Source organism: Adiantum capillus-veneris, chromosome 14, assembly GCF_014529385.1.
Source record: "Adiantum capillus-veneris isolate H3 chromosome 14, ASM1452938v2, whole genome shotgun sequence".
NCBI classification, from domain to species: domain Eukaryota; kingdom Viridiplantae; phylum Streptophyta; class Polypodiopsida; order Polypodiales; family Pteridaceae; genus Adiantum; species Adiantum capillus-veneris.
In genome coordinates this window covers 24,564,658-24,853,015 of record NC_140944.1, presented here as the reverse complement: position 1 = coordinate 24,853,015, position 288,358 = coordinate 24,564,658, and the positions used below count along the sequence as shown (strand labels likewise).

Genomic DNA, 288,358 nt, shown 5'->3' with positions numbered 1-288,358 from the left:
ACTTGCTCCTCCATGGGGGCACCAGATCGATGTTAGTGTGGAGAAGGAAAATGAATGCCTCTATAGCCTTGCACGAGCCACACCATCGGAAGAAAGAACTATTGCACGGCCCAAAACACATGTGGTAAACACCTGTAGAGATTTATGAAAAACCCTTCAAGCATGAAACACACTTAAAATTAGGAGAAACAAGGGACATCATGACAAAGCTCATCTCGTGGAGATGTACGTAGAGTATCCATAGAAAAAAACAAAAATGAAGGATGAAAGAGTTATGGCCGCTCGAAGTCGGGGGTGCACTCTTTCTTGCTCAAAAATGAGCTCTCTGGAAGTTGTGCAGGTGTTGTAGCTATTAAAATGGGGGCCCTCTTATCTTTTATTCCCCACTAGTGTTCTCTCTCTTCTAATTCGACAAGGCTTCATTTGTAGGCTCCTTTCAATTGGTTCAATTTTGGCCTTTTTGGGGTGAAAAATGAGGTGTCGACGGTGACCCTTTGACCAAGGAATGGGGTGGGGGCAAGTGGCTGGGGAAAAGTGGCCAAGCGCTTGTCCAGCCAATGTGAATGGGAAAAATGCACCATCTCCCTTCCCATGATCCCACGAGCCCCCATAGCCAAGCCTTGAGAGAGCTCCTCTCACCTTTGATACAGCTATAGTGGGCACCCCATGTGCCCTATATACCTCCCATTTCCCTTTTCCTCTTCTCATGTTGGATAATCTGCCCGCCACATGGCAACCTCCTCCTCATTCCTCCCAAGCCCAAAGCTGCTCCGATCACCAAATGACGCATCGTAACCCATGGCTCGAAGCCCATCACCTCGGCTATCTCCAAAAATGTAAAATTTCAGCATTTCTAATCTTAGAAGTTGAGACCGCCCGCTTTGAATTCTCATAACTCATGATGTACAAGTCCGATTCACGAGCTATAAAGCACGACTGAAAATACTTATTTAAAACCAGATAGCCCATCACCTCGGCTATCTCCAAAAATGTAAAATTTCAGCATTTCTAATCTTAGAAGTTGAGACCGCCCGCTTTGAATTCTCATAATTCATGATGTACAAGTCCGATTCACGAGCTATAAAGCACGACTGAAAATACTTATTTAAAACCATGTTTTGGGGACTTGAACAACCCAAAACATCAGCACCCAAGCTTAGCAAAATCACACCTTTGTACGTGAAGTTTTACAAGGCCACTTCCAAAACTTGCAGGGCTATGTACACATATTTACATGAGGCTAGTGAGCAAGCTTTTTGGCATGACTTAGTGACTTTATGCTCATCCAAAAAATGCATGACAGCGTCCATGGAAATATGACCTCCATAAGATACTTTGGCTTTTTCGTGTCATAATATTTTTCATATGACCGAATGCAGCAACCCAAGTCATAATCATTCTTCAAGGACTTGTATCTCATGTCATCTACAAGGAGGATGTTTGCTTCATTGAATTGTGGAAAAGTCTTATTTTTAAAAGTTATGAAATGATGTGGAATATGGTTAAAAACATCATTTGTAGTGAGTAGCTACCCTAGTTGCAAAAGCCAGGGTGTGATGGCATTTTGTAAAAGAACTTTATCTTTATCAAAATTTTGAGTTGTCATCAATTGTGTGAGAGAGAGAAAGAGAGAGAGCGTGAGCTTCATCCTGGCCCTACTTCATGCTCTCTCATTGCATTGGAGATTGGACTTCACCATTGTGATATGCTCAGAGAGAGCTACACAACAATGCCAAACATTCCACGGGAATCCAAGCACATGCGCTAACACATCTACAAGCTATTTGTGGTCTTAAGTGTATCAAACAATGTCTATTTTTTTCATGCAAGTAGTCATTAGAATCGTGGCAACGTACGCTACGCATAGGTTTTCATAGATTTCAATTTCGAGCACTTTAAAAATTTTGTTTAGGTCTTCATACGCGTTTTTTGTTGATGGGCTTTGAATGAGGATTTTGAGTGTAGAGGCTTTGGGACATGTGTATCCTAGTGAGGGGATGGTGTTCCTTAAGTTTCATACAGTTCCATTATGATTTGGTGAGTTTCCTTCCGTATGTGTGTATGTGGGTTGAGTGGTGTAGTTGAGAGTAGTGAGATTCTTGATTTACATTTAGTTGGCCTACCAGAGTGTTGTATGTTAGGGATGATCTCAACCTAACAAGCTATATAGATTACCTCTATGCACCTATCATGTCATATGTGTCCTCGATTGACATTATGTTGATCTAGGTAGTGTTGCATGCACTTTATAGGTGGTGTGATTCGCTCTTGCAACATTGGTGTTGTTGCCAGGGACACAAGGACTTGAGTAAGTAATCCTACCAACGCCCGTGTAATGGTTTCTTTCTTAGTTTTGACTAAAGATAGCATTGTTCTTAAGAGGATCCGGAAGAGGATATTCCAAGATCAAGTGGACAACCAGGAAGTGTGTGTCTTCATGGGGGTCTGCGACTAGAGATAGGATTTGTAGTATTAGTTGTAGATTAGAGTAGTTGTTGGTGGGCGAGTGATTTGGAGTAGGGGATTGGAGAAAGATTTATGAGAGATATTTTGAGGAATCTTTTCTCAAAAAAGAGAATAATTGATTATTTTTTTGAAAAAACTTTCTATGAGCTCGTTTTAGTGCATTGAGTCAAATAGATGAAAAAGCTCTCTTTCTGCTCTACACGGCACCTGCTGAGGACAACCATAGTGATTAACTGAGCTTACAAAGTAGCCAAAAATACACATAGCACTCAAGAAACAAAAAAACAAATACGTTAGTACAAAAGGTAAATGATATGGTTTACGACAACAAACAAAAGTCATCTTTACAAGTATTTGGAGCAAACGAAACACAAATATTATTCACAGAATGTTCAAAGCATACGTATACAGTGGAAGACCACAAATAGCATCTTCTACATAATTTGAGGTATCTTGTTACTAGTCTACTATATGGGATGGGCTGGTGGATCTAGTTCCACAATGTCTAGATGCGGCTCCACAAGAGACGCTGCCTTTAGAGAACGTTCGACCTCATCTGCTAGTCTCTTATCTCGCTCCTGAATCTCTCGCAATCGATGGGCTTGCATCTCTAAAACATTGTTTAGTCTACTGGAGACATCCTCATTGATCTCAAATACTGTCATCATACGACCCATCTGGCTACCCATTAAGTCCAATGTGCTGCAAGTATTGAACAACAACGTCGTTCTCATTAGTGTATTGGGCAAGAAATTGCCAATGTCCACGTTCCATGCCCCCTACACAACAAATATTTGTCAAAGGATTTACTAGTAGGACAAAGGAAAACTACACTTGGAGCCAATGATAGATGGACATACCTCGCATTGGTGCTCCATCCTCTGCTTGTGTCCAATCATCCTCTTACAGGCTTCAGCGAATTGTACCAAGCATCATCTGATGGAATTTCAATGGGCTCTGAAGTCCAAGTCTCCTCTTTTCTCATAGTTGACACCAACAACCTGCGCATGGTTCTACTCTTTGTCTTGCACACAAGTGTCTTACACACAACCACATTCAAGTGGTCTTCTCATCAACCAACAACTAATGCCCTATCATGCACCATTCCATAACTATCTGACGGACAAATAACCATGAACACACCTCTGTCATCTACAAATGTGCCAATGCAATTTGTGCTAGTTGTCCAAAATGGTATGCTTCCATCTTGTTCCAATCAGGAACCTCTATTTCAGACAGGCCATACATAGGCACGTTTGATGGCAGGAAAAGAATAGATGCATTCACAAATGAAAGTTGCAAGCCAGTTGCAAAGGGTTGAACACTTGCTTTGATTTACTGATCTCAAGCATTATCTGCAAGCTTGTGAGCTTACACTTTTGCAACCATCTAATACAGTTACAAAATCACATGCTCTCAAAAATATGTTTTATTTTTATCTAGCAGTAATAAGTAGTAATCTAACCTGCAAAGGCATCTTTTTCCTGCATCTACCTCCGACCGACTGAGTCCCCTTTTTCATTATAGCCAGCTCATATACGAAGCTCTTTCCTCTATGAGCAATTTTGGCATCATCAATGAATGAATCAAGGTCCAAACTAAGCATGGATGTCAAATGTATACTATGGATGCTGCTATGTATGTTCCCTGCTTCTCTTGCAATTGATGACCAAAAAACCTCAACCCGCAGTCACTCCCTGAATACAACTGACTCTCCTAGTTTGTGAAAACATATGTCATGACAAACGGATTCCATGCCAAGCTAGAGAGGTTGATTTTCAAGGAAATGGCCAAATGTGCTCACATGTCTGTAGTATGTCCACACTCTTAACATCTACCTGGTCATTCAAAGCCATTGCACAAAGACTGAATGTTTTCTTCACAGGTAGAAGATCCACACATGTCAACCTGTACAGTCTTTCCTCCGTCAGCCACTTTGGTCGGCTGTTCCACTCAATTGTACACAATTTTCTCCATAGAATCCAACGAGGATCACTTCCACATTTTTCAACATAAGAGAGGGCAGAACAATATACCTCCACCAATCATCTCTTAAAGCTAGATCAACAATGGCCAAGGCATGTTTTGTAATTTTTTGGGATGGTGCATCTGTTTGAAAGAAAGCCTTTTTATGATTGCTTTGAAACTCCAAAAGAAGCATTCTATCCTTCTCAATGATGATGTTTTTCAATGCAAGAGTGTAATTTTCTTGCATCTATTGAATTCTAATTAATTACATATTGTGAGATGCAATATCTGACACAATCAACTGCAACAAAACCACAGTGGCACTCACAGGATGCAATAGTTGATACATTAGAGCCACAGGCACATTATGCCATGTTTTTCTCCCTACCCTCTTCTCAATGTCTGCTTGCATCCAACTATAGACCATGCATGGTAGTTTCTCCATTATTGCCTCCTTCGAAGCAAGCCCCATTTCCCACACCATCCATAACATATCAGTGTAGGATGTTGCAACGTATCCTGTCTCGTTCAATCTACATTGGATTGAGAACGATAAAATGACAATAATATTTGTTTTTGAAGACAGCACTTGAATCAATACTTCCTGAAGGTTCTTACTTGCTTATACACATCACTATGCTCAGCATGTCAACCTCATTTGAAGTGTCTACTGCCACAAGCTCAACACAAACCCTTGGTTGCAAATTAATATCTTTCTTGTAGGCCACATCTGCAATCATAAGAAATATCATGCAGCAATTCACCTTAAAACATGCATTCAAATTAGCTAGTGCTAGATAACAAAACTCACTCTGTTTGAGAACTTCCATCCAAGGGGCCAACCTATGGTTCCCATCCCACGTATATAACATTTTTCCACAAAGGTCAGCCCAACGTGTATCTTTGATTTTGGCCTCAAACTCTTTATTCACCATTCGCCACAATGGATCCCATGTGTTAAGTATGGAGCCTGATTTACCCTTGTAATTTTCTGGGGTAAAAGCGCACATTTGTAAGGCCCCCATTATGAGGAGAAGCCATCGTGCGTGAAGGAAAATCACTAAAAAAAAATTCACGGACAAGAATCAGGGGCTTTTTTTCCCGGATTATTCCTTTCGCCGGAATATTATGGCCGGACGGACGGTCGGAAAACAACCGGTCATTTGGCCGGTGGCCGGTAGTCAATGGCCGATGGCCGGTGGTCGGAAGTCAATGGCCGGTGGCCAGTGGCCGAATTCAAAAGCGGACTTGTCTTCCCAAGGGCGGCCACACATGGACGGATTGGAGGGTCCGATTTGGACTTATTCGCACAAGGGCGGCTACACATGGCTCTCTCTCATAAGAGAGGGCAACCCTTTTGGCCTATAAAAGGAGGCCATTTCTACACACATTTCATAGTGTGAAGTTGATGCAACAAGGTGAGTGTGAGGTGGTGAGAGTGAAGCAAGGCGGGAGCTCCATTGAGGGTATAATCCCTTTGTAAACTACTTCTTGTTTTGAAGTACTAAAGCCATTGAGTGGCTGCTTTCCCGTGGACGTAGCCCACATTGGGTGAACCACGTATATCGTGTGTACTCTCTCTCTCTCTCTCTCTCTCTCTCTCTCTCTCTCTCTCTCTCTCTCTCTCTCTCTCTCTCTCTCTCTCTCTCTCTACTCTATAATCTCGTGTATGTAAATCTGTCTCTCCTCATTAAGTAATCTACTTAATTATCTATTTAGCTACGTCTTATTTCCTAACAACTGGTATCAGAGCAAGGTTTGCTCGTAGCTAAATTATCTCAAGGAAAGGATTCCTTGAATTGAGTGGGAGTTATGGCGGAGGAAGGGAAGCTCAAGATTGAGAAGTTCAACGGAAAAAACTACCAACATTGGAAGATGCAGATTGAAGACTATCTCTACCAGAAGGACCTCTATTTGCCACTAGGCGGTCTTGCAAAGAAGCCCGCAACCATGGCAGATGAAGCATGGATTGTCCTTGATCGAAAGGCACTGGGAACAATCCGGTTAAGCTTGGCGTCAACGGTGGCCTTCAATGTTTTGGAGATGAAGACCACGGAGGACTTGATGAAGTCACTTGACGACTTCTACGAGAAACCATCGGCATCCAATAAGGTATTTCTTATGAAGCGCTTCTTCAATCTAAAGATGGCAAAGAATGGTTCAGTTGCAGAACACCTAAATGACTTTAACACAAACATAAGTCAACTTCCATCCGTGAAAATCAATTTCGATGACGAAGTGCGAGCTCTCCTTATACTATCATCTCTACCGGATAGTTGGGACAGCCTTGTGATGGCTGTAAGTAATTCTATCTCTGGCACAAATACTCTTAAGTTTGATGATGTTGTGGGTGTTCTCCTAAGCGAGGAAATGCGAAGGAGAAGCACAGGAGAATCATCAAGTGCTGCACTATCAATGGAAACAAGAGGAAGGCCTAAGGAGAGGTTCAAAAACCAAAAGGGTCGTGATCGCTCAAGGCGGAGCAAGTCACGCACAAAGTCAGTTCTTGAATATTGGAACTGCGGCAAGAAGGGCCACGTCAAGAAGGATTGCAAGTCCAAGCAGAAGAAGGAGACAGAGTCTCAAGACAACAAGCCAGCATCGGAGGCCAATGTGGCAGGTAAAGTAGAGCAAGATGCTCTAATTCTCTCATTAGACAATGTGTCTAATTCCTGGATAGTAGATTTCGGGGCTTCATTCCATGCGACACCACACAAGCAACATTTCCAAGACTACACCAAAGGTAATTTTGGGTATGTATACTTGGGAGATGATGAAGCTTGTGAGATTGTCGGAAAAGGTACAGTTTCTGTCAAAACTGCTAACGGAAATGAATGGAAGCTTAAAGATGTTAGGCATGTTCCTTCTCTTCGAAAAAATTTGATCTCTACAGGACAATTCGACGATGAAGGTCACAACATTGCATTCGGAAACAAACGGTGGAAGATCTCAAAGGGATCTTTGGTGGTTTCCAAGGGTGAAAAAGTCGGTACACTTTACTTGTGTACTGTTAGCACGCAACCTTCAGCTTGTGCAGCAACTACAGAAGTTGACAGTGCGGTGTGGCACTACCGACTTGGGCATATGAGTGCCAAACGAATGCAAATCCTTCAAACAAAGAAGCTTCTACCAGGTTTGAAAGAAGTGGACTTAGAGTTCTGTGAAGATTGTGTTTATGGTAAACAAAAGAGGGTAAAATTTCAAAAATCAGGAAATGAAAGAAAAAATAAAAAACTTGAGTTGGTTCATTCTGATGTTTGGGGTCTTGCAAGTACACCATCACTTGGTGGCTCATTGTACTATGTAACATTCATCGACGATGCGACTAGAAAAACATGGGTTTATGTCATGAAGAATAAATCCGATGTATTTTCCATATTTCAAAGGTGGAAAGCCTTTGTGGAGAATGAAACAGGTACCAAGGTTAAATGCCTCAGATCCGACAATAGAGGCGAATATTGCAGCCAAGCTTTTGAAAGCTTTTGTGCTAGCAATGGCATTCGGAGGCAAAGGACAACCCCAAGGACACCTCAACAAAATGGGATTTCGGAAAGGATGAGCAGGACAATCATGGAACGAGCACGAAGCATGCGGCTACATGCAGGCCTACCGCTTGAGCTTTGGGCGAAAGCTGTAAGTACGTCTGTGTACTTAATCAATCGGTCACCCTCAACGGCATTGGATGGGGGAGTTCCAGAAGAGGCATGGACAAGTAAACCGGTGAATTATGCATTTCTCAAAGTGTTTGGTTGTGAGGCTTTCATGCACATAGATAGAAGCCTAAGCTCAAAGCTAGATGCAAAGTCCAAAAAGTGTTTCTTCATTGGCTATGGAGAAGGAGACTTTGGGTATCGCCTATGGAATCCTGAAGATGGTAAAATCTTAAGGAGTAGGGATGTAATTTTTAACAAACAAAATATATACAAAGATTACTTGGAAAGAAAACAAACAAAAGAAACAGGTGATGAGTACATGGAGCTTGAGGACGGTGAAGACTCAAGGACTGCAAACGGTGACAATGTGCAACAACGTCAACCAAATGAGGAGCCTCAACCTATTCCCCGAAGATCTACAAAAGAAAGTAGACCTCCAGAAAGGTTTGTTCCTTCCTTCAACCATCTCTTGATCTTAGATTCTGGAGAGCCGGAATCATACGAGAAGCTATGCAACATGAATCCAAAGAAGAATGGACGAAGAGCATGCAAGTGGAGATGGACTCACTACATTGAGTTGCCTAAAGGTAAGCGGGCACTTCAAAACAAATGGGTGTACAAGCTAAAGGAAGAAGAAGGTGGGAAGAAAAGGTACAAGTCTAGGCTTGTGGTAAAAGGTTTTTCTCAAAAGAAAGGTATTGACTTCAATGAAATATTTTCTCCTGTTGTAAAAATGAACTCAATTAGGCTTGTCTTAAGCCTTGTGGCTGCTCATGATCTAAATCTTGAGCAAATGGATGTAAATACGGCATTCCCTCACGGTGACTTAGAGGAGGAAATCTACATGCTTCAACCAAAGGGGTATGAAGTAAAAGGTAAGGAGAAAATGGTTTGCAGATTAAAGAAGAGCTTGTATGGTTTAAAGCAAGCATCAAGACAATGGTACTTGAAGTTTGATCGATGGATGTTGGATCATGGATTCACAAGATGCAACTCGGATCACTGCGTCTACACGAAGAATTTGGGAGATGGGAAATTCATCATCCTAGTGTTGTATGTTGATGACATGTTGATTGCAAGTGCTAACATGCAGGACATCAAAGACCTAAAAGAGGAGCTGTCCAAATCTTTTTCAATGCAAGATTTAGGTGCTGCAAAGAGGATACTTGGTATGAAAATATCAAGGGATAGGACGAAGAAGACAATAAAGCTATCTCAAGAAGATTACATCAAGAAGGTACTAGAAAGGTTTGCAATGCAAAATGCAAAACCAGTTTCTACACCTTTGGCTAGTCATTTTAAACTAACGAAGGATATGTGTCCAAAGACACAAGAGGAGATAGCCTATATGTCTAAAGTTCCATATGCTGCAGCGGTAGGTTCTCTAATGTATGCTATGGTCTGGACAAGGCCAGACATTGCACATGCAGTAGGAGTTGTGAGTAGGTTCATGGACAACCCAGGTAAAGAGCATTGTCAAGCTGTGAAGTGGATACTTAGGTATCTAAAAGGGACAACAACAAATACTTTGTATTTTGGAGGAACTGATATTTTTCTAGAAGGGTATGCTGATGCAGATATGGCAGGTGACAAAGATACTCGAAGGAGCACTACTGGCTATGTGTTCATGGTTGGAGGCACAGCAGTAAGCTGGGCTTCAAAGCTGCAAAAAGTGGTTTCACTTTCTACCACAGAAGCAGAGTATGTAGCAATGACGGAGGCAAGCAAAGAAATTCTGTGGCTTCACAGATTCTTAGAAGAGCTTGGATTCAAACAAGACAATTGTGTCTTGTACAGTGATAGCCAAAGCGCTATCCATCTTGCGAAGAACTCAGCCTTTCATTCAAGGACAAAGCACATTGAGGTGAGATATCACTTCATACGCACTCTTTTGGAAGAGGGACAGCTAAAGCTAGGAAAGGTGCATACAAGTGAAAATCCTGCAGACATGTTTACAAAGGTGGTCAACAAGGAGAAGTTGAGCTTTTGCTCATCTTCAATCGGCATTCAAGGATAAGAATCCATAATGGAAAGCAGTCACAGGTTTGGTTTGGAGATCAGTCTCCAAGTGGGAGATTGTTAAGTATGGAGCCTGATTTACCCTTGTAATTTTCTGTGGTAAAAGCGCACATTTGTAAGGCCCCCATTATGAGGAGAAGCCATCGTGCGTGAAGGAAAATCACTCACCGGAAACCAAAATTTTCACGGACAAGAATCAGGGGCAACTTTAGAGGCCTCGGGGACGGAGGCCCCCGAGACTTTTTTTTCCGAAATATTCCTTTTCGCCGGAATAGTATAGCCGGACGGCGGCCGGAAAGTGGTCGGAAAACAACCGGTCAGTTGGCCGGTGGTCGGAAGTCAATGGCCGGTGGCCGGTGGCCGAATTCAAAAGCGGACTTGTCTTCTCAAGGGCGGCCACACATGGACGGATTGGAGGGTCCGATTTGGACTTATTCGCACAAGGGCGACTACACATGGCTGTCTCTCATAAGAGAGGGCAGCCCTTTTGGCCACACACATTTCATAGTGTGAAGTTGATGCAACAAGGTGAGTGTGAGGTGATGAGAGTGAAGCAAGGCGGGAGCTCCATTAAGGGTATAATCCCTTTGTAAACTACTTCTTGTTTTGAAGTACTAAAGCCATTGAGTGGCTGCTTTCCCGTGGACATAGCCCACATTGGGTGAACCACGTATATCGTGTGTACTCTCTCTCTCTCTCTCTCTCTCTCTCTCTCTCTCTCTCTCTCTCTCTCTCTCTCTCTCTACTCTATAATCTCATGTATGTAAATCTGTCTCTCTCCATTAAGTAATCTACTTAATTATCTATTTAGCTACGTCTTATTTCCTAACACCATGCTTGCATGATAGCGTCATCAACATAGACGCTAGGATAGAGTATATGAAGCATCCCTTGGGCTCATAATATCCCTCCAACAAAAAGGTATCTACTAGTGGCTGGAGACACTTGGAATCCTAGCTTATCTGTCTTGCTTTCTCTAGTTTAAGCAACCGGCATAGAGGAACCCATGGCAACAGAGTCTCATGCTCTATCTGCAATAACGAAATTCCAAAAACTCAATTAGCATAAGTCACTGCTTAAGTTCAATACAAAATATTATAATCACCTTCAAATTTTTAAGATGCTTGGACAACATATCTTGTCGTACAGTGACATCCTCGCTAATGAGAAACTCCCCCCTGCATTTGCCCCTGATGTCATGTAAGCCTCCATCTCTTTGTCATGATCGATATCCTCATCCGAGATGACAACGTCTCTCACAAACCATGAAGATGTCCCTTCCTGCACTTTTGTCTTACCCTTTGTAGCCTTTTTTATTTTTCCAACAATGAAACAGGTAGTGATGGGAAAACACTAACTGGTTGGCTACTAGTGTAATGGCCAATAGCAACAGATGGAAACAATTGTGTTGGTTTTGTCCATGCAGTCTTGGTGACCCGCTATGTAACAAAATGCAAAGTAAAGATCACTCAACAAGTCAACCCATTGCATTTTACTATACACACAACATGAGTCCACTCAAAGAATATCAAAGGCATTCCATTAGTTTAATTGAATCAGAAATTACCAATTCACTTCTAGGCCATGCAACAAAATTGTTCTCTACCTTCTTCGTATCTCTTTATTTCCAAAAGGGACATGAGGCAGAGGAGCGTCTTTCCCTTCATATACCTCCAACATAGCAACCAAAAAGCATCCAGTTGGCAATCTGCTTCCATAAATCTTGGCCAAATTTGAAGTCTTATCTATTTTTCCAACGGCAATAGCTTCTTCATTGTGAATAAATTCGACGTATGCACGAGCATCACTTTTCTTAGCCATCTCTTGCCTTAGATGTCAATGCAAAGACAAAAAACTCTACAAAATAAACCAAAAGAAAAAACCATAATCCTCTCTCTCTCTCTCTCTCTCTCTCTCTCTCTCTCTCTCTCTCTTCCTTCTTTAAGTTGTTGCAGGCTTAATGTAGAGCTTAAGGAAGGAAGAGAGTGGGAGAGCGAGAAATGGATAGAGAGAGATACATAAGAACATCCATACAAGAGCTTGATAAAGGGTGAGAGAGTCTTTGAATATAAGCACATGTTCTAGCAAAAAAGTTGATTGTTACCTTACAATGCGTCATTTGTAACCTATTGTCGTGACTTAAGAAACTTTCATGCTATATCAAAGCCTTTTTATAGGCATTTTCCCTCACTCTATCTCAATCATCTCCTTCATATCACTCCCTACCAAATCTCTCTTATTCTTAGCTAATACACTAGTTTCTAGCTCTCTCTCTCTCTCTCGAACTATGTTTCCATACGAGTGTTTAACTCTCTCTTCCTACTCTATCTTTCTATCTCTCACTTTCTCTCTATATCATGCAAGCAACGGATGGTTTCCACTCCCACACTCAAACACATCTAGTGTGCCATTTCAAATTCACAATCTATCCCTACCTCTTTCACCCTAAACTATTTTCTCTCTCTCTCTCTCTCTCTCTCTCTCTCTCTCTCTCTCTCTCTCTCTCTCTCTCTCTCTCTCTCTCTCTCTTTGGGTCTCACTATTAGGCACATACCTGAGACCTATGATTTTAAAGAACCCAATTTCACTCATTCACCATCCCTCTTTAACCATGATTTGTTCCATTTGTCTCTCTCGCTCACCATACTAGATGGGCCCAAGGAGATAGAGGGAAAGTGGGAGAGAGAGAGAGAGAGAGAGAGAGAGAGAGAGAGAGAGAGAGAGAGATGGAACATATTGAGGTTGAAAAGGGAGGGATGAAAACTGTCAAAACAACCATTACCTTATACTTAGAAAGTCATATCTTACCAGTTCTTGTAACTCTCAAAATACCCATGATGATCGTCTATTTATAGGCAATTCCCCAGCATTCAAGCCAACTCTCGGAAGCATGTTTGCATCCACCTTGAAATTAGCATGGTTAAGAGTTAAGGAAAATCATGGCACTTTGGGAATTGATGATAAGAAAGTGGTGATATTCTAAGAAATATTTAAATACCGTTGTATCTATACTTTTTGGAATGCTTAAGGGTATCTATTCTTTTTTCTTATTTAATAATCGATATCCATTTGTGAGTGCTTAGCACGTAACTTGTCCTTGATTTCCTAGTGGAATAGGCACTATTGCCAAGAAGTAATGAAGCAATGAATCCTCTTGTAGAAAGCTACAATTATTTTTATTTTTAGGAATATATAATTTCACAACCGGGGGTGTTTTGGGAATTATAGAAAATTCGAGGGGCATTTTGGGTAATTATAGGACTACCCATTTCTTTCTACAGTAGTGTACTAATAAAGATACTGTCAAACGATAGAGTATATTGTGAAGAGATATAGCAAAATTTAAAGATAGGGCCACGTGACATAGTCTATTGTGTGAAGAGAAATAGACTGAGATTGACAAGTAGGAGTTTTAGATATATAGAGTGAGCGGTAGAAGAAAATGGTAGACATAGGGAGGGAGATAGATATATAGAGACAAAAAATAGGATGGTTGAATTGGGAGCATAGTCAACAAGTGTCAAAGGAGATTTGAGTGCACCATTGGGATATGCTTAGAGAGAGCTACGCAACAACGCCAAGCATTCCATGCAAATCGGAGCACATGTGTTAACGCATCTACGAGCTATTTGTGGCCAAAAGTGTATCAAACAATGTCTGTTTTCTACACGCAAGTAGTCATTAGAATTGTGGAGACATAAGCTACACATATGTACTCATAGATTTCATTTTTGAGCACTTTCAAAATTCTGCTCTATTTCATATGCGTTTTTTGGAGATGGGTTTGGAGTGAGGATTTTGAGTGTAGAGAATTTGAGATAGGTGTATCCTAGTGAGGGGATGGTGTTCCTTAAGTTTCGTACGATTCTGGCATGATTTGGTGAGTTTCCTTCCGTTTGTGTGTATGTGGGTTGGATGGTGTAGTTGAGAGCAGTGACATTGGTTTAGTTGGCCTTCCATAGTCTTGTATCTGTGGGATGATCTCAGCATGACAAGCTAATAAAGATTGCGTCCGTACGCCTATCGTGTCATTTGTAACATTATGTTGATCTAGGTAGTGTTGCATGCACTTTATAGGTGGTGTGATTTGCTCTCGCAACACTGGTCAAAAATATATGTGACAGAGAAACTAGCAGTTAGAATAGCTATACAAATAAGAGTACCAAAGCAAGAAACACACAGTACCAAAGTAGCAAAGAACCAAAGTACAAAGCATTAGAAAATTGTGTACACATTACCAAAGTACCATAGAACCAGGAAATTAAAGACACAAACAGTACCAAATTATGTACACAACAGTAAACAGTACCAAAGTATCATATAGTACCAGAATGCGTACAAATCAGTAGAAAAGTGCAAAATAGTACCAAAATCAATAAAGCCAGTTTGAAAGTTAAGGGATATATACCTAACAAGAGGTCTTTCATCTTTATCAATTTAGGGAAGCAAGCATTCATTATTGGCCATCAAATTCTTCCTTTGGCTACATCACCAGAGCATCATGTAGCATCCCTTCCTCAATTTGATGATGAAGTCCTCCGCATCAAGTTTGAACACACAATATTTGTATTTAGAGACTTGCACACCTTGGGGCCTACATCCTGTTGGGAATGGGATATTCCACAAACCTTTGGGTTCTTCAAAACAATCCTTCAGTAGCACTCCATTGAAATTCAAAATAACAAGTCGCATATGCTTGCCAGTACATCTGTCGGCATTGATGTATCCGCTGATAATTCTTCATTTAGCCACCAATTGTCCCTGGCTTTAGTACCACTAAACTATATGAGTAGAAGAACAAAGGATTTTTGCAATATCAAAGTTGTACATTAGGCACCATAAAAGTTTACCAATTTCTGACAGTAGGACATGACAGTTTACAAATACATTGATATCTTTCAAGAGTAGAGTGACATGACACCAAACGCATTGACATAAGCAAAATGGGCTGATATTTCATATTAAGCCAAAAGCAAGTACAAAATGATGTCACATCAGCTAATTCTTGCAAGTTCGCACCTTGAGGCAACGACCAATGGGACGCTTTTTAGATTTCACATTGAAGAGTTGGGAGAGAGTGGTTCAGTCAATGCTATCACTTGTTTCTGAGGGTGTTGCATCAGGTGTCTCCTCCACACCTTTTCCCTCCCCCAAACTTTTGGCCTCCTCCGTGCCTTTAGCAGGCTCTGCAGCTTTAGCCCCTTTGGCCTCCTCAGTGCCAAAAGCCTCCTCCGAGCCTTTTGGCTTCTTCACACCTACAGCCTCCTCTGCACTTTTTGCAGCCCCTTTCCCTTCCACTATGTTAGCAGCAAGGTCTTGCAGTATTTCATGCACATCAGCTTTCAGTTGATCTTCTCCCAAGCTTGAAACTATAGTAGGCTCAGCACCTTTTCCAATGTGCTGGCATCAAGGTCTTGCAGTATTTTTGTAACTGACTTGTGAGGATCTTCTTGGAACATGTGAGTCGCATCTAACTTGCTATGACCACAGAGATCCTTCCGATCCACTAGGGTGTTATCATGTGTGTCTACACCAAAAGATCCTCTACCTACATATACACGAATATGAAAGAAAATATTAGATCATCAATTCAAATGAATATAAGCATAGTGTCCAACACAACACCCCACTTACTCTTCAGTAATGACCTCCCTGACACCCAGGCCTTTACCTCCGAAGGGATTGCCTTGTTGCAACGTGTCTTTGTGCAAATATCTTGTGTTCTCAATATAGATGCAATACACAATGGATGGTATTGATGCCGGCAGGAAAGCATGAAGGTACCGACGTAAGAAGCCTCCCACATGCAGCACAAGTACCAAACACATGAATTGTGTTTTCAATGTCCACAACATGAGGCTTTGGAAACAATGTACATGACATTCCCCTCTTCACATCAGCACATAGCTTGCTTATAAAATTTCAACAGTCTTGGTTTTCCACGCACTCATTGTAGAGCTTGGCATAATCCATCTGCAAAACAGACATTCTCTATTAACTTATCTACCAAAAAAAAAAATCTAGCAAGGAAGAACAAAAGCAGTACCAAAACAATATAAAAAATCAGTACCAAAACGGTACCAAAATAGTACCAAATAACTTGTAACAAAATATTCCAAACCAGTACCAACTCACCAAAATAGTTCAAAATAGTACCAAATGAAGCATAGTAAACATCAAAAAAACCAAAGATAGAACCAATATAGCACCCAAGATATATTTAGCAGTGCTTAAATAATACCAATGCAGTACCAAAATATTTCCAAATAGCACCAAAAGAAACAAGAAAGCACCAAAATTTTCAAAGACGACATTAACAACATAGTATCCAAGTCAAACTCAACAGTACCCTATAAGACCAAAATATGTAATTAGAAAGTAGCAAAGCAATACCAAAAGAGATGAAAACAACACCAAATGAACAAAAAAGCACCCAGAGTACTGAGGATTGTGTCAACATAGCACCCAGTACAAAAAAAAAACGTACATTATATGATTACCCAAAAGTACCAAACCAGTACCAAAATAGTCCAATGGAGTATTAAATGTAATAAAGAAACTCTAAAATTTGTCAAGGAAGGTACCAACATAGCACCTAGTGTTTAAAAAAGTACCCAAACAGTTATATAAAGTAGCAATACAATTCAAAAATTTACCAAAGCACTATAAAAATACTTTTAAAAAGTACCAAAATAGTTCTAGAAAGTACCAAAACAGTTTTAGAATATTCCTTAAGATTACCAAATGAACAAAAATGCGGCAAAAGTACCATGGATTATGCACCCAAGACAAAACCACCAGTACCTTATAAGACTCAAAATTTAGTAACAAGAAAGTACTAAATGAAATAAAGAAGCACCATAAAGTACCAAGGAAAGTACTTGGATAGCATCAGCTAGTGTTAACTAGAGTACAAAAACACTAAAAGAAAGAAACAAAACACTTAAAGAAAGAAACAAAACTCTTCAAGAAAGTACCAAAAACACCTAAAAATGTCAGTAAATAAACCATCCAAGAAGTCAAACATGCCAAATCACCAAACCATGTGCAAAAGAAACACTTGCAATAGTCATGCACAATGCAATAAGCCAAAAACGCAAATACCTTTTGCTATTGAACCTCTACTTGGAGGTTCTGGTTATGCTTGAAAACCTCATGTCATCATAACAATCACCCAACTCAATGTCAACCTCTCTGCTCTCTTCATCAAGGACAAGGATTTGTTGTTGTGGAAGAACAATGCGCGCTTCCAAGATATTAATGTCCTCCATCAAAAAATTTGCCACGCCCTCTTTACCCATCATATACCAATAGTTGGTCCTCATTTGCTTGAATAGAGGCCTTCAGGTCTGTTAGGTTTTTCGACCTTGGATGTGACACCAATTTTAGCAGTCTTCGCCGTAATGCCTCTAAATCGTGTAGGTAGTCATCCACTGCCCCTCTGCTAACTTGCTTTGGTTATGTGCAGATGTTGCTACCACTTTGAGTCATTCGTGCCTTCTTATCTGAATGTAGGACACTTCTAGGGGAGGAATCGTTTTACCTACTCCATGCCTCAATTTTACGATCAAGCCCGTCATTCCTAGATGTTATCATCTTCGACACTCCTTGCCCACACCGGGCCCATGCTACTCTATGCCCTGCTGGGTATTTTTTCAATGCATGGCATTTCTCGAAAGCATAGCACCTAGAAAATTTGATGGTCAATTAACCAAATGAAGGGGGGCCCTAATAAACTTTGAAGGATAGAAATCTGTAGTCGACCACATATGTGGCTGCAAATGGTTTAAATAGATCTTGATGTTCTTTTGGTACTTGTACTTGAAAACAATTAACCACTGCTCGGGTGGCAAGTCTTCATGAGTCAGGTCCTTAGAAAGTTTTCCTTCTAGACTGAGGCTGTAATCCTCATGTAGGTCTTGTGTGTAACAAAACTTGGTTTATTGAGGGTACTCCTCCATTTTATTCTTACCTCAAATGTGAGAAAAATCAGAGAAAATTGTTGAGATATAGATTAAATGTGTTGTGACAATGTGATGCCCTACGATACAAAATGGGGTACTCCATAGTACCAAATTTGGTACTATACACCTAACTTCAAATGTCAAATCGAGCACAGGGATGAGCATGCAACATTTAATTAACACAAGCCTGATGCCAATGAATAGCGTACCAAGTCTTGACTTGTTGGAAGATTTTGATTCATCTTCATCAAAGAGGAGCGAGGTCCATTCAAAGTCGATATCCACAACCTTCCATTGTTTGGCACTAGCCCTTGTGTTGGGACTAGTTTTGTGCTCCAGCTCTGTTTCTTGAGGAAACACCTTTGTTGTTGCTTCTGCCAGGGGAGGACCTTCGATTTCAATTTGCATGTTGAAGGTGACGCTCCGCTGGCAACAGCTCCCTTGGCCTTTGGGGTTCTCATCATTGGAAAGTTAACGTGAGCATGCAACATTTAATTAACACAAGCCTGATGCCAATGAATAGTGTACCAAGTCTTGACTTGTTGGAAGATTTTGATTCATCTTCATCAAAGAGGAGCGAGGTCCATTCAAAGTCGATATCCACAACCTTCCATTGTTTTGCACTAGCCCTTGTGTTGGGACTAGTTTTGTGCTCCAGCTCTGTTTCTTGGGGAAACACCTTTGTTGTTGCTTCTGCCAGGGGAGGACATTCTCTCCTTAACCTTCGATTTCAATTTGCATGTTGAAGGTGACGCTCCGCTGGCAACAGCTCCCTTGGCCTTTGGGGTTCTCATCATTGGAAAGTTAACGTGAGCAAGTAGAGCTTGCAAGTGCATGCGATGTTAAGGAAAGAGAGATCTCAGGATTTCACAAGGTGAGAAGTGAGAGATCATGCTATACGACTCGAGTTCAAACGCAGGGCAAAAACTTTGGAGCCACCAGATCCACTCATGACACCAGTACTCTCACACTTTCATTATAATACTTAAGCTAGAGGTCAAGAGGGACTAAGCTCACTAGAAAGCACTGACACAATTTACGCAATTCTTCATAATATTGAATTAAGAGCCTAAGTTAACCACTAAGAATTAGGAAGGTGCATCTCCTACGGTATTAAGAGAAGATATCTATCGCTCTATCTTGGTTAATCTAGCACAATCAAAACTCTTGATTAGCAAACCTAGGCAAGGACTATCATGTAAAATTATATTGAATTTAAGATAGAATACTTAATTAAGTGTGTTAGAGACTTTGTTATCGATTGCTCTCAAAATAGACAAACATGAATGCTAGAAAAACAGGAAAGTAACAAATAATGGATAAGAACACCTATTTTTTGTTGGCTGTAATTCTTTGATGTGTTTTGGTGTGGACACGCCAAGGACCGCTTGATGCAAAAAAGCTGAGCTATTGCAACATCTTCCCATACACATTAGCAAACAACACTACATACCTCCATGAGGCTTATCAGTGGAAGGAGGCATTAACCATTTATTGAACAACATTAAAACAAAATATAGAACCCTAGCCTATCTATTTGCACCACACTATAGGATCAAGGGAATAGGATATTGTGTAGATTGATTGGTAGTCCTAAGGCTAGGCCTCTAGCCTCATTATCAACATAAATATAGTCACCCTTAGTGAGATCATAGACTTCCTCAATGTCACCTATTGGTTCTTTTTCATATTCTTGTGCATATATGCTAATTAAGAATGCTACCATCTGTGGGTAGTCATTTTTTGCAAAGGGTTAAGCATGTGCCAATGGGACAGTATCCATTATCGCATAGGGATCACTTGTGGTCAATACACACATCAGCCATTAAAACTTCTCCAAAATTTTCTCACATGCTAGACTAGCTATCAGGTCCCATTATGAGGTAAGTACAAGGCAGATCATGTGAAACACTTAATAATGGTAAAGAGGATACCTCTCACCAAAAGTAGGAGTGGATGACTCTGGTGAACTAGCCATATTTATACACATAGATAGATTTTGGTTAGTTTGCAAATAATGTAAGGGGTTGTGTCATTGTGCATGATGTTTCATTGTGAGTTTTGGTTTATGGACCAGATCTTGTAGGTTTCATTCTCATTGTTTGATGGCTCTTGCTCTTTTACTCTCTTTTTTTGGGTTTAGTATAAGATTATATACATACACATTCCTTAAGATTTGGAAGTTAAGAGGTAAAGGAGGAAGGTTAAGAGGGAAGCAAGTGAATTATGGATGTCAGTAAGTACTCCCCCTTTCCCTGGGTAGATCATACCTTTTGAAAAGATGTTGTCACTTTTTGAATTGTTCCAAGTTGTGATGGGTGAGGACATTGGCCAATATTTTCCACCACCCTAGGTGCTTCATCAAGTTGCAAAGGTGGTAAGGTACTCTCCCATAAAATTACTCGAAACATTTCTTTAGATGATGAATTCACAATGGGAGGTGCTAATTCCTTTTTGTTTTTGTGGAGGTTTTGTAGAAGCTTATATCTCTATGGATGAACTACATGAGGAGCTAGAAGCTTCATTTGACTCCCCTCTTCTTGGAGCTAGGTGGAAAAAATCGCTCTCACTTTGGTACCCAAACTAACTCCGGAACATGTGTGGCATCTCCATGATTTTTTCCTTTTCATGATCTTCAATTGTCTTTGTAGTTATAAGAGATGTCTTACATGGCTCTATAGGTGACAGGGAGGAAAACAACTTACGTTCAAGTACCCAAATCTTATCCTTACTGTCATAGTAACCTTGGGCTTCTAATAGTCATTTAGGAACCCAACGCAATGTATCCTTGAATTTCTTGGGGCAAGTGGAGAATTTCTTGCGAGGCTTCTGTCTAGAATAAAATTGAAGATAGGAAGAGAGTATTAAGAAAGCTTTAGGGACCCATTTGTATGTGCCCCTTGTCAAATCACGTTGAGTCTTGGGTGCCACATTCTTTGTTTTAACCATGGAATTTAAAGCTTTAGAGGGTTGTGCTATAAGCACGAATGTTTTAACCTCTCAAATCGGCAATGTTTTGTCTTGTATTCTCCCATAAGGCAATAATTCGGGGATTGTTTCTTGATTGGTAGGGCTAAGGATTGGTCTATGTCTTGTGATACTCCCAGTTCCCCAATCAATTATACACTTAGTTGCAAACATCCACTTACATCCCAAGTTTATGTTACCCTCCATAGCAGCCACAAGCATGACCAAAAAGCTTTGAGCCTCGACCCCATTGTCATAATTGACAAAAGTGTGCAGGATTTTGAAGACAATAGGTTTCTTCTTATTGATACCCTTGACTTGGATGGTACTCTTGGATAAAGGTGGATTTCCTAACTTACATCACACTCCATAAAATAGCAGATTATGTTGAGCTCCTATTCCCAATAATGCGTGATGTAGCACTTTCCCATAAGAGCTATTTAACTCGATGGGGTATCGTAGAGGTGGGATAGAGTCTACCAAATTGTCCTCTCTTTCAACTTGAACTTCATGTGTAACTCCAAGTTTAGCCTCTTGTTGGCGCCTAATACACTGTTGTGGATCCTGAGCCTCAACTTGAGCTTGTATCTTTTTCAATTCTTCTTGTGCCTTGGCTGCCTTAATTTGATGGGTGGCACGTAGCTCCTCTTGGCTTAAAGAATCATAATATATTTTAAATTTACTCCCATTGAGGAATCCAATGGTTTCAAATCCATATGGAGTTTCCACACAATGGTACCTTGTGGGGTAAATTCACATAATTTATATGGTCCTTTTCTTGAATATTTTAACTTTTTCTTCTCGTTGCACACTCTATATATAAGGACTTTGTCCCCAACCTTGATATCCTTGTTTTTTAAATGAAGGTCAAACCATTTTTTTCTCCTATCCTTCTCCAAAACTGCATTTTCCATAGTTAATTGCCTCTCTTCATCCAACCTCTCTAGGATATATAAACACTTAACTAAAGGGGTTACCATTCCATCCTTCTTGCCACAATATTGGAAGACCAAGAATGACAAACTCCCATGGTATAATTGCTTCTTGGCCATACACCATCTTGAATGGTGTACAATTAATAGCCACTTTATAAGTGTACGATAAGCTCGTAGAGTTGACGTCGTCTTCAAATCCCAAACTATGTGATGAGCCTCTACCATCTTTGTTAAAATAGAGATTAGAGACTTGTTGGTTCTCTTGGTTTGGTCATTTGCTTGTGGATAATAAGGTGTAGACATATAGTGGGATATCATGAAGCTTGTCATGAGTTCCCTTATTACTTCATTGATAAAATGGGTATCATTATCATTCTCAATTTCAAAGGGACCAGCAAATCGTGTAATAATGTTCTCAAAGAGGAACTTAGTTGTTGTCCCTGCATCAGCCTTGCGTGTAGCCTTAGCTTCCACCCACTTTCTCACATAGTCAATGGCAACAACAATGTATCGTGATTGAGTGTTATGGGTTGTTGGACTAATTGCACCTACAAAGACTAAGCACCATTTTTCAAATGGTTCACTTTAATCAAATGTAAGGGCATCTTATCTTTTTTCTATGTGGCTTTGTAACGTTGGCATTCATCACACCCTTTTGCAAAAAGTGATGCATCTTTAAATAAGGTGGCCACCAATAGCCTGGTTGTAACACCTTTCTAGCAATTAGCTCTCCTGAAAAATGCCCTCCAGCGACACCCATATGTGCTTCTTGGAATATGTAAAAATACCCATTTTCACAAGCACGGCATCTAAGAATATCGCCTTTCCCTAGCTTATAGAGAGTTCCACCAATTAGGGAGTAAGGTTCATAGTCCTTGAGTAGCTTTTAAGCTATATCCTTACAAAGATCCTTGGGTGGAAGACCATTAAACTAAAAGTTTACAATCTTTTTACTGACTGGCAAAGCTAATGGGGTAGTCTATTGGAGACACCCCTTTCAAGTGTTCAATGGGGTATATGAATCCACATTTGATAAGATTTTTGAGTTCTTTCTTACCAATATTTGCATACTTAGGATTTATTGGGTAGGGTCTTTGTTAGATTGGCTTAGCAGTGCTAATCATTGGAATTGTATGTTTTAGTATGGAAGGTGGAACACCCTTCATATCGTGATATGTCCAAGCAAATATGTCCTTGACTGCCTTGAGAATCTTCCTAAGTACAAATTCCTTGGTCTCTATTAGGTCTTGGGCAATGAAAACAATTTTGGACTCCTCAATTGGGTTTGCTTACTCTATTTCTTAACTATTGCGGGACCATCATAGACTCCATTGCTTCCCTTGGTAGATGTCCTTTGGGCCTTTCTGTACACAACCTTATGCTCCCCCGTGGTGTAAGATTTGAAAATCTCAGGTGCAGGGTACAAGTTTGTGGGATTTTGTTGGGTTATGGACTGTGATTTTACTTCCGCTTCTTTTTTTTGTTGAGCTAACTCTCAGTTTTGGCATCTCCTTATACTGCGGCTTAACTTTGGCTTCTTTGTGATCTCTAATTGTGCAATGTTAAGGGGTTATGGACTGCACCACATGACACTCTGAAGATATTCGCCCCAATTATCCACCAACTTCCGATGAGCATCACATGTCCCCACATAACTGAGCCAATCCGCAGTGGATTTCTTTTCATTCATTTGAGCATGCACATTCTCTCGATATCTTCCCCTCTTAAATCTTTTACTCCTCTTGCCTAATTTTTTATTACGAGCTGTCTCTAGTGCAAAATTATTGGATGAATCGCTCTTCTTCTCTCCAAGATAGATTGTCACATAGAGTACGTACTACTGGACTCTAAATGACTCGTTTCAATATTTGTGTCAATATTCAATTCAGATTCTTCACCAAGCTCAGAGTCAATTTCAATTGATGATTCAGACTCTAAATCATCGGAGCTACAGTCTTCTGAGACACTACTAGTTTCAACGTTAGCGAAGCCTACATTTTGTATGTCATCAAAATCTATAGGAATTTCTCGTATCATATTCAAGGGTACAAGTTGCGGCACTTCGTTCCCCTCACGTGTTACCCAAGTCATCCCTCTATTTTCTTAGGTGTCTATGGTTGTTGCTCGGTGGACCCAGACCACGTTGTCAGACTCGGCCATTCCAGGTAGAACATCCATATAAGGAAAATCTCCCCCAACATCAATGTCCTCTTTACATGCATAATAATACTACAATGGGGCTGAGTGAATTGTGGTGTCAGATCGATGGTCAATTATAAATATATGTCCTAGAGGACCTGCTCGATCGGTTACAAGATCAACTCGAATGATAGAGTCTTGGAACTGTATGTAGACATGTTTTTTAGACCATTCATGCACCATTTTTACTTCCCTCATGAAAGGAAATCCTAATATCATCTTAGATGACATAGGATACTTGGAAAAAACCATAACAATGAAGGTATACCTTACCTTGTGTCCAAGGACCTTGATCTTGAGATCTTCTAAAATTCCAATAGGTTTAACAATAATCCCATTGGCCATCTTTACCACTATGTTTGTGATCCCAAGGTGAGTTCTTCCCATAGATTCCCAACAATTTTAAGTTATAATGTTGACCCAGCATCACCATCAAGAGTTCCCTTCATTGTTAGTTTTTTAATTGTGATTGGTAGGGTTGCATTGGATTCATCGCCTTCAAAGTATTGTCCCAACTTGCTAACATGTATTTCAACAATCGAGTTCTCATCTAGGTTGGGTTGTGGTTCTAAGTGCTCCTCCTCAACTGGTACTTCGTTAGCCCTATCCATATGTGCATATTGTGATAACTTGACTTTTAGTTCTCCATTGACAAAAGCTCAAAGCGCTAGGAATAGCTCGGGATCTCCATACAGTTTTAGACATGATGGAGATTCTAACTTTCGAAGCCATGAAATCCATTAATCTGACAATATTTAACGACACTTTTTGGGTTTCGGTTCCTTGACATGGAGAAGATGGAATCTCCATTTCTTCATTAGGATCAGGCAATCCCTCCTTGAACATTCTCTCCAACAAAAAAGGAGTACGCGCACTTTCTCATGTCGTAAAGTCACTTTCTTCCTGAATGACACTAGGTATGGCTAGCGGTCGGTGGTCCTTGTGAGATCGAGTTTGCATACGAAACATTGTGTCCATAGTTTGGATAAACAAAAGAGGTTTTGACTTTAAAAATGTGGTGCACAAAAATTCTCTATGTTTAATGTGATTTGTATTTTTTGTTCAGGAGAACTTATCAAGCAGTTATCTGTAGTATATTATTTACACATTAACTACATAAATGTGATTTTTTTTTTGTTTACGAGAACTTATCAAACATTTATTTACACATTAACTACTATGGCAAGGTCTACGCGACCAGCCTCTTCCATAAAGCGAATCTGCATGGTGCGCGTGTGTGTGTGTGTGTGTGTGAGAGAGAGAGAGAGAGAGAGAGAGAGAGAGAGAGAGAGCACTTTTTATTGTAGAGGCCTCACAATAGTAAGAAGTTTGCACACCAGCACACATCCTTCATATAAGAAGCAACACAAAGGTAAACATTGATGTACAGCCTTCCTTGGGCTCTCAATCCCTCATGTCAGAAGGAGAATCAAAGATCCACAAAAGGAGCTTGAGCAAGAGGAACCACACGGAAGCATTGGCGATGATAGACATGATAGAAAATTTGAACGCGATGGTCAACACAAGGGTACAAGTCACAAAAGAGACGAGGAGGGAGATCGTAGTAGACACCATAGACACAGCAATAAAGTCGGGGTGAACATGATGACATGAGCCTTAAGGTATGAAAAACAAAGAGACCGTGACATAGAGTTATCACAAGGATGTGGATGTGATCGAAGGACTCAAAAAAAGCATGATGATTGCAAGGATAGATACAATGGATATAATGATGACGACGACGATGACAAACATAGAGACCGGAGTATGAGGGATTGAGAAACCCTAGGAGGTGGCCATGCATTTGGCATTTGTATCCTTTCTTCTACCAGTTCCTTCTTTAGCTTGGCTATTTCTTCATTTTGTTGTGAGCTTGCGGTGATTGAATAGAAGGCTCCGTTATTGGATTCTAAGCAAACCCTTTACTATGTCATACAAAGCTACAAGCTTCTCATAGGCTCTGTCTCGTTCTGCATTGGGCTCCTCTAGTCTTTGAGCTTCGATCTAGTTTTCATTGACTTTCTCATTGAAATTCTCAATGCCTACATATGCCTCTTGGAGGTCCTTTGCCAGTTTGTCTTTCTCCTCTTGCAAGGCATTCCAAAAGAGCATGAACGACATGAACTTGAGCTATTCAGCGTTTATAGAGGTAGGGTCTCACATGCCATGGATCTTGCCTGCTTTGTATAGCTTGCGGGCTTTTGTGATCAGAAGGAAAGAATTGTGCATGTGGACCACAAATTGCCACACTTATGATTGCTTATACAAAAGATGTTGTAGAGATAAAGAGGTATGGATTAAAGTAGCCTTTCCATGAGGGATGTGGAACATTAAAGGAGAGGGCAAGGTCTTCTACCAAAAAAACTGTTATTTGGATGAAGAATATAAATCCTCAAGTGAACCAGCCTCACTAAATTGCAGAGGGCCTTCTGAGGCTACATCATAGAGGAGGATGGAAATTGCTCTTCTCGGCAACCACCACCAAAGAGACTAAGTTTGCATGATAGATGGAAAGCTTAGCAGCTAATAGCATTAGGAATCTTGGATGTGAGGGATTACCCCGATTATGATGTTGATAGACACAAACTCTTGCATCAAGACAAAGGCGTTGAAGAGACGCCTGAAATTGCGCGCAATAAGGATGAACCATCCTTCTTGAGAGGGCAGACAGGGTACTACATTGATGTGTTACTTGCGAAAATTGTAAGAAAATCAGATGGTTCTTAACAAGCTTTCTATCCAAAATGTATTCACTAGAAACATGTTGATTGCACGACATGCCCAACATGCTATCGCAAGGAATTAGATACAAATTTATAAGAGACCAAGTCACATGGTTGTGGCAAGGACACGAATACCATATTATCATATAGAAATCTACGTTCGTTATCTTGTTCTTGAACTCCATGACTATGCACTACGAAATGGACTATAGAGCATAGCACAACTTCCGTTTCTTATGAATTCTGGAGACACTGTGCCGACTCTCCACCATACTTCCATATGGAAGTATGGTAGCACTCGCATAGACTGGGCATTATCTTTTAAAAAATAACAATAATAAATTAGTGCAGAAGTTGAACTAATGTTAAAACTTTTTTTTTCGCAGCTCCACCAAGGCAAGGTTTTTGCAAAACAAACTTGTTCAAGTAGTGATTGTATTGATGGAGAATGTGCATGCAAGCTTTACAATAAAAATGAGGTTTTGATTTCACAAATGTGTCGCACAAAATCTTCCGTGTTTATTTGTGTGCACCCTTTACAAAAAAAATGAGGTTTTGATACCACATATGGGTTTCACAATATCTTCAATGTCTATTTTGATTTATCTTGTTTACTTAGAAAAAACTTATCACAAAATTTACCCATAGTATCCTATTTACATACTATGACTATTACTTACTATGACGAAGCCAAGCAAGTAACACTAGTTTAGTCAATCAAATGATGGGGGTGTAATTTTGGTTTGATGGAAGTGCAAGAAAGAATAAAGCATGCTTAGTTTACCATGTCAAGGAGCCCCCTGTTCCTAAGATCACCCCTAACTACAAGTTGCAACCATCCTGGGCACTTATTGGCCTCTAGTCCTAGGGCTGGCCAAGCAGCACTTTTAGTTGCTATGCATTCTAAGGTGTTGTCTACCACTGACACTGATTCGCTAGGCCCCTCCTTTGCCTCATCGACTGTGTCACCATGTCATCCAAGAAGCAATGGACTCCCTACCACTATCAAAATTTGTGTAGTAAGATACATAACTTGTAATCGTTGAGTGGTAAGTTGTATGGCAAAGATATGGTGTGCTAGAATGTTAAGTAAAAGCACCAATGTTGTGAGGTGCACAATTGCCTCTCACATACATATCAGCCAATAACTGACATAACCTTCCCTTCCCTTCAAGTGACATGGGACAGTCTATTTACTTGCAAGTAATCTGAGCCCAAAGGCAAACACATTAATTATGATTAAGACCGTTTTCACCAGTTCCAATCGCAAAATTTCGCGGAAATTTCCCATTAAGAAAAGCCATTAAAAGCTGATATTTTGCAAGTACACCTCTTCATGTCGAAACAAATCAAATACAGTGAAAAGAATAAATTGTTACATTGTGGAAGTAGCAGAAAGCCCACATTCATGAATTCAACCCAAGAGTTTTCCTTGTTTTACCAACGAATAGGTCCTTACTCTTCAACATGCCAGGAATCCAACCAAGGATGGTACCAAACGGTAACTGTGCCACTGCAATGCGCCGGCCCAAGGAGACAATACCCATCGGGGTGGCCAAGGGTTTGTAAACATTGAGCTTGCTATCAGGGTCTTGCGAAAGTCGTTTCACATTGTCAGCAACCACCTCTGCATGCTTTCCAGCCAAAAAGCCTTGTTTGATTTCCTGGTAGAGGAGATAATCATAAATAGTGAGTATGTACATGACCACGGCTTGATTACAGAGGCAAATCTTCATGCAAAGCATGCAAGCTTCATTGAAATAGGGCGGCACGTAACTGCACTGCTTACGACGAACAAGTGGATGAATCCAGGATAAGCCCAGACTCACCTTCAAAGGAAAGTGCAAGGTATAGACCCATGGTAGTCACAATAGAACCATCAGCTCCATCATGCATAGTATTGTCCGAACACTTTGACATGCCCACTAACGGTGCCCAATACTAGGTGGAAAACTAGGTACAATGGTACATATGGTCCCACACCCCACACATACACACACATGAGCATACACTCTATAAAGATCTACTTACTGAGTTTCTGTCATAACACTAAAGATGCAGGGCAAACTCGGCCATAATGAAGCCTAGCATTAAAAAAAGCATTAAATAAAAAAACTTAGCACGAAGGTAAGTAGTTGATAGGGCATACGCACCTCAAAAGATAAGAACAACCAAGCCAGGTGCAAAAGCTACCCATTCCCAGCCAAAGCTATTAACACAAAGCTCATACAGCAAATGTGTGTTCCCTTTTTTGGTGGAGGCACAAAAAAAAGGAAAAACTACTAACACAAAGCTCATGGGTTCCCTTTTTTGGTGGAGGCACAAAACACCAAATACCTTGATTGCAGTGATGTCTCCCACAGCAAATATGTTGGAGTGACCCTCAACTCGCAAATAGTCATCCACCTTCAATCGCCCGTTCTCATCTAAATTCTCTCCAAGAACAGTCGATTGCATCCAAGAGGAGCTAATCTTCTTTCCCACACAAAGAAAGTGACAGTCTGCTTCAATGGAGTCTCCGCTCGAAGTTGTGTACACATGTGAAGAAGCCGAAACACTATCTAGATTAACCTTTTCATGCAGTCGAATATCCACATGCTTTTTCTTGAGCCAACTGAAGGTCTTGCTCGACGCTTTGGGACCCAAGAACTCAATCAGTCTATCGCCACCATGCGCAAGCACAACTTTCTTTTCAGGGAAATCTACAACTATCTCACCAGCAAGCTCAACACCTACTGGACCACCTCCAATAATGAGGGTTTTCTTTGCTTCTTTCAATTTCTTGTTTTCTGCAGCCCACTCAGACATATCAAAAGGGCACAATTTTTTCAACAGCAATTATGCAATGATTGATTGAAACAGAAAACTTCTTGCATACCCAGAATGACCTCAAACAATTAAAGGTGGGACAGAAAACAAGAGAAGGCAACATTCACAAAACCTTTATTTTCAAATAAAGGAATGAACAAACGGACCTAGAAAGAAGCACAAATACATAAGTGGCATCTGCTTCATCAAAATGTATGTTGTAAATAACATGAAGCATAAAAAAAAACCTGATCCAACATGTTAGGAAGTCCAAAAAACTATTTCTCGTGATTTTCATGCAAAAGGTAAAAAGGGGCCCAGCTGGATGGTAGTGTCACGTCACCTAATGCGCAGAGTGCGTGGAGCACACCATGAGCTTGGGGGTGGAGTCCAATGCAAGGCCAGATGGTCACACAGGATGTCAAGAGGCCTAGGATGGCGTGTAGGCCGGCACACCGTAGGTCTGGTCATCTTCACGTATGAGACTCCTACGATTGGGTGGACAGTTCTTTGGCAGGGCTCCTATGCTAGGAAGCTCCCTGAACAACTCTTCCAATTGGTTTAAGGCAGAAGTGCACGACATCTTCATTTCATAGTGATTAATACCCTTCCTCTGGAGACTGTGAATGGTGGGGGTCATAGGCTATAGCGCTCTGTTTGCTGTTCCTCGGACTCTCAATATAGTTACCACTGTTTGATTAGGCTCATCTCTCCTTTTAAACCTCTTAGTAGAACTATTTCATCTGAAGCTCAGAGATCCATGGAATAAAAGATAGAAACAACCATAAACTGGAAGGTATAAAGAGAACGCTCAGCAAAAACATCCACCAGGAAAGCAATTCACCCAAAATTTGAAGTGTCTGTTGTTTGATCCTCTGTTTTCACATCTATATACACCTTCATCTGGTCGGAAGATATAAACAGTCAAGCAGACAAAGACATCTAGAAACATGTTCCACTTCACCTTCAAAAGAAAGCATGCACAATAAACTCAGAATTGAAGGTAATTACTACGATGTAAGCTCCCATAATACACAGTATCGACTGATATTATATCATCGCCACTCTTTTCTCATACTCTCCATCATCAGTGCGTAGCAATGGATCCAGAGCTAGGTAGCTGCAAGCACAGTCCCCCTTCCCCAACACACACACACACGCACGCGCGCACACACACGCACATTGCACACATCTTCAAACAAAAGGCTGTGTGCTAAGAATGCAAAACAGACTCAACCATGATGATCAATAGTACTGAACATATCAATGGCTTCATAAAAGCTGTAAAAGCTCAGGAGACTTTAACTATCCATAAGCAGAATAAAAGATCGTGTCCAATACCTATATTCGCTTGAGAAACTACACTAACAGAGGACAAACGTTCTCTTCATGTGCTAGAAGCTTACCGGATTGAAACTCTTTTATGCGTTCTGCTTTTGTGGAAGGTCCTTTATGAGTAGAGCCCGTTGCAATGACCAAAAAATCATAAGGCAGAATATCACCAGTACTTGTTACAACCTCCGTAACTGATGCACACTCAGCAAATCCTAAAATATGCCTCGCTTTCTTTAGATATTCAGAATGAAGAACTAGGGACCGTTCTGCAAAGTCCGGTTGTACAGTGCATCTCAATTGGCCATAAGGAATCTCGAGGTGATCCTTTCTGTTTCATACAAAAAAAAGACAGATCTCAAATTCATGGCAAACAAACATCATTTGAAGGGGGAAGCTTATGCAGCAACCATGTGAGCACAGGTTGAGGAGTACACATGAGACACAAACGTATCACACAGGGTTTGTAGTGCTATTTTATTGTTATTCATGCCTCAGCAGGGTAAAATGGGTTTTTGGCATGGAAGAGACCGTCCTCAGCTTAGATTCTAATGAATATCATAATACACAACACCACGTCTATCAAATTTACCTAAAATCTAGGAACAAAAACAGCCCTAGACATTAATGTTTGCTTTTTTGTGCTCTCACGCGGTTTCTATCCTTGCTTTTGGTCATTGGCAGCCTTCCTACTGTGATGTCATGTTTGGAAAATTTGAAGCCACGATTCTAGCTTGTCTCCTTGCTTTCAGTCTGATAGTGGATTGGAAACAAGTCGCGAAGCAGTTGGCATGGCATGGTAGGGAGGCTACGAGTGGCAATTCGCTTAGACTTGAGAGCTTGAATTGGAGTTTGGCTTACGATCAAACCCTTGTCCAACAAGCTCCAAGACAGGCATATTTTCTCTCCCGAAAAGGCATTGATACGATATCCGATGTTGTCGATGCTAATGGGCATGTACTCTCATTTTGACAAGCTGCTCTTACTTTCGGTCTTGGAATCCATTCCAAACACACTTGGAAGATCATCAAGGAGATTGTTGATTATAGATCTCCCATTCCGTTGCTTGTCGTTGAAGATCGGCTGTGTGATTGGCATTATGCAGGATCATCGATCCTCTCTTTATCTGCAAAAAAGGTATATTGCCATGAAAGTGTGGCATGCTAAACTTCCCTTAAAAGAGCGTTTGTTCATGTGGAGATGCATCACTAGGACTCTCCCAGCTAGTAAATTTCTTCAATGGCCTCCTTCGAGATGTGTTTGTTGTGGTGCCCTTACTGAGAATATTCCACATTTATTGTGGTTTCGTTCTTGCACGCAACGGTTTGTGGATTGCTTCTCTACATGTCTTCGCAATCGTTTTCCCAGGATACATTTTGGCTGATATTTATGGATCTTTAGAGTGCTTCGGCCATATGCATACTTTTTTGATCGGATTAGATTCTAGGTGCTTTGGACATTTTGGAAAGCACATAATTATCTCAGTGGATTATGTTTTCCTCTTTAAATCCTCCCTTCTGGAGTCTCTTAAATTTGCTTGGGATTTGGATGAGCTCTCCCCTCTTCACTATGAGCTCTACTTTGACTATTTTTTAGTTATCGCATGTAATGTTTTCCATGGGTTATCCTCGTTTTGAGGTTTCCCACTAGTAAATCAAACGATTTCCCGTGCGCGCACATACAACGCAGATATGGTTTCCATGCTTAAATAAGTCACACACTCTCTCTCTCTCTCTCTCTCTCTCTCTCTCTCTCTCTCTCTCTCTCTCTCTCGTCAAGCAGTAAAAACACCATCTTGCCTCAGCTCGTCAAGCAGCGCAAAACACAGAAAAAGCATGGAGAGAGAATGCGAGAAAGGAAAGTAAGGTGAAAGGCTTACGGATCAATGAGGGTGACATCGGAGGAATCCTCGAGGAGTTTGGCGGAAAAAGCACCTCCGATGCCTCCACCCACAACGACCACGCGTTTGCGCTCTGCAAGAGCACTCATTTGCAGCTATGGAGGGAACGCAGAAGAAGGTAAAGATGGAACGGAGGCGAGAACACAAAAAGTTGCCCAAATCGTGAACAAAAAAAATTGCACTCCAGATCTCAGTGCCGAATGCAATTTTCAAGGCCTCAATTATTTATCATTCTCTAACAATGATACTTTCAAGGGAAAATTACCAAAATACCCCTCTAATTTGTGGAAATTCCCAAAATACCCCTCAAATTTCAAAAATTCTCAAAGTACCCCCATAATTTGTCATAAATTTCCAAAATGCCCTTCAAATTTTCCAAAATTCCCAAAATACCCCTGGTTGTCAGAGTAAATTTTTCCAAAAACAATTTTTTTTGTAGCTTTTCATAAGAAGAGCGATTGTCTACCATACAAGAAGCTAAAACTAAAATTTGAGTTGGTTATGTAGGCTTTGGAGATGAATTCCTTCATTATTTTTAGACATAAGTGCATTTTTTTTGCGAGGTACTTTGCAAAAAATTACAGGCTAAGCACTCAAAAACGATCTCAATTGTCAAACAAGAATAAAGATTAGAAAATCTTGAAGATCCAGCGAAAATAGATACAAGGGTATTTTGGGAATTTTTGAAATTTGAGGGGTATATTGGGAATTTCCACAAATTAGAGGGGTATTTTGGTAATTTTCCCTACTTTCAAACCTAAGTGACAACCAGCGGTCCGCCCGTTTCTAAAGCAGTTTAGTGCTTTCAGGGGCCGTCACCTCACATGCAGGCCAAGAGCCTTACTTATCTCACAACTCACATCACTCACATGCAAGTGAATATGGTTTGTATTATGTAAGTTTCTTTGCATCACTCATACACAAACGAAGAGGCTTCGTCGGCATCCATAAGAAATTTCGACAACATGGCAAACACAAAGGTGCATGCATTTCCTACAACAAGTATCAAGATCTTGAGCCTTAACCACTCCACCCATGCACACCTTTGTGATAAAAACACTCCCACATTTACTTTTGATGTGCTCGCTCTACAAGAACAAAGTAATCTCCCCGACTATATAGAGATTACTTGTGTACATAAGTAATCTAAAGTACTTGAGATTACATTTACCAACAATATCGACAATGCACAATTTATGTTAGCACCCAATATTAAAAGGGGCCCTTGACCCCCCCCCCCCAAAAAAAAAAAAAAAAAATGCATGTGGTAGTTAGAGCTGAGAATATCCTCGCTTAACATCTTTGATGCACAGTAACTACTTATGGGAGCAAGAGACATGTAAGCAAAATAGGAAGGCACAGAGTCACAAATGTTTCTAGCATAGACCACTCATCACAAAAATTTACCACAATCTAGTGAACACCTCAAACTCTTTTAGAGAAGGAGGATAGCGAAGAAAGGGAGCTTCTAGTAAAGAATTAGGATCATGGATAAGAAGCAACAACACAAACAACTCGTTAGGGCCATTGAATCTTAAAGGTGGAGAGAGAGAGAGAGAGATCTTACTATGGTCCACAAAGGTCAATTATGGCCTATGGGACCAAAGATACATGTGGTGTACTATGTAGGGGGCTAATAAATTATTCTCATTGCTCCAGGATTGTGGTAATAAGAATCATAGGTTGGCTAGTGAAGACCTGGCCCACCTATTCATGGACTGCCCAACTATCAAAGGATTCCCAGGGAAAATATGTAAGTGGGTCCAAAGAACATGGAAAATTAGTTCTTTCAAGACTGACCTATTCCTTGGATGTAAGAATTCAGGTAGTCTTGCACTCCTCATCAGCACTCAGATCGTCAGATACTTCTTCTTACATAATGTATGGCAGACAAGGAACCGTCGTGTGTTTGAAGGAGGTTTTGAGGTGGCAAGCTTCGCATAAATTATACAAGAAAGCAAAGTGCTAATATGGACACTCGGGCGCAAGCAACACTCGGAGGATTGGTCTAGGACTACTTGTGCCTTGTTGTCAGCAGATCGAATGCCTAGGATGGGGGCAAATCTTGGCCATCGGTAAATAAAAGATCTCAGAATGACAAGATTATGGACCTTGTGTATCAAGGATGAGGGGGCGGCTGGTAAGGGTGGCTGCCCTGATAGCCGATGTGATTATGGTCCCTGGATGTTGTCATGGCTTAACATGAGCATGACAAGACCTTGTAATTTTTTGGGTTGTTCAATAAAATTCACTCACAATTGTGAGTTTTGCTTTTTTTAAGAATCGCAATCAAGAACCCACACTGTGGCTAGAAGAGGAAAGTATGTAGATCTAGGTCATGGTTGAAAATGTGAGGGAAGCAAATTTAGATGTGAGCAAAATGTGAGCACTCTAGTATACTAAGGTACTTAAACTCTTGAACTTGCAATGAGCATAATGTCCATAGTTGATGGGACTCTTCTTCATTGCCTCAACACCCAATCTCTCATCAAAGTGAGTGGGAGCTAAGTCCAATGCCTACGATAGTGTGTATCGTTCGAGGGGATAGTCTCAAGCATATAAGGGTGGGTATGGTTTCTCTATTGGCGAAGAACATGGTTGTAGTTGGGGGCAATGTGGGTGGTGTAATGTATGAAGTATGACCCATTGAATTCCTTCCTAGTAGTAATACAGTGGCATTGTAGAGAAGTTTCATTCACTTGCGAGTATATTAACTTTATGCACCAAGTATAATGCATCCCATCTCCCAAACCAGTTTTTTATGACTTGCAACTATCCCATGCTCAAGATCTTACTTTAATGCATCTCTTGAACTTTTTTGCTCATTTCCCATGCAATTGTAGGAAGCCAATGTGAGGGTTGTGATGCATCGTTATCATGTACTCCACAACCCTCTCCATGCATGTAACCTGAACTGGAAGAGATACCGAGGTAAGAAGTAGGAGCATATATGGTGTTTATGCTTAAGTGTAACGAATGTGTCAAAAAGGTACATCTCGAGAACTCAACATTTGACATCCCCTACATTACACATGTTGTCAAATGCATAATGATTTTCTAAAGAAATTAACTAGTTGGACCAAACCTTTATTTATCTAAGTCATATTTTAGGTTCATCTTTTCGTTTACTTTGCAAAATGTATTTATTTTATTATATATTTTTTGGTCTTAAAATCTATTTATGAGGACTAAATTATTATATATAATTTTTTATCTTTTAGCTAACATTTACATCTCTAATGGAGAAGAAAGTGTATGCTTGAATGAAGCAAAGCATACACGCATAGCATTTATAGTAATCTAGCTTTTTGATCTAAAAATCTTTCGATCTAAAGCTTTTTTTTAATCGTAAAAATAAATATGGGCTACTCGCGTATAATTCCGTATAATACATATAAAAATTATTATATGGACGTATAAATGCAACCCAGCACCGCATCATTGCCTTTGCACTCTAGTGACAAGTCCTTGCCTTGAGCCTCTTCTCTTCTAAGGAAACTATCGTCATACACAAGCACCTGTCAACAATCAGATTGATCTCAATATTGCATCATTGGGACATGGGCAAAACCATCTGCATGCCTAAAAGAAATTACCATCTGATTCTCGTCCATTTCCAGCATGGACCTTCCCCACAAGTAAATTGAGTGGCTATTCGCCAGCTGGGCCAGGGGTGCCACAGGGATACCCATGTTTTCCAAGCCAAGTTGTGTTGTGGTCGATTGGAAGTGCTCCTTTGTTGGCAATTTGGCTTCTCCTAACTTTGCTTCATTGAATATATCATTGATCAATTGACCCCCTGAAATTAATTGTGTGTCGTGGATAGATGTGTCAGCAAGGAGATGTTTGTCCACTCCATCCTCCACAAATCTTATGTCTATCTCACAAAAATTCACAATTGCAGCTAGGCAGTAGTTCTCCATATATTTAGCTCATGCATAATATCCAAGAGAAGAATGTAGTGAATGTTGTCGGCCATAGCAAAACTGGGAGCTGGGAGCGCAGTTCAGAGGCAAAGATCCTTCCTCATTCAGGCATTCTTGCTTGCTTCCAAGTGCTACATTCGCAAGAGAAGCAAGAGTTAAGCATGTATCAAATGTCTCCTTCAATACCTCTACCCGCTATTCTTTTGGGTCAAAGTGTAACTCCACATCCTCTACCTCTTCCTCCGGCGCAAATGGTAAACTACCAAACTTTGACGACTGGGAAGTCTCTGAGTCACCATCCATCAATAGGTACAAGTAACATACAAAACCGTGGTTGAATTCCACTAAGCGACGGTTTTTAGAGTGCCTAAGACATCTAGATATCTTTGACAAGTAGTGCAATGGAGGGACACTTTTCTAGACAGCGATTCAACCTTCTTGCAGCACGCTTCTTAAGGTCAAGATCGGTTGGGTGCACAAATCGCATGCCATCAATTTTCAGGGAACTATCAGAAATGACTGCTTCATATTGTTGCAAATGCGTTTGTAGGTACTCAATTGAGCAACCAACGATCCGCTGGATACAAAGCTCTGCATTAAACATTTCCGATAGATCTGGTGCATGGTGATGAGAATGGGCGTTGTACAGGAACGTGTAAAGTTTTTCTTCACATGTATCCTCCCCTACATCGTCCATCTCTAGGACTATGTTCTGCATGTCTAAAAGACACAGCAAGACAAAGCTACTATTACATATTGAACTATATCTGGGGCCAGAACCAAGCGAATAAGGAACCTGGGGATTCCGTAAAGGTCTTTATTTGCTTGGTTTTGACCATCTTGTTTAGGACAATCAATGACATGATAAGAGTCAAAACCAAGCGAGTAAGGGCCTAAAGAATCCCCCAGGGCCCATATTCGCTTGGTTCTCGCCAATGTGATTATCTCGATACAATCCACGTTGTACCCACGCCCATTTGGGTTCAGAACCAACCGAACATAGGCCTTGAAGGATTCGTTAGGCCCTTCTTCGCTCGGTTCTGAACAAAGTATTGATGTAAGAATAGATAATGTGATGAGGGTCAGAACCTGGCAAATAATGGGTCTAAAGAATCCTCCAGGCCTTTGTTCGCTTGGTTCCAACCCAAGAGATTATGTCAGTACAATTCATGGTATACCCACGTCCATTTGGCACAAAGGGTCAGAACTAAGCGAAGGGGGCCCTTGGAAAATTATTCAGGCCCCTTGGTTCTGAACCGTGTGTTGAGAGGCCTCGCTTGACCATGCAAGAGGCTTAGTTATTCATTTAATACTCTGTATGGACATAGTTGGCTTAGTTATCACTAATTGATAACGAAGCCTCGTGTGACCATAGCCTATCTAAGCCCACTCACTCATGATGCCCAAACAGAGCATTAAATGAACAACCATAGCCTTGCACGATCAGACAAGGGGTCATTATTCCACTATGCTTTGCACCTCACAACTATGCATACAGAATCTCAACCCATTGTTACGATTTGTAACTACACAGATTTTGGCGTCACGTGAATATAAACAACACTACCGTGCTCCGACCCTCACGACTACTCTTCCCGTGTGCCCTAACCTCGTGACGCAGGTGCACACAAACGTGAAACACACAGGCAGAGAAGAGCTAGTCGGGGGGTGGGAGAGAGAGAGAGAGAGAGAGAGAGAGAGAGAGAGAGAGAGAGAGCCTGTCTCTGCAATATCCAATGGCATCAAGGTGGATGGGGATGCGGCAAGTAATAGACACAAATCTTTGGAGGTCTCTGAGAGCATGATCACGAGAGGTGGCTGAGAGCAAGATTGCGAGAGGTGTTTCAGAGCAAGATCGCACAAAAGGCAAAGGCAAGATCTATATATTTCTCCTTTCTAGAGATGGAGATGCTGATTGCAACGGTGATCGATGTCAAACGCCACATGGTAACTCCAAAAGGACACGTGGGTTGTCTCACACAAGGACAACCAATGTAAAACGCAATAAACGGACTCAAATTCTCATGCAGTACCGTCGACCAACATAATTTTCATGGTATGTTTACTTTTCATGGTAGGCCAACAAAAATACATTTTTACTCCTCAAAGAGAAGATTATGGAATCCTTATTTGCCCGCATAATGAGAAGTATGGGATTCATACATGACTTTCTTATTGTATGGGTGAGTAACACATAGCCTATTGCCGTTTGGAAGATAACCATTCTCCAAGGTGAATGGTTCTTTTCTCTTCCCTAATGCAAAGGCTGTATTTATGTACTTAAACTCTCGGTCAATAGCATACTCATCTATCATAAAAGATAGATCATTGTGAGTTTCTATAGACACCACATCTACCCTTGGCCGTTGTGAAATCACATCAACCACTTGATTGTGCTTGCCAACAATGTGAGCAATATGAAATTTAAATTACGAAAGAAAATTTTCCTACCTCATTTGTTTGTAGGAGAGCTTGATTTGCATCATGAAGTTCTTGAGGCTTGTGATCCATTAGTAGGATGAATGGAGTCCCCAAGAGATAGTGTTTCCACGTGTCTAGGGCATATAGAATAGCTAGTAGCTCTTTCTCGTATTTTCCAAACACTCGCTTATCGAAGTTGAGTCTTTCACTCTCATATTCTATAGCATGCCCTTCTTGAAGCAAAATAGCTCCAAGGCAATCACCACAAGAATCACATTGGACCTCAAATGGCTTTGAGAGATCTAGTAGTGTGAGCACAAGTTGAGAGATAAGCTTCTCTTTAAGCTTCCCAAAAGCTTCTTGCACTTTTGCAGTCCATGAATACTTAAAGTTCTTTTTCGTTAAGTCATGTAATGGGCCTGCCTATTAGCGAGAATTTTTCTATGAAGCATCGATAGTATGCACACATAGCTATAAAGCTTCGTACGTCCCGTAGATTTCTTGGATTAGGGCATCCTTTTATTACCTCTAACTTTGTAGGATCCATACGGGTGCCATCTTTGGAGATAATGTGACCTAAATATTGAATCTCTTGTAGGAAAATTTCACTTTTCTTTTAGAACAAGGCCATTGGGAGTTGACATACTCAGTCATTATTTCAGGTAATCCCACACAGAATTGTTGCTTTTGCTCGGCGAAGTATCTTTCATGAGCTTCTTCATTTTGAGACCTCTCAATATGCTGCAAACTCCATGCTTCAAACTTTTTGAGTAATAATTTCACCTTAAATCATAAATTTTTCAGTTTAGGATTCTTATTCTTCCATACTCCCAATTCTTGCTTCACAGCCAGCAAGGCATCTCCTTTGATCTGTAAGCGTCTAATTCCCAATTGCAAAGAGATGTGCAAACCACCTTGAAGAGCCATGTACTCTGCTTCATTGTTACTTTTTGCATCAAGTTTCAGACCTTGTTTCCTGTGCATCATAAATGATGATGCCTCTCGAAGCCGCATCATGACTTCTTTGATAAGAACCATCAAAATATAACAGTGAGGCATCAGATATGGCAAGAGTCTTGACTTCCTTCTTTCGCACCACCCATTCCTTAACCAAAACAGGAGTTTCTTTATAAGTGAGTAAATCTACCACGGTAGCCCCAGTAGTCTCTTCTACTAAAAAGGTGAACTGAAACTCTTGAAGTTCAATAATCCATTTCATCACTATTTTTTATATATTCAAATTATTGAACAACTGAGGAAGCAATGAACAACTAGTAAGAAAAGTGAACAACTTTTGCAACAGAATGCCTGAACTCCTACAAGAATAAACCATACTGGTCATCACCAATTCAATTTCAGAGTAATCTCTTTCATGAGGAGTCTTCACTCTGCTAGCATAATGAACATGCTTCATATACTAAGATTCCTTTCCCCTTTGCAATAACATGGGCCCAGTGGCATCATCTCCCACTGATGGGTTAACAAAAAACTCCTTTTCCCAGTCAGGAGCTTGCATAATGGCTAGTATACTCAAAACTTCTTTGACTCTGTCAAAAACATCTTCACAATCATGTGTCCACTCCAAAGGATCATTCTTAACTTCTTGCTGCAATAAATACAATAATTGTGATGCCAAAGGTATGAAACGAGACATATATTTACCCTTTTGTATGAAAGTGGCCAACTGCTTGGTATCCTTTGGAGATGATAGCAATAACAAAGCTTCCACTTTCTCTGGATCTGCTTCTATCCCATTTTTTGAAATCACATGTCCAAGAAGCTTCACTCTTGGCTGCACCAAATGACACTTCTTACGGTTCAACTGACGCCCGCATTCATCATACCTTGCAAAAGTCATTTAAGCTTTTAAACATGCTCCTTCCTTAAATTGTATACACAGGAATCATCTATAAATCCTTTGACAAACTTTACAAGGAACGGGGTAAGGACCCAAACCACTTTTCTTTCAAAATCTCTAGGCCCAGGTGTTAACACAAAAGGAAGGCAGTAGCAAAAGTAGAAACAACCCCATGGCGTGATAAAAGTAGTCTTTTTTTTATCTTCAAGAGCAAGGATAAGCTGAAAATATCATGAATAACCATCAGAGGCACTATATCTTTCAAAGCCAGCCACTGCATCTACAAGTTGATCAATGAAAGGTAAAGGGTAAGGATCTTTCTTGGTCACTGCATTTAATGGCTTATAATCAACACAAACTCTCCAATGCCCATCTTTCTTTGGAGTGACCACTATAGGGCTCACCCATTATTTAGCATTATCAACTGACACAATGAACCCTGCATCCAAAAGCTTATCCACTTCTTCCTTTAAAGCATTCATTTGCTCTTTACCCATCCATCTTAATTTTTGCCTTATTGGCTTTGCCCCTATTGGGGGCTTCTATCGTTGCATAGCTCCAATGACCAACAAAATTATCAATCCGGAGGGATGAGCTACCCGACTAGGGCATGGAAACACTCACACGAGTAGTGAGCTAATCATGGCAACACAAATGGTGACTCTATGAGGTGAGGTTCTTGGCCTATGGAGGAGCTAAGCCACAATGGTTGGCCATCTCCACATCCACTTCCCTTCACCTCCAATCAATCCACTCACACACACTAAAGATTGCATGACACACACAAAACTAATCCTATCATGCAACACACTAATCGCAAGCACACACACATAGATCTATCAAGCACCACACTCCAATCAAACCTACATGCACACACAATCAAAAGAGGGCAATCACACAAGATTAGAGAGGGATTAACCATAAATTAGTTAAGATCTAGCAAATCAAAGCATCATTAGCAATCATAAGAAGCATGAGAGAGGCATAGTGAAAGAGAATTAAGCAAGAGAATTAAGCATTGATTAGTGTTAACCAAGTCACATGAGCAAGGAGAAGCTCAAGGACTCCATAGCTACACACCTCAAGAGCTCTCACCAAAGAGTGCTCTCAACAAATGAGCTTAAGAAACCTAATACACTGCCTTATATACCTAGGGTAAAAATATGCAATGTCCGGGCACCCAAGTCTGCTATCTCGGCACACTAACTGACCTGTTCTTTATAGCTTGGAACTCCCATTGAGCCCGTAACACATTAAAAATATTACAATGGCTTAAATAAATCGAGAATTTATAATACATGACCATTTTGGAAAAATGTGAAAAATGTGTAACTCCAATCTTTACTGCTTCTTTGTATTCATCCTCGATGTGCATTTGTACGTCTTCGGTCTTTAGCAGCTTCTGTTAACTGACGTTGACTTAGTTAACATTCCTCCCTTCCGATTTTAGTGCCCGTCCTCGGGCACTTTTGAAAAGTGTCTGTGGAGGTTGTGGAAGGTTTTTGATTGGTTGTTGATGGGCTGATCGTCTTTATTTGTCATTGAATTTGTTGATGTGGTTCAATTTGCTGCAGCATCTTGATTGGTCCAAATATGTCTGATGTGACAGACGATGTTGCATTTGTCCGTTGTTATAGCATAATGATGAGGATGCTGTTTTTTTATGAAAAGTATGTACAAGGGAAGTAGAATGATGAGGTTCTAAATTAGGGTCTAATACTTGGATGACCAAAGGGAAAAAACCCAGTGGAAAAAAAGTACCTTTGGGTTACGCGCATTATTGGAGTACTCATTATCATGGGAAATATTAATAAAGTACTCAAGAGATTATTTGTTGATAGATATGGAATTAAAAAGGCAGCAAATAAAAAAGGGTAGCATGATGGAACATTGATTTACCTGTTTTTAGTCCACTCAAGGTGCATAGGTGGTAGCAAAAAGAGTGTGTCATGCATATGTCCAATAATGGGACATCTTATTTATGCATACACAGAAATGCATGGGAAACAATATGTTGTGCAAGAAGGATTTTGAGGGGTTCTTCAAAAAGATGATGTAGCTAGAAAAAGCATATGTCATGGCTTTGCAAGTTGGCACCCCTTTAAGAATGATTTTCGTTGACGAGGATATGATGCACTGTGCGTGAGTGTTGGACTCTACAACACTCCACGATTTGTAAGTTAATAGACTTTGACTCTTATGCTCATCTCATCTAGCATGAAAGACACGACTTAAATATGCTCAACTCTTCCAGCTTGAGCATAAGCTTAATAACTACGACTCTTAGCACAGAGTTTAATATGACTTGAAGCTTTGGATATAATACTTTGCTCATTTTATGGCTCAACAGCCCAACTCTGACTATGCCAACAAGTGTTTTTTGCACCGTGGCGGCTTGATTTTTTACATTCTTGTGTTTACTACAAACACTTCTTCAACTAAAAGTAAGCTTGGACCAAGTTGGCATTGAAGGTTTCTTTTGCCATACCTGTTTTATCTTCTTTGAATCTGCATTCATGTTGGTTGGATGGTCCTTCTTTGACTATGAAGACTCCATTATTTGTTTGATTCTCCAATTAGACATGTTGATAGGAGTCTTTGATGTTGGTGTATGCCTTTGTTCACTGTCGACATTTGGCTTTCACCAGGAGCATTGGAAGACTTAGGAATCCAAATCTCTTGATGACCTTTGTATCTCCATTTTTGACTTTGCTTTGCTCTAGGTCTTGTTGAGCTCTTGAGATCTTCATGTAGGTTTGGTGTAGATGTAGTTGGCTTGTGGTTGATTGGTAGCCAAATCTTTGTATAACCTGTGTAGAATCCTTGTCCAAGAGGAAGATTCTTTGAGATCCTTCTTTGTTCTGTATCCTCTTGAGAGTTGTGGTAGACTTCAACACCTTTTGATGTTGTCCTGTTGTATACCTACTTCTTAGGTATCCTAGGATATTGTCGAGGTTGATACCTTGTGGGCCTTCTTTCTGGGGAGGGTCTTGATGTTACTTCATATGCTCTAACATGTGGTTTTGGTACCCATATTTGTTTGTTACCTCTATAGTACTCCTGTTCTTTTAAGCTCCATTGTGATGCTATCCATCCCATGTGTTTGTCTTTTTTGTGTTGATTTCATGTCTTTAATCCAAAATGGATCATTGACTTTGACTAAACTGCTCGGAACAAACATTTGCTTGACTATCTTTTGCGTACTTTGGCTAAAATATCTTTGTTTTTCTGGGTGTCTCCTTAGAGGTTTCAGTTGGGTCAGCACTTGACTTGAAGTTTTGAAAGCCTGACTTACTTGTAGAAGGTGATCCATGAGGGTTCTTTGATGTAGAAGCATATGATGCTACACCTTCTTTGATAATCGGTGGAAGGTCCACTTTTGTTTTACCTTTGTCTACAATTGTGACTTCTGTAAATCTGAATCTAGCCTTAACGGTACCTGTAAATATTGTTTTCTTCCTCTTGGAGAAGAGAGTATTAGCATTGTATCTTCTTTGTAGGCCTTGTGTTGTTCTAACCACTGATGTCCAAGGATGACATCTACAAACATTTCTTTTGAAGGCTTTACTTGAAACTTCACCTGCTCTTTATGATCTTGGATGCTAAGGGTAGCAACCATTTCTTCTTGATTTGTAGCCTTACCCATGTCTTTTCTCTTACCTGGATTGCCGTCAGTAATCTGCTCTGGATGTTGTCTGCAACCATATTGCAATTTTCTTCGTTATCCAGTAGAGCATTGCATTTGACACTTGCTCCTTTTGTGTTGCTGAGAACTATAGCTATTCTTTTTGTTGTTTCTATTGAAGATCTTTGTCCTGCTTTTGCCATGGTCTCATCTTGATCTAACTATGTCTCTATGGAGGGTGGCTTGAGATTTTGTTTTCCAATCTGACTTACATCAGCTGATTCACCTGGCAATGTCTGGATCTTTGGACTTCCTATTGCTTCTTGGTTGTCTGCAACCTCACTCTTCTTAACTTCTGGCTTTGGTGGCATTCTCTGCTCAATAGCTTTTGTGGTTGCTCTTTGCTCTGTTTGATCTGCAATTGCTATTGCATGATTGTCTTTAAGCTATTCTGAAGTTCTGATTGATGGAGATGAACCATCTTCAATAAGATCTTCCATTTTAATTGTGTTTGAGGACTTTGTGCTGTCGTTCGCGGGTGGCCATTGTTGGTCTCCGTTCTTTGTTGTCTCTAAAGACTGCATCTTGTTTACATTCTGTATCTCTAACAACTTTTGGGCCATTGGCATTCCCATTATGATGTCGTCTGGCATATCTTTTGTTGTGATCACATGAAATTGAGCTATGATGATCTGTGAACTTACTTCCATGGTAGTGGAGATGATTCCCCAACAATTTTCTCGTTTGTCTCCTGATATGCTCACAAATGCAGGAGCATCTTCCAGCTGTGGTTGGCCACATCTTTTCCAAGTGCAAAAGGACATGAGGTTCTCTAGTTGAAAATCTAGCATTACTTCACTTGAGAGTTTTTCTTCATTCTGACCAACAATGTTGCACTTGATCATCTTAGGATTTCTTTCTGTATTGATTGATTCTGTTGTGGCAGTGTCCTTTGGTTGAGCTTTATCCGCATTTTCTTTGCTTTGACCACCTGCTTCAATCGATGTTGACTCGTATGACTGTGATACTGCACTTTTTGTTTGCAATTGATGAGCATTATCCCCCTGCATTTGGGTAACTTTTGATCTTAATAGATCCACTCTACTTTCTGGCAGAATCTGTCTCTTCGGAGGAGATCTTGGTGGTGACCTTTGCATAGCTTTTTGGACTTTAGCTTTCATTGATTTTGAATTTTCTATCACCTATTCTGGCAGCTTGAGGCTACGCATCATCTTCAGATAGTCTTTGACTTCAGTCGGGCCATCTGTATGGGTTTGTACAAGGTCATGAACCTGTTGGTATACATTGCCATTTGCATCTTGATATGCATATCCAAGCTTGGTCACATGTAACTATTTGAACACTATTGGATTTGTCAGCTTTTGACTTTGACTTGTGGAGATCAACTGAACTTCTGTCCTTGATGATCTTCATAGAGGCATTTGTTTGCAGATTCTAAGGGAACTTGGGTCAATTGGAAACTTCCAACGATCATATGATCTTTCAATGGTTTCTGCCTTGAAGGGGTATGTTGGTTAAAGGCTCTAGGGCTTCTAACTAGTGTAGCTTCATTGTAAGAGTTCAAAAATATTTGAATCTGGTTTAGTCTCACCTTTTGGGACTGTGAAGGCACACTTTGGGTAGCACTATTGATGTTTGGCATCTGTAAACCTTCTGCATAGTTTTCTATGTATCTTCGTGAAACATGACAAATTATTCCCCAAGTCAAGCTATAGATAGCATTATCTTTGCCCTGATATTGTCTATCCCATGGGTCTCCTATGATATGAGATTCTGTGGTTTCAGGACCCAATGCATCATAGATGCTAGACTCTCGTCTATATCTACGACTGTTTTGATCAAAGCATATGCTCGTTTGGTCACAACATCGAAGCTTGATTTTAGATGGAGGAGAGTTTGGCTCTAAACAGATTTCTAGGTTCACCCGATTAATATCCTTCAGCTCTACAGAGGATGGGCTATAATAGATTCTTTCCTCTAAAATGAACATTCCTTTCTGATCTATCACTGGATGCACTTCTATGAGCTGGTATATGGGCCGTTCAAACACTGGTTGATCCTTTTTGTACAGTTTCCCTTTTTGGTCTACATAGTGTGCATATGAATTATGTGTATCATACAAAGCTAACATCATTCTATTTGATGTGTCCCTTAGACTCGTGAATGATTGCACACTTGTGGCAGTGGATGCAAAATCATTTGCAAACCTAACAGTCTTTTTAATTTTCGGTGATATCTCGACACCTTGACCAAATTTATGCAAGAATTTGTTGTTCAAAGAATCAACTTTAAGCTTTTCAGGTGCCTGTGCATCTTTATGCTGATTTTGAACTTGCAATGCTTTTACTGGTGCTTCTAACGGTAATGCAGAATCATCCAATTGCAATAAAAGTGACAAGTTAAATGCACTTACATCAAGATTCGCATTTTCAATTTTCTATGTACCTTGCTTGGCAATTGATATGTCCCTGTTGTCTGGATTTCTTGGACAATCTTCATAATAATGTCCACCTTTTCATCCCAATCTGAGCAATATGCCATGACTAGTGGTATTCCAATTGTCTTTGTCATGTCAAGATCTTGCTGAGAAGCTTCTATTTCTGTGCTTGCCAAGTTGTCGGCATCTTCTTTTAAAACACTAAGCATCAAGCTGTAGATTGCTCCGTCTTTACCTTGGTACTATCTTTGATTTGGTTCTCCAATTAGATTGGCTCCAATTGACTGATCTGTTGGATCTTGCAATTCTGGCTCTCGACTATAGATCTGACCACTGTAATCCATGTACAATGACCTTGATTGCATATGCACCAACTGTATGTTTTGCTGGCTTGTGCAGATTTCTGGATAAACACTTGGGTTAATTTTTTGAACTTCTATCTGCACTTCATCTTTGAGCTTGCAATACCTGGCTCCACTGAAGTTTGTGAACATATGGGAGTTCTCTAAATCTGGATTTACTTTGATCAATAGGATCTTGGCTCATGTGCTGCCTTTGCTGCTCATCAAGTATCTATGGCTATAAAATTTGCTCTGTTGCAATTGTATCTGTGTTGCCACTGCTACGAGCTTGCTCGGTTGTACTTGAATTCTCGGCTCGACTTGAGTCCATGCTGGCTTAATCTTCAAAAACTGTCTCCTAGCAGATTCTGGTGCTGATTAGCATAATTTATGTTTCTTTGGCTTGATAAAACTGCTTGTGGCAAAGCACTTTTGCAGTTGATTGCTCTTCAGACTCACAAGAGTTGATTATCCACCGTGATTTCTGTCCCTGTTCGTCCAACTGGAAGCTAATTTGCAATGCTTGATTTTGATAATTTAAAAAATTGTCTATCGCTCACAGCTTCGACTTGGTCTTTTTGCTCGCTTTTCTTGACCGTTTTTTTGCTGATTAGGATCGCATTGTGGTTTGTGATTTTCCCAGTGGTTTCGACGACTTTCTTTTTCTTTTTATTGTTTTTTGTGAAATTTTAAATTTTCTAATTTTTTTTCATATTTTTATGATTTTTAAATAATTTTTTTGAAAAAGTTTTTATTTTTAAAGAATTTTTTTGGGAGTTTCGTAATTTTTATGGAATTTTTTCAAGGTCTTATGAAATTTTTATTATTTATTAGAATTTTTCCTAGCAGTTTATGATTTTTTACTGATTTCTTTTTTACTTTTTATGAATTGTTTTACAGTTTTTGTGATTTATCTGTTTTTTTTTAAAATGAATTTTCTAAGAGTTTTTTTATTTTTTGTGAATTATTTATGAGTTTCTCTATTTTTGTAAATTTTTATTGGATTTTTGGAATTTTTATTGTTTTTTGTGATATTTAAAGGTTTGGTGTTTTTTTGTATTTTCTTTTTGTTTTTATTTTTGACTAATATACAAATAAATGAAATGAAAGTGAGAGAAAAGAAAATGAAATTGAATTGAAATGAAATGAAATTTAAAGGGAATGAAATGAAATTGAAAAGAAACAAAATGAAATAAATAAAAAAGTCAATGACACAAAAAAAAGCAAAAAGACAAGGCTCAGCAACAGCCGTTGAGGAAAGAGAGAAAGAGAGGTCCTTTTTTTTTTGTCTTCTTGTAGCTTAATGAATTGTGTGTGTAGGGGTGCGTTCACGCATGTGTGTGTGTGTGTGTGTGTGTGTGTGTGATGGTTGACGACGTTCAACCGTACTGACGAGGGGGACGAGAGAGAGAGAATGACAGTGACTTGGCGTGCAATACGAGATAGAAAGAGAGAGAGATATTTGTCGTTGCTGACGTGGCGTGCTACAATTGGTGCGTAGGAGGAAGTGACAAGGGAGCAAGAGAGAGAGAGTCAACACTTTTCGGGGTGGCAACGCGAGCCTGCAAAAAATCAAAAATCACCATCGAGTTTGCCACAAATATCGACACCATACCAGACCGCACGCCAAGGTTCGAAAAATCCCATTGGTCCGCATCGAAGCTCAAAATTCGTTTTATTTTTATTTTCGAACGTCTTAAAGTGCCAAAAGTAGGCCGAAAATCACCCGAGAACACAAAAAATCATCCGAAAATCCCAAAAATTGCCAAAAAATTCCCAAAATTTTTTAAAAATCTTAAAAAATCATCGACAATCACAATTCAACATTTTGACCGCATAAGCACACCAATAGCAATTTTTATCGCAAATGTCAAATTCAACAAAATCATCAACCCGGCCCTCGAAAATAGCAAATCGCTCAACATTTGGCAAACAAAAGTCCAAATGCGTTCGAAATCAATCCGTAATCACACATTCAAAACAGCTCCCAAAGATTGCAAGATATCAAATTTTTATGGAATTATACAAAAATTAGCGTAAAATTTATCGAAAAGTTTTAAAAATTATCCAAAAAATACACATGTTTTTTTTGAAAATTTTCCACACATAGGGGATTAGTGCAGTCAAATAAAATCACAAAAAGCACATCAATACAATTGCCAAATAATATGATCAATAAAATCTAAACTAAGCAATTAAATCGGCAAAATTAGCGACAAAATTAGGTCAAAATTGACACATTTGGAGTGTGTAAATACCTGTTTTAAGCTCAAAAATGCAACAATTAACCATTACACACATCAAATATGCAATCAAAAATTGAATTAATCATGCACATTAAGCACTTTTTAGGCGCACACACACTAATAATTGGTAATTTTTACCAATCTTTAGGTGCGCACACAAAAGGGTTAATCTTGTCAAAATTGCAATGTGATTTCACAACTCTCTTGTTGGGTATGACCACAACACAAATCAATCATCACAATTGAAAAATCATTAAGCACACATTGATTTTTAGGTGCATAAACAAGGGCAAAATAGTGCACACACTTAAAATTAGGCATACACACACTCAATTAGAATGCACACACTTGATTTTAGTGCACACACACTTGCAATTGACCATTCAAGCATGCAATTAGATCAACTAGGCACACAATTAGCAATGCACGTTCATCAATTAGCAATTGAACTTATCAATTTCATATGCCACCAAATCTGAAAAATTTCGGCATTACGACGGCATGAAAACGAACAATCGAAAAATTTCTTAGCATCAACATTGCATTGCAACGACATAGCATTGACATTACATTGCATTATGGTGGAGTCTCTACACAATTCTACACATCTTTAGATTCTAGGGAGGTTGAAAATACCACCTTGATTACCTTTCCATTGAAGATCGATTGAACGGTTGAAAGCTCCAATCCTTCATAGAAAATTAGTGTGTAAGTTAGCAAAAATTAGTGAAATTAGCAAGGGGTTAGTGTGAAATTAGAGTGTGTAAACACACAATCAACAAGATACGGTGACAAATCAGGAAATAATGCACACATTGCTTCATGCACACACATCCAACATCCACAAAACCATAAACACACAAGTGAAATTAGTAGGAAACACATTCGATTATGCCACAATTACCCTAGCGTAGGCCATTGTCCCCGGCAGTAATGCCAAATGTTGGGGGGTTTTATCGTTGCATAGCTCCAATGACCAACAAAATTATTAATCTGGAGGGATGAGCTACCCGACTATGGCATGGAAACACTCACATGATTAGTGAGCTAATCATGGCAACACGAATGGTGACTCTATGAGATGAGCTTCTCGGCCTATGGAGGAGCTAAGCCACAATGGTTGGCCATCTCCACATCCACTTCCCTTCACCTTCAATCAACCCAATCACACACACTAACGATTGCAAGACGCACACAACACTAATCCTATCATGCAACACACTAATCGCAAGCACACACACATAGATCTATCGAGCACCACACTCCAATAAAACCTACATGCACACACAAGCAAAAGAGGGCAATCACACAAGATTAGAGAGGGATTAACCACTAATTAGTTAGGATCTAGCTAATCAAAGCATCATTGGCAATCATAAGACACATGAGAAAGGCATAGTGAAAGATAATTAAGCATTGATTAGTGTTAACCAAGTCACATGAGCAAGGAGAATCTCAAGGACTCCATAGCCACACACCTCAAGAGCTCTCACCAAAGAGTGCTCTCAACAAATGAGCTTGAGAACCCTAATTTCTTTTACACACTGCCTTATATACCTATGATAAAAATATGCAATGTCCAGGGGCCCAAGGCCTTTAGGACTCCACCACTTACTGAATCTGCTACCTGGGCACACTAATTGAGTCGTTCTTTGCATCTTGGAACTCCCATTGAGCCCATAACACATTAAAAATATTACAATGGCTTGATATAAATCAAGAATTTACAAAACATGACCATTTTGGAAAAATGTGGAAAATGTGTAGCTCCAATGTTTACTGCTTCTTTGTATTCATCATTGATGTACATTCGTACGTCTTCGGTCTTTAGAAGCTTCTGTCAACTGATGTTGACTCAGTTAACAACCCCTTCAATTAGTTCAATCTTCACATGATCTCCAACAAAACCCCTTATTTCTTGATATGAAGTGATGAAAAGATTTGGAACCCTGTTCAACATTGTTAAATATTCCCTTCTGTTTCTTTGTGTCAAATTAGTACTCAACATATTTTGAATCAACTCCTTCTTCACTGGCAATTTCTATTTAGGCTGCATTGACTCCTCAAGCTGGTCTAAACGGCTTGAAGCATTTATGTTCCGTGACACTTGCAACATTTCACCCACATGGACGTCTATCTGGCACTACTTATAGAAGAGCTCCAAATGTTATGGACAGGAGTCGATGTGGTTGATATGTCCCAATCAATCAGACAACAGAATGTACATGTGCAAGGCGTTCTCACGTGGACCATGCACGATTGGCCAGCCTTCGGTGAGTGCTCAGGTAAGTGCCTTTGAAACCATTACACACATGTTATTCCTGGTTATGCCAATGCTGTTATATTTTAATTTTGTGATGTTTCAAGCTTGAGTTACTCGAGCAATCATGTATATCCAAAATGTGGTCCTCGACTTGGCTTCCGCCACTCTGAGCATTTGAGCAAGATAGTTTATGAGAAGCATGGTAGATTTTTGCCCAAAGGACATGAGCTACATGGACCAAACATATGCAAACATGACATCCATCCACTGAAAGCGAGCGATTGGAAAAACATGTGGCTGGAGAGGAGATATTGGATGCCACCTGGAATGAAAAGACTTTCTATTTTCCATGAACTCCCGTACTGGAGTGACCTGCTGATTAATCATTTGCTCGACCCAATGCACATCTTCAAGAATGTGGGGGAGATCATATGGAAAACCAACACTGGAAAAAGGGAGAGCAAGGCCCAAAGAGATGACATGCAGGCTGTGGGTCGAATGCCAGAGATGTAGCCTTGACTTAAACCCAATGGGAAGTTTGCTATACCAAAAGGACCATGCGTTGTGAGTGATGCAGAAGAGCAACAAGTGAAGAAGACTATATCTTCACTTAAGACTCCTACTCGGTGCATGCAATGTTTGAAAACGGCTTTTACAAGAGATGACAATCTCAATGGTCTTAAGTCCCACAATTGACACAAATTTTTACAGTTTATCTTACCAATTGCCATAAATGATTGTTTGATAGATGACATTAGAAGAACAATCTACAAAATCAGTGACTTTGTACGTTGGATCGATTCAAAAGAGATAAGAGAAGATAGCATCGATGCAGCACGCTTAAATGCTATTGAAGCAGTGTGCATGGTGGAGATGTACTTTCCAACAAACATTTTTACCATCCAAATGCATGTACTTGTGCATGTGATCGATGAATTTGCAGTTGCTAGGGTAGTCCATAGCAGGTGGATGTTCTTTTTGAAGAGATTTATGAAGACTTTAAAGGGGTTCGTTTGTCAAAGGGCTTGCCCCGAGGGTAGCATGGTCGAAGGATGGCTTATACAAGATTCTCTTGTCCTCATCAATGAATTATTGGTCTCAATTGATTCAAAAATGCCCTAAATGTGGACTACTGAGGTCAACATAAAGGTGACAGGGGACGAGTCGTAGAGACAAGGCATCCTTAGGAAGATGGACATCACAATGCGAGAAAAGGTTATGATATTTTGCCTTCTCAACTCAAACATCATGCAAAAGTGGCTAGAGAGGTACGAAGGGAAAAAGCAACAACGCTTGATAGATCACCTACAATTCAAGAGCAACCGTGCCACTAGAAACCTTCCTTTTCCAAATCATCTTCAAAAATTGCCCGACTTTCCAACTGGGTGGTGGTTAGATGTGACAATCTCAGAGGCAAAGAGAAATGGAGTGTTGATTACTGAAGAGGAAGAGGAGATGTCAAGGGGTTGCAATTGGCATGTATATTTTCATAACTTCCTTTTTGAGCTCCACATGATAACATTACTTTGATAACTGTTAGCAGCGGCTAACACAGGCTACACCATTTATGCACCAAGTTGTGGATGTGCCATAGTGCACAGTATTTACTTCTCATTGTATAGGGCTTGGGCTCATTTAGGAGTTCCAAAGTTGTATGAGTCTAGGCAAGAGAGCTCACTTTATCCCATAGTTGAAGGGTTTGAGGCCCAAAACTATAAAAGAGCCCTATGCTTAATGAGAGGTCATTCTTGAGTGGTCCTTTTGAGAACTCTCTCCCTAGAGGAGGTTTTGATGGCCTAGCCTTTGAGCTTAATGCCCATGCTTAGAAGGCTAGTGCTAATCACATGTAATTAGTGTAATCCTCTCTTAATTAATCTAGTCTTCATTATGTTGTCAATCATGTTTATCTACTTTCCTTCATTGTTTTGAAGTGTTGATCTTCTCTAATCTAACTCTTACTTATGCTAAGCTATCCGATTAGTGGAGTCCTTATCTAACTCTCTCAATTAAGCGGAGTGGGCGTACTCATGATTGAGGGATTAGAGTTGTCCTCTAATGGTGTGCTTGTGTGTGTGTAGGTTTAAGAAGCCTTGAGCTTAATTTGATTATGTGTGACTTGATTTGGACACCATGATGGGCATGGTTGGGGTGGCCGACTTGAATGCGATCTTGTGTGCTTAATCGTCAATGCATGTAATTAGAGTTGTGCTTGAGAGATTCCAAGATTAGTGTGTTTCACTTCGTTGCTTGATGTGTGTAGATGATTGCTTGAAATTGATGTTTGATGTGCGATTAGCATTAGTTGATTTGGGATGATTTCTAATTGCATTGGAGGATGCACACTCTTGAATCCTCTCAATCTTTGCATCCGATGACGCTCTCGCACATTCTTTGTGTGATGCCTCCAAGCCCTAGCCGGGTCATGCTCTCTCTCTCCGGATTGATAGATTTGTGGGAGATTGCCTATGCTATGGCGAGCCTCCAACATTGGCGCCGCTGCTGGGGACGGGTTGCCTACGCTAGTGGAGTTGAGGTTGCAAAAGATAAGAGTAATTTGATTACCGATTTCTTTTAATTAGGTAGGATTTGATTTTTGTGTAGTGTAATTAGGTTTAATTAGATGTGTATAGAGTCATTTCACCCCAAAAACCCCTAAATTCTCTTTTGATTTTGCTAATTTTTCACTAACCTTCACTAATTTTGCACCCATTCATGCTAATTTCGTGCTAATTGTACTAATTCCATGCTAATTGTGCTAACCTAACCACTAATTTTGATTTGGAATGTATGCTAAATCCCCTTAATTGAGGAGGATCATCACTCTTAATTGCTAATCTATGCCTTCATGTGATTGAGTGTTATTTTGGTCAAATTTTTGATCAATTTTGGACCAAATCGGAGTTGCACACATGTGTGTGGATGATGGAATCGTCGCGTGGAGCAAGGATTAGCCAGGATGCAATCAATTGTAAGTGGATTGACCTACTCCGTTTAATTTTTGATTGATTAAGTTGATCCCATTGAGTTGCTAAATCATTGCTAAAATTAGGTGTGTGTGCCTAATTGATGGAATTTATGCCTAATTTGATGAAATTGGATGCCTAGATGCTTGAGGAATGGTAGTTTTGCATAAATTGTGTGTGGAAATCACTAAATTGATGTGTATGTGAGGCTATTCCGGTCATGGAGTAGGCCTAATTACCAAAATTAGGGCAAGATTTGAATGTGTGTGCCCATTTTAAAAAACTTTGATGAGAAGATTTATGGTCAAATTGAACACCTAAATGCTTGTAGATTGATGATTTTGCAAGAAATGTGTGTGCAAGCATTAGGAATTGGCCTAATTTCGTTGCTAATTGAGCAAAAAAATTGGATTTGTGCACCTAATTTTTGTGTGTGTGCAATGCTAAATTGAGTTAAAATTGGATCAATTTTTTATTAAAATTGAGTTAATTTAGCATGTATATACTCATGTATGTGTGATCAAGTGTGCAATTGATGAAATGCATGAGTGTTTAATGAAATTTTTGCACAAATCGATGGCCTAAATTTAGGTGTGTGTGCCTAATTAATGGCCAATTATGCCTAAATTGGGGATGAATAATTGGTAGCAAGTACCAATTATGATGATTATTAGATCTAAAGATTGGTGTGTACATAATTGATCAATTTGGGATTTTGATATGAATGACTCAATTTGTTCGTAATTGGGGATGATTGAGGTGCAATACCACTACCACATGTGCTAAATTGATTAAATATGGTGTACTTTTAGTTTTCCACAGTCACGTATGAATGACAAATATAAATCGGATTGAGCGATTAAGGCTATTGGATATGAGCAATTAAATTTGCAATGATTAAAAACCGGCTTAAATTGACTAATGTTTTGTGCCAATTGGGTTTGTCTAAATGTCGATATCTGCGGATAAGAGCAACTTAAGTTGCAATGGTTGGTCTGGTAGTGCAAATGAGATGACAACCTTAATTGATTTGCTTATGAGCATTGCCCAATTTAGTAAAAAGTGCATTGAAAATGGATTTTTTGCTCTTGAATTTGAAGCAATACCGATTGAAAATGGATTAATATGCATGCCTAAATTGCCAATGAGAAGGTTTGGATGCCAAAAGAGTGTTCTCGTGGATTTTTAATTACAATCGGTGTCCATTTGAACGTGAAGCAAACCAATTATTAAGCGGATGTGGTAATTCACTTTAAAAATAAAAACAAAAAATTGTGTGGCTTAAATTGCATGTCCAAATATCATTTTTGTGAAAAAGATTTTAAGTCGTACAAGCAGTGACACCATTTTCTCAGGCTCGACCTCACTTCTCTGTCGAAAGGCTTTACATGTTGTTGACCATGGGATCGAGCCCCAACCAAAATTTGAAAAGGAAAATTTAAGGCCCACCAAGCTAGCCTTTTTTGGCTTCCTCGCTGGCAGCCCACTCCCGCCTACTGGCTCGCCAAATGCTTGTCCCAAATTGGCCTGAGCCGGTTTGGCATTATCGCCACACACACGCGCTGTTGATTAAGGCTCACACAAACACACACACACACACACACACTTTTTGAGGTGCTGCTGACTCGGAGCGACCCCACCCGGCTGCCAGTCTTGGCTTATTCAAAAAAACACACCAAACGGGCTGTTTTCGCTGCTATTAGGGCTGCCGTCTTGTGCTCGATTCTACTGGCCCACCCAAGCTCTCTCTCTCTTCTCCACTTGCACCACTTCCCCTGGTCTTTGGACCCCACACGCATGCACTGCTTTGCCGCTTTCAAAGCACTGGTCAGAGTACAACTCACGCACACACACACCACTTTTTTCGGGTCCAGCCTTGGCTCACAGCACGTACTCATACACCTGTTTTCAACCGGCCCTGACCTATGAGCATGACCCCGTCTCTCATCAGACCCTACCACGCTCGACTGGGCCGCCATTTTTGGCAAATACACACGCACGTCGCAAGATGCTGCTAAACCAGGGCCGACCCCACACAATCTGCTCAAAGCCGTTTTGGCGCATCATCATCCCTTCCACTGCCTCCACCGCGACCGCTTACCTCTGCAGTGCAGGCCATCACAAACACTCACACACAACTACCGGCAGGCCTGCATGGCGAGCCTAAATTCATGCATTCACTTTGTTGCTTTGGCTCACCGGCTCCACCTGAGCTCACGTGGCGGCACGCCCATTGGCCTCATTTTATGCACCCTGTAACACTCTCACCTACTGGCTGGCGGCTCCACGCAGATTATCACAGCTTAGGATATCTTAGCGAGCACGTCAACTTATGATACACAGCTCCCACAGACCTGGCTACCGCCTTACCTAGTGGCATCGTGGCACCAGACCTCGTAAAGCTGCAGCCAAATTCTTTATAATAAAAAAAAGTGAAAAAATGAATCAAATGACTGGTAGGGGATGGTACACACCCTCATCGAAGTGAGGACGAGCTTTTATTGATTGAGCGAGGGGAAGCCGCAATGTTTGGCTATGTACATTGTAAAGTCCACCATTATCACGCACTGGTCGGAGTTGATCATACTAGAGAGTATGTATGCTAGCCTTGAATGACCACGCATGATAAATTTGAGGATTCATTTGTGTGTACTACAGTTGGTGTGAGAGTGAGATGCTCATCTGCATTATTCATTGACTCTATCTCTCTCTTCTTGCTTCGTATGTAAAAAGTTGCTATTGAGCACATATTGGTGCATCTATTACGTCATGGATTGTGGTTCTTTTCATAGATTGCACTAAATTGTCTATTCTTATGACTCCTTTAGTGCATATTGTGAACGCCAAATGCTTTTATGCACTAAATGATGGAGCTCTTGGGCAACAGTTACTCGATGATAAAAAATCTGGCAGATTGCCTTTGCAAAGATGAAAATTATGTCCTCATATGCTTTTTGTCTCTCTTTTCTATGTATGTCGTATTTGTATGTAAGAGCAACGTGTGGGCATTGAGTAAAGCCATGATTTTGTGATTGCCTTACTTACACTAAAAATTTAGCTCGTGTGTGGATTAGTGCTTGGCTTGATTGAAATTATCATTGCACTAAAATGGAAAGCTCTATTTGAAATGCATGTGAGCTCTTACTCGCACATGTGAGCTTCATGTGCGAGTAACACTGTGGATGATGAGTGGTGCTTAAACTTAACATTGCTTGTGCATTTTTAATGCTTGAATTGAATGAGAAATTATATAAAAGCATTAAAATTGCGCTTGTTTTGATGGACAAGAGTGTGCTTGGATTGGATGTACAAAAGCTAAAGAGCACTAATGATTTGAATTTTCTGTGAAGGAGTGTGGCAAGTGTGTGATTCCAAATGATCCAAGAAGGGGTCATCATTGCAATGTATTGCAAAATTTGGCTAATTAGATCCATTCCAGATGTGTGGATTAAAGTTGTAATGCTAGCTCATTGCTTGGTCTAAAAATGAAAATTTTTCATTTTGAGCTAGTGTTTAGCCAACATTTGAGCTTTCAAGTACAAATTTGGCTAGTAAGAGCCATTCATTTCATTAAGTTGCAGTCATCTCTAGCTCATAGATTGCACTCAAAAATGTAAAATTTCAATTGAGCTAGTTGTTAGCCAACTTTTTGAAAAGCTTTAAAATGTAAAATTTGGCTTTCAAGAGCCACTTCACTTTATAAAGTTGCATTATGTTTTAGCTCTTGACTGGTTTTAAGTTCCATATTTCAAGTGAGCTAACACTTAGTCAACTTTTGAACAATGCATGAGAGATGGAAAAAATTGGAAAATTTGCTTATGTAGAAGGTCATTTTATCTCTCATGGTTGATACGTATGCATAAATGTGCTACTTTAGAGCATCATGTGCATAACCAAAGGCACTTTTTCCCCTTGGGTTTTATCCCTTTGGCAAATTCGGGTATACAAGACCCTAGCTTTAGGTTTTCATTAATGTTTTTTGTGTGCTTTTGGATTTCAATAATTGGCTTTTGTAGCTTGTGTTTACACTTAGCTTCAAAAGGCTTCTTTTTGAAAATAAAAAGGATCAAGAGACTTCTCTACACAAAGAATGCTTGCTCACAGATGCTCAAAGAGCATGAATAGGTGTAATCCTTCCATGATTTGGCTCTTTGTTCATCTCTCCATTCTATTGCTTGGTTTAAGTGAAATTTTGCTTCTAAAGCTATGGTTTTTTTTCATTTTCGAAAGCTAGGCATCGTAAAGTTTCAACACCCTACTTTGTGAAAATTAACTCACAAAAAAATTAGGTTTTATGAATGCAAATCATAGGTAATTGGCCTTGACCTTAAGTTAATGTAGGTTCATTTCTTGCTAGTCCTAGATTCTTAGTGATAGTCGTAATATTCCATTCATTTTTGTCACGACCTAGGGCTATGATTAGGCTTTAATCTTTTTTAGTCCAATTGCCATAAATATCTCATAAAGGAAGCAATAAAAATGTGCTAAAAAATGAACCATGAAGCAAAGAAGTGTCCAAAAAAGTAGCAAAAATGCTACTAAGGCACATGAAAATAAAAATTCTATGTTATGTTGTGTCTGAGAGAGGCCTAGCGCCTTATTGGCACTTGGTAGGCGAGGGGAATCACCTTGGCTTGCTTGGTCAAGTCCCTAAACCGATGCCCTGGGTTGATAGGGGTTAGCCATCGCCTTGGTAAGCTAGTAGGCTTTTGGAACACCTTCTTGAGGGTTCAAGGAGCTGAGAGTCGCACCTAGACTTGCCTTGGGGTGGTAGCCTTGCGATTGTGCTTTAATTTTTCAATGAATGACTAAATCAAAACTTCCATGAGCTTCAAAAAGCTTTGACAATGTACTATTAGATTAGGAGCTTTTTTATAGCCCATAGACATGATAGACTTGAATGATTTATTAAGATTGTTCACATAGTTTTTAGGCTAGTAGGTTTATGAACTTGCATTAGCCTAGGGTCATAATTGATTGCTTGTGTTTCATGCATAAAACTGAAATTTCAAGTGGTTTAATCTTCACAATAGTTTGAGTATTTTTTTGCTTTATGTTGTCTAGTTTTTTACTATGATTGACCCATCTTTTAGAAGCAAAAAATCACTTTGCATGATTGTTCATTTATGCTTCATGTTATATTCAATCTTGGTGGCCTTCGATGCTCATTACTTGTTCTTATGTTTTGCAGCTTAACATTTCTTCCAAGGACTTGCTTTATACCATGTCACCGTGTTTTGCTTCACCGGCACACGAGGACGTGCGCCAAATTAGGAAGGGGGGAATGTTAGCAGCGGCTAACACAGGCTACACCATTTATGCACCAAGTTGTGGATGTGCCATAGTGCACAGTATTTACTTCTCATTGTATAGGGCTTGGGCTCATTTAGGAGTTCCAAAGTTGTATGAGTCTAGGCAAGAGAGCTCACTTTATCCCATAGTTGAAGGGTTTGAGGCCCAAAACTATAAAAGAGCCCTATGCTTAATGAGAGGTCATTCTTGAGTGGTCCTTTTGAGAACTCTCTCCCTAGAGGAGGTCTTGATGGCCTAGCCTTTGAGCTTAATGCCCATGCTTAGAAGGCTAGTGCTAATCACATGTAATTAGTGTAATCCTCTCTTAATTAATCTAGTCTTCATTATGTTGTCAATCATGTTTATCTACTTTCCTTCATTGTTTTGAAGTGTTGATCTTCTCTAATCTAACTCTTACTTATGCTAAGCTATCCGATTAGTGGAGTCCTTATCTAACTCTCTCGATTAAGCGGAGTGGGCGTACTCGTGATTGAGGGATTAGAGTTGTCCTCTAATGGTGTGCTTGTGTGTGTGTAGGTTTAAGAAGCCTTGAGCTTAATTTGATTATGTGTGACTTGATTTGGACACCATGCTGGGCATGGTTGGGGTGGCCGACTTGAATGCGATCTTGTGTGCTTAATCGTCAATGCATGATTGTGCTTGAGAGATTCCAAGATTAGTGTGTTTCACTTTGTTGCTTGATGTGTGTAGATGATTGCTTGAAATTGATGCTTGATGTGCGATTAGCATTAGTTGATTTGGGATGATTTCTAATTGAACTGGAGGATGCACACTCTTGAATCCTCTCAATCTTTGCATCCGATGACGCTCTCGCACATTCTTTGTGTGATGCCTCCAAGCCCTAGCCGGGTCATGCTCTCTCTCTCCGGATTGATAGATTTGTGGGAGATTGCCTATGCTATGGCGAGCCTCCAACAATAACTTTAAGTCTGTTTCAATTTTGTGGCTGCAGTATCACAATCATGGAGCTTTGTGGTCACATGGAAACACTTCAGAGTGCAACAGATCGATGAACAAAGGGTCACTTTTGACAGTGGTGTTAGGGCAAGCTTCGTCCAAGAAAGTAGGAGTAGTGCCAGGGATGAGAACATAGAGACTATCCAGCTTGAATACTTTGGCTACATCCAAGACATCTTGAAGATCAGCTTGAGAAAGTTTGATATTTTTATCTTTGATGTCAAGTGGTTCAAAGTTATTACCAGCGGCCCTAATGCAACTGTGCACAAAGACAAGAGTGGATTGATTCAAGTGAAAACCTAAGCATAGACGGGGTATTAGGACATCATTGCTAAGCATTTAGATGCCTTCTGGCTCGAAAACGACTAGGTTAAAAATTCACTGCTGCTGTTAATAATCACGATTTTGGAACTTGATCTAAAGTGGGGTTTGAGACCATAAGCATGTGTGCTTAGGTCTTATAAACTTGTCCTAGAAGTTTGGTTACGTTTGGATGTCATTTGATGCTATAACGAATGTGATTTGTTTGCCGATGAGCGATTGGCTTTTGTTGATTTCAGTCACTTGAGTGTAGCCTGAGTTAGATGCGAGTTGCTAGTTGTTTTTCGAGAGATTGACACCCTCTTGTAGCCTCTATGCACTAGTCGAGTCAACTTCATCCCATGGATTGACAAATTAATCGTGGTTCTCACTAATACTGCAATAAGATAGGATGGTGAGGTTAGACATGCGTCCCACATTTGGCACCACTGTCGGGGATCGAAGAGACTTAAACTAGGGAAAAACATGAGCATCTTGTGAAGTTATCCTTTAACTTCCTCTAGGTTTGCCTAGAGTTGCATTTTCTTTTAGAAACCGCATAGCTTAAAATTGTCGTCTTTTGCTGTGTTGAGGTAGCTTGGAAGTAATCGTACTTGCTGAGTGCCTTTAGGATTGTAGGATTGTAGTGAGACGGTCTGGGGCAAGCAAGAAGGAAGTGGCCTCTAAGCACCACCTAGGCTCCCATGTCGCTCAAAAAAAAAAAGGATGGCCAAAAGACCAAACCAAACCCACACAAAACCAAGACAAAGGGCACCACCTAACTAGAATGAGTTAGGACATATCAGAACATGAACATCACACTTGAGCTTACACACATCTTTGTACGATCATCCCCATCATACATCCTAACATACCAAATGAAGAGGCTTACCTGCGACAATGCATGAAACAAACTCACAAAGGCACTAACACTTGAGCATAAATAGACGCACGCACATACACAATCACAAGCCAATTGATGATTTTGTTACTCTAGTGAGGGATCTCCAATCCAACTTCAACCTAGACCAACAAAGTACCACCAATGCTCAACACCATCATCAACAAAAACTCTCAAAGGAAAATACACAAGTGTTACCACAAGTAGACATTTCCAATTGTTGCGGCAAGCTTTAGAAGATTCCAAAATGAGCACCAATTTGTGAATTGTCAAGAGATTTAGGAGATAATGAGAATATGTGTGCCCAAATCCAATTGTTATAGATAGATAAGTAGACCATACAAATGGAGAGCCTAGCTCTGGCGATTATCTCAACATAAGGACTTGACACAAGGGCTTCCTTACACACTTAAGTACTATCAAAGCCCATCAAATGGCAACCCTCTTCATTTCACAAATTTTCAAGTACCATGGCTTGCCAATGTCCATAGTGTCAGATAGAGATCCTAGAATGACCAGTAATTTCTGGAAGGGTCTCTTTGAGAATTTAGGGACAAGGCTAAACTTCTCTTCGGCCTATCATCCACAAACGGATGGCCACAGTGAAATAGCTAACCTAACCATTCTCGATCTACTAAAATCCTATGTAATGGAAGTAGATCAAAGATCCCACTGGGAGAAGTACTTACCCCTAGTGGAGTATGCTTACAATAACACTGTACATACTTCCACGGGAAAAGCACCTTTCGAGGTAATTGAGGGGAGATTAAAAAGTCCCTTGCTACTTAAGGTACAAGGGAAGATCTGCAGATGAGTATAGCCGAGACCTACAAGAATCTTTTCAAAAGATTAAGGATGCTATCTCTATCTCACAACAAAGGAAAAAGGCTGTTGTGCTGACAAGCACAGAAGAGCCCAAACCGTTAAAGAAAATGATTGGGTCTTATTAAAGTTTCCCAAGGCTTGATTTAGGCACATGACGGGCAAGAATCCTACGGGACACCAAAAGTACCATGCTAAACTAGCAAAAAAGTACTATGGTCCCTTCCAGATTCTTAGGCCAATCAATGAGATGGCCTATCAACTCAAGTTGCCCGATCATTGGCTCATACACAATGCTTTCCATGTGAGCCTATTAAAGCCTTACAAAGGAGAGCCACCTCAAGAACCAACTATTGAAGACCCACCGGAGATCAAGGACCAAGAGGAGGTGTTGCAGCCCGAGTCCATTCTTCGACATGAAGACAAGGTATTAAGAGGCGGTAAGACTATCCGACGATATCTTATTAAGTTTAAGAATTATCCTTTTGAAGATGCTAGATGGATGCAAGGCATACAATTAAAGGATAACCTAAGCCTTGTCAATGCTTACAATGCTTCCCAAGAGTAAGCAAATGTACAAAATGTTAAAAATAAACAAAGTTTTTTTTGTCTTATAAGACTCTCTTTTCTTTATTGTGCACAAAAATGAAGTAGTATGCATGCTTAGATCAAGTTTGCGGAGACGACGTCTCCCAAACACCAAGTAGAGCTTGTCACTCTATTATGGAAGAGTGATAGAACTAATGTGCAGACATGCTTGCGGCAACCTCAGGCTCTCAAGCGCCAAATGGACTAGTCATCCATTGTGGAATGATGTCGTAGGGTAACATAGGGCTCCTCTACCCGCTAAGAAAAGGACTCATGAATATGCTTTATCTTCTCTACACCATAGTCGAGGACGACTATGATCTCAAGAGAGAGGTAATGTCATAATAATCAATATCTAATTCTCCTAAATGATTTTCTCATATTAAACTGATCATTAATGTGGGGAAGTGCCAGGGGAGAAAAAGCTAGAATATTGGTTAAGCTAGCAGACCGGCCACTGTAGGGATCCAAAGGAGGGAAACTAGGGATCCAAAAGGGGGGCCATCTGCAAAAGAGCCATGTGCAACAATGGGCTAAAAAGACCCTAAGGTTCAGCCCATTAAGACTTCCAAAATGCTAAGGTTCCAAAATTCAAAGGTTGTGTCCAAAGGTCAACCATAGGGGAATTGGATGCTTTGTGTGTGTCCAAAAAAGTCTTTGCACATCTCTACATAGGAGGGAGCGAGCCTTTCTTGTAGGGGATGAGAGAGAAATCCACACACACACACACACACAAGCTCCCTTTACACAAAGGGAATGAGGGACACATGTCAGCTCCCTAGCCCAGATGCCCACAAGGTGTACCCAATTCCTATTGGATGGCCTTGGAGGTGGACCAATGAGAATTAGGCTAGAGTAAATCTAGTTTAATTAATTTAAAAACACTTAATAAAATAACCAATGAGAATTCAGTCCTCTAGAAGACTATTGGACAGTCTCCCAAGGGGTCCAATGAGCATTCAGGAGCCCAATGGCTTGCCTGATTCCTATTGGCCAGGAGGAAAAGGGGTCCAATGAGAGTTTAGTTGAATTATTAAATTACCTAAAGCTCTCACAAAAGGGGAAAGGGGGACACATGTCAGAAGGCTATCACTTATGCTGCTTAATAGTCATTGGCTAGCCCTGGGGAGGTCCAATGGGGAGATAGCAAGAGCAAATAGCAAGAGGGCTCGCCCAAGAGAGAGAGAGGGGGTTGATTTTTGCAAGGCATTATCACACACACACTCACACAATCTCATGTGTGAAGAAAGAGAAGACTATCTCTTCCCAAGCTTTAATGGAGAGCTCATCACCTACTCCAAGCTTGTGAGATAGAAGCCTACATCGACACACTCTTGGCATGTGGATGCAAATCCAACCAAGAGCCAAGCTTCAATGCATGTTCATCTCCTCTACCAAGCTAATTACTAAGCTAATCTATGCTAATATGAGTGATTATGTGAGGAGATGTACATCTTTCTCGTAAGATACTCCTTCTTCCTCTCAATCTACTCTCATACCCTGCTAGCTCTCACCATCTGCGAAGGTGTGTGAGGTCTTGGGTCTAAGACCGGGGATAATTGATGTTGTGTTTGCTAAGTGTTTTTCTTAGTGCATGAAGCTTTCATCTTCATTGCACTAACTAGTCTTGAAGGAACGCAAAGAATTGTTTTGTACAATGTCTCTCTTGATGGGAGAAACCATAATACAAAGCCTTTTGGAGGGAGGACCGGCTCCATGCAAATTCAGTCCTCAACTGTTGTCAATAGCTTAATTTCTCTCTCTTTTGAAAGTATTGTTTATGCTATCTACCTAGGTGCTATGCTTTTTGTTGCTCTCTCCACCCAAGCACTCTTGTAATTCTCATTAGGAATCTATTCTAATGAAATGCCCACTATGTTCATGCTAATTTCCGCTATACACAAGTTTTTAGGCCATTAAATGTTACACTCTGTGCTTCTTTCATGGTGCAATTTCAATTGTAGGAAAGGTAAGGAAGGAGGCTGTGTGTGTTGAGAAGAAGGATTTTGTGTTGTTACTGTGTATTTTTTTTGTTAATGGAGTTTTCAAAGGTACTGTCTTTTTTCTCTGTGTAAGGTGTTAGTATTAAGGTCGTTAGTTCTGTGTAATATAAAGTACAGTAAGTAGGAAGTAGATATGTGAGAGCTAATAGAGTGTGTTAGTGTGTAACAGTAGGTGTATTAGTTGAAAGTAGGTAGGTAGAGTGTGTGTGTGTGCTCACGCGCAGGCCGCGGCAACCTTATCCAAAAAAAAAAAAAGTAGGACCGAGATCGGAAATATCTCCCAGACCCAAGCCCAAGCTCACACTCAGGCTTAGGCATCTATCGCCTTTTAAAATTACGAATTTTAGCTTCACACGTAGCGAAAAATGGACTTTTTTTAGGACCAACGGAGCTTCAGGTGACGGAACGTTGTGCTGTAAAGCACACCGCGACCCTCTGAGTGATACGCTCGGTTTGAGCTATCACACACTTTAATCAAAAAAATCGATCATTAAAAAACATTAAAAACGTAAAAAACACGAGTGAAAACGGACGCTTAAAAAAGTAAGCGGTTAACCTTCGAGGTTATTCGCCGATGCTTGTAGGGTGCCAAAGGCACATGTATCTGCGCTCTGGTCGTGTGCTAGAGACGGAGCAACTAGAGAGAATTTTGACTTACACGAGTTCTCAATATCCACCTACTTTAGGTTCCGGGCCCTCGACGGGGACCCAAGGTAGTACAAACCAAGACCCGAACATAGCAGCTAGTGACTCTTCCTCTGACTATGACATCATGGAGGGTTTCCCAATGCCTAATCCTGATAGGTCAAGCCAAGACATGCATGCCATGGGCCCGCGGTCCGGGCCGAGCGTGCTTAGCCGCTTGAAGGAAACCTTTAGTAGAGCCACTCGCTCCGAACATGGAGCTAATGATGTAAATGAGGGGGGTGGGGAAGTAAATTCTCCATTGATGACCAACATAGACCCTATGCCCTTAGAGAATGTGCACGTGAATACTTCATTCACTACACCTCCTGACTCTTCAGGGTTTTTTCTCTCTGAGGTCATATTACCCGATGGTAGAAGCCTTGCCGAAGTGTAAGAGGTTGAGCGGTATATCCTTGCAGCGAGGGAAAAGGAAATTGAGAGCTTACGCAAGGCGGAGCAATGAAGAGAGTTAAAATCAAAAGCCCCCATGTCACTATCCTTGCTAAAAGAGCAATCGAGTGCTCCTGACTTAGCAACCGCTAAGGGCCAACCCCTAGAAAGCAACATTGCATCTAGCTCAAAGAACACCCCTAGCACCTCAATCCTAGATGGAGCATTCTTAAATGAGAACTGGGAGTACGAACTGCAAACGGAAACTTTGACCGACCTATACACAGGTCACACTTATCACGTGGGTTGGTTAGATGTCCTACAATCCACAATGGGCGCTACTAGTGTGGGGGATCAACAACAAAGAGTTTGTGAGGTCATCCATAGGGTCATTGAGTTAGAGAGACAGAACAAGGGAATCAACATGCCTTCAACGGGTCTCATGATATTCTTGGATATAGGAAAGGCTAAACAACCGACCTTATCGCATATGGATACTCCCTCGATAAGTTCGATGGATCCTCCATATGTTGTTTCTCCAGGGGTCTCAGTGCAATCTAAGCCCACAAGTGATAGCTTCACCTTTCCAAGTCTAGCTCATCTTTCCCTTGATGACACCACGGCTACCATGCCTACCCCAATGATGGGCATGCCAAGAAACACGCCATGGACCTCATTTGTTAGTAAAGTACCGCTACATGGTAGCTCAATGCCTGCAATAGTACCTACAAGTGTGTACCAATTGTATGCACCTATGGGTCATCGCACTCATGTAGTCCCTACCCCTCCCATTGTTTCAACAACCTATGCTCCACAACCAAAACACCTAAGTTCTTATTTCCATGGGACTATACCGGCTAGCATTAGCATGTCACATCCGACGTCTGCTATGCCTAGAGCCACACATATGAACTTTGGGCTGCTACATGGCACAACATCGTACCCAACTGGAACCCAAGGGCTTCCTATGCGCCAAGCCCAATGCCAATACCTACTCCACATGTAGTCTCTGGAGCGCCTTCACCCACGATGCCTGTTCACTTGGGTGACTTGGCAACATTTGCTCAAGCTATTGGTCGATCTATTGCTGAGAATATGTGTAACGCACCTGATAGAGAGCCTAGAAGTAAGGCAGTACAAATAGCCAAGCTCACACAAAAATTTAGTGGAGACGGGGATGTGAGAAAGCATATCGAAGTGTTCGAACAAATATGCGATGCTCTAGGAGAACACAATGACCTGTATAAGAGTAATGCTTTAAGCCTAACCTTAAGTGGAAAGGTAGGGGATTGGTATAGAACCCTAAGGGTGGAAGAAAAAAAGATTTACCTTACTCTTAGGAGACTGTTCTTGAAAGAATACATACGAGAGGGAGTGCTTTGAGGTGTAGCCTCTCAGCTCCAGAAAGCCCAACGAGAGGAAGGAGAGTCGGTGAGAGACTTTATAAGTCGCTTGAAGCATTTGAATTCTCGTTGTAATCCAAATGAGCGCTTCAACAATAACCAATTGCTTGATAGATTCATTAGGGGGTTACGACATGAGGATATCTACAATGGCCTAGTCATTAGAGGTATCACCACTTGGGAAGCAGTCACCACCAATGTGATCCAATTGGAGGATAATTTAATGATTCAAGGAGAAAGAGTGTCTGTTGAGCCTAAATCTATTAGCTCGCAAGCATCAGGGCATCAGCCAATGACCCTAAAGCCTATTGCTAAGGAGCCAAAGATATCTAAGATGACTTTAGTAGATCTCACCAAGGCTATTCAAGAGAGTCTTAGAGACGATCGTGCTCCGCAAAACAATCATATGTATCCAAGAAGGGAGCAACAATGGTGCTCAGTATGCTATGGACCGCATAGTTCCAGTGAATGCCCTACTTTTAGAGTAAAATTCAATGGGAATTTCAATGCATGTGGAAGGTACGGTCATCAAGCTAAGGATTGCATAGTATTTAAGCGCGCGATGGCCAATAGACCAACCTTAGCATGGACAGACACACCTCGAGTGCCTGCATTAATGCCGGCTCCACCTCTTGAACAAACAGCACAACACATGGTCCCTAGGGCCTAAAATGTTGTTCAAACAACACCCTTACCACCTCCAGTGCTAGGATCGCAACCACCACATCCGAGAATCACTTCTGTGAATCAAGTGGGTTGTGAGTCATCTATTGCTTGTTTGGAAGGCTGTGAGGAAAATATAGATCCTAATATTGCCTATGGGCTGGATGTGCTTGAAGAAAGTCCAAATACTACATGGAAGACTATTGGGGACGAGTCAAACATGTATATCAAGTAGCGGCTCTTGCGGCAAGAGGCCAAAATATCAATTACATTGCTAAGAGACCACCTCTTCAATGCTATGAGTGTGGAGGTCCACATCGTGTAGCCGAGTGTCCTATAAGGCTACAAAAGAACGCCACACTAATTCAAACCAATCAAGCGAGCACGTCTACAATGCCGATACTCATGTGTAATTGATGTGCATAGATCATTTGATTGCCCAATGTCCAAATAATCCAAATGCACCGGAGATCACGCTGTTAAACTTGATTGAAGTTACCGAGGAGCCATCACAAAGTACACTTGTGGTTCAAGTAAATGTACTCACACGATCGATGCTCCAAAAACAAAATTATATTCTTGAGGAAAGAGACACGGCATCAATTGCCCAATCTCAGAAAAGGAAGAAAACACGAAGGAAGAGATCGCAAAAAGCAGCGAAGTCAGACCCCAGTTCAAAGACCAACATAGGGACTGGTGACGACCCCGTATATATGAATGACGCTGAAGAGGATTCTGATTTAGATGAAACCATGGAGACCAAAACGACCACTAAGATAGAAACCAACAAGGAAGATCTTCATGAGCCACAATGGCCAGGATCCAAGAAGAAGATAGGAACTTATCCAAACCCTACAGAGGAGATTGAGCGAGTCGAGCAATTAAGGAGTTTGGTAGAAGATACCCAAAGGGATCTAGAACCAACCCCTAGGTAGATCCAGATTACAGACACCGTGTTCCCTACACAACAACAACCTCACCAAGTCCATAGACCCTTAGCCATACCTAGTGTCATCCAAGAAGAAAGTGACTTAAAGTCATGGGAAAGTGGGCGTACTTACTTCTTGATGGAAAGAATGTTTACAGAGGGACTACTTGATTTTATCAAAGAAATGGAGATCCCATCTTCCCCACGTCAAGGGACTGAAGTCCAAAAGGTGCCATTAAACATTGCCAAATTGATGGATTTCATGTCTTCAGAAGTTAGAACCACCATCATCACCAAACTATATAAAGACCCTGAGCTAGTCTCAGCTCTTCGAGCCTTCCTCAATGGAGAACTGAAGTTTGGGCTACCACAATTTGCACAGATGGATGGAGCTGGGGAGATGCCAATAGAGGAGGAACACTTAGATCCACAACCCAACCTAGATGAGAACCTTGTTATAGAAATACATGTTAACAAGTTGGGACTATACTTTGAGGGTGATGAATCCAATGCAACCATACCAATCACTACTAAGGGATTAACTCTAAAGGGAATCCTTGATGGTGGCGCTGGGGTTAGCATTGTGACTAAAAATTGATGGAAAACTATAGGAAGACCTCACCTTGTGACCACAACCATAGTAGTGAAGATGGCCAATGGGTCTATTGTTAAACCTATTCGGATGCTAGAAGATCTCAAGATCAAGGTCTTTGGACATAAAATAAGGATTACCTTCATTGTTATGGATTTCTCCAAACACACTATGGCATCGGAGATGATCTTAGGATGTCCTTTCATGAGGGAAGCAAAAATGGTGCATGACTGGTCTAAAAACCATATCTACTTGCAGTTCCAAGATTCTGTCATTCGAGTGGATCTTGTTATTACTGGTCAAGCACATCCTCTAGGAAACAGGTTTATAATTGATCATAGATCTGACATAACAGTTCCACTCGGCCCCATTGCAGTATTGTTACACGTGTAAAGCGGACACTGATGTTGGGGAAGATTCTCCTTATATGGATGTACTACCTGAGATGACTGAGTCGGACATTGTGGATTGGGTCCACCTAGTAGCAACCATAGACACTTGGGGAAACAGGGGGACGATTTGGGTAACACCTGAGGGGGATGAAATGCCACCACTCGTACCCTTAAATATGCTAGAAGCAATGCATATAGCTTCTGATGACCTACAAGATGAAAGTTTGACTGGCATTGGAACCAGTAGCGCCTCACAAGACTATAGCCCACACGATTTGGGGTCAAAATCATCAATTGAAATTGACTCTAAGGACGAAGAATCTGATTTAAATCTTAGTGCAAATGTGGGGACAAACCATTGAAGACCCAATGATAACCTAGATGACAATCTATCCAAGGGAGCAGAAGACACAAGTAATGATTCATCTAGTGACTCTTCACTAGAGATCGGCCGTAATGAAGAATTAAACAAGAAGAGAAAGAGATATAAGAGGCGAAGATATCGAGCAAATGTGCGTGCTAGAATAAATAAAAAGAAATCTACCGCAGAATGGCTTATTTATATAGGGGCATGTGATGCTCATCGAAAGTTCGTAGATAACTGGGGTGAATACCTTCAAAGCGTTATGTGGTGTAGTCCACAACCCATTGACGTCGCACAACTAGAGGCTACAGAGAAGCCAAAGTTGAGCCATATTGTAAGGAGACGACAAAATCGAGAGTTAGCTCAACAATAAAAGGAATTGGAAGTGAAATCACAGTCCACAGAACAACAGGACCCCATAGACTTATACCCTGCACCTGAACATTTCAAATGCTATACCACAAAGGAACGTAAGGTTGTGTATACAAAGGCTAAAAGAAAACATATCGATGGGAGCAATGGAGTCTATGACGGTCCAGCGATAGTTAAGGAAATAGAGTTAGCAGACCCAGGAGGAGAGTCCAAACCTGTTTTCATTGCCCAAGATCTGACAAAGACTGAGGAGTGTGTACTTAAAGAAATTCTCAAGGAATTCAGGGATATATTTGCCTGGACATATCATGATATGAAAGGTGTTCCACCTTCCGTGGTGCAACACACAATCCCCATGAATAGCATGGCTAAACCAGTTCAGCAACGACCCCCAATGAATCCTAAATATGCAAAAATCGTTCAAGAAGAGATTGAAAAGCTTGTGGAATGCGGATTCATATACCCTATTGAGCACTCAGAATAGGTGTCTCCAATAGTGATTGTGCCAAAAAAGAATGGGAAACTCAAAGTGTGCGTGGATCTCAAGAAGGTCAATGCCGCCACTAGGAGGGACCATTACCCCTTGCCATATTCAGAACATGTGCTTGAAAGAGTTGCAGGGAAGGAAGCTTATAGCTTTCTAGATAGGTACTCTGGCTACAATCAAATCACAATTGCACTGGAGGACCAAGCTAAAACAGCCTTTATAACCGAATTTGGAGTGTTCGCATTTCGTGTTATGGCTTTTGGCTTAACCAATGCCCCGGCTACCTTTCAAAGATTAATAAACACTACTTTTAGAGAATATTTAAGGGAGTTTTGTGAAGCTTTCCTAGATTCCCTTTGTGTTTATTCCTCTTGGAAAGAACATCTATCATGCTTACAAAAAGTGTTTGAGAAGTGTAGATTGTATCGGATCTCCTTAAACCCTTTCAAATGCCAATTTTGGGTTAAACATGGAGTCATTTTAGGGCATATAGTGTCCAAAAATGGGATTTCCACAGATGAGAGCAAAATTAAAGCCATTGCTGAATTGCCACCACCTACAAACTAGAAAGGAGTTCAAAGGTTCATGGGTCATGTTGGTTATTACCGACAGTTTATTTTAAACTTTGCCGAGATAGCTCGTCCTTTGTACAAGCTTCTTATTGAGTTCCAATGGACTGCAGAGTGTGACCATGCTTATGAGTCATTGAAAAAGACCTTGACTAGCGCTCCTATTCTACAAGTGCCCGATTGGAATGTAATTTTTCATGTGCATATTGATGCATTGAACTTTGCTATTGGTGTGTTCTAGCTCAACCAAGAGAACATAAACTAGACTACCCCATTAGCTTTGCAAGTCGTCAATTGAATGATGTCGAGAGAAACTACACCACTACAGAGCGAGAAGGTTTAGGTATGATTTACGCAGTGAAGAAATTTCGCTACTACCTTCTAGCCAACCAGTTTGTGTTCTATGTTGATCATCAAGCCTTGTTGTATCTAGTAAATAAACCTTGTTCCACAGGAAGAATTACACGATGGTTGTTCATTCTCCTTGAGTTTGATTTTACCGTTGTGGTGAGACCTGGTAAAAGACATGTCATGGCGGATCATTTGTCTCGCATACCCAATGGTGAAGCCCCTACTCGAGTCGATGATGAGTTGCCCAATACTTCTCTATTCCTAGTCGAAACCATACCTAAATGGAGTGAGAAGATTTTGAACTTTCTAGCTAATGGTTTTCCACCCAAAGAGCTTTGTAAAGACATAGCTCGAAAACTGTTAAAAGAATGTGAACCTTACTCTCTCATTGCAGGAACTCTCTACAGGCTAGGGAAGGATGATATTCTTAGACGTTGTGCCCGTGAGGATGAGTATTTATACATACTACAAGAAGCCCACATGGGTATAGCCGGAGGATATTTCTTAGGGGAACTAACAGCTAGAAAGGTGTTGCAAGCAGGTTACTAGTGGCCAACCTTATTTAAGGATGCATCACTTTTTGCAAAAGGATGTGATGAATGCCAATGTTACAAGATCACACAACGAAAGGATAGGATGTCCTTACACCCTGTTAAAGTGACTCAACCATTTGAAAAATGGGGTTTGGACTTTGTAGGCCCAATTAGTCCGGCAGCTCATAGCACTCAATCTCGATATATTATCGTTGCCACTGACTATGTGACAAAGTGGGCGGAAGTCAGGGCGACATGTAAGGCCGATGCGAGGTCAACTGCCAAGTTTCTCTTTGAGAATATTATTACAAGATTTGGTTGTCCCTTTGCAATTGTGAGTGACAATGGTCCTCATTTTATAAATGGAGTAATAAAAGAACTCACTACCAACTTTATGATAGCTCACCATAAGTCCACACCTTATTATCCACAAGCAAATGGCCAAGCTGAGAGCACCAATAAGACCTTAATCTCTATCTTAACCAAAACGGTGGAAGCTCATCGCACAGATTGGGATTTAAAGCTTACATCAACTCTATGGGCTTATCGTACTGCATACAAAGTTGCCATTAACTGTACACCATTCAAGATGGTGTATGGCCAAGAAGCGGTTATGCCATGGGAGTTTGTCATTCCTAGTCTTCGAGTAGCTTCTCAAGAAGGTTGGGATGGTAACCCCTTAGTTGAGCGATTATATATCCTTGAAAGGCTAGATGAAGAGAGGCAATTAGCTGTGCAAAATGCACTTGTGGAGAAAGATAGGAGGAAGAAATGGTTTGACCGTCATCTAAAGAACAAAGATATCAATGTTGGTGATAAGGTCCTTATGTATGGAGTGTGTAACGAAAAGAAAAAGTTGAAATATGCGGGAAAAGGACCATATAGAGTATGTGAGATCACCCCACAAGGAACCATTCGTGTGGAGACTCTTGATGGAGTCAAAACCATTGGATTCCTCAATGGGAGCAAATTTAAAAGATACTATGATCCTTTAAGCCAAGAGGAGGTACGTGACATCCATACAAAAAAGCTAGCTAAGGAACAAACAGAATTGAAGAAGATACAAGCTCAAGCTGAGGCTAAGGAGCTACAACAACGCATAAGACGAAACGAGAGGCTAACCTTAGAGTCACACATGCATTCCACGTTGAAACCGACCAGGATTGGTTGGACTCTGACACACCTCTACGATACCCTATTGAGCTAAACAGCACGTATGGAAAAGTGCTATATAACGCCTTATTGGACACGGGTGCTAAATTTAATGTGCTATCATATGGGGTGTGGTCTCAGTTAGGGAAGCCACCTTATCTGAGAGTATTATCCAAGTCAAGGGTGTCAACAAGAAAAAAACTTCGGTTTTTAGAATCTGGCACACTTCTGTCAGTTATGACAATGGGGTTGTAGCTCAAGACTTTTTGGTCATGCCTATTGGAACTATGGAGGGTAATATAAACCTAAGACGCACGTGGATGATAGCCACCACATGCACTATTGATTGGGGGACAAGGGGTTTCACAACACAGAAACCAACTCTTAGCCCTGCCACTCAAGCCATAGTCCCTGAGATATTGCCTCTTAAGGAAATAAAACCCAAAACATTGCATGTCCAGAAGGTTGAACCATATGTCCCCATAGCCCAACTCTCTAAAGCTTCAACTGATGTAGTTGAAATAAAGCTTGAGACACACAAGACCCATCCCAATATAACAAAGAAAACATACAAGTGGGTCCCTAAAGCTTCTTTAGCGACCATAGCCAGTGCTAAAAGGCAGGAACCGGATAAGAGACGTCCCATTCGTCCCAAGAAATGTAAAGAAACGTGGCGTTGGATTCCTAAACGACTATTGGAAGCCCAAGGCTACTATCAAGGAAATGATCAAATCTGGGTGCCAAAACGTAAATTGTGCTCCTACTTGTCATCGGCCCATGTGAGCTCAATCCTGTGGCTCCACAACAAATTGAAGATCGCGGAAAGGAAAAAATCATGGAATGCTACACACTTGCTCCAGAGCTAGTTGGGTATCAAAGAAAGAATGATTTGTTCCACCTAGCTCAGGAACAATGAAATCAAATGAAGCTTCTTACTCTTCGTGTAGTTCCTATATGAAAATAGAAGCTTCAACACAACCTCCACCTACCATTGTACATATCCATACAAGCAAGAAAGAGTTTGCACCTCCCGTTGTAAGTTCACCACCTACAACAATGTTGCAAATAAAATCATGGGAGAGTACCTTACCACCCTTGCAACTAGATGAAACGTATAGGGCAGTCGAAAACTATTGGTTAAAGCCTTCACCCATAACAACTTGGAACAATTGGTTTCAAAAAGTGACGACATCATTCCAAAAGGTATGCTCTACCCAAGGAAGGGGGGAGTGTTTGCTGACATCCATCATTCACTTGCTTCTCTCTCAACCTTCCTCCCTGACCTCTTAATCTCCAATCTTAGGGAATGTATATATAAAGCCTTATACTCACAAAAACAAGATACTAAAGTAAAAGAGCAAGAGCCATAACACAAAATCATAAAAACACATTATGCACAAGAACATGACCCTTGTAATATTTGCACTCTAACCATCATCTATTTGCATGTACAGATATGGCTAGTACGCTAGAGTCATCCACTCCTGCCTTGGATGAGAGGTACCCTTGTTACTTTTCACAAATGTTTCACATGGTCTTTCCGGTGCTTGATTGTGAATGGGATTTGGTAGGTATGTTAGGATGTGAGAGGAATTTCGAGGAGTTAGAGTGGTTGATATGTCTCTTGACCACAACTGATCCATACTTAGTAGAGAGTGTTTCTCCCATTGCACAAACCTACCCTTTTGACCAAGATGAATATATACGTCTAGTGACCTTCTTAGTAAACATGGGTACCTATGATGAAGAAGAAGATTTACATGACTATACGGATGGCACAAATGGTCTCATGGATGATGACTTTGTTTATCTCGACGACGAGGATAGGGGTTTAGCCTTAGGGTTTCTCCCCAATCTCTACAATATCGTATTCCCTTGACTCTCCAGGGGAAGTGCAAATAATTAGGTTAGGATTCCTTATGTTTTTTTGTTGTGTTCAATAAGTGTTGGTACCTTTTTCCACTGATATGCCTCCTAGAGGCATTCTTTGTGTTTCTTAGTGTGTACAGGAACGTGTTGCTGTTGTTAGGATTTGGAACTTCATGGGATCTTTCTCTCATCCACTTTTCAAATCAAGTCCGACCATCAACACAAACAGGTGTTTCTTGTCCATTAGCATTGCCCCTTATCTTTTTTGCATCCATGTTTGTCTGCTTTAATTGTAATTGGTAGCATAATATTCAGTGCATTTTCTTAGTATCAAACATTAAATTCAATGTAAATTTTTGTCATAATCACTTGTCTAGGTTTAAAAATCAAGCAGTCCGAATAAGCTAGTTTGACCAAGCTAGGCGTTAGAGATCTTTTCTTAATACCATGGGGAATGCCTTCCTAATAATCAATGGTTACTTAGGTTCTTAATCCAATTTAGGCAGCATTGTGTAAAATGTACTAGGGCTTTCTAGTGGGCTTAGTCCCTATTGACCTTTAGCTTAAGTATTATAAAGGGAGTTTACTAGTGTGATGAACCTGGGGAGAATAACAATGTTATATGACTCCCCAAAGTTACAAAATTAAAATGCTGAAAATGAACAAACAAAAACAAATCAAAGTGCCACAATGTAAAATCTTAAGCTGGAAGAGAAATCTCAGCTTGATTTGGTACTTCACTCACATGTATCGCCTATGGTACTAGAGCCCTAGAGGTTCCCAGTGTGGGCGCTTTTCCTTAAAAAGCAAAAAACCCAAGGCATACAAAGTAAGCACACACATCAAAATTGAGTCACTGTGAAAAGACTTTGGGGGGTCAAAGAAAAAAAAAGGTAAATCAGTCCGGCGATGATTTCATGAGAAATTCCTTTTATCATAGCTTAACTACAAGGTCTTCTAGGTATAGCCTCTGGTCAGCCCTCGAACATGAAATACTTGGCTCCCGCGATTAAACAACTTAATTCACCAGAGAAAATTGAGAAGCTTACCCATGGTATTAATAGTCAATCTTTAGTGCCTTTCGACCATTAAATTAACGACCCCATACTTGTTTAATTTTTTACCTTTATAGCTGTTTATGCATTTGATTATATTGCAATTTAATGTTTATTGCTGACAAATAGTTTAAAATTCTGTTACCAATCAAATTGTCTGTCTACAACTGCATATGCTTTTTAATTGATTATGAGAATGCAATTATTGAGCCAATGCTATTTGATTTTGTAGTGACTGAAGGAAGCTAAGGACATTCATCTCAAAAGCTCTTCCACCTCGATGAATAAGCTTCAACTCAATAGCTTCCGAGGACGGAATCTACATCAGGAAGGGGGGCATATTAACCCTCACACACATTCCTATCACCTACGACAGACATTGTATTATTTATTTGGTAGAGTCAGGTACCAGGATTGTCGATCCAATAGGAAAAGGGTAAGAGTGATATCGATGAGAGACACACTCTAATTGGAACATTCAAGGGATTAGTTGGCTAAGCATGGGTGCCCAAGTGTGAATGGGGCGAGCTCATATAAAAGTCAACTAAACCTAAAATTCACTCATTCTCTCATTTATGCAATTGAAGAGTGCTCTTGCTCCATCTCCATCTTCTTCTTCTTCATCTCCTTGTGTGTGTGTGTGTGTATGCTCACTGAGAGAGAGAGAGAGTGTGTGTGTGATCGAGCATTGCGACGGCACGATGGCGGCGAGACAGTTGAGCGCGGTGTAGCGGCATCTCCCTCTTCTTCGCGGCGAGGAATCCTCCACGACAGGAAGCGTAGAGCAGTGAGTGACACACCAACGCCATCTTTGAGCTTACTAGTTTAGGCTTGTTGTGTGCTTGGAGCCATTTGTGGTTCGCACAGAGTGTATCGGCAAGTTCCTTGCATTGACACGTGCGACATATGCGCACATGCTTCTTTGCAATACTCTGAACAAAGAATAAATGATCATGCAATCTTCTTACGGCAAATCAGAGAAAATCCAGTCGTGGCCTCGATCAAAGGAATAGATGAAGTATACAAGGCACTAGAAAAGAAGAACAAGGACCTCGAGTTAGAATTAAAGCTGGAGCGATCACACCGCAGGGACATGGCATTGATGCGAGTCCAGAGAGAAGATGAGCTCCTAAAATAAATAGCAGAGCTCAAGAGAGTTAACCAGCTCCTAAGGGAAGGAAAGTCGGATACGCAGGAAGAGGCAGGCACTTCAGAGCCGCCGCAGATAGATATATCCTCGGTCTCATTTGCTGAGTTTGAGACACAGTCCACGAATGAGCCGAGTGGTGAAGAGGATTTTCATATTACCATTACAGATGCAGACACAGTACCTATGATCCAGCTATCAAAAGCTGAAGAGGACGCACTGAAAGAGAAGATCACCCAAGAGATGGATGAGCAGTGGAAAGCCATGATGATTAAGAGTTGAGAGTTCTACACTCTGTCAACGTCACTCAACTCACTCCTAATCAGATCAATGCGCTACAGTGCATTCGTCTACGGACAAAGCACCTTTTGAGATTGTTGAAGGCGGCAAAAAGGTTCCTCCCCTCTCATAAAAGTGGAACTACTACAAGTATAAGAGAGGCTCTACAAAGACGTGCAAGAAGATGGCGTAGACAAAGACCACCCAGAGTAGAGGTTGAGTTGGTTGAACAAGAATCCAAGGTATCTGATTCTGTTCACAAGAGCACCTGCAGCCCTACAAAGAGATTCTACTTTTTGTCCAGTACCGAGAGTAAGGACATGGCAAGAGCATGAGGCACTGACAAAGAAGAGGCCAGCCTGGTTGAACTACCCCAGACTGCAAGCTCCAAAGAAAGGACAAGTCGGAGAGGAATATATGGTGAAAACCCTAACGGGCGCCATGTCTTTCTTCAAGAGTCTACCAGATCTTTCATGCGCAATGTTATACAAGATATGCCAGATGCTCACTTGTATTGAAGTTTTTCATGAGCCAGAGCAAGCAGACACCCCGTGGATGTCATTCCTCGAGGGAAATAAAGGGTTATGTTATAATCTAAGTGGTCATCCTTCCGAAGAAGTACTCTATGGCTTCTACGCCCGGTGTATGTTCTTGCCATCACATGATATGTTGGCGTTCGAGGAAGCTTTCTACACTGGATTCTTCACTTGGCGAACAAAGATCATTGTGCCAATGATCAACAACCTTCCCTCAAGATTTGTCGGCTACTCAGTGGTAGAGCTGAAGAACAGAGTGACCATGCAATTTCTGCAAGTGCTAGATAAAGAAAGTAAAGTCAAATACCAGAAAGCACTGAATGCGCTTAAAGACATGGTTTCATATGCAATCTTCGTCAGTGTTTCTCCCCCTCCAATGTACTTTGGCTTGTCCATGCCCAAGCTGACCACTTGCTCATACAGATATTGGGTGTAATTTACTTTTTTGAGCATAATGCTTTTCGATGCCAAGGCTATGATAGTAGCCATTGCATGGTGAGAGTTGTGTATTTTTGGGGCCTCTTGCTACAAACATGGAAGTATTGGTCGTAAAGCTTGCAGCTCTTGGGCCCACCAGGTCTTCAAACGTCTGATTGGGCTTCTTTTGGGAGTAGGACTTTACTTCATCTCTTCTTTCTCTAACGAAGCTTTCCTTATTGTGGAGCCCCAATGCATCCTACTACGGTTTGAGGGGTAATCACAGTCTCTGTCTTCTATCCATCCAAAGCAGTAATCACTGTCTTGTTGTCTTTTTGGATTGAGCTGACTAGCTCGTAGACTCTTTGCATATCCACACCCGCTAGTGGTGCTGTGAAGAAGTTGTATAAATATGCTCTTTCCAACTGGGTGAGGATTTCTTTTTTGTTTGAATATTCTAACATTTCTCATGGATTCATTGGGATATCCACTATGTTTCCTTGCGAGTCTCTGAAGGTACCTTGATACACTACCAATCCTTCCCTTTCTAGTGAGGCCTCATCTACCAAAGCCTTGGCTGGCTTTAGTGTCTCTTCTAGCAGTATGTAAGGCTCACTGGCTACAATAATGTCCTTCAAGGACATCCTCTTCTTCTTTGCTGGTGATTTACTAGCTTCGATTGATCCTGTGGGCACTCCAAGTGCAAAAGTTAGAGTTGTCTTAGAAAATCTTGCATTTTCTCAGTTTCTAGATATCCAAATGACTTCAAAATTGAAACATGAGCTAATTAGGGCCTAAGGGTACAATGCATGTGGTCATAACTACATTTTGGGTGCAGATTTATGCTGTGAGACATCATATGCGTATAATGTGAAGGTGCTCAAAACTGAATGATATTTCATATGTGCATAGCTCTTATCATGTACATCATAAATATATGCCTGAATGCCAGCCATCAACCCGAAGATTATTTCAGCCCATAAAGCTGTGTCAAGGGACGACACAAGCAAGGAGGGGAGAATCTTAGCAGCAAGCTAACACAGATACCATTTTTCAGAGTTCTCTTTGTAAAACATTTATTTTTTGATGAATCGGGAATATTGTAACTCCTATTTTCTCGGATAAACTCTGTAATGAATGAGCCGGGGCTATAAGTTTTCAAATTGTATCAACCTGTCATTTCCCAGATTTGGTAGAACTCCAGATTATTAGTTTTGACCACCCAAAAACCTTGGCTAAGGTATAAAAGCCAATTTCTGTAAGTTTTTTATAAGTTTTTGAATAAGAAATACACAGCGTGAGCTAACGACTCACTCCTCTCCTTCTCGCGCTTCCTACTCCCTCCCCGGTTGTCACATTGCAATAGTGTTTGTTGCATTGCAACCCAGGTAAGAGCTCTACGCATTGACGTAAGCAGTTCATAGTATTTTGTAGCTTTTGACATCGCCGACCCATGGCCTAATTTCATCATAACTAGGAATTTACACTTTCAAATAAAAAACTAAGCATAGGCGGGGTATTGGGGCATCATTGCTAAGCATTTAGATGCATTCTGGGTCAAAAACGACTAGGTCAAACATCCACTATTATTAATAATTACGATTTTGGAACTTGACCTAAAGTGCAGTTTGAAATCATAAGCATGTGTACTTAGGTCTTATAAACTTGTCCTAGAAGTTTCGTTACGCTTGGATGTCATTTGATGCTATAACGGATGTGATTTGTTTGCAGATGAGCGATTGGCTTTTGGTGATTTCAGTCACTTGAGTGTAGCCTGAGATAGATGCAAGTTGTTAGTTGTTTTTCGAGAGATTGAAACCCTCTTGTAGCCTCTATGCACTGGTCGAGTCAGCTTTATCCCATGGATTGACAAATTAATTGTGGTTCTCACTAATACTGCAATAAGATAGGATGGTGAGGTTAGACATGCGTCCCATAGAGGGGGGTGCCTTTTTCCAACTTTTCACACTGCCTGCCACCCAGACGCATTATCACATTTTTGGTCCTTTGGACAAATACCCTCCCTTCCCATGTGCACAAAGTCACCGACTTGGGCTCCAAACTTTACCAAAATAGGCCTAAAATGAGCCAATTAAAAAAAGCCCCCAAGAGGCCCTGTTGTTTTGGCTAAGGAGAGAGACGAGAAAATTTTTATTCAAGTGGATAGGGAAAGCCCTTTTCTAATAGCTACAACACATGCACACATTCTAGAGACCTCATTTTTTAGCAAGAGGGAGTACACCTCTAGTTTTGAGTGGCCATAACTCTCTCATTTCTCATCTGTTTTTTGCCTATGGATACTCTACGAACATCTCCAAAAGATGAGCTACATCATGATGCCCTTAGTTTCTCCTAATTCCAAGTATGTTTCATGTGTGAAGGGGTTGTTTATAAATTTCTACAGGTGCTTGTCACAGATGATTTCGACATTGCAATAGTTCTTCCTTCTAGCGATGTGACTCATCCAAGGCTATAGAGGAACTCGTTTTCCTTTTTGTTTGCATGCTAATTTTGTTTTGGTGCCCCCATTGAGGAGAAAGTGATCCTATGCTCCGATTTTTGTGAAATATGTCTATTCTACATGCGGAGAATGTAAAGGGGATGTGGGTCCTTATGGACAACCGCCTATGTATGTGCAAATTGTGACAGCACTTGAGGCAGTTGTGTAATTGGATTGTAGCCTTTGGAGGGTCGTGAGATTTTGTGAAGCTAAGCACTGGGGGTCAGATTACCCAGTGTGAGGTGGATTAGATACTGGAGTGATCCATCAACATCCCTTGAGCTTTCAACGTCACATGTAAGTGTTTTTGTGGCAATCAAACATGGGGACGAGTTCCCACAGTTTCATGGATTGCCTAATGAGAATGCACGGACTTTTATTGAGAAACTGAAAGTCAATTTCTTACAGCGAAATATACCAGATCAAGCTATATTGTTGCAATTGCTACAATACAGTTTACAGGATGAGGCAAAAGTTTGGTTACAAAATTATGAAGAGCTGGTGCAAGCACAAACTCCAAGGGTGGTTTTGGACAACAATCGTGTGATGCAAGATTTTTTGGCACAGTACAGATCCATTGAAGTACTCGATGAAGTTTGGCATGAAATCTTTCTTTGCTTTGTACTTTCCTGGATGATCAGTGACAACAACATATGGCCCTTCTTGATAGTTAGCCATGGTTGAAGATTATAATTAACCAAATAAAAAGGGGACGTGCTCCATGACAAACTCCATAAATCGAATGGGTTTACTCCGTCCATTGCCAGACCAAAGTGGATACATCAAGGCTCGTTCTTAAATGTAGGCCAATTTTCCTCTATGTGCTTCAGTACACGAGAGTCAGCACGTACCCACATCACATCATATGTCCATCTAGTATTTGAGTGCCATGTCATCAAAGCGGCTTTGGACTTGCACCTAAGTATGCTCTTTATTCTTGGAATGATAGAAAAGTGTCGAAGAACCTTTGCAGGGATAAATTTTCCTTGTGTGTCCTCTGTATACATGTTTGATCCACAAGTGGGACATTGTTCCAAAGTTGCATACTCATTGCAAAAAAGTATACAATCATTAGGACATGGATGTATTTTGTGATAATCCAGGCCCAAATTAGTATGAAGCTTTTTAGCGGTTGGACGGGTAGGGGACATGTGATTCCCTTCTGACAAGATTTGCTCCTTGAGAAACCTATCGTTACATAAACAAGTCAGCCCCTTGATCACATTATTGAAGTGTAATTTGCACTTTATCGTGCTTAGGATGCAATATATTTACTTGAAAAGCTATGTGCGACTGAGGCGTCAGACCACTCGTAGACAGACTGCAAATTAAGCATTGCCAACGCGGTATGGAGAACTGAGATTTTTGCACCATTGTAAAGCAGCATGCGTGCAAGAGTTTGCATCATCTCGCCCTCTTTATCGTTACTATCATGTCGTCGATATGAACGGGATGGCTGAGGTTGGTCCACAGTATTGCATTGAATGTTGTCGTCTTCTATGTTTTCAATGATGAAATCCATGTCAAAGAACGCATCTAACATCTGCTCCATCTCTACTTCTTGAAATGCCACATCAGGTATTGGTTGGGAGGATTCAGTCGATGGCTGTTTGTTTGAAAATCTTCTCTGGGATGAAGTTGGAGCAATATCTACTTGTGGAGTTTGATCTATTGTCTCTGGACCATGAGATCGATAATGCAGGTCTTGTAGTTGCTCTATCGGAAAGAGACCGTTATTGCGTATGTGTTGGTCACAGATTTTTCGTTTTTGAAAGATCTGATGCTTGCAATACGCACAAGGACACGCCATCCTATCGTCCATACTTTATCTACCAATGATGCAACAAATAATTAAAGACTCTAGTTGTTATAACTACACACTACTAACTATATGACAATATATATGACAACCTCCCATTCTCTAGCCAGACTCGATCCTCGCACACCTTGGTCTAGAGGTGCATGGAGATTAGGACCACAGGGTAATAATCTCATCTTTATTGGTCAATGACTATATATTAAGGTTGTTGAAGTCTGTCTGCGCTTTTGAAGTCCGATTGCGTTATTTTACTTCATTCATCGATTTTTGTTTGCATTTTGAAGTACACAAGGCGCTTTTGAAGTACGTTTGCATTTTTTCAACTATTTGTCACTAGCTCTAACAACCTCACATTCTCTAGCCAGGTCCGATCCCCACACACCTCGGTCTAGAGGTGCACGGAGATTAGGACCACAGGGTCAATGACTATATATTAGCGTTTTTGAAGTCTATACGTGATTTTGAAGTCCAATTGCACTAGCGCTTTTCAAACCTATAACCTAAACCTAACCTATAACCTATAACCCATAACCTAACCTAACCTATAACCTCACCTATAACATAACCAAATCGAAGTCCGTCTGCATTTTTTGAAGTCATTCTTGAAATTCGTTTGCGTCTTTTTTTACTTTTTGCCTCTAGCTCTAACCTAACCTATAATCTAAACCTAACCTAACATGACATAACTTAACCTCACCAAGTCCATTTGCGTTTTTAGAAGTACACGAGTCATCTTCGAAGTCCGTTTGTGTTTTTCTACTATTAATTTGCCGCTAGCTCTAACCCAACTTATAATCTAACCTAATCTATAACCTAAACCTAACATAACCCTAAACCTAAACCTAACCTATAGGCTAACTTAACCGAAGGCCGTTTGCGTTTTTTGAAGTACTCCAGTCATCTTTGAAGTCTGTTTGCGTTTTTTCTACTATTAATTTGCTGCTGCTAGCTCTAACCTAACATATAACATAAACCTAACATAATCTATAACCTAACCTAACCGAAGTCCCTTTGCGGTTTTTGAAGTACACTAGTCATCTTCGAAGTCCGTTTGCATTTTTTCTACTATTAATTTATCGCTAGCTCTAACCTGACCTATATTCTAGCATAACTTGTAACCTAAACATAAACCTAACCTATAATCTAACTTATAACCTAACATAATCGAAGTCCGTTTGCGTTTTTTGAAGTACACGAGTCATCTTCGAAGTGCGTTTGCATGCATTTTTTCTACTATTAAATTGCCGCTAGCTCTAACCTAACATAACCTATAACCTAAACCTAACCTATAACGTAATCTAGCATAACCTCTAACCTAATCTAACCTATAACCTATAGCCTAACATAATTGAAATCCGTTTGCATTTTTTTTTACTATTTGTCGCTAGCTCTAACCTAACCTATAGCCAACACAATTTTGCATTGAATAGTGTGTATTCTAATCCAACGTGAGGAGTGATACCCTTATCCAGAGTGAGAGAGAGTCTTAGGGCAATTGACTTGACAATAATTTTGTAAGCTATATACTGACATCATGGTTATGAGCCGCCAATGTTTCAGTTGGGAGCATCATATTTTTTTCGAACCAAACCTATAACCTAAACATTAGTTAACTTAACTTATAACCTAACTTAACATTTTACGTATATACAACCTATAACCTAACCTATATACAACCTATAACCTAACTTATAACCTAACTTAACATTTTACGTATATACAACCTATAACCTAACCTGTTGCCTAAACCTAACCTATAATCTAGCTAACCTAGCCTATAACCTATAACTTAACCTAACCTATAACTTAAACTAACTTAGAACCTAACCTATAAGTTAATCTAACCTAATTAACGTCCTATAACCGAACCCAACCTAACCTATAACTTAACATAGCCTATAAGCTAACCTAACCTAACCTATAACCTAAACCTAATCTAACTTAACCTATGACCTAACTTAGCCTAACGTATAATTAACCTAACTTATAACCTATAACTTATTAACATATAACCTATACCTTAACCTAACCTATAATTTAAACTAAACCTAATCGAAATCTATAATCTAAACCTCATCAATTGTATAATTTTGAAAACGACATAATTCAAAACGAAATTTCTTCAAAACATAATTTCAAAACAAGATTTTTTCATAGCATAATTTCGAAACAACATAATTCCAAAACAACATGACGAGATGGTAGCGTAATTTTATAACATAATTCCAAAGCATAATTTTGAAATAAAATTACCCCAAACCATAATTTCACAACACAAATCATAATTTCAAAACAAATTTTTTCCAAAGCATTATTTCTAAACAAAATGGCATAAAAACCTAAAGCATTGAAAGTCTAAAGCATGAAATTTTATTTTGTCAATCTACAAATTAATTTAAATTAATTTAATATGCATCAAAATTTTGAGCTCTCAAATACGGCCTATTTGAGCAATAAAAGGTCTTGTATACGTCCTTGAACCTGCAAAACCGCATGCACACACACACACACACACACACACTATGTTAAACCTAAACCCTTAACCTATAAGCAAACTTGAAAGGAATCTCACCTTGGGGCTAGAGAGTAGTCCACAAGCAAGATTTTCACTTCCGGAAAGTTGTTAGGCGCCAGATCTGCACGATAGGTGAGGAGGAGGAGGGCAAGAGAAGAGGCACAGAAACTAAAGAAATGCACAGAGAAAGTCCTACACGTTCGTTTTTTGCAGGGTCCGTCAATACAGGTATCGGTTCAGACGTCAAAAAACTCATCTATACAGGCGTCGAAAGAGATCGATATATGCGTCGAAAGAGATACCGATATCTGCATCGAAAATTCAAAAATGAATTTTTTTTTTTAATTCATTTCCCTCTATACTTACCTACACATAAACCGACCCTCGCCATTGACGCCGAAATTTAAGCGACCTCTTGTAGTGATAGAATGGTTTTCTTGATCCAAATGTTTGTTTGTTAGCATATCACCACAAGGTCTAGCTATGTTACATTTTAAAAGTGTATTTATTAAGCAACACATGCCGTTTACACACGACACCTTCATGCATGCATCAGTACATCCGTACTCATCTTTTAGGGGACATGGAAGCATAAAGCTGTATTTTTTCCTTTTACTTATTCTTCTTTTTTTATGGGGACTTCTATATATATATCTTTTGAAAAAACTGACCCATGTTATATGTGATTGCTTTCAGAACAAATCCGCCAAGTCCTTAGTTTTTTTTTTAATGGCAGAATTTTCCCTTTTTTTTGTTTATTTTATCCAAAAAAAATGACCGTTCACCCATGGCGACCTCAAAACGAGGATTTTTATGAATCCTTTAACTAACATATATAGTGTAGTATGAGCTTAATATATTGCTAAACCTCAGCACGTATTAGTGCTTTCCAACATACGTTGTTTATTATCAGCATACCAATGTTTAGCAATCTAAACATTTTTGTAGTATATTTTTATAGTCAACATGCCTTGAAATATCTATACCCAACAATGTATTTTGTGCTCCATTCATCAATACAAAAATGCCTTTCGTAGCTATTTATGAATATGAACATATTAAGCAATTTACAGAGACTACAATCTTTTCTCAATACACCTCAAACGGAGAAGCTACCTAGTTTTGTGAAGCTCCATCCATGGCTCCGATCGTGAAGTTGTTTTTGGATGTGTTTTCACCTTGGTTGAGCGCCTCCACGAGATCACTTGATCCGAGCCGTATCGCCCAAACTATATATGTAGTGGTCGATTGGGTGTATGGTCTACCCAAGTAGTTGTGTGTGTTGGTGTATCGCTCTTATGGGGTGTGTGTGTGTGTGTGTGTGTGTGTGTGTGTGTGTGTGTGAGAGAGAGAGAGAGAGAGAGAGAGAGAGAGGGAGCATCATGTATAGGTAGCAAAGCAGGTAGGCTCTCAGCTATAGGGTGCACTTCAGAGCGTGTGAGTAAGAAAGGCCAATTGCAGAAGCTTACCACAATTTTGGGGTGAGGTTTTCAAAGCGCAAGCTGTGCGTTTTTATATCCGCCCGGTGGTTTGAGATAAGCTTGTGGCGATTTAAAGCACGCCAAGTGTGTTAGATATCGAGCTATGCTATATAAAAGTTTTTTCCATCCTGAAGTCATAAAGTCTCTTAGAAAAAATTCCCCAAAGATTGTCAAAATTATAATTCCATGACGGAGCGCTCTGTGGTTGACCAAGCATTCGTAGATAGGAGTCATTTCCTAGTAGAGAGACATGAGGCGTCAATTCTATGTCATAGGTCAAGCACTCTAACTTAATGTAAAATACTAAGGATTCATGCCAGGAGCTATTTTTGTTGAATTAGTTTCATATAAAATTCACAAAGGAGAAATTTGAAAATAATAAACATGAGTCATCTTCTTGTCAACCCAAGACTCTATAGCTGGTCGCGACATCAACCAACTTGCTAATCCATGTAATTGACTCGGTCTGTTATGGAGTAACTAAAGTTTAGCATCAAAAATTTTAATTAAGAATGCCAAAATATTTTCGCATTTAATTTAAAATCAACCAGCATCCACTCTATGTCAGTGATTATAGAGTTATCCACTAAAATTGTACAGTCATTTGAAGAGAGAGAGAGAGAGAGAGAGAGAGAGAGAGAGAGAAATAGAGAAAGAATTTCTTTATATAAAAAGCCCCCCCGTTTAATGATCCTAGGGAAAAGCGACGAAGAGAGAGAGAGAGAGAGAGAGAGGGGGGGGGTGGAAGAGAGAATTAGAGAGAGAGAGAGAGAGAGAGAGAGAGAGAGAGAGAGAGAGAGAAATAGAGAAATAATTTTTTAATATAAAAAAGCCCCCCCCCCCCCCCCCCCCCCCCCGTTTAATGATCCTAGGGAAAAGCGAAGAAGGAAGAGAGAGAGAGAGAGAGAGAGAGAGAGAAAGAGAGAAGATGTTTATAGATAAGGCCGTGTATATTGATCTTTGGGGAAGAGAGAGAGAGAGGGGGGGGGGGGTGGAAGAGAGAATTAGAGAAAGAGAAAGAGAGAGAGGGAAGAGGGAGTGTTTGGAGAGAGAGAGAGAGAGAGAGAGAGAGAGAGAGAGAGAGAGAGAGTTGGAAAAGGAGATAGAGAGAGAAATTAAGGGGAAGAGAGAGGTAGAGTCCTTTGAGAGAGGCAGATAGGAAGAGAGAGTGTGGAAGGGAATGACGGATAGAGTGAGTTAGGATAGGAGGAAGGAGGGGAGGATAGATAACATAGGATAACATAGGGAGAAGAGAGAGAGAGAGAGAGAGAGAGAGAGAGAGAGAGAGAGAGAGAGAGAGAGAATGAGAGGACGAGATAAAGATATATAGAGAGAGAAAGAGTAGAGAAGAGAAAGAAAGTAATAGGAAGAGCGGTAGAGAGAGAGAGAGAGAGAGAGAGAGAGAGAGAGAGAGAGAGATAGTGACCTCAACCTGCATGGTTCTCTATTGGATATACTTGATGATAGAGAGGTTTAATGTTTGAATTTGAGTGTGATGAATGTCTATAAATATAGGCTTGGGTGTTAGCTAAATTATATCTAGCCACTAAGGTTGAGAAGTTCCTCCCAGCGATGGCTTCCTCTTCATCCTTGCAAGGTGAGTTTGTTCTTGAATACTATTTGTGGTGAGCCTTTGTTGCTTGATTTGAAACTGAAATGCTCGTCTCATTCACTCTTGCCTCTGCTTTGCCGAACTGAGAAGGTAAACCCTACTGCTGATTTGAACTGCTTAGGTTTCCATGTCTACGTGTGCCATTTTTCCCGTTGCTTTTGACGTGAAGCTTTGCATGCATCATGAATACTATAGCACTTGGACCTGTATGCATGCATTATTCTTTCTCCTTGTGCTGATAAGACATGCATCCTTTTTGCAAACAAAGGTCACTAGCCGTGCTTGTAAACAGTTTTGAACTACTGAGTGTTGGAATTAGGGTTGCAGAGAAACACACACAGCTTGGAGAAGACAAAGGAAGCTCAAGGCACACAATAGAGAGTGTGTTACTTAGTGTGCAATGGAAAGATAGATAGCCCTTGAGTGATGGGCGTATATACAATGCACGGGGGAAAAAACCTCCTAAAGAGGGAAAAAGTGCCCCGGCGGTCCTAGTGTGTTCACACACATCACTACCACATGTATATGGTAACAAATCCCCCCTGGAGTGATGCGGTGAACGAGAGCTGGCACATGAGTAAAGGGAAGTGCCATGCCCTGAGGACAGGATCAGTCCACAAAGGGGAGTAAGCCCAAAGCTTTGCGGAAAGCTTCAAGCTTCTCATGAGACAATGCCTTTGTGAAAAGATCTGCAAGGTTGTCCTGTGTTGGCACATAAGCCAAGCTGATCTCTCCTGCTGAGAGCCTCTCCCTGACATAGTGGTAATGCACCTCAATGTGCTTTGTGCGAGCATGAAAAACTGGGTTCCTCGCAACTACCCATGCGCTGTGACTGTCAATGTAGATAGTGTTGGCAGTGTCCTGTCCAACACCCAAATCAGCCATAAGGCGTCTGAGCCATACACACTCAACCGTAGCTGTGAAAACTGCCCTGTACTCAGCCTCACAACTCGAAGTGGCCACAGTAGGTTGCTTCTTGCTCAACCATGATATACATGAACTGCCAAGCATGAAACAAAAACCACTTGTGGACACTCTCGTGTCAAAACAACCAGCCCAATCTGAGTCCGAAAAAGCATGTAAGTCAGGCGGCAATGATCCCCCCTTGGGATAAAACAAGCCAAGATGTAAAGTGCCACTAAGGTAGCGGAAAATCCTCTTGACAGCCTGCCAATGCTTAGACCCTGGGCTATGCATAAATCTGCTGACCTGTGAGACTGCAAACTGAATATCCGGCCTCGTGTTGTATACATAAATGAGGCAGCCAACAGCAGTTTGGTAAAGAGTGACATCAGCAGGATCACCAGCATCATGTAGACTCAACTTCAAACCTGTTTCCATGGGAGTGGCAATAGGTTTGCAATCCTCAAGTCCAAACTTACATAGCACTGTCTCTATGTAACTTTTCTGACACAAGGCAATACCACCATCACACTGCTTAAACTGTATACCCAAATAATGATACAACAACCCCAAATCTTTCATCTTGAAAGTAGCATTCAAATCAGCCTTAAATTCAGCAATATGTCTCTCATTTGGTCCAGTGATCAGCAAATCATCAACATAAAGAACCACGATGAGAAATACATCACCCTCACGATTTACATACAATGTGCTTTCTGTTGGACTGTTACGAAAGCCTTGTTTGACCAAATGAGTGTCAGCTTTCTCATACCAAGCACGAGGAGATTGCTTCAACCCATACAAAGCCTTGTTACATTTGCACACTTTGTCCTCTTGTCCTTTTATGACAAAACCGCGAGGCTGCGTTACATTAACTTCCTCAAATATGTCACCATTCAAGAAAGCAGTACCAATGTCTGATTGATGTACATCCCAACCAAAATGAGCTGCCAATGCACATACAAAACGCACAGTAGTCATACGACAAGTGGGAGAAAAAGTCTCTTCATAATCTATGCCTTTTTGCTGTGCATAACCCTTTGCAACAAGTCGAGCCTTATGGCGATCGATCTCACCATCCGACTTGCGTTTCAACTTGTAAACCCACTTCGTACCAATGGCCTTTTTGCCAAGAGGCAAATCACATAAAGTCCATGTGTCATTTTCTATAAGTGCATCATATTCTGATTGCATGGCAGCCATCCAATTTTCTAAATTTTGTGCTTCATCAAAAGTCAGAGGCTCCTCAACATCATGTAAGCTAGACACAGCCAAAGCATAACAATCTGATGCATAAGATGCATGGCGAGAGCCTGAACGAGTACGACTAGACAAAGGTGCATCCAATTTACTGTCACGCAAAGTGTGCACCAGCCATTTTGGCATACCTCTAGCCTGCTCATTTTCAGCCCTTTCCTCATCAAGTACATCATGTACATCTGCATCAGTAATAGGCTGATCTACGACATTTTCATAAAGCCCCATAGGCTGTACATTTGCCTCATTGGAACTTACATTCGTATTTCCACCACTGAAAAGAGGCAACAAAGTGTCATAAATGTCTTGTGAGCTTACATTACTGTCTCTAGTACATGACAGCAAGGGCTGAACAGAATCTTCCACAAACACTACATCCCGTGAAACCAGAATACGTTTTGTTTGCGGATGATACAACCTGTAACCTTTGCTTTCAGCACTGTAACCAATCAAAATACATTTGACAGCCTTATCATCCAATTTTCTGTGCTGCACTTGTGGCACCAAAGCATATGCCAAACAGCCAAAAACACGCATGTGCTCAATAGAAGGCTTTCTATCATGCCATGCTTCATATGGAGTAATAGACTGCAAAGCTTTCGTAGGACACCTATTAAGTACATAAGTGGCACACATGATGGCCTCAAGCCAAAAAGAATGTGGTAAAGCTTGACTTTTGACCATACATCGTGCCATTTCCGTCAGTGACCTGTTTTTCCTCTCAGCAACACCATTTTGCTGAGGCGTATAAGGCACTGTAAATTGGTGTTTTATCCCACGACTAGCCAGAAATGCATTAAATTCATGAGACATATACTCCCCCCCTCGATCGGAACGGAGGGTGCCCATAGTACATTTCGAGACATTTTCAGCCATAGCCAGAAATTGTTTGAAGCACATAAAAACTTTGGACTTCGCTTTAAGCGGAAATACCCATGCATGCCTAGAGTAATCATCAATGAAAGTCACGAAGTACAGGTAATTGCCCAAGGACGGAGTTTGCATGGGCCCACAAACATCACTATGCACAAGCTGCAACCTGCATGTGGCCCGAACTGAACCATCCTTTGGAAATTTAGAACGCTGCATCTTACCCAAAATACAGCCTTCACAAACATGTTTGACAGGTGCTTCAAGAGGTGGCAAAGAAGCAACCATATCAGATTTCTGCAAACGCAGCAAACGCAGATTTCTGCAAACGCAGCAAACTTGCAAAATTCAGATGACCAAAACGTGCATGCCAAAGTTTTGCATCTGAAATAGCCCTTGAATCTGCAACAGCATTTGCAAAATTTTGTCCACACTTGTCATACAAAGTGAGCTTATACAGCCCACAGCACAAAAGCCCAGATGCAACAATTTCATCACCAAAACTGAGATCATGAACTGTACATCTGTCATCCACAAATTTGACTACAAGTCCAAGTCTAGCAAGTGCGGATACAGACAAGAGATTCTTCTTGATCCAAGGTACATAAAGTGCATCAACAAGTGTGAAGGAACTGCCATTAGCAGCAGTGAGCACAATCTTTCCAACTCCCTGAACTGGATAAGAGGCGTTGTTGGCACAAGTGACTGAATTCCCATGAGGGACAGACTCGAGAGAGGTAAACAATTCACGATGTGAGGTAATGTGCTTTGTAGCACCACTGTCGAAATACCACACATGTGAATCTGCAGCAACTGACAAGCATGCATCATGGACAGCAGGATTGTAAGTGCACTCTACGCTAAATGCCCATTCTGTATCAACATCAGCAACACAGTCTCCTTTCACAGAAGACTCAACAATGGCTGCATTTGTAGTGGAACCAGCATTTGCAGTGGAACCACCCTCTTTCTTCTTAGCCTCTTTGGCCTTCAACTTAGGACACGACTTGATCAAGTGATCATTGGCTTTACAATAATGGCAACGCATCTTCTTTTTGCCCTTATCACCAGAATTTCCAGACGAATTGCTGCCAGCAGAAGCATTAGGAACATAATTTTTGCCACTCGCAACAGAACCATAAGAAGTGGCTGCATTGCTGTTACCACCCTTTCTTTGAGAAGCAATAAAAGCCTGTTCAACTGCACGCTGTCTAGTCCTGTTTTTTTTGGACAGTGACTCTTGCAACAGCAATGTGCATAATGCATCAAACTTGACAACTTCTGGATTTCCTTGGGTCATCAGTCTCCAAGTACTAGCAAAAGTCTGGTAGGAATCTGGTAAGGCATCAAGAACAGTCTGCATAAGGGCACTGTCTGAAATGACTTCACCTGCAGAAATAAGCTACTCATTGATATCCTTGACACTAGCAAGGAAAGTGTCTATATCATCCTCCTCATGCATAATCTTCGACTCCAGCTCTTTACGCAGCAAAGCAATTTTAGCCTCATTGCGGCTTGCATAAAGACCTGCTAGAATATCCCAAGCCTGTTTTGTAGATTTTGCTGAACGGATGTGAGGAACAATGGTGCGCTTCACAGAAAACGCAATCAACGCATGAGCCTGCGCATCCTTAACATCCCAACGAGCTTGTTCTGCCGTAGGCAAAACAACTCTAACAGTTGCAATCCTTGCAGCAAGACCTGCAACATCCTCAATATCGCCTACATCCTCAAAACCAGGACGTACATCAATGCCCTGCACAATGTTCCAGACACCCTTTGACACAAGAACATGTTGCATCATATAAGCCCACATATGGTAGTTGTCCCCATCCAACCTGTCCTCAGCAGCAAACATCTTGAACACATCTGTGTTGTTGTTGTCAGCCATGGTAAATGCTGCACCTGATGTGAAAACTGCCCGAAAATAGGAGAAACGGAGCGAGAACAACCTGTGCTATATAGCACAAACTGTAGAAGACTATAAGGCACCTGTTATGCTGAAAATAGCACTGACAGAAATTTTGCACAAAATGACGAAATAGCCTGTGCAATACTGCCTGTAGTGGAAGCGGAGGCCGAAATGAGCCCAAATCAAAATTCTAAGCAAACCAAGCTCTTCGAGCTTACCCAGAATTTTTGTCGACCTGCGAACGCTCGCCAAAGCTCACTGAAATCGGAGAAAGTAAGCAGGCGTGTGCTGGAGCAGCTGGCGACTAACCCTGGGAGGATGTGACCTGCTCTGATACCAATTGTTGGAATTAGGGTTGCAGAGAAACACACACAGCTTGGAGAAGACAAAGGAAGCTCAAGGCACACAATAGAGAGTGTGTTACTTAGTGTGCAATGGAAAGATAGATAGCCCTAGAGTGATGGGCGTATATACAATGCACGGGGGAAAAAACCTCCTAAAGAGGGAAAAAATGCCCCGGCGGTCCTAGTGTGTTCACACACATCACTACCACATGTATATGGTAACACTGAGGCCTACATGTTTGCATGTCCCGTTTTGCATCATATTGTAGCACTTGGACTTGTAGGCATTAGTCTTTCTCTGTGTGCTCATAAGCTCATCCTCTTTACTGTACAGTCAAGTTGTAGGCTGCAAGATGAAGACACTTGCACGCAATTTACCAAGGCACAAGACCGGGAAGGGCACAATGTCTGAACTTGAACTTCAAGATCAAACACCTCCACCCAATGAGCTATCAACAAAGTCATCAAAAGGTATGCATGTGTATGTTTTGCATTGTTATTTCCATTGCTTCATTGTTTGCAAAGCTGGGCTTTCAACAAGCTGTGTTTTCTAGTGCTTGCAGCATTGGAGTACCAGCGGCTATCAAGATTTTTCTTCTCGGCCGAGGAATTGCATGAGGAGTATGGGCTCAGCCTAGAGGGGAAGCTGCCTAAAGAGCTCACAAATAAAGATATCCCCTGATGAGGAGTGGCTAAGTGTCTTCGATTGCCTGCACAAGAAAAGCACAAAGCTACATCTCAACCATGTGAGGAAGAGTTTGTTGATGAGTGTAGGCTTTTGTACCAGAAGGTATATCAAGCAACCCCATCCAATGGTGAGTTGCTAGCAAAATTTGCACAGGGTTTTGTGTATGAGAGGTGTCCATCAGCAGCAAGCGATCCGACTAGACATCGGATTGCATGGGAAAGGTTTGGTGGCAATGTCCTTGAAAATTGCAAGATGCAAAAATGGGGTTTGGAGCGGAAGATCAACAAGTTCCGCATCGATTATGGCTTGACAGGTGTCATTCAAATAGAAGCATCTATTTGTGACGGTGCCTTGTCATCAACACTAACAATGTCGGCAAGCAAGATGTAGCCATTTGAAGTAGTACAAATGCCAATGTAGATTCAACGGGTGCTTAGCATGGCGGAGGGACTTAGTGGCCATGAGAATGAGCAAAAAAGGTTGCTGGGCGAGGTGAAAGTGCAGCTGCATGGAAAGAGGGACCTGTGGCTTAGAAATGAAGGGCATTTTTCTTCTTATTGTAACTTGTACAAGGAATTGGACCAACTTAACAAGGAGTTGGAGGTGCTCAAGACCTCACCCGATTCAGATCCACAAGAGGTAGACCAGAAAGAGGTAGAGGTCACATCTATCACCAAGATGGTGTCCAAAGCAAGTGCCACTACTGATTCGGGGCGGCTTAAAGAAAATTTGGACTCCTTGTAGGTAAGCTTGTTGCTAAAAGTGCCTAGAAGTGCTTTGTGATAAATTCAAATTGCTCAATAGATAAGTAGAATGTGCTGACCAAGTGGTCAGACTTCAGACTAGAAGTGCTTCATGTTATGAGTGCTTTGAGATAGGTCTAAATTGCTTACTTGGAGTAGGAAGTGTTGACCAAGTGGTTAGAAAAAGCTTCATAGTGCTCACTAGTGCCTAGAAAGTGCTTACAAATGCCTTAAAAGCACCTAAAAGTGCTTTGAAGTACTCCATGGTGCCTACAATATGCTTGAAAATGCTTGATAGGTGATAAGAAAGTGTTTCAAAGTGCTGAAAGGATCCTTCAAAGTACTTTGAAGTGCTTTGATATAGCTCTATACTACTTACTAGGTGGTTATGAAGTTTTGACCAAGTGGTAAGGATTGAGTAAAGAGACTGCTTTCAAGTGCTCCACAATGGCGAATGGTGCTTAGAAAGTACTTCAAAGTTCTTTCAAGGAAGCAATCATCACTTTGAAGCACTTAAACTTCTCACAAGTAGCACATAGTGGTGACTAGGTGGTAAGAAAGTGCTTTGAAGTGCTCAATGTTGCTTAATAGGTGGTCAGAAAGTGATTTGAAATGCTTTATGGTGCAAAGAAAGTGGTAATTAGGTGGTTAGAAAGTGCTCTGAAATACTGAATGATACCTACAATATGCTTAAAAGTGCTTAACATGTGGTCAGAAAGCGGAGTGAAGAGACTGCTTTGAAGTGCTCCACAAACTGAATGGTGCTTAGAAAGTACTTCAAAGTGCTTTCAAGGAACCAATCTATAATCTAAAGCACTTTCACTACTACAAGGAGTAAAAGTGGTGACTAGGTGGTACGAAAGTGCTTTGAAGTGTTGACTGTTGCTCAATAGCTCGTCAGAAAGTGATTTGAAATGCTTTATGGTGCCAAGAAAGTGGTAACCAGGTGCTTAGAAAGTGCTCTGAAGTGCTCAATGGTTCCTACAATATGCTTGAAAGGGCTTAATAGGTGGTGAGAAAGTGCTAAAAGGGTCCTTCAAAGTACTTTGAAGTACGTTGACATAGCTCTTAACTACTTACGAGGTGGTTATGAAGTTTAGACCAAGTGGTAAGGATTGAGTGAAGAGACTGCTTTGAAGTTCTCCACAATCCTGAATGGTGCTTAGAAAGTACTTCAAAGTGCTCTCAAGGAAGCAATCAGCACTTTGAAACACTTAAACTCCTCACAAGGAGCACATAGTGGTGACTAGGTGGTAAGAAAGTGCTTTGAAGTGCTCAATGTTGCTAAATAGGTTGTTAGAAAGTGATTTGAAATGCTTTATGTTGCCAAGAAAGTGGTAATTAGGTGCTTAGAAAGTGATGACCATGTGGTTAGAAAGTGTTCAATGGTGCTCAATAGGTGGTTTAAAAGTGCTAAACAAGTGGTTAGAAAGCGCTCAGAAATGCCTAGAAAGCGTTTTGATAAGATTTGTCAAGAATTTTTCAATTTGCCTTGAATTCTTTAGAAGAAGTTGAATAGAAGAATTCAAGCTTGTGCACTTAAGTTCATCCAAGCATGAAATGATCTTACTCTCCGTTGTTGTTATGCTATGGTTGACAACAAGGGAATATGGCTTTGGAATTTGAATTAGAAGCCTTGACATTGTCATGCATTTTTTGGATGAGCATAAAGTCACTAAGTCGTGCCAAAAAGCTTGCCCAACAACCTCATGCATATATGTGTACATAACCGTGCAAGTCTTGGAAGTGACCATGTAAAAATTCATGTACAAAGGTGTGATTTTTCCAAGCTTGAATGTTGATGTTTTGGGTTAATCAAGACTCCAACATACGGTTTTTAATAAGTATTTTCAGCCGTGCTTTATAGCTCGTGAATCGGACTGTACATCATGAGTTATGAGCATCCGAAGCGGGCGGTCTCAACTTAGAAGGTGATTGCGGGTGCATGTGACAAGGGCAACTGGGCCAACTTGGGGGCCTAAGATTAGAAAATGCTGAAGTTTTACAGTTTTGGAGATAGCCGAGGTGATGGGCTTCGAGCAGTGTGTTACAGTGCATCATTCGATGATCGGAGCAGCAAGTTATGCCTCGGGGAAAATTGTCCGAGAAGTCCTCTTATGCTTTGGGAGAAAGCTGAAATGTTTTGGGCTTGGGAGGAATGAGGAGGAGGTTGCCATGTGGTGGGGAGATTATCCCACATGAGAAGAGGAAAAGGGAAAGTGGGGGGTATATAGGGCACATTGGGGCCCACTATAGGTGTATCAAAGAGAGAGGAGCTCTCTCAAGGCTTGGCTATGGGGGCTCGTGGGCTCATGGGGAGGGAGATGGCGCATTTGGGGAGTTCAGGATGCCTGGACAGGCAGTTGGCCACTTATTTTGGTCCCAACCACTTGCGCCCACCCCATTCCTTGGTCAAAGGGTCACCGACATCTCATTTTTTGCCCAAAAAAGGCATAAAAGGAGCCAATTAGAAGATGCCTGAAAGAGAATCTTGTCGGCTAAGAAGAGAGAGAAAAATCTTGAGGATAAAAGATAGGAAAGTCCCCATTCTAATAGCTGCAAACCCTACACAACTTCCTGAGAGCTCATTTTTTAGCAAGAGAAAGGACACCTCCATGTTCGAGTGGGCATAACTTCTTCATTTCTTCTTTGTTTTTTGTATATGGATACTCTACAGACATCTCCAAGAGACGAGCTTTATCATGATGTCCTTTGTTTCTCCTAAATTTGAGTGTGTTCCATGCTTGGAGGGTTTTTCATAAATCTCTACATGCGTTTACCACAGGTGTTTTCGGTCGTGCAATAGTTCTTCCTTCCGAATGGTGTGTCTCGTGCAAGGCTATAGAGGCACTCATTTTCCTTCCCGTTTGCATGCTAACATCATTTTGGTGGCCCCACTCAGGAGCAAGTGCTCCTATGGTCCAATTCGTGTGAAATATGTCTATTTTGTACGCAGAGAATTAAAAGGGATGTGGGTCCTTGTAAACAACCGCCTATGTAGGTGCAAATTGTGGATAGCACTTCAGGCAGTCGTATAATTGGGATTGCAGCCTTTGGAGGGTTGTGAGATTTTTTGAAGCAAAGCACTGGGGGCCAGGTTACCCAGGTGAAGTGGATTAGGTACTGGAGCGATCCATCGACATCCCTTGAGCTTTCGACGTCACATGTAAGTATTTTCGTGGCAATCAAACATGGCAAATGAGTTTCCACAATTTCATGAGATTGCCTAATGAGAATGCACAGACTTTTATTGAAAAATTGGAAGTCAATTGCTTACTGTGAAATATACTAGACCAAGCTATATTATTGCGGCTGCTGCAATACAGTTTACAGGATGAGGCAAAAGTTTGGTTACACAATCATGAAGAGTTGGTGCAGGCACAAACTCCAGGGGTAGTTTTGGACTACAATCGTGTGAAGCAAGCTTTCCTGGCATAGTACAGATCCATTGAAGTACTTGATGAAGTTTGGCATGAAATTTTGGGGTACACTCAAAAGAGTAATCAGAGTGTTAATGATTTTTTCATGCAGTTCACCCGTTTAAAGGATAAATGGGTTCGAGCTTTTGAAAATGAGATCCCTCCATCCATGTTAAAGAAGGACCGTTCTGTTGTAAACTCAAAAGAGAGTCTAAAGTTCAAAGTTGAGCTGAAAAGGCCCACCACCTTCGAGGAGGCAGTCGCTATCGCCAAAGAGAAAGAATGGAAGGCTCAAAGACTTAATGAGTATGGGAAAGCGGTCCCTGTGCAAAGTAATGGTGGCCAAAAGGAGGAAAATCAGGCAAAAGCTGGAGGCCAACCTGTTCAAAGGGTTGCTAATAGTGAACAGTTACATCAAAATATGCAAGACATGATGACCATGATGCAGGAATTGCGACTTGGAGGTGGAGGTGGAGGTGGAAATGGTCATGGTCGCGGTCGTGGTAAAGGGATGGCTCAGGCATGTGAAGCTCAGCCTAATGCTAATGCGGGGCATGGACAAGGTGTCTTTGAGTTGCAAAGGAGGTTCATCCCTACCTGTTATAATTGTGGTGAACTTGGTCACATCAGCACTTATTGTTCAAAGCCAACGAGGATGGGAGGTGATATGTTCCCACTTCCCCAGCAGATTCCTAACAGGGCTAATGATTATTCATTGGATGTATGGGGAGATCAAGGTACTGAGCAGGAAAATCAGGCTTCAACCTTTGGTGGTCATGTGGGTATTGTGCTGGCTAAAAAGAAAGAAGTAGATGTGTTGTTCGTGGGCAAAAGAGAGAGGGAAGGCTATGTTGTGCATGGTCGTACAGCTTACAATTTAAAGGAAGACCTGATTGGGAGGAAAGTAGAGTGTACTTTTGGACAGTTGATGAATATGGTGCCCAAACTCAAGAGACAGTGGAAGTCATTAGTGAATCCAGAGAAAGAGCCGAAGCATGGACAAGTCAGAGTGTTGGCTGTGGGAGAGTTACCCAACATTTTTCATGTGGTGAACGCTTGGCACAAAGGTGTGGGCATGGGAGAGGCCTACATTGATGGAGGTGCTCAAGTTTGTGTGATCACACAGTCATGTGTCGAGAGACTGGGTCCCATTACATGCGGAAGCTCTGGGTTTCGGGTTTGACTAGCAAACCATACCAAAATGAAGTGTTTGGGGATGCTTAAGAATTTAGAATTTAAAGTCTTCAACGTGAAGGTCATAGTAAACTTTCATGTTATGCCAGCTAGCTTGGGAGCTTTTCCTCTCATTTTGGGATGAAGGGTGTTTGATATGACTACCAAGCAACCTATGGCACTAGAAGATGTGAGTGAGAATGATGACTCTGAAGTTACCAGTGAAGACAGTTCTGAAGATTCAAAAAGTAGCTCTGCTTCCAGGTGAAGTGTCATTCTTGTTGTTGGACAAGGAGAAGGGAGAAGTGGGTGAAATGTTGCAACTATCAGGGAATATAAATGCTTCAAGCCGTTTAGCAACTTGAAGAGTTGATGCAACCTAAATAGGAATTGCCTATGAAGAAAGAGTTAATTCAAAATATGTTGAGTACTGATTTGACACAAGGAGAAAGAAGGGAGTACTTAGCAATGTTGGACAGGTTTCCAGATCTTTTCATCACTTCATACCAGGAAATAAGGGGTTTTGTTGGGGATCCTGTGAAGATCGAGCTAGTTAAAGGGGCAAAGCCAATATGGCAGAAACTGAGAAGGATGGATAAGGAGCAGATGACTACTTTAAAGGAAGAAGTGGATAAAATTTTGGATGCAGGGTTCATTGTACCAGTTGATAATGATGAATAAGTGAGCCTTGTGCTGGTCACTCCAAGAAAAGATGGGTGTTGGAGAGTTTGTGTTGATTATAAGCCATTAAATGCAATGACCAAGAAAGATCCTTACCCTTTGCCTTTGATTGATCAACTTTTAGATGCAGTGGCTGGTTTTGAACGATATAGTGTTTGTGATGGTTATTTAGGATATTTTCATCTTATCCTTGCTTCTGAAGAGCGGAAAAAGACTACTTTTATCACACCATGGGATTGTTTCTGCTTTTGTTGCCTTCCTTTTGGGTTGACAAATGGGCCTAGAGAGTTTGAGAGGAAACTGGATTGGGTCCTTACCCTGTTCCTTGGGAAGTTTGTCAAAGGGTTCATAGATGATTGCTGCATATACAGTTCAAGGAAAGAGCATGTTCAAAAGCTTGAAATGACTTTTGCAAGATATGATGAATGCGGGGGTCGATTGAGCCCTAAGAAGTTTCATTTGACACAGCCACCACAGGTTAAGCTTCTAGAAAATGTGATTTCAGAAAATGGAATTGAAGCAGATCCAGAGAAAGTGGAGGGTTTGTTGTTGTCGTCATCTCCAAATGATACTAGACAGTTGGCCACTTTCATATAAAATGTTAAATATCTGTCTCGTTTCATACCTTTGGCATCGCAGCTATTGTATCCATTGTAGCAAACAGTTAAGAATGATCCCTTGAAGTGGTCTCGTGACTGTGATGATGGTTTTGACAAAGTCAAAGAGGTTTTGAGTACACTACCCATTATGCAAGCTCGACTGGGAAAATGAGTTTTATGTTAATCCATCAGTGGGAGATGATGCCATTGGGGCCATGTTATTGAAAAAGGGGAAGGAATCTCAATATATGAAGCGTGTTCATTATGCTAGCAGAGTGAAGACTCCTCATAAAAGAGATTCCTCTGAAATTGAATTGGTGATGACCCAAATGGTGTATGCTTGCAGACAATTCAAACACTACTTGTTGCAAAAGTCATTAACCTTTCTCACCAGTTATTCATTGCTTCCCCAACTGTTCAATAGTTCCGATATATCAAAAACAGTGATGACATGGGTTATTGAACTTCAGGAGTTTCAGTTCACCTTTTTGGTGGAAGAGAGTACTCGAGCTACCCTGGAAAATTTACTCACTTATAAAGACACTCCTGTTTTGGTTAAATAAGAAGTCGTGAGAAAGAAGAAGTCATGAGAAAGAAGAAAGTCAGGACTCTTACCATCTCTGATGCTTCACTGTTATACTTTGGTAGCTCTAATCAAAGAAGTCATGATGCTGCTTAAGGACGCATTGTCATATATGATGCACAAGGAAAGCTTGTAAGGAAACAAGGGTTGAAACTTGATGCAAAGAGTAACAATGAAGCAGAATATGTGGCTCTTGAAGGTGGTTTGCACATTGGCTTACAGTTGGGAATTAGATGCTTACATATCAAAGGAGATGCCTTGTTGGTCGTGAAGGAAGTATTGGGAGTATGGAAGAATGAGAATCCTAAACTGAAGAATTTATGCTTCAAGGTGAAATCATTGCTCAAAAAGTTTGAATCATGGAGTTTGTACCATATTGAGAGGTCTCAAAATGAAGAAGTTCATGGTGCTGCCCAAGAAATGATCACTTTTGTGTCTATGCTGAGGGCAAATGCCCCTTTATATCATGGGAGAGAAGTGTTATCAAAGGAGATGGATTTTTTGTTGACAAGTGTCCTACTTGAGGGTTTACCATCCTCCAAAAGGTATGTGTTTATAAGAAAAGCCAAGAAATACAAAATGCTTGATGATATGTTGTATATGAAAGGAAGTGATTTGATTTTGCGTCGTGTGCCCTGGAAAGAGGATATCTACAAGATCTTGGAAGAAAATCATGAGGAATCTTGTGGAGGCCATTTTGCCATAAAGATGATATTGCATAAAATTTTGCAAGAAGGCTATGTATGGCCAAGCATTCAGCGGGATGTTAAGCCCAAATTGTAACAAACAATTCTAGCTTTTGATGTGTTTGAAAAATGGGGTGATGCTATTGGACCCTTACATATGACTAGCAAAAGAAATGCTTACATTTTGACAGCATTAGATTATTTGTTATGATGGGCCGAAGCAAAGGCTTTCAAACAGATTACCAGTATGGATATGGGGAAATTTGTTTATGAGTATATATGCTGCAATTTTGGTGTGCCCCTAGAGCTACTTTTTGATAGAGGACCAGGATTTAGAGGAGAGCTATTTGATTTCTTATGCGAAGATCTCAATATACAACATAGGTATAGTTCTCCTTATTATCCACAATGCAATGGTCTCAATGAGAGGTTCAATGGAGAGTTGGTAAAGATCTTGACAAAGATGACCCAGACACATTGGAACACTTGGGATTTAGAGTTGCCTTGTGCCCTATGGGCCTACAGAGCTGCTCTCAAAACGAGCACAGGATTTTCTCCTTACCACTTGGTTTATGGCAAAGAAGCTTTATTGCCAATTGAAGTGGAGATTCTTGCACTCAAGTTGTTGTCATTGGTAGATGAAGAGAAAACAAATGCTTGGCAGAAAAGATTATTGGATTTACAATGTTTGCAATTGGACAGAGTTTTAGCTTTGAGCTTCTATGAAGAAGTGTCAAAGAAGGCTCAGCTAAAAGCCAATGAATGCATGCAGGATAAGAAAATTGAAAAGGATGATTTGGCGTTGCGATACAATAGTAAGTTGGATAATACCTTTTAGAAGAAGTTTCAAATCAAATGGGAAGGTCCTTTTACTGTTGTAAACAAGTTTGATAATGGCACATATCAACTGGCTGATTTGAGTAGTTCACAACATAAATATCATGTTAATGGTTATAGATTGAATAAATACTTGGCACATTTGATGACAATCGTGACAAATAAGATGCTATCAATAGAGGAAGACAGTATGATAACATCCGAGGATGTTGATGAGGTTTCTAGGGATGAGATGCAGCAGTTGTTCACCCTGGGAACCTCTGCTTGTCATGAATGATCAAGCAGGCAAGGGGGGGTTGTCAAGCTATGTCATGCATTTTTTGGATGAGCATAAAGTCACTAAGTCATGCCAAAAAGCTTGCCCAACAACCTCCTATATATGTGTACACAGCCATGCAAGTCTTGGAAGTGACCATGTAAAAATTCATGTACAAAGGTGTGATTTTGCCAAGCCTGAATGCTGATGTTTTGGGTTATTCAAGACTCAAAAATATGGTTTTTAATAAGTATTTTCAGCGGTGCTTTATAGCTTGTGAATCAGACTTGTACATCATCAGTTATGAGCATCCGAAGCGGGCAATCTCAACTTAGAAGGTGATTGCGGGTGCATGCGACAAGGGAAACTGTGCCAACTTGGGGGCCTAAGATTATAAATGCTGAAGTTTTACATTTTTGGAGATATCTGAGTTGATGGGTTTCGAGCCGTGTGTTACAGTGCATCATTCGATGATCGGAGCAGCAAGTTATGCCTCGGGGAAAATTGTCCGATAAGTCCTCTTATGCTTTGGGAGAAAGCTGGAATGTTTTGGGCTTGGGAGGAATGAGGAGGAAGTTGCCATGTGGTGGGGAGATTATCACACATGAGAAGAGGAAAAGGAAAGTGGTGGGGTATATAGGACACTTTGGGTGCCCACTATAGGTGTATCAAAGAGAGAGGAGCTCTCTCAAGGCTTGGCTATGGGGGCTCGTGGGCTCATGGGGAGGGAGATGGCGCATTTGGGCAGTTCACACTGCCTAGACAGGCACCTGCTCACTTATTTTGGTCCTCGGCCACTTGCCCCCACCCCGTTCCTTGGTGAAAGGGTCACGGACAGCTCATTTTTTGCCCAAAAAAGGCCTAAAAGGAACTAATTAGATGATGCCTGAAAGAGAATCTTTTCGGCTAATAAGAGAGAGAAAAATCTTGAGGATAAAAGATAAGAAAGGCCCCATTTTAATAGCTGCAACACCTGCACAACTTCTAGGGAGCTCATTTTTTAGCAAGAGAAAGGACACCTCCATGTTCGAGTGTCCATAACTATTTCATTTCTTCTCTGTTTTTTGTATGGATACTTTATAGAAATCTCCACGAGACGAGCTTCGTCCATGATGTCCTTTGTTTCTCCTGATTTTGAGTGTGTTCCATGCTTGGAGAATTTTTCATAAATCTCTACAAGTGTTTTTGGCCGTGCAATAGTTCTTCCTTCCGACGGTGTGGCTCGTGCAAGGCTATAGAGGCACTCATTTTCCTTGTGGTTTGCACGCTAACAACGTTTCAAATATCATTTATGGATACAACCATCCAACATGTCCAGGAAAAGGATAGAGGCATCATTGTCCCTTCGCCGTCGACTAAAGCCTCTATTTTGAAACCATTTGTGTGTATTGGGGGTGATTGTGTTGCATGTGGGAAACCCCTCTCAGCTAACCACATGGCAGGGGTCTTCTCGCTGGAATGTCAACACAAATATCACCCATTTTTCTTTGCAGTTCTATGCGGCACTATGGCAGAGTGCACTCACCCGTTGTGCATAGTAAAGATTCCAGAAATCGCCAAGTGCTGGGCACTCGGAATTGCATGCACAGAGCTGGAGGGTGGGTTCACTATACTCAGCTTAAATCCACTTGTCATGGGATAAGTCCCTTAACATGATTTTTTTCTTCACAAAAACCAATGCTAACAAAAGTTCTCGTGTGACGAGAACATTACAAAACTGTTTGAACTTGACGAGAACAATACAAAACTGTTTGAACTTGACAAGAACAACATAGAGCTATCTGAGGGTTTTCAGCATGGCAAGGCTGTTGTAAAAAGTGGGGATAGAGTGGAGGACCCCGAGGTTGAACCCTTCGTGGTTGAGAACCATGGCAAGGAAACCATTGGACATGACTCCAACAAGCTCTCAACCGACAACCAGGAAGGTAATGAAGTGCATATATGTAGTGTTCATTATTGTTCGAGCAGATTTTGGGTTTTTTTCCTAAACCTTATTGTGATCCTAGAATTGGAAAACGTGGATAAAGTGGAGGACACAGAGGATGTGGAGACATTACAAGTAATTGCAAATACCCTGAGGAAGAAACGCAAGCGATAGCAGGAGGAAGGAGTGCATCATCCAGATCCAAAGAAAAGTACTAATCAAGACCCCCCCAAAACCTGCGCACATTGAAAACTTTAAGTTCCATGTGCTTTTTGTGCTATTTACTTATCTTGAATATAAGATATATTTTTTGTCTCATGCTATCAATCTTCACTACAATTTAATGGGTGTGGTTTTTTGGGCGTTGTAATAAAAAAATACAAGTGATTGGTAATGTTGGCCACCGGCATTGTGCTCAAGAAGACCTGGGGCACGTTGATCGAGAGACGCCCCTAGTAACTCAGTTCCGTGTCCCTAACTTTTTGAAGGATAATAGGCCTACCTAGATCATTAATATTAATGATCTACTTATTGTCACTCACGACAAGAGAGAGGGACCAAGACCGCCTAACGTGGACATGCTGCATTTTCAGAAGGTGAAGCAGGGCAATAATCTGAACCACTATGTGCACCATTTTGCAGAGTGGTTTGTTCTTGGGCTAGCCAGATTGTTGAACTGTACATCTGGAACACAAGCCGTTATTGAGACCTGGAAAAGAGGTTAGAATTGTGCTTGCCTCAGGCCCGCAGGTGCTTGAATGGGTGGATTTCAAAGGAGGCATGCAGTAGAAGCTCATGGCATGACAAGCAAGGGGAACAAATGCTCTTTCTAGTCTTGGGTACTTTTTGGAAAGAGTTTCCACAATTCAACAAAGATAACACCCTCCTGCTAGATGGCAAATATCCCAGGTGCTGCGTGAACAACGAAGACTCCTATGTTATCTTGCCTTCTCTAGAGAACCAAACGAAAGACCAATGGGAGAAGTTTAACACCAGATTAGAGAACTTGTGACTTTAGAGCCAATTTGGGAATCACCAACGTCTTGAAGATTTAGTCATATGGACAAAATCTCCAATTGTTTTTTTAATCTAAAGCCTTCCACAAGGTAGTACTTGAAAATCTCTTCCATGCCATGCTCTCAAAACTTTGGCTAAGATTTGGCCATGTGGTCAAATCTTAAGTTTGTTTTGAAAGTGGGAAATTCCCAAATTCACTAAAATGGTGTTGTTTATGCATCATGAAGTTTTGCCATTTGTCTATGAGTGAAAGAAAACAAAAAATCGATCGGAGCTGATCACTGCTTGTAAATTGGATGCTAGAAGAAGAATGTGGTAGCAACTTCGGGATGCTAAATCTATGAGGGAAAAATTATCAAGCGGCCAAGGCAAAGTGCTGCCTCCACTACCACATTATAAAAGGCCGCCTTCTGGTCTTTGGTCTCTGGTCTCTAGTCTCTGGTCTCTAGTCTCTGGTCTCTGGTCTCAACAGAAATCTTAAGAGTTGTGTACCTGTGACCATGTATGTAGATACCCATGATGAGTTTGATAGTGTAACTCATGATGAGGACTTCTTTTGTTTTGTAAAATGAAAAAAAAATGTCATTGTATTGAGAAATTTTATACCGATTTCTAAGGTAGAAACATGATTTGCTATTCGATCGACCATTTTGTTGTGTGCTTCTTGCAAGGTCTTATTATAAGTTGATTTTAAATAGTTTTAGCAATTTTTCTTAGGGATTTTGTAGAAGATAAAAATCAACGGTTAGTGGGCACAAGTGCAAGCTATACCACTTTTGAACTGTGGACCACATGCAAGTGGTTGAAAACCATTTTCATTATGTTAACTGGTAGCCACTAGCAAGTGGTTAAGAACCACTTGAAAGAGGTTCTGAACCACTTGCAAAGGCCTTCTGGACCACTTGCTAGATCTTTTATTCCACTTCCAAGCACTTTGACAGTGATTCTAAACCAGTTGCTAGTGGTTAAGATAGCACTTGCCAGTGGTTCAGAACCACTTGCAGGGGTTAAGATAACCTTTTGCCAGTGGTTAAGATAGCACTTGCTAGTGGTTCAGAACCACTTGTTAGTGGTTTAGATAGCACTTGCAAGTGGTTCTAAACCACTTGCCAGAGGTTAAGATAGCACTTGCTAGTGGTTCAAAACCAGTTTCTAGTGGTTAAGATCAGCAAGCATGACAAGCACCTCAAACACCTTAGTCAGAAAGCACGATAAGCACCTTAGTCAGCAAACACGACAAGCACCTCAAGCTTGGGCCGGGTTCCCACCTCAAGCACAACCCTAGCTTGCCTAAGGTCAAAGAACTTTTAACACTAACCATTGGAGGTCTTTAATGAATCTAACCCTAGTATTTAAGCTCCATTGGCTAGCCTTGCTCTTTAAAAGATCATCTCTCATTTGGATCCCTTTATCATTGGCCTTGTGTTGAGATAGATCTGCAAGCACATGTCTATATTCTAACCCTTGTTCCCGTTTATTCTCCCACATTAAATGATTAGTTTAAAATGAGAAAATCGTTTGGGTTGGTTAGATATTAGATTTTATGACATTACCTCTCTCTTGAAATCATAGTCATCCTTGACTATGAGGTAGAAGAGATAAAGCTTTAATCATTAGTCAATGTTTCTTAGTGGGTAGAGGATCCCTTTTTACCCTATGACATCATTCCAAGATGGACGACTAATCCATTTGGTGCTTGGGAGACGTAGTTGCCGCAAGCATGTCTGCTCTTTAGTCCATTTCATTGTCCCAAGTAGAGTGACAAATTCTACTTGGTGTTTGAGAGACGTCGTCATCACAAACATGATTCTAAGCATGCATACTACTTAAATTTGTGCACAATAAAAAAGAGAAATCATCTTATAAGACAAAAACATTGGTCATTTAAAAGAAACATGTACATTTTCTTACTCTACTGTAGTATTGTAAGCACTGACAAGGTTCATACTATCCTTAAGTTGTATTCCTTGCATCCATCTAGCATCTTCAAAAGGATAATTTTTGAACTTCATAAGATACTGTCGGATAATCTTACCATGTCGTAGTACCTTGTCTTCATAATGAAGGATAGATTTGGGTTGTAGCACCTCTTTTTGGTCTTTGATTTCGGGTCTTCAATAATTGGTTCACTTGGTGGCTCTCCTTTGTAGGGCTTAAGTAGGCTCACATGAAAAGCATTGTGTATGAGCCAATGGTTGGGCAACTTGAGTTGATAATCCATCTCATTGATTGGATTCAAAATTTGAAAAGGACCATAGTATCTTTTTACTAGTTTAGCATAATACTTTTGATGGCCTATAGGATTTTTGCCTGTCGTTTCTCTCAATCGAGCCTTGGGAAACTTAAGTAAGACCCAATCATTTTCTTTAATTGTTAAGGCCCTTCTGTGCTTGACAGCGACAGTTTTTTGCCTTTATTAAGAGATGGATATATCCTCCTTAATCTTTTGGAAAGATTCTTGTAGGTCACGGCTATACTCATCGGCAACGAAGATCTTCCCATGTACTTTTAGTAGCAACAGACTTTTTGGTATTCCCCCAATGATTTCAAAAGGTGCTTTTCCCATAGAAGTATGGACAATATTATGTACGCATATTCTACAGTACTTTTTCCATTGTGAGCATTGATCTAATTCTGTAACATAAGTCTTTAGTAGATTGAGTACCATAAGATTGGCTATCTCACTTTGGCCATCCGTTTGTGGGCGATAGGCCGAAGAGAAATTCAATCTTGTACCTAGATTTTCAAAGAGACCTTTCCAAAAATTACTGGTCATTCCAAGATCTCTATTTGACACAATGGATGTTGGTAATCCATGGTGTTTCAAAATATGAGATATGAAGAGAGTTTCCATTTGGTGTGCCTTAATAGTCTTTTTGACAGGAATAAAGTGTGCTTGCTTGCTAAACCAGTTGACTATTGTCCATATTCCCATGGATAGACTCGGGTAATCCAAAGATAAAATCCATGGATATACTCTCCCATGGTGAATTTGGGATAGGCAATGCCAGGAGTAAATCCAGAGGTTGCTTCCCTCTATCATACTTGATCTTTTGGCATACCACACATTTTGAAACATACTCTTGTATGTCCACTTTCATGGTAGGCCAATAGAAATATGTCTCTACTCCTCAGAGAGTAGGTTGAATGCCTCTATGCCCCTCATAGGGAGGAGCATGGGATTCATACATGACTTTCTCACGAAGGGAGTGGGTAACACATAGCCTATTTCCATGGAGAAGATAACCATCTTGCAAGGTGAATGGTTCATCTTTCTTCCCCAAAACAAGGGTTGACATTATGTCTCTAAAGTCAGGGTCTGTAGCATACTCATCTATGATAGAGGATAGATCATTGTGAGTTGCTCTAGACACCGCATTAACTTTTGGTTGTCATGAAAGTGCATCAACCACTTGATTGTGCTTACCAGCAACGTGAGCAATATGAAAATAAAATTGCAAAAGAAAATTTGCCCATCTCATTTGTTTGTCGGAAAGCTTGGCTTGCATCATGAAGTACTAGAGGCTTTGGTTGTCTGTTCGCAAAATAAATGGAGTCCCCAATAGATCGTACTTCCATGTGTCTAGGGCATGGCAGAACAACTAAAAGCTCTTTCTCATAAATTACCAAGACCCGTTCATCCGTATTGAGCCTTTGGCTCTCATATGTTATGACATGCCCTTCTTGAAGCAAGACTGCTCCAAGGCAATCACCACAAGCATCACATTGGACCTCAAATGGCTTTGAGAGATCTGAAAGCATAAGGACTGGTTGGGAGGTTAGCTTCTCTTTGAGCTTGTCAAAAGCATTTTTCTCCTTAGCAGTCCATGAGTACTTAACGTTCTTCTTTGTTAAGTCATGTAATGGTCCTATTTGAGAGAATTTTGCTATGAAGTGTCTATAATATGCACACATACCAATAAAGCTTCTTAGCTCATGTAGATTCCTTGGATTAGGCCATGCTTTTATTACCTCCAACTTTGATAGATCCATACGAATACCATCTTGAGAGATAATATGACTTGGGTATTGAAGGAAAAATTCGCTTTTCTTTTGATTGATAAAAAGCTTGTTCTCCCTTAATGCTTGAAAAATCACCTGGAGATGTTGCTTGTGTTCCTCGAAGGACTTGGAGTAGATGATGATATCATCAAAGAACACTCCAGTGAATTTGCGATAGAGTCTAAAGATTTTCTCCATTAGACGATTGAGCGTGGCTGGTGCATTAGTCAAGCCAAAAGGCATGACTAGGTATTCATAAAGACCAAACATTGTACGAAACGCGGTCTTTAGGATATCTTCATCCACTATCCTTATTTGATGATATACACTTTAAGGGTCAATCCTATTGAAGTAGGTAGAGCCTTGTAGCTTATCAAACAGATCTTCTACCCGAGGCACGGGAGCTTTGTTTTTGATACTGATATGGTTTAGTGCTCGATAGTCCACACACATGCAGTAATTACCATCTTTCTTTTGCACTAAAAGGACTGGAGAACAAATGGGAGAGGAGCTAGACCTCACCATCCCTTTGTCTACCAATTCTTGTACTTGCCTCGTGATCTCCTCTTGTTGAGCTTGGGAAACTCGATAAGGAGGCTTATTAGGCGGTGAGCTTCTTGGTAGAAGCTCAATTCAATGGTCGTCATCCCCTCGTTTTGGAGATAAGTCCATATGGATATCATCAATGCTGGAATCCTTTTAGAAAATTAGACAAATCTAACTCTTCTTGATTCCTACAATTTACATTTGATGGAACATTAGGACCTTTTAGGGAATCTTCAACAAATATCGTGTATGCAAAAACTGAGCTCTTTATTGATTTATCAAAAGCAGAACGATTTACAAGTGGTATAGTAGGACCAGACTCACTAGCATCTATATACATGCTCTTTCCCTTGTAGGTGAAGTAGTTTCACCTTTCAGGGAACTTCATGGTGGCAGCCATGCGGTTGAACCATGGTGCCCCTAGGATAGCATCCTCATGTTGGAGAGGAGAGATGAAAAAGTCTTTTTTGTCGACATAGCTTTGGACATGAAGCCTCAACTTCCCATTCAAGGGAGTAACAAAGGCTCGTTGTCCCTTGAAAGCGGTGTCGGCCATTATAGTATCTCCCATCTCGAAAGCTTGAATGCCCAACTTGGTGGCCAACTCCGTTGATATGAAGTTGTGAGTAGAACGAACAAGATGAAGGCATCATGTTCCCTTACCTTTCCCCAAGCATAGGAGAGAGGTGATCCTTTGCAATGAGCATCCTCTTTTAGAGCTTTCATAGTGGAAGCTCTAGGAGTCTCATTGCGGGCATTTCTCTTGGGGCAAGAACAATAGCCATGTCCTTGCTCCCCACACTTAAAACATTTATGGTCCTTGCGAAAAGCTTCGAGCTCTTCAAGAGAGTTTGTTTTTAACTTTGTAAACTCCCTTCTCCTTGGACCGATTGTTGTTGTTGTTGGAATTGCCTTGGGAATAACTTTGGGCATTGGTTTTCCCAATTGCATCACTTTTGTCTTTGTTTTCCATGGGCTTAACATTCCATCTAGCCCCTTGTTGGAAATTGATGCACAAAGCAACCATGGTGTGGTGGATTACTTTGGTGATAGAACCAAGCCATTGAGAGTTGATATACTCAGCCATCTCTTCAAGTAATCTCGCACATAATTGCTGCTTTTTCTCGGTGAAGTCTATCTTTTGAAAGACAGTAGCCTTGAGATGTAGATCTCAAAACTTGTCCATATATTTGTGGATAGACTCATGGGAGAGGAGCTTCAAACTTCGCCATTCAGTAAGCACTTTGTCCTTTGCATGGCTTGCAAGGAATTGCTTCATGCTGGAAACTCCTAGATTTTTCCACGTCTTTGGGGCTTCGTCATTGCCACGAAGGCTAGCCCACCATTGATGAACCAATTTTTGGAAGTGCACAGCAAATGGCATAGCTTGGAGGACTCCGTGAAGCTCTTGTCTCTAAAGGCCGCATCAAATTACTGGATGAAGGCCAATATTTTGTTGGTAGCACCGAAGGTACCATCATAGGTGAGAAAAGAGATACTCTTTCCTCCTTCTTGGAACTTCTTGAGCTTTTGTGACCTTCGCCATGCAGAGTAAGATTTGCGAGGTCCTCCCCTCTTGTATTCTCTAGGAGAATATCCATAGATTTCTTCGGAAGAGGAGGAAGGTGAAGAAGAAGGAGAAGAGGGTGACCTCTTTTTTCCTCTCTTCCCTTTTGGAGTGACGAGGAGAAGGACTATGGTTTGACCGTTTCCTCTTCTTGGGAGGAGTTGGCAATCGTCCAGACCGCTGTCTTTGTGGAGCCACATCTTCAGAGGAACTTAGGGATTCATTACTTTCTTGTTCTTTGGATTTCTTCTCTCGTATGGGAGAGAGTCTTCTTTTGGTGGTCTCATCAAGAGGCCTCCTAAGCTCTCTCTCCTCTTGGAGAGGAAGGGGAATCCCATAAGCACGAAGTTGTTGAGTAACTTTGGCTTGCAAAGCACGGTTGCCCATAGCTTGTTGCAACCTAGTAACAAGGTAATTAACAAACATGGGGCCATCATCATTAGCACCTTCATGTGCAAAATCAAAGTTATCAATGTTCGTTCTACTCTCTTGGTTATTGTCAGCCATGCTAATTAAACTTATGTATAGATTTACTTTCTGCTTTGGTACCCTCAAAAACCTTAGTCGCTACTCTTCTTTACCTTTGAAAATCAGTCCTCAAGCAGCCACACCCGTGGTTTAGACACTGTTGATTGCAAAGAGTAGTGGAGAGGATCTAACATTGCTCGGTTGATTATGGTTCCTGTTGAGCTTGCTCGTAGCTCAATAATGGTAAAGCCAAAGGCAAGCCTTGAGAGGCTCCATTATTAAGACTATAGTTCCCAATGGTGTACCTCGAACTAAATCCTTCTCAATTAAGATAATAGATCATGTCCCACTTACCCTATTGCAATAAACAGGCCCAACCTTTCATGAACAACTTAAGGACCTCTCTTCTTAAACAAGAAAAGAGAAACCAATAGCTCTAATACCAATTTAATGGAAATGGCCTATGAACTTTGAGAATCGCGGAATTAGGAGAATTAAAGAGAGCATTTTTGTGAGACTACTTTGAGAACATAGAGGGTGAACTTAATTGATGGTAGCAACATAATCATAGTACTTAGTTAACTTGACATGAACAATAATTTTGCAAGAGAGAGAGTTTAGAAAACTTGACAATAGTTGAGGACCAGATTTATGTGGAGTCGGTCCCCCCTCCATTAGGATTTTGTATTATAGGTTCTCCCATCAAGAGAGACTTGGTACAATACAATCTTTGTGTTCCTTGTGACCTAGGTGATGCAATGAAGATGGAAAGCTTCATGCATCACAAGCATAGAGTTTGTAAAAAGCATTAACTATCTCCAACCTCAGTCCCAAGGCCTCAAACACCTTCAAAGGTGGAGAGAGCTAGCAAGGAATGAGGGTAGGGAAGAGGAAGAAGAAACATTCATAGGAGATAGAAGTAGTTCATTACTTATCATCCCTCTTCTTGCTAGCATACATAATAGCATAGTAATGAAGATAGAGAAGATGGCAAGCTTAAGCATTGAAGCATGGCTCTTGGTTGGATTTGCATTCCATAGCCAAGAGTGGTCATGTAGGCTCTCAACTTCTCTACTAGCTTGGAGAAGGAGATGGAGCTCTTGCACTTTGCACTTCACACAATGAGGGTGTGTGTGGGGGGGGAGAGTATACCCCCCCAAGCTAGCCCCGTTCTTGCTTTGGTCAACCCCCTCTTCTAGCTCAACATGGAATCTCATTGGACCCTGCAAACCTAGCCAATCACATGCAGAGTGCATATCAAGCAAGCATGCTAGCCTTGGGACAAGTGTCTCCCTTTCCCCTTTGAGAGAGAGGAATTGATAAATGAAAAATTAATTAATTAAATTAACTAAACTATCATTGGACCCCTTGGGAGGCTAACTAATAGGCTTTAGGCACATTATGAGGGCAACATGAAGAGGAGGTTGACAAGTGTCCCTGCTACTTTCTTTGTACCAAGGATGCCTTGTGTGAGGGTGTATGTGTTCTCTCTCTAGCCCCTACAAAGAGGGCTCGCCCCCTCATGAGTAGGGATCATGCATTGACTTTTTGAACCTTTACCCCTTCAAGCACGCTAATCATGGATCACCTCAAGCACCTTAGTCAGCAAGCACGACAAGCACCTCAAGCCACCTCAAGCACAACCCTAGCTTGCTCAATGTCAAAGGACTTTTAACACTAACCATTGGAGGTCTTTAATGATTATAACCGTGAGGTCTTTAAGTTCCATTGGCTAGCCTTGCTCTTTGATAGACCATCTCTCATTTGGACCTCTTTACCATTGGCCCCGTGTGTTGAGATAGATCTGCAAGCACATGTTTATATTCTAACCCTTGTTCCCATTTATTCTCCCACATTAAATAATCAGCTTAATATGAGAAAATGATTTGGGTTGGTTAGATATTAGATTTTATGACACTTATACACATGCAAAGCTGAAGGTCGACTTGTGCCAAATTGTACAAAACATGCATCACAACGGTTGCCTTGGATAGTGGAGAGCTTTTTCCTTCATTCTCACTGGTCGAGGAAGTCTCCACAGGTCGCCATCTTCTCCTCTCTCTACCCCTCTCTCGTCGTTTTTAGCTATTGCTGCTCGCTGCCAGTCCTTTTTCACCCACTCTTTCACATGTAATTTAACTTAAAGTGTTAATTTAAGCACTGGTCGACCACCCAACTCAGCAATCTTAAAGGTTAAGGGGCCATTCCCCCCCCCCCCCCCCCCTCCCCCCCTCCGTCCTCTTTTAACTTTTGTTGCCAGTCGTCGTGAACACACGGAGTAAAAACATAGCCGCTCAATATCAACACCCCTTGCATGCACTTTACAAAATCCTTTGACTGTCTAGTCTTCGATTTCCCTTCGGCCACAATTACAATTTAAAAGAAAATCCATTAACCAAAGATATATATACATATATATCCCTTCAACTGGAGTTCATTCAACCTCAAATTGCTCAAGGTCCCTCAAGCTACAACATTTTCTGCCCTGGCATTGTCAAGACGAAGGGGCTGAAGTGATGTCCCCTCATTGTTCTCCAGCCAGGTGAAAGTTCAATTGATTTGTAGACTAACCGCTCAACTGCTCATCGTTCTCAACCGAACTTGGTGTACCATATTTCTGGATTGGACGCCACCACCGACCGTCAAGCAAGTACCCATTTATTTTTGCTTATCCCTTTATTAGAATTATCTTGCATATCATCAAATACATATATACTTACAGTCATTTATTTATTTATTTTAAAAGAGAGAGAGAGAGAGAGAGAGAGAGAGAGAGAAAGAGAAAGAAAAGAAAGAAAAACACGCAATCATGGCACATCTTCCACAGTCACCCACGATTGATGAGAGCAGCTCGCTAATCTACAACAATCTCTCACTTATGAATGCATACAAAGGCAAGAGCTTGAAGATAAATTACTGCATTTTGCATGCATAGAATCTCATCGGCACCAAAGCAAAACAAAATTAGCAGAAAAGCCTCCACTTTCAAGGATTTTGATGGCACTAAGGATGATAGCACGGTTCTAGCATAGGTTAGTCAGTTAGATGACTATTTTCATGATGAAGATTTTCGTGAATGTGAAATGCTAAAGTGTGCATCAAATCATCTCACCAGTAGTGTTTCATTGTGGTGGAACACCACAAAACAACATGGTAAAAAACCTACCTGGCATGCATTCAAAAAGTTGTTTTTACGTCAATTTTTGTCCACATAGTATAAAGCTAAAGCACGACGCCAGTGGGATTTAATTAGACAGGGTCAAAATGAAGATGTACATAGCTACATTGATCGTCTTTGGAACTGTTTAATTCGATTGCAAGCTATTGACCATGTCAGTCTCGCAGGAAATTGAAGCATACTTATATCTAGTTTAGCACTACAAATTGGTGTTGATGCAGATATGGTTGAACTGGATTCACTATCAAAGGCTATTAATTTGGCTCTTAATGCGCACAAGAAGAAAGGTGGACAACCCTCTCACACTGAACATATTGCTAAAAATAACCGCAACAAGAGAGCTTCTTTCTCTCTAACTTTGAAAGGAACAAGCATAAAAGCCGTACCTTTTTCAAGAGATGCAAATTTGATAACTCTATTACAACTTCTTAACCCTATGGCAACAACAACAACAACACACAGTAGCGAGGCAACCAAAATCCTTCCAACCAACCTCCTGCTCAAAACTCTAATGGTAACAAAAAGGTGAAGTATTTCAATATGGTCACTATACAGATAAGTGCCCAAAAGTTCCTGCTAAGAGCAATGTCCAACCCAATGGCCAATCCAATGGAGTCACTTGAAATCCGAACCAAAGACCTTTCAACAACAACCGCCCCAATGGTGCTACTGTTAGCCTTATAGAAGATGCTAATCCCAATGACAACAAAGTGGAAGCTAATTACGGTGAGGGATATGATCCTAAGTATGATCACGATGACAACCCATCTTCAGGTACTCTTACATCTCCTCACACTTTGTTTAAAGTGTAAGGCACAATCAAGGGTGAAAGTGTCACCATTCTTTTAGACGATGGCAATAGCCACTATTTTATTTCTGCACGATTGGCACAACAAATCTCTCTCTTTGAAATTTCTTCACTTCACAAAGTTAAAATTGTTTTTAATAATCATCATTTTAATTGCAAAACCCAAGTCATGGTAGAAGTTTGCATTGGTGAATTTACACAAGCACGTACATTTCTAGTAGCACCATTGCATGGTCTTAACATGATTTTGAGAATGCCATTCCGTCATGAATTTGATCCGTTGATTAATTATAAAACACGTACCATGTCTCTCATTCATAATAATAAAAATTTCTCCATCCAAGCAACACTAGCACATCAAAAAATTCCACTTCTCTCGCACACTCAAGTCAAAAGAGCAATTCGAAAACAAGGGAAAACGTATTTGGTGCTGGTAAATCAAATCTCCATTGAAACTGAAACTTCACATAACTCCTCAATGATGATTTTATCTCACAATTTAAGAATTGTTTCATGCATGACTTGCCACCTGGAATTCCACCTTCACGCCCAGAAGACCACAAAATAGATGTGATACCAGGTAGTGAACCTCCTTGTAGAGCACTTTACCGTGTAAATCCAATTGCACACAGGGAGATACAAACTCAAATCACTGACTTGCTTGATTGATGACTTATAAGACCTAGTAGCTCACCATATGGAGCTCTAGTACTTCTTGTTAAGAAGAAAAATGGAGCTTTTTGTATGTATATTGACTACATGGCTTTAAACAAGATCACCATCAATAATAGGTTCCCTATATCCTAGAGTGGATGATCTATTAGACAAGCTAAAAGTATCAAACATCTTTAGCAAAATTGACCTCAAATCAAGGTATCACCCAGTCAAAATGTTTGACCAAGATGTCTACAAAACTGTTTTCAGAACACAAAAGGGACATTATGAATTTCTTGTCATGCCATTTGGTCTAGCAAATGGACCAGCCACATTCACATGCATGATGAACATAATTTTCATTGATCATGAAGATTTTCTGATTGTATTCTTTGACGATATTCTTGTATTCACTAAATTGGAATAAGAGCATAAAGAGCACTTAACACGTGTATTTGATCTGCTTGCACACAACCACTTGTATCTGAATCCTGAAAAGAGTTCATTTTTTTGATTTGAGATTGAATACTTGGGACACATTGTATCGGGAAAGGGAATACATGTAGACCCCAAGAAAATTGAAGCCATTCAGTCATGGCCTATACCCAAAAGTTTGCATGAACTATGTTCTTTTCTTGGTCTATGCAGTTATTACATGAAGTTTGTACGTAACTTTGCTTACAAATCTCATTACCTCACTCTCTTGTTAAAGAAAAATTCTCCTTATGCATGGTCTGACTTGCAAGAAATTTCCTTTAATGACCTCAATAATGCTTTGATTAATGCACCTGTACTACAACTACCTGATTTTGATAGACCATTCTTTGTTGTAGTCACTGATGCTAGTGGAAAAGGTATCGGTGCAGTTCTTATGCAAGAGAACCATCCACTCGCATTTGAAAGTCATAAATTTAAACCGTTTGAAGCGAAATTTAGTGCATATGACAAAGAGTTGACTGCTGTTGTACATGCCTTGAAAATTTGGAAACATTATGTAATGGGTGCTGATTTAATCATCAAACCTGATCAACAAAGTATCAAGTACTTACTGTCTCAAAACGATAGACATATTAAGTGGGTTGCTTTCGTTTAAAGTTTTCAACCCAACATTCAATACCAACCTGGTAAGAAAAATGTTGTAGCTAATGCGTTGAGTTGAAGACCCTCTCTTAATAATCTATCAACCATTACGGGTACTTCATTTGATTCGATGCTTGACACTTATGCACAAAAGGATGATTTCAAAATCACATGGTTGCATATGATTGACAATTTTGTGCACACATTTTTGGAATACACTATTCAAGAAAACTTTCTTTATTTCAAACAAAAATTGTGTGTAACTAGACATTTTTGTACATTAATCATTGAAGAGTTGCACAAACTACCCTATGCTGGACATAGAGGATTTGTTGCTACTTTTCAAAACTTATGTCGTGATTTCTATCAGCCTGTTATGCAAAGTGATGTTAAATAGTATGTTTTAACTTGTTTGATTTGTCAAAAGAGCAAAGCAAAAACATGTGAGAAATTGAGACTTTTACACCCTCTCCTTATTCTTGAAAAACCTTGGGAACATAATTCAATCGATCTTGTTTCTAGTTTTTTACTCATTGTTCACAAGCATGATATGATTTGGATTGTTATTGACTGTTTTTCTAAACAAGCATTACTTCATTCCTTGTAAGAAGACACTCACAACGCATCAAGCTGCCCTTCTATTTCTTAAAGCTGTCTTTCCACATCATGGTTTGCCTAAAGTCATACTTGTCTTTTTGGACTGCTGTTTTGAAAATCTTGGAACTACACTTGATTTTTTGCATTCCATTCTGAGTCCAACGGTCAAAGCGAAGTCACTAATCGCACTATCATTGACTTGCTAAAAGCTTATGTTTCTTCTCAATCCAATAAATGGGATCATTACCTGCACATTCTACAATTTGCATATAACAACACCACTCACATTGCCACATGTAAATCTTCATTTGAAATTGTGTATGGTCATTCTCTGCCTACTCCTGCTTCACACATCTTTCTGATGTTGTGCCTGCCGTTGATGATTATATTGCTTTTTTTCATGATATTTATACAAGTGTGCATTTTGCGATTAAACATTCACAGGGACTTTACACTAAGCATGCTAACAAGCACCGTAAGTCATAACAGTTTCAGGAAGGTGATTATGTTATGCTTTGCATTGAAATGAAAGATCAAAAGTGTTGATACTAATGTTTTTGTTAAACTTGCTCCTTGTTTTTACAATCTATTCAATTTTTTTTGTTGTGATCAATGATGTTTCATTTTGTTTAGACTTACCTTCATATTGGCACATTCACAATCCATTCCACATTAGTCTTTTAAGACCTTTCAGAGGACCCCTACCTACACATCACATTTATGAGGATCCACGTTCACTTGTGGACCAAGAAGAACAACTCATCCCTGCAGAAATAGTTGATCATGAGACCACCACCACACGCACTAACATGGTTTATAACTGCTATCTTTTGACCTTCAAAGGCCACCATAGAGAGGATGCCAAATGGACGCCTGAAAAGTTTATTCGCAACTTCCGAGACCTTCTCTACACTTTCCATCACTCATGGTCTAGTTGATTCTCTATTGAGCAACTAAGGATAATTACTATCCTTGGTGGGAGGGATGTTATGAGACTGGGCACCCTCCTGTTGTATGTGGTTAACTGCAATTGGAATAGTTGGCTTAATGGTTAATTATGTGCTGTCTATTTGATTTTACTAATAGTGAGTGGATGATGATTTGTAGATTGGAATTCTGAGAGTTGGAAAGGAGGTGCCGACAAATAATAATCCTCTCGACCAATTTACCTTTGCACAGTATTTTAGACTTTTATTGAATAAGCCACTATAGCCAATTGTAAATAACTCTAGTGAGAACTCACCCTTAGGGGACATGCAATAAGTGATGTGCTCCACTCAAGTACTAAAGTGGACTAGTTGTAAAAGAGGGGCCTCTAATTTTGGCACCCAAAACTCAAATAATAAATTAAATACCAAACTCCACAAGAAGGGGTGCCATGGAGTTTGGGGTTATGATTTTAGGCCTTTCTTGTGTAGATGCTCTCAATTTTCCCTTCCCTCTCTCTTTAATCTATGTTGTGTACTCCCTAATTATGTCTACATCTCTTAGACTCTGTCTTTGTCGATCTATTCTCTCTTGTGTGTGTGTGTGTGTGCGCGTGTGTAGGTGTGCTGTCATAGTCGAGGTGTGTGTGTGTGTGTGTGTGTGTGTGTGTGTGTGTGTGTGTGTGTGTGTGTGTGTGTGTGTGTGTGTATACTTGGATTTGGGAGAGAAGGTGACATGTTGATGGTGAAGTCTGTGATGAATTGTTGAATTGTCCAAGCAACCGGTCTCCCCTTTCTCCCAACATACCTGAAGCAATGGGAGTTGTTGTGTTAAGAAAACCTTGTACAACTGACAACAATCTTGGTCTATGATGAATCCATCAACACCTCCACTTATTCAAATGACTTCCAATTTCATGCCAAGAGTAGGACGGGGCAGGGCCAAGGACCAAGCAAACAGCTGGATCCATGAAGAATGCCACTGTGGAAAACATTAGTGTATCACCACTCTTGTTTTTCGAGGACGAAACCGCTTCTCCAAGGGGGGAGTAATATCATGCCAAGGGTAGGACCGGGCAAGGCCAAGGGCTAGGACGGACATGCAATCAAGGGGGTCCCTATGTTTAGCAGGCCAAGGGTCTATATAGGGCATGGCTGGGTGGTGATGAGCATGCTCCAATCCCCTCTGTCTTACATCCAATTTCACTCGTTCCACTATAAAGTTAGAGGATGAAAAACAAATGAATCATTTTCTAAACTATATGCCATTTTATGCTGAGCATTGCAAGTTCAATGATCTTATTCTCAAACGACAAAAAAGATTTTGTCCTTTGATAGGACCAACAATGTGGTAATCTGCATGCCATGTTAGAGTAGCAAGATAGAATGGCCATCAAGATTAGAGCTTGAATGCTTGAGAATGCTACAGGAAGCTCACCGCTCAAATTTTAGAATTCAATAATAAACAAAGAGGAGAGAAAATCTTATGAACTTCTCACGAAATTGTTTGCTTAATGTTTTTAGACAAAAGCTTGAATAACCTTTAAAAAGAAGTTTTTTTCCTACATTAATTGTATGTGTTAATTTTAAATTAGTAACAAGCTTAGAGAGGAAGTTATTGAGCCGTTGATTCTAATGGCTCAGTAACAAGCTCAAAGAGGGCGACATGGGATCATATAGAAGATTTGTCAAACCTATATTTGTACCAAATAATTATTTCAAGGTGTGTGCAAGCTCTTTTTGTATGGCCTATCAAACCAAGAGACACAAGTAAAAGAGGCTATAACTCTTCACTTCAACTTTTACGCAGGATTGTAAAGATATTCAAGTGAGATGAAAAGTGTGTGAGAACAAATCACTCATGGCATGGTCACGTGAGGATTAAATTCCAATTATTGGGAACTGCATCAACATCGCCCCTGCACAATCAGGCTCCGTAGACGTGGTCACAACAACAACAAGGGCAAATGCAAATGGCATGTGCATGGAGAACCGGTTAGCGAGAGAAGAGAGAGAGTAGTTCCTACAATTGCGACATGCTTGCAACCTCTGCTTTGCGCCCACGTCTATGCTTTCAAGAAAAGGCTGCTATAACCTGCCAACGACCAAATTGCAATTTAAAAAATCTTTGGCACAATTTTGCTACTATGCCTAAATCGGCATAGTTGCAAAAGTATGGACTTGGTTCTACTAAGCTTCATCTCGCTTGTGTGTGACCACGATACCGGCTTAGTTATCTGTCAGTATAAGTGATAACTAAGTGTCGCGGGACCATACTCTTAATGTCCGAGTAAGCATTCTTATTAAATTCGTTCCATTCTAGATTTTTAAAAAATTGAATCAGACATATTTGAGTATTTGCGAGAGCGTTTCCGCGAGGTATCAGAGCACATAGAGGTGAACAAAATGGATAGTGGCACGACGGAGGGCTCAACCCCAAGGACAAGGAGAGGATCCAATCGCAAGAGCATGCCCACGGCTCGTTGATGCCGTCCTCCTAGCAGGTATTTTCCTTTTCGTGCTAAAGGCATGCACCAACGTAGGTCATACATAAGAGGTAGGAGATGACATAGCATCACCAAGTAGGGGATGAGGTCCTCCATGGGCTCATGAACCTCTATGCCTCGCAGTTTCAGAAGCCCTTGTGGCGCAATTGCGTTTTAAGCAAGCTCATTTATCTATTCAGGCCCGCCCCAGGCCTTTACAACCACTGCATTTTCTCATGTGAGACCCCTTTAGTATATCACTTGAATCCTCTTCTTCTCCACCCTATGTATGCCCTGCGGTGATGCGGGCCCTTCAGGTGCATTTGCATTTATCTCTACAATCCCTCGCAGGCCTATTTCAACCAATCTATGTTCATGTGTGAATGGTGAGACCGGTAAGAAAAGCGGTTGAAGCCTCATCTCTTGGACGGCAATAATTTGGGCATTGTGTTAGGGCAGTTTCGTACCGGTGGGGGTAGAACCCCCACCTTTGTCACATATCTTGGCTCGACATAATAAAAGCAGGCAGCATTAGTCGTTTGTGAAGTTGTCTGTGTTACAGAAAGCGGGGTAGAAGACGGGGATTTCCAACTTTGCCAAAATCGGTAGAGCTGGAAAACGAATACTTGCTGCCTACAGATAGTAGCCACTCCCACCCTTAGTCCATTGTGCATTGAATGCGCTCCCCTCTTCATCGGTATGTCGTGGATACCCTCAAGGCATAACCTCATCATCATGGACAAGGATCGGCATTAGATTGAGATCTTGAGTAGTACTCAAGATCTGCTTGCCTCGCATGCGGATATGGAAGGAGTTGGAGGCAGGATCCCTAATCTCCTTCGACATTCACATTCGCATGGGGCATGCGTCCACTTCCGTCGACATGGAACCATTGAGAATACCTTCAATGTTTTCACGATAGGACTATTCGGGTGGTAGTACTTGCGCTCAAGGTAGAGTCAACATTAAGGCTGCTATTTTGCGATAGTAGTAAGGTTGCCTAGTAACTTGTACAGTTGATGTTTGCATCGCAGCGGTACCTACTTCCACTGTCCTGGAAGTTTGGAGGAGTTTTCATCGGTTTATGCAAAGCATCAAAAGCATTCAATATTTGAAGTACAGAAAGCATCGATAGGAAGGAGGAGCTACTGGTATATCTGGTGGTGAGAACCACTGTCATCTGCATCATCTCAAATGGGCGCATTCTCCTCCGAAGCATGAGGGACATGGGTTGGAGAAGAGGGTTCATCAAGAGACAACACATAATCATCAAGAGACAACACATAATCTGGGTCTCCGAGTATTGGAAAGTCAAGGGTTGTCGTGGAAGACTTGGGAGCGGAAGCCCCCTCTGAAGGTAAAAACTCGTTGAAGACAATATTAGAGTTGAGTACAACATCCTTCTTCTCTGGATCATAAAGTTGATATCCCTCTGAAAGAGAATTGTAGCCGATAAAAACCATTTTCCTGAACTTGGGGTCAAACTTCCCCCTGTGTTTTTCCAGTACATGGATATATCATATGCATAACTCGCAATGGGAGATGTCGGGCGTCCTACCAAAATAAGCTTCGAACGGGGTCTTGCTTAGAACTGAAGCGGTTGAAGGTCAGTTTATGGTATGAATTGCCGTCGCAACTGCCTTTGCTCATAAATCGATGCCATTTCTACCACTGCCCTATTCTTCTCCTCCACACCTCTATTCTTTGAAGGGGATCCGGTATTTGCAAGCTTTTGCTTATGCCATTGTCCGCACACAACTCAATGAATGCTTTGGAGGTAAACTCCCCACCTTTGTCCGATCGAATAGTCTTGAAAACTATATTGTTTTCCTTCTCCAGAAGAGAACGCCAATTCTTGAAGAGGCTATGGTATAGAAAAGATACCCAAGTAAAGCGGCTGAAATTGGCCACGAGCAACATGAAATAGAGAGCCTTGCCGAGGGAAGGAGTGTGCATAGGTCCACAAAGTTCGGTGTGACCAACTCCAAACTGGCAATGGCTCTGTGTGTAGCAAGCCTCTGAATAGATTCTCGATGTTGCTCCCACGAATGCAAGTAATGCATTTGCCATGCTTACTCCGAACATCTGGTAAGCTTGTAAGCATCTGCTCATGAAAAGCAAGCATGCTCTGCATCATTGTTCAGATGGCCAAATTTGTAATGCCAAAGATCACCTATAGGTATCCGTGTTGCTAAAGAAGGAGCATGGAGCCTGTTGAGTGTGTCCTCCACTTAGCCCCGTCTGACCTCCTCACCGGATTTACGATCCCGAATAGATACCGCATCCTCTGTAAAAATCACCTCCATCCCAAGCTTGCCCACCTCGTGCACAAAAATTAAGATGAAATCCCAGCTTTAGAGCATAAAGTACCTTGGAGGTATGCATACCCCTCTCTGCCGTCGGGAATCAGCTCTATAGATCCCTCGCTGTGAATAGGAATTTCAGATTTGTCGCCAATAAAGATGGTACCACAGTGTCACCACATGTTGGACAAAAGATCCTTTGAAGGTGTCATGTGCCGTGAGTGTAGGGTGCAGCGGAATGAATGATGAACTTTGCTCAAGATGAGTGCTCCGAACTGAGCTCAAGGTTCCTTGTTCTTAGAGAAGGGAGAGCCTTCCGTGCCTTAATGAGAGAGTGCAAGTTATCACAAACAAAGTGAATAGACACTGTGCGTGAAGGTGTTGAGACTGAGAGATAGAGAGAGAAGAGACACCGGGAAGTTGTAAAACCCTCCTCTGAAGGCCCCACTCTCGATGGCGAGAGTGGTCTACTATTGATTGCACAACCGGTACAAGACTCTGATGCACTTGAGGACTATGATGCAAAGTGCAACTAGGATGAGGTCGACGGCGACGACTTGACTCTATATTCTGTTGAAAATGGTGTTGAAGGAAACGCTGATCTGACTGAATTTTGTTGCTTCAAAAACGCTATTTGCTGATCTCTTAAATGTTGCTGAAAAAATCGCTGTTGTACTGCTGTCCAAAAACGCTAAGTGTGGCTGAATTTTGCTGCTTCAAAAACGCTGAATAGGCTGCTGTAAAAACGCTGGCTGAGATTGTATTTGCTGATTCAAACAATGCCGCGGGAATCACCAAGTGCAGGGCTGAATACTCCTGTGGAAACGTTGCTGGAATCGCCCAAGGCAGGGCTGAAATCGCTGATGCTTGTTGGAGAGAAAACGCTTGCTTTGGTGGGGAGGTCTTGCTTGAGAGAGAGAGGGGGAACTTGTTGCACGTGCTCGTGTTCTCCTTGCTCTTCTGCCAATTAGCCTAATCCTAGGTTTGCTTATATATAACTTTAGAAAATTGTCCTATCCAGTTCCCAACAAAAGTCACTTAAAATAAAAAATGTCAAAAATAGGTTTAATAGGTTTTATGCACTAGAAACTGCTCCTGATGGATTTTGATGGTAATGCTAATGATCATGCTGTGTGAAACCAGAGGATATGCATCTAATCTAAGTGCTTGGGCATACACGGTCTGCGAACAGACTCACAAAAGTGCTAGAACACTTCCTAAGCTAGATTGACTGGACTGACTGAACCCTTGTCATGCTGTAGCTTGTTCACGCGCACATAGGGTTGGATGTGTCATGTGACATCCCCTCCTTTTTAAAGTAGGTACTGGTACCGAGCTGCATGGCTTCCTTGTAGTCTGCCAACAACTCTGGGTAATCCTTGAAAAACTCTTCGTCGACCCACACTGCTTCGTGGGTTCCTCGATCCTTGAACTTCAAAAAGTATTGTCTCACTTGCTTCTTCGAACCATGTCGAAACCGATGCAACAACACTTGCTCCAGCTCCATGACTTCAGCTTTATCAATGATCTCCGGTTCTTCTTCCGAAATGTCGTTTGGAGGCGTTCCCTGAAACACTTTCAACCAAGAAACATGGAAAATGTTGTGCATCGACCATGAGTCAGGCAACTGCAATCTCATTGAAACCTCATTTATCTTTTTAATGACTGGAAATGGACCATACATTTGAAAAGACAACTTTGGACACTTCTCTCCAACTTGCTTAAGAAGTTGTTTCATGATTCTTAAATACACCCAATCCCCTTCCTTGATCGAACCATCCTGACGATGCTTATTAGCATGTCGTGAAAAAGATTCCCGAGCCTTGCTTAGCCAAAGCTTCACACTCTCAGAAATCTCATCCAACGATCGACTTTCAGCATTGGCATCAGGCATTTGACTAACCGAGCGAGTCAAAAGTGACTAGAACGGACGGCCAAAAGCTGCCTCATACGGAGTTCGACCAATGGCAGAGGAAAATGAGTCATTCAAAATAGCCTGAACCAGTGGGAGATAGAGCTCCCACTGAGACTGCTGATCATGCACATAGGACTTTAAAACATCAAAAGCCAATTGATTGTAATTCTCTGTCTGACCATCTGACTGTGGATGAAAAGCTGATGAAAAATTCAACTTAGTGTCAAAATTTTCAAAGAGTGCGCGCCAAAAATTGGATGTGAACTTAACATCCCTATCTGAAACAATTGATTTTGGCAAACCACAGAGGGGGTACGAATGCTTAATGAACAACCGTGCTACATCTTGTGCAGTGGCTGTGGCTTTACAAGGAATCAACATGCAAAACTTGCTGAAACGATCAACAATTCAAACATTGAGTGTTCCTTGAATGCAAACTGGGTGGCAGGTTAGTCACAAAATCCATGGAAATATCTTGAAAAGGTCCATCGGGAATAGGTAGCGGAAGCAAGAGGCCTTGCTGCTTACCGCGAGGAGCTTTTACCTTTTGACATATAGTGCACTGAGTGACATAACGAAACACATCCTTGCGCATTTTAGGCAAATAAAAGAATCTTTCTATTTTTTTCAAAGCGGTGTTCATTCCGTTGTGCCCACCCGTGAGAGAATCATGTGCGTCATGCAATATGGTTGGCCTGAGAGAGGGGCAATACACATAAACGTTGACGAAAATACAACAAACCCTCACGAATGAGATAGTTGCTTGGTCCTTGGGAAGCAAGAGCCTGCAACCAATGCTTACCAAACTTGGAATCCGCATACTGATTCTTCATGCTGTCGAAAGACACACCCTGAATAGAAAATGTGGACCTTGACTCAAGAGCCAAAGTCTATCCTTTGCGGCTCAACGCATCTGTAAACAGGGTTAGCTTTCCCAGGCACATACTCAATCAAACCTCCAAATTGCTCAAAAAATTGTGACCACTGCGCTTGGCGATCACTCCAATGTGCACTAGGCATAAACTGGAGCCACTTGAGGGCTTGATGATCTGTGCGAACTGTAAACTCTCTACCATACAGAAAATGCTTCCAATGCTTAAGAGAGTGAGTGATAAACAAAAGTTCTTTATCATAAACTGAATAATTCTTTTCTGCACTATTGAGCTTCCGGCTAAGGAAAGCTACAAGACGACCATGCTGCTGAAGCACAACGCCTATGGCGACATTGCTCGCATCCGTCCATACCTCAAAGGGATCAACCCAAGAGGCAAGGATAAGACACGGTGCTTCTGTCACCGCAACCTTGAGAGCTGCGAAAGCCTCAATGGCTGCTTCGGGCAAGTCTACGCGCTAACGGCGAGTCTTGACCTCTTTCAAAACATCAGTCATAGGTACGGCAATGCGTGCAAAATTCTCTATGTATGAACTATATGCTTGACATAAACCAAGAAAAGAACGCATATCATATGCAGTTTTGGGCAAATCTCAATTATGTACCTGTTCCACCTTCATGGGATCTAGCTTGACGCCTTCTGCAGAAATGATATAACCCAGATAAGTGACTTGAGTAAGAAAAAATTCAGACTTCTTAGCTGCAATGTACAATTGACACTCATCCAAACGGGTTAGTACCCTTTCGACATCCTTTTCATGTTGTTCCCACGATGCAGAAAAAATGAGAATATCATCAAGAAAGATGAACACACATACACCGACCATATCGCCGAAACGATCTACCATGAGATGATTAAATGTACCCATGACACCTTTTCATGTTGTTCCCACGATGCAGAAAAAATGACCATATTACCGAAACGACCTACCATGAGACGATTAAATGTACCCACGGCACCTGTCAATCCAAAAGGCATAACAACATACTCCCATTACCCTCGCTCGGTGCGAAAAGCGGTTTTGCAGATGTTGCCTTTGAATACCCGTACCTGATGGTATCCACTCTTGAGATCGACCTTGCTGAAAACCTTTGCCCCATTGAGCCTATCAAGGATATACTCAATGCGAGGGATCGGAAACTTGTTCTTGACGGTCATTTTGTTCAAAGCCCTGTGATCAACACACAAACGAGACGAACCATCCTTCTTGCGAACAAAGAGAATAGGAGCAGCAAAAGGACTTACACTAGGACGTATGAATCCTCTGGCCACCAACTCCTTGAGTTGTCGCTCTAACTCTTCCTCTTTTGTCTTGTTCAAACGGTAGGGAGCTTTACTGACAGGCTGTGCCCTCGATGCGATGGTCCTCTGGTTGCTCGGGTGGGAGACGGGTGGAAGATCATCCTGCAAAAACAGATGCTTAAACTTGGTAAACAAATCTGAATACTTGTCTGGAGCCCGAATGCTCTGGGAAACTGGAGCAGCATAGATGAATGCCGCTTGTGCTTCTCATCGTAATTCACGCTTTACCTGCATATGAGAAATGAGAGCCAAAGAATGCAGACCCTCCTCAACACGAATGATGATGGGGGAGTCAGTCTTGGCATTTAACGTGAGTGTTGGCCTCCCAATCAATGTGAGGGTTATGCTCACGAAACCATCTAATGCCCAAAAGCATATCACATCCTCAAAGAGTAGACACGAGAAATTTTCTACGGAAAGCAACTTGTTGAATTGTAAACAACACATCAAGGCACTCTTTCGTGATGAGAGAGTCCATACCCTCGAGAGGAGATTTTTGACTAACCTCTAGGCGGGCTCTCTTAACCAGAGAGGCACTAATCACATCATGCATACTGCCTGGATCAAACAATATGATAAAACGCTGACCCTTTACGTGACCATTACACTTCATGAGAGACTCATCAATGTGTGTGTCAGAGACATGAGAAGATTCAGCTTGGTTCATTAAAGTGCTTGTGGTTGCTGTGGGTGCCTTTGGTTCTTTAGGTGGGGCTGTCTTAGGACAAGCCTTCTTAATGTGACCCTTGATGTGACATTGATAACATCTACCTTCCTTGGCATAAATCACTTGTTCTTCAGCCGTGATGTATCCTCCTATAATTCCTTGTGCAACTTTTTCATCCGGGGTTAGCTTAGGTTTTGCAGGTGCTTTAGCTTTACCCTTAGATTCATTGTTAGAGTTCTTTCCGAAGAATTAGAGGAAGATGGGCTAGAAGAGTTACCATTCTTACCATTCTTACCGTTCTATCATTCTGCGTGTTCTGAGAATTTTGAGAGGTTCCTTGAGAAGTCTTATTCTCCTTAGGCTTTCCCTTATTGTGCTTCATCTCCTGAGCGAGAGCAATCGCTACCGCCTTGTTGAGATCGATTGGATCGAGTACCTCCACATCAAACTTGATATACTCGTCCAATCCATAAAGAATGCCTCCTTGCGCTTTGCATCCGATTTGTGTAATTGAGTGCCGAGCTGCAAATCATGTTTAGAGAAAGACATAACGGGCATACCATTTTGCTTGAGAGCGCGCCAATCGTCCTTCAATCGTGCGAGGTACTGAGGTAGCATAAACCGCGCCTTGAGCTTGTCTTGGAAATCAGCCCAACTGAAGGAGAGGGGCGTGAATTCATCGGCTTCCTCTAGGTGCGCGGGCAACTGTGCCTCTTGCCATGCGTGGTACCAATTTATGGCATCACCGACAACGTACATGGCTGCCGTCAAAACTTTGCTATTTCCTGTCTTCTTAGTTGTCGCAAAATAAGCATTAAATTGATGCAACAAAGAATGAATAACCGTGGCATCCATCTTACCATCATACTTACTGAAGGTCAACTTCTCTGTGATTGGGGGGTTGGAGTCCGAATCTTGGCTTGCGCCACTTGATGAACTACTAACATCTTTGACTGGCTCGGACTTCGAGGCGAGAACATGTCGGACCAACTCTTGCATGCGTTGTTCACTCTGTGCCGCACGCTCCGCCTGTCTTTCTTCAGCTGCTAAGCGCGCTTGCTCACGCTCACGCTCCAAGGTTTCTTGTCTGAGTTGGCGTTCACGCTCCAAGGCTTCCTGTCGTTCTGCTTTTCTTTCTAGTTGTGCCTCGCAACGCGATTCGTTTCTTGTTGTTGTGCCATCATCTCCATCATCGACTTGACCATCACCTCCATAGGATTTGGTACAATCCGTGGCGTAGATGGGGAAGGGGGAGGGTCGGGAAAACCTCCTGGTGGGGAAAACTCTTCTTCTCCACTCCCATGCTCACCACGTCCATGCGAAGTATCCATTCCGCTTCGGGTGATGACCATACACTGTGATCTTGGTTCTTAAGTTCTCGAGGAACTTGGGTTCTTGTGGTTCTTGGGTTCTTGGGGGTCTTGAGTTCTTGAGTTCTTGAGGTTCTTGAGGTTCTTTTTTTCGCTTGCAATCTGTGTTAGAGAAGGATCTTCTCTTCACCCGAGTTCTGCTCTTTTCGGCGGGCGCACCCCTTGGCGGCCTTGCGCTCACACCAAGGTTTCTTTTTCCCACCTCACGTCGATTGGCCGGCTGCTAAGTGCACGGTCCGCTCTCAATGAGTGAAAAGAGGCACAAGGGGAGACTGGACAAGCCCTTCTTTCTTGGGATTCCTGTCACTCTTTAAAACACGATTAAGAATCAACACGCCAAGGAAGTCTTATGTTACGTGCGACCGCAACAAGCAAAAAAAATTATGTGGTTCTTTCCTTGAGTGATACAGAACACTGCCAAAGCTCTGATACCAATGTAGGGTGCAGCCGAATGAATGATGAACTTTGCTCAAGGTGAGTGCTCCAAACTGTGCTCAAGGTTCCTTGTTCTTAGGGAAGGGAGAGCCTTCCGTGCCTTAATGAGAGAGTGCAAGTTATCACAAACAAAGTGAATAGACACTGTGCGTGAAGGTGCTGAGACTGAGAGATAGAGAGAGAAGAGAATAGGACACCGGGAAGTTGTAAAACCCTCCTCTGAAGGCCCCACTCTCGATGGCGAGAGTGGTCTACTATTGATTGCACAACCGGTACAAGACTCTGATGCACTTGAGGACTATGATGCAATGTGTAACTAGGATGAGGTCCACGGCGATGACTTGACTCTATATTTTGCTGAAAATGGTGCTGAAGGAAACGCTGATCTGGCTGAATTCTGTTGCTTCAAAAACGCTATCTGCTGATCTCTTAAATGCTGCTGAAAAAATCACTGTTGTACTGTTGTCCAAAAACGCTAAGTGTGGCTGAATTTTGCTGCTTCAAAAACGCTGAATAGGTTGCTGTAAAAACGCTGGCTGAGATTGTATTTGCTGATGCAAACAATGCTGCGGGAATCACCAAGTGCAGGCTGAATACTCCTGTGGAAAACGCTGCTGGAATCACCCAAGGCAGGGCTGAAATCGCTGATGCTTGTTGGAGAGAAAACGCCTGCTTTGGTGGGGAGGTCTTGCTTGAGAGAGAGAGAGGGGGTTGCCGAGTGCGTCTATTTTTAAAGGTCCGCCAACTTATGGGATCCTGTCCGATGGGGCCCAAGTGACCTAAAGAGAATACGTAAAGCAAGTCCCCTACACACTCAATTGCGTGGGGAACTGATGACGTGGCAAAGTTGTATGGAATCTCGGATTTCACGTTGGCAACTTGGCATGCTGACATGGCAGTTATACAGATTTTCGCAGTTTCCGTTGACAGTGCTGACGTGGCAACTGTACGGATTTCCACAAAACGCGCTGGTAGCTTTTGGCACTTTTGAACCAGATGCTTTTGAGTTTACTGCTTTTCATGTAACTGCTTTTGAGACTAAGGGCCTTTAAATATGTGTAGAGGGCTCAGTCTCTCGCATGCTTCAGTGAGAAGGTGCAGAGCGCGAGTAACGGCATTGTATTGAGTTCAAGTAATATAAAGAAATACCGAAAGGGATGCCAAGGTTTGGGGCCAATACTCTCTGGGGTGGAATTCCACCACTCCATGTCGCGTGTGCTCTCTCTCTCTTTCAGTTTCAGTTGTTATTGAAGTGCTAAAATTCTGTTCAGTCTATTGGCACGTGGTGCCCGTCTTGTGACAGACTGCACCATTGCCGCCGAAGAAGTCGAAGCATCTCCAACTCGCTTTGGCCACTTCTGCCAATAATGGCCCTTCGCCTTCAAGGCTTCCCTTTTAGCATCACTCTTCTTGTCTTTAGTGGTGTTGCTTTTCTTCTTAACCTTCTACTTCTTGTTGTTGAAAGAACCGGTCAAGCCTTTGAAGCCCGACTTCTTCCTTGTAATGAATCGCCCCTCCTGGTTCAACACCATTGCAACAATCTCATCCCAAGGAATAGTTTAGTCGGCCAATCGTAATCAGCGAACAATAAAAGCTGGTATATCGAGGAGGTAATTGGGCCAAAAGGTGGATGGCTATCACAATCGGGAGTGCACACGAATAATCAACAAGATGAAAAATAAATAGATGCGGGACAAGATTGAGGGAACTAGATCGACACAGTATTTGGGACCAGAAGATGTGCTGGTCCCCCCCCCTTAAAGAGAATCTTTATTAGGGAGAATCTTTTTTACAAGCACAAGAACCGGAGAAAACCCCTTCGTTCTATTCTCAGACTCGATGGTCGTTCCTTCCTGTGAGGGAAAATCCGAGAGACGAGCTCTCAATCCTTTTTCCGTTTGTACTCGGAGTAGAGGCTCCGCAGACAATTTTCGAATTCCGTTCCCGGACTTCCCAAGCATAGGCCGAGGCCTTCCCGCTTCTCCTTCGCAATGAAGTACTTGCGGAAAAACACACACACACGAAGTAGTAACTCGAAGAACATGTACTCAAGCGTCACCTGTCGCTCCTTGCACGGAACAATGACCTCCGTGTCCCGTAGACTCGTGATCACTTGTGTCTCCTTGCCGGCAGAGTCTTCCAAGCTAGCGCTGGCAAGATCTGTATCCAAAGAGTGGGGCGAGTGTTGCTTTTATAGGCTCTGAGGACTGGTGGGATAGCCGGTCCTAACCTGGCCAAGGATAGTAGAGAGAGAGAGAGAGAGAGAGAGAGAGAGAGAGAGAGAGAGAGAGAGAGAGAGAGAGAGAGAGAGAGAGAGAGGGTTGGCGGCTAGCAGTTAGAGAGGAGAGAGAGATGGACTAGCGTTGGCAGCTAGAGAGAGGAGAGAGAAAGTTTGCGTTGGCTGTTTTTGCAGCTGTACAGAGATCGCTGGTCTTTTTTTTTAATTATAAGCTCTTGCTTTGATTTAAGTTGGCTGGCTGCCACTTATTAAGTGGGCGGTCGGTCACTTGAAAAAAAATGTGAACCTGGACAAAACTTCATAAAACTCAGGGAGCTGAAAATTGATGCTGTCGAGTCACATTCCAAGCGTCCTAGGGTGTAGTTCGCAGGGCCTAGGCACAGATGCAATGCAAACACAGATTCCTCTGGGGAAAGCATTTGCGCTTCCCGGAAAATACTTAAAAATATTCTGCTTTTCAAAAAAAGCTTCTCAGAACCCATCTATATTCTTGTGCTTGCGTCTTTATGCATAATCCTTTTTCGGGTTCGGGTTTCCTTCCAGACCAACGGAATATTCCCTTTCCAATGCTCCCGTCACCCCTCATGTGACGCATTAGAAATATCTGTTTTACCGGTCTCTCCTACCGAACTAACGGTACAACCCCTTCCCGATGCTTAATGTCACCCATCATATGACACACCAGCTTGTCTGTTCCTAATGGCTTTTAACATTTCCCGTAGATCTACAGTTCCTAACCTTACGCTTCAAGTGGACTAATCTAAATATCCTAATTTCAATAAAAAGAATTTGCTCAGAAAAATAAGAAAATAGTCCATTTAGCAACATCCCTGTGGTTTCTAAACAGTTGTCCTCAACTGTAGTGCTTGTACATATCCTTCTAGAATCTTGGGATAGGATGCTAATTCCTGCTCAGTCATCCATTGAGCGTCTAGAGTAGAATACTTCTTAAACTTTACCAAATACTTCTGTGTAGTCTTCCCAAACTTGAGTGGCTGCTCCTGATGATGAATGATCTGCTCCGGTTGGAGTATTTCTTCCGTTTTTTGAACCTCAGGAGGTTCCTCGGCGATAGGCTGACTGAACCTCCTTGGCGATAGGCTGACTTGGAGGCGGTCCCACATATGGCCGAAGTAAATTAACATGGAAAGCATTGTGGATCTTCCAATTAGATGGTAGATCTAATCGGAACGTCACATCGTGCACTTGGTCAATTATCTTAAACAACCCATAATAACAATTGGAAAGTTTTACCACTTTCCCTTTATGAGTCGCTTGTTTCTTTAGTCTTGCCTTCTCAAACTTGAGTAAGACTAATTGACCGATTGTTAAGTCCAGATTTCTTCTGTGCTTATCTGTAGCTTTCTTCTGTTTTTCCTGAGAGCGCAAAATTGCTCTCTCGACTTGCCCGTAGGCCGTGTCCAAATCACTGACAAACTCATCTGCTGCAAAAATCTTATCCTTAGTGACAAGGATCGGTGGAAGCAAAGGCTTACCATAAAGAATCTCAAAAGGTGCTTTCCCCGTAGACAAATGTACAGTATTGTTATACGCATACTTGATAAGGGGCAAATACTTCTCCCAGTCAAACTATCTTTCTGACACATAAGATTTCAGCATATCCAATACTGTGGAATTAAGCGATCTCACTTTGCCCATCCGTTTGAGGATGCTATGCAGAAGAAAAATTTAACTTCGTGCCAAGGTTATCAAACTAGGCACGCCAAAAGTTTCCTATCATGCGAGGATCTCGATCACTCACAATAGACTTGGGCATCCCATGATGCTTAAAGATCTGTGCTAGAAAAATCCTAGCCATATGATTCGCTTTGATCGTTTTCTTGACTGGAATAAAGTGAGGTTGCTTGCTAAATCTGTCCACAATGGTCCATATCGCATCATTTCCAGTCTGAGTCTTTGGGAGATCCATAATAAAATCCATGGCAATACTCTCCCAGCGTTGATTAGGCACAGGTAGAGGTTGAAGGCTCTTTGGCAAACCAAGCATTCCTCGACATATTGATCAATGTCTGCCTTAAGGCTTGGCCAAAAGAAATAGCTTCTTCCATAATTTTCTTTCTCAATGGTTCTGCCACGCAAATTGCTTGGTGGTGATAGAGGTAACAATCCCGAATAGAATAGGGATATTCATTTTCTCTGTTTTGTAGCTTACATTACATGGAGGAGAAGTCGGGGTCATTTTCGGAAGTGATTCTAATTCTTGGTGATAGATAGAAGTAACTGCATTCACCCTAGGCCGTCTAGACAATGCATCTGTAGCCACATTCTTACTCCCAGCCGTATGAAGGATCTAGAAGTGAAACATGGACAAAAAGTTGGCCCATCTCATTTGCTTCTCAGATAATTTCCGTTGCCTAAGGAAATACCGCAAGCTCTGGTGATTGGTTTTGATCACAAAATCCGCTCCTAGAAGGTAATGCTTCCAAGTAGACAAGGCGTGAATCATAGCCATAAGTTCCTTCTCGTAGATCAAGGCATGCAATTCTGCGTCCTTAAGCCGTCTACTTTCATAAGCCACTGCATGGGCTTCTTGGTTAAGCACTGCACCGATGCAATCACTTGAAGCATCACAGTGAACCTCGAATGGTTCCTTTAAGTCTGACACTATTAAAATAGGTGCATGGCTTAGTAGATACTTGAGCCTATCAAAGACACCTTGTTGTCTCGATCCCCATTTGAAAGGGATCTTCTTCCTTGTTAGGTCGTGGAGTGGTCTTGCTACTTGAGCAAAGCCTCGGATAAACCTCCAATAGTAGGAACACAATCCCCAAAAGCTACGTACGTCGTACATCATGTATCGTAGTAGTTGGCCGATCTTTTACGACCTGGTTCTTTGCGGGATCCATACTCACTTGGTTGTGTGAGACTATATGGCAGAGATAGTGTATCTCAGTGAGACACTCACTCTTCTTTGCATTCACATGCAACTTATGCTTTCGCAATTCCTGAAACACTTTGTCCAATTGCTTCCAATGTTCCTTGTTAGTCTTCGAAAAGACGAGTACATCATCAAAGAACGCTCCTGTAAAAGCTCGATGTGGATTGAAAATTTGATCCATCATTCGATTGATTGTGGTAGGAGCATTGGTCAAGCTGAATGACATTACCAAAAATTCATAAAGTCCAAAGGTTGTGCGAAAGGCTATCTTATGGACATTCTTAGGGGCTATGCGTATTTGATGATACCCACTCTTTAAGTCAATGCTACTAAAGATGCTTGCACCTGCAACTTATCGAGAATATCATCAATCCGAGGAATCGGAAAGCGATTCTTGATAGTGATCTTGTTTAGAGATCGGTAATTTATGCACATTCTAAACGTGCTATCTTTCTTCTGCACCAGTAGAACTGAAGAGCAGTAAGGCGAAGTACTCGGTCGTACTAGACCTTTTTCTAGAAGCTCGTTGACTTGCTTCAAAATTCTCTTGCTGAGCAAGACTTACCCGGTAAGGGGGTTGGTTTGGGGGAGAGCTACCCGGTACGAGATCAATGCGATGATCTTCCGGATGTTCCGGAGGTAGCTTGTCCGATAGAGTATCCGTGAAACAATCTTTATATTTTTCAAGAAATTGAAAATGTTTAATTTCCAAACTAGAGAGCGAATCCTCATTAGTTTTATCTTTTTCACGTGCGAAAATCAAGTAAGCAGAAACACACTTCTTTATTCCCTTCTTAATGGAGATATGGCTTACAATAGGGAATAGCCAATCCCATGCATCAACAAAAAATTTTAATGTTCTTGCCCTCATGCTCAAAAGCGAGGGTCTTTTCTACATAATTTGGGACCTGTTGCCATGGCATACCCAAGATGATATCACATCCCTCGATGGGTGCCATCAAGAAGCATTTGCGGTCCTTGTACTCGCCAATCCGAAGATTAAGCTTTCCTTGCACGAAAACTGCATTGGTGGTCAACCCCTCAAATGCCGATCCGGAAGTGACTGAAGTTCCAAGATGAGCCGGTGTGAGGCCCAAGCGTTACGCAGTTTCCAGTGAGATGAAGTTGTCCATCAATCCAGGGTCATAGAGGAACAACACTTGTTGGTTTTTCACGGATCCCCAGCCTTTAAGGAGTCGACGCTTCCCTTTCTCGGTTTCTGTATTCCCTTGCACATCAGGAATGGAATTCAAGCTCGGTGGAGCGGGTTCTTTCTTCGATTGTTCCTTCTTCAAAGATGCTTGTTTCTGCCATTGCTGCCGAACAGGGCAATCGGTCTTCATGTGTCCTTTCTCACCACAATAGAAGTTGTTCTTTGAAGGTTTGTACTTGATTTGGCGTGAGATACTTGAGCCGTTTTCCTGTACCCTCTGGCTTCTTAGGCTGATCTGGGTCCTCAAGGGGACGCTTTTTACCTTGGTTTTTATGGTCATCATAAACCGCTCTTTACCTAGCACGGTATGTGCTATGTTCCATCCGTGTGGGGGTACCAATGGAATGTAGATCCTCGGCAATGATTGCCGACTCCATCGTCCCTTGAAGGGTGTCGTGTGGATACACCTTCATGCTCTTCCAAAGCGGTGGTTGAAGGCCTGCTTCGAACTTCCGCATCTTTTCCTCGTCGAAGATCTTCATGAAAGGCGTAACTTTTAGAAAAACCGACCAAAATTTGTCGACATAAGCAGTGACTTTCTCTTGTTCCTTTTGGGCGATCCACTCCCATTCCTTCCTAATGTCCTCAAAATCAGGCGGAAGAAATTGTTCATAAAATTCAGCTATCCCACGTTCTGGCTTGTGTACCTTCCAAAATTTTGGCTAACCACGAGTTGCTCGCTATCTCCTTGAGATGCATCCCAACATGATGCAACTTGGATTCAGTGAAATTCCCGTTGGCAAAAGCAACTTCAAACTGCTTGATGAAAGACAGTGCCTTGGAGATATCTGTGTGTCCTGTGTAGTTGTCAAACTTCACATCCTTGTCACCGGATTTGAAAATCTGCATCTTGCGGTGATGTCTACGGTTATCCTTCTTAAAGTGGGGCTTCTCTTTAGTATTATGTAGGGAAATAGTAGGAGTTTTCTTCTTGGGAGAAAATTTAGATACTGTATGAGAAGTAGATGTAGTAGTATAGTCAAGAGAGTATGATGGAGAAGAGATAGAGACATCCTTGCTTTCGTTAAGCAAAGAAAGTTCTTTTTCTTGGCCCTTGCTTTTGGAAGGCCGTTTGTTTTGATCAGGAGATCTCTTGTGCGTTTCGGCACCTCTTTCCGCACCATCCTCTTGCGGGTTGCTTCCATTGGCAGGATTTCCTGACGCCCATCGGCATCCGTTCAGTGTGTCGTCCCTGTCATGCTACATCCTTTGTCCAGGAGTCCTTATGTGCATATACATAGCAGGGTGTACTTTGCGTGCTAGCAAAAAAATGTACCACAATGTGTCTACAACCTGTTATATCCGGTGGTGTCATAGAGAACTTGGCCAACAGCCACAGAGTCTGTATCAAATGTGTCACCCCCAAGTCTCCCGTGTGATGAGAGAATTCGAGAGCTTGAGCCCGAAACAGTCCATCACTGAGTCTAGAGTCCACCCAGTCTGGTCCTTGCCACGGAGTGGGAAGGAGAAATCAACCACTGTGTCGAGAGCTTCTGCCCCTCTAGCTGCTAGAAACAGTACGTGGACTCTGAAGCAAGTCGCCTCAAAGGGAAAGGAATCGCCGAGGAAGTCATAAGCGAAAAAGTCCTACCGGCGACGACGGATGTCGAAACTAGTCAGTCCTCGAGAGACTGTTGCAAAGCGTGACGTTTGCACCAACAGGGGCATCTGCAAGAATGGTTGCTCCTCTCACATTAGGTGGCTCGTGGCAAAAGTGCTGCCAAGAGACCTCCTAGCTGTCGATGAAGGTCCTGTCCCCTGGGCTGGCTGTGAGGCAGGATAGGGAATGGATGATGGAGCAGGGGGGCTAGTGGGTGGGATGGTAACGGGGGGAGGTGGAGGTGATGGAGTCGGGGGGTAGGTGCGGTAGGCAGATGAGGCATGTGACCAAACACCTCGAGGGGATTGCAAGTACTTGGTGGTATACCAAAGCTCTGCAAGGAACTTACAACAAGACTCGGATTTAATTCAAGGCTGAATTTTCGGACAAAATTTTTTTTCCTCTACGCTTTGAGGAAGGCATCCAAGAAGATTGGGATCGGTTTGCCCAATAGAAATACGAGCGAGTCCAAGCAAGTAGTGGTTCACTCTTGCCAAGGTAGCTCCACTCTTGACCCCCTCTGAGGAAGGAAAGATGAAGAAATTCAACGAAGGACTTTTGCCCGAATTTTGTAGACGCATCTGCAAGATACTTTGCAGCAAATGGTGGAGTCAGCAATACAAGCTGAAAGTGTACATCTCAGTGTACATAGAATCTAATCCCCGCAGTGGAACGGGAACCATTGAACACAAAAACAACGAACTTCTGTTACCTCTCCCCGAAGGATACGTTGCTATCCGGAGAAAGTTTGGAGTAAGGGAATTCAATCTATAACTCCTGAGATTTTGAACAAAAGACCCTCGAACTTCAAGTGAGAGGGCAGGTCTTTGATCAAAGTTAAATCTTTGAGGAACTCATCAACTGCGTATTGCTTTTATGCACGAGATATGTACGTGTCTAACTAGGACAATCACTCTCGAGTGTTTATGAGAGTAGGATCAATTTGAAACATTGTTTTCTGAGATGAATTGGTTTGCTCAACTAGCCGAGAGGTCAACTATTGAATTGGTATCCGGTAGTTCTCCAACAAATTACCTGCTATTGCAGGTAGGACGGCAGAAAGGAAGGAACCATTCCGAGCTTTCAACCAAGAAAAGCTTTCACTAAGCTTATGAACCAACACCCCCTACCCGGTAAGGGAAGACATAGTAGTGCTTTTCGCACAAGTGAATGAACACTCTCTTTACGAGGGAAGGAACAAGTGACGACTACGGCCTGTGCTCAAGGAATCCAAGGATTGAAATCCTAGTTTATTTGATGAGCGGGTTTTGCTCTGAGATTGAGCCAAGGGATCGTCAGGTTGAGCGTCTTCGCTCTAAGGATCTTACAAAGGGAAGGTAATTTCCCAGGCTCACTGAAACTTATGTACACCTTTGGGTACATGGATAACACACGAAGATGCAGACCTATGCCAAGGTGGGTCATCTACCAGTTGGATTTTTTTCTGCTAAACGGAAAGAGATGAACCAACTTCCTTTTCAGGAACTAGATGGGAGTTTGTTATACTCTCTTGAGCGTCTTTTTGTGCACAGGGATATTCCGACACGAGAATCTCTATTTGAGATATGTTCGGTAGAAGGAATTTGAGTTTCTCTAAGGAGAAGAGGTTTTCTGATGGTCGTTGATCATTGAGTACGCTATGTGCTTTTACCATTACAGTAACAACTTTTGGTTGCGGTATATGTTTCTCCATGAGTAGGTCAAGTAGCATTTACACGTTGCTGGAATAAAGTCGAACTATTCTGTTCGTAAGAATATAATCCGCCAACCGTTTCAAAATGGTAAGAATTATATATGGGAGAACATCCCTGAGAATCAAAGAGGGATCGCCCTATTGTGAACCGGGTTTGAACGTACGTTCAGAAAATGCTATGGCTAGAATCCTATTTGCCTGAGATTTTGCAAAGCGTCATTGATGCTCGCAAGGAGGGAAAAAAAATTGGAAGGAAGTGCCGCCGTGCACAAGGAATCTTCGGAGTGGAACCGTCTGCCTACGTTGAGCGACGGCCCGGACAAGAACCTTCTTTAAGGTGATCGCAAATTGTGAAAAACATCGAGCTTAATGCTCTATGACTTGGGCATTCCCTATGTGGGAGGACACAAGAGGTTTAATACTCTCTGGACTAACAGCGCAAGGTTATGCGCAAGGACATAGACCTAGATTGATTTCTAGGAGGATTATTCTTCTCGGGGTTGAGAAGGTGGAATTGAGTTAACAGATTCTCGGATGAGGAAACTTCCAATCTGTTGGAAAGACGCGAATGACGAGTTCTTACATGGCTCGTAAGTTTGATGATTGGTGAAGGATATCCTCGAGGTACTAGAGAAAGGACATGAACCGGTAAGGTAAGTATTGAATTCTTGAATTTTTGTTTAATATAATTTTTAAGTTCTCTTTTGAGAATGGACTAGCTCAACTCACCTTTGAGCAAGATTTGAAATTTTCCGGTTTCTCCCCGGCAGTTCAGTTGGACCTCTACAGTTGAGGACAACTGTTTATAAGTGAGAGGGATGTTGCTAAATTGGCTTTATTTGACAGAAAAATAATTCTGAATGAATTATTGGATTTATAAGTGAGAGGGTTTTCTCGCTTGGAACACCAAGAAAATAATTCTAAATGAGTTATTGGAATTTTAAGTGAGAGGGTTTTTTTCTCACTGGAGACATCCGAGTACAGAGTATTCCTAGTGCGTCATTCAAAGTAATGACGGGAGCACTGAGAACGGGAATATCTGTAAGGCCACCAGGAACGGGTACTTCTGATGCGTCACAACGGATGGGTGACAGGGAGCATCAGTAAGAAGTATTCGACCATCCAGGAACGGACATCTCTGATGCGTCATAGGATGGGTGACATAGAGCATCGTGAAGGAGATTGTACTGTAAGTTCGGTAGGAAAGGACTAGGTGATGGGTATTCCTGATGCGTCACAAGGTGGGTGACGGGTGCATCGGAAAGGGGATATTCATAGTCGAGAGGAAATCTGAACTGGAAAAGAGGAATACGCGTAAAGACGCAAGCACAAGAATAAAGATGGGTTCTGAGAAGCTTTTCTTAAAAAGCGGAATATTTTAACGAGTTTTCTGGGAAGAGCAGACGCTTTCCCGCGAGGAATCTATGTTTGCATTGCATTCGTGCATGCGGTTGCATCTAGGGACGCCTGGGAAGTGTTGTGAAAGGCATTGTTTTTAACTTATAAGGTTTTATTGAGTTTTTGGGCAGGTTCAGACCAATTTTAAAATATGCCGGCCGCCCACTTAATAAGTGGGCAGCCACTTAGAAAATAAAGCAACAAAACCAGCCAGCGAATTCTCTCTCCCTATTTCGGGTAGAACAGCGCGGGAAAAAAAAAAAAAAACCCGGCCGCGATCTCTACGCAAGCAGCTATTCGTGCCGTGGCCAAGAAGCTATAAAAGCACCACATGCCCTCACTGAAAAAAAGGTTACCAACGCCAGCAAGAGAAGACTCTGCCGCCAGAAGACGCGAGAGATCGCGAGACTACGAAGCACGGAAGTTGCTTTTCTCGCGCAAGAGCGACAGGTATCTATTGTGGATTCGCCATACGAATTGTTGTCGCGTGTTTGCGTGTGTTTGCAGGTACTTCATCACGAAGGAGAAGCGAGAAGGCTTCGGCCTACGCTTGGGAATTCCGAGAACGGAATTCGGAAATTGTCTACGGAGTCTCGACTCCGAGTACAAGCGGAAAAAGGATTGAGAGCTCGTCTCTCGGATTTCCCTTACGGGAAGGAAGGACCATCGAGTCAGAGAATTAGAACGGAGGGGTTTTCTCCGGTTCTTGTGCTTGTAAAAAGATTCTCCCTAATAAAGGATTCTCTTTAAGGGGGGGGACCAGCCCATCTTCTGGTCCCCAGTATTGTGTCGATCTTCTCACTCTCTATCTCTCTCTCTATCTATTTCTCTCTATATCCTCTGGCTTCAATATTAAGTGATAAATTCCATTTATCCGAGTATATTTTATATTGTTATGCGCTCCCGTTTGTGGCATCCAGTGCTCCCGCTCCCAAATTGTCATAGGGAAACGTTTGCCACATGGGCACTGTAATAGGGATCATCGGTATTCCTTGGCCATTGACATTTTGCATCATTGATGCCATATGTGGCTACTGATCGGAAAAACCAGCCATGCCAAAATTGCCCTGTGGCACTCCAAATTGGCCCTGGTTGCACTGAAACCCTTGCTACATTCTAGTATTTTTATACATGGGGTTTGGCATCATGCTTGCATACCCCCAAAGATTGTTCCTGGCATATATTGCTATTTCCAGGTTCATAACCAGCCATACTTTGGAACACAGATCCGCCCCCCGAAATACCCAGGATGTACCGTGGGTGGTGGAAAAACATGATGCATTGCCTGGAAACTGGTGCCCTGTCCATTTAATGCAACATGTGGACTGTGAAAGGTGGCGGGCTGAACCGGCAAAATGTGTGGAATTGGCGTCCGAACCACCTGTTCATGGACGAAAGGAATTTGTCTTGGAGCCCCACGTAAGTCCACAACATGTGAGTGCTCTCCGCCTTGTTGGGGCGCACAAGGAACCTGGGCAAGCTCTACTGCATGAGATGGTTGCCTTGTCTGTTGTGGCACTGGCGGCGCTTGCAAATATTCCATAAACCGAGGATTCTACACCAACCGAGAGGACACATTCACAGCAACAACCAAGTGTGTCCTGCACGCATCCTCGTCTAGTTGCCCAGTCATAAACCCTTGACCTTGTGGAGCATTCAAATCAACAAAAGGTATAGACAGGGGTGGCTGTGAACTCTCACCAACCTCGAACACTGGAGGAATAGCTTGTCTGTCCTGTGAAGAGGAACCCTCTTTCCCGGCGTCGTTTGTCCTATCAACCATATTAGTTCCTGTGCTCTGCGTCTTCACTGCAAACTAACCAAGGCACTCTTTAAGGAAAAAGTGATCCGGTCCCGGCAATGGAACCATGAAACCGGCCCGTTGGGCGGTAGACTTAAGCTTTCACCCAATTCTTTACTTGAACTTTACGACACAGAGAAACTTCACGAATAAATGTGTGATTGGAATTAACACTTTACACAAAGCACGGCTTGGCAACTAGAGCGCTACCAAGCACACAGTGACACCCTGTAGGCCCCAAAGACTGGCGCCCCTTTTGGTATTTCTTTATTCTTATTGCGAATAGACGATCCCAATACTTTCACCTAACTCTCACCAAACTGTCCAAACCTGTCCATGGCTGTAAATTGCAGGTTTTTGATCCAATTTCGCCAGCATAACGGCGCAAAAACCTTTGTAGGTCAAAAGTGCATGTCAAGGACACTTTCCCTTGCGGTTGGGAAGCTTTCCAATGATTTGTAGGTCAATTTCAGCGTGTTGTTGTAATTCCCTGTTTTGACACTGTTTGGTGCTCAAAGCCCTGTTTAAGCATCCCGAGGTTTTCTCGGGGCTCCCCTAGTGTTGTCTTGCAGTTTAGGTGCAAAACTCTAAACCTGCAGAAAAACACAGCAGGCTATAGTTTCTGTTTTGGATCGTTTTGGGTGGAGCAAACACGTATACGCGTGCCTCTAGTGATCCCTCCCGCACACTATGGGACAGTTCCCCTTTGAAACAGATGAGTTTGCACGCGAGAAAACTCTTAGTTTTCACAATCCTGTGATGGAATTGTTTGTACATGTGGGGGATTAGCAATTAGCTAATCCGGTTCCTGTTCAAAAGGCTCGTCTTCGCAAGATAACCCATCTGTCGACAAATGAAGCACTGATTTGGTAGTCCTGAATACTCCACATTCTGACGGAGGAAACCACCACTCTCCTGAGGTAGTAAAATGACTTTCGGGAGGGTGAGGGTGTCTCGAACCAGAACGCATATAGGTATGCTTGCTGCCTAGGCAGCGACAGAAGCTGCCGTGCGAGGTGTCTCCAAGACAGTCCCAATCTAGGAGCCTATCTCGGAAAGTAAAGGGAGGTACTCTCTCCTAGCGTCGGTAGTCAGATCAAAGCCATGGCGCCACTGTCGAAAATGAGCTTTGACTGCTCGGATGGCCAAGGGGCTCATTGCAATGACCTTGGACGCCATCTCGGATGTCTCGAACTCAATCTGATAGTATCCGCGCCCGAGAAACTTAACGTCGATGATCTTTCCCCCTATTCTCTGCTAGGTCGGGGGCCGATGATCTTACAGATAACCAAGGTGGCTTGAAGGCGCGCCACCTCTGTCTCTAAGCTCCCTTGCACTATTGGCGAAAGAGCAAGTCGGATGGTGGGTTCCGTGGGGTTTTAGTTGAGTCCGTTTGTGGCGAAGCAGAGTCCTCCATTTGTGTCTGCTATTGTGACGATGAACGAGTGGGAAGAAGGTGGTTGTCCAATTCCTCCAATGTAGAAGGAGAAGGAGTAGCACGATGGGGACGAAGCGGGGGGGGGGGGGGGGGGGGGTGGAGAGGGTTGAAGAGGGGTGGGGCAAAATGGGTGGGAGTGAGCTGGAGTGGGGCAACGCGTAGGGCTTGGGGCTTGGGGCTATATGAGTAGGCAATAGAGCAGCGACGGCAAGCGGACAACAACAACGAGCGATCTCTCTTTCTTTCTTACCTCATGAATTGGGTGATGAACTGGCCTGCAACCTCGAGTAAACCTCTTCTCAGGAGTTGGGACCGGGTAGCCAATGGATCTCGGATCTATCGCAATAGATCTCCTTGTACACAAGCTCCTAGTGTGTACCGCCCATCGAACGGGCACGGACAGGCAAGCACTTGTATAACCACGCGTGTAGGGACTCAAGACGAAGGGGAAGGGGAGCACTAGAGGGAGATGGAGAGATCGCAATGTAACAGAGAAGGTAATAGAAAAAATGCCAGAGAGAGAGGCTTGCACATTGCAAAACGCTAGCAAATGGAAAGGGCTAGAGGGAGAGTGTGCCCAAACATTGGAACTTTGCAATGATCACAACACAAGCCAAAAGTAAAGGGGGGGGGGGGGGGTTGTTTTCCTATATAGGGCAATTGGGAAATTGCTTTACCTGCTTGGCAAAAACCGCACCATCTTAAAACTAGCTAAAAATGCTAATAAATATGTAAAACTCACTAAAAGTGACCTAACACACATATTTAGTAGCATACCTGTAGAAGACTCGAGACTCTCGCCCTTGGAAACATAGTTACAGGGAATAGCCATTTTGAGGTCTCCGTTCTCCGTTCCCATCTCAATTTCCTGTTCCGTGTTTCAGACGTGAGTATCCAAAACAGGGAATGGCATTTTATGCATGTTGTCGTTCCCCGTTCCCCATTCCGATTTCCCGTTCCGGGTAACTATGCTTGGAAACCCTAGGAACGAGGGTCCCGCCTCATGCCTGCCTACCGGGTGGGCAACACCGTGGAGTGCATCGTCGAGAAAGGTACGTCTAACTGAGATACGGCCAAGTACAACCACAAAACAACTCACTCCCTAAATTGCTCTTGGGAGATATTGAAGCCACCACCGGAGAGGAGTCTACTGAACTCTTAACACATGATCAAGCAGGTCATAGTTGCATACCCTCACTTGCACAATACAGTCACTTAAGCATATAGGCATATGAACAGTCACTTAAGTCGTTCATTAATAATCGACATTATAAAAAGTAGGTAGGGCAAATGGTTAAAAAATCTCATAAAGAGTTACTTGGCCTTTAGTTTTTAGATACATCAGAACCCAATACCCATAGGGGCATCAAGCGCCCACAACACCACAACACCTAGCGTTTCCATCGCAAGCACCTCAACATCATCAAGGTTTTGTATCAGTTCAGCTCATTTTTGCAGCAAATCAGCTCAGCGTTTTCGTACAAGATCAGTCGAGCATTTTTGCATCAAATGAGCATTAGCTAGAAGCATTTAGCATTGTATTAGCATTCGTGCAAATAATCAAAATGAAGTACTTGCTCTTGCAACACAGCAAGTAGGCCCTTGAAAGTGGTTGGGACCCCACATGCGATGTCCTCTCTCTTTTCTCACTCTCTGCCTCTCTCTCATTGTAACGTGCAGTGAACGTGATTGATGATGAATGCTCAGGATGAGTGCTCAGTGTGTACTCAAGGTTCCTTTTACTTCATGGAGAGAGGTACAATAGACTAGAGAGAGAGGAGAGAATGATACTGAGAGAGAGAGAGAGAGAGAGAGAGAGAGAGAGAGAGAGGAAACTAACACGAGATGGGGTCCCAAACCCCCCTCCAAGGGGCCCCCTCTCTATTGCTAGAGAGGTATTTGCTTTAGATTGCACAAATGTTGATACAATGTTGCTAGATATGTTGAGATGCTGATGGGATCTTGCTAGGCTAAGGGTTGAAAGTGCAAAACGCTAGGGATGCTGAATGGGATCTGCAAGCTCGACAAGGCTATGGGCTGATTTGCTATGGCCGACGTCGAGGATGGGTTGAAAACTAAAAAACGCTGGCTGATTAGAGGGCTAAATCTGAAAACGCTGGCCGATCTGCTGTCCTGGGCTGAAAACTGAAAACACTAGTACTAATGGCTGGATTAGCGACGGTACGGCGAGGTTATAGCTGAAAACTGAAAACGCTGGTGCTGATGGGGTGCTGTAGGCTCATTTGGTTAAAAAATGTTCTAGAAATGCTAAGGTATTGCGGGTACTTGGTGTTGGTACTGAGGGTACTGACTTATGCTTGAAAAGTGACCTCTAGGGTCACTTATGTATGGGAGTAAAGGTGGGTGGGGCAATGCCAAAAAAAATCCCACGATTTCTTAAAATGTCACTTATCAGTGAGTTAATAAACTCACTTATGAGAGGTGCTTCACATGCAGATAAATACATAGGCTGGGTACTAATGTAATTGTATGGAACACTCCCCAATGCCTACACCTAGCAGACATTGGTTGTGCTCATGGAATCGGAGGTTATGCAGCTACTCTAGAGTGTCTGGACATGCACATCTTGCGCACAGGATCACAAGGGTGAGATAACACTTCCTAGTTGTCCTAAACCCTAGAAGTAGGAGTTAGCTCGTCTACATGCACATAGGGTTAGATGTGCATGTGCAACTCATTGTGATAAGTTTAGTTTTTCTCTCAAGTAAAGTAGCCTCATGTTTGTGCGAAGTACTAGAGTCGAGCTAAAATCATTTAATCCTTCCGCCGCTCAGGACACCTAGGCTTTGTCAAGGAAGTGAGAGCACCCGCCTGAGCATGGTGCTCAAAAACCCTTCATATTCCATATTTATTGGATTGTGGGACCTTTTGTTGGGTAAGGCAATTTATTTAGCCCCTATAAAGGGGAAGGGTGCACCGATAGACTGTGGTAGAGCCTCGTGTTAGAGTTGTAACATCTCAAGTGAATAGCCCAATGTGTTTGCAATATTATTTTGGCTTTTGATATTTATTTTACTTGTTTGTCAAAGTCTTGGGTAGGGCAATTTGCTCATGGGGGTACTTAAGGCCCCCAAAGCTAGTATATAAGGAGCACCCAAGCCCCCATTGATAATGACTCATTCATTGCCCAGTTGGTGGATACATTAGTCTCTCTCTCTCTCTCTCTCTCTCTCTCTCGCTCGTATTATTTGTTGCAGAGACGAGGATGTATCTAGAGCTTCCATTTTACGGCAATCTAGTTGAAGCCCCAAGAGAAACCTCTGTCTTTGAGGAGTTACTTGGCCGTTTCATGAGCCATCATACAGAGGACTTGCCATGGTTCGTGGGCATTTCAAAGGACATATCTCTCATTCGGTGTTGCTCTCGCCAATCTTCTCACGTAGGGGCAGCATAGGTTGGCTGGTAACCTTCAATGGACATTGGCGTTTGCATATCTAGCCATTCGCTCAACGAGCATCCATCCGGTCTGCAATTTTGTTCACACCATCCGAGTTGGGGCAACAAAGGTTATTGTTTGCTGGTAACCAGCAAGGGCATTGTTGATCCAAGCGGCAGTCCATTGTTTGAGAGTAGATGCATCATCACCATCCTTGTGTTTTGGACATTTCCACGTCACCTAGGGGAGTCTCTCTCTCAAAAGTCGTCGTGGAGGACATCATCTAGAAGGAACTTCATTTGAGATCATCTTATGGCGTGCATGGAGTTCGGTACTAGTATCTCACCTTATGCAGGAGGGGATGTCATGTGCACATGGCTCTATCTGCCACATGGACATGCTTCATCGACTTCCAGAGCCAATTTTCCCCTTCTTCCTAGATAGGTTTGTCTAGACTCTAGAATCCTAGGAGGATTAGTATCGGCAATTTTGTGAGCTTGTCGCAGGACCTACATGTCCGGACGGGTCCATTAGATTAGGTTTTCGAGTTTTGGAACCCTCTTGTATAAATGGTTTGTACACGCGTTTTGACAAATGTTATTACACTACGGTGGGCATCTGGCATGACGTGTTTGTAGTTTTAGGCTAGAGGAATCCGACGAGCCTTTCCTGTGTCAATCGGATTCCCGGATCAACAGATGTGCGACAGGCTCACCCGACACTCAGCCTTGGTCAAAAACTTATAAGTTAAATTATTCAATGAGTTTATTTGTTGGGTTGGTGGACAGTTTTCCCTACCTCGACCTAAAGGAGTTTATAACTAGCAAATTGGGCCTATATTGTATAAATGGTTTGTACACGCGTTTTGACAAATGTTATTACACTACGGTGGGCATCTGGCATGACGTGTTTGTAGTTTTAGGCTAGAGGAATCCGACGAGCCTTTCCTGTGTCAATCGGATTCCCGGATCAACAGATGTGCGACAGGCTCACCCGACACTCAGCCTTGGTCAAAAACTTATAAGTTAAATTATTCAATGAGTTTATTTGTTGTGTTGGTGGACAGTTTTCCCTACCTCGACCTAAAGGAGTTTATAACTAGCAAATTGGGCCTATAAAGGAGCATCAGGCCTAAGCGTTTCCACGCAATGCAGCAAGCGCTGGGATCAGCCCATCGTTTTGGAGACAAGAGCAGCCCAACGTTTTTGGAGACAGAGCAACCTAGCGTTTTTGAAACCAGATCTGCTAGCGTTTTCAGATTTTCAGCCTAGCACTTGTGCATCAGCAGATCAGCCATCCTGTTGCGGTCTAGTACTACGGCAGGCCATTGAGCCTCGTCTCGGCCATTACATCGCCTCATTGATTGTTCCCATTGCTGTCCATCATTGGCATCATTGAGATTTGCGTTTTCAGCCCTTCATTCCTCTCACATCGGGAGCGCAATTCAGCCCCAGATCTACCCCTTGGTGGCCTTCTGCTATCCCACATCAAGGATCCAAAGGTGCATCAAATCAGGGCGGGAGGTGCCTCGTCTTGAAGAATTGGAAGCTAATGTCATGATTGATTGGCTTCAACACCCCAAGGGTCAGAAAGAGGTAGAGTAAGCCAAGGACTCAGCTGAGACGTCTGAAGGGCAGGCTAAGAAAAAGAAAAGGAAGCCTTTCGTGTGCAAGTCGTTTGTATAAAAGAAGGCTTTAATGGTTGAGAACAAATGTTTTGTATGCAAGCAACCTGGTCATTTTGCTCCTACAGAATGTCCCCAGAGGAGGAGGTCAGCTCACTCAAAGGACAAAGAGTACAGGAAAGAGAAGAAGAGCAAACCCACGGTCGGGTTAGTGCCAGGTATCGTGGGTGATAGTGTCACAAAACGGGAGCGTACACGAGCACTTAGAAATCTGAAAAATAAAATACTTTGCAAAAGGGAGAGAAGGGAGAAGATCGACACAGTATTGGGGACCAGAAGATGGACTGGTCCCCCCCCCCCCGTTAAGAGTATTCTTTATTCAGGGAGAATTCTTATACAAGCACGAGAACCCGAGGAAACCCCTCCGTTCTGTAATCTTAGACCCGAAGGTCGTGCTTTCCCGTAAAGGGCTTGGGCACAAGGCCCTTCCTTCCCGTAAGGGACTTAGGCGCGAAGCCGTACTTTCCCGTAAGGGACTTAGGCGTAAAGCCGTACTTCCCGTGAGAGGCCTTCCCGTAAGACGGGAGATTCCTGCAAAACAAACCACACAAAGCAACAATTTCTCAATGCGTATCAACACCTTATACCTGTCGCTCCTTGCTCGGAGAATCGACCTCCGTACTCAGTCGTCACACGAACACTTGCAAATTCCGTCGCCAGCCTCTACTCCAGAATCCCAGCGCTAGCACTTTCTGCTGCTTCCGGCCTGTCCAAAAACTGAACGCTTGTTGCCCTTTTATAGGCCCTGGCACCCGGCGGGAATAGCAGCCGAAAAAGCAGAGCCTTGGCGCCCTAGAGAGAGGAGAGAGAAGAATCGCTGATTCTGGCGCTTTCTAGAGAGAGGAGAGAGAGATCGCAGATTTCAGCCCCCTGCGTAGCTTTTAGCGCTGGCTTTTTTTTTTATAAGAGCCTTGCTTTATTTTATTAATAAAAGGGCTGGTCACTTAAAAGTGACCGGCCACTTTATAAAATAAAGTGTGAACCTGTTCATACTTTAAAAACTCACTCAATTAGTGAAAACAATGCTACACGAACACATTCCAGGCGTCCCCGGGTGCAGGACACGGCACAGATGCAATGCAGACACAGACTTCTCGCGGGAAAACATCTGCCCTCCCGCGACTGTTCCTGCTTTTCGTAAAAAGCTTCATTGAACCCATCTTTATTCTTGTGCTTGCGTTCTTACGCGTATTTTCTTACTCAGTTCGGATTTCCTCCTTAGCCTACGGATGGACACAGAGGAATTTTATATCATGCCACTGGAAGGGTGCAACGCGCTGTTGGGAATCCCGTGGATGTTCCGTATAAATGGAGGGCTGAATGCCTTCAACAAAAGATCACCCTTTAGCATAGGAACAAAACTCACATCCTTGATGTAAAGCTTAAAGGGGAGTCTGTCCATATCATATCTACGTTGTCTATAATTAAGAATCATCTTTCTGCGTACTTGATTTTTGCACGTGGTGTCTCAAAAATTGTCAGTCAAATTTATCTATGTTAGATAAAGAAAGGTCAGCATTTTTGAGAGAGTTTAGTGACTGTTTTTTGATTTTTTTCCTTCTCAGTTGCCGTCAAAGAGGCTTGAGGATCATGCGATAGATTGGGTGCCAGGTTGTAGCCCACTAAATAGGCCTCCCTATAGGGTTAGTGCGGCCCAACAGAAAGAGATTATGGGCCAAGTAGAGGAGCTGTTAGAAAAAGGGCTGATTCAACCTAGGTTTTTCACCCTTTTTCTCCCCATTGCTTCTAGTGTAGAAGAAGGATGGCTCCAGGTGCATGTGTATTGATTACCGTGCGTTGAATAAGAACACCATCAAGAACAGGCTTCCTATTCCTAGGATTGACGTTATTCTTGACCATTTAGAGGGTGCTACGTGATAGACCTTAAGAGTAGGTACCATCAGATTCGTATCAGGCTAGAGGATGTACATAAGACTGTGTTTAGGAAGTCATTTGGTCTTTACGAGTTTCTAGTGATGCCATTTGGTCTTACAAATGCTCTTGCTACATTCAATTGGAATTGTGAACTGTGAATTGTTTTGAAGTGAATCTCTGTTGTGTCGCGGTAGAATCTTGACTTGGAGTGTCCAAGTTTGTTACAGTGGCCATCGCCACGTGTGCCATGTCGATCTCCTCTGCCAAATCTTTATTACCGTAATCTCTGTCCAGCTTGCTTTTGTCCTTGTCTATCTTTGAGTTCTTGCTTTTGTCTTTGGCTTCAAACTCTTGAGCCAAACAAAGCGTCGAATCACAATCACGACTGTGGTCGTACCTCCCGGGTACCGAGGCAACTAACTGAGTATTGGTACTGCCATCTGTGTCCAACTGACCTTTGCCGTTGTTCTCTAGCGAACTCCTCCATTTGCTTTTGACTTCACGAACTCGAGCCAAACAATTTGTTGGGTTCCTTGAGAACTCTGTTGCATAGGCCGCTAAATGGATGGTTGACGATCCGTTATTCATAGCCATTTGTTGTTTTTGGTTTGTCGACACGCTTGAAGTTGCCAAGGGAACCACCGCTTGTCTTTGACATTTGGGTCTCTCATGCCATGCATGTGAACCCCCCATTGCCTTAAGCATTTTATATGCAATTGTGGGCAGTCCTTGTTGTCATCACCCAGACGCTCATAGCACTGCCCAATCTAGTGCGCACCCCAAAGGACTGCATGGACGCCGTCGGTGGGGCATTTCACAATGTAGGTGGGAGCTCAGAGTCGAGCATGTCTTAGGAACGCTAAGTCTGTGAGAGAAGTCCGCCTCTGCCTCGTAGATGAAGGCAATCACCAAGTTGCAGGCCTTGCCTGCTGCACACCCGCTGTGTGAGCTTCTGCAATCGATGAATGAGCTTGGCTCGGTGTCGTTGAAGTAGCCTGTTGTTGGTACCCTCCAGTAGCAAAATTGTCTGCTTGACTTCAGAACGCCAGCGGCATTGGAAATCTCCAAAGACCCGAGCGTTTCCCTTCCATGATTGCAAATAGGCTAAAAAAAGAAAACACTGCAAAGTTTAAAAACGCTCCACACTAAGGCTTTACTGTGAGCGTTTTTGAACTCCACGCTCCTTGCCTTGTTTCTCGACGAACTTAGAGCTCCTCCCTTCAACGAGTCGTCCTCCTCTTCGCACCGGCTCTCTACCCTTGCGATCAACGAGCCTTGCGCCCTGATACCATGTCAAAGTCAACGATGCGGAAGCGTAGAGACCAAGGGGAGTGAGCATGAGAGAGGGGGAGAGAACGAGAGAGAGAATCTCTTGAACCAATCAACCTTGGCAATGAATAACTGAATGTGTATACAATGGAGGCAAGGGGTTGCTTGTATAGCAATCCAAGTAAATTGCCCTACCCAAGACTTTGACAAATAAGTAAAATAAATACCTAAAAGCCAAACTAAATAATAGGATCACATTGGGCAGTTCATTTGAGATGCCTAAACTTTTAACAAAGAGAACTTTGCACGTTCTCTTCAGTTTTGAGCTGTACCTTGAAGCTTTTGGATTAATAGCACTGTCTATTTCAAAAGTTACCAATCAATCAACAAGTTGAATCTGGTGCGGTGCAAACTATACAAGAGATTGCCTAGATTGACTAAAGTCACTAATTTCTCATTCAGATTGAGTGTGAACTAAATGTGTGATTTTGTGAACTGCATGCTCTGTGAATATAGTGTCTTGTGGGGATGGTCAGGGGCATGGTTTGCTTGAAATGTAAAAAGAAAGGATATGAATCGATAATTAAAAAATAACCCCAAAAGCAACTATGATCAATAACCCATCGTGAGAAACTGAATGAAATCTTGGATGGAATATTGCCACGTCATTTGTGGGTCGTACGGTCCAGGATTTGTGGACAAACGTCGGGACGATTTGTGGATGTCACGTCAACATTCTCTCTCTCTGAAACAACCCCCCCCCCCCCCCCCCCCCCCCCCCCCCCCCCTATTTCCTTTCTCCTTAGTGTTTTAGTGTTAGTTCTTTGTAACTTTATAATTTCCGTACTCGGGCATGGTATCAGATTCACCAGTTGTAACTATTTGGTCTCACAGATCATTTTGGCCTTTTGAAGACGTTAATATAACATTTCATTTCATTTCATCTCTCTCCCCCCCCCCCCCCCCCCCCCCCCCTCCTGTGGTCTTTGCTTCGCTCTTTGCTCTCCGCTCTACTCAATATCTAATATAATGGATTCTTTTAGGCATGCAAGTCTTGTGAACGAGCTCACAAAGGTGCCGGACTAAGATTTCCTAGGTTCTCCTTGTCTTGGTTGGCTCTAGGGTAGTATACTAGTAGTAGTATGTCCACTTGGCACACAAAGCCATTGTGCATGTGATGAGGTGTGGCTTGATTTTACCCACTAGGATCGGAACTCTTGAGCTTTCGCATTTCCTCTTCTTAGTTCTGACTTATCTTTCGGTGGTTCTTTTCTAGTTATCAAAAACGGTCTAGAGCCTTTTACTCCAGAGTCCAAGTGACCCTTCAATTTTAAGTGATTGTGCAAAGTAGATGAAAGTGCGTAGTTTTAGGGTGCCAAGGTGGAGGTTTATGCACTACCTTACCAAACCGTACAGCTTAGTATACAATTTATCTTATATTACATACTCTATGTATTGCAAGTGTGCAAATCCCCCTCTTTTAAATTGTGATTCCATGAGATGTTAATTTTTTGTTTGGTTTGGCTAAGGTGATCATTCATATGACACTTAACGTACCTCAAAACCTATATTGTTTAGTGCTATATGTACACCACATACATATCCACCGTGTAGTCTGCACACATTTGTGCACATCTTATGTGTCCCTAACTCGAGCAGTGTGAGACTTGAGGCATGCTGATGGTCTGGATGCCTACAAAGTTAAGAACGCCCATTGCGCCTGGTACAATTATTTATGCATGCAGGTTTATGCAGGGGTAAAGACTATTCTAATGGATTTAATTGGTAATGAGGCCTTGCAAAAGTTTTCCACTAAGATCTCTTGACTTTCCTAGACCTTTGTTGGCTTTGTGGTCGTAAGACAGGGCCTAGGGGCTTGTAAAAACTGCAGCATTCTTCTAAGATGTTACTAGCCATAGCAAGCTTGACGTGCAGCAATAATTAGTATGTCTAAATTCAACACACGGTTTAAGAAACTCCTTAAAAGTGTACTCAAAGGAGAGGAGATTTATGCTACAAGTTATGCTATAGAATGTGTTTGTGAAGTGGGTTCTTTCTATATAGGTAGAGTTATGGTGTATGCTATTTCTCTCCTTATCTACATGTAACTTTTTGTGTTGAAAATCCAGTCATTGCTTCACGAAAAGAAATGTTGTAACATTTCACTTCTATGTATCCAGTTTCATGAATGGAAGGTTTTCTAGTGTACAATGCTCATGCTGGAGTTGAAGGCCTTTAAATTGTTTCTGAGAGTCGTACAGCAGCTGGGAAGATGCCAGGGTTGGCGTCTGCTGATCCTCACACTCTTTCTACACTGTAAGTTTGCTGACGTAACTTGGATGTGAATACATGTGGTCTTGACCGATGACGGGGATAGCCACAATTAATTGTTTAATCTCACATGACATGGCTTGTCTTTTTGTGCTGGCTTCCAACAAGTATAGGAATCAATGTTTTCGTTTTTCTCGTTTTGAATAAAAGATCATGTTCAGAATTTAGATGGTCTCCAATTTGATCAAAGTCTCTTGATAACTAATTTGGTGTCAGTAATCAGCTGAAGGTATATGCTCCCTTGGTTTCCATGTCTCTTGCTTTATGTTCAGCTAGATTTTTAACTGGTTGAAGGTGTGTGCGGAGTGCGTCGATATAGGTACAGGGGATCTGACTTGGTGAATGAGAACTGAATCCTGCCAAATCATTTATCACTTGGGTCTCTTATGATGCTGGCAGAATTTTGTACTGTTTTTCAAGGAGCGCTGCTAGCACGGGTAGTGGATTGGACTGCATGGGGTAGGAGTGTTTCCAAGTATACAATTTGTGAACCCTTAGCAGTTGAAAATTTCAATTTTCCTAATTCATGCTAAGCTGAAGCTTGTCAAGACGTACTTGCTGCTTGTAGACCTGAGATGCAGAGTTATGTTTTACTTCCTAAGCTCATTGTTCGAGGTTTGTTCCTGGGCAGTGAGCCTTGGAAAGTCTTGCTGTGGTGGGCATGGTTCCTACATGTGGTGCGTTGGATGCAAGCTGCTGGTGGCTTCTAGGAAGGTTCCTATTTCATGGAAGGTTCTTCCACCTCTTTGTGGAAACTTGCTGGAAGCTTCGTCCTGGAGGCAACTTAATGTCAAGGACCATCTTCCACCTAGGCTTCCACAAGAGTGGCCCAAGGATTAGGTCATTCATCTTAGTGGAGGAACTTCAGTTACACAAAGAACTACTCAAAAGCCAACAAAGTGAGCTACCTGATACATGGTCTAATAGACTAATACTCTCAAGTAGTTTTTCTTTTGTGTGTTGTTTGCAAGAGCCTTATTCAAATGATAGTTAGGTGTCCTAAGCGAGAGTGGGTAGAGAGTCATAACTAGACTTTCAAGTCAGTCATGCATATACTGCTTATACTCAATGAAGACTGACCACTAATATTTTTACAATGGTATTATTTAGAAGCCACATAGATTCTCCTTTAACTTTACAAGTACGGCTCCCTGAAGAAGAGAACAATATTTCGCCAAGCTTGAGGATTGAGGCACTCATAAAGCAGTACAGCTCAACGAGGAACTTTGTATGGATTATATGGATTTGCTAACTGAGTCGTGCAAGCCTCACAATAAGGAGGAGGGTGTCACTTGTACTCGTGGCACGTGCCATTTGGAAACGCAGTGTCTACGGCAGACCTTAGGTAAGTCTAGAAGAGGATGGCTGATGTTTGACGACTCTAAGCTTTGCAAATTACTTGCATGATTGCATTAGTCCTTCAGAGTTTAGCACCTGCATACCGCTTTGTAGGTGATTGTACTGATACAACCAGCTGTTATTGCATGTTTGCTGGCATTTAACATCGTTGTCATGCTGTGCCTCTAGTCTGCCCTCGTTGGATAAGCGTAACATGGTACGTACACCTTGTGAACACTAGAGAAATTGGTGGTATATAAGAAAGACATGGAAAGTTTTTTTTTGGTGTCTCCTTAACAAAGGCTCATGGCAATCATAACTTCAAATCACAATGGAGAGATGAAGAGTTAATTAACATTTATGCTTGAAGATTGTGTGTGAAATTGTATGCCTCAAAGATTTTTGATTGTATATGTTACGTCCCCAGACGTCAAGATGAGCTCCTAGGCTATGTCCGGCCAAGTGTGAACATGGTCCTTTGGTTAGGGGGGTTAAGGAATCCTATAAACGGGACCCTAGGCTCGCGAAGGACCTATTTGGTGTGATCACCACACTTGGACCCTAGGTCCGTGGCAGCTCTACCCACCCACCCTTATCTGTGTGGGCTTGGTGGTATGGGACACTGGCCCTTGTTGTGGCGACTAGCCCGTTGGCTGCAAGCTCCCAGGCTCGGGTGTGAGTCCATATTGGCTCTTCGGCTGGGAGGTGAACATGATATCTGCACTCTACGCCTGTCTTTGTGTGGGTATCATGTCGTGTGCAGCATGGATCCGATAAGGGACTAACATCGGTATTAGAGCTTCTTTCCTACTTGCGCACTTGACAATGTGCAAAAATCCATCACAACTCATGAGGCCGAGATGGCCTAGCCTGACAGGCTGTCTACAGTCTTGCATATGATGCATCACCCAAGGTTGTTCACGTTTGACATATGGGACAACTTGTACGTTCTGTTCTGTACCATGAACTAGTACATTTTGTTCAGGACTAGTTCAACAGTTTGACGTCAACGTCGGGGCCTCTATTGATGGGCCAAAACAACCAGCTTTGAACATGGTGGGCTGCATTTTTGGCCCTTTTTCCATGTGCTTGGGCTCTAGCCTTTTTAGCCCTTTATGCTGGTGAGCTCTTTTCCCTCATGTTTATCCTTTAAAGACTAGACTGTAGGATAAAATAACAAGTCTTCTATGTTTTAGTACCGCTTGTCTTCGGAGGTGTATTGATGGTATGTGACTGTTCGTGTCAACCTTGGCATTAAGCCCTTAATGTAGCATCGTATACCACGAAGAGGCCTTTTTCAGGTACATTTTGTAGTTTATGAGCTGTCAAGTCTACTTGATTCTCTATGGTATGCAAAAGGTGGACGCACATAGGTATTAAGGCAAGGAGTCCCCTTTGTGCAGGCAAGCTGAGTGTGCGGTGCCATGAATCAGTCTTGAGGCTGCCGCATGGGCAGTCCATATAGTGAAGTTCACGTGGTAGTGCGCAATTTAGAGGCGGCAGCATAAAGCGCACGCACTGTAGAGGTGGCAACAAAAGTGTGCACATTGTAGCCTATAGGCCCCACATTGGACGATCTGTTAGGTTCATAGTGGTAGCCTACATGTTTTGTTCATGTGTCTTATGTGTGAAGTAGGCAGCCTGTCATTTTTTTTGGCCTATTTGATTCATTGCCCAACATAAAAATGCCCAAGGGTCACACTTTTTATTTAAGCGTAAACACCGCATTGATAAAAAACTCACCCAATTAACCGGCCACTTAGTTTGCAACTTGCAAATCTCAACTTCTTATTTTTGGGCGATTTCCCAGGAAACTTTATCACCTCCCTCAAGTGGTTAAGGCTCAAGGGCGGTTCGCTTCCCTGGTAGGTCTAGCGCACCGTGTCGCGGGTGTGACACTCGGTTTCGGGTCACCCTCTATTCCCAAGGAACTTTATTACCTCCTTCAAGTGGTTAAGCCTCAAGGGCGGTTCGCTTCCCTGGTCCCTCTATTTAAGCGCACTGTGTCGCGGGTGTGACACTCGGTTTTGGGTCAACGTCTACCCTTTCTCGAGTGCATAAAATTTGGTTACACAACTCACACACACCCACACCCACACACACACCCGAGAAGAAGATTGTTTTAACGTCATAGAAAACTATCCCAAGAGACCTTAAAGATCTATCCGACGAGGAAAGTTGAACTCAAGACCTGATATTCAAGAGGGAAACGGTATAACCAATCTACCACACTTGGGTGATAGAAGTTTGTGATTGGCAAAACGAATGCAATGATCAATTGTGTCTATGACCTCAACGCAAAGACCCTATCCCTAAAACCTGTCCGCCCTTTAAAATCAAAGGAATCGTCCTCGATTGCAAGGTATAGCAAAAGAAAAAGGAAGTAGTAAAAGGATGTCCATACTTAACATTTACACAATGTTCCCCTAAGTAAATCGGACGAGTGATCATTCAATCATGTGTCACAAACTGCTGACATGTCAAGTCACTGAAGACCGGAGCCGACTTGTAGATCTCGGTTGAGGGGCCTAAACCCTAGAAACAATAAAAGAAGTAGAAGTTCTCACCAACTTGCAGATCCTCGCCGAGTGGGACAAATTATTAATGTGCTACAACCTATGGGTTCTCGTCCGATGGGGCCTATAATAATAAAAGTAGGACCTATACTCACACACACAAAAGGTTAGTGTAACAAACTGATGGCGTGGCATGACTGTACGGTAGTCTTGTAATTCGCGTTGATAGGGTGTAGGGATGTTGAGTTCTACGTTGAGTGCTGACGTAGTAGCCTGTACGGAAATTCGCGTTTCTCGTTGTAGATTTCAGGCAGTTTGGCGAGTGTGCTTTTGGACCAAGATGCTTTTAGAGTACAATGCTTTTCATGTAATGCATTTGGATAGGCATAGAGCCTTTAAATATGCAGTTAGGACTCACTCTTGGGCATGCTTCCGTGTGAAGGTGAGAGACGTGATGCCATTGTTCTATTAATATAAGTAAATACCGAAAAGGGGCGCCGGGGTTTGGGGCCAGTGCTCTCTTGGGGTGGAACTCCACCACTCCACGTCTCGTATGCCGTGTTTCTTTTTCAGTTTAGTTGTTTTGAAGCATCTAAAGTCTGTTTAGTCTGTCCTTTTCCGTTGGCACGTGGTACCCTCCCCTTGAAGTGGTATCAGAGCTTCAGTCGTGTGCTTTTCTGAAAGCATACCAATCCTACCCAAAACAGATAGAGCACAATGGCCTTCATAGATTCAACAGAGTGCTTGAAGTTTCTTCTCAACGAGCTTCGCGGCATACTTTCATGGCATCTCAACAGAATCTCCCGATGTTAGAGTTTTCAACAGTTTCTAAATTACATTTTACCCCCTTTGATGCCCTAGGTGGTACCCCCTCCTCCGACACTAGAAAGTATGAGTGCTCTAAACCGGCAATCTTCGTAGCCGTCTGTTCCGATCGGGGGAGTCTTTAGGAACATGGTGCAACCGTTTGTTCCGATCAGGGGCAATCGCCTCTGCCACCGGTGTTGCCACCACCTCCCCCACCACCACCGCCACCAGGATATAATGGTTGGAGCCCATATGGATATCCTTTTATTTGTACCCGGGGTACACACCTTAACAGCCAAAAGATTTCAAAGATAGCGGCACGAATTTAAAATTTTTGATCTTTTCTGGGTGAAAGATCAGAAGAAAGCTTTGCAATTCCTCCAACAATTCGACATCTATGCCTTGGGGAACTACACGGAAGAATCCAAGATTTCTCGAGCAGCGGGATTTCTTAAGGATAATGCTATGCAGTGGTGGAGCTCAATCACGACACAACTGCATACTCCAAGGAAATGGCAAGCTTTCAAGACATTTTTTGCACGCAGTTACATGATTTCCCTCTTTGAAGTTTAGATCTTGTTGGAATTGGGCAACTTGAAACTGGTTTCCACAGAGACCATGGAAGACTATAACAAAAGGTTTCTCGACGTCTACCTGCTGGTGTCTTTCTTTAAGTTCATTCCCTTGGAGGACCAGTGTGAGTGATGGACTGCCACCACCCTTACACGAGTATTCTCTGTCCAAACAAGTCTCAACCATGCAAGAGCTTATGGACCATGCAACGGTCGGATATAAGCTTATGAAAGGAAAGCTAGAGTTTAACACAAAACAACAAACTAGAATCCTTGATCACAACGAACAACTCCTCGAGATTCTTGTGAAAGTCAACCTCAAAGGCCTCGTTTGACACCTCAACAACGAGATACTTTATTACAAGAAGACCGATGTTTTGGATGCTTTTAATCAGGGCATAACTATTTTAGTTGTCCCCTTCGAACTGACAGAGCCCCAATTTTCTTTGGCCTAGGAGCCACTAAAAATTTCATCCATCCACAATTCTTGAAGCAAATGGACTTTGATTATGATGCACATGGTGGAGAAGTTGAAGCCGAGTTAGCCACGGGACAAACTCAGAAGGTGGTACTGCTCATTGATGCTCTTTCAATGACTTTTCAAGGATACCATGGACAAGCCGATTTGGGCAATTGCGAGGTTCTCTTGGGCATGCCTTGGCACGACAAGAATGACGCGACACTCTAGATCCGGTATCGTGCGATCACCTTGATGGAGAAGGACAAGCCAATCGTCCTCAAAGTTCGGCTGTCCGAACAAAAACCATAATGATTTTTCTAGTTGATTTGTATTTAGATACTTCTGAGCTTTGTTTGAGAAATTACTGTTTGAAATTTGTTTGAAATAGATTGTATTTGTTTTAAACTTGTCTTGGTGCCGATTTGAGAATTGTTTGACTTTGGTTTTAATGATTGGTGATTTACTCTGGGAGGAGTATTGACGAAAATTGGTGTTTGAGAATGCTTGCTCATACTTATGGCTTGGACCCTTTTGGTTATTTGCGGAGGGAGTATTGAATGTTCCCAAAGTGCTGTTTTTCCTCGTGGCCCGGACCTTGATGGTTATTTACGGGGGGAGTATTGAGAAGTCTGAGTAGTGGTCACTCTAAACAACTCAAAGTGACGCAGCCTGCGGTCTGGGGAGCGTTTGGTTGTAAAAGGTCTCTATATCTCATGGCATTGACCTCTTTAGGTTATTTGTAGGAGCAGTGATGAGGGAGTCATCAAACAACTCATGGTTCGGACCGGGATGGTTATTTGCAGGGGGTGTGTTCATCGGCGACTATCTATATCTATGTCTTAGAGCATGCATATGTTTTGTTGCATTGTGATGTGCCAACCACCGAATATTCCTAATTGGGTGAGATTGCATGGGTATGTAATCTTAGTGCATCGAGACACCCGTTCAAGATCAGCGCGGTCTGGGTATAATGGCTAATTTTGCGATGCCGGAATTTCAAGAGCTTCGATCTGGAATGAGAAAACTGATTGTCCCTTTGAATGATTTGAACTACCTTGAGTTGTTTTGCAAATAAAATTGTAATTGCGGACGATCACTATTCTTTCAAGAAGGGGGGATGTCACAAACTGCTGAGCCGACTGGCAGATCCCGGCTGAGGGGCCTAAACCCTAGAAACAATTAAAGAAACAGAAGTCCTCACCAACTTCTAGATCCTCGCCGAGTGCGACAAATTATTGAAGTGTTACCAACTTATGGGTTCCGTTTGATGGGGCCTATAATAATAAAAGTAGGACCTATACTCACACACACAAAAGGCTAGTGTAACAAATTGATGATGTGGCATGACTGTATGGCAGTCACGTAATTCACGCTGACAGGCTGACGTTGACGTGGCAGCCTGTACGGAATTCCACATTTCTTGCTGGCAGATTTCAGGCAGTTTGGTGAGTGTGCTTTTGGACCCAGTGCTTTTAGAGTTGAATGCTTTTCATGTACTCCTTTTGGATAGGCATAGAGCCTTTAAATATGCGGTCAGGGCTCACTCTAGGGCATGCTTTATGGTGAAGGTGCAAAGATGTGACGCTGCCGTTGTATTGAGTTAAAGCAATATAAAGAAATACCGAAAGGGGTGCCGGGGTTTGGGGCCAATGCAATCTTGGGGTGGAACTCCACCACTCCACGTCTCATGTGCCGTGTTTCTTTTTCAATTCAGTTATTTTGAAGCGTCGAAAGTTGGTTGAGTCTGTTCTATTGTGTTGGCATGTAGTACCCTCCCGTTACAACATGCATACTTGTGTCGTGATGGTAATGTGCATAAAAGGGAAAAGCTAGCATACAACAGCTCGAGTGCATCTCATCCTCTTGACGGCTCTCTTTCTCTATCTCCTGGCATTGATGCATTTTTTGTTGCAGTGCTTCAACGCCAGCTGCAAGAGATGCAATGGCAACTCGTAGAGTTGCACGCCATGCCAGCCCAATTTTGCCTGCCTATTTTGGCCTGAAGCACTTTGTCTCAAGTTTCATCCTGGTCCCTTCAAAGGGGAGAGGAAGGAGTGTGAAGAGATAGCCATTGTCTCATGACTGGCAAAATGGATGGCCTACTTAGATTTGTATCATTTTACTGATGCCGAGCGGATCGGTCAGGTACAAATGATGCTGCAAGGCAAGGCTTATAGGTGGTGGACAGGGTTGTACTCTCAGCCAATGATTTAGGGAGATTTTCAGTCTGCCTTTCACGCTTGCTTCATGCAAGTGGACAGGATTGAATGCTACATAAGACTGTTTAAGTTGGAGATGGGAAAGAATGCTATTGACGCCTACTCATAGGAATTTAAGGACCTTGTCCACAAGACGACGGCCTGAAAGTCATTTTATAGATGCTATATCTTTTCGGATTGCTGCTGGACCCGATTGCGAGTACTCCTCGATAACTTAGTTAGTCCTTGTGCACGCACAGGTTTTCAACTTAGTCTATCTGCTCTAAGTCAAGGTCGGTGTCAGGACAACAAAAGTTAGGTAACGGGTCGATGCAGGGAACGACAAAAATTAAAACCTTTTTTCTTTCCACACGGTAGACACGGAGTGGTGGAGTTTCACTTCCAGATGCACTGGCCCCGAAAACCTTGATGTCCCTTTCATTATCTCTTTTATATTGATCGTCCACATAGGGAGTATGCCGAGAGGAGCACTCTCAGATATGCGACTGCAAGATTGAGAAGAGTGTCCCCTAAGGCTCTTATTATTAAAGGCCACTGGCTAAAAGGCATCCGATACAAAAAGCTGGCACTGGTAATTGCTCTAAAAGCATTTGCTAAAGTTAGCACCAAAAATCTCTTCAATTTTGTATCTCAGATCGACAGAGCAGTGCCCAACTGAATGATAGATACTCCGATCCAGTTTCGCTCACGACTTCCCCGGACTTGAACCGCTGCCGTTTCATATGGGAATGCTCTATCCAAAGGTAGCAGCGTTTATTATACGATAATTTGTAAGGTGGAATGATCCAAGTAAGCCAGGTAGCGATAGTGGCTGATTTGTAGGATAGAAACGTGGTGCGTAGGTTGCTTAGCACTTGCTGCGCAAAGCCACGCTTTTTCAATCGTTTGATTATTACACGAGAATCAGCACCTGTCATTTGCTCTGTGTTTTGCAAGCCAGCCGTACAACCATGCCATCATTGATGATCCCTCCTCAGTTGAGATGCCACTTTAGCACTTTTGTGGGAGTACCTCTAGCGGCATACCATATGCCGGACGATTGTGACTGCCTCAAATATAGGTCTAACCTCGGGTAACCCTAGGAACAGGGGTCCTGCCTCATGCTAGGCTACCGGTTGGGCACAACACATGACACGAACAGCCGAGAAGGTACCTCTACCTTAGATGTGGCCGGACACAGCCACAACACAGCCTTCACTCCTAAACTGCTCTTGAGAGATACTGCAGCCACCATCGGACAGAAGATGGAGCTCTAATAAAGAGGGCCCTTGAAGCTTGAGGAGTCTTGGCCTTGGCACTTAAAAATTGAAGCTTGAGGAGGCTTGGGCCAAGCCCTCCCTATGGGGAGGCCCTAAGTTCCAATGGCCACCGAAACCCCCGGTAAACTTGGTGAAAATAACTCTATGCCCAAACTTTCCTTCTGTCTGAAAACGGTCACTGACCGTTGGGCAGTCCCTGTTACCGTACCCGACAATATACCCCTTCAAGAACGCTGTCCCTGGGACGTCTCCTTGCGAACCCACCTGCCAGCCACCATTCTGTCCGTTCCAAGTCCGTCCCCATCCATTACCGGCCCCATATGGGCGTTCCCCTGCCCTAGGCTGCCGTCCTGCTTCCTCATGTTTCTGTGGCTGTGAGTGCCTTCCTACCAGTCCCATGTATACAAAGAGATTATTGGTTCAACAGTCATTGAGTCTATACTGTTGCACACGTTATGCTATTGTTATGTAAGTAGTCATGTTCAGCTCAGTTATAAGTTCACCACTTGCTGTTATTCTTCAGTTGTACAAAGCTATATCTGAGTGAGGTTTCATGCACACTACACTGAGAGACCCCCATCAGAGAGACATAGCACAGCACGACACATTTCTCTTCTAAAAACGAGTGTATGTGTGTAGATCTGTTGCTGTAGGACTTTCATATTTTTTTGGAAGTGTGAACTATCTTTTGTTTATTTTCATGACCCATTACAGACGTCTCTTTCTGAAGCTGACTTGATGGATTGTAGGAGCATTTCACGGACAAATGGCCAAGCAAGAAGCAATGGGCTTTTAAGTCCTCCGAGGAACAGGGATGAGGGGCATGCGTCTGAGCAGTCACGGGTTGATAACAGAACATCCATCCACCGGAAGGAGGTTCTGCCTCGTTTTGACATGCGAGCAGCAGAAGAGAGCTTGTCACTTTATTGCAAGCCCATCGAACTTTACAACATCATACAGAGGAGAGCCCTAAGAAATGTAATTGTTAGTTCTAGCATATTGTGTTTCTCAGTAGTCTTTTTCCTTTCTATTTCTTATAGATTCATTCACTTATTGTGAAATTTAATTTATATTGTGAAATGACTTGATTTTTGTGGTGGAGTTTAAATTCTAGGGCTAAGTCTTTGTGATGTCTTATCCTTGTTTGTTTAAACTTGAGTTCTTGTTTCAACTTTTAGTCAAGTAAGGTTCTTTAACTTATTTTGCTTATGCCTTATCTAAATTTTTTTAAAAGTGATTTTTAAAAATCTAGTTTTAAGTAAATTAGTTTTTCCCTTATCTTTTTTCTTGTGTCCCTTGTTTTGGTATTTTTGTGAGTGTTTTAGCGTATCTTATAAGTCGTAAGTTCAAACTTTTTCTGACCTTATGAAGGTATATAGAATGCACATTGGGAAGTGGTTCATTTGGCTGTGGGCTATTACGTGCATACATTTACAGGCAGATCTTTATTGCCTTTTTCCTTCCAAAAGTTTGATAGGCAAGTTTCTGAAAGAAGGTTTGTTGAAGGCGAAAGCACTAATATTTTATCATTGAAAAGTTTGATGCACGACACTGCAATCAATAAACTTGCTCTCTATTGATATTTTGCCACTTCATGTTAGACTTCTTAGCTTATAATTATGCAGTGAACTTGATTGGAGATGTTTGGCTGGAAGATTTTGTGATTGCTGACCTTTTTCTGCAGCCTGTCTTTCTGCAACGTTGCTTAAGATACAAAATAGATGAAGCGCGGCAAAGACGGTATGGTAGTTGATAATTTTTCTTCTTTTGTTTTTCCCAGTTTTTTGAAAGAAAAAACAGGCTATCTGTTGGGTAATGGATCCTGGCTTGGCTGTTAACATTTTTGTGAGTAAAGCTATCTTTCATTTTGTTGCAGGATAAAGCTAACAATCTCATCTCTTAAGGTGACAGTAACTAAATGTGATGCTCGCTTGAGCAATAGATTAATATTGGAGGAGCAGGCGTTTCAGTCTGTACTTTTGATGTTAACAACTCCTGTGACTAGTGCTAAAGCGGTATGCTTGAATGAAAGACTTATTGCTTAGTCTTACACTTGCTTGCAGATTTTTATTTATTTTTTGATAATCTTTTATTATTTTCAGGGAAACTCTTGCTTTCGGCTCAGTCAAACTCGTGTCTTGAGAACTATGTCTTTAAGTTTGTCTGCTGCTCACAGTAAAGAGCAGTCATCAGTCACTTTTCTTCTCCCAGAATTAAAGAAGCTGCTACTTACTGTCAAGAGAGATGGTGCTGTTATTGTTTTTATCACTTCTGGTATATTTTCATATGCATAGTTGCAGCTATAATAACCAACTACCTCTAGGAACTAATGAGCACACATATGTACAGCGGAAATTAACTCCTCCTGTAGTGGGAATGATACACCAATCGAATCTTCAGGTACTATCAATCTGTCAGGTGTTATCTGAATGATGTTTTGGAGATTTGGCTAGCTTTAAGTGAGACTACATTAATAAGACTTGCATGTTAACATTTCTGTAAGAGATCCTTAGGGTGAAGTCTCTGGATAAAAGCCTGCCCAAATGATAATGCTGTAAAGGTAGGATTTACGGTGTCAGGTATAGTATGAGATGAGAAGCAATGTGGTGATTGAGTAAACCACATCGGCTGGCTATTATCCCTACCAGTCCAAAGGAAGTTCGATATTAATCATTGGTCATAATTGATTCTTAGAGTCTCCTCATGCTCCGCTTTCAGTCATCGGGTAACTTTATTTGGCGTTGATCTTGCTTCTTGTCTTTCTCTGGATTGTTTTTCCATTTATGGGGACTGTTTTTAAGCTATGGGTCTTATGTGGGGCCTAGCTTTTTGTGGGCTTGGATATCTGAGAGAGAACATTGGCGGGTCCTTTTTCTTCGATTCTAATGATGCCCTTGTTTTAGTTCTTCGATGTTTCTGGATCCCATGTAAAAGGCCTTCCACCCCCTTTGCCAGCTGATATGTTTGAGGACATTCCAAATTGCTTTGGAAGTTTCCTCTCTCAAATGGTTCTAATTTCTTTCAAGGCGTGATTGTCACCAGAGCATGGAGCTCTAGGGGTACCAGCAAAGTTGTTCTCTTAGGTGAAGTTCTTGTAGCCACCATGCACATTGCACATGTTATTACTCTTTGATACACTAGTGACACCGATAAATTTGCATTGGACATTTTAAGGGGGCCAAGCTTGTATCATACCAGACAGAGGGACACACTAATGGATGATAGCACATTTGGCTAGTAAAATTGTGAGGATGATGTAGAGTTAACTCATGGCACATGACCTTTGCAGAATGAATGTGGCTATATACCCTATATTGGTGACTTCAGCTCCAGTTTCGTGTAATGCTACATCTCCTCCTTTTTTTGTGTGCTTGTGGTTTTCCACACATGCTCACAATGTGTGAAGGACTCTAGGGCTAGGGTTTTTGTGTCTAACTCAAAGATGCAATGGATCACTGCTTACTGCGTACGCTCTAGGAAGGTGGTCCTATCCTATTTGTGAGTCGGAGCAAGAGTATATCCTTTTCGCGCAATGTTTTACTTTCTCTAGAATCTCTCTTTTGTCTTAAAGAACTCGGTTTTTTCTCTCTAAAAAATTCTCTCCTTCAGTTCTGCTTCTAAAATCTGCTGGGTTCTCTCTCTAGAATTCTGGCTGATTTCTCTTAAAATATCCACAGGATTTTCTCTTAAACAAAGCTTTCTATTTTAACATAGAAACTCTCTCTTTTAGAGTCTTGAGACTAGTAGATTCAGAGGATACCAGTGAAGGCTAGGACATGTCAGTTTTGTCATATGGAACGAGAGACAGAGCTGCATTATATATGCCATTGTCCAGAGTACTACGAGATACAGGGCCGTTTTCACCGTCTTCTCAGAGGGGGTTGTGGACCATTGTCTAGAGTTATGAGATACCAGGATCAGAGATGCCTTGGTTCGTATCTTTTAGAGCTGCGTAGACACAGAGAGGGTCTACTGAGGGGATCAGGCGGAGAGAGCCTGTCCCATAGATAGATCACAGACTTTTTTCAGACTAGCTACTGTGCAGGCAGAGGGGCAGCCACCACAACAGGTTTCAAAGTCCACCTTCACCAGAGGTAGATTGATTGACCGAGCCCTTGAGCTCGGGAGATCCAGACACCCATGACTACGAGGAGCATCACGTCATCGATGGAGACTACAACAAAAGATCAGGACTACTCTACTACTAAACTATAGCGTAGGAGACACCCAATTAGAGTGCTTATCATGGATGACATTGACGAGATTCGACAACCACCGATGCTGGACAGCTTGGGAGACCGATGACAACGATGATGTTTTTCACCCTCCTCATCCCTTATGAGATTGTATCTTTGATTTTTGCTAGAGAGCTTGTAGTCCCCCCTCATAGTGCCTTACAATTTTATTTTAATTGTTTAATTTTTTTTCGGACATTTTATAAGATTCTCTAGGAATGTAACTTTTTGGGTCTCATAGGTCATTTTAGCCTTTGAAAACATTTAATATAACATTTCATTTCGTTTCTTTCTCTCTATTGATGGCAAGACCATCGCATAGGGAATTGCGGCCTATGAGACACATGAGGAGATCCACATTACGGTTTGCAACTGCAATGGGGACCTATTGACACATCCAGAGAGGCTTGAGGAGGTGAGGGACCTCATTCTCTTGACAGAGACACATGAGAGCCCATAGAGGAGTCTACTGAGGATTCATAGCTTTCAGTGGAAGTCCTCACATCGAGGAAGTACTCACCAGCACACTATACGAGGATTGGGAGGGGTGGCTATATTCTTTAGACACGGACTCCAGAGTAGGATATAGATTGTTGCACGTGACCCCAGGCCCGTTACCTTTGGTTTTGCTTTGAGCTATCACAGAAGAGGATCATCTACATTGCCCTCTGCTACTTCCCCCCCTCAGGATCCAGACTTAGTACTACAGGGACGGAGAGAGATGGGGAAGAGAGACCATCCCCATACACATGTTTGTCGGATGAGATTATGGAGTCCTCTACAGTGGGGGAAGTCTTCTTCATGGAGACTTTAGAGCGAGGACATGTTGTGACCAGTGTGAGACATACGACACAGAGAACCCGGTGGCACTACACGCCACACATGAGGAGGATACCATGAGAGATTCAGCAGACATAGCCCGCATCACAGAGTACGGCCATCATTTTCTCAGATTAGGCTCTCAGCATTGTCTGGTTATTTATAACAGGATGGCCCAGTGGCCCACTTTAGGAGGGCTGACATGCATATCACATGGAGTTACAGCTGGTTGGGGGGGTACTGTGGATTACATCATGGGATCTAGAGAGGCTATTGACCTGCTTAGCGCTCTCACCATTCTACCCATACCTATTAGAGCCAACCACACCTATCTCGCACTCTCCCTCACTGAAGAGGCCAACCCTCCACATCCACGACACACCCCCCACACACCACGATCCATTTCACACATGAGCTAGCCCCCTTATACTTGGCAGAGGTCGAGAAGGGACTCGTTTTACTCCAGCCCTCTACGCCACTACCCATGCTCACCTCCCACATCACATTTGTCCTTCAGACATCGGCCATTAGCTCTTTCCCGCATACCACCCACACAGGCCACATCCCCCCCCCCCAAAAGGGACTAGGCCACAGAACAGATGGTGCGATGATGATTTTAGAGACTTTTATCACCGGCTGCGCACCGGACCCCTGGGGAGATCACTGATTGAGAAGCCAGATGCTAGATGAAGATACTGACATGCAAAAAGCGACGAGCTTTAGAGGATGCACATGAGCTAGAGCTATACCGCTTATTCATGAGCATGGACAGTGCCACCTCATGGCGCACCTATGAGAGCGACGCCCGACTACTACTGAGGACCCACATGTATGTCACGATAATGCAAAGAGACTCTATGAGGCACCAAACCATCCTCCGATTTCACAACCACCCGGACCTTGACCTAGGAGCTCTTCTTCTTCACTGCAGAGATGGTCAAGAAGGCCATCCACCCCCTACAACACCGCCAGTCTTTAGATCATACATGGCACATGCTTACAGAGTGAGCACCTTATTTACTCCACTGCTAGTATAGCCCCGTTGATTGCACATGTATTCAACCGGGCTTTATAGGGGAGGGCTTCATAGAGAAGTGGACTCAGCACATCATCGTGCAATCCACAAATTTGTGGACACCATGGACCGAAGGAATTACAAGACTATCATGATTGGCCATACAATGGCAAAACTATATGGGGTAGTACTTGAGGCTGAGCTTAGTTCATATGGAGAAATTGAGGGCCTACGTGCTCTTGTCGAGGCAGTGTTTAGGCGAACCTTCTCCACCATCAACCACATCTTCGTTATGCGCTGCATCATTGATGGGACAAAGGTGCGAAAGAAGAAGCGTTATTGCTGCTTTGTGGACTTCCGCAAAGCGTTCGATACAGTCCCATGGGAGAGGCTGTTTCGATGACTTCAAAGTCTGGTGATACCATCGGAGATGATATGGGCCATCTATGCTCTCTATGAGAGAGTGACTGGGAGAGTTTGGTGTCCAAGTGGCATGTAGAGTCCATTGCTAGCACCATTGGTGTTAAGCAAGGTTGCCCCCTGTCCATGATCCTCTTTGGATCCTACATTGACGAGATCTCTGACTACAGCTTACGAGCGAGAGGGACAAGAGCTGACCTAGCGGGTACTCCAATCCACATTATGCTATATACTGATGACATTGTTTTGATTTCAGAGTCATCAGAGGGCCTGCAGAGTTGTTTGAGCGCCTTGGATGAGTTTTGTACACGCAGAGGACTGAAAGCGAACCTTGAGAAGACCAAGGTCATAATCTTCCACACCTCCAGGTCAGTTTGGTGAGCAGCCACATTTATAGCAGCACGAGGTACAATCGAGGTGACCCCTCTTATGTCTATTTGGGAGTCACCTTCACTAGTAGACAGAGCCCCTTCCCCATGGCTCAGGCCGCCACTAATAGACTCACTCGTGGATATGCTTTGGCCATGTAAGAGCGGAGATGTCATCATGAACACTTTCAGGAGCCCCGCACGAAGCGGTGGCTTAGTCACCCTAGCCATGATGTACGCAACGACAGTGTGGACACCCGGGTTGATAGATAGCCTGTGGGCATGAATCGAGAGACCACATGTATGTATGATTTTCCGCTTGTTTCGAGGCAAGCACACAGTGCCATAGGACATCATCAGGGCAGAGCTCGCTATCCCCCTCATGGTAGTGAAGGCACTCTCTCAAACGGTCTACTTTATCCGGAGTGAGAGAGCTCCTAGCTAACAATCACACTACAACGATTATTTCCTTACCGTACTCGAGGACGGGTTCATACAACGACCACGCTATATGGACACGTACATGCCACATTTCACAAGTGGTGATTGGTCAGCTCTAGCGTATCATCACACAGACTAGAAATAGTGTTGGGGCGAGATCATGACATTCCCAGGGAGGAGAGAGTCTGTTGAGTATGCAGAGAGGAGGTGGAGAGTGAGGAGCATTTTGTTTGCAGACGCAGAGCTTATGATGATATTTGAGGCATATACGAGTCATAACTTAGAGGGCAGCCTACCCTCCGTGAGATCATGCACTCTCGAGATCCGAGAAAGTTGGGATGCTACTTGCTAGAGAGGCATAGAGATACACTTCTGCAGCCACATAAAGAGACATGTACGGACTGCACGCTCGGCTTGGGCGTGGGTGGGACAATCACTTCACATGCGTTTGTCTAAAGGTCGCTTGGATGCGGATTACTCCCCATCCAAACTGGCCTTAAGGATAGCGAGGTTGGCTGTTGCTGCAACATCTGTTTTTTCTCACCGACTCCATGAGGATCGTCTCATGGAATGTGCAAGGCTTAGAAAAGCCCAAATTTCAGAGCATCATCTTTGTGAGAGCTAATTGCATTAGACAATGTGGTTAGATTTTGTGTGGTCGCTATGAGACATTTTCGTCAGCTGCATTTGGACCTAGAGGTATCCAGAGAGGGGTATGTATGACTATTGCGGACTCATGCAGCATGCCATTGTGGGCAGAGGTATTATTGTGCCAGGCAGAGCTCAGTGGATTACTATGCAGGTTCAGGGTTGCCTCATGGGTTTCCTGAACATATATGCGCCCAATGCGGCAAGTGCACGAGAAGAGTTTTGGTCTCTTATTGTAGAGTCTTTGCCGCATGCAGAGCAATGGTGTGTTGGGGGGGACTTCAACATGTTGCGGACCCCTCTGCCCCTCTGACAGGATTGGAGGTGGCCATGCTACCGTGCAGGGGGGCTGAGTTGGCAGCTTGGGAGCGTCTATGTATGACTCTGAGGGTTTCTGATATTTGGCAGCACCCAGGCTTTGTGAGGTCCCCAGATAGCTTGTCTTTGTCTCGCTTTGACCGTAGAGTAAGAGGAGTGAATCTATCTTGGATAGCTCGCTTCTAAGCAAGTGACCACATGTGTGACATGGGGGGGACCTGTTTGCATCCAGGCAGGGACTACTTTTTCCGACCATGCGCCAATGATTCTCACTTTGACAGACAGACAGAGGAGGGGGGGGGGGTGGGGGGGGGTTGCAATGCTGTGCATCGTTGAGAGAATCTTGCTAGATCCAGAGCTTAGAGAACGAGTGGAGGCATTTACAGAGAGCTTGGACACTGTCAACAAGACGGGCACCACGTGCCAATAGAAAAGAACAGACTGAACAGACTTTTAGCACTTCATTAACAACTGAATTGAAAGAGAGAGATGACACGCGACACTGAGTGGCGGAATTCCACCCCAGAGAGTATTGGCCCCAAACCGTGGCGCCCCTTTCGGTATTTCTGTATATTGCATCAACACAATACTAGTCGGTACTCGAGACTCTGCACCTTCGCTAGGAACCATGCCAAAGAATGAGCCCTAGCCTCATATTTAAAGGCCCTTGGCTTGAAAAGCAGTTACAGTAACAAGCCTTTAAAACTCAAAAGCTTCTGGTCCAAAAAGCAATGCCAAAAGCTACCAGCGTAATTTACGGAAATCCGTATTGCCTGCCACGTCATTAGCCAGCGCAAAACGCGGGAATTTCCCTGCTGCCCTTAGGGTTAGGGTTAGGGTTTTTGGCAGCAAAATTAGGGGTTTGCAGGTTTTAGGGTTAGGGTTTCCAGAATTAGGGTTTGCAGGTTTTAGGGTTAGGGCTTCCAGAATTAGGGTTTCAGCAGTTAGGGTTAGGGTTCCCAGAATTAGGAGAATTAGGGTTTGCAGGTTTTAGGGTTAGGGTTTTCAGAATTAGAGTTTCAGCAGTTAGGGTTTTTGGCAGAAATTAGGGTTAGGGTTTCTGCTCTCGGGCAACCACGTCATCACTTTGTGACTGTTTAGTCCCCTCGGCCACATCTGTAAGTCGGCTCCATTCTTTAGGCTTTGACACGTCAGCAGTTTGTTACATCTCCCCTTCTTGAAAGAGAGTAATTGTCCACGATTACAACATATCTGTAAAACAACTCAAGTTAGCTCAAAAATTTCCGAGGGACAATCAGTTTGCTCTTTTTATTAAGGAGTTAACTTCTCCTTTCTGCTCTTTTGATCAAGGAGTTAGCTTCTTTTTTCGGCTGTTTTGATCAAGGAGTTAGCTTCTCTTTTCTGCTCTTTTGATCAAGGAGTTAGCTTCTCCTTTTGACTGTTTGGATCAAGGAGTTAACTTCTCCTTTCTGCTCTTTTGATCAAGGAGTTAGCTTCTTCTTTCGTCCAAATCGGAACTCTTGATATTCCGGCGTAGTAAAATTAGCCATCACACCTAGACTGTATTGATCTTCCACGGGTGTCTTGATGCACTAAAATTACATAGCCAGGCAATCTTATCCAATTAGGAATATTCAGTAATTGGCACATCACAATGCAACACAAATGCTTACATATGCATGTTACAAGACACAACAAACAGTGCCGCTGAGCACTCCCCCAAGACAAACGGTCTGCGGTATGAAGTTTCTCAACGACTACCTCGTCACTTCCCCGCAAATAACCTAAAAAGGTCCGGGCCATGAGCTCAGAGGGCTGTACAACCAAACGCTCCCCAGACCGCAGTCTGCGTCGCTTGGAGGTTCAAGCATACAACCAAACGCTCCCCAGGCATCGGCCTGCGTCGTTCGGAGGTTTTCTAGCATACAATAAAACGCTCCCTAGGCATCGGCCTGCGTCGTTCCAAGGTTCAAACAATACCAAAACAGTATTTTTCACTTCTCCACCCAGGAGTAAAATAACCAATCAATGAAACCAGTATTAAAACCAGATTCGAACATTTCAAATCGGCATCAAAACAGGTTCAAATCAGATACCATCCATTTCAAATAGATTCCAAACAGGATCACCAAACAAGATCAAACAAAACTCAACTTAAAAAGCAATTGCGACATCGGTCGAGCTCGAAAAGTCGATTGATTTTCCATCCTGAAACCTGCACCAAAAATTAGGGTTAGGTTTCTTTCCATAAGGTCGTAGCCGAGCACAGCATGGTCCATCAGCTCTTGGACAAACAATGTTTCTTTGGCGACGATGGTAGTCCCAAGAGATAGCAATCACACCGAACCTCCAAGGTTATCAACTCGAGAAGAGACATCTACTGAGAGATGTCGAGAAATTTCAAGTTATAATCTGCTAGGGTTTCCATGGCAAGCATTTCAGGATACCCCACTCTGCTAGAAGTTGCACTTCGAAGGAAGATGTCAGAAAACATATAATTTCGGACAAAATTTTTCTTGAAAGCTTGCCAAGTACTTTGAGTATGCTGCTTGGTAGCTATCAACATCTGCATGGCACTGCCTCTGAGAAAAACAGTAACTCGAAACAAATCTTGGATCCTTCTTTTGCAAGTGATCTTAATGGCTTATGGCCTGTAAGACATGAGCGGTGAAGACGGGAGCGCGCCCGATGTGCGATGAAGTAAGGGTGGGAGTGGCTAACAAGATCCCTCAAATAAAATTCCAATAGCTCTGTCTGCTCTTTTGTAGGACCGGTATGGTTTTAGAAAAGCACACGCCTGATGCTCTGATACCCCTGTCACAAGACGGGCACCACGTGCCAATAGAAAAGAACAGACTGAACAGACTTTTAGCACTTCATTAACAACTGAATTGAAAGAGAGAGACGACACGCGACACGGAGTGGTGGAATTCCACCCCAGAGAATATTGGCCCCAAACCTTGGCGCCCCTTTCTGTATTTCTTTATATTGCATCAACACAGTACTAGCCGGTACTCGAGACTCTGCACATTCGCCAGGAAGCATGCCAGAGAATGAGCCCTAGCCTCATATTTAAAGGCCCTTGGCCTGAAAAGCAGTTACAGTAAAAAGCCTTGCAAACTCAAAAGCTTCTGGTCCAAAAAGCAATGCCAAAGCTAACAGCTTAATTTACGGAAATGCGTATTGCCTGCCACGTCATCAGCCAGCGCAAAACGTGGGAATTTCCCTGCTGCCCTTAGGGTTAGGGTTAGGGTTTCTGCAGTTTTAGGGTTTTTGGCAGCAAAATTAGGGGTTTTAGGGTTAGGGTTTCCAGAATTAGGGTTTACAGGTTTTAGGGTTAGGGTTTCCAGAATTAGGGTTTCAACAGTTAGGGTTTTTGGCAGAAATTAGGGTTAGGGTTTCCAGAATTAGGGTTTGCAGGTTTTAGGGTTAGGGTTTTCAGAATTAGGGTTTCAGCAGTAAGGGTTTCTGGCAGAAATTAGGGTTAGGGTTTCTGCTCTCGGGCAGCCACGTCATCACTTTGTGACAGTTTAGTCCCCTCGGCCACATCTGTAAGTCGGCTCCATTCTTTAGGCTTTGACACGTCAACAGTTTGTTACAGACACGTAGGACACTCCTGCTGGTAGAGTGGCCTCTGGAGTGGCTGAGCTTAGTTGCTTCTTCCTCCAAGAGTCTGCAGCTTGCTTGGCTACAGCCACGGAGGAGGAGAAGCGTCTCCAACAGGGCATTATTTCCTTACAGAGGATGCATGAGCAGCATCCAGACAGTCCTTGGTTGGAGGAGCGGATGTAGCTCGCTAGGCAGGAGTTGGCTAGCATTGAGGAGCGGCGTCATGAGTTTGCCTTCCATCAGCAGGCATCTTAGTGGACTCAGGTGGGTGACAGAGTTACTGGTGAGTTTTTGGAGACGGCGGGGCCACGCTATGCGCACACGAGACCCAACGGATCAGTTGCTTCAGAGCTCGAGGATATGCGTGCAATTGCTATTGATTTTTACCGTGATCTGTTGTCAGGTGAGCCTCAGTTAGAGCGTCACAATGCATCTAGTGAGCAGGTTTGGGCACAAATGCCTTTCCTTTTTACAGAGAAGATGCGACAAAGACTTGAGCTTCCTCTCCAGCTAGAGGAGCTCCATGAGGCCCTCAGAGTACTCCCTCGAGGTACTTGTCTAGGAGAGAGGATGGTTTGAGGAGCTCCATGAGGCCCTGAGAGTACTCCCCCGAGGTAGTTGTCTAGGGGAGGATGGTTTGACTCCCAATTTTTTCTTGGAGTACTCGGACTTGCTTGGTTCAGATCTTTGCAGCGCATTCTAGTATGTTTTGCACATTGGCAAGATGCCTGATGTTGCTAATTGGACTATTTTCTTATTTTTAATTGTTTATTCTCTTTTTTCAAGGATATTTTATTATGTGCACTAAGAACTGTTAAAAGATTGTAGCTACAGGAACTCCCATCAAGAACGGACAAACTCTGATGTGTCATTTGATGGGTGACGGTAAACATCGTGAAGGAGTTCCCGTAAGTTCGGTGGAAAGGGTCGGGTTACGAGTGCCCCTGATGCGTCACATGATGGGTGATGGGTGCATCAGTAAGGAGGCATCCCGTAGGCTAAGGAGGAAATCCGAACTGAGTAAGAAAATACGCGTAAGAACGCAAGCACAAGAATAAAGATGGGTTCAATGAAGCTTTTTACGAAAAGCAGGAACAATCGCGGGAAGGCAGACGCTTTACCGCGAGGAATCTATGTTTGCATTGCATTCGTGCATGTGGTTGCATCCAGGGACGCCTGGGAAGTGTTGTGAAATGCATTGGTTTTAACTTACAAGGTTTTATTGAGTTTTTGGGCAGGTTCAGACCAATTTTAAAATATGCCGGCCGCCCACTTAATAAGTGGGCAGCCACTTAGAAGATAAAGCAACAAAACCAGCTAACGCATTCTCTCTCCCTATTTTGGGTAGAAGAGCGGGAAAAAAAAAAAAAAAAAACCGGCCGCGATCTTTACGCGAGCAGCTATTCGTGCCGTGGCCAGGGAGCTATAAAAGCACCACATGCCCTCACTCAAAGGGAGTACCAACGTCAGCAAGAGAAGACTCTGCCGCAAGAGATCGCGAGACTACGAAGCACGGAAGTCGCTTTTCCCGCGCAAGAGCGACAGGTATCTATTGTGGATTCGCCATACGAATTGTTGTCACGTGTTTGTGTGGTTTGTTTTGCAGGAATCTCCCGTCTTACGGGAAGGCCCTTCACGTTAAGTACGGCTTCACGCCTAAGTCCCTTTACGGGAAAGTACGGCTTCGTGCCTAAGTCCCTTTACGAGAAAGTACAGCCTCGTGCCTAAGTCCCTTCCGGGAAGGAACGACCTTCGGGTCTAAGATTACAGAACGGAGGGGTTTCCTCGGGTTCTCGTGCTTGTATACGAATTCTCCCTGAATAAATGAATACTCTTAACGGGGGGGGGGGGGGGGGGACCAGCCCATCTTCTGGTCCCGAATACTGTGTCGATCTTCTCCCTTGTCTCACATTTGCAAAGTATTTTAATTTTCAGATTTTCGAGTGCTCGTGTACGCTCCCGTTTTGTGACAGTGGTATCAGAGCTCGGACTCCTCTCTTTCTCTGCAAAGAAGGACGATTTCGGGAAGAACGGGAAGAACCATGTCGAGCCAAGGGAGAAGCGTTGAAGAGGAGCTTCAACAAGTGCAAGCTTAGCTTGCGGAGTTGCAACAAATCTTACTGTTACCAGACGTCCAAAAGCTTTTGGGCGGAATGATGAAAACGAATGGAAGTGATGCAGCCAAGCATCTAGACAACACTGTTGGCGTGAGACCACAGGAGGAAAGAGAAGAAGAACGTGCCGAGGTGCACAAAGGATCTTCGGATAGGAATGAACGGCCTACTTCAAGGAAAGGCCAGGAAAAAGCGCTCTCTGTTCTAGACGAGAGCAAGGACATCTCTGTCTCATCTCCAACTTACTCTCCTGATTATACTTCTACTTCTCGATCATCTCGTCAGAAGAAGGAAGCAGCTACTACTGCCACTACCCTACAGCAACCTAAAGATAAACCTCGATTCAAGAAGCAAGGTCGCAAGTCTCAACATCGCATGAGAGTCTTCAAATCAGGCGACAAGGACATCAAGTTCGAAACCTACAACGGACGGAGAGACATCTCCAAAGCACTGTCCTTCATCAGATAGTTTGAAGTCGCCTTTACCAATGGGCACGTCACAGAAAAATCCAAATTACGCCATGTTAGGATGCACCTCAAGGAAACGGCAAGTATTTGGTGGTTAGCCAAGATTCTGGAAGGTTCTCAGGCCAGAACTTGGGAGAGCTTTAAATCTGAATTTTATGAACAATTTCTTCCGCCTGACTTCGAGCAAGACATACGGAAGGAATGGGACTGGCTTGCCCAGAAGGAACATGAAAGAGTAACGACTTATGTGGACAAGTATTGGTCGGTTCTTCTGAAGGTCACTCCCTTCATGAAGATTGCCGACGAGGAAAAGAAACGAAAGTTCGAAGCGGGTCTCCAACTGCAGCTTCGAAAGAGTATGAAGGTATATCCGCATGATACTCTTCAGAGGATGATGGAGTCAGCAATCATTGTTGAGGATTTGCACTCAACTGGGACGCCCTGAAAGATGGAGCATAGCACTTACCGTGCAAGACAAAGAGGGGTCTACGATGACCAAGGGGGCCAAGGAAGAAAACGTCCTCCATCTAGAGACGATGATCATTCTAAGAAGCCAGAGGGCAATGGCAAGCGAACTATGTACCTTTCTCCTACACAACTTCAAACTTTCAGAGAGGAAGGAAGATGCTTCTACTGTGGCGAGAAAGGACATATGAAACCGGATTGCCCGCTAAAGCAGCAACGGCAAGAACAAGCCTCTACGAGGCAAGAGAAAGTAAGGAAGGAACCCGCGCTACCAAGCTCGAACTCAATTCCAGATGTTCAAGGAAACACAAAAACGGAGAAAGGGAAGCGTCAACTTCTAAAGGGCTGGGGGTCTTTGAACAACCAGCGAGTATTGATTCTTTATGATCCAGGATCCACGGATAACTTCATCTCCCTGGATACTGCAGAACGTTTGTGCCTTACACCGGCTCAGCTTGGCACACCGGTTACATCCGGATCAGCATTCGAGGGGTTGACAACCAATGCAACTCCCGTGCAAGGGTAGCTCAATCTTCGGATTTGAGAGTACAAGGACCGTGAATCATTTTTGATGGCACCTATGGAGGGATGTGATATCATCTTGGGTATGCCATGGCACTTTCACATGACACCTATTCCCGATTATGTGGAAAAGACCCTCACTTTTGATCATGGGGGTAAGAAAATAAAGATTCAAGCTGATGCAGGAGATTGGCAGTTCCCAATTGCAAGCCATATCTCCATTAAGAAAGAAATGAAGAAGTGTGTTTCTGCTTACTTGATTTTTGCAAAGGATAAAACTAGTAGGGACTCTCTCTCTAGGATGGAAATTAAGCGTCTTCAATTCATTGAAAAGTACAAGGATTGTTTCACGGAGACACTTCCTGATGAACTCCCTCCGGTACGCCCGGAAGATCACCGCATAGATCTCATACCGGGTAGCTCGCCTCCCAATCAACCCCCTTATCGGGTGGGTCTTGCTCAGCAAGAGGAAATTTTGAAGCAAGTCAACGAGCTTCTAGAGAAAGGGTTAGTACGACCAAGTGCTTCACCCTACTGCTCTCCAGTTCTACTGGTGCAGAAGAAAGATGGCACGTTTCGAATGTGCATAGACTATCGGTCTTTAAACAAGATCACAATCAAGAATCGCTTTCCGATCCCTCGGATTGATGATATACTTGATAAGTTGCAAGGTGCTAGTGTCTTTAGTCGCATAGACTTAAAGAGTGGGTATCATCAGATACGGATCGCCCCTGAGGATGTCCATAAGACTGCTTTCCGCACAACCTTTGGACTATATGAATTTTTGGTAATGCCTTTCGGCTTGACCAATGCTCCTGCGACGTTCAATCGCATGATGGACCGCATTTTCAGCCCGTATCGAGCTTTTACGGGAGTATTCTTTGATGACATACTCATCTTCTCTAAGTCAGAAGAGGAACATCGGAAGCACTTGGACTTAGTGTTTCAAGAATTGCGAAAGCATGAGTTGCAGGTGAATGCAAAGAAGAGCGAGTTCTTTCTCTCAGAGATACACTATCTCGGCAATATAGTCTCTCACAATCAAGTGAGTATGGATCCTGCCAAGATCCGAGTGGTAGAAGATTGGCCTATTCCCACTACGGTACATGATGTACGTAGTTTCCTGGGATTATGTTCATATTATCGAAGGTTTGTCCGAGGATTTGCTCATGTAGCAGGACCACTTCATGACTTGACAAAGAAGAAGATTCCTTTCAGATGGGGATCGAGACAACAAGGAGCTTTTGATCGGCTCAAGTACTTGCTAAGCCATGGGCCTATTTTGATAGTGCCTGACTTAAGAAAACCATTTGAGGTTCACTGCGATGCTTCAGGCGATTGCATCGGAGCAGTGTTAAACCAAGAAGGCCATGCAGTGGCCTACGAAAGCAGACGGCTTAAGGATGCAGAGTTGCATGCATCAATCTACGAAAAGGAACTCACGGCTGTGATTCACGCCTTATCCAACTGGAAGCACCATCTTCTAGGAGCGGATTTTGTGATCAAGACTGATCACCAGAGTTTGCGGTATTTTCTTACGCAAAGGAAACTATCTGAGAAGCAGATGAGATGGGCAAACTTTTTGTCTATGTTTCACTTCCAGATCCTTCACACGGCTGGGAGTAAGAATGTGGTCGCAGACGCATTGTCTAGGCGGCCAAGGGTGAACGCTATCACTTCGGTGTATCACCAAGAATTAGAAGCACTACCGGATTTGTATCCGAATGATCCAGACTTCTCCACCATTTGGGAAAAGCTACATCATGGAGAGAATGAGTTTCCCTATTCCATTCGGGACGGTTATCTCTACACCATCAGGCCATATGTGTGGCGGAACCATTAAGAAAGAAGATCATGGATGAAGCACACGCTTCGCCTTATGTGGGTCATCGGGGTATTCTCTCTACGACCTTAGCAATAGAAAGATATTTCTTTTGGCCTAGCCTTAAAGCAGACATTGATAAGTATGTCAGGGAATGCTTGGTTTGCCAAAAAGTGAAGTATGATCGGCATAAGACGCCTGGGTTGCTACAACCATTGCTTGTGCCTAATGAACCCTGGGAAAGTATTGCCATGGACTTCATCATGGACCTCCCTAGAACTCAGACTGGAAATGACGCGATCTGGACCATTGTGGACCGGTTTAGCAAGCAAGCACACTTTATACCAGTCAAGAAAACGATCAAAGCAGATCATATGGCTAGGGTCTTTCTAGCACAGATCTTTAAGCATCATGGAATACCTAAGTCTATTGTGAGTGATCGAGATCCTCGCATGACAGGAAATTTTTGGCGTGCCTTGATGGATAATCTTGGTACAAAGCTGAATTTTTCATCTGCCTACCATCCTCAAACAGACGGGCAAAGTGAGATAGCCAATTCCACAGTATTGGATATGTTAAAAGCTTATGTGTCAGACCGGCAATCTGATTGGGAGAAATATTTGCCTCTTCTCGAGTATGCGTATAACAATACCATACACTTATCGACGGGGAAAGCACCTTTTGAGATTCTCTATGGTAAGCCTTTGCTTCCACCCATCCTTTTAACTAAGGATAAGATCTTTGCAGCAGATGAATTTGTCCGGGATTCGGACATAGCCTACGGGCAAGTTAGGAGAGCTATTATACGCTCTCAGGAAAAGCATAAGAAAGCTGCAGACAAGCAGAGGAGGAATCTCGACTTAACAGTCGGACAATTAGTCTTACTCAAGTTTGAGACGGCAAGACTTAAGAAACAAGCGTCTCATAAGGGGAAGGTGGTAAAACTTTCTACCCGCTACTATGGGCCGTTTAAGATCACTGAGCGAGTGAATGATGTCACTTTCCGATTAGAGCTACCGCCTAATTGGAAGATCCATAATGCTTTCCATGTCAGTTTACTCCGGCCGTATGTGGGACCGCCTCCAAGCCAGCCTAGTGCTGAGGAACCTCCTGAGGTTGAGGAAACAGAAGAAATACTCCAACCGGAGCAGATAATAACTCATCAGGAGCGGTCTCTCAAATCCGGAAAGATAACACGGAAGTATTTGGTTAAGTTTAAGAACTATTCGAATCTAGATGCTCAGTGGATGACGCAGGAGGAATTAGCAGCTTATCCCGAGATACTCGAGGTATATGTCCAAGCACTACAGTTGAGGTCAACTGTTTATAAGCCAGAGGGATGTTGCTAATTGGACTATTTTCTTATTTTTAATTGTTTAATCTCTTTTTTTAAGGATATTTTATTATGTGCACTAAGAATTGTTAAAAGATTGTAGCTACAGGAACTCCCATCAAGAACGGACAAACTCTGATGTGTCATTTGATGGGTGACGGTAAACATCGCGAAGGAGTTTCCGTAAGTTCGGTGGAAAGGGTCGGGTTACGAGTGCCCCTGATGCGTCACATGATGGGTGACGGGTGCATCAGTAAGGGGGCATCCCGTAGGCTAAGGAGGAAATCCGAACTGAGTAAGAAAATACGCGTAAGAACGCAAGCACAAGAATAAAGATGGGTTCAATGAAGCTTTTTACGAAAAGCAGGAACAATCGCGGGAAGGCAGACGCTTTACCGCGAGGAATCTATGTTTGCATTGCATTCGTGCATGTGGTTGCATCCAGGGACGCCTGGGAAGTGTTGTGAAATGCATTGGTTTTAACTTATAAGGTTTTATTGAGTTTTTGGGCAGGTTCAGACCAATTTTAAAATATGCCGGCCGCCCACTTAATAAGTGGGCAGCCACTTAGAAGATAAAGCAACAAAACCAGCTAACGCATTCTCTCTCCCTATTTTGGGTAGAACAACGGGAAAAAAAAAAAAAAAAAACCGGCCGCGATCTTTACGCGAGCAGCTATTCGTGCCGTGGCCAGGGAGCTATAAAAGCACCACATGCCCTCACTCAAAGGGAGTACCAACGTCAGCAAGAGAAGACTCTGCCGCAAGAGATCGCGAGACTACGAAGCACGGAAGTCGCTTTTCCCGCCCAAGAGGGACAGGTATCTATTGTGGATTCGCCATACGAATTGTTGTCACGTGTTTGTGTGGTTTGTTTTGCAGGAATCTCCCGTCTTACGGGAAGGCCCTTCACGTTAAGTACGGCTTCACGCCTAAGTCCCTTTACGGGAAAGTACGGCTTCGTGCCTAAGTCCCTTTACGAGAAAGTACAGCCTCGTGCCTAAGTCCCTTCCGGGAAGGAACGACCTTCGGGTCTAAGATTACAGAACGGAGGGGTTTCCTCGGGTTCTCGTGCTTGTATACGAATTCTCCCTGAATAAATGAATACTCTTAACGGGGGGGGGGGACCAGCCCATCTTCTGGTCCCCAATACTGTGTCGATCTTCTCCCTTCTCTCACATTTGCAAAGTATTTTAATTTTCAGATTTTCCAGTGCTCGTGTACGCTCCCGTTTTGTGACACCTGACAGCATGAGTGAGGGATGATTGATTCTCAAGGAGGGAGGCTGTCACAAGATGGGCACCACGTGCCAATAGAAAATAACAGACTGAATAGACTTTTAACACTTCAATAACAACTGAACTGAAAGAGAGAGACAACACGCGACACACGGAGTGGCGGAATTCCACCCAGGGAGTATTGGCCCCAAACCTTGGCGCCCCTTTCGATATTTCTTTATATTGCATCAACACAATACAAGCTGGTACTGGAGACTCTGCACCTTCTCGGGGAAGCATGCCAGAGAATGAGCCCTAACCTCATATTTAAAGGCCCTAGGCCCCAAAAGCAGTTTACAGTAAAAAGCCTTCAAACTCAAAAGCATCTGGTCCAAAAGCAAAGCCAAAAAGCTGCCAGCGTAATTTACCGAACTCCGTACAGCCTGGCACGTCATCAGCCAACGCAATTTTCGGAGATCTGCCACGTCATCAGCAGCTACGCAATTTCTTTAGTGTGTGTGTGCGTCTTGCTTTATTGTAATCCCTTTATGTCACTGGGCCCCCATCGGACGGGGTCCCCATAAGTTGGTAGGACTTCTTCTTCTGTTACTTGTTCTTCTTAGGGTTTAGGCCCCTCGGCCAACATCTGCAAGTTGGCTCCCTTCTTCAGGGCTTTGACACGTCAGCAGTTTGTGACAGAGGCTCCGTGGATGAGATTCGACAGTGGCGACCCATTACCATCCTCAACTCATCTTACAAAATTCTAGCAAAGGCTCTGAGCTTGAGGATTCAACCACTACTAAAGAGCATTATACATGGGACCCAGATAGGTTTTGTCAAGGAGCGTAGTATCCTTGACAACATCTTCACTTTTTGGGAGGCGTGTGCCTTCGAGTAGAGAATTTGGTGATACCTTTTCTCGATTTTTAGAAGGCCTATGATAGAGTTGACTGGGACTTCCTGGAAGGCACTCTACGCAGGTGGGTTTCTCAGATGCTTTGGATCAGAGGCATGTCATCTCTCTACAGGCATGTGTGCAACCAGGTGCTCTTGGTAGGAGGAAGAGGGGAACGCTTCTTGCTCACGTGTTCGGTCAGACAGGGTTGCCCTCTAGCCCCATTCCTCTTGCTACACAGAGTCTGAGTAGGGGCTCCACAAGTTGTAGAGTGTTGTTTTCAGAGGATACGAGTAGTGGGAATTTGTGGGAGGACTTGTGTCACAGATTCTAACCCAGTAGATCTTGAGACAGGCCACTGGTGGCTTTAAGCTTGGGAGAGCTGCCCTTTGGCACGAGTGCAGTGGGACCCTGGAGAGTGGTTTTGGAGGGACTTCTTCTCTTAAGCCGAGCACCCTGGGATCCCCTTCTTTCAGTACACTATTCGACTGGGGCGACACATACTAGCAGCACGAAGAGAGGCTCGTCCTGCTCCAACACTTCATTGGCAGGAGGAGGGTCTTAGAGCTGAGTTCTTGTCAGGCTTTTGGGAGCGGTTGTGGGACTCAAGACAGCCGAGGCGAGTCACTTTGTTCCAGTGGCTAGTTGCACACAGAGCTACAATAGTGGGGAGCAGGCTAGTACATAGTGGCTTTTCGGTAGCCTGTGCAGCTTGTGACCATCCTTTGGAGAGTCAACACACTGTCTGTGGGACTGTCCCATGGCACAACAGGTTTGGCTTCGGGTTCGTAGATTGATGCCAGCTCTTTCCACAACGTGACAATACACTTGGGGTGCTACTGCCTGGTCCACCCTCACCGGCCCTGCGCTCCATTTTAAGCTAGCCTCCACCGACAGGATGATAGTGATCCAGGGGGGTTGACCACACTTCAGCCTGCCACAGAGCTTTACCCCCCAGGAGTGGTGCAGTGAGAGGTGTGGTGGGAGCTTGTCTGTGGCTTGACACTCTGGTTCATTTGGCGGGCCCGTTGCTTCCGCACCTTCGAGGCTTGCCTTGTCCCACCGACGGAGACTGTTCGTGACTTTTGGTTGGAGTTGATTCATACCGTTAGGGGTCAGTTCGAGAGACTTTAGGGCAGCTCCGACTGCATGCGGTAGGGCAAAGAGGCTTTCCTGGGACTCTGGCGCCTAGGGCCTTTCTTCACCATGGTCCAGGGTGCGCCTAGATGGCACTACTGGCCACTTGTGTGGCTCTTTCCTCCTCCCATTTTGTGATATACCCTCATTGTACATATTTTGTTTACTCATTGGGAGAGTCTCCTGAGTCCCCCAAAGTACAAACGGACTAGCGCCCCCGCTCGTTTTCAAATTTTAAATCTGCCGCCGCCTTTCAAAATTCAAAATCTGCCGCCGCTGTTCCGCCCGGCCGTTCCAGCCCGTTCCCTCCCATTTTGGTTGGCTGGAATGCTCTTCCGCTGTCAGGTCGCCAAACCGGAATGCCTGTCCGTTCTTGTCACTGTTTCCTCGGTTTAAGCAGGCTGGAACGCCGTTTTGGGTACGGAATGCCTCCGTTCCGCCCGTTCCTTGTTACTGTGCTCTCTTGTACAAGTGGTTTGTAACCCTATGGGCAGTTTTTATTAACTAATGGAAGGATCTCTCTCTCAAAAAAAAAACAATTGGTATGATGAATGTACTGACACGAGAGTTAGACTACAGAGGGAGGTGTTCATAAGCGTCATCACTCACAGACAACTTGTATTACCTTCCGGCGCCTTGTGCGATGCAATAAGAGAGCTTACCTAACTCAGTTGGAGAGAGATTTATTCTTAAGCCAGGACTCGGGTGAGGCTTGGAGATTGTTTTGTGAGCACTCCCCAGCTCGAACTATTATATCTACAGAAATACGGCTTGAGTATGCTACTTCTCTCTACATGGCCCTGGACCAGAAATCATTGCCAGATACACCAAAGGCATGCCCATGCACTTTTGCTTTCTTTATTGCGGAGATGGTAAAGAAGGCTATTGATAGGATGAAGATTGGGAGAGCATATGACCAAGATCGCTTGGTAGGTGAGCATTTTATACATGTTAAGGATCGTTTTGCCAATTTTCTTGCATGTATGTTTAATAGAGCTATGTGTGAGGGTTTCCTTGATACTTAGAGCATGTCCACGATTGTACCTATTTTAAATCTGGGGACCATACTTTACCTGGGAATTACCATGCTATCATGATTGGACACACACTAGCCAGATTATATGCATCCACCATTGAGCATGAGCTGAGCAGATGGCCACAAAGAGAGCGCATCCGAGCGTCAGGCCAAGCTGGTTTTAGGAGGGGTTTCTCTATCCTAGGTCACATCCTTGTGAAGACCAGGGCTATGGTATTCAATACAACATCGCAATGGGCTAAGCGATCAACAACGAGTTTTACTTATGGGCAGGACTGAGTGGAGTATATAGATATGTACACTTACCTATTAGTGGTCCAAATTTTCTCCATGAGGAAAGCGGTAGAGACTAGACTGACTAGAGCATACGTAGCTCTCGGAGGTTTGGAGAGAATGTGTTCACATGTTCAGTTCTAGGAGCCTCACACCAAACAATGCCTTTTTGATACTCTGGCTGCCTCAACTGTGCTATATGGAGTGCAGATATGGGGACACCCTCAGAAGATTATCATAGTCGTCAGCATGGACGTACAGATGGGTGGTGAGATGGAGAGGCCACTCATCTCCTTGATCTCCATGGTGATCAAGGCTAAGGCCTTGGTTCCCCATGCGATCAGCGTAGCAGAGCTGGCTGCCCCTCCTTTGGTGGTTGAGGCTCTTACGAGATCAATGACATTCATACACAGCTTACGGGAGCTCCCATGAGATCGTTATGCTCGGTTGGTTGTGGAGTCCTCGTGATACTTGACAACATAGGGAGATACATTGTGTTGGTATGTGTAACAGGCTTGGACACTCCAAGCGAGAAATCAATAGCAACAAACGAACAGAAACTTCAAAATCAATATATATATATATATGTATGTATATAGCATTTTAGGAGCTTACTTTAAGGACTCCAATCCTTGCCTGGCTACGAAGTTACACCTAAGGAGAAACTTCTTCTGCTCCACCTTTTATCAGCAATGGTGATGATCATCTCTTCCTTCAAGAAACTACTCACAGACAGCATAGAGATTGAGGAACAAACCCCTCGGGCAAGATGGAGTTTACCCAAAGTGACCACTACACAAGTATATAAGCACAACAAGATTTTTGCTTTGTCTGCAAACACTTTGTACCATGAAACCCATGGTAAACTCACAATTAAGGATAGTGATAACGACGACCACATATTTCATCTGTTTGAAGAGCTAGCTGAGTTTAGAGAGAAGGCTCTAAAGAGAAACCACCAATTTGTCCATATAAGATATATAGCCGTAGGTATTATACCTCTGTTTCGTAAAGGGCTCAATGTGTCATGTATAGGGACATTGCTTGACACTATGCATAAGAATCTTAATGATCAGACTATTAGTATTCTCCAAAGAAGCCTGTCCAATGGACGTATATACATAGAATGCTTCCCCAACTTTCCTTGTAGTCTGACTGATAGGTACTTTAATGAAGTGGTCTCTTTACTAATCAAGACCAATGGACTTGATATAAAGAACATAGCTGACCACTTGCAAATAGCCTATAGGATGATTGTCCGCACCATAAATACATGTATCCCTTCTGTTTATAATTCTGGATATCTAAAGGATGCAGAATCTTCTGAGGGACAAAACATAGTGATGAGGGTTGATGACACAACCATGGGGACTCTACCTGAGATGGTAGAATGCCAGGAAGTTCAGTTTCTTGGAGAATGGAAATTGAATATTTCTAAAACCTTGATGAATGAAGTACAGCACTCTGAATCTATGAAGATAGAAAGATTAGGCTCGACTGATTAATACAAAGTTTTGGGAAGATCAAAGTCCAAGAAGGAGCTTGCTTCTGTTCTGGCGCCCCCACAATATAGTTCTACGTCTACCAGCTCTGCAGTCTCTTCGAGTAAATCTCGTCCGAAGATGATGTGTATACATCCCGAGACCCATAAAGATTTTGAAGGTCTCTTTAGATGCAAACTCTGCAATCGGATAATAGCAACTGATTTTGCTTTTAATGGAATCGAATGTCTCACCAAGGAAGCCATCAATGACAAGGATATGTCTACCAGTCAACCTTATATTCTTCCTTCTCCTAATTCTCGACTGCAACCACTCGAGGCTGCATCCAATTGGCATACTAATGCTATCAAAGAATTGGCTGCCCTAATGTCAGGTATTATCCAAATTTGGCAACTTTCAATTCTCCAATTCCTTTAGCAAGACAGGTCTTTATTCCTGAATTTATGATGCTACAACAACCTGTCATTACTTTTGGAGAAACCAGTCAAGATAAAACATTCCCTAGAATGTTTTCTGCAGTCCAGAAAGTACCAGTTGTTGAGTGTGTTACTCAATTCCCAGCCCATATGTCTCCATTTTTAGATGAAGATTTGGCTGACGGCTTCAATCCTAATCATCGTGGGGGGAAAATACACAGGTTCAGACTTGGGTAGAATGGCAGGATCTTGGAGAAGAGGTACACAATATATTACCAGAAGACATAGACTGGATTGTTTTGCAGGATGATGGATGTGTGGGATATGAAGAAAAGGAGTTAGATGAGATGGATGTGTTTTTACCACAAATCTTTCCAGAATCTGATATTAGCACTGATGAGGAGGCTAGAATTATTAACCCTGTTAGTAGGGAAACAAGCAAAAGGAAGGTTGAATCTTCCACTTCTTCCTCTACTAGTTTCAAAGGGGTAAGTAAAATTGGTGACATGACCATATTGGATATAGATGGTCTTACCCAAGAAGAAATCTGGAAAGTTTTGGAATTCATATATAGCTCTGCGCATTATCGAATCCTATATAAAGACTTAACACAAAGAGAGTTTGTTTCAATGATTGTGGCCGGATTCCAGGGTATGCTCAGGGCCCGGTGGGATGACTTGAGTGTAGAAAGTAAAACATACATCATGCAGGGAGGACCTGAAGGCAGGGAAAACTTTGTCAATGTCATTTTCTTATTCTTTGCCGCCCTTGTAATGCAGTTCTTAGGTTCTACTAGCAAAATTCAGGATCGCAATTGAGAAGCTTTCTTTAGAAGTAGGCTTGTGATCTTACATATGTGAAGAAGTATCAACAGCACATGACCCAACCCATGTGCCAGTTTCTAGGTGGATACTTCAAAACTGAGTATAAACAGTATTATGTTAATTCCTTTTCAGAATCATTTGCTAATCTGATAAAGGAAAGAATTAAAGCTGTTGGTCTGTACATTGATGAAAACATTTCGATTGCTCAATCAAATTCTTTCATCAATGAGGTTACTGATTTGGAGTGTGCTCGATCTCGAGTAAAGCGAGACATCAAGCAGGTAAAAGGATTCAACTCGAGATTTTGCACCAAGGAGACTAAAGCTCAGCAGTTTGGGTGTAAGCAATCTGAGGAGTGTAACTGCAAGGTAAAACAACACAGAAATAAATATGGTAAGCGGTTCAAAGTGGTTAGGAAAAAGAGAAAGCTTAGCAAAGAAGAAAGACAACGGGTAAAATGCTATATCTGTGGTAAACCTTGTCACATTGCTCCTAACTGCCCCAAAAGAAAGAAAAAGTTTGGAAATGCTGTTTTGAAAGACAGGTATAAATACGAGGTGGTTTACTGCAACGTCCTTCAGAAAAAGGATTATCCAATTCGGCAGTATACTTTGTATGACTTTGATGAATCTGACTCTTCTACTGAAGACTCTACTGTAGAATCTACACCTACAGAAGAGCCTGTTTTCGATAGTTTCACCAAAATGTCTAATATGGTTAAAAAGCCATATTCCTTCCCAAAGTTGAAAAGGTATGATTCTTCGACAGAAGATGAGGCAACTACTAGTACTAGTGAAGAATCTGAAACATGGAAAAGAAATTCAAGGCCCTTGAAGATGAATCTATCCAAGGAAGAGCAACAAAGTTATCAACCACTACCATTGTTTAAAAGTATGGTTGAGAGAACTTCTGAAATTATTAATCAACCTGAATGGAAGCCGAAGATGAAACAACAAGATGCTTCATCAGCCAACCACCGACGGTAGTACAACCATCTAAAGACCCTACCACTGAGGAAGCCTCTGCATCAGCCTCTACTTCAAAACAATCACCGATTGGGCAGGCTGCTGAATTTATCCAGGCATGCAGTAAAATGACAAAGCAATTTTAGATGCTATCCAAGCTGTGCATCTTGAATGCAAAGAATTGAGCAGACGCATAATAACAATGGAATCTCAGCTTGTTGCTATTGAAGCCAAGGTTGATCAAACTCATGCTTTAGCTACTCAGTTATAAAAAAAGGCAATCCTGCAACAAGTGGCTGATGAACCAGTAAGTGAATGGGTTCCTGATCATGTTATGAATGTATGTGATGTGATTCACTTTGATGCCAAATTCAATAGAGCTTTCTATTCGGAAGTCTGGATCAAGCTTCCACACACCCAATCATTCCATGTTGATGCTCTGTGGAACTCCAGCTCTGTAATGTCCTACATTAATCAAGCTCTTGTTCCACCTCACTTAATCCAATACCTTTCTTCTGGTATTACTGTTTCCTATGCTAACAATACTAGGGGAAGAATACAAAAGGTAGTCTCTTGCAAAATTGCAACTGGAAAGCAAAGTTTCTGATAACTCTCTATCTGCACTCTCACCTAAATACAGATCTTAAAATTAGGTGCCGATCTGGTGTCTCAGGTAACTCCTTTCACTATTCTCCCTGACTTATCTCTGCAATTTTATGTAAAGACTACAGCTTACGAGGTCAGCACAAAGTCCAAAGGCACTCTTCTTCTCGAGGGGATGATTCCTACTCTCCCTGATCCTAAAAAAGAAGCACGATTCAATCAGTGGTTTCAAACAGAAAATGGTAAATATTCTAAAGAATTGGAAGAAATTAGGGTATTGTTGACGTAGGAGACCAATGACAACCCTCTAGCGTTCTGGGATAGAGAAGAGTATTGGGTTTCGCTTCCAGGAAACTTACCCGCTGCTGGATTAAAGGCAACATATCCCGGAATGTCATTGGAAGACACAAAATTATGCAGTGAAGAAATTGGTCAGTTACTAAGGGATGGATTGATTTCTCCATCTAATTAATGCATTTGCTTGCCAAGCATTCTATGTTAATAATCACTCAGAGCAGAAGCGGGGGAAGAAGAGACTTGTCATAAATTATAAGCCTATCAATGATTGGCTGGAACCTCGCAGATTTTCCCTACCACTTAAAGATGATCTTCTTAGAAGGATAAAAATCTTCTCTAAATTTGATCTAAAGAGGGGTTTCTGGCAATTCAAGATAGAGCCAGCTAACAAACATAAGACAAGCTTCGTAGTGCCCGAGGGCATGTTCGAATGGAATGTTTTGCCAATGGGTCTCAAGCCGGCTCCTTCCCTATGCTAGGAAAGGATTGAATTAATATTAGTAGATTACAGGGAATTTCTGCTGTTATATATAGATGATATCTTAGTCTACTCTAAGGATATCAATAGCCATATTAAGCATCTGCATATGTTTATTAAAAAATTGCAAAAAACTGGTCTAGTGCCGAGTTTGAAGAAAATTGAGCTTTGTCAGTCTCAAGTGGCATTTCTAGGAGTCGAGCTTTTCTCAGGTTGCATCAGAATGCAGTCCCATGTTCTCAACAAGCTTCAAAACTTCCCTGACGTTTTCTCTGAAAAGAAGCAGCTGTAGTCTTTTGTTGGATGTCTACAATGGATCTCTCCTCAATACCCTCATCTTGCTAAAGACTTGCTAATATTCAAAGAACTGGAGCGCAGTACACAATTTTTCTGGATTGACCAAATGACAAAAACAGTTCAACAGATAAAGCAGGTTTGCTGTCACTTGCCACCCTTGCAAATTCCATTCGATAAACCATTGGTAGTATACTCCGATGCCTCCGAGGAAGCTTGGGGAGGAATACTGTGTGAAGATACTGAAAGCGGTCTTGTCATCTGCCGATGGGCATTCGAACGCTTCAAAGACCCCGAAGTAAAATACCATTCTATCCAGAGAGAGCTACTAGCAGGAGTCAACTCTGTGTTGGCCTTTCGCTTGTTTTTAATGGGAGTACCTTTCACACTTCGAAGTGACCTCAAGCATTTCGGTAAATTTTTGGAAGAAAAGAATGCTGGTAAGGTCAGAAATACGTGTATTTTCCGATGGTCATATAAGCTCAGTCACTTCGACATCTCCTATGAATATGTGCCAAGCCACAAGAACAATATTGCTGATGTACTCTCTCGCATCAAAAAAGGGGAGGAATAAAGTGTCACTATAACTTTCCACATCTCCACTAAGAATAAATAAACCACCTTTTATTGTATAGCCCACTATGTGTTCCCTGATAATAGCTGTATTCCTCCTACCGCCACCTTTTACTGTACAACCCACTATGTGTCTCCTGATAACAGTTGTACAAATATCGGTACCCTTTTTTCCACGCGTTGAAAGATGCCTATTCCTTTTCTTGTATATAAGAAAGGAAGACGTATGAAAAAGGGTGTGCCTAGAAGCCTTCTATCTCTTGTATCTTGGAAGCTCTCCTACAATTATCTCTAGCCTTTACCTTGTACCTCTGAGCAATCTATGTAAAGGACTCATTTCGCTTCTAAAGGATTGTTCTGCTGTATTTACCATGTTTGTTTGTCTTGTCTTTACTTATGACTGAAGAGGTCTGTTCCATCTGTACAATCCTGTGTTGCTGTTAAGGGATCCTGTCCCTAAATTGGTATTAGAGCCAGGTAGTCTCCCTTGCTGCAAAAAAGTTTGTCTTCAAGAGTTTCTCTAACCAACTAGTAACTAATCTCTAAAGCTTAAGCTTAATTATTCGAGCCATTCAAGCTCAATCAGTCGCAGTCGCTCAGGCAAGGTGCCGCTAAGACGTAGACATTTCAGGAGCTTACTTTAAGGACTCCAATCTCTTCTTGGCTACAAAGTTACACCTAAGGAAAAACTTCCTCTGTTCCACCTTTTATCAGCAATGGCGATGATCATCTCTTCCTTCAAGAAACTACTCACAGGCAACATAGAGATTGAGGAACAAACCCCTTAGGCAAGATATTGTTTACCCAAAGTAACCACTACACAAGTATATAAGCACAACAAGATTTTTGCTTTGTTTGCAAACACTTTGTACTATGAAACCCATGGTAAACTCACAATTAAGGATAGTGATAACGATGACTATATAATTCATCTATTTGAAGAGCTAGTTGAGTTTAGAGAGAAGGCTCTGAAGAGAAACCACCAGTTTGTCCATATAGGATATATAGCCGTAGGTATTATACCTCTGTTTCGTAAAGGGCTCATTGTGTCATTGTCACAAACGAGAGCGCATAACAATATAAAATACATCCGGATAAATAGGATTTATCACTTATTACTGAAGCCAGAGGATATAGAGAGAAATAAATAGAGAGAGAGATAGAGAGTGAGAAGATCGACACAGTACTGGGGACCAGAAGATGGGCTGGTTCCCCCCGTAATAGTATCTTTATTACTGAGGAGAAGTCTATACAAGCACTTGAACCGAACGTATTACCACGTTCGTTCTAGAATAAGACTTGATGGTTCCCAGAAGTCTCAGCTTCTGATTCCTAGGGCAAAACCCTATTCCAAGGAACTTCCGTTCCTTATTCCAATTCCTCGAGAATCAAGGTTCTCGCCTTTGGATCTCACCTTCCAGACTCAGGGCATGGCATCCCTGCAACTCTTTTCCAACTCTCTTTCCAGAGTCCTCTTCCCACAGAACAACTCTGCTTTCCCGGACACGAAGTCCTTACTTGGGAATCCCAACTTCCGGATCACAACTTGAGAGACTACCTCTCTCTGATCCGTGGATCTACTTCCCAAACTCGGGTACGAAACCCCTGGGCTGATCTGGCTCTAGTTCCTCAGAGCGCTTTTCTCCTGCAGAGGCTCATACTTTCCTCTGCTCGTACTCCCTCACTAAGAGGAAGTACACCTGCAAACAAATACTCAGAGTTCATAACATGAAAATCGTTACCTTCAAAGTCTCGACGCTCGAAACGCAACTCCGTTCTCAAAAAGCAATTCCCCGGAAGAGATCTCTCCATAGAAAATCCTCTCTTCCAATCCTACACACAAAAGAGGTGTGTTCTCGGGTTCCTTCTCGTAAATCAGCCCCGTCTACGACGTTTATGGGCTGAAAACAGAGAAAAACAGCAACTTGTCGCGATGGAAACACGCTTCGTAGGCACTTCTTCGCGAGGGAACTCGCGCACTGGGTCTTGGCGACATCTGGTACACTTGGGGCAGCCATGGGCATCACCGGCAAACGTCTTCTTTGCGGGTGAACTCTGCAGCAACATCTTCTTCTTGCAAAAACTGATCCTCCCCTCTGAGTGAGGGCATGTGATGCTTTCATAGCTCCTAGCCACGGGCACGAATAGCTGCTCACGTAGAGATCGCGGCCATTTTTTTTTTCATTTTTTTTTTTCGTTGTTCTGCCATAAAAAGAGAGAGAGAAAACGCTGGCTGATCTGTTGCCTTTTTTATCAGATGGCTGCCCACTTATTAAGAGGGCGGCCGGCGTATTTTAAAAATAGTCTGAACCTGCCCAAAAACTCAATAAAACCTTATAAGTTAAAAACAATGCTTTCACAGCACTTCCCAGGCGTCCCTGAATGCAATAACATGCACAGTTGCAATGCAGACATAGACTTCCTTGCGGGAAAGCATCTGCTTTCCCGAAAAGCAATCCCGCTTTCTCAGAAAGCATCTATTTTTTCTCAAAGTTTCTTCTGAACCCATCTTCATTCAAGTGCTTGTTTTTTCCTTGTGCACAATTCTAACACAGTTCGGAATTTCCTCCCGACTATGGATATTCCCTTTCCGATGCATCCGTCACCCACCTTGTGACGCATCAGGAATACCCATCACCTAGTCCTTTCCTACCGAACTTACGGTACAATCTCCTTCACGATGCTCTATGTTACCCATCCTATGACGCATGAGAGATGTCCGTTCCCGGATGGTCGAATACTTCTTCCGATGCTCCCTGTCACCCATCCGATGTGATGCATTAGAAGTACCCGTTCCTGGTGGCCTTACAGATATTCCCGTTCTCAGTGTTCCCGTCATTACTTTAAATGACGCACTAGGAATACTCTGTACTCGGATGTCTCCAGTGAGAAAAGCCCTCTCACTTAAAATTCCAATAATTCATTTATAATTATTTTTTCCTTGGTGTTCCAAGCGAGAAAACCCTCTTACTTATAAATCCAATAATTCATTTAGAATTATTTTTCTGTAAGATAAAGCCAATTTAGCAACAGTCATGTATAGGGGCATTGCTTGACACTAGGAATAAGAATCTTAATGATCAGACTATTAGTATTCTCCATGGATGCGTGTCCAATGGACCTATATACATAGAATGCTTCCCCAACTTTCCTTGTAATTTGACTGATAGGTACTTTAATGAAGTGATCTCTTTACTAATCAAGACCAATGGACTTGATATGAAGAACATAGTTGACCACTTACTATAAGAGCATCCAATCATCCTCCTTCAACTGGAAGTCGTGTTGATGTCTATCAACTGCCTTCTTATGCCGTGCTTGCGACTTCTCAAGAGCCTCGTGAACCTTGGCAAAAGCAGAGTCGAAATCTGTCGTATACTGATCTGCTTCAAAAATCTTATCCTGGGTCTGGGTTTTCTCTGTCTACCAGCTGATTTTCTTTTTCTTTCTTTCCTTGTACCCTGGGACGTGTGTGTAGCTTTGCTAGCTTCCCCTGTCCATTGGCAAGTCTGTCTCAATCATTGGAACCCTGAGACGCATTGTCATCTGATCCCCATTCTTCAGAATCCTTTAGTGAACTTGCATATGGTTTCCTTAGTTCGTCGGAACGTTCAGATGTGCTACCATCTAATTCTTTTCCAAAATCATGTGATGAGCTATCATCCGGCTCCCTTGATTCATTCTCTTCAATTTGACAGGCTTTTTCCTTGTTGAGGTGGATACTATCCTGTCCGTAAGGTAAGTCAACGAGCCAACATGCATTGCAAATGGTTGCTTAGCATGTCCCATAAGTCTTGGAATGGAGTCAGGCTTCTGGTTCAGACAATAGGCTCAATCTTTTTTGGCAAACCACAACAAAACCGCTCAATCCGGTCTCTGTGGCAAATGAGTATCCAAAAACCTGTGGCAGTAGTCATCCAATATATCGTTCTTAGTCATTCTCAATTACCTCAAATGGCGCCTTCCCCGTTGAAGAATGAACTTTATTGTTGTAGGCAATCTCCACCAAGGGCAAATACTTTTCCCATTGAGTCTTCTTATCCGAAGTATAAAACTTCAACAAATCCAAAACCACTGAATTGGCCATCTCAAATTGTCCATTTGTCTATGGGTGGAATGAGGACGAGAAATGCAATCGCGTGCCAATGTTCTCTCAGATTGCCCTCCAAAACAACTAGTAGACCGGGGATCTCTGTTTGAAATAATGGACCTGTTTTCTGAATTTATCGACGACTGTCCAAATGCCATCATGCCCACTTTGAGTCTTGGGAAGATAAAAAATAAAATCCATGGCAATGCTTTCCCAGGGATAGGAGGGTATGTGTAGAGACTGTAGAAGTCCCCGTGCCTTATGCCTGTCAAACTTGATCTTTTTTCATACGAAAGAACTGCGAACAAACTCGTCCACATCCTTTTTGAGCCTCAGTAAGCAAAAGTAACGTGCGACACCCTTCAAGGTGGTATCTATGCTGCGGTGGCCGAAAAAAGGTGGACAATGGCACTTTGTCAAAACCTTTTCCCTCAAAGATTGTGTAACACACATCGTTTTCCGCATCAGTAATCGTCCTGTATGGCATAGCCTGCAACTGTGTCTTCACTCTGTATCCGGTGAAAGATATCCGCAAAATCAAGATTTGTGGCGTATTGATCTACCATATCCTCAAAGCTTTAATGATGTATTGCGGAAATAGCCAAAACCAAGGGCTTTGTAGACAACGCATCTGCCACTAAATTCTTCTGTCCCTGAATATGGACTATCTATGACAGGATGTTAGCCCACCTCATCTGCTTTTCCGAAAGCTGAATGTGTGACAACAAGTAGCGTAAACTCTGATGGTCTGTGAAGATGGTAAAGTCAGCTCCGAGGAGATAGTGTTGCCACTGCATAAGAGCATGGATAACTGCCAAAAGCTCTTTCTAAATTCTCATAAATATGTGCAACCCGTTTAAGACGTGAAAACATCCTGCTCTCGTAAGCTATGACATGGCCTTCTTGCATCAAGACTGCTCCCAGATTGCGACCAGAAGCATCACAATAAACTTCAAATGGCTTTTTCAAGTCTGACAAGGCCAACACGGGTCTCGTAGTCAACTTTTCCTTGAGAGTCTGAAAGGATGCAATCTCTATCGGTTCTAGGCAGACGCAACCTGTTGTAGGTTTTCCAAGCACTGCGAAAGCATAAGTTGGTTATAAATGCGAAAAAGAACGAGTCACACCCTGCCAAAGTCATGATGTAAAAGTCCTTTGCCGTAAATACCCCTAACAATGACAGGGGTAATGGCAACATCCCGTCCGGGTGCCTCTAGAACATCCTCGGCCAATGGCCTCATTTCCTTGGGCGTAATTCCAAGCCAAGCCGCCAATTCGGTTGAAATGAAGTTGGCCTTGGCTTCTCCATCAAAGAAGATAAGGGCTTCTTGGTCTAGCACTTTGCCCCATGCTTTGCAAAGTTTGGTACTTTCGTCTATTTGACCAGGGTCGGTCCTCACAAAGTTTGGTACTAGTTTTGCTTTCATCTTCCCTTTCCTTCTGCGCTCTTCGGCTGCTCTAGAATTCCCTGGCTTGTCTTCTGGTGGTCCTCTAGTTCTTCTTTTCAAGAATTCTGTCCAACACTTACTACGAGTACATGTTCCACTTCTGTGCAAGCAAGTTCTCTCTTTCTCATGACATGGAGAAAAAGCAAGATTCGCGTCGCTCATCATTTAAAAATAAAAATAAAATTTTTGTCAAATTTTTTTTAATCCTCCGCGATTTTTGGAAATTAGGGTTTTTGGCAAAAATTAGGGTTTGCAGGAATTTTAGGGTTTCTGCTATCCGCCACGTCATCACTTTGTGACAGCCGAAGCCACCACAGTATCAAAGAGCCAAATTTTTGTTCGTGGTTCCTGAAACTGCACTTGTGAACACATCCTCTCCAACCCTCCCAAGGCCGCAGAGGCTCTGGACAATCTAGCATCCGCTGCTTTCTTAAGAGTAAACTTCGGTCCTGCAAATACCACACCAAGGTATGTGTATGCATTTGTGTACTCTACTGTATCCTGGCCATATGCAAATGTAGGTGCCGATCTCCTGAGTCCTAACCCACTGCGGTGTGGTGTTAAACACCATAACTTTGGTTTTACCCAAGTTTATCGATAGTCCACTGCCCTCCGCGAATTTATGTAATGCATCTAGCTGCCTCTGCATTCCATCTGGTGATTCTGCTATCAATACAATATCATCTGCATACAACAACAAAGGGATCCATGACCCTGCAAGTTGAGCACCTCTGTCACCCTCTCTATCAATGTAATCTGATACCTCATCTATGTACATACCAAATAAAGTAGGGGACAGTGGGCATCCTTGCTTTACTCCAACGGTGGAATGAACAATGCCGGAATCCCCTTCTGGAGTACGTACATAACCAGTTACTGACCCGTATAAGGCCATGATCCCCCAAATAATCTCTTTGGGGACCCCTGACTCTTGCATCCTGCGCATCAATCTGGCCCTTGGTACTGTATCAAAAGCTTTCCGAAAATCCACAAAGCAACAATACATCCTTTTCCCGCTTGCTCTTCCTTCCTCAATAATGGCTCTGAGCGTAAGAATATGATCTAGAGTGGAATAACCCCTCCTGAATCGAGCTTGTCCTGTTGCCCTTATGCCCTCATTCTCTGCCCATCTACTCAATTTTTGTTCAAGAATGGATGCGTACAGTCAGGTCAATGTGTGACCTACCATAATGGTACGGTAGTTCGCGGGTATCATAGGATCCCCTGACTTGAAAATAGGTACGATAGTAGATAATTTCCAAGATTCAGGTAATCCTTCACACATGACCCGATTAAACAGACGAGCAAGGACTTTTGAAAGTAGATCCTTGGCATGGATCAGATGTTCTGCTACTAAACCATCATGATCATATGCTCTTCTTGTCTTCATCTTATCAATGGCTTTTTTCACCATTTCCGTAGTAAAGAAAGTACTAGTAGCAGGGCATGGCTCTAGCGGATCTGGTAATGGAGGCTGTCCAGATACCATATATAATGATGTTACATATTGACCCCAAATCTCAGGAGAAGTAATTGTTGGAGGCGGTGAGTGCTCGTGAAATAAGCGCCAGGCCTCATGTGAGTCCTGACTTAAGAAGAGCTGATATAAATCCTTCTCCAGTTTGGCTAAAAATGCCCTTTTCTTGCGACGTACTATACGCCGAAGAGCAATCCGAGACTGCTTATATGTGATGATCCCAAGTGTAAGCTCTTTCTGGACCTGGGTTCTCATCTCTCTGTATTCCTCGTCATACCAACTGTTTTGAGGCATGTTCCCAGATCCTCTCTTCTGATCAGGTTGAGTATTTGGGTATGCCTCTTGTGCTGCTCCATGTAGTATATTTGTTAACTGAGAAGTAATCTCCTCTACAGTATATACTGGCTCGGCTGCCCACATCCTATTATAGATCTTTTCCACATAGACTGAATCAGTCTCTGGCGTGAAAGTATATCTTGTGTGTGTCTTCTTCCTTTGTACTTGAGAGTCATTGTATTGGAAGGAGATTGATAAGGTCAAGAGAGCATGATCCATTGCAATCCCAACCGGTCTAGGTCCCTTCTTAAAGTCCTCGATACTAGAAATAAAGCTTGGTGAAGTCATGACATAATCCACTGTGCTGGCCCCATGCCTGGGCGGGAAGCATGTGAATCCCCCAGATAAAGAGAAATTCTCTAAACCATTAAGTATGGCCAAACCATGTATAGTTGCCATCTCCATGAGATGTCTCCCATATTCAGTGTGTTCTTTATCCTGTGAGTTTCTAGTAAGCCCCCTCTGTGATAAATCCACTTCTCTGAGCATTTCCTCAGAAGTATCATAGAATACTGCTTGAGAGTTGGCCGTTCTGGCATTAAAGTCTCCTAAGAGAACGATGTCTCCATCTCTAGAGAACTCCCATATCAATATGGAGAAAGGGGACTGTCCTTTAGGTGAGGAGTAGACTGATGTACTTGGAGGGAAGTAACATATAGCGATATGTAGAAATCTACCTGTCTCGGCTCTCATTCTCACCCACATATACCTTGCTTGCTCATCTTTCCTGATAATCTGTAGTGGTTTGAGCTCCTCTTTAAATAAGACTGCTACTCCTCCTGAACCCCGGCTACCCCGTAGAGATCTCTTGTTTGGTCGACCAGCTGTTTCCCATAAATAACCCTTCACATGTGGCATACGCTGTCCCGGTATCTGGTGTGTCTCTAAGTAGAAAACTATGTCTCTGTCCGTAAAGCTGTCTTCAAAGGCATCTACATCTAGCCTATATGATCCATTACAATTCCACGCCGCTATCCGGAGCGTCGCCCTATAGGTCTCGCACCGTCATGCTGAGCGCTTTTCTAGAACCACTACTTTCCCTCCTCTATAAAAGGCGATTTTCCCCTTTTCTCTTGCTGCCCTGATCTCTCGCATCAACTCTTGCATGTGTGCCACTTGTGCCAATGTAAGGTCGTCTCCCATAAAAATACCGGTTTTCTTAAGAGTTGGCCTCTTCGGAGAATAAGTGCCCTATCCTTTACGTTTCCCTTCTCATCAATTCCTTTCTTGCCCACTCTCCATGCACTTGTGTGAGTAGGCTCTGTGATGCCCATGCGTTGTAGCAGTTCCTTCACTTCTTCATCTACATTCTCTTTGTCTTTGACTCCTGTGACCCGCACATGCAGAGCCCGTTTGTTCCTTTTCTGCTCTTCCTCAATGGTCATATTAGTAATGGTAGAGGTAGGTGTGGTCTCGGGCATCTGGGCCTTCCCTTTCTTCGCATCCTCAATCCATTTCTCTGCTTCATCAACTTTTTCTTGCGTCTTAAAAAGACGTTCCGCCCATGAAGATGTCGTTTTCGATTTCTGTTCATTTCCTTCCCGTAGAGCTTTCATCTGATCCTTCATGTCCTCGAGCTCCTTCAACACCGAAGGTTGGTCGTCTCCCTTCTCCTTAGTTGCAGATTTGCAAGCCGCAAGTTCTCCTTTTAGCTCCTCGATTATTGCATGTTTTTCTCCCATGTGCTTTTCCATATTTGTTCTCCATGCTTGAAAACTTGCTACTGCCTCATCGAGTTTCTTTTGCATAACGCATTCTGTTACATTTACTTCGGCCTTGATTAGGTTTCGTAATTCCGTTTTCAAGGTCTGAATCTCCTCATTCTGTATCCCGTGGATCTCTCTCCTTAGTTCTCTCATCATGTCTCCATACATGGAGTTCCTGTAGCTCTCAGCGCTCGCGTGCATTTCCTTCCTGATGTCATCCCTCATATAGTTTAGCTCTGATTTGAGCATCACCTGGACCTTCTCCATCATTAGGTCATCATGTATCTTGGAGGTTTTCCCCACTCGTAAGGATCCTGGTGATAGTATAGTATCTCTGTTTCTCCGTTTAAATGTAGCTGTTGTTTTTTTGGGGTGGTGTAGCTATCTACACCCGGCCCTTCCCCTTCGGTAGGCGGATCCATCGAACCCGAGCCACAAATGTGGGGTAGGGTACTAGGGTACTAGGGTGAGGGACTGAGAATAGGGCAAAATTAAAAGTTTATGTTAAAGCTTAAAAATCTTTAAACTTTAACGTAGGAGCTATTTGACTTTCTATGCTTAGATGAAGGGGGTGCCGGGGCGCACGTAGGACGGGACTTGCTACGCGTAGAAAGTCTTTCTACGCATAGAGGAGCTTGCAGAGAGAGCGTGTGTGCGTACGATCAGAGCGGGAGAGCTTTGTGTGCGCGCGCGATCAGCGTTTCATGACAATGAGTGCGGGCCTGCTTGCTGCCCTTAGAGCCCACGCTCTGCTGCCCTTGGTGCCATGAGACCTGCGCAGAGAGAGAGAGAGAGAGAGAGAGAGAGAGAGAGAGAGAGAGAGAGAGAGAGAGAGAGAGAGAGAGAGAGAGCACTTCCCAACCGAGTTCTTTGCCCAAAGGTATTGGCCCAATGTCTGGCGCCCCTTTTGGTATTTCTTTCTCATTAATCATTCAAAGTACAACTCCCGCGGGACCTCTGCTCTCAGACTCTGCTTCTGATGCTCTGTAGAGTAAGGCCCCATGGGCTCTTATAAACTGTACAAGGGATGCCCAAAAGCAGAGCCCGAAAAGCAATACAATGAAAAGCTTCATGTTCCAAAAGCATATGGTCTCTCAAGTAGCGCCAAAAGCTGCCAACGTAATTTGCGGGGATCCGTACAGGTGCCACGTCAGTAGCCAAGCAAATAGCGGAGCTGTCGTACAATGCTGTCACGTCAGCAAAGCGATGTGATTTCTCCTTTTTCTAATGCCTTTGTGTCCCCTAGGCCCCATTGAATGGGACCCCATAAGTTGGAACAACTTTTATCTTTTAAATCTATCAGTTTCACCGGGGTTTTCCTACCAAACCACGTTATCGCTTTGTGACAGTATGCACTGATGGTAGCATGGTTTGAGCTACATAGTTTCTTTAAGGGCATGCTCCCCTCCTTCAAGTATTCTCTAAGATGCACCCAGTCTCTCTCTCTCTCTCTCTCTCTCTCTCTCTCTCTTTGACATTGAGGGAGGTCATTAGACTTATACGACACGATCTATTTTAGTTGGATACCTAGAGGATATGGATACAACCTATACAGGAGCTGGGCAAGAAGATGCCTACATATAGAGAGCATTTTCTCCAGCTCACAAAGGATGGGTTCTTGTCAAGGCTTGCCTACATGGACTCTCACTTGTCCCATGGATTACAATGTGCTGTTGGACAGATTCGGACATCATTACAACAACTCGAGACTGAGTGTGGTTGATATCGAGGCATTTGAGGTGACACGAGGTTGTGCCAGCTGTGGCAGAGAGAGCTAGAGACAAATCTTCACTATTAATGTCATTGTACAACATACTATGAGATATGTGGCCACTTTCACTGCCTCTTTAGAGAGGGTTTTGGGTAGACGCCCTGTGCAAACTCTCACCATGGAAGACATTGACAAGATTATGCAGCGATCGGTGTGAGCCATCCCCGGATTTTGATACACATATCCGCTATTTGGTATCTATTTTCTGAGATACACACCCAATTTTTGTATATGTATCTCTCAGGCTCCCGCTACCCACCGTTTACAGCTGTTTTAGTGTTTCTGTTTAGTTAGTTTCTTTTTTTTGTTCTTGTCTATACCTTGTATCATATTCACGACGATGTAACTCTATGGTCTCATGGGGCAATATGGCTTTCTAAAGATGCTAGTATAACATTTCATTTCCTCTCTCTCTGTCTCTCTCTCTCTCTCTCTCTCTCTCTCTCTCTCTCTCTCTCTCTCTCTCTGTTGCTATTATATGCTGATGTTATTATGTTGACCTCCTATTCTTCAGAAGGGATGCAGCGTCATTTGGATGCATTGCATGTATTTGCACGAGACAGTGGATTGTCTGTGAACCTTGGTAAGACCAAGGTAATGGTGTTTAACACCACGGCGCAGTGGGTAAGGAGGTCCGCCCCCACTTTTACATATGGTCGAGAGACTGTGGAGTATGCAGATACATACACTTATCTTGGGGCGGTTTTCAGTGGTCCAGTATTTTCCCTGAAGCGTGCAGCAGATACGCGATCGACCAGAGCCTATGCAGCATTGGGGAGACTTGAGAGGATATGTTCGCAGGTTTAGTTCCAGGAACCTCGGACAAAGCTTTGGCTCTTTGACACTTTGATCACTTCGGCCATGCTGTACGGAGTGGAGATATGGAGCCCCTTCGTTGATCATCATAGCATAGCTGGCAGTACCGATGGATGGAGATGTATGGAGAAGCCCTTGGTGTCTATGATTTCTCGGATGATTAGGGCCAAGGCCTCAGTACCACATGACATTGCTAGGGCGGAGCTCGCTGCTCCTCCATTGGTAGTAGAGGCACTCACTCGATAAGTTTCATTTATGCATAGCACTTGGGCTCTGCCTAGAGACAAATATGCTTGATCAGCACTAGAGTCTTCGCGATAGCTAGCATGGCAAGGAGATAGATCATGTTGGTATGCAGAGATGTCATCTTGGTTTCAGTTACATAGCTTTAATATGCACCGGCTACCCCCATTTCAGTACTCTCTGGATGCACCCTCCATCCCCCTCACAAGGGCAGAGATTACCAGGGTCATCAGACAGGACTTGATTCAGTTGGATACGAAGATGATATGGATACAACCTACACATGAGCTAGGTACGAAGATGACTTTGTATGGAGAGCAGTTTCTCCAACTCACGAAGGATGGTTTTGTGATTAGACCAGGATACATGGATACTCATCTATCCCACGGGACACGATGTGCTATTGGTCAGATACGCACATCTTCACATCAGCTAGAGATCGAGACAGGCAGATTTAGAGGAGTACCCGTTGAGTCCAGGATTTGTCAGGTGTGCTAAATAGAGCCAGAGACAGAGCTACATTACATATGTCACTGCCCAGTATACTATGAGATACGAGGCCGCTTTCACTGTCTATTCAGAGAGGGTTTTGGGCCACTTTCTAGAGTCATGAGATACCAGGATCAAAGATGCCTCGGATTATTCCTTTGGGAGATTCGCAAACACAGAGAGGATGTCACAAAGTGATGACGTGGCGGACAACAAAAACCCTAATTTCTGCCAGAAACCCTAATTTTTGCCAAAAATCCTAATTTCCGGAAATCGCGGAAGCTAAATTTTTTTTTAAATTTTTTTTTTCTTTTTTGAAATGATGAGCGACGCGAATTTTGCTTTTTTTTATATCAAAAAAGAAAAGACTCTAAAGAGAGAGAGAGGACTATTGCTTTTGATTTTAAAAGCTTTTGGGGCTCTGCTTTTGGGCATCCCTTGTAACCTTTAAATTAGTGGTGAGGGCCTCACTTCTCAGAGCATCTGGATGCAGAGTCTGAGAGTGAAACCCTAACCGCTCTCTTGTACTTTGATAATTGATTAATACAAAAAGAAATACCGAAAGGGGCGCCGGTCTTTGGGGCCAATATCTCTAGGCACGGAACTCTGCCGGGCCAGTGCAAATCTATTGTGATCTGTGAATTGTTTTGAAGTTGTTATTTGGTGTTGTCGCGGTTGATTCTTGACTTGGAGTGTCTAAGTTTGTTACAGTGGTATTTGAGCACAGCGGATTTCTCTTCTACGGGAAATCCGATCCCCGAATTTTTTCCGTGGCACCTATGGCTTCAGGCAATGATCAGTCGACTCCCTCTGCATCTGGAGATGCGGGCTGGGATCACAACGAAGATTCTGGCAGAGAGTATGGCCCGCCTCGGCCTACTCAAGCGGAGCAAAGAGAGATGACGCGTCGTCAATAGGTCGGCGATGCAACGAAGATGATGCTCAGTTTTGCCAAGGACCCGAAGATGGCAAAATATATGAACCAAACCTCTTTGGAAGAGGTACAGATGGAGTAGCAAAGAACCACAACACCACTCCCGAAACCCGCTCTCAGGAAACCTTCTGTCTCCAAGAAATATACGGAGAAGGAACTAAAGACCGTGGTTGATGCATGGATTGCTCAGCTTTTCGACGTGCAAGAGAAAGGCAAAAAGCACGGCAAAAAGTAGAAAAAAGGCACTGACTTCCCGGGATGTTTGGGTCGTCGGTTGAAATTTGACAAGGCAAAGAAACGGAAGAAGCGTGTTCGATTTGAAGGAGTACCCAGTTCTTCTTTTTCTTCTTCTGATAGTTCTTCTAGCTCCTCGGATTAGAGCGAAGAAGACAGAAAAAGCAAAAAGCGAAGCAAGACACAAAGCTTCGGAAAGGGCAAGAAAAAGGCAAAGAAGGCTACATCTCGCCCAGAGACTGACAGTTCTACTGAGGACTCGTCTACAGACAGCTCAGATTCCGATGACGGAAAGTTTTATGCGAACAAGAAGAATTTTTACAAAGCCAACCAGAATGACTTTCTCGAAGATACTGAGCTTTAGGGATACTGAGAGCTGACAGTATTCCGCTGGATGACTTTATGAAATGGAATTCCTGATTATGATACTGATTTGCTGGTTTATGGCTTTTGTCGGTTTTGCAGGCGTAATCGCGGCGATTACAATGCTTTCAAGAGGGGGGTATGTCACAAAGTGATGACGTGGCGGACAACAAAAACCCTAATTTCTGCCAGAAACCCTAATTTCCGGAAATCGCATAGGCTTTTTTTTTTTTTTGGAAATTTGGAGCGACGCGAATTTTGCTTTTTTTTTATATGAAAAAAGAAAAGACTCTCTAAAGAGAGAGAAAGGACTCTTGCTTTTGATTTTAAAAGCTTTTGGGGCTCTGCTTTTGGGCATCCCTTGTAACCTTTAAATTAGTGGTGAGGGCCTCACTTCTCAGAGCATCTGGACGCAGAGTCTGAGAGTGAAACCCTAACCGCTCTCTTGTACTTTGATGATTGATTAATACAAAAAGAAATACCGAAAGGGGCGCCACTCTTTGGGGCCAATATCTCTAGGCACGGATCTCCGCCGGGCCAGTGCAAATCTATTGTGATCTGTGAATTGTTTTGAAGTGGTTATTTGGTGCTGTCGCGGTTGATTCTTGACTTGGAGTGTCCAAGTCTGTTACAGAGGACCTCTTGAAGAGGGACACAATGAGAGAGATCCAGAGACAGCGGAAGATTACAGATTTCTTTTAGTCACGGATAGAGGAGTTCGAGCAGCCCCCACAACATAACAACACCAGAGGCATACCGCTTGATCGGGCGATAGAGTTGGGGCGGTCCGGTCGCCCACGGATGAGAGGGCCCTCTCGATATCGACGCAGAGGATTCATACCATACTGGCGCGGCATAGGAGCCGTCCGGGATATTGATGTATATGTATATGATGCCTCGACTGTCAGAGAGCTCCATTGTATCAGCTCACCCTTTGTATTCCCCTTGTATCGGCTTTCACCCCACCCCTATCCACTATTTTCTTTTCAGTTCTTTGTACTTTTTGTACCCAGACATGGTATTAGATTCACCACATGTAAGCTTTTTTTCTGATAGGTCATTTTGGCCTTTTGAAGACACATTACAGATTTCTTTTCACTAGATATGGGACAGCCAGAGGAGCAGCCACCACTGCAGAGCTCGTCCCACACTCATTCGACCACTACTGGCACTCTCATCGACCGAGCATTGGAGCTACAGAGATACAGACGACCGCGACTGAGGAGAGGAGCTACACAGCATCGACGGAGACTACAACAGAAGATTCGAGCCATACTCTCTCGACATCCAGAGTGCAGATGAGGATGGATCCTCACCATTTCTTCCATCTTTGTTTCTCACACTGTTACATCCAGTTTACCGGGTACCTATTGTATCAGCTGCTACACCCACGTAGTTTTAGATTGTAGTAGTAGTAGTAGTATTTTGTTCCACTTCTAGTTCTTTTGTACCCAGACATGGTATTAGATTCACTATTTTGTAACTGATTGGTCTCATAGGTCATTTTGGCCTTTTGAAGACGTTAATATAACATTTCATTTCATTTCTCTCTCGCGTCACAAGGTTAGCTACTTATGGCGTTTTTGTGTCAATGGCAAGATCTCATTAGTGTTGTGAGTCTATAAATAGGTTTGTGATAGATCGTGTTTTTTGCCGCTTATGTCGTTTTTGCGCCAATGGAAAGATAGCCATAACACAACGAGCTTGTTTGATGGAATAACATATCAAACGTGGTCACAAAATGATGGTTTGTCAAGTCAATACCCGAGAGAGAGAGAGAGAGAGAGAGAGAGAGAGAGAGAGAGAGAGAGAAATGAAATGAAATGAAATGTTATATTAACGTCTTCAAAAGGCCAAAATGACCTATGAGACCAATCAGTTACAAAATAGTGAATCTAATACCATGTCTGGGTACAAAAGAACTAGAAAAGAACTAGAAGTGGAACAAAATACTACTACTACTACTACAATCTAAAACTACGTGGGTGTAGCAGCTGATACAATAGGTACCCGGTAAACTGGATGTAACAGTGTGTGAAACAAAGATGGAAGAAATGGTGAGGATCCATCCTCATCTGCACTCTGGATGTCGAGAGAGTATGGCTCGAATCTTCTGTTGTAGTCTCCGTCGATGCTGTGTAGCTCCTCTCCTCAGTCGCGGTCGTCCGAGAGAGAGAGAGAGAGAGAGAGAGAGAGAGAGAGAGAGAGAGAGAGAGAGAGAGAGAGAGAGAGAGAGAGAGAGAGAGAGAGAGAGAGAGAAATGAACTGAAATGAAATGATATATTAACGTCTACAAAAGGCCAAAATGACCTATGAGACTAACTGAAAAAAACCTCCTGCTAGAAGCTTTCTTATCTCCTTAAGTAAAGCCTGCTCCTTGATGACTCCTAGCCTTCGTAGCTTTTGAGCTTTAGGTTTGGCCTCTGGCTTTAGCTCGATCTTGTGTTGAACATCATCTACTCCACGCACGTCGGTGTAGTCTTTAGCACAAATCTTAGGAAATTTTCTTAACACACCTTTGAACTCCTCTCTTTCATCCTTTGTAAGTGTTGTAGACAACATACCTTCTAACATTCCTTCATCTTCCACAATGGTGAGTCTAGTACCAAGTCTGGGTACAAACAAAGAAAACTACAAACAAGGAAACTGAAAGGAGTGCTACCGACTCCTATGGGTGGCTGGTAGGTTGATCAATGGTATCATGCCATAAAGGTACAAAGTGGGGATAAATGTCACCATGATAAAGAGAGAGACGATACGAGATCCCCTGAGAGAGAGAGAGAGAGAGAGAGAGAGAGAGAGAGAGAGAGAGAGAGAGAGAGAAAGAAAGAAAGAAAGAAAGATTTTTAACGTCCATGTCAGGCCGAAATCGGCCTATGAGACAAATCAAATGTACATGGTGTGTATGTCATCCGTCTATTGGAAAGACAAATGAAACAAAACTGATACGAGATCCCCTGAGAGAGAGAGAGAGAGAGAGAGAGAGAGAGAGAGAGAGACGATACGAGATCCCCTGAGGAAATCCCTTGGTCGTACATGCTGAAGTGGCATTTTGTATGTTGCTAACATGGCACTCCCTACACTGATAATGTTGCAGTTTTGTTAGGGCAGAAAAACAGTTGACTTTTGCTCTTGCTTTTGGAAGCACGCAACTTTTTGTATCAATTGCATTTGGCCACAATGCCTATGAAGGTATGCCCTGAGGTCCCGCTTTGGCGGATCAATGCATCGTTGCACAGTTACCCGCTGACAACTGTACTTTTTGACTCATCAAAATAGAAAGATGTAAGGTCTAGGGTCCGATACATGTGTAAGTGGAACTCCGTCACTTTGGCGGATCAATGCATTGTTGCATAGTTGTAGAGTGACTCGCTGACAGTTGTGCTTTTCGACTTATCAATATAGAAAGAATTATGGACCAAGTGCTTGTGTAAGTGGGACTCCATCACTTTGTGTCTTGGCTATAGATTGTTGACAAGATCAAGTGTTATCTATTTTGAATTCTATTCGTGTGTTTGCTTGCATTAACCCCCTCTCACCCCCTTTCGAGTGGCTAGTGGTATCAAAGATTCAGTCGATTTTTCTTCTATGGAGGATTCGGTCCTACTATTTGCAGTACACATGGATTCTAGTAGTGAATGCGATATAGAACATGGAAGTAACTCGACGATATTGCAAAATAATGCTTTCCCAATTACACACAAAATTGAAGCGATGAAAGGTAAGTTGACGAAGAACAATCGGAGGCCCAACTCAACAAGATTTTGGATCTGAGTCTTGCAGATTTAAGGCGACACATGCAAATCAAATCTTGTACCAATCGGCTTCTAAACTATCTAAATAATCCCCTTCATGTGAAACACATACAAGATCAACTTGTTGACAAAAGTTTACGAGAGACGACAGAAGGTAACTAACCCTAATCTCAAGTCAGCAATGAAAGTTAAAGCTTCCCCAAAAGCAAAATAGAAGACTACTTTGTCCAAAGAGGAGTTAGAGAAAGTAATGGAGCACCAAATCAATAAGCTGATGAAGCGTTGAAAGCATTCATGAAAAGGAAAGAAATCTAATTCTTTTCGGGGATATTTGGGTCGACAACGCACTTTCACAAAGCTTGCAGATTGTGGATTTAAATAGAAACATTGTCGACTAGTTCACTTTGAGGACAACTCTAGTCTTAGGTGGAGCTCTAGTTCAAGTGAAGAAGACAAACGGAGATCAAAGAAATAAAAGTATCAGAAGCAGATTTTGGAGCAACTCAGAGCAGGATGATTCTATGACTTCGAAAGTTTGATATTGCCTTGTCAGGAGGCAGCTTTATAGAAGCTTCCAAGGTTTTCATTAGGCATCTTATCTCAAAGGGAATGCACAAACGTGGGGGCAGATGCTTACAATGCACGAAAAAGCGCCTTGTAAATGCGTTAGGTTCTAAAGGTTGTTCTAAACCGTTTTATTGATTCTCGAATATGAAGTCGATGTCTTGACGGCATGGAACCACCTCATGATGAAAGAGGAAGATGCTCTGTCTACCTATAACTAGAAATTTTGGGATACTTTCCTGCTGATCGCTTCTTTCTGGAAGGTGTCTTTTAATTAACAAATGGAAAGATATTGTTGCAGTCTACTGAAAGGAATTCGATGATAGTGTCTGAAGAAAAAAATTTCTAGCATTCATCAGCTTATGGATCATGCGCTGGAGAGTTTTTCAATGTTGTTAGATCTTTGACTTATGTTGGAGTTGGGGTTGTAGGAACCCACACAGAGTTTAGAGATGGAGAAGAAGCCCAAGGCACACAACAAAAAGTGTTTTACTAAGTGTGCAAATACAAGATACAATAGCCTAGGGTAATGGCCCTATATACGAAGCATAGGGAAAAAAACCTCGTAGTGAAGGAAAAAAGGGGGACGGTGGTCCTAAGTGTGTTCACACACATTACTACCATATACATGGCAACAAATCCCCCTTGCGAGAGGTGTGGTGAATGAGAGCTGGCATAGAGTATACGGAAGTGCTGTGCCCCATGGATGATCAATCCACAAAGGGAAGGAAGCCCAAAGCTTTGCGAAAACCTTCAAACTTCTCACGAGGCAATGCCTTTGTGAATAGATCTACAAGGTTGTCTTGTGCTGGCACATAAGCCAAGCTGATCTCTTTAGTTGAGAGTCTCTCCTTGACATAGTGATAATCCCCCTCAATGTGCTTTGTGCGAGTATGAAAGGCATGGTTCCTCGCAATTGCCAATGCGCTCTATTTGTCAGTGTAGATGAGAGTGCTAGACTCTTGTCCAACTCCAAAATCAGCCATAAGGCGTGCGAGCCACACACATCGAACCGTACATGTGAAAGGTGCAATGTACTCATCCTTACAACTAGAGGTGGCCAAGCACTAGTATTGTTATGAGAGTTTGAGGAAAAGGTTTGATCAACTTTTTACAAATGAACAAAAGTCTCTCTAAACCCAGAGAAAGTGTTTTTTTATGCAGGCTGCAAATCAACAACTTCAAAGAGTTTGGTGAGGATCCAATTGGTGAACTAGGGTTGAAGATGGAATGGAATGAAGTTATAGAGGCTGTCAATATGACAGTAAGAAGGAAAAAACAGATGGACAAGTTGATTGTGGCAAGTATAGTCAAACGAGGAAGAATCAATTGTGAAACCAAACGTCATAGGTGTAAAGGTTCTAGAACCAATTTTGGATGAACTCATAAAGGGAATTTAATAGTTGAACTTGATTTGAAAGTTGTTGGGTTTGAGGAAGGGTTCAACGCCCGGACCAAGTGTGCTAGCAACCTCCACAACAGGGAGGTAATGTCTATTGTTGTATCTGGTGCGATATACGGAAGGAATCTGATGACTTTTATATGAATCTATAAGGCGGAATGTGATTTTTTGGAACTCAGTATCATTCATTTCAGGGAAACATGCTCACCTCTTAAAACTAACTTTGGAAAGGGAGGCAAATAAAGGTTATGGAAGAGATGATAGCTAAAAATAATCTTATGTAAGCATTTTTTTAAGGTTTGTAGGTAGATGTATTTATGAGGATGATTCAAATAATTAAGTCCAACCCGAAGGAATGTGCGATATGAATTGCTCAAAAGGAAAGGTTGCTCATCAAACACCATGTCAAGTGGGACACTGTAACAGGAAGACTACCGAATGGGAGGACTGTGTTGATTCTCTCTCACTCTATGCCTATATTGCAAAAAGACAAAACAATGAAGGTTGCTCATCAACAACTATGTCGAATGGGAAAATGTATCAGGAAGACTATCGGATGGGAGAATCCTATTGATTCTCTCTCAATTTATGCCTATATTACGAAAAGACAAACAATCTTGCTCGGCCAGCCTTAATGTCAAGCTAGGGCGATGACATTGTAAGCTGAGCAATTGCTACGTTGGCACTTTGCGGTATATATAAATCTTTCCTCCTTGATGATCATGTACCCATCTGAGATGGCGTGATCCCATGTCTCCTCGGTGTAGCATCTATTGTAAAACTAGGATTCTGTTTGCTGTGAGTTGGGGAATGTTTTAATGTGGCAGACGCTCTATGACTCCCCTACTGAAGGAGGTGCAACAAACTCCGCTAGCGCAATGTCACGTTGTACTGAAGGTTTGCTGCGAATCTTTCATGACAGCATGACTGTTCTATCTTGTTCAATGTGGAGATGGTGATTCTAGGTTCCCCTCCTGCTGCAGTATTCATCGGTGTCGGGGTGACCAATGTGCCAAATAATGGCCCTTCATGGATCCCTGTTGACATTGCATTTCGAGTAGATTGAAGGCTGCATATCCTTGTCAATTGGTTTTTGGCTTTGTGGGCCATGGTGAAGCTACCTCGCTTGCTAGCAAATGTGACTCCTAAGTATACATAGAGTCTACCACCCTTGAGCTTGTGGGTCTACTCGTATGCCTCTTGTAGCACCAACTTCCATTCAAACTACTCCACTTCGGTAATTCCTTCTCGCAATGTTGTGTGTTTCTGTAAAGATAATGTTGTTCCCTTTCTTAACCATTTCCACATCTCCCTGACCAAACGGCTCCATTTTTAGCTCTTCAGTGCAACCTTGCTTGTCTCATAGACTGCACCTTTGTATTTCGCTTGATGTCTATTGGTAATGATATGAACACCTGTATGGATGTCCTCTTTTAGCTCCTGCCTAGTGTTCGTCATCAGCTGTGCCTAACTTCTCCATTTGAGGTCTTGTCAAGTAGCACTCGCTTCTTAACGATTTAGAGTGGTAACATCACGAACAATTCCATGGCGACCCCTGTCTAGCATTCCATAAGTGTTATTTGCCCTCTTGTATTTTGCACATTCTGCTGAAACATGTTCATTCTCAACAGAAGGAAAGCAATTGTAAGGTGTATGCTTTCTTTTCTCTTCCAGCCACCCATGGTGGGTCTCTGTTCTTGGACATTGCTGCATCTGTGCAATGCCAAGTGCTAATTTTTTGTCCCTGACTGCTTCGTGTGGGCTGTGTGATAGTTGTTTCTTGTTGCCATAAAGACACTTTATCTTATCGGCAGTGTTTGATGTGTTGTCTCGCGTGTTCCAGTTAACAGCAGTGGGTCAGTTTTCTGGGGGAGCGTTTCCTTGACAACATTGTGTCAGAGTTGGTCTAACGTTAATGGTGATGGCAAGGATTTTCATGGAGCCATGCACAAGATACCAGATGACACATTAGAGGTTGAATTGTTTCCAAGCAGGTTACAGGTGATTGTGCTCTTTTTTAAATTAATGACTATTCTTGTTATTGTAAGTTCCACTGTTGGGGTTGTCCATTATTTTAAATCCAACTTTAACAAGCTCTATGTGGAACCCTATTTTTCAAGCTTATTGGACTGGTGTTTGCAAGGGTTGTTTTGTAAGGCTTGTTGTATAGGTCCTTCCGATACATACTTTTTGTGGTGCTGATGTGGGTGTACGCTTTGGTTGCAGCTTGTGAATTCTATGGATGGCCGCTATGTCAATTTTCAACCGACAGCGCCAATAACCGCTGCACATAGTATGGTAAGTCTTTAGAATGATCTTCTACAAAGTTGATATTATGGCACCAATCATGCAATAAAAATCTTTAACTGGCTTGTTTTCGAGGAACAGGCACGTCTCCAGATAAGTCTTTCCGTGCAAGAATTTGGAAGGGGTGCAAATGTGACAAAGACTGTAAATGGGAATTCCTCCAGCAATGGGAGGTTCGTAAATTGCCCACCACTCTCGCAGGCCAGGAGGTATACATTAAAATTTTTGGTGAATTGATCGCAGTCTGTTTGTTGATTTTTATGGAGGATAAGCTTGTCTGCTAAATGAGATAGTTTTCTTTGAATGTTTCATTGAACTCTGGTCCCTGCTTTTCCTGGTGTGCGTTAGAACTTTCAACTTCCTCCTTAGAATCTGTTTGTGAGAAGCAAGTTCTCCCTTGTTCTGTTTTCTTTGCATTCTAGTTCGCGTGCGCCTTGCCGTTGTGTCTTTTTGAGCTCTGAAACGTCCCCTCAAGGAGTTGTTTTGATTGTGCTCCCAAAGAAGTTGCGGGTTTTGTCCGTGCTCTGCCAAGGCTCTTACACTCCCATTATTTGCTCTCTGCGGATAAAATAGTAAATACTGCAGATGAAGGCACTCTTTGAAACTCTGATTAGTTCAGCACTGAACTGGGGAGGATGGTTGTGTTATTTGCCTATGTTTTAAGGCCCTTCCCTGAAGAGCCATGGTGCTGTGACAAAAGGAAGGAACAATCCACCTTCAAGGGCTTCTTTATGCATTCTGATTGGCCCAAAACATGATATTTTACACACCTCATGGATGTGTATCGTAGTTTTTTGCAGTACCTTTTTCTGTATTGGAGGTTTGCCCATGGTTTGGCTTCTCTGCTTTTATGTTTTCTCTACAGAAGAGATCCTTCCATTAGTTATAAACTGCTGAACGGACTATACCTCCCCTACCAAGAAGGTAAGCAGTACTTACGGATTTTTTTTAAATTTTTTTTTTTTCGGGGGGGAGGGGGGGGGGGGGGGGGACCTCTATAAAATGAATAAGATGTACAGCGGCTAAATGACAAACTGGGAGGTGGGAAGAGCCACTCAGGTGCCCTGTAATGCCACTGAATGGCATGAACCACCTTTAAGAAGCGTCCTGGTGGCCTCAAATGAACGAAAGCCCGGTGCCATCTCTCACCCCTGTCGGAGCCCCCCTAAATGTGATCATACTGGCCTCTGAGAGTGTGAAGCAGTGCCAAATAGAAGGCTCGCACCATCACGGTGGGAGGCTCAGGTGGGACCTGGAAAAATCTGAAGCACCAGGCACGCCATATGAACCAGAGGCCCAGGCTACTGATCAGCTTTCTCCTAAGTCCATAATGCTGTTGAGAAATCAGGCATAGGGCACTGCTGAGATTGTCCTGCCTGAAGCCTGATGCCTAGGGCATTCTTCAAGACCTTACACTGTTTGATATCATTTAAATACGCTCCCTCATTGGTGATGAAATAAGTGAATCTCCCAAATGAACTTTGGGACACCACACCCATGTCCATCACATGCTGGAAACCACTGCACAAATAGGGACCAAGCAACTCCCTATGTCTCTAGAAAACACTAGTGCTGAGGCCATCGTCAGCAGAGCGACTTTTGCAATGCCAAAGCCCTCAATGCATCCAACAGTTCCATCTCAGCGAAAGATCCCACTCAACATGCAGGACATTAGTCACTCTTTGTATAACATGAGCCCTAAACCTCAGCTCGACAAATATCTATGCTCTCTGAGTCCTGAACCTCAGCTCGACAAAAGATCACTATAAAAGGCTGCAGCAAATCTACCTCTGCTTATGAGCCAGCAAGCCATGCAGCCTTTGAAGTTATCGATTCCCAGATTGAGAGTGTCTAGGACTAGTGATCTCAGAGGACTTGTGTGTGACTCGATTCCGAACTTGGGTCCATTGAGAGGCTCGACGATGAAAAACAAAGTCACCTTTCCTCTCCTTTAGCTCAGACATCTCCTTCGGATGGTTCTGGGTACCTCTCCTGCATTCGTTGAAGAGAGGCCAACTCCTGATCTCAAATCTCTACCAACACTCCATGTGCTATAGCACATAAGACCCTATCCCACTCTACTATCCTTGTTGCTGCCCCTGTGCTGCACTCCCTTGTGTGCTCATTGCTGTTTGCGGAATCTCCTCCCTTGCCCGTTGTGCTACATTCCCTTCGTGCTCATCTCTATTTTCCAAGCTGCCTCCATCGCGGTTTGCCAAATCTCCATCTTGTCACCAGGAGGTGTAATTTTCCTGTTGCTTTCTTTCAAATATGTACTACATATTTTTATTAATCTTATTTTTACTTGGTTCTCCCCGAAGCCCTTGAAAAGGTGCAAGTGGATATTGCATGGCCAATGTGAAATGGCTACAAGCAAACGGGTTTCTCACATTGGGAATCTAGGTCGGTCAGTCGGGGACTAGTCGAGCTAGTAAGCACTTTATTCTGAGGAGTATGGAAGCTTTTGTGCACCTAAATGGAATTTAGGCCACTCGGCAAGTCACTAACACCTTCATAATTTAGGAGGGGTTAAGAAACTGAACCATAAGGGACGTATGGACACATGGCTCAAGGAGAGCCACGTGCTTGTCAACACACTCAAGGTCTTTCCCAGCTAGGAAGCGCCCAAAAAGAGAGAAGGGGTTGATTTTCAGTTTTGTGAGTGGATTTTCAGGTTAATAGCTTCAGTGGGAAGCTTACCTGCTCCCATGTCTTATGTAGTGCGACGATTTGCTCTCGCATAGCTCTCTAGCCAATCATGTACAACTGTTTGGATTTATCCGCGTTGCCAAGGCAAGAGCCTTCTGAATAGGAACCTGATTAGCTAATTGCTAATCCCCCACAGGTACTCGCAGTTCCATCCGACTGATCGCAATTAGGAGACTTTTGTTGCGTGAAAACTAGTCCAAATCAAAGGGGAAGTGTCCCATTGCGTTTGGGAGCTCCTCAGACACTCATAGACTAGTTTGCTCCGCTGAAAATGGTCGAAAACAGAGAATTACAGCTTGGTGCATTTATTTGCATGTTTAGGGTTTCGCACCTAAATTCCAAGATAACACTAGGGAAGCCATGGGGAAGCCTTGGGGTGGTTATACAGAACTTTGGGCTCATACATGAAAATGCAAATATTTGCTTGAAGTAAACCCATGTGGCGGGTGCTTGTCCTTGCATCAGCAATGTTGTCCACCATGAACACGCATTTCCTTTCAAGAAAGAGGCAATTTTACGGACCTTCAAAGCCTTAGTAAAATTCCCCCCGGCATAGGCAATATCAAACTGTTGGACGATTCGCCTTGTCCTCAAATCCGTTGAAAGTATCAAACTTCACAGCTGCACCACCTTCTGTGTATGGTTTTGGCTTTTTTAGCACTCTCAAATTATCATAAGGAAGTGTCTGCAACATGGGTACAGTGGTAGAGATTATTTGGGCCCCTTGGCCATTCCCTTGTGCCATATTTGCCGGCTGATCAGAAAAACCAGCCATACCAAAAGCGACTGTGGCACCCCAAACTGGCCCTGATTACATTGAAACCCTAGCTATAAGCCGACATTAGCATGTGTGAGGTTTGGTAGCATGCCTTGCATAGGGCATGCAATGCTGATTTCCAGGCGCATAACCAACGATGCTTTGAAACACAGATCTTGTACCGTAGGTGCTGGAAAAACCTGATGCATAGCCTAGAAAGTAGTTCCCTGTTTATTTATACCAACATTTGGACTTTGGAAGGTGGCTGGCTGAATTGTTATAGCGTGTGGAATTGGCGTTCTAGCCACCTGTTCGTGGACAGAAAAATCTTGTTTTGTAGCCCCAACTCACTGCGCAACATGCAAATTCTCCCTGCCCTGACGCATAAGGGACTTGGGCTTGAGCGTCAAGAGGCTCTAGTGCATGAGAAAGTTGCCTTGTCTATTGTGACACTAGTGGAGCTTGCAGAAATTCAAGCCCGAAGTGGGCATTCTTGTGGAGGATGCCCTAGAGAGCGAGATGAGCTACACCAAACCACAAGCCTAAGATTTTTGCTGAGCTTTGAGCTGTTCTACCTCTCTCTTGATCTGGTTCAAAGCTTCCTGATGTGCATTGTGGGAACTTCTCCTATGGAAGAGAGAAGGACCTCTTCTCTTGAAGAGATTGTTGTCATTTCAATGCTTCAAAAGAAATCAAGGGGTCAGTTGCACTCTCCATGAGAATTGAGGCGGTCTCGACATGAGGGGTCCTTGAATAGACTCCCAGCCCCCTGGTAGCGGTGGCGACCAGCTCTTCCAGAGTTGCTTGAGGTCGGAGAGTCTTGCGTAGCTTCTGTTGAGAAGTTTTGGGGAGCCTTCTCACCCACTTCTTGATCATGAATCTCCTCATTGCTGGGGAAGCTTAGCAACTAGAAACTTGTTCTTTTCTTGAGTTCTACAAAGTCTCATCGGGTCAGAGCTTGGTAGAGCACCAAGCTCCCCAAGCTCCCCAACTATCCAAGACCTTCTCTTGAAAAATCACTTGATCTAAAAGCTTCACAGGATTGTTGCCTTAGTGCTGCCCAATTTGTAAAGTGCTTCTCAAATTACGGACTGTACCTTTGTCTTCTAAGCCATCCAAGGTTGACGGGACGAGCACTATGTAGGCATCTTCTCTGCTGAGGCCACAACCTTTGCAGAGATATACAAACCTCCTCACATGGCCATCTGCATCCTCTGTTGAGAATCCCTTGAAGTTTGAAACTTTATGTTCACCTTGGTTAGAATGCTTGTCAGCTTTTCTATTGCGGCTTGCTCAAGAGCTGGTTGTAACACATTTGGTGGAAACTGTATCGAGAAAGGTGAGAGGGGTGGTGAGGAGCTGGTTGAGGTAGGTGCGAGAGAGGGTAGTGGAAGCTGGGTTGGAGGATTTCTACTTGGTAAGAAAGGATGACGCTTTTTGTGGTAGTACTGTAGAAGACTCTATAGAGGGCTTGATCGATCTTTACTTTGCCTTGTATGTGTCATGCAGTAGCAACATACCTACCCAACGTCCGGGCAAGAAGACCCTTGAACTTGCTGGATAGTCTAGACCCACTGGACCAGGCTAGATTAGACCAGCTAGACTCGAATCGACTAGATCAGACTAGACTAAGTTGGACAAAGCATAGTAACAGGGAATGGCCATTTTCAGGTCCCCGTTCCCTGTTCCCATCCCAATTTCCTGTTCCGGATCCCTGTTTCGTGTTTCAAACGTGAGTATCTGAAACAGCGAATGGCATTTCATGCATGTTGCCGTTCCCCGTTCCCCGTTCCCGGTTCCCTGTTCCAATTTCCCGTTCCTGATAACTATGGGACAAAGGCCAAAGAAGACTTGACGAAGCTAGACCAGACCAACTGACTTGACCAGGGTGAGAGACTAGACTAGCTAGACAAAGCTCGACGAAGGCGAAGGGGGACTAGACCAGCCTAGACCAGGCAAGATATTAAACAAGCTAGCTTTTTGACCATGCATGCCACCGGAGTGAGACTTCAATTGAGGTCCCGCCGGGTAGCAGGAAATGTAGGTTGTGCTCTCTATCGTGAGTGCTCCTCAGTGCAATATGCAAGAAATCCCTCTCTAAATCAGAACAACACTAGAAAGTGATGGAATAGAGAGAAACTCTACTCAAATGACACAACAACAGACTCCAAACCTCCTGGAAGCTTGACTATACTCATAGACCAATACAGACTCTGGTTGGCAGCACACTCGGCTCCAAGCCTTGGACTCATGTTTACAATGGGGATGTCGAGCTCCAATTGTGCAGGGAGAGTACAAGTGTTGGACTCAACTCGACTCTAGACTTGATGACTCATAAGACGTTCCGGACGCATAAGATCAACTGAGCATGCAACCATAAAGAGAAGCCAACGACTACCACAAATATCGGTGACAGTCGAGCCAGCCTATCTCCGAATTGTGGTGGCGGTGAACTGGCCACGGTGTCCTCTAGACTACCACTCCCATTGTCTGCCACGTGTCATTGCCCAAACAAGAGTCCACCCATTGTGAAGCCAAGACCAACTATAACGGCCTGTCTAGTGCAAGTGACACTATGGCCTTGCTACAACGTGCTTCACCTTAGCTGATGGGGTATGATACACTCATCTTTGGCACGTCCATTTCATCCTCTTCCACAACTTGTGTCCTTTCATGGCCATTTTCTACAACTTCCATGTTTGATTTGATCATTGGAACCTCCACTTTGGTCAGCATCACTTGGCCTGTTTAATTGTGCCAAGGTTTCCCTTGTTATGGTTTGGTCCGAGGGAGGATTCCAAGTTTCAGGCGTAATGGACGACCATCATTATTGCTTGTGTGTGTCATCTGAAGGATATGTAAGGACGTCCTGGTATACGGGCTGGTATTTTTTAGAGACATGGCATTCACTCGTGTAAAAACTTTGCTTCACCTTGTTTAAAAGCAAAGGGGCAATTTTTTAACCCAGGGTGTTTTTTGCAACTGTGTCCTATTTCGTTAGTCTTTGGCACTGTTCATTGATCTTCAACCCTATAGGTACAGCCTAATTTGCATAATAACCCACAAGTCTGTTTGCCAGATTCTGCTGCTACAATCACAAATGTGGTGATACTCCCCCATCCCTAGGGTAGTAAGGAAAGATAAAATCTTTGCTTTTGTAAAGTCCATGCCTTGACATGCCATTCCATGCCTCGACATGCCATGCGAAGCATTTTACGGGTGCATGCCATGAGAAACGAGCATGAAAAAATGTATCAGCTATTGTCGAGCAACAAATCTAGAAGAAGAGTTTTCTTCTATCCTGACTGTAAAGATAGCATAAATATGATAAAGATAGGAACTATGCTTGTCAGGTTCTGTTTTTTGAAACTTTTTCAGGAAGGGCTATTGACGAAAGATCCCAGAGTTCATTTGATGAGTATGTTTTTGTTGCAGGTTACAGCCAGGACAAGTCATATTTCACTACCATTACTATTCCAATCAGCTGTATAAGTCAGAAGGTAACAATTTCAAGCAAATGAAGCTTTGATTGAAATTAAGCTTTACATCTGTAAGGCTGGTTTGAAAGTTCTTTCAAATGTTCTGTTCATTTATTAAAACCATAATGGCATCAACGGCATTCATTTATGCCCTCATTTTGTCTGTTTTTCCATGCCTTGCATTGTGCATTGATTTTTCTGAAGTGCCATGTAATTAGTGTATGTGCATAGTGCTTGCAACAAGCTTTCCATAGAGCTCTCAAGCATCCCTTTTGGAGATCATTAACCCAATCAAGTAAAGCCTCAAAGCTGTGCGTATGTCTGTGTGTAGGTCCCCAACACACAAAGTGGTTTGTCCTTCTGGTTAATGTCATTCACTCTATTTGGTGTTTATGGAGAAGTTGAGGGTTCGGAACTCACATTTTCTGTGAAAAGGGGGCCTGGCCTTGTAGGCTACGCCTGGAATGAATTTGAATTTGAGAAAGCACTTAATCCACTGGGACACCCTCACGTGTGGTTGGTCAACGGGACCCTTTTCAATGCTCAAACTTGGGATTAAGTGGACTTTATAAAGCACTAAGTTGAGGGTGTTTCTCACACACTCAGGCTGGGTCGGCAATCTCGTGTCCTCTTAAGGATCATGTTTGCGGAATATTTATTGCAACCGTGGTTCTCAGAACAAGCACACAAGGACCATAATTTGGCACTTATTTCAGGAGGGCTGTCACCCTAGCCGCCAAAAGGCAAGTATCGGAGGAGATGGTTCCCACCACCACACTCCAAGATCTCTTTATTGCAGGAATTCCCATAGCAGTAAACAGTATAGTGAGCACAAAGAATTTGTTTCTTTTTTTCAAAAGATCCTCTTTGTACCTCTCTTAAGAGGGATTTCATGCACAATTTCATATGTCGCTATTCTAATGGAATGTATGTTTGTATATTCATTGGTGGGGATGACGTAGTTGTTTTGCTCTTGCAAAGAGGTCAGACAGTGGTATTGAGGGTCTACATCTTTAAGACCACCTTTGTTAGCACACTGGGAGACAAGGAGATAGAGGAATCGAGTGAAGCTAAGGCATTCATTAACGAATGAATAGGAAATTATGGGCTATAATCAAGGCACCCATAGAGGATCAACCAGAACGTGAGGGCACTCAAACTAAGGCCTCAACTTCATCCATCAACGCTAAACACATTGCAGAAGATGAACAAGCCTCAAGGATGATCATTAATGCAGTCCATGACACTTCTGTGCATTAGTGACGATTGCTCATGATGCTTGACAAGTTTTAGAGGTTTTGAGGCTAGGGCAAAAAGAAGTTAAATGTGTCTTAGAATGCAATTATGCAAACTTCACAATGGAAGAAGGGGGAGTGGGTTCGCATGTCAGTCCTTTTCACTATGGATGAGTGGCACATTGCATGGCACTATGCCCCTCCCAGGTGGTCCATTTTACATTCTTCATACACATCATTGTAATGGACGGGCACCGCATGCAGTCTGAAAATAACAGAACTGAAACTGACTGCAGCACTTCAAACTCAACTAGAACTGAGAGAGGGAGAGATTTCAAACAATATACACGGAGTGGCGGAATTCCACTCCCAAATGCTTTGGCCCCAACATATGAGCACTATGTGCCAACTGAAAAGAACATAAGTGGAACAGACTTTAGCAGTTCAAACACAAGTGAAACTGAGAGGAAGAGATTCCACACAATAGACACGGAGTGGTGGAGTTCCACTACGGGACATGACACAGGCTTTGAAGACGACGATGATCCCCCCCCCGCCCCCCCTTTGGTTTTTTTTTAAATTTTTATATTGACCTTGAGAACTTTCAGGGAGAGGGTGCTCAACAAACCTGCAACTGCTAGTCTGCTAGAGGCCTCCCCAATGCTCATATTTAAAGGCTCTATGCCTGAAAAGCATCAGATATAAAAAGCTGACGCCTAAAAGCAATTGCTACTTGTGTAAGCAATGCCATGTCAGCAGCCCTTAAAACGTGGCGCAAAATATAGGATTTTTGTACCGCTCGCCATGTCAACACATGCGATAATGCCATGTCAACACTTTTGTGACTGTCACTAAGGTGTACAGATAGCTCTTGCACATCGGCGTCTCTCAACATTCTATTTCCTTCCGGTGACAGGCTCACACGAACATCCCTAGAGGTCAACTTGTGCTTAGTATATAGCTCCTTTTTTCCTCAGAAAAACAAAGGGGAAGACTTACCTAACCTTGTAAACAAGTTAAAGAGCACTGTAACAAAATTGATCCAAATAAAAAATGACTCTCTTGAAGAAGACGAGATGAGGTAGCAATAGTTAGAGAGGTGGGAAAGGGTCTTCAATCGCCGGTATCAGTCTTTCTTAATTAAGTTTTTTCTCTCAAATGTTATGGCACGTTTTTTTGTAACTTCGGAGGATTTGGACACAAAATTGGTGACCGTATTGAAGTTCGCTTTCAAAGAGGGCCTATCAGCCGCTTGGTCGGAAATTCTTCTGCTTGTGTCAACGTCTGAGATTGGCTCTCGTGCACTCTAACCGGATCGGATGCACGCAAAGTAGAGGATATCCGATTGCTTGGCAGAGGTACTTTTATTGGTATTTTTCCATCTAAGGAGCGTGGCTCTATTGTCATCAGTTGCAGTGCTCTTCGCCTTCAAGATAGACTAGTTTTTTTGCATCCATGGTAGGAGGATTTTACATTCTATGCTTTTGAGGACAGATTTCAGATGATGTGTTTTACCGACAAAGATTGTTCGTGATATCTGGTTGGAGCTGATAGTTTTTGAGACTTCAAGGCAGCTCTGATCGCATGCGGGAGCGTCGTGAGGCCGTCCTATGACTTTGGTACCCTGGGCCCTTCAATCACTATGGTCCATGGCGTGCCTAGATGGCATTACTAGCCACCAGTGTGGTTGTTTCCTCCTCCCATCCCGTGCCCTCATTGTACATATCTTGTCTTTTCATTGGGAGCGAGCGTCTCCACACGTTTTGATGTAGTCCTCTATTGTAGAGGCTGGTTGTAGCCCTTTCGGCAGTATTCTTAACTAATGGAGGGATCTTTTCTTGGGTGAAAACAAAAAACTTTCTAAAATTGCCAATCTGTGCTACTATCCCTGCCACAATCTTTTCAGATACCATCACTTTTGAGTGGAAAGCGGTGCTGTAAGATTGTGGTTACGGACAGACCGAAGCAATGTCTTAGATGTCATGAGATGGGGTTGTCACAAGAAAGGCACCACGTCCCGACAGAAAAGAACAGTTTGAATAGACTTTTAGCACTTTAAATAACAATTGAATTGAAAGAGAGAGAGCACACGCAACACGGAGTGGCAGAATTCTACCCCTGATAGTATTGGCCCCAGGCCTTGGCGCCCCTTTCGGTATTTCTTTATACTACTTGAACTTAGTAAAATGCCGGTACTCACGCTCTGCACCTTCTCACTGAAGCGTGCCAGAGACTAGTGAGAAGCTTGCCAGAGACTGCGCCCTCTGCATTAAGGCCCTTGGCCTTGAAAAGCAGTTTACTTGAAAAGCTTGAAACTCAGAAACAACTGGCTCAAAAGCTGGCATTGAAAACTGCCCAGCGTAAATCACGGAGGTCCGTACAGGCTGCCACGTCAGCAGACCAACATAAAATTAGGGAATTCCGTACAAGCTTTTTAATCTCTTTAGGTTCCTGGGCCTCATCGAACGAGATCCCATAAGTTGGTGGGAGCTCTTCTTTAAAAATAGCCCCAGTCGGCGAGGATCTGTAAGTTGATGAGAACTTTTGCTTCTAGGGTTTAGGCTCCTCGGCCGGGATCTGCAAGTTGGCTCTATTCTTCAGTGGCTTGACACGTCAGCAATTTTGTGACATCCCCCCCTTTTCGAAAGAAAGTAATCATGCACGATTACAACATAACAACTCAATTTAGCTAAACAGAAATTCCGAGGGACAATCAATTTGCGCTTTTTTGTTAAGGAGTAGGCTTTTCTCCTTTCGGCTTTCGGCCGGATCGGAACTCTTGATATTCCGGCGTAGTAAAATGAGATTGTCTGCGTATGTAATTTTAGTGCATCAAGACACCCGTGGAAGATCAGTGTGGTCTGGGTGTGATGGCTAATCTCATCCAATTAGGAATATTCAGTGCATCAAAATGCAACACAAATTATGCATGTTACAGGCACAACAAATAGCGCCGCTGAGCACTCCCCTGAGACAAACGGTCTGCGGTATGAAGCTACTGTCACCAGGACGTGGCAAATGTTAACTATGTCGCGAGGACGTGGCAATTGCTAACCTTATTTGTTGGTTTCTTTCCAATGATTTTTGTTTTAGTTTTGAGACCCTCTTTTTGAAGTTGCAAATTGTCAGACATTGTATGGCCAATGTGAACGGTAGTTTCACCCGCAGACGGGAAGTGGGTCGGCACTGGAATTCGTATAGTAAGAGGATGTCTAGGCTCAATACAAGATCATGTTGGTCCCCCCGTCGCACTTAGCAAGTTGGTGGATACTAGGAAGTGAACTCAATAAAGGCATAAAGTCAAGGTGGGATCACCAACAGAAAGTATCCAACAGTTGGGCCACATTGCACTTTTGTTTGCGGTCCCAATGAGGATAGATCGTCAGATGACCACTGGGAGCCCAACGGAAGCATCTCCTAAATATTAGGGAACTGCTATTTTGGGCCGTGAAATGTGTTCGCGTCATTACCTTCGGAATGACAAGGGGAACATTTTACAACTCTGCCGCGAAGTCAATTGGAGGACCAGTCGGGAGATTTTTAGGCGGCAACCACGAAACGGGAAAATGCTTGTAAACGTGCCAAGTGGCACATTTCTGTGCACTTTCCTCTTGCATGAAGAAGTGGCGCTGAATTTGTAGCTGGGAGGGCTCATTTTTCAGCTTTTGTCATAGGTTAAGAGTTGTGGAGTGCTTTCTTTCCACTCTATGTATAATGTGGTGCTAGGAGTGATGACCTGCACACTACACACTGCTCTCTCTCTCCCTTACGTGTAGTTATGTGATGCCACACAAGAGGGCTCTTCATTTGACTGATGTACAGGTGTGAGGGTTCATGCTTTTGTGATGAGGCAAGAGCCTCCTTGAGCAAGAACAGGAGTAGTTAGCTGCTACTCCAAAAGCAAGCACCGGTGAGGGTGATAACCTCACCGTACAGGTGCAATTTCAGCGCTGGTTATGCGCTGTATTTTGACTGTTTTTCAGCCATATGGACGCCAGAACAATTGGGAATAGTGCCCCACTGACGGAGGACAGTTCGGGGACTTATTAGGGCTGAAAACATGGAAAAAAGCGAGCTGAATTTACTGTTTTTGGGCAGAAATCAGACGGTTTATGCTAGTTGAAGTGAGTTCTAGCAGGGGAAGAGGTTTCGTGCAAGTTCTGGGGTTGTTATGCTGCCGAAATTTGGCCGAAACAGGTGGTATCTTGTTGGATACAGGTAAAGAATTCCGAGCACTCTAGTTTGTTATTTACCCTCTGAAAGTATAAAGAAATACCTATCTTGTTCGATACAGGTAAAGAATTCCGAGCACTCTAGTTTGTTATTTACCCTCTCAAAGTATAAAGAAATACCGAAAGGGGCGCCAATTTTGGGTCATACAGGTTGTCGGCGTCTGCTTGAGCATTCTAGCTTCCGAGTCGTGTGTGTGCTTAAGTGTTAATTCCTGTCGTCGGTTCCTTTTGCAAAGTACTCTCTCTCTCTCTCTCTCTCTCTCTCTCTCTCTCTCTCTCTCTCTCTCTCTCTCTCTCTCTCTGTGTGTGTGTCTTAAGTAAAGTAAAGTATTTCGGGTGAAAGCCAAAGCGTACCGCCCCACGTGCCCGTTTCAAGGTTTTGTTGCCGGGACATCAATCACTTTTTTCTCAAAGAGTGAGCCTCGGTTGTTTTGGGTGAAGACAGAGAGTACAGGAATGCGGGATTACACTATGGCCGACAAAGGGAAGGGCATTATGGAAGAGGGTTCCTCTTCGAAGGACAGGCAGGAAACTCCTATGGTCTTCGAGAGTTCCGAGAGCTTACGACCACGTCAGACTGTTCCTCCTGTTTATGTGAATGTCGCTCCAGTAGGACAAGGCTTTATGATTGGGCAACTTAAGGATGATGCGTTCAAGACTCAGTTAGTTGCCACGGTGAATGTCTTTTCGCTCGGGGCGCTCAGGCACACTGCCCAAGCCCCATGGCCTTGAGGTAGAAATCCCTCTCAAGGAATCACCGTTGGTCCCGTCAAGGAGCCGCGGTTCCAAAAACTGTACAAAATGCTGAAACGGCCCCGAACTGGTGCAAAATCCAAGGTTTATGGAGTTCTTGCAAGCGTCACGAGTGCAACCTCAAAATAGGCAACCCACACCGCGAACAGATCTTGTTGAGGCTCAAGTCCAAGTACTTGATGCGACCTAACAGGATAGGGAACACTCGTATGTTGCGGAGTCAGGGGCTCCAAAACAGGTTCCTCCCGTCCTTGAACAGGTGGTTAGGACGCTTATTCCACAGGTTATGCCAGTTTAGGCCACCACCTTTCAGAGCTTGCATGCTGTCTTGAATGGATAGGGAATTGGTTACCAGGCAATGCACCCAGTTTTTCCACCACCCACGGTACATCCTGGGTATTTTGCGGGTGGATCTGTGTTCGAGAGTATGGCTGGTTATGCGCTTGGAAGTCAGTCGTACATGCGGGGAACAATGTTTGCGGGTATTCAAGGCATGATGCCAAACCCCATGTATGGTAGCGTCGGCATGCAACAAGGTTTTTAGTGCAACCAGGGCTAGTTTGGGGTGCCACATGGTCATTTTGGCATGGCTGGTTTTTCTGGACAGCAGCCAGATATCGCACCAGTGACGCAAAATGTTAATGGTCAAGATGTGCCGATGATGCCTACTACAATGTCCATGTTGCAGACTATTCCCTATGACAATTTGGGGGCGCTGGAAAAGCCGAAAGCTTACAAAGAAGGTGGTGCAGCTTTGAAGTTTAACACTTTCAGTGCCTTCGAGGATAAAGCAAAGGCTCTCACTTTCCTCTAGCAGTTTGATACAGCTTATGTAGCAGGGAATTTTATGGAGGCCTCTAAGGTTAGGAAAGCTGCCACTTTCTTAAAGGACAATGTGCCTACATGGTGGACGACATTGTTAATGCAAGGACAGACACTCGCCACTTGGGTCTACTTCAAGCAAATGTTTGCATCTGCTTGGCTGTCAAATGAATTTGAAGCCGACATCATGACAGATTGGCACCAGCTTACCTCGGCTACATGCAAGAGCTTGCTGGAGTACAATCGGGTTTTGTAAAGTGTTACTCTTAGTGACCTCCTACAGATTTGTGCCTTTGAGAGAGCAGATAGAGAAGTATTGTTGTGGGTTACCTAAAGGGCTTCGGGACTACTCTACCAAGAATAGAGTAGCTACCCTCACCCAGCTCATGGAAGTTGCTAACATTGGTCTTGCCTTGTTGAAAGGAGAGGACAGTGGGTTTCCGAGCAACGAGAAAGGAGGGTAGCAAAAGAAAAATTTAGTGAAGAAGCCCTTTGCGAAAATGGCTCCTGAAGCGTCACAGGGGTTAGAAAAGACAAGGATTTAGCCGGGACTTCTAGAATTCTGGCAAAGAAACAGAAAAGGAAGCGTTTTGTGCGCAAGTCGCTCGAGGAAAAGAAAGTCCTAAGGGCTGAAAATAAATGCTTTATAAGCAAGCAACCTCGTCACTTTGCTACCAATTGTCCACAAAGGAAAAGACCAGTTGACTCAAATGATAAAGAGGACCAGAAAGGCAAGAAGCCTAAACCCACGGCAGGTTTGGTGCCAGATATGGTGGGTGATAGGCCCAATACAGATGCCAGTGAGTTATGCAGGGCATGGGGTAAAGTTAGGGATCAAATGACACTCATCTTCTTTGATCCAGGTGCCAAAGCAAACTTTACCTCACCAGAGTTAGCTATGAAGCTGGGCATTAGAGGTGAAGAAATGGGTACAAAACACAGGCAGGGTTGGCATGTCCTGGCCACTCTGAGTGTGTTACTCCCATTATTGGAAAAGTGCGTTTGCATATGACTGCGTTTGCATATTCAGTCATATGTAGACACAAAAGAGTTTTATATCATGCCATTGGAAGGGTGCGATGTGCTACTTGGAATTCCGTGGATGTTCAGAGTACATGGCATGCTGGATGCCTTCGGCAAAACGATCACCCTTCAGCATAGGGGAAAAACTCATGTTTTGGATGTAAAGCTCAAAGGGGAGTTTGTCCCTATTGCATCTGCTTCTGCTATCACTTCTGTAATAAAGAATCATCTTTTTGAGTCAAATTTATTTGTGTTGGATAAAGAAAGGTTAGAAAAGTTTAGTGACTGTGTTTCTGATTCATTATCGTTCAATTGCCGCCAGAGAGACCTGAGGAGCATTGGATAGATTTGGTGCCAGGGTGTAGCCGACCAAATAGACCTCCCTACACGGTTAGCGTGGCGCAACAGAAAGAGATTATGGGCCAGGTTGAGGAGTTATTGGAGAAGGGGCTGATTCAGCCTAGTTCTTCACCCTTTTGCTCCCAGTGCTCCTAGTGCATAAAAAGGATGGCTCATGGCGCATGTGTATTGATTACCGTGCGTTGATTAAGAATATTATGAAGAATAGGTTTCCTATTCCTAGGATTGATGATATTCTCGATCATTTAGAGGGTGCTGCAATTTTCAGCAGGATAGACCTTAAGAGTGGCTACCATCAGATTCGTATAAGGCCAGAGGATGTGCACAAGACTGCGTTTAGAAAGACATTTGGTCTTTATGAGTTTCTAGTGATGCCGTTTGGGTTAACAAATGCTCGTGCCACGTCCAACAGAATGATGGACCGGATTTTCCGCTCGCATCAACAATTTGTTGGGACGTTCTTCCATGACATGATAGTCTATTCGAAGAATGAAGAGGAGCATAGGCGTCAGTTGACCATTGTGTTCGAAGAGCTGTGCATTCATAGGCTACTTGTGAATCCTAAGTCGAAGCTAGCAAAACATGGTAGACTTGAAGACTGTGCACGATGTTAGAAGCTTCTTGGGATTGTGTTCCTACTATAGAAGGTTTATCGGGAATTTTGCAGAGATAGCATCACCTCTTCACGCTTTGCAAAACAAAGAGGTCACTTTCAGATGGACCCAGAAAGAGATTTGAGGCTTTTGTCTCTTAAAGAAAAAGTTGATTTCAGGTCCAGTAATTGTTTTGCCAGACCTCGGGAAGTCATTTGTGGTCCAGTGTGACGCGTGTGACAGTAGCATCGGAGCAGTGCTAATGCAAGATGGAGGGGTAGTAGCTTATGAAAGCTGAATTTTGCAAGGGCCAGAGAGGACTATGCAAGTCTATGAGAAAGAGCTCTTGACCGTGATTCATGCGCTTTCTAGCTGGAAGCACTACCTCCTAGGTGCTGATTTTGTTGTCCAAACAGATCATCAGACCTTGCTATACTTCTTGACACAGTCAAAGTTATCCAGAAAACATATGAGATGGGCAAACATTCTTTCTATGTTCCACTTATAGATTATGCATGTGGAAGGCAAGAACAATGTTGTGGCTGATGCGTTATCAAGAAAGCCACAAATTTCAGCTGTGTCAATTCCTTATCATCATGAATTAGATGACATGAAGGAACAGTATGCTACTGATGAAGATTTTGCAAGGATCTTTGAACCGTTGCAATAGGGGCAACATCATGAGCACTACCTCCTCAGAGATGGTTTTATGATGATGCATGGTAGACTGTGTCACTAGGCCATTGCGACATAAGGTCATGGAAGAGAGTCATGTCCCACCATATGCAGGGCATCATGGTATTGATGCGACAGTTAAAAGCGGTAGAGACATTCTTTTATTCGCCTACCTTGAGGAGAGATGTGGATGCCTTTGTGCGAGCATGCCTGATTTGCCAAAAGGTCAAGTTTGACAGGCAAAAGGCACCAGGGTTGTTACAACCACCGCCGATTCCGGATAAGCCATGGGAAAGCATTGCGATGGACTTTATCTTTTATCTTCCAAGAACGGCAAGGGGGAATGATGGTGTATGGACCATTATCTGCAGGTTCAGCAAGCATGCCATTTTATCCCTGTCAGGAAGAAGATAAAATCTGATCAGATGGCACGCTTGTTTATGTACAATGTGTTTAAGTACCATGGTATGCCACAATGGATTGCCAATGATCGTGATCCTCGCGAGTCGCAAGACTAGTTTGTTTTGGAGAGGATTGTTTGAGAACATGGGCACTACGCTCAAGTTCTCGTCTTCGTTTCATCCACAAACTGATGGACAATTAGAAGAGTCTAATTCTATTGTCTTAGATCTGCTGAAATGATGTGTCAGATAAGAAGGGCAAGTGGGAAAAGTATTTGCTTATGCTTGAATATGCGTACACTAATACGGTGCATTCGTTGACCGGCAAAGCACCTTTTGAGATTGTTGAAGGCGGCAAAAAGGTTCCTCCCATTTTGCATACAAAGGACAAGATCTTTGAGGCAAATCGATATGTTGACAATATGGATGAAATGTATAAGAAAATTTAAGCTGCCTTGGAGAAGACTCAAGCAAAGCAGAAAAAGGGTGCTGATCGTCACTGTCGTGAATTGCTGTTATCACCTGGTGATTGGGTTCCGTTAAGGTTCGAAAAGGCAAGGTTAAAGAAGATGAAGGACAAGGAACGGCTGTTTCCTAAGCTCAACATGCGTTACTATGGGCCTTTTCAAGTGCTTGACAAGATCAGCGATGTAGCTTACAGGCTGAATTTGCCTGGTGCGTGGAAGATTCATAATATGTTTCACGTGAGTCTTCTAAGACCCTTCGTGGGTGATGTGCCAGAAGACATGCCAGATGAGGAGCAGCCAGAAGTTGAGGAACTTGATGAGATCCTGAAACTTGAGCAAGTTTTGGCACATAAGGACATAAAAGTTAAAGGACAGGTTGCAAGACGCTACTTGGTGAAGTTCAAGAACTATCCTCCTATGGATGCAAAGTGGATGGAAGAGCATGAACTGTCACAGTCACCAAATGTATTGCATGTCTACCTTGAAGCCTTTGGCTTACAACCTACTTATGCCCCAACCCAACGTGTACAAAGGAGGGGTAATGATAGAGCTAGCAGACCAAATGTACATATGAATTCAGTGTAATAGATGGAAATGACAAAAGTATGAAGGTCTCATTAAGTCATTTGTATCTATGTGTTACGACCTTTCTTGCGGATAAATGCGATGATAAAAGAGTGTTAATAGCACAAGATCGTCAGTGGCGTGTATTTATGGTATGCAATCGAGGATGTTTGCTATTTCAAGAGGGGGATATGTCACCCGGATGTGGCAATTGTTAACTATGTCACGAGGACTTGGCAATTGCTAACCTTAGTTGTTGGTTTCTTTCCAATGATTTTTGTTTTATTTTTGAGACCCTCTTTCTGAAGTTGCAAATGGTCGGACATTGTATGGTCAATGTGAACGGTAGTTTGACCCGCAGATGGGAAGTGGGTCGGCACTTGAATTCGTATAGTAAGAGGATGTTTAGGCTCAGTACAAGATCATGCAGGTCCCCCCGTCGCACTTAGCAAGTTCGTGGATACTAGGAAGTGTACTCAATAAAGGCATAAAGTTAAGGTGGGATCACCAACAGAAAGTATCCAACAGTTGGGCCACATTGCACTTTTGGATGCGGTCCCAATGAGGATAGATGGTCAGATGACCAGTGGGAGCCCAACGGAAGCATCTCCTAAAAATTAGGAAAATGCTATTTTGGGCCGTGAAATGTGTTCGCGTCATTACCTTCGGAATGACAAGGGGAACATTTTACAACTCTGCCGGGAAGTCAATTGGGCAATCAGTCGGGAGATTTTTAGGTGGCAACCCTGAAACATGAAAATGCTTTTAAACGCGCCAAGTGGAACATTTCTGTGCACTTTCCTCTGCCATGAAGAAGTGGCGCTGAATTTGTAGGTGGGAGGGCTCATTTTTCAGCTTTTGTCACAGGTTACGAGCTATGGAGTGCTCTCTTTCCACTCTATGTACAGTGTGGTGCTAGGAGTGATGACCTGCACACTACACGCTGCTCTCTCTCCCCCCTACGTGCAGTTATGTGATGCCCCACAAGAGGGTTGTTCATTTGACTGATGTACAACTGTGTGATTTCATGCTTTGGTGATGAAGCAAGAGCCTCCTTGAGCAAGAACAGGAGTAGCTAACTGCTACTCCAAAAGTAGGCACCGGTAAGGGTGATAGCCTCACCGTACAGGTGCAATTTCAGCGCTGGTTATGCGCTGTATTTTGACTGTTTTTCAGCCATACGGACGCCAAAACAATTGGGAATAGTGCACCACTGACAGAGGACAGTTCGGGGACTTATTAGGGCTAAAAACATGGCAAAAACGAGTAAACACAGCGAGCTGAATCTACTGTTTTTGGGCAGAAATCAGAGGGTTTATGCTAGTGGAAATGAGTTCTAGCAGGGGAATAGGTTTCGCGCAAGTTTTGGGGTTGTTATGTTACCGAAATTTGGCCAAAACAGGTGGTATTTAGCTGGATACAGGTAAAGAATTCCTAGGACTCTACTTTGTAATTTACTCTCTCAAAGTATAAAGAAATACTGAAAGGGGCACCAATTTTGGGGCCTACAGGTTGTCGGCATGTGCTCGGAGCATTCTAGCTTCCGAGCCGTGTGTGTGCGTAAGTGTTAATTCCCAACGCAGGTTCCTTTTGCAAAGTACTCAGTGTGTGTGTGTGTGTGTGTGTGTGTCTTAAGTAAAGTAAAGAGTTTTAGGTGAAAGCCAAAGCCTACCGCCCCACGAGCCGGTTTTGGCTACTCAACGACTACCTCGTCACTACCCCCGCAAATAACCTAAAAAGATGCGGGCCATGAGCTCAGAGGATCGTACAACCCAACGCCCCCCAGATCGCAGTCTACGTCGCTTGGAGATTCAAACATACAACCAAACGCTCCCAAGACATCGGTCTGCGTCGTTCGGAGGTTTTGTAGCATACAACGGAATGCTCCCCAGACATCGGCCTGCGTCGTTCCAATTTTTTTAAACACACAACAAAACGCTCCCCAGACATCAGCCTACGTCGTTCCGAGGTTTTCTCACTTATCTACTCGGGAGTAAAATCACCATTCAATGAAACCAATATTAAACCCAGAGTCAAACAGTTCAAATCGGCACCAGACAGGTTTTAAACACATAGCATCCATTTCAAACAAATTCCAAACAATACTTTCTCAAACACTATTCAAAAGTATCTAACTATAAAACAACTAGAGAGTTTATTCAAGGTTTTGTTCGGACAACCGAACTTTGAGGACGACTGGCTTGCCCTTTTGCATCACGGTGATGGTTCAGTTCCGAACCTGGAGAGTCGCATCATTCTTGTCGTGGGAGGGCATGCCCAAGAGAACGTCGCAAGAGCCCAACTTTATAATGTGGAAATCGGCTTTTCCATAATAATCTTAGATAGTCATTGGAAGAGCATCAATGAGCGGTACCACTTCCTGAGTTTGGCCCGTGGTTAGCTCAGCTTCAATTTCTCCACCCTGTGCATCATAATCAAAGTGCATCTGCTTCAAGAATTTTGGATGGATGAAGTTCTCTATAGCTCCAGGGTCAAAGAAAATAAGGGCTTTCAAGCCGTGGACTTTGCCATATGCTCGACACAATTCATTTGTACTTTCAAGGCGTAGGAGGTTCTTACATACCTCCTTACATTGGATGCCTTATGTCAGTCAGATAAACAACACTGGATTTGGTGGTTCTTCCTACATTGCTCGAGGTGGACAAAGCTTTGGGCAAACTATGTACACTTGATCACTATTGAGATAGTTACACTTCGCTGCGTGGTTAAAGTATCTTTATCCCTAGATGTTTCTTGTAGTTCGTTATGTGATTTCTTCCCGTGACCTCATTCTAGATCCGTTAGGGTTTTTCCCATATTTCTTGTATATGGACTGATGGTCGATTTCTATGTAAGGCAAAAAGTCAACCGCACTTTTTTACACAGAGAGAGATAGAGAGAGACTCGGGGGGGGGGGGGGGGGGGGGGGGGGGGGGGGGGGGGGACACACACACACACACACACACAAAGAGAGAGAGAGAGAGAGAGAGAGAGAGAGAGAGAGAGAGAGAGAGAGAGAGAGAGAGAGAGAGAGAGAGAGATGATGAAATGAAATGAAATACAATGATATATTAATGTCCTCAGAAGGCCAACATGACCTATGACACCAATCTATTACAAATTGGTGAATCTGATACCATGTATGGGTACAAAAAAGAGATAGTAAAATGAATCTAGAGGTGCTACTAGCTTGAACCGTGTGGGGTATGTGTCACCATTGATACAATGGGTGCCCAATACAAGAGTGTGAGATAATGGGTGATGAATCCATTTATCCTCATATGTACTCTAGATGTTGAGATACTACGGCTTGAATCCTATAATGTAGTCTCCGTGGATGCTGTGAAGCCCCTCTCCTCAATCGTGGGCGTCTCGATCTCCCTACCTCCAATGCTCGGTCAATGAGAGTACCACGGGTCTGAGTATGAGCTGAGCATTGTAGTGGTGGATGCTCCTCTATCTGTCGAGCGTCACCGGTTAAGAGACAGCAATGGTGCATCAAGGGAGTATTGGAAGGGGGGCAAACTGTCCATGTATCTGGAACCATGATGACATCTGTGCATACCAGCATGATGTGAGAGAGAGAGAGAGAGAGAGAGAGAGAGAGAGAGAGAGAGAGAGAGAGAGAGAGAGAGAGAGAGAGAGAGAGAGAGAGAGAGAGAGAGAGAGAGAGAGAGAGAGAGAGATGAGATGAGACGAGACGAGATACAAAATTGTGAATCTGATACCATGTTTGGGTACGACAACACTAGAACAAAAATACTACTACTAGAATCCATCCTCATTTGCACTCTGGTTGACAAGAGAGTATGGCTCGAATCCTCTGTTGTAGTCTCCGTCGATGTTGTGTTGCCCCTCTCCTCAAACGTGGCCGTCTGGATCTCCATAGCTCCAGTGCTCGGTCGATGAGAGTGCCGGTAGTGGTCGAATGAGTGTGGGCCGAGCTCTACAGTGATGGCTACTCCTCCTGTTGTCCCATATCTAGTGAAAAGAAATTTGTAATCTGTCTCTGGGACTGTCTCTCTCTAGCTCTCCCCAATAAAGTGTCTATATCTGTGTAACTCAAGTAGATATAGCCCAAGACATCTCTGATCCTCACAAATCATGACCCTAGAGAAAGGACCGAAACCCTCTCTAAATAAGCAATAGAAAGGGCCTCGAATCTCATAGTACACTGTGCAATGAGAGAGAGAGAGAGAGAGAGAGAGAGAGAGAGAGAGAGAGAGAGAGAGAGAGAGAGAGAGAGAGAGAGAGAGAGAGAGATGAAATGAAAATGAAATGAATTGTAATATTAATGTCTTCAAAAAGACCAAAATGACCTATGAGACCAAAAGGTTACTTGTGGTGAATCTAATACCATGTCTGGGTACAAAAAGTACAAAGAACTAAAAAGAAAATAGTGGATAGGGTTGGGATGAAAGATGATACAAAGAGGAATACAACGGGTGAGCTGATACAATGGAGCCTCTGACAGTCGAGGCATCATATACATATACATCAGTATCCGGGACGGCTCCTATGTCGCGCCAGTATGGTATGGATCCTCTGACGCAATCTGCGTCGATGTCGAGAGGGCCCCCTCATTCGTGGGCCATAGGGCCGCCCCAACTCTATTGCCCGATCAAGCAGTATGCCTCTGGTGCCTCTGGTGTTGTTATGTTGTGGGAGCTGCTTGAACTCCTCTGTATATGACTGAAAGAAATCTGTAATCTTCCGTTGTCTCTGGATCTCTCTCATTGTGCCCCTCTTCAAGAGGTCCTCTCTGTGTTTGCGAATCTCTAGTAAGTATAATCCGAGGCATCTCTGATCCTGGTATCCCATGACTCTAGAAAGTCGCACAAACCCTCTTTGAATAGATAGTGAAAGCGGCCTCGTATCTCATAGTATACTGGGCAGTGACATATGTAATGTAGCTCTGTCTCTGGCTCTATTTGGCACACCTGACACATCATGGACTCAGCGGGTATTCCTCTAAATCTACCTCTCTCAATCTCTAGCTGATGTGAGGATGTGCGTATCTGACCAATAGCACATCGTATCCCGTGGGATAGATGAATAGCCATGTATCCTGGTTTGATCACAAAACCATCCTCCGTGAGCTGGAGAAGATGTTCTCTATACAAAGTCATCTTTGTACCTAGCTCATGTGTAGGTTGTATCCATGTCCACTTCGTATCCAACTGAATGAAGTCCTGTCTGATAAGCCTGTTAATCTCTGCCCTAGTGAGGGAGATGGAGGGTGCATCCAGAGAGTACTGAAATGGGGGTAGCCGGTCCATACTAAAGCCATGTAACTGAAACCGAGATGCCATCTCTGCATATTAACATGATCTATCTCCCTGCAATGCCAGCTATCGCGAAGACTCTAGTGCTAATCGAGCATATCTGTCTCTAGGGAGAGCCGAAATGCTTTGCATAAATGAAACTTATCGAGTGAGTGCCTCCACTACCAATGGAGCAGCGAGCTCCTCCCTAACAATGTGATGTGGTACTGAGGCCTTGGCCCTAATCATTTGAGAAACCATAGACACCAAGGGCTATTCCATACATCTCCATCCATTAGTACTGCCAACTTTGCTATGATCATCAATTGAGGGGTCCCATATCTCCACTCCGTACACCATGGTTGAAGTGACCATAGTGTCAAAGAGTCAAAGCTTTGTCCGAGGTTCCTGGAACTGAACCTGCGAACAATACCTCTCAAGTCTCCCCAATGCTGCATAGGCTCTGGTCAATCGCGAATCTGTTGCATGCCTCGGGGGAAAATATTGGACCATTGAAAACCGCCCCAAGATAAGTGTATGTATCTGCATACTCCACAGTCTCTTGACCATACATAAAAGTGGGGGTGGACCTCCTTACCCATTGCGCCGTGGTGTTAAACACCATTACCTTGGTCTTACCAAGGTTCACAGACAATCCACTGTCCCGTGCAAATACATGCAATGCATTCAAATGACGCTGCATCCCCTCTGGAGAATCGGAGATCAGCACAATATCATCAGCATATAATAGCATCAGAATCCATGTCCGTGCAAGCTGAGCACCTCTATCACCCTTAGTATGTACATAATTTGAAAACTCATCTACATATATCCCAAAGGGAGTCGGAGATAGGGGACAACCCTGCTTCACCCCAATGGTGGAGTGAACCATGTTGGACATGCCCTGAGTAGTGTGTACCTGTCCTACCACTCTTCTGTATAAAGCTAAGATCCCCCAGATCAGCTCTGTGGACACCTCCATGTCTTGCAATCTGCGTATGAGTCTAGCTCGTGGCACTGTATCAAAGGCTTTACGGAAATCCACAAAGCTACAATATATCCTCCTGCCATGGTGTCTACCCTCCTCAATAATGGCTCTAAGTGTCAAAATATGGTCAAGAGTGGAGAAACCTCTTGTGAACCCTGCCTGTCATGCTGCCCGTATGCCCTCTCTCTCTGCCCATCCACTCAGCTCATGCTCAAGAATGGATGCATATAGCCTAGCCAGAGTGTGACCAACCATGATGGTTCGGTCATTCCCGGGAAGCATAGGATCTTCCGACTTGAAGATAAGCACAATAGTGGACATACTCCAAGTCTCAGGGAAACCCTCATACATGGCTCTATTAAACATCCTAGCAAGAGGCTCTGCAAGCATATCTCTGGCATGGATAGAGTGCTCTGCTACCAGACCATCATGATCCTGTGCTTTTCTTGTCTTGATCTTGTCAATGGCTTTCCTTACCCTCTCAGCCGTAAAGAAAGTACATGTTTCTGGGCATGCCTCTGGAGGGTCAGGCAAAGGTGGCTGCCCCGGTTCTGTATAGAGAGATGTAGCATATTCCCCCCATGTCTCTGTGGAAGTTATGGCTGGTGGTGGAGAGTGCTCATGGAAAAGCTTCCATGCCTCACTAGAGTCCTGACTCATAAACAGCTGATATAGATCTCGCTGTAATTGAGATAGGTAAGCCCTCTTCTCTCGACGCACTAGGTGGATGAAGATAATCCGTTAGTGTCTATGTGTAGTAGTACCCATGAGCACCTCTCTCTGTAATGCGATCCTCGTCTCTCTACACTCCTCATTATACCAATTGTTATGAGGCATGGCTCCCAGATTGTCTGCGTGTAGGCTGGTTGTGGGCTATGCCTCTGATGCTGCAACATGTAGCGTCTCTGTCAAAATCTAGGTGAGCTCATCTAGTGGTCGTCCTCGCTCCTAAGTGCATAGCTGCTTGTATATCTCATTAGTGTACACGTGATCCGTCTCCCTCGTGAAGGTATACCGAGTATGTGTGGAGGCCTCTCCCAATGGAGATCTGTTAAACTGGAACGATAGAGTGAAAGACAAGATAGCATGATCGACTGCTGCCCCAACCGGCCTAGTTCCCACCACAAAATCTTGAAAGGAAGGAATGAGTCCGGGCGGAGCCATAACATAAATCACTGTACTAGCACCATGCCGATGTGGAAAGTATGTAAAACCACCAGCTGCGGGGAATCTCTATAGGCCATTCAAAATGGCCAATCCATGTGCAGTCCCTATATCAATCAAGTATCTGCCATACTTAGTGTGCTCCTCATCTTGTGATAATCTAGACAGGCCCATTTCTGTAATATCAAGCTCTCGCATCAACTCCTCTAAGGTATCATAGAATACTGTCTGGTGATGGGCAGTCGTAGCATTGAAATCCCCCTAGATAATAATGTCGCCATCTCTAGAAAACTCCCATATATCATCATCTAGAAAGAGAAGGGGTACTTTCCTCTAGGTGATGCATATACTGACGTACTAGGAGCGAAATAGCAAATAGCGATGTAGAGATATCTGCCTGTCTCTGCCTTCAGTCTCACCCACATGTACCTAGCATGCTCATCCCTCCGAGCTATATGTATCAGAGACTGTAGCCCCTCCCTGAATAAGACTGCCACTCCTCCTGAACCTCGTCCTTTGCGCTCTGATCGAGTCTCTTGTCTGCAAGTTGTCTCCCATCTGTATCCACTCACATGGGGCATGGACTGCCCCGGGGCCTGATGCATCTCAAAGTAGAAAATGATGTCTCTCCCTGTGAAACTATCCTCAAAAGCCCCTATATCAAGGCGCAATGATCCATTACAATTCCATGTAGCCACTCTGAGTGTGGTCCCACAGGTCTCGCACTCTCATGCGGGGCGCTTCTCCAGAATAACCACTCGTCCATCCTTGGAGAAGGCCATGTAGAAGACCACTTTCCCCTTCTCTTGAGCTGTCATTATCTCGGGCATAACTTCTTTCATTTGAGCAAGCTGTGTGAGTGTGAGGTCATCTCCAAGGAATATGCCCGTTTTCTTTAGTGGAGGACGTTTCTTCAAGAAGTCCCTCTTTGCCTCCATGGATGGAAAGCGCATGATTAGAGCTCTTTCTTTTGAAGTCTCCCCATTTCCTTGGGTCTCTTCCCTACCCTCTATGCCTTCGTATGAGTAGCCTCACTACCAATCATGCGGAGAAGTTCTTTGACTTCCCCTTCCACATCATCTCGGTCTTTTAGACCGGTTATTCGTATGTGCAAAGCTCTAGTCTTCCTTCGCTGCTCTTCTTCTAAAGTCATGTTGATGATTGTAGGAGTGGGGATAGATGTGGTTTCTTTCCCTTTCCCTTTGTTAGCGACTTCTATCTGTTTCTCGGCCTCATCCGCCTTCTTCTGTGTCTCCGTGATTACATCCACCCGCGAAGACGTCTTTGCCCCATTTTGTTTCTCTTCCTCTTTGATCATCCGTGCCTGTTCCTTGATGACCTTGATTTCCTCTATCACCGAGGGCTGGAATTAACCTTCCTCTAGTCCATTGCTTGCTCTATCAGCAAGTTCTCGCTTGAGGGTTGAGACCTCTTCTTTGAATGCTTGTGAATCCGTCTTAAGTGCTTGCATCTCTACGTGCAGGTCCTCTTTCTGCTTCTTCCATTGCGTGCCTTCGTTGAGGAACATTTAAGGAAGGTTCGCCTTCTCCTTCCACCATCCTTCCATTTCTGCTTTCCATTCCTTCATCTCCCTTTCCACTTGTGTTATCCGCTTGTTTGTAAGCATGAAGGTCGCCTTCGTACGGGACTTGCAAACTGGTGAAGCGCTCATGACCTCCATCGTAACGGACCCTGTTGCGCAGGCCCTCGGGTCTGCTCGTATTTAGTAACATTGTTGAGTATTGATGGGGTTTTGCTGCTCCAACCCTCAGTGGCTAAACGCGATGGCGACCTGCTGTGCAAACTGTCCCAGGTTTGTTGCAAATAGACCCACCTTGTCACGACCTGCTGCGCAAACTATCCCAGGTTTGCTGCAAATCCTCGTACACTAGTTGCATTCTACAACGTGTGCTGTCTGCTTCGCTCAACACATTCTGCTTGCTCTGCGTGCACTTGATAAGCAGCAGTAGGGTTGCGCGATGGTGGGGGAGGGTCTGCGCAGACTAGCAAGTGTGCTACTGTGTGTGTGTGTGTGTGTGTGTGTGTGAGAGAGAGAGAGAGAGAGAGAGAGAGAGAGAGAGAGAGAGAGAGAGAGAGAGAGAGAGATGAAATGTTATATTAACGTCTTCAGAAGGCCAGAATGACCTATGAGACCAGAAAGTTACAATGTGGTGGATCTGATATATAGTCAGAGTAACAAAAATGACAGAATAGAATGCTATGGAATCCGAAAACGAAACAGCTAGGTGTGATCTAAGCAACTAGGTGGGATAGCTAAATCACATATCACAAAAGATCCACAGAGAGAGAGAGAGAGAGAGAGAGAGAGAGAGAGAGAGAGAGAGAGAGAGAGAGAGAGAGAGAGAGAGAGAGAGAGAGAGAAGTGAAATGAAATGAAATGTTATATTAACGTCTTCAAAAGGCCAAAATGACCTATGAGACCAAAAAGTTACAATTGGTGAATCTGAACCATGTCTGAGTACGGAAATTACAAAGTCACAAAGAACTAACACTAAAACACTAAGGAAAAAGGAAATAGGTGGGGGGTTTGTGGGTTTAGATGAAATCTCTCATCGGTCGCTGTCGGATCTCATCGACTTCCTCCATGGTCAATACTCTGGTTGGGCGTCTTGCATGTCGAGCTAGAGTGATCTGTATCTTCTGTTGCAACCTTCGTCGGTAGTGGGAGACCCCCCGAGGTCGTGGGCGTCTGGGTCTGCCAAGCTCAGTGACTCGGTCAAGCAGCATACCTCTAGTATGAGTAGGCTCTGAGATCTGCTGTAATGACTGCTCGGTTGGCTCTCCTCTGGCTCGTGTAAAAAAATCTGTGATTCGTCTCTGAGATCGTCTTTCCCCTGATGTCCTCAGCAAGCTCTCCCTAAGTCTGTGCAGCTCTAGCAGGAACAATCCTAGACACCTCTGAGGCAGTGACACGTGTAGTGCAGCTCTGTCTCTGGCTCTAAGTTACATAGGTGACATATCCTGGCCCCTGTTGGCACCCCTCGAAATCGGCCTGTCTCGATCTGGAGCTGATCTGAGGATGTGCGTATCTGTCCAATAGCGCATCTTATCCCATGAGATAAGTGTGTATCCATGTATGCAGGCCTAGTCACAAAGCCGTCCTCCGTGAGTTGGAGAAGATGCTCTCTGTAGAAGGCCATCTTCATGCCCAGCTCCTATGTTGGCTGTATCCATGTGCTCCTAGTATCTAGTTGACTCAGATCCTGACGTATGAGTCTCGTGGTCTTTGTCCGTGTGAGAGACAAGGAGGGTGCATCCGGGGAGTATTGAAGCAGAGGTAATCTATCCATGTTGAGACCATGCGACTGAAACCATGCTGTCATCTGTCCATACCAACATGCTGTATTGCCTTGTAGAGCTAGTTGTCGAGATGACTCCAGGGCAAGCGGAGCGTATCTGTCCCTGGGGAGATCCCATAGACCGTGCATAAAGGATATTGATATAGTCAATGCCTCCACCACGACGGGGAGGCGGCTAGCTCGGCTTGGATAATCTCATGTGGTACTGAGGCCTTACCCAAATCATCCGAGCGATCATAGAGACCAGAGGCCTCTCCATACATCTCCATCCATCTGTGTTGCCAGATCTCCCATGGTGGTCTACTGAGGGTCCCCACACGTGAACTCCATAAAGCATAGCTGGAGTCACTAGAGTGTCAAAAAGCCAAAGCTTTGTTCGCGGTTCCTGAAACCGAACTTGTGAACACATCCTCTCCAGTCCTCCCAAAGGTGCATATGCTCTCGTCAGTCTAGTCTCTGATGCTCTCCTTAGTGAAAACACTGGTCCACCGAAGACTACCCCAAGATAAGTATATGCATATGTGTACTCCACAGTCTCCTGGCCATACGTAAATGTGGGTGCCGACCTTCTGACCCATTGTGTGTGGTGTTGAACACCATAACCTTGGTTTTCCCTAGATTGACAGACAATCCACTGTCACGAGCAAATGTGTGCAGAGCATCCAAATGACGCTGCATCCCCTGTGGAGGGTCAGAAATCAGCACAATATCATCAGCATATCGTAACAATGGAATCCATGTCTCTACTAGCTGAGCCCCCCTGTCCCCCTGACGCTCTACATAGTTCGAAAACTCATCCACATACATCAAAAAAAGAGTCGGGGATAGGGGGCATCCCTGCTTTACTCCAATAGTGGAGTGGACCATGTCAGACATTCCCTCAGTGATGCGTACCCGCCCCATCACTATTCTGTATAGAGCCAGAAGACCCCATATCAGCTCTGTAGGCACACCCATGTTCTGTAGTTTGCATATAAGTCTGGCTCTCGGCACTGTGTCAAAAGCTTTGGGTAAATCCACAAAGGTACAATAGATCCTCTTGCCATGGTGTCTACCCTCCTCAATAATAGCTTTGAGTGTGAGAATCTGGCCAAGAGTGGAGAAACCTCTCCTGAAACCTGCTTGCCCTGGTGCTCTAATGCCCTCTTGCTCTGCCCATCTACTCAGCTCCTGCTCAAGAACGGATGCATCTAACCTAGCTAATGTGTGGCCAACCATGATGGTGCGATAATTCGCGGGAATCATGGGATCTCCTGACTTGAAAATAGGCACAATCGTAGACATACTCCAAGTCTCTGGGAAGCCTTCATACATGGCTCGATTAAACTTCAAGCCAGGAGCTCTGCAAGCATATCTCTGGCATGGATGAGGTGCTGTGCTACCAGACCATGATGATCATGTGCTCTCCTTGTCTTCATCCTGTCAATGGATTTCCTTACCCTCTTGGCAGTAAAGAAAGAACATGTCTCCGGGCATGTCTCTAGAGGGTCTGGCAGGGGTGGTTGCCCGGATGCTGTGTAGAGAAATGTGGCATATTCCCCCCATTTCTCATTGGAGGTGACCGGTGGTGGTGGTGAATGCTCGTGGAATAGCCTCCATGCTTCGCCTGAGTCCTGACTTATAAATAACTGATACAGATCCCGCTCTAGCTGAGATAGATAAGCACTAGGCGGCGAAAGATAACCTGTGACTATCTATGTGTGGTAATACCCATGAGCACTTCCCTCTGTAATCTGATCCTTGTCTCTCTACACTCCTCATCATACCAACTGTTCTGGGGCATGTTCCTAGATCGTCTCCGTGTGGGCTGGCTGTGGGGATATACCTCTGATGCTGCATCATGGAGCGTCTTTGTCAGTATCTGAGTGAGTTCATCTAGTGGCCGTCTTGGCTCTTGGGTGCATAGCTGCCTGTATATCTCATCCATATACACACAATCCGTCTCCCTCATGAAGGTATACCGAGTGTATGTGGGGACCTTTCCTAATGGTGCTGTGCTTAACTGAAAGGTCAAGGTGAAAGACAAGATAGCATGATCAACTGCTACTCCAACTGGCCTAGTACCCACCATGAAATCTTGAAAGAATGGAATGAGACCTGGCTGGGCCATAACATAATCCATTGTGCTGGCACCATGTTGGTGTGGAAAGGAAGTAAAACCTCCAGCTGGCAAAAATCTTTGTAGGCCATTCACAATCGCCAATCTATGTGCGGTTCCCATATCTATTAGGTATCTGCCATATTTAGTGTATTCCTCATCTTGTGATAGTCTTGATAGACCCATCTCTTTGACGTCCAGCTCCCTAAGCATCTCCTCGGAAGTATCATAAAATATTGTCTGGTGGTGGGCAGTCCTAGCATTGAAATCCCCTAGTATGATAATGTCACCATCTTTGGAAAACTCCCATATGTCATTATCCAAGATAGCATGATCAACTGCTACTCCAACTGGCCTAGTACCCACCATGAAATCTTGAAAGAATGGAATGAGACCTGGCTGGGCCATAACATAATCCATTGTGCTGGCACCATGTTGGTGTGGAAAGGAAGTAAAACCTCCAGCTGGCAAAAATCTTTGTAGGCCATTCACAATCGCCAATCTATGTGCGGTTCCCATATCTATTAGGTATCTGCCATATTTAGTGTATTCCTCATCTTGTGATAGTCTTGATAGACCCATCTCTTTGACGTCCAGCTCCCTAAGCATCTCCTCGGAAGTATCATAAAATATTGTCTGGTGGTGGGCAGTCCTAGCATTGAAATCCCCTAGTATGATAATGTCAACATCTTTGGAAAACTCCCATATGTCATTATCCAAAATAGCAAAGGGGGATTGTCCTCTAGGTGATGCTTATACTGACGTACTAGAAGGAAAGTAACAAATAGCAATGTAGAGGTATTTGCTCATCTCTGCCTTGAGCCTCACCCATGTGTACCTAGCCTGGTCATCCTTGCGTGCTATATGTATCAGTGGCTGCAACTCCTCCCTGAATAGAACTGCCACTCCCCCTGAGCCCTGTCCTCTATGCTCCGATCTGGTCTCCTGTCTGCAGGTTGTCTCCCATCTATATCCGCTCACTTGTGGCATGGATTGCCCAAGTGCTTGATGCGTCTCATAGTAGAAAATGATGTCTCTCCCCGTGAAGCTATCCTCAAAGGCCCCTACATCAAGGCGGAGTGACCCATTACAATTCCAGGTTTCCATCTTTAGTGTGGTCCCATAGGTCTCACACCGTCATGCGGGGCGTCTCTCCAATAACGTAGGAAAAGAGAGAGAGAGAGAGAGAGAGAGAGAGAGAGAGAGAGAGAGAGAGAGAGAGAGAGAGAGAGAGAGAGAGAGAGAGAGAGAGAGAGAGAGAGAGAGAGAGAGAGAGAGAGAGAGAGAAATGAAATGAAATGTTATATTAACGTCTTCAAAAGGCCAAAGTGACCTATGAGACCAAAAAGTTACAATGTGGTGGATCTGATACAAAGTCAGAGTAACAAAATGACAAAACAAATATACTATGGAATCCTGGACTGCTAGGTGTGAACGGGGCAAAGCAGCTAGCTAGGGTAGCTAAATCACAAGAGATCCAGCATCGATCGCTTGCGGATGTCATCAATCTCCTCCATGGTCAGTAGTCTGACCGAGCGTCGTGCATGTCGGGCCAAAGTGATCCGAATCCTCTGATATAGTCTCCGTCGGTGCTGTGTAGTCCTCCGCAGTCGTGGGCGTCTAGATCTCCCCAGCTCGGTCGCTCGGTCGATCAGTGTGCCTCTGGTGTGAGGCGACGAGCTCTGCTGTGGTATTGGCTCCTCCGGGTGTCCAGTGTCTGCTCTAAAGAAGTCTGTGATGTGTGTCTGAGACTGGCTAGCCTCTCCTCTCATCAGGCTCTCTCTGTGTCGGCGCAGCTCGAGTAGAAACAAACCCAAGCATCTCTGATCCTCGTACTACATGACTCTGGAGAGTGGTCCAAAGCCCTCTCTAAACAAGCAGTGGAAGCGGCCTCGTATCTCGTAGTAGACGGGGCAGTGGCATGTGTAGTGTAACTCTGTCTCTGGCTCCATGCCACACAGGGGCATGTCCTGGCCTCTACCGGTACTCCACTGTATCTCCATCTCGATCCGCAGCTGGTGTGAAGATGTGCGTATCTGGCCAATAGCATATCGTATCCCATGAGACAAGTGAGTGTCCATGTATCTGGGCCTCGTCACAAAACCGTCCTCTGTAATTTGGAGAAGATGCTCTCTGTAGAAAGCCATCTTCGTGCCTAGCTCCTGTGCTGGCTGTACCCATGTCCTCTTGATGTCTAGCTGAGCCAGGTCCTGTCGGATGAGCCTGGTGATCTCGGACTGTGTAAGAGTCAGAGAGGGTTCTTGAACCCATGATGTCATTTCACCATACCAGCATGATGTATCTCCCTGCAACTGGAGAGGAGAGAGAGAGAGAGAGAGAGAGGGGGGGGGGGGGGGGGGGGGGGGGGAGAAGACGACGAAGGGAATTTTAACGTCGTAGGAAACTATTCGAAGAGACCTTATAGATCTATCCGACGAGGAGAGTTGAAGTTTAAGTCCTGTTATTCAAGAGGGAAATGGCATAACCAATCTGTCTATGCCGAACCCATGTGCTTGAAACCATGATGTCATTTCACCATACCAGCATGCTGTATCTCCTTGCATGGCTAACTGGAGAGAGAGAGAGAGAGAGAGAGAGAGAGAGAGAGAGAGAGAGAGAGAGAGAGGGGGGGGGGGGGGGGGGGGGGGGGGGGAAGGGGAGAAGACGAAGAGAATTTTAACGTTGTAGGAAACTATTCCAAGAGACCTTATAGATCTATCCGACGAGGAGAGTTGAAGTTTAAGACCTGTTATTCAAAAGGGAAATGGCATAACCAATCTACCACACTTGGGTGTGTGTGTGTGAGAGAGAGAGAGAGAGAGAGAGAGAGAGAGAGAGAGAGAGAGAGAGAGAGAGAGAGAGAGAGAGAGAGAGAGAGAGAGAGAGAGAGAAATGAAATGTTATATTAACGTCTTCAAAAGGCCAGAATGACCTATGAGACCAAATTGATACAAAGTGGTGAATTCGTTACAATGTTTGGGTACCTTAGTACTAAAGTACTAGGTGTGAAAAGTGTGAAAGTGAATGTGAAAAACTAAATACAAAGTATTAAATAAACTTCTTAGGAGCATTCTGGGTGTCTGGCTAGAATGCTTCTAATCCTTTGTTGTAGTCTCCTCCGGTGAACTGTGCTTCTGCCTCTTGGTCGTGGTCGTCTCGATTTCCTAAGCTCAATTGCTCTGTCAATTAGCGTGCCTCTGGTATGAATGTGGGTACTCCTTTGTGTTGGCTGCTGGCCTCTTGCTTCCCCTTCCACTCCTGCTTGTCTCGATCCGAAGAAATCTGTGATCTACCTCTGAGGCTGTAGTGCTCTTTGTCTTCTCATTAGATTATCCTTGTGCCGATGTAGTTCCAATAGGTACAAGCCTAAGCATCTTTGATCTTGGTATTGCATGATTCTATCTAGAGGTCCAAAGCCTTCTTTAAAGAGGTAGTGAAAACGCCCACGTATCTCGTAGTATACTGTGCAGTGGCATATGTAGTGTAATTCTGTCTCCGGCTCCATTCCGCATAACTTGCAAATTCTGCTTTCAGGTGGGATTCCCCTAAATCTACCAAATTCAATTTCCAACTGGTGTGAGGATGTACGAATCTGACCAATAGCACATCTCAAACCATGAGACAGGTGGGTATCCATGTAACTCGGGCGAATCACAAATCCATCTTCAGATAGTTGTAGGAAGTTTTCTTTGTAGTCGGCCATCTTCGTGCCCAATTTTTGTGTAGGGTCTACCCATGTCCTCTTAGTATCCAACTGTATAAGATCCTGTCGGATGATCTTATTAATCTCCGTTCGTGTAATTACCAGTGATGGAGCCTGAAGTGAGTATTGGAAGGGGGGTAATCTTTCCATACTGAACCCGTGTCTCTGAAACCACGAGGACAGTTGCGCATACCAGCATGATGTATCCCCTTTCATTGCCAATTGTCGAGAGAGAGAGAGAGAGAGAGAGAGAGAGAGAGAGAGAGAGAGAGAGAGAGAGAGAGAGAGAGAGAGAGAGAGAGAGAGAGAGAGAGAGAGAGAGAAATGAAATGAAATGTTATATTAACGTCTTCAAAAGACCAGAAAGTGACAATGCGGTGTATCTGATACAAAGTCAGATTAACAAAATAAATTAAACTAGGATAACAAAATATAAATACTGCGGAATCCTAAACTAAGCTGATAGGTGTGAAAGGTGAAAGGCGCGAAATGTGTGAACTAAGCAGCACAATGTGTAGAGAATATGGGAGGGAATAGAGATCCATCTTCATAGAGAGAATGAAATGAAATGCTATATTAACGTCTTCAGCAGGCCAAAATGACCTATGACACCACGGAGTTACAACATGGTGGAATCTAGTACAATGTCTGGGTACAAAACATAAAAAGAGAGAGATGCTGATGATTCTTGAAACAAAACTTGAAAGACAGCTTCTGATTGTTTGAGTTTGTGTGAGACAGAGAAAGAGAGAATTTATTCACAAAAAACAGCAAAAGCATAACCAAACATTGAATTAGATAGTATACATTGGAAATTAGAAACTTTAAAAACGTGTTTCTGGAAGGCTTTGCATTTCGCCAGGTTCTGTCAAAACGTTTTGCAAGTTTCTAGGTTTGGAGGTTCAGATCCGCGAAACGGGTTTTTATGTCACTATGGTTGCAGCATCAATAAAGAAACAAATACCGCTTTGTACATAAGCCAATGATGTTTAGATAAAGAAAACAAAAAGTAACATTTTTAGAAACAGATGAGGACCCTTGTTACGTGTATTGTCCTTGCTTTGTATCTTGATTTTGTTTTTTCTTTTCTTCTTGTTTTAAGTAAAATTGAGACTTTGTTTCTGTGTCTTTGGCTATTAGCATCTTTTCCACTTTGAAGGTGTCTCTGTGATATCATACAATTAATAATTCTGTATTCTGTACCTTATGGCAGTGACTGAAAATTTTTCTTGCCCATTTTGTGTGCGCTGCTGTTCAAGTTTGAAGGTAAGGAGCTACATCACTGCGGTTATTAAAGCGTTTTTTATGGCTCCAATTTCTGTTATTATAGTGATCTATTGCATTCTTAACTCACTGTGGTGTAGGGCCTACGATGCCACCTAAACTCCACCCATGACTTGTTCACTTTTGAGTTTCTTGTGAGTATCATCTTCTCATTTACATTTCTTACAGTATAATCATATTTCTTTTAACAAAGTGTGCTTGTGCTTCAGGCAACTTCAGACTATCGACTGGTCAATGTCTTTTGTCGTAATGATGTTTTGGATCCGGAGGTACTCTTTTATTTTCAATTAGTTTGATGATTGAAAGAATGTTCTTATTGAGACACGGAACGAACTGATTCCTCAAAAGCATGTTATAATCAATCTCACAAAAGTTCCTATCATTTTCCCAAAAGCATTATGTTGAAACACAGACAATGTGTCATGAAGGCATGCTTTTGGCAATTTGTTTTTCTTTGGAGGGTCCTAAACAAGAAAAGCTAAAAAGCAGCACCTTTTGATTACTAACAAGCTTTTTGAATTTAATTCTGAGAAGGAAATTTAGATATGTTAGAAGCACACTAATGCTGTGCCTGACTAATGCAGGGCAATGTTAGAGACATAGAGGGTCTAAATGATCCACGACTAAAGAACTTTGTTTATTGGTATGTATTTATTTTCCTTGTGCGTGTCACCTCTAAGCTTGCTGTGAAATGCTCCTTACTGGTGACTTTTGGGCAGGTCGAAATGTGGACGCCCGCGAAAATCGACCATCGTGTTGGATTTGCACGCTGGTAAACCGCAATCAGACGGGCGAACTTCTGATTTTTCAATGGGCCAAGGTGCATTTTCGGTCTCTCAACCTAAGCTTCTGCCTTGCTCAGGTAATCTCTTTGTACATTTATAGCAAAAGCTAGTGCCACTTGGTCAACACAGTTTAACTTGCCACCTTGTCATAGACATTTAATTTTCTCATTAGTTTCTTTTCGTGCAATATCTGTAGATAAGACAGAGAATCCGGGCTTAATACAAGAACAACACCGGAAACATGAAAGGTCAGATGAGCAAGGAAGGATAGCGAAGGTTACTGAGGAGGCAGCGCAGGCTCTAAAAAAGCCACGGGCTGATGTTGAGGAGTTGAAAACTTTAAGTTCGGTCGGGAATAGATTTGCAGGAATGGCGCCAAATGGTGTCTGCTTGGCAATTGCAGCCCCTAGACCTGCAGACAAGCGCAGTGTTCAATCCATGGTCAACACCCAAGTGCTTCCAGTCAAGGCACGAGTTGACAAGCACCGGAAATCTCTTGTGGAACGATCTGAAGCCCGTGTGTAAGAAATTGTGATTCGAAGTTTCCTTCTGTTGCTAGTTTGTTCATTTTTAAGAAGAGCCTGATCATCTTGAAATGGATGCAGCCGTTTTCAACTTCAGAAGCGACAGTTTTATCATTCTCACACGACACAGGTACTTATTGAAAGTGGTTGTGCCTGCCATATCATTTGCACAAGGAAATTTTATTTTATGCTGAAGTCTTTCGTTGTTCTTGAAGCCTATGGCCCTTGAACAACTTCTTTCAGATAGGGATAGTGAGGATGAGAATGATGAAGCCATTATGGATCTGGAAGATTGCCGGGTATGTTCCCTTTAACCCTTGTGTCACGAATTTACATGTTTATAACCACTTCAACAACTTTAAGGTCTTATCATGCTAGCCTATTTTGTGGTGGTAAGTCTTGCATTGCCTGCAGTTTTTGCTTCCAATAATGACTCCTAAAGGCTAAAATGGCCAATACACAAAAACAAGATAATAGTGATGCTTGATGACATTTCATTGGATAAGTATGACAAGGAGTGAACACAGTCCTTAGAGTTTAACTAAAGTCCTTAGAGCTAATAGCTAATGTCCTCGCTGAGGAACACCAGTTTACAGTGAGTATGCCCTATGATAGAGCTGTATGCAACTTGACCAATCAACACTCTTTACTTAACCCAATGCGTCCATCATAGGGTCCTCCAAGTAGCAGAAGCCATTGAATTTTGACGCTTTGGTGCATGGCATAAAACTATCTTCTGATGGCGTGCATGTGTGCCCGCCCTCTGAATTGCGAACCCCTGTGTACAGTGTGTGCAGGCTACCCCTCCTGGCCTTTCGACCCTTGCCATCTCCTGCTGTTTCTCCACCTGTTGGGGGCTTCTTATGTCTGTTGCTCACAAAGATTGCACTATACACTGAGTTACACTTGTGTGGCACACACGCTCATATAACCTTTGCTGCCCTTGGACATTTCCATTGCTTCTTTTACACAGGATAGAGGTGAGGTTTTGTCAAGAGTGGAGGCAATGTGTAATACATCATCCTAGATAGGGGCCGAAGCCCTCTCTTTAGAGAAAAGAAATCGTCCCCTTATCTCATATACATTGGGCAGCGACATATGTGATGCTCCTCAGTCTCTGCCTCAGAAGCCCCATAGCTGGTATATTGGCTGCTTTGGAGGTATCGAAGTATATTTGCCAGTCTCTTTCTACACGGTGCACGTGATGGGAGGAGGTGCCAAGCTGTCCAATGTCACATCAAAGCCCATGGGATAAGTGTGAATCCATGTTTCATGGGTGTAAAATAAAAAAGTCTTAGTAATGGGAAATTCTCTTTGTAAAAGGCCATTTTCTTCCCCACCTCCTCACCCGTGTCCTCTTTGTGTCAATAAGTGTGAGTTCTTGTCTAATAATTTGGATGTGAATGCGGTGGATAATGTGTCCTAGGCCAGCCGAAAGGGTTCCAGTCTGTCCATGGTAAAGCCATGTAATCGAAGCCTAGCTGACATCAAGGCTCTCCCCCAGTGCCTAGCAATCAAGATGACTCAGGGCCAATCCAATGATGACTTGGAAGCTCCCACATGTAAGATACTGAGCTAGTAAGTGTCTCAACCAAAACTTGCCTAGCTCCCAATTCGGCTCTAATGACCTCATGTGGCATTGCGGCCTTAAACCAAATCATCTTGGTGTCACGTGTACAAGCGCTTGATGTGCCATGTGGGCATGCTACTATGACTCATAGCCAAACCTTGGTTTAAGAAAACCTAGGGGACTTTGTGCCAGAATCTTTGTGAGCCTGTTTGCAGCACTTACATGCTTGGGCATATTAATTGGATCAATTGGAACCGGTGCATAACGCTCTTTGTATAAATGTCGGAGCTGGCAGCAGTTTTGATGTTGGGATGCTCTTCAGACTCTGGTTCTTGGTATACAGTGGCTCGCTCCTTTGCTCCAGGACAACTCCCATGACCGCTATCACATGATGAGGCTGCAATTCCATTACCTCTTGTTCCACAGCTTCGGCTAGGGATCAAAAGGACTTGGCATTGATCCTCAATTTTGTAGTCGTTGACATGGTTGATGTGGTTTCAGGTTCATCACTGACTGTCACATGGATTTACACTGTCACTTGGAATGTCAATGCATCACATGAGTATCACTGGCCCCAGATAGAATTTGGTTTGCAGAGATTTTCACTTTCATGTAGATTGTGATGTGGATATTCTTCTTGTGCAGGAGCACAAGCTATATTTGGACAGTTACCATAGATGTGGCAAGTTGTAAATTGGGATTCTCACACATTTTGCGATACTGTGATTGTCCGGTTGTATTCTAGCAGTGGTGCATGCATTTTTGTGGGACCCTGTTGATGTGGATTACTCTAGTGATGGATGACTCTCTGGTAGGTATGATGTGTATCTAGGTTCTATGCGCCCATGTCAACTCAAGAGAGCCGAGTTTTGGCAGTTGATTGTGAATGTATTGCCTACTGTGGATTCCTGGGTTGTTGGATGTGATTTGAACAATGTAGAGACCACTGAGGACTGACGAGCTGATCAGCCCCCATCTTTGCCATATGTAGCACCGTGTGAGAGATGCTTGGGAGAGATTTCTTTTTGCAGTTTCTGGTACAGATGCGTGGCATATCCCATTTGTTCCCATTTGTGGCTCACACCCCACAATCATTGTAGTTTTCATGGGGTGTTAGGAGCAGTTAGGTCATCTACTAGATCGAGTAGATAGATTTTACATTGGTGCCTGGGTAGGCTCTCATAGCAGGGGCGGTTATGGCTTGGACAAGTATCATGCATACTAGAGTTGGTGTTACAGGATGCTTCTTTCTTTGAGATGATTCAGGATGTTTGGACACACATTGGGTCTGCAAATCCCGCGTCCCATCTAGGTACATGCATCACTGCAGCTTTCTAGGCTTGGAGACAGACAACTGTAGAGTTGTGACGAGGCCTGCTCTACAGGGAACGTGAGTTACAGGACCATTTGAGTTGCATACGATGGCAGCTCGAGGAGTTTCCAAGAGATTGAGAAATCCAAATTTGCCTATCATGCTTCAGTATGGACACAGATATCCAAAGCGGATAGGATGAATAAAGATTTCCTTGCACACTTCTGGGAGGCCTTATGAGATTCTACTGATAGGTTGCACATATGAGGTCCTTGACTTAGCTTTGAATATTTTGAGCATTCATTCACTGTCGATCAGCTAGCTGATGATATTTGCATGCCAGAGAAGAGGTTCGGTTTCATGTTTAGCTTGTGGTTACAGAGGTTACGTGTCACACTCTACTAGCCCCCTTCTTTATGCAAGAGATGCATGACTTAGTGGTTGGCCTAGATGGTGCATCATCCTCAGGAGGATGGGTAGACTAGACAATTCTTGCAGTTTTGGGTTGTACTTACGTTTGGTTTCATGTTTAGCTTGTGGCTACAAAGGTTATGTGCCACACTTTACTAGACCCCTTCTTTATGCAAGAGATGCATGACTTAGTGGTTGGCCTAGATGGTGCATCATCCTCAGGAGGATGGGTAGACTAGACAATTCTTGCAGTTTTGGGTTGTACTTAGTCTTGTTATGCTTTTAGGCTTACAACACATATTTGACACATGAGAGATACTGCCTCTATGTGTTCGGGACTCATTTCTCTCATTCTTATAATGCCTTTGGATGAATCATCAGATTGTTGGAACAAGAGTATGCAGATGACACTATGCTCTTTTTATGCTATGCCACACCCACCTTGGACACTCGATGGGATGCTCTCGCTACCTTTTGCTTGGCCATTGGTCCTCTCATCAATTGGCACAAGTCTTTTGTTTTTCTTGTAGGAGTGGATGAGGATTGTCAATGGGATGCGCAAGATAATCTGACTTACTCGGAACATCGAATGGGAACATGAACGGGATCCTTGCAGAATGTAAAAATGACCAAGGGGCCCGGAACGTGAACGATGCGGAACGGGAGGCATAAAAAACACCCAAATAATGCAATTTTTAGCTTTGTGTGATTGAATACAAGTAGTATGAGAGAGAGCTTGTAGCCTTGTATACTTGAGAGCTTGAGACTTGAGAGGGTAGAGCTTGAACCTTGATAGCTTGTGTGCATTGTGAAGGTAACAGGCGGGAGGAGGAGGGGCATTTAATAAGGGGGAGGCTTACCAAAAAACAAAGGACAAATTTGAAAATTTTTCCGTTTTGAGCGTTGGGACCACTGTTGTTCTGGTATCACTTGCCAGTCAACCTCACAATTGTCAAGGCCGACGTGGATCGGAAGTAATCCAACATCCGAGAAACCCCGAGATAGGTGTGCTGGAACTCTCTATCCAACCCATGCCCAAACTGAGCGCACCATCCGCAAGGCTACATCCTCTATCTACGAATCCTCATGTACATACATATAGCTAGGCCCACTCTAGCTGTCTACAAAACAATAAATCACAATGTATCTACAACTTGCTGCATCAAGTGGTGTCATAGAGAACATGGCTAGCGGCTTAAGGGTTTGTATCAAGTCTGTCACTCCTAGGTTCCCCGTGTGGTGAGAGACTCAAGAACACATGGAGCCAATCTAGCATTATATGCATAGTCCACTTTGTGCGATCCTTGCCGCACAGTGGAAAAGAAAAACTAACCGCTGTGTCCAAGGCCTCTACACCTCTGGCTGTCAAAAAAGAAACATGTACTCTAAAGGAAGCCACCTCGAGGTCAAGAGCTGGGTCGCCAAGAAAGTGCGTAAAGTCGTAGTCGAAGAAGTCCCATCGTCTACGAAAATAACAACAAAACTGAAAGAGATGCACGACACACGAGACGAGGGGGTAGCGGAGTTCCACCCCAAGAGAGCACTGGCCCCAAACCTTGGCACCCCTTTCGGTATGTCTTTATATTGCTTCAACACAGTACAACGCCAGTTCTCCATCCTTTGCACGTCCACGCGGGAGCGTGCCAGAGAATGAGTCCATGGCACATGTTTAAAGGCCCTTGGCCTATCCAAAAGCATTACATGAAAAGCATCCAGTTCTAAAAGCATCTTGCCTTCCAAAAGCAGCCAGCACCTAATTCGGAAATCCGTACGATTGCCACGTGAGCTTGCACAGTTCGTGAATATTTATACAGGTTGCCACATCTTCAACGCAAATCGCGAGCATTCGTATAGCTACCACGTCATCACGTTTTTATGCATGGCTTTTCTGTGTGTGGGAGAATTGGTCCTGCTTTATTTGAAAGTCTTGTGTCACTAGGGTCCCATCGGACGGGGTTTCATAAGTTGATGGGAACTGGTCTTTAAAAATAGGCCTCTCGGCAAGACTTTGTAGGTTGGTAAAACTTCTTTTGATACTTCTACTGCTTCTAGAGTTCAAGCCCCTCGGCTAGGATCATAGCAGCTACAGTACGGGACGGGACGTTTAATACGCGGTGTACAATACGCGTACTAGACGTATTTTTGAGAATCAAAAATAAAATACGTCAACTTTTTTAGATATGATACTTTAATGAGAACAAATGAAGCGGTTCATGGACCTCCTCAATGACTCTTTAATATTTAGCCATAGCATACATAAACAAGAACCATGAAGCTCTAAAACACAATTGATCAATTAGAAAAAGACATACGTTTTGAGCAAAAAAACGTTATGAGACGTATTGTACGTTTCAATACGAGACGTTGTGTATTCTAAATAACTACGCGTATTTAGCTGCTATGGCTAGCATTTGCAAGTCGGCTCATGTCTTCAGTGGCTTGAAATATCAGCAGTTTGTGGCATCCCCCCTTCTTAAAAGAAGAGAATCATTTGCGATTACTGTATATTTGCAAAACAACTCAAGTTAGTTCAAAAATTTCCGAAGGTCATTCCGACGGATAATCAGCTATATCATTCCAAATCGGAGCTCTTGATATCGTGGGTCGTTGGCTTCCCAAAAAAATCTAATCCAATAACGAGTATATTCTCATTCCAGATTGGAGCTCTTCATATTATGGCGTAGCAAAATTAGCCATCACAGCCAGACGCATTGATCTTGAACAAATGTCTCGATGCACTAAAATTACATACCCATGCAATCTCACCCAATTAGGAATTTACTCAGTGATTGGAATATCATAATGCAACACAAATGCTCACATATGCATGTTACAAGACACAATGAACAAGGCTGCTAAACACTCTCCTGAGACAGAGGCTCTGCCGTATGAAGCTACTTATCGACTACCTTGTCACTTCCCCCGCAAATAACTTAAAAAGGTCCGGGCCATGAGCTCAAAGGATTGATACAACCAAACGCTCTCCAGACCGTAGCCTCCGTCGCTTGGAAGGTTCCAAGCATACAACCAAACGCTCCCGAGACATCCTGTCTGTGTCGTTCAGAGGTTTTCAGGCATACAATGAAATGCTCCCCATACATCTTGTCTACGTTGTTCCAAGGTTCAGACAATACCAAAACAACATTTCTCACTACTCCACTCGGGAGTAAATCACCAAGCATTGAAACTTTGTATTAGAACCAAAGTCAAACAATTCAAATCGGCACAAAGATTGGTTTAAAACAGATACCATCCATTTCAAACAAATTCCAAATAAGAGCACCAAACAATTTCTCAAACAAAATTCTAAAACTGTCGTAATCAATCTCAAAAAGCATTCTTGATTTCCATCGAGCTCAAAAGTCAACTTGGCTTCCGTCGTGAAATCTGCATCAAATTTAGGGTTAGATTTTTTTCATAAGGTTGTAATCGACCGTAGCATGGTCCATAAGCTCTTGGACAGACAATGTTCGTGTGGCGGTGATGGTAGTCCCAAAATATAGGAATCACAGTGGGCCTCCAAGGTTATCAGCTTGAGATGAGACACCTGTTGCGAGATGTTGAAAAATTTTAAGTCGTAATCTGGTAGGGTTTCCGTGGCAAGCATTTTAGGACACCCCACTCTACCAGAAGTTGCACTTCAAAGAAAGATGTTAGAAGGCATGTAACTTCGGGCAAAAATTTTCTTGAAAGCTTGCCAAGTCCTTTGAGTGTGCGTCTTGGTAGCTATAGACATCCACCACTGCATGGCATTGCGGTGGCCCAAAAGATTCACTCGCGTCAATGCGTAGGGTTCGTCAAGACAAAACTACTTCTTCTTTATCTCTTACTTCTCTTGCAAGTAGCCTTGGGTTCCTTATGACTTATGTCCCATACACGTCAGAGTGATGAAGACGGGAGCGCGCCGATGTGCGATAAGAGTGGGAGTGGCTAATAAGTCCGGGGCACGGACACAGATTCTTTGATAAAAACTTTTTGTAAAATTTGGAAGCGTCATCTTACTCTGTCCGTGCTTTGGTAGGACCTAGTTAACGGGTAGCGGCGAGGCTGAGGTGGAAAGAGACTCCTTAGGTATATCTTGTCGTCAAGGGTCAGAAGAGTTCTCTATAAGAACCCAATGCTACTAGCGTGTTGTAGGTCGGCCACCAAGAGGGCCAATATGGAGAGCCTGCTCCTGGCAGCGACGGCCATGTACTTGTTGCCAGCCATCAACTAACTGGCCATCCCTCTCCGAAGAGGTGCGAGCCTATGCACCCTCACCCTAGGTAGAAGGACTACCTTTGGGAGAGAATGGATGTCCCGAACCAAACCGTGTACTGTAGGTATACCTCCTACCTTGGCAATGATTGAAGTTGTCATACGTGGGGTCTTGAAGATTGTCCCAATCTCGGAACCAATCCAGGATAAAAGCAAGAGGTATTGTCTCCTTTGGTTGGGGAAGCAGACCGAAATGGGCAAATCTGCTTCCTCAACAAGAACATCAAGAGCTAGGTTGAAACCATGGCGCTAGTGTTGAAAATGAGCCCTCACTGCTTGGGTGGCCAACTGGCTCATTGAAATGACCTTGGATGTTGTAGCCTCGCCCGCGTTGGTTGCTGGATATTCTGACTGCTAGCATACTATATTCAATTTGCCTTGCCTTATGTTGTTGCTTAGGTGATTAGCTGTGCCTGAGCCTCAGCCTCGCAGGATGCCACTTTAGTGCAGCTGTGTGCGTGGTGTGCGTGTGTAAAGCAAGGTTTTGTTTGATGTTTACAGAGCAAGAATGACAAGAGGTGGTTTAGACACAGATCAGTCGGCTTTTGGACGCAAACAACCAATCCAAGAAGCAATCTTCTTTTGCATCTGCAAGAATGTAGAAGTAGTGTGTAGGATTTGACGGACTACCCAGTTCTTCTTCTTCTTCTTCTTCTTCTTCTTGTTCTGACAGCTCTTCTAGCTCTTCTGACTCGAGCGACGAGGACAGAAAAGGTAAAAAGCAAAGCTTCGGAAAGGGCAAAAAAAAGGGAAAGAAACCCAGATTTTACCCAGTTTCTGATAGTTCTACAAAGGAGTCATCCTCTGACAGTTCGGACTCCGACGATCATATGTTTTTTTTCTTTTCCGAGAAAAAGATCCTTCTATTAGTTACTGAAACTTCCCATAGGGCTACAACCACCTCTTCAAGAGAGGGCTACAACAACCATGATGGGAGACTCTCCCAATGAAAAAACCAGCATATGTACAATGGGGCTAAATCAAGAAATGGGAGGAGGGAAAAGCCACACAGGTGGTCGGTAATGCCATCGGAGTACTCCCTGGACCATGGTGTAAAAAGGCCCAGGACGCCAGAGTCGAAGGAAAGCCTCTCTGCGCTCCCGCATGCGGTCGGAGCTGCCCTGTAGTCCCTCAAGCTGTCCTCTGAGAGTATGGATCAGGCATTGGGCGAGCCTCAAAGATGCGGAAGCAACGGGCCCGCCAGATGAACCAGAGTGTCAGGCCACTGATGAGCTCCCAACACTCCTCTCTCTCACTGTACCACTTCTGTGGAGTAAGCTCTATAGCGGGCTGAAGTGTAGGTTGCCCCTCCTGCATCACTATCATCCTGCTGTTGGAAGATAGCTCAAACTGAAGTGCTGGGCCCGTGAGGGTGGACCAAGCCGCTGCTCCCCAAGTAAACTGTCGAGCCGTGGAGAGAGCAGGCATCAGCCGAAGAACTCGTAGCCACACCTGCTAGGCCGAGGGACAGTCCCAAAGACAGTGATGCTGACTCTCCACAAGATGGTCACAAGCTGCACATGCGGCCGAGAGACCACTATGCACTAGCCAGCTTCCAACTGTTGTAGATCTGTGTGCGACCAACCACTGAAACAAGGTGACTCGCCTCGGCTGTCTGGAGTCCCACAACCTCTCCCAGAAGGCTTCCAAGAATTTAGCTGTGAGACCCTCCTCCTGCCAATAAGGTGCTGCAGCGGGGCGGGCCTCTCTCTGTGCTGCTAGTATATGACGTCCCAGTCGAACAGTGTAGTGAAAGAAAGGGACTCCTGGGTGGTCTGCAGAAGAGAAGGGGTCCCTCCAGAGCCACTCACCAAGATCCCACTGTACTCGTGCCAGTGGACAACACTCCCAAGCCCATAGCCTCTAATGTCCAGTCTCAAGAGCTGCTGGCTCAGGATCTATGACACAAGTCCTCCCACTGATGCCCACTACTCGAATCCTCTGAAAACAGCACTCTGCCACTTGCGGGGCCTCTACTGCAACTCGCTGTAGGCGTCCCCCACCCTGAAGCTCGAAGAAAAGGGATGGAACAGTCTCTGAGCAATCCTTGACGGAGATGAGAACCTCCAATCCTGTGAGGCTCCCATCCACCTGGGTGCTAATGGCTCGAGAGGCGTGAGCCACTCAGTTGGAACTCTCTCTGATGTCATGGCACATGCTCTGCACCCCTCTCATGCCCTGCAGCTGGAAACCCTGCACCTCCTCTGACAAGCCTATGAACTCTAACCAGCACCTAAAGAGCGCGTTGGACCCGCTGCCAAGGGACCCCAGGAAACATGAGGCCGACTACCAACCAAGTGGCCTCTCTGAGTGCTAACCATGGGGTTCTAGACAAGGGGCTGCCGTAGGCGCTCCTCCGTGCAATTAGGCTGTCTCTGCTCCAAGCCTCGCCGCAAGAGCTCCCAAGATCGAAGCAGACTCACAGCAAAGCGGCCCTCCAGTCTCCTGCTCAAACCAACTCTACGCATCTCTGTGAAGATCCATCTGGTCGAAGGTTGCCAGGGGCGTCCTGCCTGAGGCACCCTAGCACGAAGCCGCTGTAGCAAGAACTCCTTCCAGGGCTCCTCACCTGGAAGAAGTCCACTGACGATGAACTTCCCAAGAAGGGCTCTCCTCTGCTGTGCTGGGTCAATGATCCCAAGCCCTCCCTATGAACAAGGAAGAGTGATGACCTACCAAGCCACTTTGGCTCGGGCTATCTGAGTGTCACGTCCTGACCAAAGGAAGTTCCTGATCAGCCTCTCTACCTGACTGATACAAGAACTCGAGAAGATCCAGCAAGAAGTGATGTACCACTTGGTCGCCAACAACACCTGGTTGGCCACTACTACTCTGCCAGCCAAAGAAAGTCATGTTGAGCTCCAATGTAACAACTTTCTCCTGATAGACAGGAGAAGGGGAGCAATCTGCTGCTCGGGAGACAAGTCCAAACCAACCTGACAGCCCAAGTACCGAACTGCAGTCCCTAGGGGAATCCACTTGAAACCCTCTCCTGGCATCCAATCGGGTACAGGAGCACTACCAAGCGAGAAAGCCACTATCTTTCTCCAGTTGATCAGTGTGCCCGATCACACCTGTGAAGGTTGGCCTCCTGGCCATCTAAGTACAAGGCTGAGTCGTCGGCAAACTCAGCGTCTAGAAGCTCATCTCCCCGAATAGGGAGTGCTAAGCCCCGTAGACCAACCTGCTGCGACACCAAAAACCTGCTCATCGCCTCCACATAGAACAAAAAGAGGAAAGGGGCAAGAGGATAGCCCTGTCTGACCGAATGTGTGAGCATGAAGCGATCACCTCTACCTCCCGCCAAAAGTACTTGACTGTGAGCTTGTCTGTACAAAGCTGACACCCCTGTGATCCAAGCATCTGAGAAGCCCATCTTGCGTAGAGTGCCCTCTAGAAAGTCCCAGTCAACTCTGTCGTATGCCTTCTCAAAATCGAGAAGAAGAATCACTAGGTCCTCACCACGGAGCCGTGCCAAGGCAGAAGCCTCTCAAAAAGTAACGATGTTGTCAAGGATACTGCGTTCCTTGACAAAACCTGTCTGAGTCCCATGTATAAGGCTCTCTAGAAGTAGCTGAATCCTCAAACTCAGAGCCTTGGCAAGAATTTTGTAGGTTGAGTTGAGGATGGTGATGGGGCGCCACTGTCGAATCTCATCCAAGGAGCCACCCTCCTTGGGAATGAGGTAGATCAGGCCCTCACTCATGCTGTCAGGCATCACTCCTGTGTGCAAAATGTACAGAAAAGCACTACAGAGATCTGGGCCAAGCAGGTCCCAGTACTCCAAGAAAAAACGGGGAGTCAACCCATCCTCACCTGGACAGCCGCCACGGGGGAGGGCCCTAAGAGCCATGTGCAACTCCTCAAGCTGAAGTGGTAGCTTAAGCCTCTGATGCATCTCCTCAGTCAGAAGACAAGGCATCTGTGCCCAAACCTGCTCCCTACATGCATCCTGATGCTCTGAATGAAGCTCTGCAGACAGTAACTCACCGTAAAAGTCAGTAGCAACTGCACGCATATCCTTGGGCTCAGAAGCAACTGACCCGTCGGGCCTCCTCAACTGACTGACCTTGGCATGCGAATGCCGAGGTCCAACTGCCTCAAAGAAAGCACCCGTCACTTTGTCGCCCACCTGAGTCCACTGAGCCGCCTGTCGGTGGAAAGCAAACTCATGTCGCCTCTCCTCTGTGCTAACAAGCTCTTGACAAGCTTGCTGTAGCTGCTCCTCCAACCAAGGACTGTCTGGATGCTGCTCCTGCATCCTCTGTAGCGAAGCAATGCCCCGTTTGAGACGTTGCTCCTCCTCTCTGGCTGCAGCCCGCCGAGCCAGAGACTCGTGGAGAAAAAAACGGCTAATCTGAGCTAGGCCTGAGGCCACTCTGTCAGCAGGAGAATCCTACCTGTCCAAGCTGTCTATCCAGAGAGCCTCTACCCGCTCTCCGAGTGTTGAGTCCAACAAGACCCTCTCTGGGATGCGAAGCATCGTGCTCCCACTCCTCTGCCTGTCTGCCACTGTGAGGATCATTGGTGCATGGTCTGAGAAGGAAGTCCCTGCCAGAATGCCCATTGTCCCTCCCAAGTCACTGAAGTGGTCACTAGTGTAGAAGCGATCTATCCGCGATAGATTCACTCCTTCCACTCTGCGGTCCGAACGAGAGAAGGCAAGGTTGTCTACGGGCCTCACAAAACCAGAGTGCTGCCAAACATCCGAGACCCTCAGAGTCATACAAAACCTCTCCCAAGCTGCCAGCTCAACTCCATGCATAGTAGCCTAGCTACCACCAATCCTGTAAGAAGGGTCCTCCAACATGTTGAAGTCCCCTCCCAAGTGGGGGAAGCGCGGGGGGGGGGGGGGGGGGGAGGGGGAGTGTTTAGCAGTAGCGAGCGCAAGCCGACGATCATATGTTTTATGCAAAGAAGAAGCATTTTTACAGAGCCAACCAATATGACTTCCTTGAAGACAAAAGCAAGAAAGTAAAAGAATTCAAAGAAGGTGAACAGTCGATTAAATTTGAATCTTTTTCTAGGTTCCGAGATGCTTCGAGGGCTTTGGCCTTCATTGAGCAGTTTGACATAGCCTTCTCTGGAGGGCACTACTCAGAGTACTCCAAGATTAAGAGGGCTACATCTTTCTTCAAAGGAAATTCTCGAACATGGTGGTCCACTCTTCTTCTGAGGAAGGAAGCTCCAGTCAAGTGATTGAAATTCAAAAGGCTCTTTATTTCTTCTTGGCTGACTCGGTATTATGAACGAGATATACGAACCTCTTGGAATCATCTTCGGAGGGCCAAGGAAGACTCTTTGGACGCTTATTGCGAGAGATTTTGGAACTCTTTTCTACCAACCTCTTCATTTAAGAAGGTCTCTTTTAACGAATAGATTGAGCGGTTATGCTACTACGGACTCCCTTCAAAGATCCGAGTCTACTGCTTGGAACAAAAGTCAAATTCTATTCAAGAATTGATGGGTCATGCGAAATGGGGTTTTGCGATATATTCGGGAAATTTGACTTATCCCACTGATGAGATCTTGACTCAAAGAACCCAACAGACCTCTAACAATGAAAGTCGAAAGAGAAAGAGTTCCCATGAAAAGAAAGACAAGGATACACGACCCCAATTCACTCTTCGAGAGAGGGCCAATTACATCAAAGAAGGGAAGTGTTTTGGTTGCGGTGAACATTGGCACGTCTCCGCGAAGTGCCCCAAAAAGGCAGAGCCTGAACAAAATGAAGAGGGGCTAGAGAGTTCGAGCGCAGCAGAGGAACGTGGCAGAAAAGGCAAGATGAAAGCAGGATTGGTTCCAGATTGCTTGGGTACTAACCCAAGCCTGATTGATGGAAGTACAGAACTTTGTCGAGCTTGGGGCAAAGTGAAAGATCAAGAAGCCCTGATTTTCTTCGATGGAGGAGCCACGCCAACTTCATTTTGTGCGAATTGATGGCGCGGCTCGAGATTACACCCGATAGGATGGGACCACCACAACAGAGGCAGTTCTAGTGGTACCCGGACGGGACATGGCCATTACACCTATCATTGGCAAACTTCGGTTGCATTGTCAGGGGTATTTGGGGCACGAGGACTTTTACATAATGCCCTTGGAAGGTTGTGGCGTCCTCCTAGGAGTCCCTTGGTACCATAAGAACAACGCCGTGGTCGATTATCAGGCAAAGAAAGCAACTTGAACAAATGAAAAGGGTCGGAAGATTGTACTTGATGTAAAACTGAAGGGCGAGTCTGTTCCTATTATATCGCCTTTGGCCATTTCCAAATTAATGAAATCCAGTCTCTTTGTTTACTCGATCTACTTGAAAGAGTTAAATGATGAACACAAAATGAACATGTCTGAACTTGATAAAGAATGCCAAGATTTTCTCCACACTCATCCCGATTGCTTCTTTGAGGGCCTGCCTGGCGAGTTGTCTCCATCTCGTCCTGAGGATCATACTATTGATCTGATACTTGGAAGCACACCACCGAACCGGCCACCTTACCACGTTAGCCGAGCCCAGAATGAAGAGATTACGAACCAAGTGAAAGACCTTCTGGATAAGGGTCTTATCGAGCCGAGTACTTCACCCTACCTCTCTCCGGTGTTTTTGGTTTTAAAGAAAGACGGACCTTGGAGAATGTGCATTGATTACAAAGCTCTCAATAAAATCACCATCAAGAACAGATTTTCAATTCCAAGGATTGACGATATTCTTGACTGACTACAGGGGTTCTCTTGTTTCAGCAGGTTTGATTTGAAAAGCGGATATCATGAGATCCGAATCCCACGGGAGATGTCTACAAGATGGTCTTTCGGACGAGCTTTGGTTTATATGAATTTTTGGTAATGCCTTTTGGCCTTACTAATGCTCCAGCGACTTTCAATCGAATGAGGGATAGGATTTTCAGAGAGTATTGATCATTTGTCGACACTTTCTTTGATGACATTATAGTCTTCTTCAAGGATGAAGCAGAACATAGACATCATCTGCTACATGTCTTTCAGGCATTGCGAGATCACAAGCTAGTTATCAATGCCAAAAGGAGTGAATTTTTCTTGTTAGAGATACAATTTTTGGGACACACCGTCTCAGCAGCAAGAGTACAGATGGACCCAACCAAGATGGAGACTATACGTGATTGGCCCGATTTGAAGAATGTTCATGAAGTTAGAAGCTTCTTGGGCTTATGTTCTTACTGTCGGTGGTTCATCCAAAAGTTTGCAGAGGTAGCTTCCCCTTTGCACATTCTGACACAGTAAAGAGCCCCTTTTTCGTGGGGAATCACAGATGTGACTACCTTTCAGACACTGAAACAGAAATTGACTACTGGACCCGGGTTGACTTTGCCGGGTTTGCAAAAGTCGTTTGAAGTATTTTGTGATGCTTGTGGTCGTAGTTTGGAAGCAGTCTTAATGCAAGAAGGCCATGTCATTGCCTATGAGAGCCGAATTGTTTTAAAGGCCAGAATTGACAGCACAGTTTTTATGAGAAAGAGCTTTTTGGCGGTTATCCATGCTCTTAGAGTAAGTGGCGACATTACCTACTCATCAGAGTTTACGCTACTTCTTGTCACAGAAGCAGCTTTCGAAAAAGCAGATGCGGTGGGCTAACAGCTTGTCACAGTTTCACTTCCATATTGTCCATCTTCAGGGACAGAAGAACTTGGTGGCAGATGCTTTGTCCCGGAAACTGTTAGTCTTGGATATTTCCGCGATTCATCATAGAAGCTTCGAGGACATGGTTGATTAGTATGCCACAGATTAGGATTTTTTAGATATATTCACTTGAATACAGAATGGGGAGGCATTAGGAGATTTCGGAGGTCATTTGGAGGGCCTTCTAAGAAATTCTATTTCTCTCTCTAGAAAATGTTCTTAAAATATACTTGCACTTGTTGCGTACGTCCAAACGAACAACTGGATAATTCAAAAAGGGAACCTAACTATTTAGAAATCCTTGAAAACAGTCACTTTTTCATTCAGTGTGTGTGTCGTTTTCATGAAGTACAGGACGCTCATTCAATATAACTTTCGTCATCATTGAAATTAAAAAATTCACAAAATTATCAGTTGGTGTTAGAATTCAAAGTTTTTGACACCGCCAATGCGTTCAAAATGACCAAAAACTTAAAAAACGTCCAACTACTTGCCTCAATCTGACACCTAGAGAGGAAGAAATTGTCAAAATACCTCTAAAAAGGAGATTTTGCCTCACGGCGCGCGGGGGGGCATCTGGAAAATTCCAAATGGCCCTCCGCGCGCTGTGAGGCAAAAAATAAAAAAGTTGGATCACGACGCGCAGAGGGTCATCTAGAATTCTCCAGATGGTCCCTCACGCGACATGGTCCAAAATCCCCTTATTAGGGGTTTTTTGGCGATTTCTCTCTCCGGGTGTCAGATTGAGGCAAGTAGATAGGCGTTTTTTACGTTTTTGGACGTTCTGGATGCATTGGCGATGTCAAAAGCTTCAATTTATAACACCAATTGACAGTTTTGTGACTTTTTTTAAATTTCAATGATGACGAAAGCCATCTTAAATGAGCGTCGTCTACCTCATGAAAAAGACATTCGCATTGAATGAAAAGCGCTTTTTCCTCTCTCTTCAAAACGGCCCTCCAAAAGACCTCCGAAATCTCCTAATGTAGGAGCGGGATATTCCTTAGGGGATGGCTACTTGATGAAGAAAACGATGTTGTGCGTTACACAGCCGTTGAGGGAAAAGATTTTGACAGTGCCATTGTCCACCTTTTACGGGTGACCGCGGCATTGACACCACCTTGAAAGGTGTGTAGCGTTACTTCTTTTGGCCAAGACTCAAGAAGGATGTGGACGACTTTGTACGTAGCTGCTTGGTATTCCAAAAGGTCAAGTTTGAGAGGCATAAAGCACAAGGATTGTTGCAACCTTTACCCATTCCCTCCCGCCCCTAGGAAAGTATTGCAATGGATTTCATTTTTGATCTCCCGAAGACAGAGTGAGCATGATGGCATTTGGATTGTCATTGACAGATTTAGCAAGCAAGCTCACTTCATTCTAGTGAAGAAAACAGTCAAGCCGGATCATTTAGCGAGATTGTTCATTGCACAGATTTTCAAATTACATGGCATGCCTGAGACAATTGTCTTTGACAGAGATCCCCGATTCGCGAGTTTGTTTGGAAGGCTATTTGGGAGAACATTGGCACACGGTTGCAGTTCTCGTCATCTTTCCATCCGCAAACAAATGGGCAATCTGTGATTGCAAATTCAGTCATACTGGATTTATTGAAGTCTTATATTTCTGATCAGAAGACTCAATGGGAAAATTTTTGCCCTTGGTGGAATTTGCCTACAATAACACGATCCACTCCTTGACAGGGAAGGCGCCATTTGAGATCATTGAAGATGCTCCGAAGGTTCCACCCTTCCTTAGCACAAAAGATAAGATTTTTGAAGCCGACCAGTACACGAGGGACTTGAACACTGTTTTTGCCAAGGTCTGGGATGCTTTAGCGAAATATCAGGAAAGACACAAGAAGGCAACAGATCGACACCGTCGCGATTTTAAATCAAAGGAAGATGATTGGTTGCTGTTACGTTTTGAGAAGGCATGCCGAAGAAAGAAAAAGGGAAAGGAGCGGCTTTTTCCAAAGCTTAGCATGAGATATTATGGCCCTTTCCAGATAAAAGAAAAGATTAATGATGTCTTCTTTAGACTAAAGCTGCCCGATACTTGGAAGATTCACAATGCATTTCATGTGAGTCTATTGAAGCCTTTAAAAGGCGATGTGCCCGATGATGGGGAGCCAGATGAGCAACTCGAAGTGGAGGAAAGCGAGGAGATATTCGTTCCAGAACAGGTTTTGGCACACGAGGATAGAAAAATAAAAGGTAAAGCGATTAGGCGGTTCTAACTTCTTGGTTAAATTCAAGAACTATCCTGCATTGGATGCGAAGTGGATGGAGGAGGACCTAGCAAATACTCGTCTGATTTTGGAACTTTACCTCGAAGCATTCGGTTTAGCATAGTCTACTCCGATAGAAACCCCGATTTCAGCATGGGTAAATCTAGTGCAGTGGGTTTGCACAAGAGGGGAGTCACTCCGCTCCTTTGTCAACGGATTTACCCCGATTTTGGAATAGAGTCACTGACGTCTCCCTTTGGGTTTCAAGGATACTGATGGGCTGACAGTATTCTGTTGTATGACTTTATAAACTGGAATTCCCGAAAATGAAAATGAAAATGATTGATTTGTACTTGTTTGAGTGCAGAACTGAAGGTCGAAATGACTGTAGCATTCGGTCTCATAAATCTCTATAGACATGATTGCAATAAGGATTAGTTAATCGGGCATTTGTGAGGTCCTGACTGGATCTAGATGCGATTACTAAATACTTTGCCGATTAATCATGGTCTGAGATTTGAAATGAATTTATATGTGATGTGTCCTGTGATGTCAAGTGATGTGACTGTCGTTTTGTACAAGTGCTAGATGTTTTGTGTTTAGTGCGTCAGTACTAACAGTCAGTGTCCACTAAGATAGTTTATGGCTTCTGTCTGTTTTGCAAGCGTAATCGAGGGCGATTACAATCCTGTCAAGAGGGGGGTATGTCACAAACTGGTGACGTGGCCGGCCCCTGAAATGTGCCGATTGGTTGATGTGGCAGTAGGCCCCGAAATCGCGCCACAAAACGCTTTGACATGCTGGCTGGCAGGCCATACGGATTTCCGCTATTTTCGCTGGCATGCTGATGTGGCAGTGTACGGATGCTCGTAAAATACGTTGGCTGATTTTTGGCAGCTTTTGGACTACAATTGCTTTTGAGTTTGAGGTTTTGGGGCTTTGGTTTTGGGCATCAATTGTAACAATAAATAAGTTTGTTGGGGCCTCATGAGTCATTACTCAGAGCATCTGGACGTAGAGTCTGAGTGAGACACCCCACAGACTCCCTTGTACTTTACACCAAGATGAATATAAAAAGAAATACCGAAAGGGGCGCCAGTGTTTGGGGCCAATACCTCTTGGCACGGAACTACGCCGGGCCGTGTAGTCTTTTGTGAACTGTTTTAAAGGAATCTCTGTTGTGTCGTGGTAGAATCTTGACTTGGGATGTCCCAAGTTTGTTACATCTTGACACTAGAGGGTCGTACATGACACTCCCAAAGGCTGACGAAATCTGTGAAGCCTTGGCTATTCTAGCTACCTTAGTACTATCTGCATTAAATGCATCATCACCATCGGGACTAGTCACATATAGATGTGTCAACTCTGACTCCTAGAGAAGCACCTCCCCCTCATCTATAGAGTCTGGATCCACATGTCCTGAACCATATCAGCCTCTAGCATGAGCATGTGTCAACCCTGACTCGTAGAGAACCACCTCCCCCTCATCCATAGGGACTGGATCCACATGTCTTGGCATAACCATATCAACCTCTAGCATAAGCATATCAAAAACCTCAATATCATCCATCTCCGTAGTAGGAGGCATCTCTATCCTAAGAGGTAAATTTGTTGTGTCTTGCCAGAGTATGGTTGCTCCAACTCTGGAGTGGAGAGAGAGAGAGAGGAGAAGAAGGAGACTGTGTGTGGGTGGAGTTAACCTCTCAAGTAGAAGATTGAGAGAGCTCCTTATTCTTGTATATGACAAAGAATAAGGGGGCAGTAAGTGGGTTGTCGAACATTGTGTCCAGCTCGAGATAAGGCACATCGCCTTTACCCCAACATACTTGCCCATGGAATTGGCACCATTTTGGTTTATTGGGAGATTTTTCAAGTAATAGAAATCACCCTTGTTCTCAGGAGAGAGAAATGAAATGAAATGAAATGTTATATTAACATCTTCAAGAGGCCAAAATGACTTGTGAGACCAAAAAGTTACAACGCGGTGAATCTGATACAATGCCAGAGAGAGAGAGAGAGATGGCATGTTTTGCATGCTAGCTGCCATTATAGTGGAACGTTTGGTGAGCTCCTTGCTGTCACGATCTCAGTGATGCACCGTCCTCTACTGTGGACATCCTCCTAGACATTTGGGTGGAGATTATCCACACTCCATGTAGCAGTAGGTCAAAGGTAGCCGGGGAGCGCATGCTTGATTTTCTCAAGGGATGGGCTCACTCCCAGATGTTGTTGGGTTTTGTCATAGGTCACATTTAGTGGCATTACTTCCCACCACAGTGGTTCATCCTACACTCCTCGCCTACTCCACCTTGCACACACACACACACACACACACACACACACACACACACACACACACACACACAGAGAGAGAGAGAGAGAGAGAGAGAGAGAGAGAGAGAGAGAGAGAGAGAGAGAGAGATGAATGAAATGAAAGGTTATATTAAAACGTCTTCAAAAAGCCAAAATGACCTATGGGATCAAATTGATACAATCCTTGTGGATCTAATCCAATGTCTGGGTACAAAAATAAAATGAAGTAAAGTGAAAGATTAAAACTAAAAAGACTCAAATCGTCAGCCTCATCATCATCATCATCCATGCCCGAGGATGCCCGGCATCGGGCGTTGTCCGAGAAAGTATTGCATCAGTCACTGGAGAGCTTCGTCAATGTCCGCCTCTGTAAATAATTGTACTCAAGTGTCTCCCATGTCGTGCTAGAATAGTCCTGATTCTTTGGTGGAGCCTTTGTCGATGTCGTGGTCAGCTCATTGGCTCTGTTCACTAATATACCTTGGTAGAAGTGGGCTCTGAAGTCTGCTGCGAAGCATGCTCATCCAGCTGCTGAATCCCTGCTCTAAAGAAGTCAGTGATCTCCCTCTGTGAATGTTTCCCACTACCTGGTCTCCTCAAGAGACTTTCCTTGTGTCTGCGTAGCTCTAGCAAAAACAACCCGAGGCATCCTTGATCTTGATATCTCATGACTCTAGCCAACGTTCCAAAGCCCTCTTTGAATAGACAGTGAAAGCGGCCTCGTATCTCGTAGTATACCGGACAATGACAATTGTGATGTAACTCTGTCTCTTGGCATATCCTGGCTTCTGCTGGTACTCTCCTAATGTGCGCATCTGACCAATAGCACATCCTATCCCATAGGATAAATGAGTGTCCATATAGGCCGGTCTGATCACATATCCATCCTCTGTTAGTTGGAGGAGATGCTCTCTATAGAAAGCCATCTTTGTGCCCAACTCTTGTACCGGTTGTACATGTGCTTCTGGTATCTAGTTGAATCAAATCTTGATTTATAAGTCTAGTGGTCTCCATCCGTGTGAGAGAAAGGGAGGGTGCATCCAAGGAGTATTGGAATGGAGGCAGTCTATCCATGTTGAAGCCGCGTGAATGAAACCATGATGTCATATGCCCTTGTAGCGCTATCTGTCAGGATGACTCAAGTGCTAGCCGAGCATATCTGTCTCTGCTGGGAAGGTCCCATAAATTAAGCATGAAGGAGACTGATTTAGTAAGGGCCTCAAGTACAAGAGGAGGGGCAGCTAGCTCAGCCCGAATAATCTCATGTGGAACTGAGGCCTTAGCAAGAATCATCCGAGAGATCATAGCGACTAGACTCCGTTCCATACATCTCCATTTATAGTGCAACCAGATCTGCCATGGTGGTCCACTGAGGGCCCCCAAATCTGAAACCCATAGAGCATAGCTGAAGCCACTAGAGTGTCAAAAAGCCACAGCTTTGTTCGAGGTTCTTGAAACTTAATCTGCGAACACATCTTCTCCAAACCTCCCAAGGCTGCATAAGCTCTCGTCAATGTAGTCTCTGCTGCTCTCCTCGATGAAAATGCCGGTCCACTGAAGACTACCCCAAGATAGGTGTATGCATCTGTATATTCCACCGTCTCCTGGCCATGTGTAAACGTAGTTGCTGACCTCCTGGCCCACTATGGTGTGGTGTTAAACACCATAACCTTGGTTTTCCCCAGGTTAACAGACAATCCACAATCGTGGGCAAATGTGTACAAAGCATCTAAATGCCGTTGTATCCCCTTTGGGGAGTCGGAAATCAGCACAATATCATCAGCATATAATAGTAGTGGGATCCATGTCCTTGCCAACTATGCTCCTCTATCACCTCATCCACATACATGCCAAATAGTGTAGGAGATAGCGGGCAGCCCTGTTTCACCCCAATAGTGGAGTGAACCAAATCAGAAATCCCCTCTGGAGTGCGCACATGCCCCACTACTGACTTGTATAGAGCCATGATCCCCCAAATCAACTCTTTTGGAACCCCCACCTCTTGCAGTCTGCGCATTAATCTAGCTATGGGCATTGTATCGAAGGCTTTGCGGAAGTCCACAAAGCAACAATAGAGCCGTCTCCCACGAGAGAGAAATGAAATGAAATGTTATATTAATGTCTTCAAAAGGCCATAGTGACCTATGAGACCAGAAAGTTACAAGGTGGTGGATCTGATACAAAGTCAGAGTAACAAAATAACCTAATCAACAGTACAAAACAAAGATATATATTATGGGATTCTAGATAGGTCAATGTGAGCTAAGCCGAAAAATTGAGCAAGAATGGGCGGCTAGTTGGGATAGCTGAGTCACAAAAGATCTAGCATCGGTCGTTGGCGGATCTCATCAATTTCCTCCATGGTTAGTAGTCTGACCGGGCGTTGTGCATGCCTGGCCAGCGTGCTCTGAATCTTTTGACGTAGCCTCCGTCGATGCTGTGTAGTCCTGCGCAGTCGTGGGTGCCTGGATTTCCCCAGTTCAATCGCTCGGTCAATCAATGTGCCTCTGGTGTGAGACGGGGGGGGGGGAGCTCTGCTGTGGGAGTGGCTCTTGCGGCTGTCCCGTGTCTGCTCTGAAGAAGTCTGTAATCCATCTTTGAGACTGGTTAGCCTCGCCATTCATCAGGCTCTCTCTGTGTCTGCGCAGGTCGAGCAAGAACAAACCCAGGCATCTTTGATCTTCGTATCCCATTACTCTTGAGAGTGGTCCAAAACCCTCTCTGAACAAGCAATGGAAGCGGCCTTGTATCTCGTAGTAGACGGGGCAGCGGCATGTATAATGCAGCTCTGTCTCAGGTTCCATGTCACACAAGGGGCATGTCCTGGCCTCTGCCGGTACTCCGCTATATCTCCCGGTTTCAATCCGCAGCTGGTGAGATGATGTGCGTAACTGGCCAATAGCACATCGTATCCCATGAGACAGGTGGGTATCCATGTATCTGGGTCTCATCACAAAACCATCTTCCGTAAGCTGGAGAAGGTGGTCTCTGTAGAAAGCCATCTTCGTGCCCAGTTCTTGTGCTGGTTGTATCCATGTCCTCTTGGTGTCTAGTTGGGTCAGGTCTTGGCGAATGAGCTTGGTGATCTCTGACTGTGTAAGAATGAGAGATGGTGCATCCAATGCATACTGGAATGGTGGCAGCCTGTCTATGCTGAAACCATGATGTCATCTCCCCATACCAGCATGTTGTATCTCCTTGTATGGCTAACTGTCGGGAGGACTCAAGTACTATGCGAGCATATCTATCTCTAGGAAGTTCCCATGTGCGGTTTATGAAGGAGACTGATCTGGTGAGCGCCTCTACCACTAGTGGGGGGGCCGCCAGCTCTGCACAAATAATGGCCCATGGTACTGATGCCTTGGCTCTAATGAGCCGCGAGATCATAGAGACGAGAGGCTTCTCCATGTTCCCCCATCCGTCTGTGCGACTCGTCCTCCCGTGGTGATCCAATGAAGGTCCCCATATCTCAACCCCATAGAGCAATGCTGAGGCCACCAAGGTGTCAAAGAGCCAGAGCTTCGTCCGGGGTTCCTGAAACTGAACCTGCGAACACATCCTCTCCAATCTACCGAATGCTGCGTGGGCTCTAGTCAGTCTGGTCTCTGCTGCTCTTCTAAGTGAGAATGTTGGTCGAGTGAAAACCACTCCAAGGTAAGTGTAAGCGTCTGTGTACTCCACAGTCTCCTGCCCGTATGTGAATGTAGGTGCTGATCTCCTGATCCATTGTGGGGTGGTATTAAACACCATAACCTTGGTTTTACCAAGGTTGACAGACAAACCACTTTCGTGGGCAAACGTATGCAGAGCATCCAATTGGCGTTGCATTCCCTCTGTGGATTCGGAGATCAACACAATATCGCCCGCATATAACAAAAGTGGAATCCATGTCCCTGCCAACTGTGCACCTTTATCCCCGTCCTTGTCAATGTTGTCAGAAACCTCATCCACATACATACCGAAAAGAGTAGGAGAGAGAGAGAGAGAGAGAGAGAGAGAGAGAGAGAGAGAGAGAGAGAGAGAGAGAGAGAGAGATGAAATGTTATATTAACGTCTTCAAAAGGCCAAAATGACCTATGAAACCAAAAAGTTACAATTGGTGAATCTGATACCATGTCTGAGTACAGAAATTACAAAGTTACAAAGAACTTAATCTAAAACACTAAGGAGAAAGGAAATGGTGGTGGGGGGGGGGGGGTGTTTGTGGGTTCAGATGAAATCTCAGAGAGAGAGAGAGAGAGAGAAGAAGAAGAAGAGAACTTTAACATCGTAGGAAACCATCCCAAGAGACCTTAAAGATCTATCCGACGAGGAGAGTTGAACTCAAGAACTGTTATTCAAGAGGGAAATGATGAGAGAGAGAGAGAGAGAGAGAGAGAGAGAGAGAGAGAGAGAGAGAGAGAGAGAGAGAGAGAAATGAAATGAAATGTTATATTAACGTCTTCAAAAGGCTAAAGTGACCTATGAGACCAGAAAGTTACAAGGTGGTGGATCTGATACAGAGTCAGAGTAACAAAATAACAACAGTACAAAACAAAGATATATACTATGGGATCCTAGACTGGTCGATTTGAACTAAGCAAAAATGGGCGGCTTGTTGGGATAGTTGAATCACAAGAGATCTAGCATCGGTCGTTGGCGGATCTCGTCAATCTCCTCCATGGTTAGTAGTGTGACTGGGCGTCGTGCATGCTTGGCCAGAGTGCTCCGAATCTTCTGACGTAGCCTCCGTCGATGCTGTGTGGTCCTCCGCAGTCGTGGGCGCCTTGATTTCCCCAGTTCAGTCGCTCCGTCGATCAGTGTGCCTCTGGTGTGAGACGAGGGGGAGCTCTGCTGTGGGAGTGGAAGAGAGAGAGAGAGAGATGAGATGAGATGAGATGAAATGAAATGAAATGTTTATTAACATCTTCAAAAGGCCTAAAAGACCTATGAGACCAATACATCACATCCTCATCAAGTGTGTCCAAGTGTCTAATACAAAAATAAAGTACTAAAAGTAAAGGCTAAACATCTGAAAAGGAGGGGGGGTGAGTGGGTGGCATAGGAGCAGCCTGCTGGGCTCCAAGCAGCTGGTGTAGGGGTGTCCTTTTGGGCCTGGTTCTGTCCTCTGTCATCCCATGAACTCTTGCATGGGTCTCTCTAGCATGATATCAATCTCTTGCTCTGTGAAGAACCTCGTAGGAGTCGCTCTGTATCTCTCAATGATAGCCCGAATACACTGGTGGTATATGGAACGGCGGCGTGACTTGCGAGGAGGTCATGGGCGTCATGCTCCTCTGTCTGTGGCTGAAAGAAATCTGTAATCTTCCGTTGTTGCTGGATCTCTCTCATTGTGCCCCTCTTCAAGAGGTCCTCTTTGTGTTTGCGAATCTCCAGTAAGTATAACCCGAGGCATCTCTGATCCTGGTATCTCATGACTCTAGAAATTGGCCCAAAACCCTCTCTGAATAGACAGTGAAAGCGGCCTCGTATCTCATAGTATACTGGGCAGTGACATATGTAATGTAGCTCTGTCTCTGGCTCTGGCTCTATCTGGCACACCTGACAAAGCCTGGACTCAGCGGGTACTCTAAATCTGCCTGTCACGTGGGATAGATGACTATCCATGTATCCTGGTCTGATCACAACCATCCTCCGTGAGTTGGAGAAGATGCTCTCTATAGAAAGTCATCTTCGTACCTAGCTTCATGCGTAGGTTGTATCCATGTCCTCTTCGTATCCAACTGAATCAAGTCGTGTCTGATGAGCCTGGTAATCTCTGCCCTAGTGAGGGAGCTGGAGGGTGCATCCAGAGAGTACTGAAATGGGGGTAGCCGATCCATACTAAAGTCATGTAACTGAAACCAAGAAACTATCCCAAGAGACCTTAAAGATCTATCCGACGAGGAGAGTTGAACTGAAGACCTGTTATTCAAGAGGGAAATGGCATAACCAATCTACCACACTTGGGTGATAGAAAGGTTATACCATTTTCCTCTTCTTATTAGCACACACACATACACCCGAGAAGAAGAGTAATCGCTGCATATACTTGTTTCACACCTGCAGCCTGAACCTTCCTCCCTTGCGCTAGTTCCACCCCTTTTCCTACCCCGCATCTTGCACTTGGCAGCAATCCCATCGCTAGCATACACACAACTTGCCTCCTAAACCAACTGCACACACTGCTTGCTCCAGCTTCATGACACTGGTTCAATTGACCTATGATTGAGATTACTATGTTTTACATACTTTCAAATGTTTTGCAGATGCTTGATGACTTTGTAGATGTGACACAAGATGAGAAAAAACTGATGCATCTCTGGAATTCTTTTGTTCGCAAGCAGAGGTACTCATATCAGATTGATTGATTGTTTATGGTATAAGATTGATCAGGACATAGGGTGGTTATAATTTTTTCTTCATGTTGTGCAGTGTTCTTGCTGATGGTCATTGTCCATGGGCCTGTGAAGCATTCACAAAGCTTCATGCCAAGTGCTTTCATAGTAGCATGGCTCTGAGAAGGTGTTTTTGAGTTTTTATGTACGATGCAGCTTCTTTTTCTTGTTTTCAGTTTCTGCTAAAAACTTGCTTTGTGATTTGATGTTATATCAGGTGCTTGATGTTGTTTCTTGTCAAATTGTGGAATCATAATCTGGTTGATGGGAACACCATCAATAAATGTCTTCTCATCATAGACTCCTTTAAAGATGGTGATGAAAGCGGAGTGTCAACTTCAAATCCAAAGGTGTAAATCTGATTCGACCCAAAATGGGAGCGCATGTTGCACGTCAGCCAGACACAAAGTTTGTGGGTGCCAAGTTAGGGATGCTTTGTAACCAAAGGTTACACTGCAAAGGAAAATGTGAAGCAATTGGTTCAATTTTCTACAGAAGGGTTTTGCGAGCTGTTGTATCATGCCTTCGTGCAAGTTGTAGTGGACACCAGTAGCTTCCTTACTCATGCTTTCCCTTGTAGGTTGGGACCTCACATTCTTGACATGTATGATATACAAAGAGCCAATTAAACAAGCCTGTGGAATGCAAAATTTGCAAAGGGGTTAGTGCGCAGCTTCCCTAGTAAAAGCTCATCAGAAGCAAAGAGAAGGTAGGTGCCCACATCGATGTTTTTGTAACTCTGTTGTACCAAATGGATGTATGGGGAGACTCCAATTTTGTATGGAAGAATTTTTGTTGAGTAATGTTGGTGACAACTCTCTCTCTCTCTCTCTCTCTCTCTCTCTCTCACACACACACACACACACACACACACACATTAGCATTCATGTTAATGTATCCCTCCTTTACATGTTTGGAGATGATGTATTACGTGATGTTGATGATGATGTAGGGTAGGCTTACATACCTACCCACGCTAAGTGCCCTCATTTATTTTATTTTTATGTTACCCTGGCATTGTACTAGTCACACATGAATATAACCTTTTGGTTTCGTAGGTTATTTGGCCTTTTGAAGACGTTAATATAACAATTCATTTCTCTCTCTGTGAAAAAGAAAAAGAAGGGGAGAGCTCTCAAACTTACCCTCCACATCAATCAATGAAATTGTAGTCGATTGCAACGACGAAAAATTTAATATCTTGTCGGTGCAAAAGTTGCTCGGGGTAAAAACCCTCTGTGACCTAGCCAAGACCACACCAATTACTTCCACTCTTGGCATGTTCCAATGGTTCGCAAAGGAAAGTAACAGACAAAAAACAGGAGAAGAAGAAGAAAACTATCCCAACAAGTTAACATAGAAAACAAACCACCCCTGGGCGCGTGCGTACCCACACCAATCACGAGGCATAGAAGCAGTCCATGCATGACGCACATTACACACAACAAATGACTGTAAGCAAGGGAACAAGCAGCGCACGCATAGAAACAAGGGATAGAAGAATGCATGGCTTAGGAATGACAATAAAATTGCTTGAGAGTTTAGTGAACAGGTTTGAAATCTTATATGTTTTCAATGTGCAAGGGAACCTAATTTTTGCAGTGCTATAATGTCTCTGCATTGCTTTTTGTTCATGTTCTGGGGGGTGAAGCTTGCTAGGTAGTTCACTATGATAGTCAAGATATTATTGCATACTTTGCTCAGCATGCTGCCTTGCAAAGATGAGGGAGCTTTTGGAAAGGCATATACATCTACTTTATGTTCTAGCTATGCATCGTGTGGCTTGCAATTATGAGCTTATTTTAGTGAAGTTGATGAGCACAATGAGTTACACGTACGTACGTTGTATCATTGTCTACCAATGGGTTGATGGTTCATTCAATGCTAAATGTCAACCAAGGCAATTGTCGAGTATATGTAGTTATACGTACATTGTTGTATCATTGTCTGCCAATGGGTTGATGGTTCATTCATTGCTAAATGTCACCCAAGGCATTGTATTGCTGAAACGTTTGAAAGAGGTATTAATTTAGCTACAGTATTCGGGTTATCACGAAACTGTTAAGATTTGCTTTCATCAGCATTGTCCTTGGCTAGCCTATAAACCTCCACTATCAAAATAAAAATGAGGCTCTTGAAATGGCCATTTGCCTACAAGTAGCCTTGCATTTCTCATTGCGCAAACCAAACTTAGTACATCACCTTTAATAATGTTGTCCTAGAGTTTTCAAATTAGTTGGTTCAGCTTATCGTTTAATTTAAGCAAGCTTCTTGTTGGTTAATGCTATACAAAATTCTCCGCATTTAGGGAGAAATTCTTTCACTCTGATGCATGAAGGATAAAGCCTTTTGAATACCTATAGAGCATGTTTGAGAGTTTCTTGAACCCTTGTGAAAGGGGGCACCCTAGGTCACAGTTGTTACATCTTATTGGAAGCTTGTGACACATAATCAAGCAAGCTTGTGATGCATAATCATCCAAATTTGATTGCATTGGCAATTGCTTGTTGTTACATAATCAACATAGCCAGGTGGCAATAGACTTCCTCAATTGTAGATTATGTGCAAATGTGGTAAAAGGAATTGTAGATCTCAAACTAGATTGGGTTGCTTGCAATATTTAGATGTAATCACTTTAGCATAAAAGTGACCAAGCTTTCAATGTTTTATAACTATTCTTAGATTCTTGTGTGCCTTGGTTGATGGAGACGTAAAACTTTCTTGAGGGTTTGTTGTGCTCAGTAGTAAGGTAAAGTTGACCATCTTTCTTTCATGCAACTTATATAGTAACATGTGCCTTCTCTTTATAATGTAAAGACCTCCATGTATTCGTTGTTGTATTTTTACACAATATGTCAAAAAGTTGAGAAAGGCCCTCACCTTCGACCCTTTTTGCAAACATGAAACTTTACAAACTACCTTAATCTAGTAAAGCCTTTTGTGTCTATTTTCTTGCAAGCTTGGAGCTTTGCCACCTTTGCTCTTTCATGGTTCCTTTGCAACATCATTTGGTCTATTTAGATAGGAGTAAGCTTTGCATTTTCCTCAATAATTTGCTTGTGATAGTAGCTCTTCAAATAATTTGTCAACATTTGAAACATTTGAAACATTTGAGAACCTTTGATTTGGAAGGGATGGAAACTTCTTACATCAATGACTATGAGACCAATCAATCCTCACCCTTCTTTTGCTTCAATAATTATACTTCTAATGATACTATCTTATGGTTCCCATCTTGTCGATTCAGTTAACCAATAGTCTTTCTCTGATAGCGGTGTACCCCATCCATCACCTTATTGGACCATAATCTCAGGGTGAATGCTCAGTTGTTATTGTGCACAAATTTTTCAAGGGAACGTGAAAATCTTTGGTATTATTTTCCAAATCTTTCATGGAGAGTTTAATCATAGATGCTACATACACCGAGAGGCTGATAATTTTTGTCTTGAAGCAATCGTTTTGCTAGGTGAACTTTGCTTCATGGGCTCCCATGCAAGGACCTTCATTTTCTCATGTAACAAGTTAAAGCATTGATGCTTGGTTTGATTACATTGCCAAGTCAATATATAGAAAGCATTGATGCATACTTGATAACATTGCCATACCATTATCTATATCAAAATCTTTTGATAGATAAAGATAGTCACTCCATCATATTTTTTGTTTTGAGGCATTATGTTTTATAGTAGATAGTCTTTGGACTCAAAAGCTTGCAAACTCTCTCTTTGACTTGCTCTCGAGAGTACAAATTGTCTTTTGTAGCATTTAACTATGTTGCAATTCTCATCATCAAATAGTTGCTATGGAAACAACCTTTCTTGTGGTGGTGGGAGAAGCCTAAGCAAGCCTTCTTGGATCAGAACGTCCACATTCTTAGGATTGGGATGAATAGGCATTTGTGCTTCAATAATTTACTTAGCTTCAATTTTGTGGCAACGTATCTATTTTTTTGGTTGTAACAAATGCATGACAAAAGGGTGAACTTAGTCTTATGGCTATGCACACATTTTTTGGATTGTAACGAATGCATGACAAAAAAGTGAATTTGTTATAATAGCAAACATATCTCCAAACACATTGAATTTAGAAAGCAAGTAGAAATTCCCAACCCAGTGTGTCATAGGCTTAAAATATTTTTTCTATAATTACATTGAGTGGTGGTTCATCAATGCTTTGCCACGGCCTCCCACTCAAACCAAAATTGCTTGAGATGAACTCTTTTGCTCTTAAGGTAGTCGTTCCTATTAGCCAAAGCCTTAGCCATGAGCTTGTAGCTAGTGCATAGCATGGTGAGTCCCCTCTTTGATGATGAGCTATATAAAAACTATTCTCATTGTCTTTGACATGACTCCATAGATTCTGCATGCATTTAATAAGTCTCAAAGGGTCTTTGAATAGCGTATCCAATCCTTTCTTGCGGAACCTTGACTTGTAACCTCATGCTTTATGACGTTTGATTGACTACACTAGATACCCAATTTTCTCATGAGTAGATGTGTTTCCTTTGGATTTTACAAATTGATTCATTTGTCTTGCTAGAAATATCTAGAAGATAGTCTATTATTTTGGACAAATTATCAAGGTCAATGTGGCTCATCTCCCCTTTGTTTATAGTCACTCTACCATTTAGGAATAGAAGAATAATTGGGTTGAAAAAATATTTTCCCTCAAGGACTTACAAATTACCAAAGTCTTCCATAAGTAACTCCTTTTTGTTTCCACCATAAGCGCATATACATCAACCTAATTTATGTGTTCTTATTTGCTTATAATTTGGCATTCATGTCTCTCCTTTATTGTTTCCCAGCATCGCACCCTTTCTTCTAGTAAACAACTGTATACTTTTCTTTAGCCTTATTCTTAGTTGTTGTCTTTTGAAACTTGAACTGTTGATGAGCATGCTCAATTTGTTTTACAAAGTCTTTTGCTAGCATAGCATCTCTCTAACTTTCATAGACGGAAACCATGGAATGTAAAATAAAATAAAATTGTGTATGAATGTATCTTTTTGGTCCGTGTTTCCCATTGAGTTTAGCATTTGTGTTCATCCATCATGAATGGGTCTTTTGTCTTTCCCCCTGTAAAATATGAAACTATGGCATTTGCATACTCTTTTTGCGCCTTAGTCTCTCTCATGGCTCAGTATAAGCTACGGTATAATAAAGCTCTAGACATTGCCTCTTTATATTCTTCATCAGTTGGGGCTTTCCCACCACAGTTTAGGTGCAAACGCATGCCGACTTAATTGTTTGCTCAGATTGTTATGTTGCAATACTCTCTTTTTACTAAATATCTACACAAAGATTCTAATGCTTTGCCTAATTTAGCCATTTTTTCCCATTAACAAGCTTTTGAAACAAACTTCTTGAATTGTCCTCTGGGAGGAAAGCTCCTTCTCCCATCTATTGATTAATTTGAAAGGCCCAACTATCTCATCTTCAATTTTTTTTGGTGAGGACCTAGTTTTGAGTTGTATCTCATCTTCAGTTTTGTTGGGTGAGGACCTAGCACCAAGTAACCTTCATTGAATATCTTGAATTCGACAATTTTTTGTATCGAAACTTGTCTCCTATTTTGAATCACTCTTAACAACAAGTAGCATCTTGTATTTTTTCCTATTTTGACTTCACTCTAAACTCTCTAATCTAGAATTTAAAGATTCTTCAAGGGAGAGTTTATTTTCCACTACCACTCTTAAACTTGGGATTAGAAATTCCATAGAAGCTGCTGCTTCCCTCCCATATTGTAACTTAAAAGGGAGAGTTTATTTTCATTTACCACTCTTAAATTTGGGATTAGAAATTCCATAGCAATTGTTGCTTCCCTCCCATATTGTAACTTAAAAATTGTCAACCTTATGGATACTCTATAGGCTATACTAAAAGCATACACATATGAGTCTAACTTTTGGTCTCAACTTTCCTATTCTCATTTTTTTCTTTAGTATTCTTAATAATTTTTTTTTGAACTTTCAGTTTACTCATAACAATGATTTTCTAAGAGGGTTTTGGTGAAAGCTACAAGCTGAGCGCTTCGGATCAATAGGGGGTTTTCATAGTAGCACGGGGAATGTGTTTGATAGCTTGGCAATAAAGTTAGGTTTTAATATATCAGGCCGCTTACATGCCACCTACCCAAAGTCATAGAACATGTGTCACTACTAGAGCAAAAGCTGGAAGCAACTAATAGGCTACAAACATTCTGTTGAATATGATCCCATTCATTCAATATTTATTTGTAATTATTTTTTCCTGATACACTAGAGGGCCCACAAGGGAAGGTGCTTATCGCTTCCAAATATTAGCCACATAATATTTATTTGTAATTGGACAGGCAGGTGTAAAACACGCCCGCCCACCCAGCCCCCCCCAAAAAAGAGCATGGGTGCCGGCCAATTGGTGTGTAACCAGCTGTCAAATTCTACGGTTGGGAGGCAATGCATCGCAGCCCTTCATTTAGTGTTGTTTCTCCTGCAAAATTCGGTGTTGCATCCGTTGGATGGGCGCCAAATCAGCATCGAGAAAGAATTTGAAGCCTTGCAAATGATTGTCTTGCACGTCAGCAATGGGAATATGAACTAGTGTTCGCCATGTCAGCGCATGGGAATTTCAAACATGCATCCAATCATTGCTTACGTAATCTGCTTGTCTACGCAACTGTGTTGCCTGCCTGCGCAACTGTGTCACCTCCCCCCCGTGCAGTCTGTGCCTTTCCATCCACATGTTAACTCTTTACTGGTCCCCACTGCCCTGGATTTGACGACCGGTAATGGTCGCCTACTGACCATTCCCGTAATTACGGCTCTTGAACAAATACGTGCTGACAATGAGAGGCTCTTGGAAAACTACGCTCAGCTTGGAAGTGCATTGGTCTATAATTTTGCCAAACGTGGCAGTTTTATTGAAACATAGAAG

At 43.1% G+C, this 288,358-nt stretch overlaps 3 protein-coding genes across 7 annotated transcripts; 1 reads left to right on the top strand and 2 right to left on the bottom strand.

The window, feature by feature from the left end:
* Positions 1–28,158: 28,158 nt before the first annotated feature.
* LOC147442104 (uncharacterized) lies at positions 28,159–33,124 on the bottom strand. The gene is made up of 4 exons (XM_086528403.1): positions 32,914–33,124; positions 31,109–31,365; positions 29,232–29,683; positions 28,159–28,558 (listed from the first exon to the last, which is right to left on the bottom strand). The coding sequence occupies exons 1-4, from the start codon at positions 33,021–33,023 to the stop codon at positions 28,301–28,303; spliced, it is 1,077 nt and encodes a 358-aa protein (XP_086384529.1). The 5' UTR covers positions 33,024–33,124; the 3' UTR covers positions 28,159–28,300.
* A 7,432-nt stretch (positions 33,125–40,556) lies between these two features.
* Positions 40,557–88,469, bottom strand: LOC147442103 (uncharacterized). Of its 4 annotated transcripts, XM_086528402.1 has the most exons (4): positions 88,056–88,469; positions 86,997–87,247; positions 40,944–50,498; positions 40,557–40,828 (listed from the first exon to the last, which is right to left on the bottom strand). In XM_086528402.1, the coding sequence occupies exon 3, from the start codon at positions 45,943–45,945 to the stop codon at positions 45,211–45,213; it is 735 nt and encodes a 244-aa protein (XP_086384528.1). In that variant the 5' UTR covers positions 45,946–50,498; positions 86,997–87,247; positions 88,056–88,469; the 3' UTR covers positions 40,557–40,828; positions 40,944–45,210. The 4 variants fall into 4 exon arrangements, 1 of the variants encoding a protein (XP_086384528.1); XR_015190174.1 differs by lacking the exons at positions 40,557–40,828; positions 40,944–50,498 and adding an exon at positions 78,331–80,790 and having other exon boundaries at positions 88,056–88,446; XR_015190173.1 differs by lacking the exons at positions 40,557–40,828; positions 40,944–50,498 and adding an exon at positions 83,021–83,793 and having other exon boundaries at positions 88,056–88,446.
* Positions 88,470–124,096: 35,627 nt separating this feature from the next.
* EMF2 (VEFS-Box of polycomb protein) lies at positions 124,097–282,259 on the top strand. Of its 2 annotated transcripts, XM_086528400.1 has the most exons (22): positions 124,097–124,254; positions 157,808–157,943; positions 167,879–168,107; positions 168,814–168,869; positions 169,006–169,144; positions 169,232–169,403; positions 169,479–169,529; positions 217,667–217,824; positions 218,050–218,121; positions 218,212–218,339; positions 225,032–225,096; positions 253,951–254,003; positions 254,102–254,155; positions 254,231–254,290; positions 254,606–254,664; positions 254,741–254,883; positions 255,003–255,327; positions 255,412–255,460; positions 255,546–255,629; positions 281,316–281,395; positions 281,482–281,571; positions 281,662–282,259. In XM_086528400.1, the coding sequence occupies exons 2-22, from the start codon at positions 157,900–157,902 to the stop codon at positions 281,798–281,800; spliced, it is 2,250 nt and encodes a 749-aa protein (XP_086384526.1). In that variant the 5' UTR covers positions 124,097–124,254; positions 157,808–157,899; the 3' UTR covers positions 281,801–282,259. The 2 variants fall into 2 exon arrangements, with proteins under 2 accessions (XP_086384526.1, XP_086384527.1); XM_086528401.1 differs by lacking the exon at positions 124,097–124,254 and having other exon boundaries at positions 157,805–157,943; positions 167,844–168,107.
* Positions 282,260–288,358: the final 6,099 nt, after the last annotated feature.

What these genes read in the sequence shown, in the direction of transcription:
- EMF2 (XM_086528400.1), top strand. Translation starts at nt 157,900, where the DNA reads ATGCCAGGGTTGGCGTCTGCTGATCCTCACACTCTTTCTACACT. An exon ending in AGAGGAGAGCCCTAAGAAAT is followed by an intron (nt 168,108 to 168,813) that starts GTAATTGTTAGT and finishes CTTTTTCTGCAG; the next exon opens with CCTGTCTTTCTGCAACGTTG. An exon ending in TAAGCTTCTGCCTTGCTCAG is followed by an intron (nt 254,884 to 255,002) that starts GTAATCTCTTTG and finishes CAATATCTGTAG; the next exon opens with ATAAGACAGAGAATCCGGGC.
- LOC147442104 (XM_086528403.1), bottom strand. Translation starts at nt 33,023, where the DNA reads ATGAGTGCTCTTGCAGAGCGCAAACGCGTGGTCGTTGTGGGTGGAGGC. An exon ending in GATGTCACCCTCATTGATCC is followed by an intron (nt 31,366 to 32,913) that starts GTAAGCCTTTCA and finishes TGTATGAAACAG; the next exon opens with AAAGGATCACCTCGAGATTC. An exon ending in CATAAAAGAGTTTCAATCCG is followed by an intron (nt 29,684 to 31,108) that starts GTAAGCTTCTAG and finishes AGTGGGCTGCAG; the next exon opens with AAAACAAGAAATTGAAAGAA.
- LOC147442103 (XM_086528402.1), bottom strand. Translation starts at nt 45,945, where the DNA reads ATGAAAGCTAAAGTCCAAAAAGCTATGCAAAGGTCACCACCAAGATCT.